Raw genomic sequence first — 288,358 nt, forward strand, 5'->3', positions numbered from 1 at the left:
TTGAGCCCATAGAAAATAGGAGCAGTAGTTGGCCATGCGGCCCTTCGAGTCTACACTGCCATTCTCCCACTTAAATATATTCCGTGACTTGGCCTCCACAGCCTCTGAGTGAAAAAATGTCTCCTCATCTCGGTTCTAAATTTCCTGCCCTGTATCCTGAGTTGTGACCCCTTGTTCTAGGGTTCTAGGCTTCCCAGTCAGTGGAAACATCCTCCCCGCATCCAGTCTATCCAACCCAGTCAGAATTTTATACGTGTCAATGAAATCCCCTCTCATTCTTCTAAACTCTAGTGAACACAGGCCTTGTCAACCCAATCTCTCCTCATACGACAGTCCTGCCATCCCAGGAATCAGTCTGGTGAACCTTCGCTGCACTCCCTCTATGACAAGTATATCCTTTCTTAGGTAAGGCGACCAAAACTGCACACAATACTCCAGGTGCGGTCTCACCAAGGCCCTGTATAACTGTAGTAAGACATTCTTGCTCCTGTACTCAAATCCTCTTGCAATGAAGGCCAACATACCACTTGCCTTTCTAACTACTTGCTGCATCTGCATGTTTGCTTTCAATGACTGGTGTACAAGGACACCCAGGTCCCTCTGTACATTGACACTTCCCAAGCCATCACCATTTAAATAATACTTTGTCCTTATATTTTTCCTACCAAAGTGGATAACTTCACATTTATCCACATTATTCTGCATCTGCCATGTGTTTGCCCACTCACTCAACCTATCTAAATTGCCTTGCAGTGTCTTTGCATCCTCCTCACAACTCACAATCCCACCTAGTTTTGTGTTGTCAGCAAACTTGGAAATCTTACATTTGGTTCCCTCATCCAAATTAGTTATATATATTGCAAATAGCTGGGGCCCAAGCACTGATCCCTATGGTACCCCACTAGTCACTGCCCACCACCCCGAAAAAGACCCGTTTATTCCTACTCTCATTTCCTGTCAGTTTACCAATTTTCAATCCATGCCAATACATTACCACCAATTCTATGTGCTTTAATTTTGCACACTTATGTGGGACTTTATCAAAGGCCTTCTGAAAATCCAAATACACTACATCAACTGGTTCTCCCTTATCTATGCAAACCAAAGGTGGGCAGCAGAAACATTACAAGGACACCATCAAAGCCTCCTTGATAAAGTGCGACATCCCCACTGACACCTTGGAGTCCCTGGCCAAAGACCGTCCTAAATAGAGGAAGTGCATCCGGGAGGGTGCTGAGCTCCTCGAGTCTTGTTGCCGAGAGCATGCAGAAATCAAGCGCAGGCAGTCCCACCCACCCCTTCCCTCAACGACTATTTGTCCCACCTGTGACAGAGACTGTAGTTCTCGTATTGGACTCTGCAGCCACCTAAGAACTCATGTTACGAGTCGAAGCAAGTCTTCCTTGATTCCGAGCAACTGCCTCTAATGATGATCTATTCTATCAGTTACATCCTCAAAAAACTCCAGTAGGTTTGTCAAACATGATTTTCTTTTCACAAATCCATGTTGACTTTGTTTAATCCCGTTGATATTATCTAAGTGTGCCGTTATCACATCCTTTATAATAGACTCCAGCATTTTCCCTACTACTGATGTCAGGCTAACCGGTCTGTAGTTCCCCATTTTCTCTCTCCCTCCTTTTTTAAATAGTAGGGTTACATTTGCCATCTCCAATCTGCAGGAACTGTTCCATAATCTATAGAATTTTGGAAGATGACAACCAAAGCATCTACTATTTCCATGGCTACCTCTTTTAGTACTCGAGGATGCAGATCATCAGGCCGTGGGGATTTATCTGCCTTCAGTCCCATTAGTTTCTCCAGCACTATTTTCTTACTAATAATCATTTCCTTTAATTTCTCTTGCTCACTAGACCCTTGGTTGCTATCATTTCTGGGACGTTATTTGTGTCCTCTTCTGTGAAGACAGACCCAAGTATTTATTTAATAGTTCTGCCATTTCCTTGATCCCCATTACAAATTCTCCCGTTTCTGTCTGTAAAGGACCTACATTTGTCTTCACTAATCTTTTTCTTTTTATGTATTTGTAGAAACTTTTGCAGTCGGTTTTTATGTTCCTTGTAAGTTTACTCCTACTCTGTTTTTCCCCTCTTAATCAATCTCTTGGTCCTTTTTTGCTGAATTCTAAACTGCTCCCAATCCTCAGGCTTGCAACTTTGTATAACTCCTCTTTGGATCTAATACTATCCTTAATTTCTTTTGTTAGCCATGGTTGGGCCACTTTTCCTTTTGTGTTTTTACGCCAGAAAGGAATGTATAATTGTTGCAATTCATGCATTCGTTCCTTAAATATTAGTTATTGCCTATCCACCGTCATGCTTTTTAATGAATCTTCCAAATCTATCATAATCAATTCATTCCTTATACCTTCGTAGTTTCCTTTGTTTAGATTTAGGACCCTAGTTTCGGATTGGACTACTTCACTTTCCATCTTAATAAGGAATTCAATCATATTATGGTCACTCTCCCTAATGGACCCCGCACAACAAGACTGTTAATTAATCTCTTCTCATTACATAATACCCAATCTAGGAGAGCCTGTTCCCTCATAGGCTCCTCAACATACTGGTCTAAAAAGCCATCTCGTACACAATCCAGGAATTCATCTGCCACAGTATTATTACTAATTTGGTTTGGCCAGTCGATATATAAGTTAAAATCACCTACCATAACTGTAGTAACCTTGCTCCATGCATCTCTAATTTCCTCTTTGATGCCATCCCCTACACTACCACTACTGTTTGAAGGCCTATAGATAACTCCCACTAATGTTTTCTGTGCCTTGGTGCTCCTTAGCTCGACCCAGACTGATTCTACATCTTTATTTTCTGAGCCAATATCCTTTCTCACTATTGCTCTGATTTCATCCTTTATTAACAATGCCACACCACCCAATCTTCCTTTTTGCCTGTCCTCCTAAATATTTAATATCCTTGGATATTCAGTTCCCAACCCTGGTCACCCAGCAACCATGTCTCCGTAATTGCAACTATATCGTATCTGTTTACATCTATTTGCACTGTTAATTCATCAACCTTATTACAGAAGCTTCGTGCATTCAGATACAATGCTTTTAAATTTGTCTTTTTAACATTATTAGACATCTTAACATTATTTAGTACTATAGCCCTATTGTCTTATCGCTATTTTTTCTTACCTGGACCCTATTTGTTAGTGCACTCTTTTGTGTGTATGCCCTGTCCCTACCTGACATAGAAACATAGACATAGAAAATAGGTGCAGAAGTAGGTCATTCGGCCCTTCGAGCCTGCACCGCCATTCAATGAGTTCATGGCTGAACATGCAACTTCAGTACCCCATTCCTGCTTTCGCGCCATACCGCTTGATCCCCCTAGTAGTAAGGACTACATCTAACTCCTTTTTGAATATATTTAGTGAATTGGCCTCAACTACTTTCTGTGGTAGAGAATTCCACAGGTTCACCACTCTCTGGTTGAAGAAGTTTCTCCTCATCTCGGTCCTAAATGGCTTACCCCTTATCCTTAGACTGTGACCCCTGGTTCTGGACTTCCCCAACATTGGGAACATTCTTCCTGCATCTAACCTGTCTAAACCCGTCAGAATTTTAAACATTTCTATGAGATCCCCTCTCATTCTTCTGAACTCCAGTGAATACAAGCCCAGTTGATCCAGTCTTTCTTGATATGTCAGTCCCGCCATCCCGGGAATCAATCTGGTGAACCTTCGCTGCACTCCCTCAATAGCAAGAATGTCCTTCCTCAAGTTAGGAGACCAAAACTGTACACAATACTCCAGGTGTGGCCTCACCAAGGACCTGTACAACTGTAGTAACACCTCCCTGCCCCTGTACTCAAATCCCCTCGCTATGAAGGCCAACATGCCATTTGCTTTCTTAACCGCCTGCTGTACCTGCATGCCAACCTTCAATGACTGATGTACCATGACACCCAGGTCTCGTTGCACCTCCCCTTTTCCTAATCTGTCACCATTCAGATAATAGTCTGTCTCTCTGTTTTTACCACCAAAGTGGATAACCTCACATTTATCCACATTATACTTCATCTGCCATGCATTTGCCCACTCACCTAACCTATCCAAGTCACTCTGAAGCCTCATAGCATCCTTCTCGCAGCTCACACTGCCACCCAACTTAGTGTCATCCGCAAATTTGGAGATACTACATTTAATCCCCTCATCTAAATCATTAATGTACAGTGTAAACAGCTGGGGCCCCAGCACAAAATCTTGCGGTACCCCACTTGTCACTGCCTGCTATTCTGAAAATTACCCATTTACTCCTACTCTTTGCTTCCTGTCTGACAACCAGTTCTCAATCCACGTCAGCACACTACCCCCAATCCCATGTGCTTTGACTTTGCACATTGATCTCTTGTGTGGGACCTTGTCGAAAGCCTTCTGAAAGTCCAAATACACCACATCAACTGGTTCTCCCTTATCCACTCTACTGGAAACATTCTCAAAAAATTCCAGAAGATTTGTCAAGCATGATTTCCCTTTCCCAAATCCATGATGACTTGGACCTATCATGTTACCTCTTTCCAAATGCGCTGCTATGACATCCTTAATAATTGATTCCATCATTTTACCCACTACCGATGTCAGGCTGACCGGTCTATAATTCCTTGTTTGCTCTCTTCCTCCTTTTTTAAAATAATCTGGTTAACCTTACCACAATCACTTTCCTGCATTGCTTTCTTTTCTCTTTAGCATTCTAGATTGCTCTTCACTGCGACAGTCCTTCCCCTCCCCTTATTTAGTTTAAAGCCCTGTCTACCTCCCTAGTTAGTCATGGGGGGAGGGTCCGTGCGTCGAGGGAGCAGGGGCTCCAGCCCAGCGGAGCTCCAGGGACACCAGCCGTGCCCAGCTCGCACTCTGCACTGGCCGCTTCTATCCCCGGCCGAAGCGACTCTGCACCGGCCGCTTCTGTCCCCGGCCGAAGGGACTCTTCACTGGCCGCTTCTATCCCCGGCCGAAGGAACTCTGCACCAGCCACTTCTGTCCATGACAGAAGGGACTCTGCACTGGCCGCTTCTATCCCCGGCCGAAGCGACTCTGCACCGGCTGCTTCTATCCCCGGCCGAAGGAACTCTGCACCAGCCACTTCTGTCCATGACAGAAGGGACTCTGCACCGGCCGCTTCTATCCCCGGCCGAAGGAACTCTGCACCGGCCACTTCTGTCCATGACAGAAGGGACTCTGCACCGGCTGCTTCTATCCCCGGCCGAAGGGACTCTGCACCGGCCCGGACCAACAGGTCTCTGCTGATGTTTCCGCATCGTCTTCACATCACAAAGAGCGGCTCCAGCTCGGTACAACGCAACGTCTTCCAGCCAGCCACCTGGCCCGGGAGGGGCGCTTGGTCCGCGGCCGCCCGGCCCGGGAGGGGTACCGGATTCGGGGGTGTCTGGCCGGCCGGGGGGACTCGAGGACGTGGGGCCAGCCGAAGGGACTCCAAGGCCGGTGTTCAATCCGCCAAAGGGACGAACCGGCTGAAGGGACCAAGGCATGGCGTTAGCTCATACTCCCAACCAACTTTTAATTAATTTGTAAACTTTTAGCCAGCTTTTAAACTTATTAAACAATTTAGGAGAACTTTTAAAACTTACATTTTAGACTCAACCAAAATACTTTTCAGCATCTATTATTAACTTACATCTTTGACTTTTAACAACTTTTAGAAACTTTTTAAATTGGGGAAACATTTATAATCTATTATTGACTTACATCTTAGATTTTTAACAATTCTTAGAAACTTCTTAAAACGTTTCAACATATCTTAGAAACTTTTGAAATAAATTGGGAGCATTTATCAACTTTTAACTTTTAAAATAACTTTGGAAGTGATCTTCCTAATGCCTGTCCCCCAACCAAGCCTCGGGCCATCTACCATCAACGGCACTACTCGGCGCCGAGCTTGCGGCCAACACTTTGCCGTAGGCAATTAGGCTTATACAGCCGTGCCTGGTCTCCAGTTGTCTTGGACCCCCTTGCCGCTGGACCAAGACCTTGCTCAGCTAAGCCCGTGTGGTTGCCGGTGTGCAGCGGCCACCCCACGTTAAAAGAACTCACGCACAGGCACCTTCCACTTCGTCAGTATGAAGTTCGGGACCTGGAATGTCAGGACCCTCATGGACAATCCCAACAGCAACAGGTCGGAATGCCACACCACCATAGTTGCACGGGAACTCAGACGTTTTGACATTGTCATCGCCGCCCTAAGCGAGAACCGGCGGGCAGGGGAAGGCCAGTTGAAGGAACATGGTGGAGGTTACACCTTCTTCTGGAAAGGGAAACCAGAGGCAGAACACTGTCTTCATGGAGTCGGCTTTGCCGTCAAGAATGAGCTGGTCGACCGCCTCAAAGACTCCCCCTGTGGGGTTAACGAACGCCTCATGACTCTCCGTATCACCCTATCTTGGAACAAATGTGCCACAGTCATCAGTGCGTACGCCCCCACACTCGATGCAACGGATGAGGCTAAAGGGGGTTTTTATTCCAACCTCGAGACATCCTTGTCCCGTGTCCCCACGGATGACAAATTGATCCTCCTGATTGATTTTAATGCCAGGATCGGCAAAGACACAACCCTCTGGGGAGGCGTGATTGGCAAAGAGGGGGTAGGGAAAGCCAGTTCCAGCAGTACCCTACTCCTCATTACCATCATGCTGTTCCGCCAGAGGAACAAATACAAGGCATCGTGGCAACACCCTCGCTCCAAACACTGACACCTGCTTGACTACGTCATCGTCCGAGCTAGGGATCGCAAGGATGTGCACATCACCCGCGCTATGACAGGATCTGACGACTGCTGGACGGACCACCGCCTAATCTAATCCATCATCAACATTAACATTGCCCCAAAGCAGAGGGGACAGCAGAAGCAGTTCCGCAAAAAAAGTTAATGCCAGGGCATTTAGAGACCCAGCTAAGAGAGCCCTATACAGCCAGCGCCTCACAGCTAATCTGGCGTGCCTTGATGATCCTGAGATGCTGACTGCCCACAGCGCTTGGTCTGCCCTCCAGGCCTCTATAACCAGTGCCTGTGAAGAGCCACTTGGTCACTCAACCAGAAAACATCAGGACTGGTTTGATGAAAATGATCAGGAGATTAAAGAACTAATAGATCGCAAGCGCAAAGCATTTCTGAGCCTCAAGCAACAGCCCAGCTCTGGAGCTACAAAACAACATTACAGACGGCTCAAGGCTCAGGTCCAATTAAAAACTCAGGACCTAAAGAACAGGTGGTGGATGGAGAATTGATGAAAATGATCAGGAGATTGAAGAACTAATAGATCGCAAGTGCAAAACATTTCTGAGCCTCAAGCAACAGCCCAGCTCTGGAGCTACAAAACAACATTACAGACGGCTCAAGGCTCAGGTCCAACTAAAAACTCAGGACCTAAAGAACAGGTGGTGGATGGAGAAAGCACAGGAGATACAACAACTAGCCGACAGCCATGATATGCGAGGATTCTTCACTGCAGTCAAGGCCACCTACGGTCCAAACTCTCAAGGCCCCACCCCACTCCTGGCCAAGAACGGGGAAACACTCATCAAGGACACCAAGGCTGTCAGGGTCCAATGGAAGAGGCACTTTGAAGATCTCCTCAATCAAGACGCTGCCTTTGACTCGAGTGTTCTCGATTCCATCCCGCTGCATGCCACCCACCACCACCTCAGTGAAACTCCAACATTGCATGAAGTTGGCAAAGCCATAAAACAATTTAAGAATAACAAGGCTACGGGTGCAGATGGAATCCCTGCTGAGGCGCTAAAATATGACAGAGAGGTGCTGTTGGCGCGGATACATGACCTCATCTCTCTCATTTGGAGGGAGGAGAGCATGTCGGGAGATCTCAGAGATGCAGTGATTGTGACCATTTTTAAAAAGGGGGACAAGTCCGACTGCGGCAACTACGGGGGAATCTCCTTGCTTTCAGCCACTGGGAATGTTGTCGCTCGAGTTCTCCTCAATCGTCTCCTTCCTGTGGCCGAGGAACTCCTCCCGGAATCACAATGCAGATTACGTCCCCTATGGGGCACAACAGACATGATCTTTGCAGCGTGCCAGTTGCAGGAAAAATGCATGGAGCAGCGCCAGCCCTTATACATGGCCTTTTTCGATCTTACAAAGGCCTTTGACACTGTCAACTGTGAGGATCTATGGAGCGTCCTCCTCCATTTCGGATGCCCCCAAAAGTTTGTCAACATCCTTCGCCTGCTTCATGATTACCAACGGATCCATTACAGACCCAATCCACATCCGGACCGGGGTCAAACAGGGCTGCGTCATCGCCCCTGTCATGTATGTAACCACAATGTAACACCACTGTATTACTTTATACACTCAACCTAAATGCACACCTTGACCACAAGGGGTGAACTTGTGGGAGACACTCCTTACCTGATCACACAGGTATAAAAAGGGTGGTCCCATGCAAGATCATGGTCTTTGGTGTCCTGTGAATAAAGTGTTAAGGTCACAGAGTGACCTTGTCCACAGAATGTGCCTCATGTGGTTTCATACTGTAGAGTAAGGACTTTACAGCCCCAAACCTCTTCTCAATCTTCCTCGCCACCATGCTCCACCTCACAATGAACAAGCTCCCCGCTGGAGTGGAATTAAACTACAGAACCAGTGAGAAGCTGTTTAACCTACGACGCCTCCAGACCAAGTCCCAGATCATTCCAACCTCTGTCATTGAGCTGCAGTATGCGGCGATGCCTGCGTCAGTGCACTTTCAGAGGCTGAACTCCAGGATATAGTCAATATGTTCACTGAGGCATATGAAAGCATGGGCCTTACGCTTAACACCCGTAAGACAAAGGTCCTTCACCAGCCTGTCACCACCGCACAGCACTGCCCTCCAATCATCAAGATCCATGGCACGACCCTGGACAACGTGGACCATTTCCCATATCTCGGGAGCCTCTTATCAACAAAGGCAGACATTGATGCGTAGATTCAGCCATCACCTCCAGTGCGCCAGCGCAGCCTTCGGCCACCTGCGGAAAAGAGTGTTTGAAGATCAGGCCCTCAAATTTACCACCAAACTCACGGTCTGCAGGGCTGTAGTAATACCCGCCCTCCTGTATGGGTCTGAGGCATGGACGATGTACTGAAGGCACCTCAAGTCGCTGGAGATATATCACCAAAGACGTCTCCGCAAGATCCTGCAAATCTCCTGGAAGGACAGGCTAACATCCCGAGTATTGAAGCACTGACCACGCTCGATCAGCTTCACTGGGCAGACCACATAGTACGCATGCCAGATCTGAGACTCCCTAAGCAAATGCTTTATGCGGAGCTCCTTCATGGTAAATGGGCCAAAGGAGGACAGCGGAAACATTATAAGGACACCCTCAAAGCCTCCCTGGTAAAGTGCGACATCACCACTGACACCTGGGAGACCCTGGCTGCAGACCGCCCGAGGTAGAGAAAGTCCATCCGGGAGGGCGTTGAGCTCTTTGAGTCTCGATTCAAGGAGCATGAAGAGGCCAGGCGCAGGCAGCGGAAGGAGCGCACAGGTAACCAGCCCTTCCGACCCCTTCCCCCGACGAATGTCTGTCCCACCTGTAACAGAGTCTGTGGCTCACATATTGGATTGTTCAGCCATCAAAGAACTCACTTAGGGACTGGAAGCAAGTCCTCCTCGATTCCGAGGGACTGACTATGATGATGATGAGTTAGTTGGTTCGCTAGAACTCTGGTCTCGGCATAGTTCAAGTGAAGCCCGTCCCCACGGAACAGCTCTCTCTTTCTCATAACATAAGAATTAGGAACAGGAGTAGGCCATCTAGCCCCTTGAGCCTGCTCTGCCATTCAACAAGATCATGGCTGATCTGGCCGTGGACTCAGCTCCACTTACCCGCCCGCTCCCCATAACCCTTAATTCCCTTATTGGTTAAAAATCTATCTATCTGTGACTTGAATACATTCAATGAGCTAGCCTCAACTGCTTCCTTGGGCAGAGAATTCCACAGATTCACAACCCTCTGGGAGAAGAAATTCCTTCTCAACTTGGTTTTAAATTGGCTCTCCCGTATTTTGAGGCTGTGCCCCCTAGTTCTAGTCTCCCCGACCAGTGGAAACAACCTCTGTGCCTCTATCTTGTCTATCCCTTTCATTATTTTAAATGTTTCTATAAGATCACCTCTCATCCTTCTGAACTCCAACAAGTAAAGACCCAGTCTACTCAATCTATCATCATAAGGTAACCCCCTTCATCTCCGGAATCAGCCTAGTGAATCGTCTCTGTACCCCCTCCAAAGCTAGTGTATCCTTCCTTAAGTAAGGTGACCAAAACTGCACGCAGTACTCCAGGTGCGGCCTCACCAATACCCTATACAGTTGCAGCAGGACTTCCCTGCTTTTGTACTCCATCCCTCTTGCAATGAAGACCAACATTCCATTCGCCTTCCTGATTACCTGCTGCACCTGCAAACTAACTTTTTGGGATTCATGCACAAGGACCCCCAGGTCCCTCTGCACCGCAGCATGTTGTAATTTCTCCCCATTCAAATAATATTCCCTTTTACTGTTTTTTTTCCCAAGGTGGATGATCTCACACTTTCCGACATTGTATTCCATCTGCCAAACCTTAGCCCATTCGCTTAACCTATCTAAATCTCTTTGCAGCCTCTCTGTGTCCTCTACACAACCTGCTTTCCCACTAATCTTTGTGTCATCTGCAAATTTTGTTACACTACACTCTGTCCCCTCTTCCAGGTCATCTATGTATATTGTAAACAGTTGTAGTCCCAGCACCGATCCGTATGGCACAACACTAACCACCGATTTCCAACCCGAAAAGGACCCATTTATCCCGACTCTCTGCTTTCTATTAGCCAGCCAATTCTCTATCCATGCTAATACATTTCCTCTGACTCTGCAGTAACCTTTTGTGTGGCACCTTATCGAATGCCTTTTGGAAATCTAAATACACCACATCCATCGGTACACCTCTATCCACCATGCACGTTATATCCTCAAAGAATTCCAGTAAATTAGTTAAACATGATTTCCCCTTCATGAATCCATGTTGCATCTGCTTGATTGCACTATTCCGATCTAGATGTCCTGCTATTTCTTCCTTAATGATAATCTCAAGCATTTTCCCCACTACAGATGTTAAACTAACCGGCCTACAGTTACCTGCCTTTTGTCTGCCCCCCCCTTTTTAAACAGAAGCATTACATTAGCTGCTTTCCAATCCGCTGGTACCTCCCCAGAGTCTAGAGAATTTTGGTAGATTATAACGAATGCATCTGCTATAAATTCCGGCATCTCTTTTAATACCCTGGGATGTATTTCATCAGGACCAGGGGACTTGTCTACCTTGAGTTCCATTAGCCTGTCCAGCACTATCCCCCTAGTGATAGTGATTGTCACAAGGTCCTCCCTTCCCACATTCCTGTGACCAGCAATTTTTGGCGTGGTTTTTGTGTCTTCCACTGTGAAGACCGAAGCAAAATAATTATTTAAGGTCTCAGCCATTTTCACATTTCCCATTATTAAATCCCCCTTCTCATCTTCTAAGAGACCAACATTTACTTTAGTCACTCTTTTCCGTTTTATATATCTGTAAAAGCTTTTACTATCTGTTTTTATGTTTTGCGCAAGTTTACCTTCGTAATCTATCTTTCCTTTTTTTATTGCTTTCTTAGTCATTCTTTGCTGTTATTTAAAATTTTCCCAATCTTCTATTTTCCCACTAACCTTGGCCACCTTATACGCATTGGTTTTTAATTTGATACTCTATTTCCTTGGTTATCCACGGCTGGTTATCCCTTCTCTTACCGCCCTTCTTTTTCACTGGAATATATATTTGTTGAGCACTTTGAAAGAGCTCCTTAAAAGTCCTCCACTGTTCCTCAATTGTGCCACCATTCAGTCTGTGTTCCCAGTCTACTTTAGCCAACTCTGCCCTCATCCCACTGTCGTCCCCTATATTTAAGCATAGTATGCTCGTTTGAGACACTACTTCCTCACCCCAATCTGTATTACAAATTCAACCATACTGTGATCACTCATTCCGAGAGGATCTTTTACTAGGAGATCGTTCATTATTCCTGTCTCATTACACAGGAATCGAAACCTATTTCTCCCACACCAACCGCTGAGCCACACATTCATTTCCCTGATTCTATTGACAGAATGCCAATTTGCTCATGGCTCAGGTAATAATACAGAGATTATTATCATTGTGGTTCTGCTTTTCAATTTAGTCCCTAGCTGTTCAAACTCTCTCAGCAGAACCTTTTTCCTAGTCCTACCTATGTCATTGGTACCTCTGTGTCCCACGACAACTGGATCCTCCCCCTCCAACTCCAAGTTCTTCTCCAGCCCGGAGGAGATGTCCTTTACCCTGGTACCGGATAGGCAACACAACCTTCGGGACGCACGCTCTTGGCTGCAAAGAACCCTATCTATCCCCCTAACTATACTGTCCCCTACTACAACCACCTGCCTCTATACTCCCCCCACTTGTATGGCTTTCTGCACCACGGTGCCTTGGTCAGTCTGCTCGTCCATCCCGCAGTCTTCACAATTGTCCTCAAGGGTTGCAAGAACCTCAAGTCTATTGGACAAATGCAGGGACTGAGGCTCTTGCAATACTACCTCCTGGATCCCCTTACCTGCTTCACTTGCAGTCACACCCTCCTATCCCTGACCACGTGTCAATTTTAAAGTATTTAATCTAGAGGGTGTGGCTGCCTCCTGGAGCAAAATGTCCAGGTAACTTTCTCCCTCCCTGATATCTCGCAATGTCTGTAGCTCAGACTCCAGCTCCTCAACTCAGAGCTGAAGTTCGTCGTGCCGCAGACACTTACCGCAGATGTAGTTGCCCTGGCCCAAAACATGCAGCAGCAACATATCTCCTGTTTTCCCATTATTTTATTTAATTAATTAATTTAGCGTTACTCAAGTATTTACCCTATATAGTTTATTAAATTAGGGAGCTTTTGAGCAGAAAGTTACGGTTATCGGAGTCCGATACAGCGCAAAGTCTCCTACGGGGATCTGGGACCTGTGTGAACAGGGAAGCAACAGTGTGTCTCTTCATCCAATTAGATTGAAGCATCCTTACTGAGGAATGCAGATTCTGAATCAGAAAGTGTAAGTTGGAATATTCAACGTAAAATCATGTATACAAAGCAAAATAAAGAGAGGTGAAGATGTTGGGACTAAGAGAGAGAGATAAAAGAGACAGAAAGAAAAAAATACATTTTTAATTTAAAACAAAGTCTGCAACAATAGTTAAAACCTGAAGGAATGAGACTCCACACTTGTAAAAGTACATTTTCAGTGCCAGAGGGTTTGTTTAGTAGTAATTAAGACTTATCATGTCGCTAAAAATTCACTTACACTTGAACAGACAAGCCCTAACTTTTTATGGCGTGTTCAATGGGTATCTCGTGGGTAAGTACCACAACTTCATGTCCTTCGTGTATTTGAATGCCGAGTCTCTCAGTGTAGTGAAGCTTGTGGAGGAGCAGGACAGCAACTTCCTTCCCATGTGGATACGCTGGAAGTTGCTGTTCAATTTCCTCTTTAATAAGCTGTTAGCATTACCATTATTCTTATTGCAATGCGCATGCGCGAAAACCCTTGAACTTGCGATCTGTCAAGTTTTTCCTTTACAGATTGTACCCACCCGCTACAAATTCACTTTCTCTGGCACAGAGTTGGGCTGTTTGCCTAACTACTACCCAGAAATTAATCACAAAGCCCTTATGTTTTAAACATTAACTTACATTTAAAATTAGTTTAGGTCAATTTTGTCCCGTTTTTTAAAAGTTTACATTTATTTTTCAAAAAAGTAATTTTTTATTTAAATGTTTAATTAAAAGATATTTTAATTCATTTTGAACCTATGATTTATTTATATTTCAGTGTTGTGAAATTGTATTTTTGGGTGATTTCTGTTGTGCTTATGGGGATTCCGAACGTAAATGGAATCCTCATAAGCATAATGGGAATCCCCCTGTGTCATTGATTGGGCCGCCCCACATGATCCAAGAGATGCTTGCGAACCGCATGCGCCCCTAGGATGCTTGGACTTTACGCAGACATATGCCTGCAGGCCCAGGACTGCAAGAGTCCAAAGCTCCGGAGACAGCAGGTAAGTACAGGGTTTTCCTGCGGTTCGAAGACATATGCAAGCCTCCGACCACAATTTCCAGGCTATTCTGTACAATCCACTCTGAGGGAAAATTGTGCAAACAGGTAATCAAGCAAATTCCAGAATATTTATACATTCCTACATTTCCACTATTCAATCATGGCTGAATACTTGCTATCTAAAAATTCAAAGTGCTGAAAGTGGGCAGCGTGTCCTCTGCGCTTGATTCTATGATCTGTGTTTCTGTTGAGGGAGGCACCACATTGGGAGCGTAGCATAATGAAATGTATCCTTTATTGGATTCACTATCCATACCTTGTGATAGTTTTCTAATGTGGTCTTCATTCTTCACAATATGCTCAATTCCATTTTGGGAATTCATCACAGCTCTTACACAATTAACACAGGTAAATTGTAGAAGGGCGTCATAAATCTTAGACACACCTCTGCTTGACAGCCTATCTAAGGCATCTAGCATCAGCTCGAGGCCACTGAGCTCCAGAAATTGTAATTCCATATATTGTTACTATTTATCAGATGCTTTTTCAGGTAATAGTAGTTTCTGAGAGGAGGGTCCTGCAACAAGATGATGCAGAATTCAGGATCGTCATTTTCTGGATTATTTGTTTCTGTTTTTCTTTTCCCTTTAAGAAATGCTTCCTTCAGCACAATCCATTTCTGTTGTGCATCTTTTTTACTAGCCATAGTTCTCTGTAAAAACAAATAAAACATGTATAATTATCAATGCATTAGAACATAGCATTACATTACATTACATTTATGTGATTCATGTTCAGATATTATGCTGGATAAGGAATTTGTAATGAATGTAATGACTCAAAAGACTTGTTACTGTAAACTGTCTCAGGTGTAAACCTGATCCAACTTTATTCGCGCTCAAAGTAACCTGCGTGACATGGTACCCGCGCTTATACACCAGTGACCGTGCACGCGAGCATACAGTCCGATGACCTCCGACAGTGGTGCCCCCTGGTGTCTGGTGACCCCAAGCATAAATACATAACAACGTCCCCTTTCAAGATCTTAATATCAGTCTTTTTACAAATTAAGACGGTCTGGGACTTTCATCTCACGAGTTAATCGTCTCAGTTCAACTTCAGTTCTAGGCGAGCGTTCTGAGTCAGTTGTGACTGAAGGCTGAGTAACCGATTTGATGGGAGTGGTAATGACCACATCAGGGACTGGAGGTCAGTTTCAATAATGACAGCAAAGTCCTCTGATGAATGAACATTGGTTGGTTGGTTACTGACTGCATCTTCATCAAGCGGTTCTAGTTCATCCGTGTGCCGCAGTTTTATCTGATCAACATGTTTCCTGCATGTTTGCCCATTCTTGAGCATGACAATAAACACTCTATTACCCTCCTTGGCTGTATCAGTACCGGTGATCCATTTTGGACCTAGACCATAGTTTAGTACATAAACCGGATCGTTGACAGAGATGTCACGTGACACAGCAGCACGATCATGATACCTTTGCTGACTATGATGTCTGTTTTCAACACGATCATTCAAATCGGGATGAACAAGAGGGAGATCGGTCTTGAGATTTCTTTTTATCAGTAGTTCAGCAGGGGAGACCCCAGTAAGCGTATGAGGTGTGGTCCTGTAACTGAGCAGGATACAGGACAAGCGAGTCTGCAGTGAACCCTGAGTTACACGTTTCATACTCTGCTTGATCGTTTGAACAGCACGCTCTGCTTGACCATTAGAAGCAGGTTTGAATGGGACTGACCTCACATGTTTAATATCATTGAGTTTCATGAACTCTTGAAACTCCAGACTTGTGAAGTTAGATCCGTTGTCACTCACAACAATGTCAGGCAAACCATGAATAGCAAACATGACACAAAGGCTCTCAATAGTAGTTGTAGACATACTGGATGACATAATAATACACTCTATCCACTTTGAACATGCATCCACCACAACAAAAAACATCTTTCCCAGGAAAGGGCCCGCAAAATTGATATGGATCCTCGACCATGGTTTAGATGGCCACGACCAAAGACTCAGCGGAGATTCCGCTGGTACTTTACTTAGCTGCATGCAGGTATTGCACTGATGCACACATGATTCCAGGTCAGAGTCAATTCCAGGCCACCATACATGAGCCCTAGCAATGACAAGTACATGGTGAGTGCTATGTAGTTCACGTACAAATTTTTCTCTACCTTTCTTAGGCATAACAACATGATTACACCACAGTAAACAATCTGACTGAACGGGCAGTTCATCTTTGCGATGGTTGTAAGGTTTGGTCTCATCACACATTTCCATAGGTATTGCAGACCAATCACCACTGAGGACACAATGTTTCACAACCGATAAAATAGGGTCATGGCTGGTCCAGATCCTAACTTGTTCAGCAGTGACAGGAATTCCTTCACTCTCAAAAGCATACATTACTAACAGTAGATCTGCAGGTTGAGGCGTCTCCGCCTCAGGTGTGGGCAATGGCAGACGATTCAGTGCATTGGCACAATTCTCAGTGCCAGGTCTATGACAAATAACACAATTATAGGCAGGCAATGTCAACGACCAATTCTGGATACGGGACGATGCATTGGTATTAATACCTTTGTTTTCCGAAAACAATGAAATGAGTGGCTTGTGATCCATTTCGAGTTCAAAATGAAAACCAAACAGACATTGATGCATCTTTTTGATCCCATACACACAGGCCAAGGCTTCTTTTTCTACCATGCTGTAAGCTCTTTCCTCCTTTGAAAAACTTCTTGAAGCATTCGCAACAGATTGTAGCTTACCCAACTCATTAGCTTGTTGGAGTACACAGCCAACCCCATATGATGAAGCATCACAGGCCAATACAAGATACTTACACGGATTATAATGAACAAGCAATTTGTTTGAACAGAGCAGATTCTTAGCTTTCTCAAAGGCTCTATCTTGAGATATACCCCAGACCCAGTTGTCGCCTTTTCTGAGCAGCACGTGCAATGGCTCTAAAAAGTGCTCAATCTGGGTAAGAAATTACCAAAGTAGTTGAGTAGCCAAGGAATGAACGCAGCTCCATCACATTCTGAGGCCTGGGTGCATTTTTGATGGCCTTGGTTTTTGAATCAGTAGGCCTGGTGCCATCAGCAGCAATCTTCCTCCCCAGGAATTCAACTTCAGGTGCCATGAAGACACACTTCGAACATTTCAACCTGAGTCCCACTTTGTCCAGATGATGGAGGACTTCTTCAAGATTGTTCAGATATTCAGTAGTGTCACGACCTATGACCAGAATGTCATCTTGAAACATGGCAGTTCTAGGAACGGACTTCAGTAGACTCTCCATATTCCTCTGAAAGATGGCTGCAGCCAAACGAATTCCAAAAGGACACCTGTTATAGACAAACAGTCCTTTATGGGTGTTGATGCAGGTGAGTTTCTTCAAAGTGTCGACAAGCTCCTGTGTCATATAGGCCGACGTCAGATCCAGTTTAGTGAACGACTTTCCACCAGCTAGCATGGCGAACAGGTCATCAGTTTTCAGTAATGGGTACTGATCCTGTTTTGAAAATCAGTTAATTGTAACCTTGTAGTCTCCACAAATCCTGACAGTGCCATCACTCTTCAACACAGGAACTGTCATGTATTCAACTATCATTGTAACCCATGTATAAGCTGACCTAAGTTGTACACCTTGAGAACATTAACCACAAGGGGGTGAACTTGTGGGAGACACTCCTAACCTGGGCTTTCAGGTATAAAAGGGGAAGCGCCAGCCACCTTCATCACTTGAGGTCTTGGTAATAAAGGTAACTGGTCACAGAGTGATCTTCTTTCAAGTATGGGCCTTGTGTGCATTTATACTGTATAGTAAGGACATATCATTGGCGACGAGAAACTGGGATTTAAACCATGCGAGCATGGCCACTAGCAGCACAGAAGAGAGGTACTGTGTTGGTGATGATTGGGACGACTTTATTGAGAGACTACAGCAACGTTTTGTCACTAAGGAATGGTTGGGACAAGATTCGGCCAACAAATGCAGGGCTCATCTCCTGACGGTTTGTGGATTCAGAACGTACTCCCTGATGAAGGACCTTCTAGCACCAGAGAAGCCAGCGGACAAGACGTTCGAAGAACTCAGTAAGTTGATCGTGGAGCACCTTAAACCGGCGAGCAGCATGCACATGGCGAGACACCGATTTTACACGCATCGGAGGCGAGAAGGGCAAAGCGTTCCTGACTTCGTGGCAGATCTCCGGCGACTGGTGAGCCTATGTAAGTTCCCAGATGCATGCAGAGCGGAGATGCTGCGAGACTTTTTTATTGAGGGCAGCGGGAACACTGGGGTTTTCAGGAAACTGATTGAAACCAAAGACTTGACCTTGGAAGCGGCGGCTCTGATAGCCCAGACATTTATCTCAGGGGAGGAAGAGACCAGAATGATGTATGACAACAATCTTGGCTCAAATGTGACAAATGACCAGGGAATCAACATTGTTAACGTGGCACACAGTTCTCTAGGCAGACAAGGGCAATTAGTCGAACCCAAAGGGAGAATTCAACAGAGACAATGGCTAGCTGAATGGCGATTCATGCCATCGCAATGGATAATGCAGCCAGTAATGGGGCCATCAACACCTGTTAATGATGTGCTTAAGGACAGTTACAGAGACAGTCAGAGACAATTGACTGGTAATGGACCTTTTGTTTTCAACAACGGCCTCCATATGTGATGAGGCAAACACCCATCCAGAGCTTGCAGATATCAGCAATATACCTGCAGAAACTGAAACGTTAGCAGTCACTTGGCGTGTATGTGCAGGAAGCCTGCAGCCAGGTTGATGTATGAGGAGGATAGGCCTGATGTAAGCCCTACGAGGCCAAATGAATACAGGGGGAAATCGCTGGAAGCTGAAGTTCAGCGAGTTCATGTAGAGCACATATACAGTTCATATACCAGGACGCCATCGATAAAGATGAAAGTGCTCCTCAATGGCATCCCAGTAATAATGGAGCTAGACACGGGGGCCAGCCAATTCCTGATGAGGATCAAACAGTTTGAAAGGTTGTGGGTGTCCAAGGCCAGGAGGCCACAATTATTGCCGATTGACGCACAGCTACGGACATATACAAAGGAGATCATTCCGGTGCTAGGCAGCGCCACGGTAGTCGTGACCCACAAAGATTCGGAGAACAGGTTGCCACTCTGCATTGTCGAAGGGCGACAGTCTCGCACTACTGGGGAGGAGTTGGCTTGCTGTCATGAACTGGAAATGGGGCGATGTCAATGCAATTTCTTCTGTGGAGTGAGTATCATGCTCACAGGTCCTGGACAAATTTGACTTATTATTTCAACCCGGCATCGGCAGTTTCATGGGGACCAAGGTAGTGATTCACATAAACCCGGACGCCAGGCCAGTGCACCACAAGGCCAAAGCAGTGTCGTATATGATGCGGGAAAAGATAGAATGCAAATTGGACCGCCTGCTGAGGGAAGGCATCATCTCGCCAGTCGAATTCAGTGACTGGGCGAGCCCGATCGTGCCGGTGCTCAAGGCGGATGGGTCGGTCAGGATATGTGGCGATTACAAGGCCACCATCAATCCAAGACCAGTACCCGCTATCGAGAGCGGAGGATCTCTTTGCAATGTTATCCAGTGGCAAACTTTTTTCAAAATTGGACCTGACCTCAGCTTACATGACCCAAGAGCTGGTGAGTGAGTCGAAGAAGCTGCCCACCATCACGACACACAAGAGGTTGTTTGAGTATAACAGATGTCCGTTCGGGATTCGTTCGGCCGCCACGATCTTTCAGCGAAATATGGAAAGCCTCCTCAAGTCGATTGCAAGGACGGTGGTTTTTCAAGATGACATCCTCATCACGGGTCGGGATACTGAAGAACACCTCCCCAACCTGGAGGAGGTGCTACGCAGACTGGACCGGGTAGGGCTGCGACTGAAAAAGGCGAAGTGCATCTTCCTAGCTCCAGAGGTAGAATTCCTAGGGATGAGGGTAGTAGCAGATGGGATCAGATCCACTGCGTCCAAAACGGAAGTGATCCAGAGAGCACCCAGTCCCCGTAACGCGACGGAGCTGCGTTTATTCCTGGGGCTCCTGAACTATTTTGGTAACTTTCTTCCCAAATTGAGCACGCTGTTAGAGCCGGTACACATGCTCCTATGCAAAGGTCGCGATTGAGTCTGGGGGGACAGCCAGGAAAGGGCTTTTGATAGAGCACGCAACTTGTTATGCTCCAACAAACTGTTAACATTATATGACCCGTGTAAGAAACTTGTTTGACCGTGCGATGCGTCGTCCTATGATGTCGGGTGTGTGTTGCAGTATGTGAATGCCAATGGTCAGTTACAGTCGGTAGCTTATGTCTCCAGAAATCTGTCCCAGGCAGAAAGGGGCTATGGGATGGTAGAAAAGGAAGCGCTAGCATGTGTATATGCGGTAAAAAAAATGCACCAGTACCTGTTTGGCAGGAAATTTGAGCTGGAGACAGATCACAAACCCCTAACGTCCCTTTTGGCCAACAACAAATGCGAATGCATCGGCCCGCATACAGAGGTGGGCACTTACGTTAACCACCTGTGACTACACAATTCGGCACAGACCGGGCACTGAAAACTGCACCGATGCACTCAGCAGGCTCCCACTAGCCACCACTGAGGGGGCAACTGAGCATAATGCTGAGATGGTCATGGCTGTTGAAGCTTTCGAAGGCGAAGGCTCACCTGTGACAGCCCGTCAGATTAAAGTCTGGACAAATAAAGACCCGCTACTGTCTTTAGTAAAGAAATGTGTCCTGAATGGGGACTGGGCAGCCATCTACGGGGCATGCCCTGAGGAATTTAAACCGTTTCATAGGCGGAAGGATGAACTCACAATTCAGGCCGATTGCCTACTGTGGGGAAACCGAGTAGTCATGCCCCAGAGGGGCAGAGAGGTGTTTATCAGAGAACTTCACAATGAGCAGCCGGACATTGTCATGATGATGGCAATTGCCAGGTCACACGTTTGGTGGCCAGGGATAGATGCAGACCTGGAACTTTGTGTTTGCAGGTGCAACACGTGTGCTCAGCTGGGCAACGCACCCAGGGAAGCTCCCCTTAGCCCCTGGTCCAGGCCCGCCAAGCCATGGTCACGCATCCATGTGGACTACGCAGGACCTTTCATGCGAAAAATATTTTTGGTTGTAGTAGACGCCTACTCCAAATGGATTGAGTGTGCTATTTTAAATTCAAACACATCCTCTGCTACAGTAGAATGTCTATGGGCAATGTTCGCCGCCCATGGGTCTACCGAATGTCTTGATCAGCGACAATGGCCCGTGCTTCACAAGCATTGAATTCCAGGACTTCATGGCAGGCAATGGAAACAACCATGTCAGAACGGCACCGTTTAAACCGGCCTCAAACGGCCAGGCAGAACGAGCAGTGCAGATAATCAAACAGGGGATGCTCAGAATCCAAGGGGGTTCCCTACAAAGCCGCTTATCATGCCTCCTGTTGGCCAATAGATCCAGACCACACTTGCTCACAGGTGTTCCACCTGCAGAGCTGCTAATGAAGAGGACGCTCAAAACCAGGTTATCCCTTATACATCCTACTATGAAAGAAATTGTTGAGAGCAGGCGTCAGTCACAATGTGACTACCATGACAGGAATGCGAGGGCGTGATGTATTGATGTCAATGACCCTGTTTTTGTCCTTAATTACGCTGCAGGGCCCAAATGGCTTGCAGGCACTGTGATTGCCAAAGAGGGGAATAGGGTTTTGGTAGTTAAACTTACCAATGGACAAATCTGCCGCAAACACGTGGATCAAACTAAAAGGAGGTTCAGCAACCCCATAGAAGAAGCAGAGGAAGAACACGACGTAGAATTTACTCCACCACAGGTGATCGAACACCGGAACCAAGTGGAGGAGAACCCAGTCACTGTGGGCAGTCCGGACAGGCCTGAGGCACCACAAACAGCAGACACTCAGGCCAGCGCCCAATAACCGGAGCCTCAACTCAGGCGCTCTACAAGGGAGCGTAAACCACCAGAGAGACTTAACCTGTGATCCCAATAAGACTTTGGGGGTGAGGTGATGTCATGTATTCAACTCTCATTGTAATCCATGTATAAGCTGACCTAAGTTGTACACCTTGAGAACATTAACCACAAGGGGGTGAACTTGTGGGAGACACTTCTAACCTGGTCTTTCAGGTATAAAAGGGGAAGCTCCACCTACCTTCATCACTTGAGGTCTTGGTAATAAAGGTAACTGGTCACAGAGTGATCTTCTCTCAAGTATGGGCCTCGTGTGCATTTATACTGTATAGTAAGGACATATCAGGAACAATAGGACTGGCCCACTCGTTAAACTCGACCAGTTTCACGATGGAGTCTGTCAAGCTCAATTTCAAGCTTCTCCCTCAGCATGTAGGGATCAGACCGATCTTTATGATAGACAGGCCTTGCATCAGAATCCAGGTTAATTTGCACCTTGGCTCCAGTAAAATTACCAATGTCCGGTTCAAACAAAGAAGGAAACTTCTTCAACACTTGAGCACACAAAGTGTCATCCACCGATGACAACGCTTTGACATCATTCCAATTCCACTTGATTTTCTGGAGCTAATTCCTGTCGAACAGTGTTGGACCATTACCTGGGACAATCCATAAAGTTAGATTATGAACGACACCATCATATGACACCTTGACTACTGCACTGCCAATCACCGGTATGAGTTCCTTAGTGTAAGTACGCAACTTGGCATTGACTGGACATAGCTTAGGCTTCACAGCCTCAGTGTCTCACAGTTTGTCGAATATCCTTTGGTTCATTATCGACTGACTCGCATCCTTGTCCAGCTCCATTGATGCAGGCATGCCATTCAGCTTCACATTAACGATTATCAGCTGGCTCCTTCCCAAGAACAAATACAAACCATACACTTCCTCCTCGGGTTGTGTATCCGGGCCAGTACTGGACTGGGCATCATCATCAATGTGATGAGCGGCAGCATGCTTGCTCACTTGTGGGCACAATTTCTGAAGATGCCCCAGTTTCGAACAGCCATTACAGGAGTACTGTTTAAACAGACACTGATGAGGCCGATAATTGCTCCCACAACACCAACAGGGTGAAATCGGATTCGTACCAGTTGGCAAACTTTGAGCAACTACAGGCTTCACATAAGCAGTCGAGTAGGCCCTGCCATAAGCAGCTCTGCCAAACGACGACACAATCTTGTTTACAGTACTTGCCGTGGAGCTCCGATTCTTCGATGATATCTGCCTGAAATTATCATCCGTTGCCATGCATGCCTGCGCAGTCGCGATGGCCTTGCTCAAATCCAACTTCTCTTCAGCCAATAACTTCCGAAGAATCACATCATGATTGATGCCTATCACAAAGAAATCTCGCAGCATGTCTTCCAACATTTCCCTAACTTACACGGCTCAGCAAGGTGTCACAGGTCGGCGACAAATCCCGACACATCCTGGCCCTCAGCACGAACATGCGTATAGAAGCGATAGCGTGAGATGATGATCCCCTCTTTTGGCTTAAGATGGTCAGGTACCAAAGCACACAAATCCTCACATTCTTTGTCCGTTGGACGTAAAGGTGAGAGAAGATTCTTCATGAGGCCATAAAGTTTTGGACCACAAATGGTGAGGAAAACCGCCCTGCGCCGAACTGTGTCAGCCTCTCCCTCTATTTTGTTGGCCACAAAATATTGATCCAGGTGGTCAATAAAATCCGCCCAATCCTCACCATCCGCGAATCTCTTCAGAATTCCAATAGTGCCCATTGTACATGCGAAGGTTCTTAAGTTACCTCGTCGCCAAATGTAATGAATATAATGACTCAAAAGACTTGTTACTGTAAACTGCCTCAGGTGTAAACCTGATCCAACTTTATTCGCACCTGTTGTGTATGGAGAAAGAGTCAGACTAAACACTGTGAGCTCAAAGTAAAGTGTGACCTTAGTCTTTTATTGCAGGTCCCCAGAGTGCCTCTCCAACCTGTGAAATCTCCTTAAATATCTGTGCTCCCAAGGGATTATGGGAACCCTTGGGACTCCAGGGGATGAGCCCTCTGGTGGCTGTACAGAGTAAATACAAGTTTACAGATATAACAACATATATCCCCCCCAAAGTCAATCGTGTAACTATTTACAATGTGAGTCAATCTGAAGCCCTTCTTGCCCTGGTTGATCGCCTCAGTGTGAAAGCTGGTGTTGTTGAATCATTTGTTGGGCCCTCACTGGGCTGCTGTGCAGCTGGCCTTGCTGGGCTGCCTGGTGTTTTGGGCTCTGTCGGGCTGCTGTGGATGATGGGTTCTGCTTCGTGGTCAACCGTGGTGCCAGTTGCCACTGGTGTGTATGTTGGGGGATCAATAAAGGTAGGGTCCAAGGTGGGTTGCTCAGGATAGTCCGTGAATCTGAGTTTAATTTGGTCCAAGTGTTTCCGGTGAATGAGTCCATTTGAAAGTTTGACCCGAAACACCCTGCTCTCCTCTTTGGCCACGACAGTGCCGGGAAGCCACTTGGAACCTTGTCCATAATTTAATACAAATACAGGATTATTGATTTCAATCTCGCGTGACACACTTGCACTATCATGGTATGCATTTTGTTGAAGCCGCCTGCTCTCTGCCTGTTCATGTAGATCAGGGTGAACTAACGAGAGCCTAGTCTTAAGTGCTCTTTTCATGAGCAGTTCAGCAGGTGGGATTCCAGTGAGTGAGTGGGGTCTCGTGCGGTAGCTAAGCAGGACTTAGGATAGGCGAGTCTGCAGTGAGCCTTCAGTTACCCTCTTCAAGGCTTGCTTGATGGTTTGCACTGCTCTCTCTGTCTGACCATTGGACGCTGGTTTAAACGGGGCACATGTGATATGTTTGATCCCGTTACGGGTCATGAATCTTTTGAACTCAGCACTGGTAAAACATGGCCCGTTGTCGCTCACCAGGACATCGGGTAGGCCGTGTGTGGCAAACATGGCCTGCAGGCTTTCAGTAGTGGCAGCGGACGTGCTAGCCGACAGTATCTCACATTCAATCCACTTGGAGTACGCGTCTACAACCACAAGGAACATTTTACCCAAGAACGGGCCTGCATAGTCGATGTGTACCCTAGACCACGGTTTGGAGGGCCAAGACCATAATCTTAGCAGCGCCTCCCTGGGTAACTGCGAGCATGTATTAGATCTGTGAATGCAGGACTCTAAGTCCGCATCGATACCGGGCCACCACACGTGGGATCTGGCTATCGCTTTCATCATTTCGATGCCTGGGTGGGTACTGTGGAGGTCATTGATGAAGGTGTCTCTGCCTTTCTTGGCGACCACTACTTGATTGTCCCACAGAAGGCAGTATAGACATTTCACCTTTGCGCCGCTGGAACGGCTTTATCTCTTCCTGCATTTCCACTGGGACACTGGACCAGCTCCCGTGAAGCACACAGCTTTTGACTAGAGATAATAAGGGGTCCTGGCTTGTCCAGGTTTTGATCTGCAGGGCAGTGACAGATTATTGCTCACTCTCAAATGCTTCCATAACCATGGCTATATCTGCGGGCTGTGCCATTTCCACCCCTGTGGTGGGCAATGGCAGCCGACTGAGAGTATCGGCGCAGTTTTCTGTGTCTGGCCTGTGGCGGATAGTGTAGTTGTATGCGCCCATCTCTGGATGTGGGCCGATGCATTGGTATTTATCCCTTTACTCTCGGAGAACAGGGAAATAAGTGGCTTATGATCAGTTTCCAATTCGAATTTTAGCCCAAACAGATATTGATGCATTTTCTTTACCCCATAAACACACGCTAACGCTTCTTTATCAATCATGCTGTCAGTTCTCTCAGCCTTAGACAGACTCCTGGATGCATAAGCAACCGGTTGCAGTTTCCTGAAATCATTAGCTTGTTGCAATACACACACAACGCCATATGACGATGCATCATATGCTAGTACCAAACGCTTACGTGGATCATACAACACAAGCAACTTGTTTGAGCATAACAATTTTCTCGCTTTTACAAAGGCATTTTCTTGGCTTTTGCCCCAAACCCATTCATCCACTTTTCGTAGTAAGACATGCAATCATTCTAACAGTGTGCTGAGACCCGATAAGAAGTTACCAAAGTAGTTCAGAAGTCCCAGAAATGACCACAGCTCCGTCACGTTCTGTGGCCTTGGTGCATTATCGATTGCCTCCGTCTTTGCTTGGGGGGCCTGATGCTGTCCACCGCAATCCTCCTTTTACTGGAACTCCACTTCAGGTACCAGAAACAAGGAATTCGAGCGTTTTAACCTGAGCCCCACGCGGTTGAGTCGACTAAGAACCTCCTCCAGGTTCTGCAGATGCTCGACTTTGTTCAAGATGTCGTCCTGGAAGACCACGGTGTGCGGGACTGACCAGTAAGCTTTCCATGTTTCTCTGGAATATCGCCACTGCCGATCGGATTCCAAACGGGCATCTGTTATAAACAAAAAGACCTTTGTGCGTGTTGATGCAGGTGAGGGCCTTCGATGATTCCTCCAGTTCCTGCATCATGTAGGCTGAAGTCAGATCCAGCTTCGTGAACGTCTTTCCTCCCACCAGCGTTGCAAAGAGGTCGTCGGCCTTTGATAGTGGGTATTGGTCCTGCAGGGAGAAACGATTGATAGTTACTTTGTAATTGCCACAGATTCTGACGGTGCCGTCTCCCTTGAGGACTGGAACAAAAGGACTGGCCCACTTGTTGAACTCGATCGGTGAAATGATGCCCTCTTTTTGCAGCCGGTCTAGCTCGATCTCTACCCTTTCTCTCATCATGTACGGTACTGCTCTCGCCTTGAGATGGATGTGTCGCGCCCTCGGAATTAGGTGAATCTGCACTTTTGCTCCTTGGAATTTCCCGATGCCTGGTTCAAACAGCGAAGGAAATTTGTTTAAGACCTGGGCACATGGTGTCGTCAGCGGGCTATAGTGCTCGGACATCGTCCCAGTTCCAGCGTATCTTTCCCAGCCAGCTCCTGCCGAGCAGAGTGGTACCTTGTGCACCGCTCCATCGTCGGAGACCTTTACGGTAGCACTGCCGATTACAAGTATCAGTTCTTTCGTGTAAGTTCTTAGTTTCATGTGAACTGGAGTTAAGACTGGCCTTGAGGCCTTGTTGCACCACAACCTTTCAAAAGTCTTTTTGCCCATGATGGACTGGCTCGCACCCAAGTCCAGCTCCATTGACACCGGGAGTCCATTTAATTCAACATTCAGCATTATCGGGGGGCAATTTGTGGTGAATGTGTGCACCCCATGTACCTCTGCCTCCTCGATCTGAGGCTCTGGTTCTTCGTGATCCTCCATGAATCTGTCCTCCTCTGCAACATGGTGGTTTGCAGGTTTAACAGGCTTTGCAGCTTGCCTGCACACTTGTTGGAAGTGTCCCATTGTTCCACAGCCCTTGTAAACGTACTCTTTGAATTGGTATGAATGGAAACGATGAACACCCCCGCAGCGTCAACAAGGTGTTAATGGCCTTGCATTCATCACCCGTGATGGTAGACTCTGAGACATCTGCGGACGTGTAGCTGCAGGTATGTGTGACCTGCCCTGTATGTTACGATTCGAAAACAACATCACTTTGTTCACAGTACTTGTAGCAGCACTTGTGTGCTGAGAGATTTGCTTAGTATTGTCGCTATGGCCTTACTCAAGGTTGGGGTCTCTACAGTCAAAAGTTTGCGAAGTATGGTTTCGTGGCTAATGCCAAGTATGAAAAAGTCTCTGAGCATGTGCTCCAAATGTCCTTCAAATTCGCAATGTCCTGCAAGGCGTCTTAGCGCGGCGATATAACTCGCCACTTCCTGGCCTTCAGACCTTCTGTAGGTGTAGAACCGGTACCTCGCCATCAGAACACTTTCCTTCGAGTTCAAATGCTCTCAGACCAGTGTTCACAAATCGACGTACGATTTCTCCGTTCATTTCGCTGGAGTGAGCAGATTCTTCATGAGGCCATACGTTAGTGCCCCAGAGACGGTGAGGAGGATCGCCCTTCATTTGGCAGCGCTCTCTTCCCCATCTAGTTCGTTGGCCACGAAGTATGGGTCGAGTTGCTCCACAAAAGTTTCCCAATCATCTCCCTCCGAGAATTTCTCCAGGATGCCCACTGTTCTCTGCATCTTTGGGTTCGCTATCTGTATCTCGTCGCTTGTTGTTGTATATGGAGAAAGAGTCAGACTGAACGTTGTGAGCTCAAAGTAAAATGTGACCTTAGTCTTTTATTGCAGGTCTCCAGAGTGCCTCTCCAACCTGTGAAGCCTCCTTAAATACCTGTGCTCCCAAGGGATTATGGGATCCCTTGGGACTCCAGGGGATGCGCCCTATGGTGGCTGTACAGAATAAATACAAGTTTACATATATAACAGCACCCAAAGTAACCCTCGTGACATGTTACCCATGCTTATATATCAGTGACTGCGCACGCGCGCCTACAGCCCGATGACCTGCGACAGTGGCGCCCCCTTGTGTCTGGTGACCCCAAGCATAAATACATAACAGAACTGATTGTGATTTCACAGGAAACAGGTCTTCCCAATGGATCTGTATGTGGCTAGGACAGGAGGGCTGTGTTTTGGGACAATTGCTGTTTACCATCTTCATTAACGATTTGAATGAGAACATTAGTGAAAACATTCATAAGTTTAGAATTACACAAAAATATTCACAGTGTTTGGAATTTACACCATATCAAAAATCTCCCTGCCTTCAATGTGGATAAGTGCAGTGTTGTATATTTAGTTTTGGGAAACTCCATATATATACCATTAAAGGATAACCTCTAAAGATTTCACAGTAAGAGAGGGGCCTGAGGCAATAGTTTATTATTAAAGGTCCACAAGCCGAATGACAAGATCATTAGGATAGCAAATAAGGTTTTAAGTTGCGTAGCTAGAACTGTTGATTTTAAAATAAGACCATTATGTTTCGGGTATATGTGGCTTTGCTATAGCTGCATTTGGGATATTCTGTCCAGCTTTGATTCCCAGATATGATGGAGGATATTGAGAACCTGGAGAAGATACAGAGGAGGATGGGCAAACACACAGGCAGTCTTAGGGCTCTTAGTTATCAGAATCCACTAATTTCCCCAACATCAACATCTTGGGGGTCACCATTGATTAGAAAATTAACTGGAAAAGCCACATAAATACTATGGCTACAAGAGCAGGTCAGAGGTTGGCTATTCTGTGCCTAGTGTCTCACCTCCTGACTCCCCAAAGCCTTTCCACTTTCTACAGAGCACAAGTTAGGTGTGTGATGCAATACTTTCCACGCCTGGATGAGTGCAACTCCAAGAACGCTCAAGCAACACCCATCAACCACCTTAAACATTCACTCCCTCCACCACCGGAGCACCATGACTGCAGTGTGTACTATCTACAAGATGTACTGCAGTAACTTGCCAAGGCTTCTGTGACAGCATCTCCCAAACCCACAACCTCTACCACCTAGAAGGACAAGGACATCAGGCGCATGGGAACACCATTACCTCCAAGTTTCCCTCCACTTGTAAATATATCGGCGTTCCTTCATCGACGCTGGGTGAAAATCCTGGGACGCCCTCCCTGACAGCAAAATGGGAGAACCTTCACCTCACGGAATGCAGCGGTTCAAGAAGACAGCTCACCACCACCTTCTCAAGGGCAATTAGGGATAGGCAATAAATGCAGGTCTTGCCAGCGATACTTACATCCCAGGAACGAATAAAAAAAACACAGGCTCTTGGAATTTGGGCTATTTTCTTTAGAGAAACATGTGCTTGGAGGAGTGGTTTTTAAATTGTTGAAGTGATTCTATTCAGTTGGATAGATTATTTGAATTTGATAGAGGTGGAAGGATTAGGTGGGGATACATATAAAATCCTTAGGAAAAGAGTTAGATATGAGAAAGTATTTCTTTCCACAAAGACTCATGGGGGAGAAATCGATGGTGCATTGAAATCATGTGCCTGAAGACAGATGCCCGAGACACGTCCCAAATCGTCGGCTGTAGGGCCCTGATTGTCATTCTCATATACAAATGGCAAGATTGTGCACAGTGCACATTAAGCCCAATTGTATCATGCGTTGAATGGCCTAACCTGTGATCTTTAAAGGGATCACTAGAGGCCATTCTAAAAACAGCCTAGGAAATCTTTTGGGGGAATTTTTGTGGGGCCTAGAGAAGCAGGAGTGCTCTCCCGCCTCCCACAAAACTACAGTGGCCTGCTACCGACCCATTCTCATACCTTGCTTCCCCCCGCCCCAGATTGGCTGGTCCCTTCAACAGGCCTGACTTGCCTTCAGTCTTCAAATTGGAGAGTTGCCGCGCGTTGCCCTTATAAATGATGCCTGAACCCAAAAATGGCTTGGGTTTCCTGACAGCGGCTTTGGGCGGATTTATACAGCGCCTTTCATGACCACCTGACGTCTCAAAGTGCTTTACAGCCAATGAAGTACTTTTGAAGTGTAGTCACTGTTGTAATGTAGGAAACACGGCAGCTAATTTGCGCAATGTGATAATGATCAGATAATCTGTTTTTTTGTTATATTGATTGAAGGATAAATATTGGCCAGGACAACGGGGATAACTCCCCTGCTCTTCTTCGAAATAGTGTCATGAGATCTTTTACGTCCACTTGATAGAACAGACCGGGCCTCGGTTTAGCGTCTCATCCGAAAGACAAGACATAACCATAGACACAATGCCAACTGCGTAACTATTTTAAGCCAAAGTTAAAAATTATCTCGATGTTGATAGACGGAGCCAGCGGAGGTTGGCGAGGACAGAAACGACGACAGCGCGAGTCAGGATTGATGAACCAGAGTTTTGGACAGTTTGCAGTTTTTGTAAGGAGAAGTTCAGCGGCATTTGAGAAGTCAAATCTTGAAATAACAAAAGGGTTTCAGTTGCAGAGGTCATGAGGTGGGGCTAAGGCAGTCAATGTTATGGAAGTGAAAGCATCTGTCTTTGTCCTGAATAGACTGCAATGAATATAATGCTTTTTTAATGATTAAACCAATAAATGCTACATTTATTTATTTCAAAAGCATGTGTTGCTATTGCCTTTATTTAATAAAATTATGCAAATGAACTAACCCATTAAAATTATACATGAATTGAAAAAGCAAACCTCTTCAGTGGTGCTGTTGGTGTTTTGCTGTCAAACTGCATTTCGTGATGGCCCATATAGCAATAATGGAGCTAAAACCGCAATCTAGTTCCCCTTCAGCAACATTTTCTATTCTGTTTCAAGACAGCTCACATAGTTGACTGCATCTTATTCAGAAAGGTAATTTTTATGGATGCCAACCAATCACAAAAGTCAATTCATACAACTTATTGAGAAACATGAACGATCCATCCGTTCTGTCAAAAATTTCAAACAAAGAGAGGGAGTGCTATTTTGTCACCATCAGGTGGCAGTATGCGTTTGTGCTAATCTTGAGTTTCTATTTCTGACAGCTAAAAGGGTCTCAAGGAAATGGCCGGCCCTAATATTCTTTGGGGTTTTGACTGGTTTCTTGCCAGAGTTATCTGTGTCTGGTGTAATCTGATTGATGGAAGGAACCCTCCAGCACTACAGCAGCAGTGACATACACAGCAACACAGACATACAGAAGGGGGCCGAACTACTTGGCTATTTTACCACATTCCCGCCATAACTCCAGTAGGGCCCAGTGGACTGGCTCAGAAAACGGCTAGGACCTGGATACGCTGGATCTTAACTTTAATTGGGAACTTTCGCTCAGCCTGGTTGGGGTGGAGCCTCCACCCACCCCTTACAAGGCCACTTACACGGAAGGGGAGGGGCTGGGGGGGTTGAGGAATCTCTACGCTGAGAGTTGCTGCTTTCCCAGCTGATAAGGGAGCCAGCGTACCATGGGAGGTTGGTGTGCTGAATAAGATGAGGTGCACTGCCCTCCAGAAGGGCGTCAAGTGGCGCTCCTGTTGGGGTGGTTTAGGGTAGACAATTAGCTTGGAACTCTGAAGATGGTGAGAAGTTTCTTTGAAAGATATGATTTTACCTCCTTACACAGGAGGCCGAGGAGGATGGACAAGATGGGGTCTATGGGAGAGCAGTCTGGGAACCTCCTCTCCCAATAGCAGTTAGTCAACAAAGTTTCCTGCAGCATGGGATGCCTAAGATTGAATCCATAATGGGGTGGACATCCATAGGCCCCCATGCAAATTAGGTGCTCACCCACTGTCCCTGCCAACTCCAGTGGAGTCAGTGCTGGAGGGCATGATCCCAGTGCTATTGAAGCGTGGGGCACAGTCCTGTATAAATGTTTCCTGATGTCCAAAAGTAATCGACAACACTCCAGATTATCTCTCCATTTCCACTATGCATCCCCCTTGACCATTGTCAACAGACAACTCCCCTCCCAGGGTATTAAAAGAGATGGCGGAAGTTATAGCAGATGCATTCGTTAAAATCTACCAAAATTCTCTGGACTCTGGGGAGGTACCAGCGGATTAGAAAGTAGCTAATGTAACGCCTCTGTTTAAAAAAGGGGGCAGACAAAAGGCAGGTAACTATAGGCCGGTTAGTTTAACATCTGTAGTGGGGAAAATGCTTGAAACTATCATTAAGGAAGAATTAGCGGGACATTTATATAGGAATAGTGCAATCAAGCAGACGTAGCATGGATTCATGAAGGGAACATTATGTTTAACTAATTTACTGGAATTCTTTGAGGATATAACGAGCATGATGGATAGAGGTGTACCGATGGATGTGGTGTATTTAGATTTCCAAAAGGCATTCGATAAGGTGCCACACAAAAGGTTACTGCAGAAGATAAAGGTACGCGGAGTCAGAGGAAATGTATTAGCATGGATAGAGAATTGGCTGGCGAACAGAAAGCAGAGAGTCGGGATAAATGGGTCCTTTTCGGGTTGGAAATCGGTGGTTAGTGGTGTGCCACAGGGATCGGTGCTGGGACCACAACTGTTTACAATATACATAGATGACCTGGAAGAGGGGACAGAGTGTTGTGTAACAAAATTTGCAGATGACACAAAGATTAGTGGGAAAGCGGGTTGTATAGAGGACACAGAGAGGCTGCAAAGAGATTTAGATAGGTTAAGCGAATGGGCTAAGGTTTGGCAGATGGAATACAATGTCAGAAAGTGTGAGGTCATCCACCTTGGGAAAAAAAACAGTAAAAGGGAATATTATTTGAATGGGGAGAAATTACAACATGCTGAGGTGCAGAGGGACCTGGGGGTCCTTGTGCATGAATCCCAAAAAGTTATTTTGCAGGTGCAGCAGGTAATCAGGAAGGCGAATGGAATGTTGGCCTTCATTGCGAGAAGGATGGAGTACAAAAGCAGGGAAGTCCTGCTGCAACTGTATAGGGTATTGGTGAGGCCGCACCTGGAGTACTGCGTGCAGTTTTGGTCACCTTATTTAAGGAAGGATACACTAGCTTTGGAGGGGGTACAGAGACGATTCACTCGGCTGATTCCGGAGATGAAGGGGTTACCTTATGATGATAGATTGAGTACACTGGGTCTTTACTCGTTGGAGTTCAGAAGGATGAGGGGTGATCTTATAGAAACATTTAAAATAATGAAAGGAATAGACAAGATAGAGGCGGAGAGGTTGTTTCCACTGGTCGGGGAGACTATAACTAGGGGGCGCAGCCTCAAAATACAGGGGAGTCAATTTAAAACCGAGTTGAGAAGGAATTTCTTCTCCCAGAGGGTTGTGAATCTGTGGAATTCTCTGCCCAAGGAAGCAGTTGAGGCTAGCTCATTGAATGTATTCAAGTCACAGATAGATAGATTTTTAACCAATAAGGTAATTAAGGGTTACGGGGAGCGGGCGGGTAAGTGGAGCTGAGTCCACGGCCAGATCAGCCATGATCTTATTGAATGGCGGAGCAGGCTCGAGGGGCTAGATGGCCTACTCCTGTTCCTAATTCTTATGTTATGTTCTTATGTTCTCCCCCTCAAGGCCTCAGCAGCCCAGAAGTCACTGTGTTCTGTGGAGTATTGGATCATCTCAGTCTATACGTTTTCAGTAAAATTTCAATCCATTTCGCAACTAAGGCATCGCCAGTCCTCCGGTAATTCTGATGGAACCCCAACAAAATAGCATAGACCCAGTTGCTCTATGTTTCCATCATTTCAAGGAGCTTCTTGGTTGCATTGGAAGGAAGGAACCCTCTGTCCATAAATGATGGCCAAGAGGCAGCGCCCTGAGTTAGGGGTTCCTACTCCTCAAGCTAAACAGCGATGTGGTGTAACAGTGGAGGCCATGCACTGAGTATCAGCCTCTAAAAGGGCAGCCTATATGGCCCCCACTGGTGGAGTCCAAGCTAGGTAAGTGGCCTGGACCCTGAGGAAAGGATTTTTCTTCAGATCAGCCTCCTTGCTCAGGGGGCCGAGGGGAATGTTGCCCAGGGCTGGGGTTTGGGGCCGGCAACCCTTCACCACCACCGCAATAAAATGGCAAAGTTTTCGTGAGCATGGGTGCTGGACATGCATCCGTAATGGCAATTGAGCCCAGGCTATTTAAAAGCCATTCCGCTGACCCCGCAAACGTTAGTGGAGTAGGTGCAGGAGGACACCAGGGACTTGATTCTGCCACAACTGGCAAAATTACATCCTAAGGTATCTTGGGCCCAGATATAAATCTTTGTACATTCTTTATGTCAGGGTTCCTATATCTTGTAGATATAGGAATGTTGCAATAAGGAAATGCCTCATGCCTCATAAAATATGGCATTTTGATTGCTCTAGTTGCTTGCTATGGTGCATAAATTGTACTCAGTGCTTGAAAACCCTAACTTAATCATTTTGTTTTATCATAGAAGATAGAATGTGGTAGTGGATGAAAATATCTTAAAGCAAGAAACAGTGGGGTGCCGCAAGGTTCTGTGCTGGGGCCCCAGCTGTTTACATTGTACATTAATGATTTAGACGAGGTGATTAAATGCAGTATCTCCAAATTTGCGGATGACACTAAGTTGGGTGGCAGTGTGAGCTGCGAGGAGGATGCTGTGAGGCTGCAGAGTGACTTGGATAGGTTAGGTGAGTGGGCAAATGCATGGCAGATGAAGTATAATGTGGATAAATGTGAGGTTATCCACTTTGGTGGTAAAAACAGAGAGACAGACTATTATCTGAATGGTGACAGATTAGGAAAAGGGAAGGTGCAACGAGACCTGGGTGTCATGGTACATCAGTCATTGAAGGTTAGCATGCAGGTACAGCAGGCGGTTAAGAAAGCAAATGGCATGTTGGCCTTCATAGCGAGGGGATTTGTATACAGGGGCAGGGAGGTGTTGCTACAGTTGTACAGGGCCTTGGTGAGGCCACACCTGGAGTATTGTGTACAGTTTTGGTCTCCTAACTTAAGGAAGGACATTCTTGCTATTGAGGGAGTGCAGCGAAGATTCACCAGACTGATTCCCGGGATGGCGGGACTGACCTATCAAGAAAGACTGGATCAACTGGGCTTGTATTCACTGGAGTTCAGAAGAATGAGAGGGGACCTCATAGAAACGTTTAAAATTCTGACGGGTTTAGACAGGTTAGATGCAGGAAGAATGTTCCCAATGTTGGGGAAGTCCAGAACCAGGGGTCACAGTCTGAGGATAAGGATTAAGCCATTTAGGACCGAGATGAGGAGAAACTTCTTCACCCAGAGAGTGGTGAACCTGTGGAATTCTCTACCACAGAAAGTAGTTGAGGCCAATTCACTAAATATATTCAAAAGGGAGTTAGATGAAGTCCTTACTACTCGGGGGATCAAGGGTTATGGCGAGAAAGCAGGAAGGGGGTACTGAAGTTTCATGTTCAGCCATGAACTCATTGAATGGCGGTGCAGGTTAGAAGGGCTGAATGGCCTGCTCCTGCACCTATTTTCTATGTTTCTATGTTTCTATGTTTTGTGCTCTTTCCCATTAATTTATAAAAATCTATTCTTAGCATGTAGAATGTAACTTATTTGCAAAATATAAACAGGTAAGGAATGTCCATTTTATTTTTAGTGGTTCGGATTATTAATTGAAAAGATTGTGAGAATTATGGTCATATCTGTAGAATAAACAGGCCTCAATGTGCATGAAATAACACTTCACGTTCTCGTGATATCAAAGCATTTCACAGCCAATTTATTATTTTTGAAATTTTGCTATTGTTATGTTGGCAAATGTGATTTTGGATACAGTACACAGCAAAGTCCCACAACTAGCAAGTAAAATTATTAGTTAATCTTTATTTTTTGGGGGATTGGTTGTTAATTGAGGAAGAAATGTTGGGGAAGACACCAAGACAATTCACTGATGTTCAAATAGTGCCATGGGATTTTTGTAAACTTCCAGTTAAATAGGTAGACTGGGCCTTGGTTTAATATTTCACCCAAAAGACTGCAAAAGCCTAGAAATTTGTCTCGGGCAGTGATGTTAAATGGGCTGTATTGGATCGGCGGCCCGTTATACGCAGCACCTGATATTCAGCTCCATTGCTGTCAGTATGTACAATGGGCGGCTGATCCGATACACCCGTTTTGAGCCACCGCCCGAGATGAGTTTCTAGACCTGCATCTCTAACAGTGCAGCACTCCTTCAGTACTGCACTGAATCATCACCTTAGATCAATTGCTCAAGGTATGGAGTGGAGCTTGAATCCACAACTTGCTGAGCTGAGAGTGTCACTGACTGAGCTTAGCTGACACTTAAATGTAAGAGATTGCGGAGTGACTGACACTTGTCCTGGATTGACTGTACACATCGCAGGTGCTAGGTTGGAACCCCTAGTCTGAAATGTCTGTATTTGTTTCAAATGCAACAGAAGGTCACTTTTTCTGTTACTGATTTTTAATAATTGAATAATGAATCTGGACTGAATCTGCTTTTTCAAATTATGCACTACAGCAAAACCATACAGTACTAAACCTTTTCTCGTCCTAACAATTATTTGCTGACCATTAAAATTGTGCTCTTATCAGGTCAACAGCATTGCGCTATATAAAAATATCTCTAAATAGCTTGTTTGTAATGCCTTATCTTTCTGTTAAGTACTTCTATAATCCTAGACGTAGAGCATAAATTAACACTGAAAAAATACATTATAAATGAATATTTATATTTTTTATTAGTGTAGTAATTTGTTGATGATTATTTCACAAAGTAAAATTAATTTACCGTGCAGCAGTAATTTTCTGAGCAGTTAGCAGTTTTCAGTTCTTTTTTTTCAAAACAGCGCTTGTTCCAATCAAAGTTGCTTTGTAATCTCTGACTATTAATTTTTTCTTAGTATTAGAATGTGCAATATGTTGCTCATTTTAACCTCAAAACAACGAAGATGTGAACTTTTCCAGTCGCATTGATCCATACCATTGAATGTGATCGTCACATTTATTCATGCAATGGCTCCACCCCAACATTATCGTATCCCCTGGTGCCATGGCCAGAAGCAATTTTTTTAATGAAATGGTAACCACACCCTTGAACTGGGGCAGTGATACATTAAGTTTTCATGTTTTAAATTCCATCCTCCACATGTATTAAATAATGTCAGCATTGCCCATTCCAGCGCCCAATTGAAGCCAGTTCCTACACTGGAAATGCAGTGGGTCACGACCTCTGCCCACCCACGTGATTGCTGGATACACACAGCATGTTCCAGGGGTGGTTCTCATTTTATATCCAGGGAGTCCTCCCACTCCTGAGCAGTCCTCACTGTTGGGAGGGATGGAAGTGCAATGTAGTTTGAAAAGCTGCAACTGCTTAAAATGACCAGAAAAAAACGTTAGCTAATTTGGGAAGATCTGAGAATGGCAGGAGAAGCAGCATCAAAGGCCTTTGCTGTGACAGAGCCCTCAGATTCTCAGACACTTCTGTGGATTGATGAAATGAAGTCAAGGGGAGACCGCTTTTCTGACACTCAAGACAGAAAGCCCCAGAAGAGAGTTGTGCAGGCATTATGTAGGGAAGTGGTTCAAGCAGTCAGCTAAAGTCCATCACACCACACTATCAGCTTCAATGTCTATTTCACAGGAAAGAAACAGTTTAATGAACTCATGTAGTTGACCAAGTTAAGTTACACAAGTATCCATACACAAAATTAAAGACTGATGGAAGCATGACTCAACCTCCTTTTTACTATTGCCTCACAGTGTAAATGATGAATGAATGTGATGGTTAATATTCACAAGGCATCTTGCATACTCCACATTCCTTTTCTACCATTCCACTGTTGGATTGCCAGCACTTCCAAGTATTCTCACCATGGAATGACATGTAGATGTCTGTATGAAATTAATAGTTATATCAATCAGGTACCTTTCTCAATCTGTATTCTCCTTGCAAAAGGTTGATCATAATCATTCAAAAAATCTACCATGGGTGGAGGAATGGCAGCCATTAGACTGATCAGTGCACATGAGGAGGAAACACTTCAATTCTTTGGTGGACATACAGGAAAGGTGGTGGGATATGGGGAGGTTGGAGGTGAGCTGCCAGGAGCAGGTTGACAATGGCAGGGATTGTCTACAGTAAAGTGAGCTGTCACAGACTCTAGATGTTCACCTTAATTGTAAGATGTCTATCGTTGCACAGTTGCATCTTCAAAATCATAAATGAGAGTTCACTCTCCTAAAAGTATTCCCTCTGTAACCCTATCAGATGCTACTCATTAAGATGATGGGTGGTCTCAAGGGCAGTCTGGCGCCTCCAGCTTGACAATACGCTGCAATCTCACCAACTCTGACATGGCACTAGCCTGGATATACCCACTCAGGAGGGTTTAGTAGTGAGCCAGATAGAATATTGCAAAGTGATGTACTGAGCACCAATGAACAGGAGAAGCTGGAAGTGGAAGAGGAGGAGCCAGCCGAGGAGCCTAGGTGACCCTTATCTCTGGAGCCCATTTTTTCAAGAAAAAAATGAAAGCGCATGAATTTCATCTGCAGGTCGTGGAGACAGTTTGCATGTTTGCAAAAAGGTGGACAAGTTGGAGGTGTCCACTTCCCCCCGCATTATGAAGGAAGTGTCCAAGGCCATTCAGATCACCCTGGAGAGTGTGGCAGTCTAAGAGACACCTGTGGCAATAAGAATCAGGAGGAGCATCTAAGGACAATCATGGCTTCCAGGACAGTGGCTGTGGCTGCTTCCCTAGAAACCTTGTAAGACAATCATAGCAATATGATTTCCCAGATCTGCCAAGACTTAATTGAGATTCCCGGTTTGTTGTCCAGCTGATCATGTCAAAGTGAGCCTGAGCCGAGCATGAATGGGTTACAAACAGTTGTAACAGGTTTCACTCTCCGGAATGCCTCACCGGCAGCGGCACTCTGGTAAGTCCCAGGAGGGCGGATTGGAGCGGGTTATGGGCAGGGGTGATCACGTCTCCCAGAATGATTTTTCTTTATAAAAATATTTTAATTACTTACAACAACTTGCATTTATATAGCACCTTTAACATAGTAAAACGCACTTCACAGGAGCATTAGCAAACAAACTTTGATATCGAGCCACAAAAGGAGATATTAGGACAGATGACCAAAAGCTTGGTCAAAGAGATAGGTTTTAAGGAGTGTCTTAAAGGAGGAGAAAGAGGTTTAGAGGCGGAGAGGTTTAAGAAGAGAATTCCAGAGCTTAAGGCCTAGATACCGGAAGGCACAGCCACAAATGGTGGAGTGATGAAAATCAGTGGTTTGAAAGACACCAGAATTCGAGGAGCGCAGAGATCTCGGAGGGTTGTAGGGCTGGAGGAGGTTACAGAGGCAGTGAGGGATGAGGCCATGGAGCGATTTGAAAACAAGGATGAGAATTTTAAAATTGAGGCATTGCTGGACCGGGAGCCAATGTAGGCCTACGATAACAGTGGTGATAGGTGAATGGGACTTGGTGTGGGTTAGGTTCGAGGCAGTAGAGTTTTGGATGAGCTCAAGTTTATGGAGGTGGCAATGTGGGAGGCCGGCCAGGAGAGTGTTGGAATAGTTGAGTCTAGAGCTAACAAAGGCATGGATGAGAATTTCAGCAGCAGAAGAGCTGAGGCAGGGGCGGAGATGTGTGATGTTACAGAGGTGGAAGTAAGTGGTCTGGGTGATGGAGCGGATATGGGGTCAAATCGAACGGTAAGCTTGCAAACAATCTGGTTCAGCCTCAGACAGTGACCAGTAATTGTTTCTGCTTTATTCTGCTTTCCACACTCAGCTAAACATGTCTCAATCAGGGAAGCTAATGCTGTTAGACTCAGCCACGAAGAGGTGGTTTGGAACTGAGATCAGGTGCCACAAATTCTGGAACACACTGTCGCTGCTGAAGGCCATCAGACTCTGTTTGTGGGCAATGTTGGCCTCGCTGGAGTCCTGAGTTGCACCGACAATGCGTGATGCTGCCTCTACAACAGTCATGGCAAGTTTGTCGATGCTCTCTGGGATCCCACCCAATGCACCCATGAGCTCACGGTGCATGTCTGTGTTGTCCCTGGATATTTCCACCAAGTTCAGTTCCATGTCTGCCTGTTGTTCAGCATGCCTACTTTGCCGACTCGCCCTCCAGAGAGCTGGCCGGCGAGATTCCCTTCTCACACAGCATTGCTGTAGGCAACTGGGGCAGGAGCCTCCGACAACTCAAAGCGATGGAAATTGGGTTTGTCCCCAGATGTGCTTTATTGTGACGGGCCAACTGGTGGGATCTGCGGCTCAGGCACTGCAGTCTCGTCACACATCTCATCACTTCCCCTATGGTCAGATGTCAATGGCTCCCTGGATGCCTGTCACGACTGTGGCGGGTTTTCTGCAAGCAGAAAACAACAGGTTAGCAGGGTTGTGGGCAGAGTGATCGCAGGAAGGTGGCATTGCACATGTACACGCCACTTCATAATACGCCTCAATTAAGTCACATCAATCGCACATGCCCTCACTACCTGAAGGGCATCGCCCCCGGCAACTGTCCGAGCTGGTGGTCCAATGAGGGCAGACACCCGTTCCTCAACATCTGTTAAGTCCACGATCTGAGGCCGGCCCCCGCCTGTCCAGCACTGCTCACGCCTGTTGTGTGAAATCTTCACCTGCAGTGAGAAAAATAGGAAGAGTTCAGAAATGGTACACCTCCTGTTGTGCCACATATGCCTACCATAGTTTAACAGCTGAGACTGTGTGGATGTACAAATGTCTTCACTTCAATCTGTGTGGATGTTGCATGAGCTTTGTGAGTGATTGGTAGGAGGTGAGAGGGAGGTAGCCTAGGGGCTGCAAGTGATCTTTATGAAACCCATCTAAGCAGTGGGAGAGTGTTGTGACGAAGGTTCTCAATGATTAGGGAACAAGAGGGTATGTGCATCCTTAATTAAGAGGCAATGGCTGGAGAAGTCAGCCTTCAGCTTTCAGATGCATTGTTAAACCCACACTACAGGCTGCGAGACTTTGAGAATGGGCAGATACATGAAATACTTCACATAGTGTCCGAGATTCATGTTGGAAGGATAGCAGGCATACATAAATGTGAAGAGTACTCACCCTGATGAGCCTAGTAAAGTCATTGAACTTTTTGCAACATTGGGTGCCAGTTCTGGCAACCTTGTCTGCCGCAGACACCTCCTGGGCAATTTCACGCCATAACGCCTTGAAAATTGTTGCCAGTGGTCTCCCTCCCCCAACCAGATGGCGTGATGTCCATCTGCTCTCCACTGCATGGACTAAGGCCTCAGCAGCCTCCGTTGAAAAACATCTGACACGCTGCCTGCCCTCCTGCTGCTTCATCTCTGCAGAAGTGCCAGAAGTCGGGCGGGTCATCTGTGCAAGGAAGCCGCTGTGCCCTGAAATAATGTCTGCACCCGGGAAAACAAAAACGCGACTGTGCATGCGCAGAATGGCCGCCTCTTTTAATGCCACGATTTTAGGCTCGGGCGCACAAAATCCATTGTGTAACACCTGATTTAATGCCCCTGATAATGGATCCTCATTTTTTGCCAAAATTTCCAGTCGAAGGCACTGTAATGTATGCACCTGTGAGCATGCTCACAGGTTTGTAGAGCTGTTGATTCAGACCCTGTACATCGAGCACCCTCCTAGATGGTGTGCGCTGGCGACGTATTTCTTCCGCCAGCAGTACTGCCTCAATTATGACACGCAGCTCCTGTTTGTGAACCTGGGGGGCGTCAGGATCACTATGTGGGGGCTATCTGTCTTTTACCAGGAACTCACCAGGGTCTGGAACAGAGTCGCTACCAAGCGCAGCTCTCCACCGGCTGGAGTGGCGGCTGTCCTGCAGGAGCCACTGCTCGGGAATCCGTACCTCCACGACCGAGGTTTTAGGTGGCGGTCGGACGAGAGGGCTGTGGCTGGTGAGGTGACCAGGGTCAGGGACCTGCTCGATGGCGGAGGAGCGGGCTAGATGGCGCCAGACATGCTGGCACGGCGCCTAAATTCAGCCGATGTCTGCCACGTGGCCAATACCATCGAGTCGCTAAAAAAAGCTTTGGGCCCTGACTCCGTTAGGTGTGTCGAGGAGGCTCAAGTACGTTGGGAGATCCCGTCCGAACTGACCCCCGTCCGGACGGAATTCCTCATCGGCGCAAAACCCCGGAACCTCCCTCGGGAGCCGGCGCCTCACAACTTGAGCCGCCTCAGGGAAATCTCCTCCGTGCCTTTCAGTTCTGCGCGGAGGGGTTTCCTGTACGGGCTGCTCCTGCACACTCTCAACCTTGCAATCCTCGTCTGTCGTCCGGACACGCCATGGCGCAACATCTTGCCGTCCGGAGGATGCGGGGGTCCTCGATGGAGGGCACTCTACGCGGGAGTCCTCCCACTATTTATCGGGGACTTGGCCTGGAGGGTGGTGCATGGAGCAGTCCCGTGCAACAAATTTTCAAGCCGGTTCACGGGCTCCCAGGCCGCCTGCAATTTCTGCGGTCTGGAAGAGTCTGTGTTCTATGTTTTTATTGAATGTGTGAGGTTGCAGCCCCTGTTCCACTATTTAAAGGGGCTGCTCCTGAAATTCTGGTTGCACTTCAGTCCCACACTCCTGATCTTTGGGCACCCTGTGCGGAGGGGAGCGGGTAGGTCCGAGGGCCTCCTCGTAGGACTGCTCCTAGGCACGGCCAAGGGTGCCATCAGCCAGTCCAGGCAGCGGGCGGTCGAGGGGGTCGTTCAGCCAGACTGCCTGCCTCTCTTCCGCCCCTACATCCAGGCCAGGGTGTCCTTGGAGATGGAGCATGCGGTGTCCACCGGTACGCTCGCGGCATTCCACGAGAGGTGGGCGCCGGAGAGGCTGGAGTGCATCGTTACTCCCGGCAACCAAATTTTAATTTGATTTTATATGTTTTAAAGTTTAATTTGTTTTAAATGCCGCTTTTAGTGTCCCCCACCCCTTTTACAGGGGGCACTTGTAAACTATGGTTTTAGAGCCCAAAAAAAACCCACAAAAAAAAACTACAAAAATACAAAAAAAAAGGTCCTGGGAAATGTTTGTAGTGTCCCCCAGATCGGGGGGCACTTGATCTAATGTTTGTTTTGTTTACTCAAAAAGAGTTCTAGAGCTGTTGATTCGGACCCTGTACGTCAAGCACCTTCCTAGATGGTGTGCGCTGGCGACGTATTTCTTCCGCCAGCAGTACTGCCTCAATTATGACACGCAGCTCCTGTTTGTGAACCTGGGGGGCGTCAGGACCACCATGTGGAGGCTACCTGTCTTTTACCAGGAACTCACCAGGGTCTGGAACAGAGTGTCCACCAAGCGCAGCTCTCCACCGTCTGGAGTGGCGGCTGTCCTGCAGGAGCCGTTGCTCGGGAATCCGTACCACCACCACCGCGGTTTTAGGTGGCAGGCAGACAAGAGGGCTGTGGTTAGCGAGGTGACCAGGGTCAGGGACTTGCTCGATGGCGGAGGAGCGGGCTGGATGGCGCCAGACTCGCTGGCATGGCACCTAAACTGGGCCGACGTCCAACGCGCGGCCAATGCCATCGAGTCGCTAAAAACAGCACTGGGCCCTGACTCCGTTAGGTGTGTCGAGAAGGCTCAAGCACGTGGGGAAACCCCATCCGAACTGACCCCCGTCCGGACGGAATTCCTCATCGGCGCCAAGCCCCGAAACCTCCCTCAGGAGCCGGCGCCTCACAACTTGAGCCTCCTCGGGGAAATCCCCTCCATGGCTTTCAGTTCTGCGCGGAGGGGTTTCCTGTACGGGCTGCTCCTGCACACTCTCCATCCTGCCATCCTTGTCTCCCATCCGGACATGCCATGGCACACCATCTTGCCGTCTGGAGGAGGCGGGGATCCCCAATGGAGTGCACTCTACGCGGGAGTCCTCCCACTATTTATTGGGGACTTGGCCTGGAGGGTGGTGCACGGAGTAGTCCCGTGCAATAAAATTTTTAAGTTGGTTCACGGGCTCCCAGGTCGCCTGCAATTTCTGCGGTCTGGATGAGTCCGTGTTCCATGTTTTTATGGAATGTGCGAGGTTGCAGACCCTGTTCCATTATTTGAAGGAGCTGCTCCTCAAGTTCTGGTTGCACTTCAGTCCCACTCTCCTGATCTTTGGGCACCCTGTACGGAGGGGAGCGGATAGGTCCGAGGGCCTCCTCGCAGGATTGCTCCTGGGCACGGCCAAGGGGGCCATCAGCCGGTCCAGGCAGCGGGCGGTCGAGGGGGTCGTTCAGCCTGACTGCCTGCCTCTCTTCCATGCTTACATCCGAGCCAGGGTGTCCCTGGAGATGGAGCACGCGGTGTCCACCGGTATGCTCGCAGTCTTCCGCGAGAGGTGGGCGCCGGAGGGATTGGAGTGCATTATCACACCAGGCAACCAAATTTTAATTTGATTTTATATTTTTAAAGTTTAATTTGTTAACTGTTTAATTCACATCTCTGATCATTGTTCTATCACTGAAACAACAGTAAAAGTCCCAGAATACATAAAAAAAATGGAACTTGACTTATTCAGTCACTGTCAATAAGGGTTCTCATGTTATCCTGTATTTGGTATGGACAAACTACTGTTATAAAATAGCAAACATTTTGAATCATCATGAGCAATGCCATGGGAGATATATTAAGGATTTTTATATGTTAAAGATGCTATATAAATACAAGATGTTATTACAGTAATTTATTAAAAATCATATGAATTTGCTCATTTCTTGTCAACGTTTTCCATTCTAAATTTCTATCTCCTAATAGGAACTGCCTTTGTAAACTTTTCAAACTATATTACACCCACCCTTCAGCACTGTCACTGGCAGGAGAGCGTTACTACAGTGTGACAAGTTTAAATAGGCAGTTTCTATTATTAATGCAGGCATAGGAATTCTTATGGAAATATAGAAAGGAAAGAATACATGACTTTAAAATGGGGACTGAATTACATCTGCACACCCTGGTGCAATTATTTCAAGGTCTCTAACCCTGCTTCACATGAAGACCACATTTCGTCCTGACTTTCCATGTGAAAATTAGTATTTTAAGTTGGTAAAGGAACATGATAACAAGTTATAACAAAGGTCAATGAACAAATGAAAAATTCTGCTCAAAAATGGATAGCTATAAGTGAAGACAGTGGAAACCTTCTGCTGATTACTGCCTACCGCCCTCCCTCAGCTGATGAATCAGTACTCCTCCATGTTGGATACCACTTGGAAGAAGCACTGAGGGTAGCAAGGGCACAGAACATACTCTGGGTGGGGGACTTCAATGTCCATCACCAAGAATGGCTCGGTAGCATCACTACTGATCGAGCTGGCCTAGTTCTGAAATAGATAGCTACCAGACTGGGCCTGCGGCAGCTGGTGAGAGACTTAACACGAGGGAAGAACCTACTTGACCTCGTCCTCACCAATCTACCTGTTTCAGATGCATCTGTCCATGACAGCATTGGTAGCAATGACCACCGCACAATCCTTGTGGAGACGAAGTCCCGTCTTCACACTGAGGACAACCTCCGGCGTGTTGTGTGGCACTACCACTGTGCTAAACGGGATAGATTCAGAACAGATTTAGCAGCTCAAAACTGGGCACCCATGAGGTGCTTTGGGCCATCAGCAGCAACAGAATTGTAATCCACCACAATCTGTAACCTCAAGGTTTGGTATATCTTTCACTCTATCAGAACAGGGGACCAATTCTGGTTCAATGAGGAGTTTAGAAGAATATGCCAGGAGCAGCACCAGGCGTATCTAAAAATGAAGTACCAACCTGGTGAAACTACAACACAGGACTATGAGCATGATAACAGTGGAAACAGAGGGAATGTTTCCACTTGTGGGAAAGAGCATAACTAGAGGCTGTCAATATAAGATAGTCACCAAGAAATGCAATACTGTTCTAACATCCAACAAACATTGTAAAGAAAGCTGAAGTTTAACATCTAATCAATAGTCATGGATTTAAAAGATTCTCTAGATCCCTTTTACTCGTATCCATCCATTGTGGATATTTCTGACTAAATGTATTTCTCCCTAGCCTTCAATTCTCCCAATCCAAATTCCATATTGTTTTAATCCCTCTGACCAGTGTGTTTAACTCTTTTCTGGCCGTTTCATCAATTAGATAGTTTCTCAATGGAGTATGTGTCAATGCTTTAAAAATTGTCTCACTTCCTGAGCCAAATTTGCCATTTCATGTTTTGTTATTTTCAAGTAACTAAGCATTTCTGAGACCTGTGCACATTCACCATGCATTTCACATGCTAATTGCTTCATACGTAACAAATCACGTCTTCACACTTACACCGGTATCTCAATATCATGCCATCCAATACAAGCCATCTCGGGCTTTCAGGTAATCTTATCAAAAAATTGTCTGGATATCTTTGTTCATCTTCCATTGCATGTCTCAGATAGTGGCCAGGCTATCAATGCAATGTTCTTTAAAAGTTCATAGGCTAGGACACAAATGTCTCCAAGAGAAAGCTATTGCTTTACTATTCTTAACTACACTTTCCTGACTTTCTCTAGAATGTTTGGAAAATTCTCACTTGGCGGTGTAATTTTCCTGTTTCTATCTTGTATCTTAAGTGGGACATCCTATTAATTACTATCCATATTCATGAGCTCTGGAGTAACCTTAACCTTTAATATTGTATTCGACATTAACATTTAAAAAAAAAATCTTTAGAACCAACTATACAGGGCCTCAAATACTCCTTCCAGGTGAAACAATGATTTGCTTGTACTTCTTTCAATTAGTGTACTGTATTCGCTGCTCACGATGTGATCTCCTCTACATTTGGGAGATCAAACATAGATTGGGTGACCACTTTACTGAACACCTCAGTTCAGTCTGTACGTGTGACCCTGAGCTTCTGGTCGCCTGTCACTTTAATTCTCCACTCCACTCCCACTCTGATATCTCCGTACTTGGACCCCTGCACTGTTTCAATGAAGCTCAACGCAAGCTCGAGGAACATCCTTCTGGACTCAACATTGAGTTCAACAATTTCATAGCATAACTTCTGGCCATCTTTGGCTTCCTTTCTCTTTGTCTCTAATGGCAGCTGGTCATTCCTCTGCCAATCACACCCTATCCAGATTAACCTTTTTCTAACTTCTGAAATTACCATTTCAATTCGGCACATCATCCCTTTTGTCTCTCTAATCTCTCCTGCCTTCCATCCTATCATAGACCTTCCTTTTTGTTCTTTTTTCCCCTTCCCTTTCAGTGCTTAAGAATGTGCTCTTTTCGAACATTTGGCAGTTCTGACAAAGGGTCGTCGAACCAAAACATTAACTTTGTTTTTCTCTCCACAGATGCTGCCTGACCCGCTGAGATTTCCAGCATTCTCTGTTTTTATTTCAGATTCCAGCATCCGCAGTATTTTGCTTTTGTATTAGTGTTTAATTCACTGCCACTTCTCTTCTAAGAATGCCCACCCTGAAGAAGTTCTGCTCTTCCCTCAGACAGGATTTCTGTTTGTCTCTTTTATATTGTAGATCTTCTTTGCTTTCTGTTTCCCTTCTCGTGTTTGATCAAGTATCTGCCAAGACTTGCTTTCACAGCCACATCTCTTGCCTCAGTAACTGTCTCCGCCTCAGACTTAATCCACGTGGATTTCAACTGAAATTCCACCCTTCATATTTTGGATCCACCCAGGATTACAGATATCTCCAAGATATTCAACATTCCTCCAACCACTGCTCTCGCCGCATCCTGGGATCCACACTCAACGCTATGCGTCGTCACATGCACACTCGCGACCTCTCTCTTCAGCAGCACCGACTCACTCTGTATCTCTAAACTGTCCTGGTCCGCAGTTCAATTTCATCCTTTGCCTCATCCGACGCTTTAACCAAATACTTTTTTCCTTCCTTTCAGGTGTCAAGGATCGTAAATTTCAACAACTCTTGGACACCAACGCCTCTCCGGAATCTTCTTTCCCCACACTTCCCTTTGATTCCATCCCTTCTTCCAATCTCAACCACCTGCTGTGTTTTCACTATCCCCTCTGACCTTCCCCTCTCTGACCCCAAAAAATCAGTCCTCAGCAAAGGCCTGAGCTTCATTCCCTTACGCTCCCACCTCAATGAATTTCGAGCTCGGCACGATGCTGAGCTCTTTTTCCACCGCCTTCGCCTCCATGCCCACGTCTTTGGCCAGGAGTCTTTCCCCGTACAGCTGACCGTTTCTCATGCTTTCAGAAATATCGCGCTAATTGGACCCCTCCCTCTGGCCTCTTGCCCTCTCTAGACCACTTCATTGCAAACTGCTGACGGGACATCAGCCATCTCAATTTCTCTATTTCCCTCATTAACTCCAACCTATCTCCCTCTAAACTTGCAGCACTCTGCTCGCTCAGATCCAACCCCAACCTTTTCATTAAATTTGCTGACGAGGGTGGCGCTGTTATTGTTTGGCGAACCGACCTCTACCTTGCAGAGGCTGATCGCCAACTCTCTGACACCTCCTCCTACCTCCCCTGGACCATGACCTCATCACTGAACATCAAGCCATCATGTAGTTGCAGTATAATGTGGATAAATGTGAGGTTATCCACTTTGGTGGCAAAAACAGGAAGGTAGAATATTATCTGAATGGTGACAGATTAAGAAAAGGGGAGGTGCAACGAGACCTGGGTGTCATGGTACATCAGTCATTGAAAGTTGGCATGCAGGTACAGCAGGCGGTGAAGAAGGCAAATGGCCTTCATAGCTAGGGGATTTGAATATAGGAGCAGGGATGTCTTACTGCAGTTGTACAGGGCCTTGGTGAGGCCTCACCTAGAATATTGTGTTCAGTTTTGGTCTCCTAATCTGAGGAAGGACGTTCTTGCTGTAGAGGGAGTGCAGAGAAGGTTCACCAGACTGATTCCCGGGATGGCAGGAATGACATATGAGGAGAGACTGGATCGACTGGGCCTGTATTCACTGGAGTTTAGAAGAATGAGAGGGGATCTCATAGAAACATATAAAATTCTGACGGGACTGGACAGGTTAGAGGCAGGAAGAATGTTCCTGATACTGGGGAAATTCAGAACCAGGGGTCACAGTCTAAGGATAAGGGGTAAGCCATTTAGGACCGAGATGAGAAGAAACTTCTTCACTCAGAGAGTTGTTAACCTGTGGAATTCTCTACTGCAGAGAGTTGTTGAGGCCAGTTCATTAGATATATTCAAAAGGGAGTTAGATATGGCCCTTACGGCTAAAGGGATCAAGGGGTATGTAGAGAAAGCAGGAAAGGGATACTGAGGTGAATGATCAGCCATGATTTTATTGAATGGTGGTGCAGACTCGAAGGCCTGAATGGCCTACTCCTGCACCTATTTTCTATGTTTCTATGTTTCCAGACCATCACTGACCTCATCTCCTCTAGAGATCTTTCCTCCACAGCCACCAACCTCACAGTTCTCCAATCCTGCACAGTCCGATTCTACTTCCTTCCCAAGATCCAAAAAGAGGACTGCCCCGGTAGACCCATTGTTCCAGCCTGTTCTTGCCCCACAGAACTTATTTCTTCCTATCTTGACTCTATTTTTTCTCCCCTTGTCCACTCTCTTCCCACCTACACCCACGACTCCTCCAACGCCCTCCGTCACTTTAACAGTTTCAGTTTCCTGGCCCCAACCGTCTCCTTTTCATCATGGGCTTCCAATCCCTCTACACTTCCATCCCCCACCAGGATGGCCTGAGGGTGCTCCACTTCTTCCTCGAGCAGAGGCCCAACCAGTCCCCATCCACCACCACCCTCCTCCGTCTGGCTGAACTTGTTCTCACATTGAACAACTTCTCCTTCAACTCCACTCACTTTCTCCAAATTAATGGGTCCTAGCTATGCCTGCCTTTTCGTGGGATATGTGGAACATTCTTTGTTCCAGTCCTCCCCAGGTCCCCTCCCTCACCTCTTTTTCCAGTACACTGATGACTGTATTGGTGCCGTTTCCTGCTCTCGCCCTGAACTTGAACATTTCATTCACTTTGCATCCAACTTTCACCCTTCCCTCACCTTCACATGCTCCATCTCTGACTCTTCCCTTCCTCGACTTCTCTGTCTCCATTTGTGGGGATAGGCTTTCGACCAGTATCCACTCTCAGCCCACAGCTACCTGGACGACACTTCCTTCCACCCCGCATCACGTAAGGACTCCATTCCATTCTCCCGGCGCATCTGCTCTGATGATGCCACCTTTCACACTAGTGCCTCTGACATGTCTTCCTGTTTCCTCAACTGTGGATTCCCCTTTGCCATGGCTAACAGGGCCCACGACCGTGTCCGTTCTATTTCCCGCACCTCTGCTCTCACCCCTTCCCCTCCCTCTCAGAACCACGACAGGGTTCCCCTTGTCCTCACCTTTCACCCCACCAGCCTCCACGTTCAACGGATTATCCTCCGCCATTTCCACCACCTCCAGCGTGATCCCACCACCAATCACATCTTCCCCTCCCCTCCCCTCTCAGCGTTCCTCGAGGAACAGTACCTCATCTTTCGTTTAGACACTTTACAGCCTTCTGGACTCAAAATCGAGTTCAACAATTTCAGAGCATAACCTTTGGCTCCCTTCACCACCCCCCCGCCCCCCCCCCCACCCCACAATCTTAGTTTTTGGCAGCTGGTCATTACTCTGCCATTCACACCCTATTTGAATTAACCTTTTTCTAACTTCCGCCATTATCATTTCAATTTGGCTCATCATCCCTTTTGTCTCTCTAATCTCTCCTGCCTCTCACCCTATCACAGGCCTTCCATTTTGTTCTTTCTTCCCCTCCCACTTTCAGTGCTTTTCGAACAGGCGGCAGTTCTGACGAAGGGTCATCAACCTGAAACGTTAACTTTGTTTTTCTCTCCACAGATGCTGCCTGACCAGCTGAGATTTCCAGCATTCTCTGTTTTTATATGGGTCCAAGTCCATTTTATCAATTCATGCTTATCACAAATCAAAACAGCAGATTTGTTGTACTGACAGGTTATGTGAATGTTTAATTTTATTTCCCCACAAACTTTTTGTCTTGATATACAGCAATTAGTAGGACCACCTAAACTGTTCTCAACCAGTTTCTTTTGGAGAAAAATTAAAATTAATTATCCCTTTAAACTTGAGTTAGATTTTCCCTACTCCAGTGCTTGAAACAGTAACTCATATCAATTTATAAGAAAATAAGAACATAAGAATTAGGAACAGGAGTAGGCCATCTAGCCCCTCGAGCCTGCTCCGCCATTCAAAAAGATCATGGCTGATCTGGCTGTGGACTCAGCTCCACTTACCCGCCCGCTCCCCATAACCCTTAATTCCCTTATTGGTTAAAAATCTATCTATCTGTGATTTGAATACATTCAATGAGCTAGCCTCAACTGCTTCTTTGGGCAGAGAATTCCACAGATTCACAACCCTCTGGGAGAAGAAATTCCTTCTCAACTCGGTTTTAAATTGGCTCCCCCGTATTTTGAGGCTGTGCCCCCTAGTCCTAGTCTCCTCGACCAGTGGAAATAACCTCTCTGCCTCTATCTTGTCTATCCCTTTCATTATTTTAAATGTTTCTGTAAGATCACCCCTCATTCTTCTGAACTCCAACGAGTAAAGACCCAGTCTACTCAATCTATCATCATAAGGTAACCCCCTCATCTCCGGAATCAGCCTAGTGAATCGTCTCTGTACCCCCTCCAAGGCTAGTATATCCTTCCTTAAGTAAGGTGACCAAAACTGCATGCAGTACTCCAGGTGTGGCCTCACCAATACCCTGTACAGTTGCAGCAGGACCTCCCTGCTTTTGTACTCCATCCCTCTCGCAATGAAGGCCAACATTCCATTCGCCTTCCTGACTACCTGCTGCACCTGCAAACTAACTTTTTGGGATTCATGCACAAGGACTCCCAGGTCCCTCTGCACCGCAGCATGTTGTAATTTCTCCCCATTCAAATAATATTCCCTTTTACTGTTTTTTTTTCCCAAGGTGGATGACCTCACATTTTCCGACATTGTATTCCATCTGCCAAACCTTAGCCCATTCGCTTAACCTATCTAAATCTCTTTGCAGCCTCTCTGTGTCCTCTACACAACCCGCTTTCCCACTAATCTTTGTGTCATCTGCAAATTTTGTTACACTACAATCTGACCCCTCTTCCAGGTCATCTATGTATATTGTAAACAGTTGTGGTCCCAGCACCGATCCCTGTGGCACACCACAAACCACCGATTTCCAACCCGAAAAGGACCCATTTATCCCGACTCTCTGCTTTCTGTTAGCCAGCCAATTCTCTATCCATGCTAATACATTTCCTCTGACTCCACGTACCTTTATCTTCTGCAGTAACCTTTTGTGTGGCACCTTATCGAATGCCTTTTGGAAATCTAAATGCACCACATCCATCGGTACACCTCTATCCACCATGCTCGTTATATCCTCAAAGAATTCCAGTAAATTAGTTAAACATGATTTCCCCTTCATGAATCCATGTTGCGTCTGCTTGATTGCACTATTCCTATCTAGATGTCCCTCTATTTCTTCCTTAATGTTAGCTTCAAGCATTTTCCCCACTACAGATGTTAAACTAACCGGCCTATAGTTACCTGCCTTTTGTCTGCCCCCTTTTTTAAACAGAGGCGTTACATTAGCTGCTTTCCAATCCGATGGTACCTCCAGTTACACGAAGATTACCATTGCATGATGGTTAGATACATGACACCGTAGTTTCAGCTCATCCCAGTCCCTCCATAGTGGTTTAAGTTTTGGTCCGACATTGGATGCTTTCGAAAGTCCAGAGGTTGCAGGTTCCAGTGTTGCTGGAATGCAGTATGGAACAATCAGTGCCCCAAAAACCTAGCCTGTGCCTCCCAGTGCTGTTGGAATGGAGTATGGAACATTCAATGCCCCACCGTCCGAGGTTCCAGGTACCACTGCTGCTGGAATGCAGCATGGAACACCCAGGGCCCCATCGTCCCAGCCTGCGACTCCCAGTGCTGCTGGAATGCAGCCTGTAACACCCATGGCCACACTGTCCCAGCCTGCGCCTCCCACTGAAGGGATTCCACGACACAGACCCAGGGCGAGGTCAAGGAGAAATGTACCACGCTGACCTGAGATGGAGGGTGCAACAAATGTGGCTCAGGTGATGGCATTGGGTGTGGAGACCAATGATCTTACCCGATCACTCGTGAACACCGTCAGTGGGGTGGGTGATGAGGTAATGGCACTGACTGGAGAAATAGCAATAATTACACGGGACATGAGGGAGGGCATTACAGAGGCAGCTTTCCAATCCGTTCGTACCTCCCCAGAGTCCAAAGAATTTTGGTAGATTATAACGAATGCATCTGCTATAACTTCCGCCATCTCTTTTTATACCCTGGGATGCATTTCATCAGGACCAGGAGACATATCTACCTTGAGTCCCATTAGCCTGTCCAGCACTACCTCACCAGTGATAGTGATTGTCTCAAGGTCCTCCCTTCCCACATTCCCGTGACCAGCAATTTTTGGCGTGGTTTTTGTGTCTTCCACTCTGAAGACCGAAGCAAAATAATTGTTTAAGGTCTCAGCCATTTCCACATTTCCCATTATTAAATCCCCCTTCTCATCTTCTAAGGGACCAACATTTACTTTAGTCACTCTTTTCCATTTTATATATCAGTAAAAGCTTTTACTATCTGTTTTTATGTTTTGCGCAAGTTTACTTTCGTAATCTATCTTTCCTTTCTTTATTGCTTTCTTCGTCATTCTTTGCTGTCATTTAAAATTTTCCCAATCTTCTAGTTTCCCACTAACCTTGGTCACCTTATAGGCATTGATTTTTAATTTGATACTCTCCTTTATTTCCTTGGTTATCCACGGCTGGTTATCCCTTCTCTTACCGCCCTTCTTTTTCACTGGAATATATTTTTGTTGAGCATTATGAAAGTGCTCCTTAAAAGTCCTCCTCCACTATTCCTCAATTGTGCCACCATTTAGTTTGTGTTCCCAGTCTACTTTAGCTAACTCTGCCCTCATCCGACTTAAGGTTCTTTTCACCCAGTAAATCTTACATTTTATCTTTGTCGGCACAAAGGCTGAAGCTTCGGTGTCAGTTTCATTTTCTTTATTTAAAAATTGTCGTCTCAGCAACTTATTCTCTCATTTCCTGTTTTTTTCCTTCCTTTGCTGAGTTCTCAGGCCATATGAGTTGAGCTGAAGAATATAAAAACGACAAACAATCACACTACTGGGAGTGTACTATAGACCCCCAAACAGTCCGAGGAAGACAGAAGCGCAAATATGTTGGCAAATTTCTGAGAAATGCAAAAACAATTATATTTTAGTAATTTCAGAAACGTGTTATTGCCAAGCTTGGTAGTTTACATTAGAGGCACAAGTGCTCGCAACTCATTTACAGGGTAACTTCTATATCTTATCTCGACTGTAGTGTTGTGTAGAGGACACAGAGAGGCTGCAAAGAGATTTGGATAGGTTAAGCGAATGGGCTACGGTTTGGCAGATGGAATACAATGTTGGAAAGTGTGAGGTCATCCACCTTGGGAAAAAAAAACAGTAAAAGGGAATATTATTTGAATGGGGAGAAATTACAACATGCTGAGGTGCAGAGGGACCTGGGGGTCCTTGTGCATGAATCCCAAAAAGTTAGTTTGCTGGTGCAGCAGGTAATCAGGAAGGCGAATGGAATGTTGGCCTTCATTGCGAGAGGGATGGAGTACAAAAGCAGGGAAGTCCTGCTGCAACTGTATAGGGTATTGGTGAAGCTGCACCTGGAGAACTGCATGCAGTTTTGGTCACCTTACTTAAGGAAGGATATGCTAGCCTTGGAGTGGGTGCAGAGACGATTCACTAGGCTGATTCCGGAGATGAGGGGGTTACCTTATGATGATAGATTGAGTAGACTGGGTCTTTACTCGTTGGAGTTCAGAAGGATGAGGGGTGATCTTATAGAAACATTTAAAATAATGAAAGGGATAGACAAGATAGAGGCAGAGAGGTTGTTTCCACTGGTCGGGGAGACTAGAACTAGGGGGCACAGCCTCAAACCAGAGGTCACAGTCTAAGGATAAGGGGTAAGCCATTTAGGACCGAGATGCGGAGAAACTTCTTCACCCAGAGAGTGGTGAACCTGTGGAATTCTCTACCACAGAAAGTTGTTGAGGCCAATTCACTAAATATATTCAAAAAGGAGTTAGATGAGGTCCTTACTACTAGGGGGATCAAGGGGTATGGCGAGAAAGCAGGAATGGGGTACTGAAGTTGAATGTTCAGCCATGAACTCATTGAATGGCGGTGCAGGCTAGAAGGGCCGAATGGCCCACTCCTGCACCTATTTTCTATGTTTCTATGTTTCTATGTAAACGGGGGAGCCAATTTAAAACCGAGTTGAGAAGGAATTTCTTCTCCCAGAGGGTTGTGAATCTGTGGAATTCTCTGCCCAAGGAAGCAGTTGAGGCTTACTCATTGAATGTATTCAAGTCATAGATAGATAGATTTTTAACCAATAAGGGAATTAAGGGTTATGGGGAGCGGGCGGGTAAATGGAGCTGAGTCCACGGCCAGATCAGCCATGATCTTGTTGAATGGCGGAGCAGGCTCGAGGGGCTAGATGGCCTACTCCTGTTACTAATTCTTATGTTCTTATGTTCTTATGACTCCCCACCTCAAGCACTTCTGTCTCTTATCAGAGAAAACAGCATTTTAGATTGTTTCTAAACTTTTTAGTATTATTTCTTTTTAAATGTTTTCCAAACCCAAGATTTTCCAGTACAACCAAAATGTTTAACAAGGGGAATCACCTCAAATGTCTCAAAATTCCAATTCAAATACTACCAATCTTATTTTTTAAATGTGAGAATCTCTTTTACGGAACTAGAAACTCTAACATAATTTAAAATAACCAGAATTTCATTGTGGCCATATGCAAGTCAGGTTTTTCACAATTTGTAATTTCAAGAAAACTTTCAATAACCAAATTAAGAAGCCAGTGCTTTCTTACAATTCGAATTGATTGATAACGAAACGATACATTTTAATTAACAAACTTAATAGCACACAAAAGAATAAACAGCTTTAGCTCTCAGCATAGAAAAGTGGGTGGAGCTAAAACAAACATGACACTTTTTTTTACACAAAGACAGCCTTTCACATAAATTGAAATTCCAGCATTTTTTTAAGGTTATTTTCACCCAGTAAATCTTACGTTTTATCTTTGTCGGCACAAAAGCTGAAGCTTCTGTGTCAGTTTCATTTTCTTTTTTAAAAAATTGTCGTCTCAGCAACTTACTCTCTAATTTCCTGTTTTTTTCCTTCCTTTGCTGAGTTCTCAGGCCATATGGGTTGAGCTGAAGAATATAAAAGGGACAAACAATCACACTGCTGGGAGTGTACTATAGACCCCCAAACAGTCCGAGGAACACAGAAACGCAAATATGTTGGTAAATTTCTGAGAAATGCAAAAACAATAGGGCAGTAATAGTAGGGGATTTCAGCTACCCCAACATTAACTTGGAAAAAAGTAGTGTGAAACGTATAGTGGGTGGAGATTTACTAAAATACATTCAGGAGAACATTTTTAGTCAGTACGTGGCAAGCTCAACTAGGGAGGGGACAGTGCTGGACTTAATTTGAGGGAATGAAGCTGGCAGGTGGAAGGGGTATCAGTGGGAGAGCATTTGGTGGTAGTGATCATAATTCATAGAAACATAGAAAATAGGAGCAGTAGTAGGCCATTTGGCCCTTCGAGTCTGCACCACCATTCAATAAAATCATGGCTGATCCTCTGTCGCAACACCATATTCCCGCTTTTTCCCCATACCCCTTGATGCCTTTTGATTCTAGAAATCTAACTCCCTCTTAAATATATTCAGTGACTTGGCCTCCACAGCCTTCTGTGGTAGAGAATTCCACAGGCTCACCACCCTCTGAGTGAAAAAGTTTCTCCCCCTTCTCGGTCCTAAATTTTCTACTCCATACCCTGAGAACCCCTTGCTCTAGACTTCCCAGCCAAGGGAAACATCCTCCCCGCATCCAGTCTATCCAACTCAGTCAGAATTTTCTACGTTTCAATGAGATCCCCTCTACTTCTTCTAAACTCCAGTGAATACAGGCCTAGTCGACCCAATCTCTCCTCATATGATAGACCTGCCATCCCAGGAATCAGTCTGGTGAACCTTCTCTGCATTCCCTCTATGGCAAGTATATCCTTTCTTAGGTAAGGAGACCAAAACTGCACACAATACTACAGGTGCGGTCTCACCAAGGCCCTGTATAACTGTAGTAAGGCATCCTTGCTCCTGTACTCAAATCCTCTTGCAATGAGGGCCAATATACCATTTGCCTTCCTAACTGCTTGCTGCATCTGCATGTTTGCTTTCATGACTGGTGTACAAGGACACCCAGGTCCCTCTGTACATCGACACTTCCCAAGCCATCACCATTTAAATAATACTTTGTCTTTATGTATTTCCCACCAAAGTGGATAACTTCACATTTATCCACATTATACTGCATCTGCCATGTGTTTGCCCACTCACTCATCCTATCTAAATTGCCTTGCAGCATCTTTGCATCCTCCTCACAACTCACAATCCCACCTAGTTTTGTGTCATCAACAAACTTGGAAATATTACATTTAGTTCCCTCATCCAAATCATTTATATATATTGTGAATAGCTGGGGCTCAAGCACTGATCCATGTGGTACCCCACTAGTCACTGCCCACCATCCCGAAAAAGACCCGTTTATTCCTACTTTCTGTTTCCTGTCAGTTAACCAATTTTCAATCCATGCCAATACATTATCCCCAATCCGATGTGCTTTAATTTTGCCCACTAACCTCTTATGTGGGACTTTATCAAAGTCCTTCTGAAAATCCAAATACACTACATCCACTGGTTCTCCCTTATCTATTCTATCAGTTACATCCTCAAAAACCTCCAGTAGGTTTGTCAAACATGATTTTCCTTTCATAAACCCATGTTGACTTTATTTAATCCCATTCATATTATCTAAACGTGCCGTTATTACATCCTTTATAATAGACTCCAGCATTTTCCTTACTACTGATGTCAGGCTAACCGGTCAGTTAAATTTAGGGTAGTTATGGAAAAGGACAAAGATAGACCATGAATAAAAGTTCTCAATTGGGAAAAAGCCAATTTTACTTAGCAGAGATGTGATTTAGCCAAAGTAGACTGGAAACGGCTACTTGATCGTAAATTAGTGTCAGAGCAGTGGGAGGCATTCAAGAAGTTGACCGTGAGGGTTTAGAGCAAGTATGTGCCCTTAAAGAAAAACGGTGGGACTAACAAATCTAGAGCTCCCTGGATGTCAAGGGGCATACAGGGTGCGATATAGAAAAAAGGGAAGCTTATGACATATGCCGAGGGCTCAATACTGAAGAAATCTGAGAGATGTTTTGAAAGTGCAGGGGTGAAATTAAAAAGGAAATTAGGAAAGCAAAGAGAGAGCATGAAAAAATATTGGCAAATAAAATCATGGAAAACCCAAAGATGTTTTATAAATACATTAAGAGCAAGAGGATAACTAAAGAAAGAGTAGGGCCTATTAGAGACCATAAAGGTAGTCTGTATGTGGAGGTGGAAGGCATGCGTATGGTTCTTAATGAATACTTTGCGACTGTTTTCACATAAGAGAGGGGCGATGCAGAAATTGAAATCAGCGAGGAGGAGTGTGAAATATTAGATAAGAACATAAGAACATAAGAAATAGGAACAGGAGTAGGCCATTTGACCCCTCGAGCCTGCTCATGGCTGATCTGATCTTGGGTTCAGCTCCACTTCCCTGCCTGCTCCCCATAACCCTTCACTTCCTTATCGCTCAAAAATCTGCCTATCTCCACCTTAAATATATTCAATGACCCAGCCTCCACAGCTCTCTGGGGCAGAGAATTACACAGATTTATGACCCTCTGAGAGTTCGAAATGGGCGACCCCTTAATCTGAAACTATGCCCCCTAGTTCTAGATTCCCCGATGAGTCAAAACATCTTCTCTGCATCTACCTTGTCAAGCCCCCTCAGAATTTTATATATTTCAATAAGAACATCTCTCATTTTTCTAAACTCCAATGAGTATAGGCCCAACCTGCTTAACCTTTCTTCATAAGTCAACCCCTTCATCTCCGGAATCAACCTAGTGAACCTTCTCTGAACTGACTCCAATGCAAGTATATTCCTTCTTAAATAAGCAGATCAAAACTGTGCGCAGTACTCCAGGTTTGGCCTCACCAATACCCTGTACAGTTGTAGCAGGACTTCCCTGATTTTATACTCTATCCCCTTTGCAATAAAAGCCAACATTCCATTTGGCTTCCTGATTACTTGCTGTAATCTGATGAAATAAACATAGTGAGAGAGGAAGTATTAAGGAGTTTAGCAGCTTTGAAAGTGGATAAATCCCCAGGCCTGGATGAAATGTATCCCAGGCTGTTAAGAGAAGCAAGGGAGGAAAGAGCAGAGGGTTTGACCATCATGTTTCAATCCTTTCTAGCTACAGATGTGGTGCCGGAGGACTGGAGGTCTGCTAACATTGTGCCGTTGTTTAAAAAGGGAGAAAGGGACAGATTGAGTAATTACAGGCCAGTCAACCTAACCTCGGAGGTGGTCTTTGACCGCAGCTCCCAAACCCGTGACCTCTACCCCCAAGAAGGACAAGGACAGAAGGCACATGGGAACACCACCACCTTCAAGTTCCCCTCCAATCACACACTATCCTGACTTGAATATATATCGCCATTCCTTCATCGTTGCTGGGTCAAAATTCTGGAACATTCTCCCTCACAGCACTATGGGAGTACCTTCACCATACGGACAGGAGAGGTTCAAGAAGGCACCTCACCACCATCTTCTCAAGGGCAATTAGGGATGGGCAATAAATGCAGGCTTTGCCAGCGATGCTCACATCTCAGGAACGAATAAAAAAACTAGGAGAAGACATGGACTCATGGCAGATTTGACACCTAGGAAATCCTACATTATCATAAATTGAGTGTACAAAGTTACACTTTGGTTTGTAGGGAGTGATACTTGGTGTTGAATACAAGAGTAATATCAGAGTAAAACCCTAAGATGAATCAATGTAGAAGGATGGTTTAGATGACTCTTCCTTCAATTCTCTCTCCTCCATGTGAGGAAGTGCTGTGTGACTTGGCAGCTTGCCACCGTGGGATGGCTACATTTAGTAACTTATCATGGGAGTGAACCTGTGTCCTATCACTCAAAGGTACACTCCACTCTATCTCAATTACATTGCCCCACTATGCTAGCCATCCAAAGTTTGCCTTCAAATAATATGAAGCCCAATCAGCAATATTTGAAATTTACACAGTACCACCGACTTGCTTTACAGCCATAGATGTTCAAGTGTTCAGTTAGAAACCTGAGCAGGCTGAAAAACTCCACCCTGGGTTTATCGGTCAATTGCCGATGTGATCTACTTGTTTACACAGAGCACAAAATGACTCGAGGGATTGAGCAATAACTTTTCTAACATAAAAATGCCCTGCAGGATAACAGGCTCTTTCTGTGAGAGTTGTTATTGACCACATTGGAGAAATATTGGATAATAATTACAGAATAATTCAAAATCTGAATTGTTTCAGAGCATTGCAGTTACGTGCATTCAAGTAATATTTGATTAACAAAAACTGATGGATCAGATTAATGTAGAATAACTCTTTCCTTCGTTAAAATGAGATATAAATGATTAAAAGTCACCTTCGACTTCAGTGGATCCATTTCAGAGACTGAAGCTACATAACTGGCAGAGGAATCTGCTGGCAGAAGCATTCTTTCTATTTTAGAAACTGGTGACTGAAAAATGATCTTTCCCTTGCTGCTTAAACCTGCCATGCAATTCCCATACTGTACCACAACCTAAAATATCAAGGGCGGGGTGGGGGGAACTTTCCTAACATAGAAACATAGAAACATAGAAAATAGGTGCAGGAGTAGGCCATTCGGCCCTTTGAGCCTGCACCGCCACTCAACAAGATCATGGCTGATCATTCCCTCAGCACCCCTTTCCCGCTCCCCCTCCACACCCCCCGATCCCCTCAGCCGCAAGGGCCACATCTAACTCCCTCTTAAATATATCCAATGAACTGGCATCAACAAATCTCTGCGGCAGGGAATTCCACAGGTTAACAACTCTCTGAGTGAAGAAGTTTCTCCTCATCTCAGTCCTAAATGGCCTACCCCTTATCCTAAGGCTATGTCCCCTGGATCTGGACTTCCCCAACATCGGGAACATTCTTCCCGCATTTAACCTGTCCAGTCCTGTCAGAATCTTATACATTTCTATGCGATCCCCTCTCATCCTTCGAAACTCCAGTTAATAAAGGCCCAGTTGATCAAGTCTCTCCTCATATGACAGTCCAGCCATCCCTGGAATCAGTCTGGTGAATCTTCGCTGCACTCCCTCAATAGCAAGAACGTCCTTCCTCAGATTAGGAGACCAAAACTGAACACAATATTCCAGGTGAGACCTCACTAAGGCCCTGTACAACTGCAGTAAGACCTCCCTGCTCCTATACTCAAATCCCCTAGCTATGAAGGCCAACATACCATTTGTCTTCTTTACCACCTGCAGTACCTGCATGCCCACTTTCAGTGACTGATGAACCATGACACCCAGGTCTCGTTGCACCTCCCCTTTTCCTAATCTGCCGCCATTCAGATAATATTCTGCCTTTGTGTTTTTGCCTCCAAAATGGATAACCTCACATTTATCCTCATTATACTGCATCTGCCATGCATTTGCCCACTCACCTAACCTATCCAAGTCACCATGCAGCCTCTTAGCATCCTCCTCACAGCTCACACCGCCACCCAGTTTAGTGTCATCCGCAAACTTGGAGATATTACACTCAATTCCATCATCTAAATCGTTAATGTATATTGTAAAGAGCTGGAGTCCCAACACTGAGCCCTGCGGCACTCCACTAGTCACTGCCTGCCATTCTGAAAAGGACCCGTTTATCCCGACTCTCTGCTTCCTGACTGCCAACCAGTTCTCTATCCACATCAGTATATTACCCCCAATACCATGCACTTTGATTTTGCACACCAATCTCTTGTGCGGGACCTTGTCAAAAGCCTTTTGAAAGTCCAAATACACCACACCCACTGGTTCTCCCTTGTCCACTCTGTTAGTTACATCCTCAAAAAATTCCAGAAGATTCGTCAAGCATGATTTCCCTTTCATAAATCCATGCTGACTTGGTCTGATCCTGTCACTGCTTTCCAAATGCGCTGCTTTTCATCCTGAATGATTGATTCCAATATTTTCCCCACTATTGATGTCAGGCTAACCGGTCTATAATTACCCGTTTTCTCTCTCCCTCCTTTTTTAAAAAGTGGTGTTACATTAGCTACCCTCCAGTCCATAGGAACTGATCCAGAGTCGAAAGACTTTAGGAAAATGATCACCAATGCATCCACTATTTCGAGGGCCACTTCCTTAAGTACTCTGGGATGCAGACTATCAGGCCCCGGGGAGTTATCGGCCTTCAATCCCATCAATTTTCCTAACACAATTTCCCGCCTAATAAGGATATCCTTCAATTCCTCCTTCTCACTAGACCCACTGTCCCCTAGTACAGTCAAAAGGTTATTTGTGTCTTCCTTCGTAAAGACAGAATTGAAGTATTGGTTCAATTGGTCTGCCATTTCTTTGTTCCCCATTATAAATTCACCTGAATCTGACAGCAAGGGACCTATGTTTGTCTTCACTAATCTTTTTCTCTTCACATATTTATAGAAGCCTTTGCAGTCAGTTTTTATGTTCCCTGCAAGCTTCCTCTCGTATTCTATTTTGCCCCTCTTAATTAAACCCTTAGTCCTCCTCTGTTGAATTCTAAATTTCTCCCAGTCCTCAGGTTTGTTGCTTTTTTTAGCCAATTTATATGTCTCTTCCTTGGCTTTAACACTATCCTTAAATTCCCTTGTTAGCCATGGTTGAACCACCTTCCCCATTTTATGTACAATTGCTGAAGTTCATCCATGTGATCTTTAAATGTTTGCCATTGCTTATCCTTTGCCAGTCTATTCTAGCCAATTCACGCCTCATATCATCGAAGTTACCTTTCTTTAAGTTCAGGACCCTAGTTTCCGAATTAACTGTGTCACTCTCCATCCTAATAAGGAATTCTACCATATTATGGTCACTCTTCCCCAAGGGGCCTCGCACAACAAGATTGCTAATTAGTCCCTTCTCATTACACATCACCCAGTCTCGGATGGCCAGCTCTCTGGTTGGTTCCTCGACATATTGGTCGAGAAAACCATCCCTAATACACTCCAGGGAATCCTCCTCCAACGCATTGCTATCAGTTAGGTTAGTCCAATCAATATGTAGATTAAAGTCGCCCATGATTACTGCTGTACCTTTATTGCACACCTCCCTTATTTCTTGTTTGATGCTGTCCCCAACCTCACTACTACTATTTGGTGGCCTGTACACAACTTCCACTAGCGTTTTCTGCCCTTTGGTTTTCTGTAGCTTCACCCATACTGATTCCACATCATCCACATCATCCTCTATAAAATGAAGGGACGTGATCACACCAGCGCCAGATTGTAATTTTCTTTAGGGTGACCTCATTGAATATTGGGGGAGTAGGACAAGTTGAAGTGCTCTTGCAGAAAGCCAGCATGGGCTCGACTGGTCGAATGGCCTCTTTCTGTGCTTTAACCATTCTATGATTCTATTCAAATATGCAGAGTGAGATTTCAGTGAGAATCGCACTGGGTCCGTTGGTGTGGAGACGGAGGGAATGTGGGGCAGGCTCCAGGAGTTACAAGGTTGCTCCAGCTGAAATGGCCAGAAACTGGGGGAGGTCCCAGCAGATTGGAAAACTGCAAATGTAACACCACTATTTAAAAAAGGACACAGACAAAAATCAGGAAACTATAGTCCAGTTAGCCTAACATCTGTGGTTGGGAAGTACTAGCAGGACATTTTTTAAAAGCAAAATTCGGTCAGGCAGAGTCAGCATGGATTTATGAAGGGGAAGTCATGTTTGACAAACTTGCTGGAATTCTTTGAGGATGTAACGAACAGGGTGGATAAAGGGGAACCAGTGGATGTGGTGTATTTGGACTTCCAGAAGGCATTTGACAAGGTGCCACAAAAAAGGTTACTGCACAAGATAAAAGTTCACGGGGTTGGGGGTAATATATTAGCATGGATAGAGGATTGGCTAACTAAGAGAAAACAGAGAGCCGGATTAATGGTTCATTCTCTGGTTGGCAATCATAACTAGTGGGGTGCCGCAGGGATCAGGGCTGGGACCCCAACTATTTACAATCTATATTAATGACTTGGAAGAAGAGACTGAGTGGAACGTAACCAAGTTGGCTGACGATACAAAGATGGGAGGAAAAGCAATGTGTGAGGAGGACACAAAAATCTGCAAAAGGACATTGACAGGCTAAGTGAGTGGGCAAAAATTTGGCAGATGGAGTATAATGTTGGAAAGTGTGAGGTCATGCACTTTGGCAGAAAAAATCAAAGAGCAAGTTATTATTTAAATGGAGAAAGATTGCAAAGTGCTGCAGTACAGCGGGACCTGGGGGTACTTGTGCATGAAACACAAAAGGATAGTATGCAGGTCGGATCAGGAAGGCTAATGGAATCTTGGCCTTTATTGCAAAGGGGATAGAGTATAAAAGCAGGGATACCTTGCTACAGCTATATAGGATATTGGTGAGGCCACATCTGGAATACTGCGTGCAGTTTTGGGTTCCATATTTACGAAAGGATATACTTGCTTTGAAGGCAGTTCAGAGAAGGTTCACTAGGTTGATTCCGGAAATGAGGGGGTTGACTTATGAGGATGGGTTGAGCAGGTTGGGTCTCCACTCATTGGAATTCAGAAGAATGAGAGGTAATCTTATCGAAATGTATAAGATTATGAGGAGGTTTGACAAGGTGGATGCAGAGAGGATGTTTCCACTGATGGGGGAGACTAGAACTAGCGGGCATGATCTTAGAATAAGGGGCCGCCCATTTAAAACAGAGATGAGGAGAAATTTCTTCTCTCAGAGGGTTGTAAATCTGTGGAATTCACTGCCTCAGAGAGCTGTGGAAGCTGGGACATTGAATAAATTTAAGACAGAAATAGACAATTTCTTATACGATAAGGGGATGTTGGCTTTCATAGCGAGGGAATTTGAGTTCGGGGCAGGGAGGTGTTACTACAGTTGTACAGGGCCATGGTGAGGCCACACCTCGAGTATTGTGTACAGTTTTGGTCTCCTAACTTGAGGAAGGACATTCTTGCTATTGAGGGAATGCAGCGATGGTTCACCATATTGATTGCTGGGATGGTGGGACTGACATATCAAGAAAGACTGGATCAACTGGGCTTGTATTCACTGGAGTTCAGAAGAATGAGAGGGGCTCTCATTGAAACGTTTAAAATTCTGACGGGTTTAGACAGGTTAGATGCAGGAAGAATGTTCCCAATGTTGGGGAAGTCCAGAACCAAGGGTCACAGTCTAAGGATAAGGGGTAAGCCATTTAGGACCGAGATAAGGAGAAACTTCTTCACCCAGAGAGTGGTGAACCTGTGGAATTCTCTACCACAGAAAGTTGTTGAGGCCAATTCACTAAATATATTCAAAAAGGAGTTAGATGTAGTCTTTACTACTAGGGGGATCAAGGGGTATGGTGAGGAAGCAGGAATGGGGTACTGAAGTTGCATGTTCAGCCATGAACTCATTGAATGGCGGTGCAGGCTCAAAGGGCCGAATGGCCTAATCGTGCACCTATTTTCTATGTTTCTATGATAAGGGGTTATGGGGAGTGGGCAGGGAAGTGGAGCTGAGTCCATGATCAGATCAGCCATGATCTTATTGAATGGTGGAGCAGGCTCGAGGGGCCGTTATGCAGTGGAGGTAATGTTGACAGATTTGAGGGCTGGAAGAGAAAGGTCATATGGAGTTATGTCCTAGAAAAATTATGTGCAGGAAAGTTGCACTGATGTCCAATGCGAACTCATTCAATTAAATGAAAAGCAGAAATAGCTATTTTGTGCCAGAAATATCTTATTGACCTCCCAAGCTGACGAGGGTAAGTGAAGACACATACCCATGCAGATGTTGAGATATTTAGGGCAGTTTTAATTTTTGGTGATAGTGTAAACTACCGAAAATTGGGGGAAGTTTAAAATGAGCATCCGATCTGATATCACACCATTGACTCTATTGCCAAAAGTTAAAATTACCCCCATTGAGAGAAGCATAACTTGCCTCCACACTATCCAAGACCACATGGAGTCTAAGATGAAATGAATGAGACCCTTACAAGGCTCAAGAGATCCCCACCATACCCTTCATGAGTACATCTTCTCTCCTACAAGTGCACTGTTCCACATCATATTTCCTGCAACGTTTGACTGAGAAAGGAAGAGATTACTGTATTGCCTGCACCTGATAGCATGCTCACTAGAGAAAATCTGCAGATACCTGGATAAAACACTCAGTGAATTGGACTGTAGCATGTCTAAATATGTGTGTTTTTTGCAAAGGATAAACATGTACAGCACCAGAGATAACAACAGTGAAGTTGTGAAATGAACCTGCTGCAGGCTGCATCTCTTGTACTACTGCCTGGCCTTGCCTCCTTTCTGTTGTAAATGCATCAGTGGGGGCAGTTGGGTGGGAACACATCTGTTATCCTGAGGGACAGCACCATCATCCTTGTCTTTTTCTGCCACACCACTAGTGTCGGACACTGATTCAACATGGCCAATGATCTGTGAGAAAGCAGACATTTTGGTACAGTACCAATATCATCATCATCGGCAGTCCCTCAAAATCTAGGAAATAAGTTCTCAGGTGACTGTACAGTCCAATACGGGAATTACAGTCTCTGCCACAGGTGGGACAGACAGTCATCGAAGGAAAGGGTGGATGGGGAGTCTGGTTTTCCGCACGCTCCTTCCGCTGTCTGCGTTTGGTTTCTGCATGCTCTCGGCGATGAGACTCAAGGTGCTCAGCGCCTCCCGGATGCTCTTCCTCCACTTAGGGAGGTTTTGGGCCAGGGATTCCCAGGTGCCGATGGGGATGTTGCACTTTATCAGGCAGGTTTTGAGGGTGTCCTTGAGACATTTCCTCTGCCCACCTGGGGCTCAGTAGCAGTGAGATCAGTGAAGCGCTGCATCATGGTTATCTGTCACACGTGTTGAAGCTGGAAGACACAGCTTTCTCCAGTTTGGCACCACAGCCTTTATAGTAGCAGTCTGAGCATCCATGGAAGAAGAACAGACTGCCCTTAGAGCCTCTCTCATGGGGCTTTCACTGCAGATGTCCCTGAAGCTTTATAGTGACCTGCATGTTGTTAGATATCCTCCATTGTTCTGCATGTGATGCTAGTGGACTCCTTCATCTGAGCCACCATCTGCAGTACATTGTCTGACGTAGCTCTCAATGCCTACGTGAATCCTTGATAATCTGTCAGCATCATTCTTTAAAAAGCAGGACCCATGAGTTTCAAATCACCAGGTTCTTCACCCGAGAAGTGATGCAGCCTGACCCACTGACCAGCAACACCTTTCTCTTCATATACCATCAGCAGTTGCCTCGATTCATAGGAGTAGGCCATTCAGCCTGTGAATAATGGCCTCCTGTAGGATGGGAATGAAACATGTAAAAGAAATCCTCAGCAAGCTGTGGGGGTACACATGCAGTAAACATTGTGCATTGAGGCAGGTTATGGCCTAATAGGGTTTGATCTGTCCCTATCAGCTTGGTATCCTTAGCATACCTAGTAGGTTGAGGCAGTGGTTCTCCAATTGGTAAGGTTCAAATATATCCTGCAGGGATACTAAATCCAACTTCTCTGGTGCTGTCTTAGCTAAAGTGAGAACACTGACCTGGGGAGGTTCCCAAGGCTGGTCTCTTCAAGCCACCTTTTTAGCTGTCCTATCGGCCAGTGCGTTTTCCTGTCTTAGTATGTGCCATTACCAATGTATCACGATGTCCGTCTAGATTTGAGCGCATACCATAAAGAAATCAATAGTGATCCGTGTAGTAACGATTTCCCGTCGGTCATTTTAAAATTATTTTTAGGGTATAGCGGAAGGGACAGTGTAGTGTTAACAGCATAGGCACTATCAGACCAGATATTGATGGGTTGTTGAAAGGTGTCCTTCACAGGGGTCAGCAAAGCAGCTAGTTTGGCATACTGAGCTGAATGAGGGGTACACTGGTACTGGCTGACATCATAATGAATAAAACAGTGAAGCCAGTCACAGGTGTTCCATCTTGATGAAAGGAAGACCCATCAATGTATACATCTTTGCCATCTGGCAGTGGTTCCTTCAGCATGGGATGTGTTTAGAATTCCAACAGAGGCAGTGGACACTGGTGAGGTTCTCCTGGGTAAAGTCAAAGTTGCGGTCACGAGGTAGTTTTCTTTGAGGTGATGTGCAAATCACACTCCATTAGTAACAAGTCTAACAGTTCAGCCCTGCAGAGGAAACCAGAGTGTCTCCCTGCCGCATCAAGAGATTCAAGGGTGTATGAAGAGAGTGAAAAATCAGCAACTGCAGACCAGTGATGAATAGAATGTTGGACTGCTCAAAACATGCTTAATAAATGTCTCTCACAGATGTTATATGTATTCTCCACTCTGGTCAGAATCCGTGAGGCAATGCAATAGGAAGTAATTTGTTCTGACCCCTTGGCACAAAACTGCAGCCAAGCTTTGTAGCAGCGACTTCGAGGTGGAATGCTTTTTCTGGTTCAGGAGAGATAAGGCAAGTAGCTACCATCACTGCAGCTTTTAACTGTTCGATTGCCTTGCTGTGTGCTTCTGTCCAGTTAGCTTCAGTAGGTCACACAATGGTCTGGCGAGTTCAGCAAATTGTGGAATAAATGATCGCTGGTAGCCCACAATCCAAGAAAATATCGCAAAGCTGTTGTAAAAGCAGGCAGGGGCAATCTTTGAATCACAGCTCCTTTATGTTGGTCAGGGCTGCGAGATATTAATATCGAGGAAAATAACTTCAGGTTGCAGGGAGTTTGTCTTTTGAAGGTTAATTTTAAGATCAGCATCTGTCAGCAGCTGCATCAGTTCCTGAAGCAGTTGTATATGTTGGTCACGGGTTTCAGTGGCAAGAAGCAAATCATTAACATACTGCAACAAACAATCTGGATATAAAAAGTTACTGACTGCCGCAGCTATTCTCAAGAGAAATAGTAGGAGAATTATGAAACAGGCAAGTATACTGTTGATTCCTAAAAGTAAAAGCAAATTTATATTGGTCCTTCCTCTTTACAGGAATACTCCATGTAATATAGAGCTCCCCCGAGTGGACTACTGCTCCTCCTAGAGGACTACTGTGGTAATGCAACTGCTGATGTAATGACAAGTTCCTGTAGAGCCATCTTGTGTGTAGTGTGCTTAGTGATGTCATAAAGAATATATCACATTGGCGGTGAAGATAGCATAATCGGATTCCCTAGCTGAAATTTTTGTTGGATCATCCAACCAAACAACAGAGAGACTTTGAGAGATTCTTTGTTTTGCAGCACAGCTAAAAATCCAAGGCAAGCACACTGTTGACATTGCCAGAGTCCAGATGTCCGTGCCTATGGGAATAATAGGGTATATGGGTGAGTTCAATCGTGACCAAGAGACTTTCGGAGTGTATGTGGAGCGGCTAGAGATGTTTTTCACCGTAAATAGTATCATCAAAGTCTCCGATGTTGAAAACCGTAAATGGGTGGAGTTAGAAAGAAAATGGGGCTATTTTCTTGACTAAAGCAGGCCCCGAGGTGTATGAAGCTCTGAAAAATTTGCTCGTTTCCATTAAGCCAAAGGCCATGCCACTGACAGAGATTAGAACAACACTACAGTCCTGAGCCCCTGGAAATCGCTGAAAGTTATTGTTTCGGAACACGAGATCAATGACGAGAGTATCAGTGAGTACATTGTAGCTTTATAAAAGCTATCCATGCACTGTCATTTCGGAAACTTTCAGGACCGAGCATTGCTTGACCGCTTTGTTTGTGGATGAGAGGGCACGAGATCAGAGCAACAGATAAAACAGCATGAGATCGGAGCAACAGATAAAGCAATGTGAGTGCTGACCCGGGAGATCGGAATGGGAGATAAAGCAGCACGAGATCAGAGTGGGATATAAAACAGCCAGCCAACCCGGGAGATCGGAGTGGGAGATAATGCAGCCAGCCGACCCGGGAGATCGGAGCGGGAGATAATGCAGCCAGCCGACCCGGGAGATCGGAGCGGGAGATAACGCAACCAGCCGACCCGGGAGATCGGAGCGGGAGATAACGCAGCCAGCCGACCCGGGAGATCGGAGCAAGAGATAACGCAGCCAGCCGACCCGGGAGATCGGAGCGGGAGATAATGCAGCCAGCCGACCTGGGAGATCGGAGCGAGAGATAACACAGCCAGCCGACCCGGGAGATCAGAGCGGGAGATAATGCAGCCAGCCGACCCAAGAGATCGGAGCGGGAGATAATGCAACCAGCCGACCCGGGAGATCGGAGCGGGAGATAACGCAGTGCCGGAGCAACACCAACAGACCTGTGAGGGGTGAGAAGAAAAAGTAATCAAAGAGTGACATCACAGGAAAGCACATAAGTGATTGGTTGGTCAGTATTTCTCTCTTTTTCTTGAACATTGGTTTAAATTAAGAGCCAGGATTAAAACTAAACATTCAAAACTTGAAAACTTAATCTCTACCTCTCTCTTCTGCTTTAAGATGCTCCTTAAAATCCACCTCTTTTATCAAGCTTTTAGTTACCTGCCCTAATATCTCCTTGTTGTGTATCTGTAAAGCATGCACTCCCATGTTCCGCCACCAGGGAGCTCATCCCCTGAAGTTCCAAGCGATCCCAGCATCACTTGGGAGCACTGTATCTAAGCCGGCCCCTAAGGCCTGTTCCTCACTCTGGAGTGTCTTATTAAAGACTGAGGTCACTGTTACTTTAACCTCCTTGTGTGCAGCCTCATCTGTGTTAGGAACACAATAACTGGCGACGAGAATAAGAATCCAACGCAAAGTTGCAGCAAACTGTGGGCATCCTGGAGAAGTTCTCGGAGGGTGAGGACTGGGAAACCTATGTCGAACGGCTAGACCAGTACTTTGTAGCCAACGAGCTGGAAGGAGAAGGAAGCGCTGCAAAAAGGAGAGCGGTCCTCCTCACAGTCTGCGGGGCACCGACCTACAGCCTCATGAAGAATCTTCTGGCTCCGGTGAAACCCACAGATAAGTCATATGAAGAGCTGTGTACACTGGTTCGGGAGCATCTTAACCAGAGGGAGAGTGTGCTGATGGCGAGGTATCGGTTCTACACGTGCCAGCGATCTGAAGGTCAGGAAATGGCGAGCTACATCGCTGATCTAAGGCAACTTGCAGGACAATGTGAGTTTGATGGCTACCTGGAGAAAATGCTCAGAGACATTTTTGTACTGGGCATTGGCCTCAAGACCATCCAATGAAAACCTTTGGCAGTAGAGACACCGACCCTCAGCAAGGCCATTGCGATAGCACAGGCGTTTATGTCCACCAGTGATAACACCAAACAAATCTCTCAGCACACAAGTGCCAGTAATGTTCATAAATTAACTGGAACTGTGTTTGCGAGCAGAAATGTACAGGGCAGAAACCACGAGTCTGCAACTGCCGGCAGGCCTCAGGTGACCCAGATGACTCAGAGTCCCCAACAAAGGATGAATGCAAGACAATTCACACCTTGTTGGCGTATGGAGGCTTCCATTCAGCCTATTCATGCCGCCTCAAAGGGTATGTTTGCAAGAGCTGTGAAACAATGGGGCACCTCCAACGCATTTTCAAACGAGCTGCAAGCTCTGCAAAACCTGCTAACCACCACATGGCAGAGGAAGATCGGTCCATGGTGGATCAAAGCAATTTCAAGCCTCAGAGAGAGGAGGCAGATGCTGAAGTATACGGGGTGCGTACATTTTCGACGAAATGTCCACCTATAATTCTAAACATTAAATTGAATGGCTTACCCGTAGCCATGGAACTGGACACTGGCGCTAGCCAATCCATCATGAGTAAAAAGATGTTTGAGAGACTGTGGTGCAATAAAGCATTCAGACCAGCCCTGAGCCCTATCCACACGAAACTGAGAATGTATACCAAAGAGCTTATCACTGTCCTGGGCAGCACCACGGTCAAGGTCACCTACGAGGGCATGGTGCACGAACTGCCACTCTGGATTATCCCGGGCGATGGCCCCACACTGCTTGGAAGGAGCTGGCTGGGCAAAATTCACTGGAACTGGGATGACATCCGAGCATTATCACATGTCGATGAGGCCTCATGTACCCAGGTTCTTAACAAATTTCCTTCCCTTTTTGAGCCAGGCATTGGAAACTTTTCCGGGGCAAAGGTGCGGATCCACTTGGTCCCAGAGGCACCGACCCATTCACCACAAGGCGCGAGCGGTACCTCACATGATGAGGGAGAGAGTGGAAATTGAGCTGGACAGGCTGCAATGCGAGGGTATCATCTTCCCAGTGGAATTCAGCGAGTGGGCCAGCCCGATTGTTCCAGTACTCAAAAGTGATGACACGGTCAGGATTTGCGGCGATTATAAAGTAACTATTAATCGTTTCTTGCTACAGGACCAATACCCGCTACCTAAGGCAGACGACCTATTTGCGACGCTGGCAGGAGGCAAGGCATTCACCAAGCTCGACCTGACTTCGGCCTACAAAACGCAGGAGCTGGAGGAGTCTTCGAAGGGCCTCACCTGCATTAACACACACAAGGGACTGTTCATCTGCAACAGATGCCCGTTTGGAATTCGGTCGGCCGCAGCGATCTTCCAGAGAAACATGGAGAGCCTACTCAAGTCAGTACCACACACGGTGATCTTTCAGGATGACATATTGGTCACAGGTCGGGACACCGCCGAGCACCTACAAAACCTGGAGGAGGTCCTCCAGCGACTGGATCGCATAGAGCTGCGGCTGAAGAGGTCGAAATGCGTCTTCATGGCAACAGAAGTGCAGTTTTTGGGGAGAGCATTCGGCCCACAGACGCCAAGACAGAAGCTATCAGGAACGCGCCCAGACCACAGAACGTCACGGAGCTGCGGTCGTTCCTGGGACTCCTGAACTATTTTGGTAACTTCCTACCGGAGTTAAGTACCTTTTTAGAGCCCCAACATGTGTTATTGCGCAAAGGTGAGAACTGGGTACGGGGAAAAAACAAAGTAATTGCCTTTGAGAAAGCCAGAAACATTTTATGCTCCAACAAGCTGCTTGTATTGTATAACCGGTGTAAAAGACTTGTGCTAGCATGTGACACGCCGTCGTACGGAGTCGGGTGTGTATTGCAACAAGCTAACGTTGCGGGGAAGTTGCAACCTGTAGCCTATGCCTCCAGGAGCTTGTCTAAGGCCGAGAGGGCCTACAGCATGATTGAGAAAGAGGCATTAGCATGTGTGTTTGGGATAAAGAAAATGCATCAGTACCTGTTTGGTCTCAAATTTGAGCTGGAAACCGATCACAAGCCCCTCATATCGCTGTTCGCTGAAAACAAGGGGATAAATACTAATGCCTCAGCCCGAATACAAAGGTGGGCACTCGCACTATCAGCGTATAACTATACCATCCGCCACAGGCCAGGCACCGAGAACTGTGCAGATGCTCTCAGTCGGCTACCATTGCCACCACGGGGGTGGAAATGGCGCAGCCTGCAAACTTGTTGATGGTGGCACAGCCCGCAGACTTGTTGATGGTCATGGAAGCGTTTGAAAATGATAAATCACCAGTCACGGCCCACCAGATTAGGACTTGGACCAGCCAAGATCCTCTGCTGTCCCTCGTAAAAAAACTGTGTACTGCATGGGAGCTGGGCCAGCATCCCTGTTGAAATGCAAGAGCCAATCAAGCCATTCCAGCGGTGAAAGGACGAGCTGTCCATTCAGGCAGACTGCCTGTTATGGAGTAATCGCGTAGTGCTACCAAAAGGTCAGGGAGACGTTCATCTCGGATCTCCACAGCACACACCCGGGTATAGTAATGATGAAAGTGATAGCCAGATCACACGTGTGGTGGCCCGGTATCGACTCTGACTTAGAGTCCAGTGTACGGCAATGCAGCGTATGTGCTCAGTTGAGCAACGCGCCCAGAGAGGCACCACTAAGTTTGTGGTCCTGGCCCTCCAGACCATGGTCAAGGATCCATGTCGACTATGCGGGCCCATTTCTCGGTAAAATGTTCCTGGTGGTGGTGGATGCTTTTTCAAAATGGATTGAATGTGAAATAATGTCGGGAAGCACCGCCATCGCCACCATTGAAAGCCTGAGGGCCATTTTTGCCACCCACGGCCTGCCTGACATACTGGTCAGTGACAACGGGCCATGTTTCACCAGTGCCGAATTTAAAGAATTCATGACCCGCAATGAGATCAAACATGTCACCTCAGCCCCGTTTAAACCAGCTTCCAATGGGCAGGCAGAGTGGGAAGTGCAAATCTTCAAACAGAGCCTGAAACGAGTCACAGAAGGCTCACTCCAAACCCGCCTGTCCCGAGTACTGCTCAGCTACTGCACGAGACCCCACTCACTCACAGGGGTGCCCTCGGCTGAGCTACTCATGAAAAGGACACTTAACACCAGATTCTCGCTGGTTCACCCCAACCTGCATGATCAGGTAGAGAGCAGGCGGTAGCAACAAAATATAAACACTGGTCACGCCACTGTGTCATGGGAAATTGATCTGAATGACCTTGTGTATGTGCTAAACTATGGACATGGTCCCAAGTGGATTGCAGCCATGATGATAGCTAAAGAAGGGAATAGATTGTTTGTTGTCAAACTAGACAATGGACAAATTTGCAGAATGGACCAAACGAGGCTGCAGTTCAAAGACTGCCCTGAACAACCCACAGCAGACACCACCTTTTTCGAGCCCACAACACACACCCGAAGGATCAACGACACCACTCCGGACCAGGAAATTGAACCCATCACGCCCAATAGCCCAGCAAGGCCAGGCTCACCTAGCAGCCCTGCAGGGCCAACAACACGCCAGCCCAGCGAGGGCACAGCCAACACACCAGAACAGACATTTGTACCGAGGCAGTCCACCAGGGAAAGAAAGGCTCCCGACCGCCTCACCTTGTAAATAGTTTTCACTTTGACTTTGCAGGGGGAGTGATGTTGTGTATCATAAAAGCATGCACTCTCATGTTCCGCCACCAGGGAGCTCATCCCCTGAAGTCCCAAGGGATCCCAGCATCCCTTGGGAGCACTGTAAATCAACAACAACAACAAAAACAACAGCAGCAAAGAAAGGCTGCACCCATCTCAAATCCACGTGGTGAATGTGCATTGTTTCATGGGGGTGGGTGAAGGGGCGGGGTTTGGTGGTGGTAGGGTGGAAGGGATGGGGGTTATGGCTTGGGTCTCTCAGAGACTAGTGTGGGGATTGCCATGGGAGTGGCAGTGGATTGGCGTGGCTGTGTTTCCCTTATTGCAGCAGCTACCTCCCTGATAGCCTGTGCCGTTGTTTCGGCTGCCAATGACATTCCCTCCCTGATGGCCTGTGCCGTCGTTCCCACTACCTCTGTAATGCCCTCCCTCATGTCCCGTGTAATTATTGCTATTTCTCCAGTCAGTGCCCATTACCTCATCACCCACCCCACTGATGGTGTTCACGAGTCTCCACACCCAATGCCATCTCCTGAGCCACATCTGTTGCACCCTCCATCTCAAGGCAGCGTGGTACATTTCTCCTTGACCTCGTCCTGGGTCTGTGTCGTGAAATCCCTCCAGTGGGAGGCGCAGGCTGGGACAGTGTGGCCATGGGTGTTACAGGCTGCATTCCACCAGCACTGGGAGTCGCAGGCTGGGACGGTGGGGACCTGGGTGTTCCATGCTGCATTCCAGCAGCAGTGGAACCTGGAACCTCAGACATTGGGGCATTGAATGTTCCATACTCCATTCCAACAGCACTGGGAGACATAGGCTGGGTTTTTGGGGCACTGATTGTTCCATACTGCATTCCAGCAACACTGGAACCTGCAACCTCTGGATTTTTGAAAGCATCCAATGTCGGACCAAAACTTAAACCACTATGGAGGGACTGGGACGAGCTGAAACTATGGTGTCATGTATGTAACCATCATGCAATGGTAATCTTCATGCAACTGGAGGTACCATCGGATTGCAAAGCAGCTAATGTAACGCCTCTGTTTAAAAAAGGGGGCAGACAAAAGGCAGGTAACTATAGGCCGGTTAGTTTAACATCTGTGGTGGGGAAAATGCTTGAAGCTATCATTAAGGAAGAAATAGTGAGACATCTAGATAGGAATAGTGCAATCAAGCAGACGCAACATGGATTCATGAAGGAAAAATCATGTTTAACTAATTTATTGGAATTCTTTGAGGATATAACGAGCATGGTGGATAGAGGTGTACCGATGGATGTGGTGTATTTAGATTTCCAAAAGGCATTCGATAAGGTGCCACACAAAAGGATACTGCAGAAGATAAAGGTACGCAGAGTCAGAGGAAATGTATTAGCATGGATAGAGAATTGGCTGGCTAACAGAAAGCAGAGAGTCGTGATAAATGGGTCCTTTTCGGGTTGGAAATCGGTGGTTAGTGGTGTGCCACAGGGATCGGTGCTGGGACCACAACTGTTTACAATATACATAGATGACCTGGAAGAGGGGACAGAGTGTAGTGTAACAAAATTTGCAGATGACACAAAGATTAGTGGGAAAGCGGGTTGTGTAGAGGACACAGAGAGGCTGCAAAGAGATTTGGATAGGTTAAGCTAATGGGCTAAGGTTTGGCAGATGGAGTACAATGTCGGAAACTATAGGTCATCCACCTTGGGGAAAAAAAAACAGTAAAAGGGAATATTATTTGAATGGGGAGAAATTACAACATGCTGCGGTGCAGAGGAACCTGGGGGTCCTTGTGCATGAATCCCAAAAAGTTAGTTTGCAGGTGCAGCAGGTAGTCAGGAAGGCGAATGGAATGTTGGCCTTCATTGCGAGAGGGATGGAGTACATAAGCAGGGAGGTCCTGCTGCAACTGTACAGGGTATTGGTGAGGCTGCACCTGGAGTACTGCGTGCAGTTTTGGTCACCTTACTTAAGGAAGGATATACTAGCTTTGGAGGGGGTACAGAGACGATTCACTAGGCTGATTCCGGAAATGAGGGGGTTACCTTATGATGATAGATTGAGTAGACTGGTTCTTTACTCGTTGGAGTTCAGAAGGATGAGGGGTGATCTTATAGAAACATTTAAAATAATGAAAGGGATAGACAAGATAGAGGCAGAGAGGTTGTTTCCATTGGTCGGGGAGACTAGAACTAGGGGGCACAGCCTCAAAATACGGGGGAGCCAATTTAAAACCGAGTTGAGAAGGAATTTCTTCTCCCAGAGGGTTGTGAATCTGTGGAATTCTCTGCCCAGGGAAGCAGTTGAGGCTAGCTCATTGAATGTATTCAAATCACAGATAGATAGATTTTTAACCAATAAGGGAATTAAGGGTTATGGGGAGCGGGCGGGTAAGTGGAGCTGAGTCCATGGCCAGATCAGCTATGATCTTGTTGAGTGGCGGAGCAGGCTGGAGGGGCTAGATGGCCTACTCCTGTTCCTAAATCATATGTTCTTATGTTCTTATGTAACCTTCATGCAACTCCTGTACAGTGTACGTATACCCTAGAAATGCACACCCTGACCACAGTGGGTGAACTTGTGGGAGTCACTCCTCATCTGGGTTTCCAGGTATAAAAGGGGAGGTCCCAACCAGGGTCAGCACTCCTTGGTCCTGGGAATAAAGGATAAGGTCACAGAGTGACTGTGCCTGCAATACATGCCTCGTGTGAATTTGTAGTAAGGTGCAGGGCCACCACATACGGAATGTCAAACCAGACTGTAAAGTCCTTACTCTACAGCATGAAACCACACGAGGCACATTCTGGGGACAAGGTCACCCTGTGACCTTAACTCTTTATTCACCGGACTGCAAGTGATGACCCTGCATGGGACCTCCCTTTTTATACCTGTGTAATCAGATAAGGAGTGTCTCCCACAAGTTCACCCCTTGTGGTCAAGGTGTGCATCTAGGTTGAGTGTATACAATAATACAGTGGTGTTACATTGTGGTTACATACATGACATCACCTTACCCTCCCAAAGTCTTATTGGGATCATAGGTTTAGTCTTTCAGGTGGTCTACGCTCCCTTGTGGAGCGCCGCAGTTGGGGCTCTGGTTGTTGGACACGGACGTGAGTGTCTGTCACCTGTGGTGATTCGGGCCTGTCCGGGCTGACCGCAGGGACTGTGCATTCTTCTGAATGCTCTTGTTGCTCGTTCACTGGCAGTGTTGTGAGCTCCATCTCATGGTCTTCTTCAGGTTCCTCCGTGTCGATGCTGAACCTTTTTTTTACTTGGTCCAGATGCTTATGGCATATCTGACCATTGTTGAGTTTTACCACGATGACCCTATTCCCATCTTTGTCAATTCCAGTACCCTCAAGCCATTTGGACCCCATGGCGTGATTGAGGACGAATACAGGATCATTTATTTCTATACATCTCCCCCTTGAATTACGGTCACGGTACTCGTTTTGTGACTTGCGCTTGCCTTCAACTATGTCGGTCAGGACTGAGTGAATGAGGGACAACCGAGTTTTGAGTGTCCATTTCATTAGTAGCTCTGCGGGTGGGACCCCCGTGAGCGAGTGCGGTCGGGATCTATAGGCCAGCAGGAGGCGTGATAGGCGGCATTGTAGGGAGGGTCCTCGAATCCTGAGCATACCTTGCTTAATGATTTGGACCGCACATTCCGCCTGGCCATTGGAGGCCAGTTTGAACGGCGCAGTCCTGACGTGGTTGATGCCATTGCCCGACATAAACTTTCGGAATTCGTGGCTTGTGAAACATGGGCCATTATCGCTAACTAGGATGTCCGGCAAGCAATGGGTTGCAAAGATCGCACGTAGGTTTTCCACGGTGGTGAATGACATGCATGAGTTCAGAATGATGCACTCGATCCATTTTGAGTATGCATCTACCACAATAAGGAACATCTTACCCATGAACGGGCCCACATAGTCAACATGAATGCGTGACCACAGCCTGGTGGGCCAGGGCCACGGGCTGAGCGTTCCTCCCTGTGGGCATTACTCAGCTGGCCACATGTCATGCATCTGCGAACAGTGTTCCAGGTCTGAATCAATTCCAGGCCACCAAACGTGTGACCGGGCAATGGCTTTCATCAGCACAATGCCTAGGTGCTCGCTGTGGAGTTCCCTGATGAATGTCTCCCTGCCCTTCTGGGGCATAACTACATGGCTGCCCCATAGTCGGCAGTCGGCTTGGATGGAGAGCTCATCCATCCGTCTGTGGAACGGTCTGACCTCCTCAGGGCATGCTCTGTGTGCGGGCGCCCAATCCCCAGTCAGGACACATTTCTTAATCAGGGATAGGAGGGGATCTCTGTTTGTCCAGATTTTGTTCTGGCGGGCTGAGCTGGGGGAGCCTGCGCTGTCAAAGGCAGCGACAGCCATGACCATCTCGGCGCTTTGCTCCGGTGCCCTCTCAGTGGTGGCCAGCGGAAGCCTGCTGAGCTCGTCAGCGCAGTTTTCGGTGCCGGGCCGGTGCCGGATGGAGTAGTCATAAGCAGCCAGCATGAGGGCCCATCGCTGTATGCGAGCTGAAGCCTTGATAGCCTTGACAGCATTGATAGCCTTGCTGTCAGATAACAGGGATGTTAATGGATTGTGGTCCGTCTCTAACTCAAACTTCCTACCAAAGAGGTACTGATGCATTTTTTTTGCATCATAGACACATGCAAGCGCTTCCTTCTCGACCATGCCATATCCCTGTTCTGCTTGAGTGAGCGACCTGGAGGCATAAGCCACAGGTTGTAGTTGACCCTCAGCATTGCCCTGCTGCATCATGCACCCAACCCCATAGGACAATGCATCACATGTAAGAACCAATTTTTTTACAAGGGTCGTACAGGGTCAACAACTTGTTTGAACAAAGTAGGTTTCGCGCCCAATCAAAAGCCCGTTCCTGACAGTCCCCCCAAAACCAATCGCAACCCTTATGAAGGAGCACGTGTAGCAGCTTCAACAACGTGCTCAAGTTCGGCAAAAAGTTCCGGAAATAGTTCAACAGTCCCAGGAATGAACGCAACTCCGATGTGTTGCAGGGCCTGGGTGCTCGTTGAATCGCCTCTGTTTTGGATTCGGTGGTCCGAGCCCCATCTGCAGCAACCCTCCTGCCCAGAAACTCAACCTCAGGGGCTAAAATCTCACATTTCGACTTCTTGAGTCGCAGGTCTACCTGGTCCAGTCGGCGTAGCACCTCCTCCAGGTTGTGGAGGTGTTGCTCGGTGTCTCGACCCGTGATGAGGATGTCGTCCTGGAATACGATCGTTCCAGGAATGGATTTGAGCAGGCTTTCCATGTTTCGTTGAAAAATCGCGGCTGCTGATTGAATGCCAAACGGGCACCTGTTGTAAACGAACAGTCCCTTGTGCGTGGTGATGGTGGTCAGTAGTTTAGATTCGTCGGCCAGTTCCTGGATCAGATAGGCTGAAGTGAGGTCCAACTTGATGTACAGCTTGCCGCCTGCCAGTGTGGCGAAAAGGTCTTCCGCTCTCCGGAGCGGGTATTGATCTTGTAGGGACACCCGATTGATGGTGGCCTTGTAGTCGCCACAGATCCTGACAGAGCCATCCATTTTTAGGACGGGAACGATGGGGCTCGCCCAGTCGCTGAATTCAACAGGCGAGATGATGCCCTCTCTCAACAGCCAATCCAATTCACTCTCGATCTTTTCCCTCATTACATATGGCACTGCTCTGGCTTTGTGATGCACTGGCCTGGCGTCCGGAGGGTGATATGTATCACTACTTTAGTGCCTTTGAAAGTCCCGATGCCAGGTTGGAATAATGAATCGAATTGTTGCAGAAATTGTGAGCACGAACTTCGCTCCACAGATGGCATTATGTGAACATCCCCCCATTTCCAGTTCATCTCGCCTAACCAGCTCCTCCCCAACTGTGCGGGACCATTGCCCGGGACAAACCAGAACGGCAGCCGATTCACTAACTCGTTGTGTGTGACAGCCAACATTGCACTGCCTAACACTGGAATGATTTCTTTAGTGTAAGTCCGTAATTGTGTCTCAACACATGCTAATTTTGGTACTACTGGCTTTAAATGGCCATAGCTTCTCAAATTGCTGAACGCCCATGAGTGACTGGCTGGCCCCAGTGTCCAGCTCCAGTGTACAGGGATACCATTTAACAAAACCCACATCATTATGGGTGGCGTTTTGGAATATCCGCCACATGGACCCGCTGAACCTCGGCGTCCATCGATTCACCCCACAAGTCATCCTGCCTCAGAGGACCCTCTTCTGGTCCATCCGCCTCATATATTAGTCTGGTTGCAGACCTCCTGCATATTCGCGCTAAATGGCCACTGAGATTTCAGTTCCTGCAGACAAACTGTTGAAATCTGCAAGATCTGGCTGGGTGTTTTCCTTCACACCTCCAGCATGAGTTAAAGCTTCCATTGTTGGGAACAAAGGGACTATGGCCAGGCATTCCACGCTGACTGTCCCTTTGACTGCTCTTAAGTACCCTATTAGTGGGTGTCAATGGCCCCATCCCGGGCCGCATTGTCCGCTGTGATGGCATGAATGTCTGTTCAGCCTGCCATTGTCTCTGTTGAAGTCCTACTCTGGGGTCTATTGCTGCCTGGCGGATGTCGAACTGCCCCTGCCTGCCTGTGGGGCTCTGGGCCGCATTGATGATGTTGACTCCATGATCTCTCGCTGCGTTAGAGGCAGAATTGCGCGTGTATATTATTTTCGTCTCTTCCTCCCCCGCCATGAAAGTTTGAGCTAGCAATGCCGCCGCTTCCAAGCTCAAATCCTTGGTCTCAATTAACTTGCGGAAAATCCTGCATGATCGATGCCCTCTATGATGTATGTAGCACACAAATCACTGATTTCACACGGTCTGGTGTTGATCTAACTGCTGTGACCTTAGTCCTTTATTGAGCAGCTTCTGAGAGGCCTCCAGGTGTGGTGGGCAGCCTTTTATACTGCCTCGTGCAGGTACTTTCAGGTCTCCCACCACAGCGCCCTCTGTGGTGCACCATTGTACTTATATCATACATTTAATGTACCAGAGCAATACACAACATCTCACTCCCCCTCCAGTTTAAAAAGCCATTGCTTGAATTCCCTAAATCGAACATCGCATTAGCCCATTGGTAATTTAATCACGGATCCTTGTCCCTTTTTCTTGAACCTCGTGGTATCAACTCTTCCCGTGATTCATGTCCATGATTTCAAGCACAGTGACCATTCTGCATTGAAATATTAACTCTTATCATATTTCGTAATTCATATCCATTATTTTAAACAAAGTAACCATTCAGCATTGAAATATTCATTCTTATCATAAATCCATCATCCTACATTCACATAGCCTATTTAGACTCGCTCTTGCCTTACAGAAGTCTTTATGTGGGGACCGCCAATGGTGTAAGGCCCTTTTAAGACTCCTGGGAGCATTTCCCTTTTAAGACACCATCTTGTGGCTTCCCACGAGGCGCCGCCATCTTAGGTGCTCTGCTGGCCTTTGTCTGTCGGGCTCCGTTGCCACGAGGCTCACCGCCATCTTGAGCTCGCTGGCGAAGAAAGAAGAGGGTACAAGGAAGCAGGGAAGGGGAGAAAGAGAAGAAAAAACTGGCCCATCTTGCAGAAGTCGGTCTGCACTCGATCAGTCACAGTCCCTGTGAGTCGCTCCGTGCCTGCTGCCACATCCGCCACTCTGGCTCGCGTTCCCCCGAGTCATGCCCGCCGCCGCCGCAGCCTTTCGCTCCCCGCCGTTGTCTCCACACTTGCTCGGTGCAAACGCCAGCTGTTGATCTCCCCACTTGTTGCCCCTCCTGCTGCCGCCGTGGTCTCCCCTCCTGCTGCCGCCGTGGTCTCCCCTCCTGCTGCCGCCGTGGTCGCCTCTCCTGCTGCCGCCGTGGTCTCCCCTCCTGCTGCCGCCGTGGTCTCCCCTCCTGCTGCCGCCGTGGTCGCCTCTCCTGCTGCCGCCGTGGTCGCCCCTCCTGCTGCCGCCGTGGTCGCCTCTCCTGCTGCCGCCGTGGTCTCCCCTCCTGCTGCCACCGTGGTCTCCCCTCCTGCGGCCGCCGTGGTCGCCCCTCCTGCTGCCGCCGTGGTCACCCATCCTGCTGCCGCCGTGGTCGCCCCTCCTGCTGCCACCGTGGTCTCCCCTCCTGCTGCCACCGTGGTCTCCCCTCCTGCTGCCGCCGTGGTCACCCCTCCTGCTGCCGCCGTGGTCGCCCCTCCTGCTGCCGCCGTGGTCTCCCCTCCTGCTGCCGCCGTGGTCACCCCTCCTGCTGCCGCTGTCGCTGCCCCTCCTGCTGCCGCCGTGGTCGCCCCTCCTGCGGCCGCCGTGGTCTCCCCTCCTGCTGCCGCCGTGGTCGCCCCTCCTGCGGCCGCCGTGGTCTCCCCTCCTGCTGCCGCCGTGGTCGCCCCTCCTGCTGCCGCCGTGGTCGCCCCTCCTGCTGCCGCCGTGGTCGCCCCTCCTGCTGCCGCCGTGGTCGCCCCTCCTGCTGCCGCCGTGGTCTCCCCTCCTGCTGCCGCTGTCGCTGCCCCTCCTGCTGCCGCTGTCGCTGCCCCTCCTGCTGCCGCTGTCGCTGCCCCTCCTGCGGCCGCCGTGGTCTCCCCTCCTGCTGCCGCTGTCGCTGCCCCTCCTGCGGCCGCCGTGGTCGCCACCATCGCAGCCACTGCCGCCGCCGCCCGACTGCTCCGCTGTGTGGGCCCCCCGGATCCGCCGGCCACCGATGGGCCTCCCGCTTCTCGCACGCAGTGCCCCGCCGGCCCGCACCCCAGCAATAGGCTCACACCTACAACTTTGTTCTTCCAGGGTCTGCTCATCTATGGAGGCTGACCTGCAAACCTGTTCTTCCAGGGTCTGTTCATCTGTGGAGGCTGAGGCTGCAGGATTGCTTGAGGTCAGGAGTTCTGGGCTGCTGTCGCCTGTGTATGGATTTAGGCTGCAGCTCCAGCTCGGTTGGCGCTGCTCTTTGGGAACCCGGGGAGCAGCAGTCTGTGGAGGAGTGAAGTCTTCCCAGCTCCCACGGACTGTTCCCATCCATCTTCTGCCGAGGAGCGTTGGCCCATCGCCTGCAATGACCCACAAGGGTAAACCGTGCGTCTCGCTCCCGTGAGATACCTGCACATCCGCTCTGCCGAGAACAGGTATCAGTTCCTTGGTGTAAGTACGCAGCTTTGCCGTGACCGGGACCAGCTTGGTTCGTGCAGCTGGGTTACCCCACAGTTTCTCGAAAGTTCTCAGACTCATCAACGACAGACCCGATCCTGTATCCACTGCCATGCTCACTGGGACTCCGTCAATTTTTACTTCCATTGTCACTGGGGGCGAATCATCGGTGCACATATACAGTCCCAACACCTCATCTTCTTCTGCCTGCTCCTCGCTGAACAGTGGATCATCCCCCATCTCCTCAGCCGGTGAGTCCGATTTCTTTTACACATACGCTGAAGGTGGCCTTTCAGGTGGCAGGTATTGCACGTGTACTCCACAAACCTGCACCGGTGAGCCCCATGGCTTCCTCCGCAGCACCAGCACGGTGCTGCTTGATTGGCCCCCCTCAGCGGACTCCGAGTTCCAGGACCCCGAGGTCCATGCTCTCTGCCCCGGGCAGAACCACGTTCTACAGTTATGTCTGTGGTGAGCGCTATCCTGTGGACAGTGCCTGCCAGGTTCAAGACTGTGTGGATCATTTGTTTGGTGCTGCAAGTCGAGGTCATATGTGCCCGGCTGATGGTGATGGCCTTTGTGAGGGTGACTGTGGGTTCCGTGACTAGCAGCTTGTGGAGGAGGCCCTCATGGCCAATCCCCATGACGAAAACATCCCGCAATGCCTCGTCAAGGTGTGCGCCAAAATCACATGAGTCTCCTGAGGTCCGCGGCATATTTGGTGACATCCTGGCCCTCGGGTCTGCAGTGATGGTAAAATTTGTATCTGGCCGTGAGGATGCTCTCCTTCGGTTTCAACTGGTCATGAATGAGTGTGACCAGCTCCTCATATGACTTGTCCCTGGCGCTCGCGGGTGCCAGCAAATCCCTGACGAGACAGTAAACCTCATTGCCACAACTGGAAAGCAATATCGCGTTACGCTTATCTCTCAGTGCGTCCGTGCTCCCAGTCAGGTCGTTTGCTGTGAAGTAGTACTCGAGCCTTTCCATAAAGGCCTCCCAATCATTGCCCACGGTAAAATCCTTTAGCAAGCCCAGAGTAGCCATGGTTGCGTAGAGTTCGTCCGCTTCCTCGTCGCCAGTGTGGTGTATGTAGCACACAAATCACTGACTCCACACGGTCTGGTGTAAGTCTAACTGCTGTGACCTTCGTCCTTTATTGAACAGCTCCATAGTGGCCTCCAGGTGTGGTGGGCAGCCTTTTATACTGCCTCGTGCAGGTATTTTCAGGTCTCCCACCACAGCGCCCTCTGTGGTGCACTATTGTACATATATCATACATTTAATGTACCAGAGCAATACACGACACCCTCGATAAAGAAGTCCCTTAGCATCTCCCCCCTGCAGGCGTCTGTGAACTTACAGAGGCTGGCCAAATGCCGGAGGTCCGCTACGAAGTCCGGTATGCTCTGTCCTTCCTGACGTCGGTGGGTGTAGAATCTGTGTCAGGCCATATGTATGCTACTCGCCGGTTTGAGGCGCTCCGCAATCAATTTGCCACGTTCTTCAAAGGTTTTGTCTGCCGGCTTTTCGGGTGCTCGTAAGTCCTTCATGAGTGCGTAAGTCTTTGGTCCGCAGCTGGACAAAAGATGAGCCCTTCGCTTGTTGGCCGCTGCATCCCTCAGCCATTCTTTCGTAACGAAACTTTGCTGAAGCCTCTCGACAAAATCGTCCCAGTCTTCCCCAACACAGTACCGTTCCTCCGTGCTACCGGTGGCCATTCTCGTGGGTCGTGAATTCCTGTTTCTTGTCGCCAATGTAAAGTCCTTACTCTACAGCATGAAACCACACGAGGCACATTCTGGGGACAAGGTCACTCTGTGACCTTAACTCTTTATTCACCGGACTCCAAGTGATGACCCTGCATAGGACCTCCCTTTTTATACCTGTGTGATCAGATAAGGAGTGTCTCCCACAAGTTCACCCCTTGTGGTCAAGGTGTGTATCTAGGTTGAGTGTATACAGTAATACAGTGGTGTTACATTGTGGTTACATACATGACACAAACCCTAAACCACTATGCAGGGACTGGGCCGTGCTCAAACCACGGAATGACGAACCAGAAATCATGGAAGTGCTTGGCAACGCTAGTTCAAGATTCTCCCCTTCATACCTCTCCATGGCCACCCCCTCCCCCCAACAAAGTTGGTCTGGCTCGCCCGCGTCTGAATCATCTTCTGTATCTTCAGGATTGGCATCAGGTTCTGAAAAATATAGCAAGAACAGTCAAATAGTTAGCAGCAGAGGAGGGGGCAGGATGGGTGGCATGAGTAGGCTCACACATAGCAGGCCAGGCAGCAGGTTGATTTGAAGGGCCACGAGTAATTTTCAGTATGTACCCTCTCCTCCGCATGTGGGCCCAGCTTGTGCAGTACTGATTGCTTTTCTCCAGCTAGGACCCATCAAAGCAGCGACCCTCTGTTCCAAGGGTGTCAGTGGGTGCAGATTTGGCGGGCCTCCTCCTGTTTGCGTTCTTTCCCTTTTGTTGTGGGCCAATTTCTTCTGCAAAGATTAAAACATAACTTGTTAGAGTGTCTTTCTGCTGGGTGGGACATATACAGATGGTCACATTTACAGATGCAATTCCATTGACAAATGAAAATATTATTTACACTAACTGCTTGACCAAGGTCCTGCCATTTCTTTTTACACTGCCTTCCATTTCTCGTGGTATTCACCACTGCGCAGTAATCTTCTGCAACTTTGTTCCAGCGTTTATTAATTTATTTGGGTGACACGTTGTGCGATCTCTGTTGCTCGTATCCAGCTCCTGCCATCTTTCCTCGATTACATTAACTAGTACCTCCACTTCGTGATGCGTGAAATTCTTTGTTATTGGCGCACGGTGTTGCATTGCTCTATTGAATTGACACTCAGTGATTTTTCAAAACACAAAGTCCTTATTTTGCTTGCAGCAATGAATGATTCTCACCTATGCAGCACTCCTTGTGGAAGTTTAGCAGCTGATTTCTTGTACAGTACTCCAAACAGCATTCATATAGCTTTCAAAACATCAATCAGGCATCCAAAACTAAGTGAGAGGTTCGCCCTTTAAAAATGGCCGATTGCCAATGTTAATGCCCCACTGAGCATGTGCGAACGCTGCAACGCGCATGTGTGTGCTGCCAGCACTCCGATTAGGCCCCGCCCCCCCCCGCCGGCTCTGCACGGCCAGCACGGACCTAGCTTCCCCCCTCCCCTGCACCACCCCACCTCGACAGACGGCCCGAGAATCGGTCATAATTGCAAGTCATTTTTTCGGCGCTGCTTTTGCTCGGAGGTGCGCCGTTTTATCTCTGTGGGGACATTTGGGCCCCTTATAACCATTAAAACATTTTACAAAGCAGAAAAGAAATTGGCTTTTGAAAACTGTGGCCCTAAATTTCCACAGAGGTTTTCCTGATCTCCTGTCATAATTTTGGTGGGAGATTGCTGGAGCCCCAAAGAAACACATAAGCGGCTGTTATGGTCGGAGAATGGGATAACCTTGGGGAAATTCAGGGCCAATATACATAAATGAGTATGATTAGGCACTGTGAACTTGACTGGTGTTTGACATACACGTCATATTATCAAAATTATGTTCCATCATTACCCACACCTGCATGAGTGTTACATTTTATGATTTAGCATTCCCAGCACAGATCTTTTCACGCTGATAATATGTATCAAGAATTCGGGAGCAAAGGTTTGTGCAATAAATTCACAGCCCACACGGTTTTTCAACTATTGATTTTTATCTTAATAGATGGAAAGGTGTGCAGGCTGTGAGTTAGATGGACTGACCTCTAAGCCCAAATTCATGATATTCATTTCCAATGGGTTGAGCTCTGCATTGTGAGTGCTAAATCATCAAATTTGCCCCCTAAGTTAAGTTAATGTTCTATGAATTGTAAGTAAGACACAGCTGTATAAAGAATATCATTGTTAATTAATATTTGACTCTTTGATCCTAATGTTTGTATTCTATAAATATATTTTCATTTTCAAAATTGGATGTCTCAGACCATTTTTAAAGCTCGCTTTTAAGAATAAACAAGCATTTGGCAAGTAATCACATAAAATAAATCTTCCCGGTGGAAAACAATTTTGAAGCTATCAATTAAAATTTTACAGCAGAATCATGCTCTGTAATTACTCAATTGATCTTTCAGAGACTATAAAATTTAGTTTGAATAATTTTCAATTTTTAGAATTAATTAAAGATTTCCAAAGTTCACATGCTTGAATAGTACAATTTACTTATGCTAGAAGTTATCCCCTTCATTCGTTAATGTTTGTAACAGAATAACAGACCCAACATATTTCCTACCTTTTATTATAGGTGCAGAATCTGCTTTATTATAAAGATGAGATATACTTTTAACAGGAAAGCAGAATCCTTACTTGTGCCTTATATATACACACAATATAGAAATGTGGTATAAATGTAAAGAGTTTTATAATACTTTATAAACATTTAACAAAAAGTTTCTTTGTCATTCCTATGTGACCATAATAAACAATGAATAAAGTAAAATTGATCTGAAATATTCGAATCCGCAGCCAGCTGCCATTTTACAGGCTACCTACAAAACCATGTGGTGAACATGCCAACTACATGTCTGCCTTTTTACTGATCTGAAGCTATGCAAGACCAGCTATTTGAGGCATGCAGGAGAAACAAGCAAAAGTACATTGTTAAAATATATAGGGCCCGAAATTGAAGAAGTATCGCCACCGCCCGTTTCTCGGCAATACAAGGTATTTTACTGCCCACATACCGCTAAGATCGAGGACCGCTAAATTGGTGACTTTTTTTTCGGGCGGTAGTGGGAGCGATATGTAGCGGACGGTGGCGGGCATTGTAGTCGATCGAGATCGACTTTTTTCTCGATCACGAAAAGAACAGACTTCTGCGCATACAGGTTTTTATTTTCTGAGGTCTTTTTTCCCCACGATTTTTTATAACTAACGGTCTCTATTCTGAGGACTGCCAACGATTAGATTCAGCCCACTTGTGAAATTTATGCCAGTTTTCCATGTTCAACATTGGGGTGAAGAACAAGAGCCCAACAGTCAGCAAAATGACTGCAGCAACAGCGCAAAAATAACTTGGAGAAAATGATCAGTGTGGAATCATTTTGTAAATTCAACATAGAGACAGGGAGAGTGGGGAGGGAGTTGTTTAATCATCGATTTGAGTGAAAAGGCCTTGAATGATAAACTTTAAACTGGATAAAGAAAACAAAACAGAAAAAGAAATTCCAGTTTCTGAGGATACTAGATACTAATCTTAAGCAGCTTTTCATCAAATGCTCCAGATTCCAAAATGGCATCCATACCATTCGCTTAAGATCGGGTAAGATCAGGTAAGACCTGCTTTTTCAGGGCCGTATTTAGGGCCGGTGGTAAATGGATCTTAATAATGAAATTACTATTTTGGACGGTATTTGGGCCTTAAACGACGGGCGGGCAGTATTGAATACTGCCGGCTGTAAATGACTGATGAATTTTCCACCCACAGTACGGTGGGCAGTAAATGATTTTTTTTGATTAAATTCGCATTTCTGGATGGTAAATGGGCAGTAATATGATGAATTTCGGGCCCTATAAAGTTTATGCCTGGAGGATAACAGAACTATTGTCTGAATATTAAATCTTTTAAATTGATAATTCATTGTAATGATTTAACACACAAAAGTTCAAAATGAGATTCAGAATGAACAATAACTAAATAAAGATTGTATAGCCGATATTAGATTATTATTCTTTCTTTCAAAAGACTCTCATAAATTGTTCGCATCTACAACTTATCTGACCCAGTATAACTGGACACTTGACAGTTAATTACTCTTTTTGTAATCCTTACCATGCTAAATAATAACTCCAGAATATTAATACAACTGGTATTATGACTTATTATCTAGGGGCTGAAACCATAGGAAAATACTTTGTGTCATATTTTATGTTCCAGTTTGCATCGAGCCTATGAAAAATATTTTTACATTCTCTTTTATGGTACATTCACTTTACAAGCTTCGTGGTGTGGAGCAGTTTCAGCTTCACGCCAACCTGAAACATGTGAACTGTTAATTGTGTATTAAGGCTTGAATTGACTCCAAAATGAAACTGAATGGGACTACCTTCCAGGGAGCCTTGCTCCTCTTAGCTCCAGTGTCAGATTGGGCCCTGATACCAGACCAGGTTGCATTTACACTACAAATGCAATGTTGGTGCAAGTGGAAGAGATGCTGTCACCTGCCACTGTCAAACACAGTAATTCAAGTACCACAATCGAGTATTGTAATTTGAATATATAGCATTTTGCTTCTTGATAGTAACAATTTCACTGATTTTGAAATATTAGCACAACTCAATTGACATATCTTTTTCTTAACTATTTCCCACACAGACATTTCAAATGTTTCCATTCTTTCCAAGAAATGTTTTTTGTCTACTTTAGATGAACAAAAAATATAAAGTTAACCAACGTACTTTGAAATATGAGGTATATTCAATAATTTTGCATATTTTCATTTCTCAAAAGCTTTGGCTATATTTTGAAAACATCTACAATAGTCCAGCTAAACAGTTTCATTATTTTTGTTTTAGAAAAGACATTCTTGAATTAGTGCCACACGTTGATTAGTTTATGTTGCCTCCTTTCATATTCTTCCATTTATATTCCTTTCATATTCTTCCATTCTTCTGAAACAAATATCAGACAAAAACAAAAATTATATTTTTTGGACAATATGAAGCAACTCGTGATTCTTAGATATTTTTCCTGGTTTGAGTCCTAGAAGTGAAAGGTTTAATATCTTGCCTCTTTTCTCCCATACGTGCTCTCCTTAAGGCTTTGATTCCCTCATTGGGGTATGGTTTCACAGGCGTCAGGTGTCATTCAACACCTCACCCGGTTGACCATTATTCATGTGTGAGTCTTAACAGTAAGTAGTAAGAGGTTACCAGTGGAGGATATTCCTGCTATAGTTTGGATTTATAAAAGGATAGAAATACCTGAAATATATAATGTTTAAAGTGACTACTGGTTTCTTTAATTTTAGGTCAATAATTGCAGAATATTATGCAACCTACTACTTTCTGGGCAAACATGAATAGTTTATGCGTTATTTTCTCTTCTAAATAGTGGTTTGTGCTTGGGTATAGTTTTATCGTCCTCTGCTACTTCATTCAAGCAACCATTCTTCAAGTACGGGCAAGACAGTGAATTCACCAGTCATCGTCAGTGTCCACACAGGCACATTTCCCAGTAAGAGGCACTGGATAGTGATTAGAAGAGGTATCCTGTCAGAATTTCACATTACTTTAGCTGGGGGTGTGAAGGCCAATTGTACTGCCCAACATTGCTTCAGCTGGATCAGCTAACTCAGCATAGACCAGGTACAGAAGCTGGACTTTCAGGGCCCAAAATTGCCTAGGAGTTGCTCTGACTTTTTTTGGAGCAACTTGATTTTTCTGAGTATCTTAAAAATCCCAATTTTGCACATTCAATTTGCACCAATGTAAGTGAGTTAGTTAGGATTTTTTTTTAGTTTAGTTTAGTTTTTTTTCCAAAAGGGGGCGTTAGCAGTCACCTACGCCAGTTTTGACCATTTAAGCCACTTTGGACAGCTAATAGTTGCTCCAAATTAAACTTAGGCCAACGTATGTGGCCACTTGTGGTCACACAGAAAACCCTAGCGGAGAGTTAAGAAATCAGCACAGGGAGCCAGAGATAGGGGCGGGAAGGGAAGCGGAGAGGACTTTACAAAGCACTAAACAATGCACAACATTCAAGAAGCATATAAACCATCAAGAAGAAATAAAAAATAAAACTTAAGTTCTACCTTCCTAATTCGGGCCTGGGAAGTCAGCGGGCCGGCCGGTGCGGGAGGCCACTCGGCTGGGGATAGATGCGGGAGATGGGGAGAGCTGACATCAAAGCAGAAAATGACTTCTAAGATAAACTGCCAAACTGCCAAAGGAGACATGGAACCTCTACTTCTACTCTCTCTCTGACGCTCTCTCTGACTATTCCAGCGATCTGACTCTCTCTTTCTGACTATTCCAGCAGCCAGCCCGGCGACGCGTGTCATGAGGCCACTTGGCCGGGAATAGGGGTGGGACGCATCGGGTCCCACGCTGCAGCACGGCTGGGGACAGGAGCTACTGCGCATGTACTAAACCTCCAGTGCGCATGCGTTGAGCTGGCAGCACTGTTTTTCGCGCAGGGCCCTAGCTTCGTCCCCTAATCGACAAACCACGCCTCGCCAAACCATGGGAGAGGCCACAGAGCGGCCAGAATCCAGGGAATCTTTTCGGCGCCATTTTCACCCTAGGAAGTCAGCACATCTCCGGTGAGTGCGCCGAAAAAACGGGTGGGCCAAATTTGGGCCCTCAGAGTGTGAATGAGAAGGCTGCATGCTGACAGAGTAGTACTGGGGATAGTTTAATTGGACTCGATGCCCATTGCCTGCAGGGGGATGGGAAATCAGTCAAGGTTTCTACTCCTGTTCACTAGCCAATAATCAAACCTGCTGGTCGGTAACTCTATACCAGGCTATGCAGTACCTAACCACTGAGCCCACAAGAGAGCCATAGAAATTTATGGCACAGAGGAGGCCATTCAGCCCATCGTGACTGTGCCAGCTAGCCAGTGACTAGTGTGTTGGTCGCTGCACTGAAAAAGGGCTGAGTGTAGACTAAAGAATGCTTTTGTAGTCACAGGTCAAATTAATTAACATATTGTGGTCCCCTGCTATGGTGTAAATTCAAAAGTAAAATATGAATGTGCACAGAAAAGGTCCTTGTGATGAGAAGTCCCACAAAATAAATAGATTACACAATGCCATGTAGGTTTTTAAAAATGTTGTTAGCAATAAAAGATTTGGGTCGTGAAATTGGACTTGGACGGGGACACAAAACAAGACAGAATCACTTTTGCCACCTAATAAATGGCACACCTGATATTCAATTCTGCTAAATTCTATAGAATGGAATATCGTCGGAGTGTCTAACAGATGACAGATGCGATTCCGTCTGTTTTACATCTATGCCCAAGTCCAAAGATTTTTTGAAACAGAGCAGGAACTAATATAGTGGCCAGTCTTTTATCAGTAATGGAATGGTTCAGTAATAGTGTTCACTGACAGCATAGTCACATTTACATGCAACAAAGTAGTATTTTTTCATGTGAGGAAGTGGCCAAGTAGAAAATGATCAAATATGCTGGGGTTTAAAAAAAAAAGAGTATGCATGTCCGACTCATACATACCTCAGTGCAATAAACAGTGTTTTTTTGATTTATTGCTTCTATTTTCAAGGTGGTCATCTGTTTTGAAATGAAAAGTAACCATCAAACAACTGAGTATTTTCAACAAAGCACAATTCAGGATAAAAACATCAAGATTTTTATTAAAAATATAAGCACAAAAAATGTAGATTTGTTTTTTTTTTTAAATGGCTTGGGCAAGACTAGTCTCCTTCCATAAAAATTATACAGCAGACACGGATTCTCCAAGGGAGAGAGAGAGCGAGAGATGCACATGAAAGACATCCAGAAAATAAACACCCACCCTGGAACCTCACCTGCACCCATTCTTGTGCATCCCAATGACATTAAGAGAGCACTGGAAGCAGTTTGTCTCATTGCTTCACTGGCTGGTGGGAGGGGAGGAATGAGGAGGAGACAATACTCCTAGCAAAATAACTCAAGGTTCTTTGAAGCAATTAAACGCGCTTAAATTAAAGTTGTGCTGTTATGTCAAATTGCATGGTTCTGAGCTTTTCAGCACAAGAGGATTATGATTTTACTGAAAAGTAGCAAATCTCTGGAGATCAACGATTGATAACAGTTTACCTTATTCACAAAATAAACAGATGAAGGAGGATAAAGTCGCCTTCCCTCCCATTCCCAGTTTATTGAATTGGATGGGGAATTGATTTTAATAGTTTTCACTTCCACTACCATACAGAAATGACCATTCCAAATGTTGATAATTTGTTGCATGAATAAGTTCTTTCTGACAATACTAAATTTCCCGTTTACCAGTTTTAGTTTATAGCACCTCCTTCTATTGTCTTAGCTTACCCTCAAGTAGTGTTCTAAGCTCTGGTTTTACCTTATCTGTATTATTTACTATTTTATAAATCTCCATAAGGTTCTATCTCAGTCATCTCTTTGAGGCTCTGCCTCAGAGTTTCCTCATAACCCAAAACTCTAATGCTAGACATTAACCCTCCCCCTGCCAACTCTCTGCATTCATTCCAAAGCTTGGATGTTTCCTCTGTGGCTTGGCAAGCAAACTGGACACAATACAGTGTAATGGAGACCTCTACAGTTTCAGCGAAACGTCCTCGGATTTGTATTTAATTGATTTAGCAATATAGTACAGCATTTCATTCTTTGGATTAGTGCTGCTCCACATTGATTTGACATGTCAAGCCTACAGTCACCACCAGATCAAGTTCACCCTCACTTTTAGTTAATGTCACTTTGGCTCAGCGGTAGCACTCGTGCCTCTGAGTCAGCAGCTTGGGGATCAAGGGCCACTCCAGACGTCAACACTTAAGCTAGACTGACATTTAAGTGTAGTACTGAGGGAGTGGTGCATTGTTGGAGGTGCCATCTTTCCAAAGAAATATTAAACAGGGCCTCAGCTGCCTGTTCAAATAGACATAAAAAATCCTGTGCCATTATTTAAAGAGCAGCTGCTAAGAGTTGGTTTGATGTCCTGGCCAGTGTTCAACCAATACCACCAAAAAAAACAGGTGAACTAGTTAGTTATCTTATTTGCTATCTGTGGGATCGCACTATGTGCAGATCGGCTGCTGCATTTTTCCACAAACCAACATGGACTACACTTCAAAAGTAATTAATTGGCTTCAAAATGCTTTATATCCTGAGGATGTAACAGATGCTCTATAAGTGCAAGTTTATTTTGTGCTCTTACAGCATCAATGGTGTATGTATCACATCTATTTTATATTCCATTTGAACATGCAGCACACATCCCATTCCTTTCTGTTAAATTTTCTCTACCACTTCTCCACCCGTTTATAGATTGATCTAACTTTTTTGGATCCCTAACTGTCCTTAAATTGGATTAAAACTTGATTCACTACTGAGCTAGTTACACTCCAGTGGGCCAGCAGCTGTTAGTTAATAGTGTGTGCTGAAACACAGTACAATTCACAAAAGTGTGGAACAAGGATTATTTCTTGCAGCAGACTACAGGGCTTTCACTGCCACTAGGGATCTTTATTCCCTAAAAGATAGGTAAGGAATTTAGGTGTAGTACCCCTCACAATCTTCCGTCCTTTAATGGGCGGAAAGTCATGGGGTGCATGAATCTGTGATATGTGCTATCAATCGGTGAGGCTCCCCATGGGTAACAATTTAACAAAATTGGCCACCAACTCTCTGGAACGGCAGGTAATTGTTCAAACTAGGTAATTCTGGCAAGGTTATGTAGTTTGTAAACTGGATTTGTAGTTTCACAAATTGACTGAACTTTAAATATAGATAAGAAAGAATCATTTTAACTGCAGTTTAATTTTTCAGGTTTGAGACATTTTAAAATACAACATTTTCTGGTATGTCTCGGATGGAGTGAGTGCTTGGAAGAATCTGAAAACAATTACCTTTGGTTTTCTTACTTTTCCCACCAATTGAGTTCCTGCCAGATGGTGTTGAAGATGTACGTGCTGTAGATTTAATAGAATGAGCTGTTGAGCTTATGGCAGGTGACGCATGGCCAGAGTGATCGAGCTTTGGTTTAGGATGTGAAACATTTGTTTCAGGAATGGTTTGTTCCAGATTTTGTGATACTGTCATTTCAGTGACCATGTCAGGCACACCAGGTGTAGGGCCAACATGCTTGATATTAACTTTATTTGGGGAGTTTATTTCATTATCAGCTTTAGATAAATTCCCATCTACATTACTGTTAAGAGAGAGATTTTCTTCCTCTCTGTCCACTGTAGTGACATTATCTTCACCATGACTTTGTTTCAAATGTTCATGTTCTTTTGCAAATAGCATTTCAGAGTTAGATTTGGGGCTTTCTTTGCAAGCAGTTTCTTTATTTACTTCTCTTGTGGACAGTTCAGGATGTTTGTCAATCACATCCTTATGTCCTGATGCATTTATTTCAGGGCTAGATATGTGTTCAGCAGACGACTGGTGTGTAGTATTCTGCACTAGTTCTTCTTGAGCAGGCAACTGTTCAGCAGGTGGTTGCTGGGTGACTGCTTTTGGCATGGGAACAGAAATATCATCTGTCATTTTTGATATAGTTGTACATTGAGAATCCATTGCTTTTTCTTTGTCTTCTGCAGCAGGGGCACTTTGGTCTGTAAAAACACATATGAATAAAGTATTATGCATCAATGAAAGTGAAAACTTGCCCCATAGTTGATAGAGGTACTTTAAATAGTTCAAATGTTCAACATCTGCCCACCCCACCCCCATTTAAAATAAAAGCAATTACCACCACAACACTCATCAATGCATGCAAATTTATTTAAGTATGCTGGAGCCTCTCAGAAAGACAGTCCTTGAGGAGCTATGGATAAAGCATTTCCTAAGTTTTATTTCATTAGAAAGAAAGCCATAATCACTACATGGTATGAAACACAATGGTAGATGATGATAGAGGACCTCATATATAGCAGGTTGCTGGAAAGGCAAAATCTGTGCAAAAATTTCATCTAAACATACCAGATAGCTCACATGCATCAAAACTACACAAAACATGTAGAAAAGATCAAATTCAAACTTAAAAGCTAAACTTTAACAAGATTTATTTTTGCTAAATTAAGAATTAAAACTAATAGGAGGGTAATACATCTTACTTGGAAATGAGATTGTGGGCAGGGATGAGCAAATGTTTCACCCAATATGGTAAAATTGGTGATTGCAGGCATGAGTTGTGTCAAGATGTAGGGAAACCAAGCCAAACTGAACTTGTTTAGTGTAAACATATCATAGGGATTCCTGGTGCATATATTTCACACAAGAAACTGAAAATGACACACACACACACACACCTTATATGTATCCGTTTCCTGAGCCATTTTGTCCTGGGTCAGATTAGAGTTTTTGCACCCGGAGTTACTCATTACCCTACTTCTGAGCACCATTTTGAATACTGCATGGTGTTTAAAGTTTTTCAGCTTTAGCCTACTCTGTATTCATTTTTAAAACAAAAACATAAAATAAGCTAGCAATTCCAGTGCAAGCAAAGAAAATCTCACAAAAATAAACTTGCCATTATAACAAATAATCTCAATCATAATTTTTAATCGTGGAATAAGACAAGTACCCAGGCCAATAGTTCATGGCAAATTCTGTCATTTTCACTTTATATCTCAAAGAATGACAAAAAAAACCCCCACCAAATTCCATTGGACACTGCTTCTAAATAAATGAAAAGGCCCATAATTCAACCATTCTTTAAAATAGAAGGTCGTGGAGTAAGGAAAATATATCTAAAGATTTAAGGTCATAATGCATTTTTATACTGCTTTGACAGATTTGTAAAGATAGGCAAATTCAAGCTTCCACAAAGCCTATATTTATTTTTAATTATTATATATGCACACACCTGCCTATTTCAGCGAGCAATTTGAAAGCACGTGCACCTTGCATATTAAGCATCAAGCAGTGTTGAATTAACCTCTAAAAACCTTTATGATGATACAAGGCTGCAATTTTATTCACCTAATGAAAGAAGTAAAAATACCAGGTGTAGGGAAAATGAATTAGGTAAATACTACCTGCAGGTACCAGTAAAATAGAATCTGGTCAGATTCTCTCCTTTTGGGAATATTGCTATTTTCGATAAAAGCAAGTGAAGCTTACAGTTTGAAGCCTGTACATGCAGTCAATGTGCTCTTACCCAGTGATACTTTCCCCCTACATGTTTCAGTAGTAGTTTCAGTAATAGAACATTTTGGAGCAGACAGAGTATTGCACCTGCTCCTGGCAATCTTCTTCAATTGAAAACCTTTTCTTATGTCTGACAGAAGAGCATCAATAATGCATTCCTCCTCTTGCTTTATTTGTGATTTATGAACTATAAAACAAAGCAGTCACAATTTACCAGAGGTTCTCCAATATTAAAAATGATATCACAAATTTCAGATCAGACGTAAGCATCTTTGACTCAAAACAAAACCAGCAATAAACTTGACATGATGGAGCAACACTGCATTAAGACTTATATCAGCCATTCATCATGATGTTAAACTGGATCACCATTTTTATATTGGTATAGTTTATATTAACTGATAAACAATTCCACGATACATCCTCTGTCCTTATGCAAACTTTCATAAAGTAAACACAATCAATACAAGAAAGTAATGCTAAAAGGTGATTTAAAAGTACAATATAAAAAGTTACTCTTTAAATTGAGTAAAATAAAAATCTCCAATGCGACTTACCAACTTGTCCATTCTCTCCTTTTTGTCTTTTAGCTTCTTCTTCTTGAAGTTTTTGCTTCCTCTTCTCTGCTTTTGCAATCTGCTCTTTTCTGAGCTTATTTTCCTTTAACCACAAGGGGGGAAAAAAAGACAATTAATTTTCCAGTGTCAACATGAAAATGATGAAGCCTGACCAAAACAGCCACCCCACAGGCCTGGGATGCATGGAATCCGTGGGAGGGGAGGGGTCGCTCTGGATGCCTGTCTCTCTTCCGCAGTCTGGTCAGTGTCTGGGTAAGTCCTGGAGAGGAACCATGCAGTGTCCGCCAGTATACTTGAAGCATTTCGCAACCAGTGGGCACCGTAGGAGTAAACTGTATGATCAATCATGACAATGAGAGCTCGATATTGGACTCAATTTTCCCCAGTGATTTGTGCCATTTTTTTGGTACACGCCGCTTTTTTTTGGCCTAAATTAAAAAATCCAAGTTTCCCCAAAGATTGTGTGCCAGTGTAATTCAGTTAGTTATGATTTTTATAGGTTAGGTTTTTTTGCGCCTTAGGGGCATAACCTCCTGTCTGCGCCAGTTTTTCACATTTATGCAAGTTTGGCCAACTTACATTTCTCCTAGGACGGTGGATGTGACCACTCCCAAAAAACCATCTGGGCACTTAAGAAAAACCAGCGCATATCAAAAAATCGGCACAGAAAGGTGCCATTGTTTTTAGGCAAAGTTTTGGAGGGAGTCAAGAACACATATATATGCATCAGGAAGCTATTAAGAAAAGTGCCACGCCACCACCGAAAGTTTCCAAACCGGACTCGAGGGTCAGAGCGTCGGCCGGCAGAATCGGTCTCTCGCCAGGACACAGGGGCTTGGGTCTTGGCTTCAAAATAAGCCCGGGGGAGGGGATGGGGTGGTGGAAGCTGAACTGAAGGCATAAGAAGCCTTACATTATGCAGCAAACAGCATCAACTGAAGCCCGAGCGGGTGGGGTGCTTGTGTTTCCCGATCGAAGCAAGCCTATTGCACATGCTCAGACCTGGGTGTGGTCCATACTAGGGCGTTGACCTTGGGGAGAGAGGCAACAAAGAAGCTTGTCCTGCCTGCCGTTTTGAGCCTCTTGCAAAGGTACAATTTAATCTTGTACAGTACAATGTTCTCAACGCCATCCCGCAGCATGCAACCCGCCACCACCTCAGTGAAACTCCAACGCTGCAAGAAGTAGGCAAAGCCATAAAACAGCTCAAGAACAAAAAGGCTACGGGTGCGGATGGAATTCCTGCTGAGGCGCTAAAATATGGCGGAGAGGCGCTGTTGGCGCGGATACATGGCCTCATCTCTCTCATTTGGAGGGAGGAGCGCGTGCCGGGGGATCTCAGAGATGCAGTGATCGTGTCCATTTTTAAAAAGGGGAACAAATCCAACTGTGACATCTACAGGGGAATCTCCCTGCTATTAACCACTGGGAAGGTTGTCGCTAGAGTCCTCCCTCAACCGTCTTCTCCCGGTGGCCGAGGAGCTCCTCCCGGAGTCACAGTGCGGATTTACGGGGAACAACGGACATGATCTTTGCAGCACCACAACTGCAAGAAAAATGCAGGGAACAGCGGCAGCCCTTATACATGGCCTTTTTCGACCTTACAAAGGCCTTTGACACTGTCGACCGTCAGGGCTTATGTAGTGTCCTCCTCCGTTTTAGGTGCCCCCAAAAGTTTGTCAACATCCTTCGCCTGCTCCACGACGGCATGCAGGCCGTGATCCTTACCAGCGGATCCATTCCACGTCCGAACCGGGGTCAAACAGGGCTGCGTCATCGCTCCAACCCTCTTTTCAATCTTCCTCGCTGCCATGCTCCAGCTCACTGTCAACAAGTTCCCCACCAGAGTGGAACTAAACTACAGAACCAGTGGGAAGCTGTTTAACCTATGCTACCTCCAGACCAGGTCCAAGACCACCCAAATCTCTGTCGTTGAACTGCAGTACGCGGACGACGCCTGCGTCTGCCCACATTCGGAGACTGAACTCCAGGATATAGTCAATGTATTCACCGAGGCATATGAAAGCATGGGCCTTACGCTTAACATCCGTAAGACAAAGGTCCTACACCAACCTGTCCTCGCCGCACAGCACTGGCCCCCAGTCATCAAGATTCACGGCACGGTACTCGACAATGTGGACCACTTCCCATACCTCGGGAGCCTCTAGTCAACAAAGGCAGACATTGATGCGAAGATTTAACATCGCCTCCAGTGCGCCAGTGCAGCCTTCGGCCGCCTGAGGAAAAGAGTGTTCGAAGACCAAGCCCTCAAACCTACCACCAAGCTCATGGTCTACAGGGCTGTAGTAATTCCCACCCTCCTATATGGGTCAGAGGCATGGACGACTTATAGAAGACACATCAAGTCACTGGAGATATATCACCAACGATGTCTCCGCAAGATTCTGCAAATCCCTTGGGAGAGCAGACGCACCAACAGTGTCCTTGCCCAGGCTAACATCCCCAGCATTGATCATGCTAGATCAGCTTCATTGGGCAGGCCACTTAGTTCGCATGCCAGACACGAGACTCCCTAAACAACTGCTACATGTGGAGCTCCTTCATGGCAAACGAGCCAAAGGTGGGCAGCAGAAACAGTACAAGGACACGCTCAAAGCCTCCCTGGTGAAGTGCGACATCACCACTGACTCTTTGAATCTCAACGCTGCGAGCATGGAGATCAGGCGCAGGCAGCGGAAGGAACGTGTGGTAAACCAGTGCCACCCCCCCTTCCCCCGAAGAATATCTGTCCCACCTGTGACAGGGTCTGTGGCTCTCGTGTTGGACTGTTCAGCCACCAAAGAATTCACTTTAGGAGTGGAAGCAAGTCTTCCTAGATTTCGAGGGACTGCCTATGATGACAAATCATGCGGGCAATACTGACAATATCTTACCGCGGGCAAGCCTTCTGCATGATGGTGCTGCAGAGGAGACAATTGATTCGACGTCATCGCATGAGGAACCTCAGAACACACAGGATGATGGGCAGGAGGCCTTACCCACATCGAGTATATCGAGACAGGCGTTCGTACCTGCACCCGAGTGATGCAGACTGTGTGAGAAGGCTGTGTTTCCGCAAAGAAATTGTAACCAAGATCTGTGAGTTAGTAAAAGCAGACCTGCAACCGAGAAGCATCAGGAGGACTGCTTTGTCATTTGAAGTGAAGGTTACAGCTACATTTTCATTCTATGCATCTGGATCATTCCAGGCCACGACTGGGGATGTGTATGCCATTTCTCAACATGCAACACATATCTGCATTTGGCAAATGACTGCTACACTATATGCCCGGAGGAATGACAACAAAGTTCCCCATGACCGCCCAGGCAATGTGTGAAAGGGCTGTGGGCTTCTGCAGGATTGCTGACTTCCCAAAGGTACAGGGCTGCATTGATTGTACCCACATCGCTTTACGAGCTTTGGAGGATTCCGAGATGTACAGGAACAGAAAAGGCTTCCACTCCATTAATGTGCAGCTCGTGTGTGATGACATACATCACATCATGTCAATTGATGCAAGTTATCCTGGGAGCACCCATGATGCATTCATCCTATGCGAGCTCGCTATATTTGCCATTTTTCAGCAGCAACCAGAAGGGCAGAGCTGGCTACTGGGAGACAAAGGGTACGGCCTCACCACCTGGCTCATGATGCCCCTATGCGTAACCCAGATGGAAGCTGACTGGGAATACAACATGTTACATATTGCGACGCGCAGAATAGAGAGGATCATTCACATCTTGGAACAGCATTTCCGATGCCTGGACTATTCCGGAGGCAACTTGCAATACTCCCGAGATTTTGTGGTCAGTTCACTGTTGTCTGATGCCTGCTGCATAACTTAGCCATCATGAGACATTAGCAGCTGGTAGTAGAAGACCCACCTGAGGTGAGAGTGGCTGATGATGATGAGGAAGATGCAGATGATGAAAAGGAGAACGAGGGCGAGGAAGCCATGCAACTACCTCAACCTGGAGCACGAGGGCGGATCATCGTGCCCCTTTAACGATTGCTCGAGCCTTGCGTCAGCAGCTCGTCCATGAACGCTTTGCTGCCTGAAGGCTCAGTGGCAACTATTCCAAATGGACCATGTTTACCCTTTGGACCTGTTCCGTAATGTTGTGTTGTGTTGTATTAATAGAACAAATAATGGAAATGATTCAGTTATAATTTAAAATAAATTTTATTCAAAAGTTTAACACTTGTTTGTACTTCAATTTAATAAAAATATTCTGATATCAAACTTTAAAGTTTTCAGCTACGATCACTTAAAAACTTTTAAACTTGTAAATTTACATAACTTACAAAAAACTTTTAAGTTGAGAACAGTTACAACAATAATAACAATAACAGTAAAGAAAGGCTACGCCCATCTCTCCTCCACCTTATTCAAAGACCACCTGCTGCACTTGGTCTTGTTGACTCCACCCCTGCCCGCAGGTGGTGGCACAGCATTTCTGGGGTTGGTACCAAACTTATTCTTTCAAACATCTTGGATAATGCGCACTTCTTGATGGGGGGTGTGGTGGGCGGGGAGGGCAGGAGGCAGCCGTTAATGTGGACCCAGCTTGGGCCTCTTCAGAGGCTAGTCTGGGGATTGGAGTGGGAGTGGCAGTTGATTCCGTTAATGGGTGCGGGGTCTGGGCGTGTTCCCTTATTGCAGCAGCTAACTCCGACATTTCCTCCCTCATGCACCCTGACAGTGTCTCAACTACTTACAACATTCCCTCCCTCATGTTCGCCGACAACGTATCAGCTACCTGCGACATTCCCTCCCTCATGTGCACCGACATTGTATCTGCTGCCTGAGACATTCCCTCCCTCATGTTCCCGGACAGTGTTCCCATTTCTCGTGAGAGAATTGTTACTTCTCCCGACACCTCATCTCCCAATCCACTGATGTCGTCCAGGAATGTTCGCGTAAGGTCACTGCTCTCCGCACTCATTGCCATCATCTGAACCACATCTGTTAGATGGTGCGCCTCAGGAGAGCGCTCCTCACCCTGGGTGTGCCTTGCTGCATCCCACTGGGACCTGCAGCCTCGGATGGTGGGGCCCTGGGTGTGCCTTGCTGCATCCCAAGAAGGTGGGGCCCTGGGCGTGCCTCGCTGCATCCCACTGGGACCCACAGCCTTTGACGGTGGGGTTCATGGTGTGCCTCGCTGCACCCTACTTGAATCCCCAGCCTCGGACTGTGGGAAACCATAGAATGTCCCAGCAACACTTGTACCACTCAGGAAAGGGGCTGGCACATCAATGGGCAGCACCTGCATCTCCTCCAAAGTGAGTACAACAGTGTGGGCTTCAACCATCACCTCTCCCTCACGCTCTTGGTCTGGAAGGTGAGATTGAAAGATGTTCTCCTCTTCAGGCTCATCCGCATCTGAATCATCTTCTGCATCGTCAGGGTTGGCCTCAAGTTCTGCAAACATAACAGAACAGACAACTGGTTAGCAGCAGAGGAAGGGGTAGAGTGGGTGGCATGAGTAGGCTCACACAGCAGGCTGATTTGAAGGACCACATGAATGATAGCACATTGCATCAACCGAAGCATAGCTCAGGGAGACATTCCCATGAACCGAAGCATGGCTAGCCTGCACAGTACTTAACATTTAGGAAAGCCAGAATATGGAATTTGCAGGACATACCCTCTCCCTCAAGTGTGAGCACAGCTTGTGCAGTGGTGGTTGCTTTTTTCCAGACAGGACCCATCAAAGCAGCGACCCTCTCTTCCAAGGGTGTCAGTGGGTGTAGATTTGCCGGGCCTCCTCCTGTTCAAGTTCTTTCCCTTTTGTTGTGTGCCACCTTCCTCTGCAAAGATGAACATATAACTTTTTTTTTAAAGCGGGTGTCTTTCTGCTGGGTGGGAGATATACAGATGGTTACATACACAATTGCAATTCCAGTGAATAAATGAAAAGCTTACTTACCCTAACTTCTTGACCAAGATCTTGCCACTTCTTTTTGCACTGACTTCCAGACCTCGGGGTGGTCACCATTGGTTATAGCGTTTCGTCATTTCTTTTGGTGAAACATTTGTGTGACCTCTGCTGGTGTCCAGCTCGTGCCATCTAGCCTCAATTACAGTAACTAGTGCCCCCACTTCATCCTGCAAGAAATTCTTGGTCCTTGAGCCGCATTGCAGCTCTGATTTTTCCACTGAGAATTAAAGTTCTCACACACAACTGGCTCTTTAAAAATGGCCGAATGCAGACCAGGAGCTATGCTGGGCATGAGCGCCCATAGCAATCACATCAAAAACATCCTTTTTTTTTTGAACATGCGCAGAAGAGGGGTTGCGGGGGTGGGTGGGGGGGATCGTTTTTTCAGCGCAGACATTAGGCTCCACCCCCTGAAGCTAAAAGGACAGGCTACACAGTGCTAATTTCAAAAAAATAAAATGGGGAAACTTGCTACTTTTTTTTTTGAGTAGTAGGGGTCAAAAATAAATGGGCGTAACTCTGGCAATACGCCAAAAAAACTGCATTGGGGAAAATTGAGCCCATAGTTTTACTTCATGCTTCTTTTATTTTAGTGCCATCTTCAAATTAAGGGGGTATTTGTGGTGCCAATTTCTATTCTGGTGACACTGGGGTACCCAGTGCCATCCTTAAATGGTCCAGTTAAAATAATCTTGAACAAGGTGAAGGAGGTAAGATTAGCACTTTAGTCTGTTGACTCTAAGGGGGAGAAATTCACTTGCACCTCAGTTGGGATGGTGTCCCGGGTGGAGCGGTAAATTTTGCGCCGGCAAATGGTTTGCGTTTGCTGCCGCAAAATTCATTAGCTGGACCCGGAGTTGCACGACTCTTTTTAGGGTGTGAGGCCAGCTGAGCAAGGGAAAATCCCGAGCTAAGCAACTGGCCTTGGGAGCGCCATAACAGAGGCCTGGGGGAAAAAAACTGGGAAAAAAACACCAAAAACATTCCCAATACATAGCTCATGCCACCATAACATAAATCGCAAAAAAAAAAACTTAAAAAAACCCAAATCATTACTTAACTCACTGCGGCCGCTACAGCGTGGAATGCCTGCTTCCACAGGCGTTCCCACCAGGGTGTGCTGTGGAGCGCTAAGGGCCAGGTGGCAACCAAAAATCGAGCCGGTGTTGCAACCAGGGACGTTGCACACCGGCGCGCCACTTTCGGGCGGTAATGTTCCACGCCCCATCGATACCGGCACCAATTGTCCTCTGGAAGCTGGCCAACCAGGCACTAGTGCTTTCTGCTGCCACTGCCGCCCCTCTGGGGTGCTAAGAGGGGCAACAGAAGATCGAATTTCCACACTTAAATGTTGGTAGGCAGGAGGATATATTTAAATACATTCAAGGTAGAACTTTGAAAGTTGAGCTTTGGTAAAATATTTACTGAGGCTTTTATAAGCCCCACTGTGTTCCTCTGAAGGTTCAGCAAATGTATTCAATGAGTGATTGAGCCATACAGAACAGAAAGATCCTAAATTCCAATCCCTGGCACGTATTAGGCTAATCAACCTAGCTGGGGCTCATCAGCCCTAGGTTTGAGAAGGGGAAAAAAAGCCAGCCAGCTTTCATTCCTGACTGCTATCCAAAGACATCTTATGGAAGTGTGCATGTGTTATATTTAGTCAGGTTAGGATCAAGTTCACTCGTGACACACAATGTAGCTAGTTAGTGTGGCAATATGTATCATCAAAGCTCAATGAAGAATAATGTCCACTCAAGGATGCACAGCGGTTGTAGAACCAAATATTAGAAAAGTGTCAATATTTCATTACCTTAAGTTGGGGGGGACTGGAAGAGGATTGACATGCACTATTCGACATGTTTGTGAATATAAAGTATCGAGCTAATGTCAGAAAACATCTGGGGCTAGATTTTCCACTTTTGTGCATATCCTCCAAAAATGGGCGTTATTTCCGGCGTGGGTGATAAAAATGGATTGCCGGCTTCTCGCCCATTCTCAAAGAACTTAGTCTCCAGTTTTTAAAATGGCCGTTACCATGAGCAATATGAAATGGGCGGTAGCGTTAAATCTCGCATGCCTTCTGCCGCAAAGTGTCGCCGTCCTTAGCAATGGCATGGCAACGCTCGATTCAGGAGGTCATGACATGTGCAGAAGAGGAGACAGAGAGAGAGGGAGCTCAGAGGGACTGAAAGCGTGTGTGGGTGTGGTGTGGCTGCTTTGGGAGGAAGGAGGGAGACTTGAGCTTTACTACAACTAGGGAAACAAAAATTAGCTGTTACCAGCCACATATTTGCCCGAATTTGGCCTATAATGGAAGGAGGCATCATAGCACGCTGTGGATACTGACGCTGGAGAGAGCAGTGAGGTGGGAGAGGAGCACATTGGAGGGCGCAAAAGAGCCAGGAGGTTCTCGGACGAGGCAAATGCCTCTCTCCTGCAGGAGGTCGAGTTACGCTGGGGCGATTTGACAGAGAGGGCGTGGGAAGCCCACCCCAAAGGCCTACCAGAAGATATGGACCGAGATAGCAGAGGTGGTCTCGTCGGCGACCAACGGGGTGCTTGAGGGCAACCAATGCCACAAACAATGGAACGACCTTGTGGGATCCGCAAGAGTAAGTATTATATTGATTTACATGTACTTAAGTATTTATATAATTTGATTTGTAACAGTCATAAGTGACTAGCAGATGTGAGGTCTTTTACTTTTACCGGGAATGTTTTACTCAAAGCCTGCGGTCACGCTGCACGTCTTTAGGTAAAGAATGATAATTATCATAATAAGCATGATTACATCTGTCGGTTACGTGTTGTATCAGTCTCTGTGACAGTACCTAGCAATGATAGGACGACATGGCATGAGATCATTGCGTGATGTCATCTTTTACAGAAGAAGCCATCGACGATGAGGTCCGTGCAGAGGCGAACGGGTGGGGGGGCCACCAGTCCCCGGCGACTTCACTGAGATGGAGGAACGAGTGCTCGCACTCGTGGGGAAGCACCCCCAGACAGCCACGGAAGCATCTGCAGACCCTGAAGTGACGTCACGTGAGTAAAGCTTATACCATTGCGTGATGTCAAGTCAATAGATGCTACACCCACTCATATATGATAGATGATTTCTAAAATTGTCCTAAAAATAATGCTGGCCGAATGAAAATCATTGCAATGCAAATGTGTTGGTCATGAAATGTGATGCCTGTGAAGATTTTGAGAGTGGTGGTGCTTTTGTCATGCATATGCAGTATGTAGCGCTGGACTCACCTTGTGACCCAGCACCCCCTTCTCCTTTAATAACCTCATTTGTGTTTTGCAGCTCAGCCAGCAGTGTGGCCCCACGCAAAACCAGAGGCCAGAAGGTGGGGGCGCGGGACCCGACTCTCCGGACAATCCTACATCTGGTGCTGAGGAGCTCCGATTCTCGCCCGTCAATCCGCTGGCTCCGTTCTCCACGGATGAGAGCGCGGACTTCGAGGAACCTGCATCTCCATGCTCCAGAAGCCATTCCACCCTAAGGCCATTTAGTGGTCCTCCGGACATTCCCGCCTCCACTCTGGAGTTACCAGCCCCAAGCACCTCGCCACAGGGCACCCAATGTGTCCCCAGGACGGCGCCGACTCCACAGAGGCCTCGTGGATGCGGCAGGTCTGTTCCATGAGCGCCACATGAGAGATGGTACAGTTGTCCAGGAGGACTGTAGACATTGATGACCAGCTCATCGAAGCATCGGGGGGCATATCCTGACAGCTGACCACCATGACGGAGTACATTCTGCGGATGGCGGAGGCCCTGGATGCGATAGCTAGGAACACTGCTGGCACAGGCCTCCCAGTAGTCCAGAACTCAGCACTCCACCCCTAGGTTCCACACCATCACTGCGAACGACAGATGAGAGCAAGGACCAAGATCCTGCTTCTGCATCAGAGAATGTTGCCTCCTCTGCACTCCCTGTCTTCTCCCCATGGCCGAGGAGCTCTACCTGGAGTCATAGTACGGATTTTATCCCCTACGGGGCATAACAGACATGATCTGTGCAGCGCGACAGCTGCAGGAAAAATGCAGAGAGCGGTGCCAGCCCTTATACATGGCCTTCTTCAACCCTACAAAGGCCTTTGACACTGTCAACCGCGAGGGTCTATGGAGCGTCCTCCTCCGTTTCAGATGCCCCCAAAAGTTCCTCAACATCCTTCACCTGCTCCACGAAGAAATGCAGGCCATGATCCTTGCCAACGGATCCATTACAGACCCAACCCACGTCCGGACCAGGGTCAAACAGGACTGGCGTCATCACTCGAACTCTCTTCTCAATCTTCCTTGCTGCCATGCTCCACCTCACAGTCAACATGCTCTCAGGTAGAGTGGAAATAAACTACAGAACCAGTGGGAAGCTGTTTAACCTTCATCGCCTCCAGGCCAGGTCCAAGACCATCCCAACCTCTGTCGTCGAGCTACAGTACGCGGATGATGCCTGCGTTTGCACACGTTCAGAGGCTGAACTCCAGGACATAGTCGACGTATTTACTGAGGCGTACGAAAGCATGGGCCTTATGCTAAACATCCGTAAGGCAAAGATCCTCCACTAGCCTGTCCTCGCTGCACAGCACTGCCTCCCAGTCAACAAGTTCCACCACGCGGCCCTGGACAACGTGGATCATTTCCCATACCTCAAGAGCCTCTCATCAACAAAAGCAGACATTGATGAGGAGATTCAACACCATCTCCAGTGTGCCACCGCAGCCTTCGGCCGCCTGAGGAAAAGTGTCTTCGAAGACCAGGCCCTCAAGCTCGTGGTCTACTGGGCTGTCATGAAACCCGCCCTCCTGTATGGCTCAGAGGCATGGACCATGTATGGTGGACACCCCAAGTCACTGGAGAAATACCATCAAAGATGCCTCTGCAAGATCCTACAAATCCCCTGGGAGGACAGACGCACCAACATTATCATCCTCGACCAGGCCAACATCCCCAGCATTGAAGCACTGACCACACTTGATCAGCTCCGCTGGGCAGGACACATTGTCCGCATGCCAGACATGAGACTCCCAAAGCAAGCGCTCTACTTGGAACTCCTTCATGGCAAATGAGCCAAGGGTGTAGAGGAAATGTTACAAGGACACCCTCAAAGGCTCCTTGATAAAGTGCGGCATTCCCACTGACACCTGGGAGTCCCTGGCCAAAGACCGCCCTGAGTGGAGGAAGTGCATCCGGGAGGGCGCTGAGCACCTTGAGTTGCATCGCCAAGTGCATGCAGAAAACAAGCGCAGGCAGCGGAAAGAACGCGCGGCAAACCTGTCCCACCCACCCCTTCCCTCAACGACAATCTTTCCCACCAGTGGCAGGGAATGTGGCTCTCATATTGGACTGTTCAGCCACCTAAGGACTCATTCTAAGAGTGGAAGCAAGTCTTCCTCGATTCCGATGGACTGCCTATGATGATGGCCCGTGCAACCACCGCCTCTGCCTTTATCCCCCCCCCCCCCCCCCCCATGAGGCACCGCCTGAGGAGCTCCTCAGCTAGGTGCCATGGAGCGAGGGGGGAAGGAAAGGGAGGTGTATGTCTGCAGGTGATGGCTGTGTTATATCTCCATCTGGGTGTATGCAATTTGTTGTAATGTATGGGGGGAGGGGACCACGCTCCTGCTTTGCCTTTGTATTGAGTGTTGCTGGACATGTTGAACATTTGATTGATGTCAGTGGTGGAAAAAGTGGGGTGTGGGCGGGGGTTGGGTGTTATTGCCTGTGATACTTATGATTTCAGATCAATGTTAGTATAAAAAAGATTTTATTGAACATAACCTTATTGCGCATTGTCTCAGATAGCTGGACCGTTACACACTGGTGATTCCTTAACACAAAAGGGTTAAATAAAACTTAACTTCAATCAACGTAAACTTTAACTGGCACCAAAGTGATGGGCACCATTGATGTCTGAGCTGCACAAACACACAGCAGTATGTCAGCGTTGTCACTCACATCAACGTTCTTTCAGGCAAATCGTTCAGATATCAGCTCCTCACATAAGAGTCTTGCAGCTATGTAGCCACCACAGGAGTGAAATCCTTTTCTGTTATGAAAACGCTCTGGGTCCCGAGAAGTTGGCCACATGGCAATGTAAGTGCACTCTAATGCTCCCTGCACCCTGGGGATCTTAGCAATGGGATAGAATGCTCCAGCCCTGTCAGTCTGAGCCTCCGTAGTCATGGGGAAGCTGATAAAGTCCATCCTTCTCGTGTACAGGGCTTCCGTGACCTGTCTAATGCAGCAATGGATTGCATGGTGAGACAGAGGGCAAATCTCGACCACGGAGGCCTGAAAGGAACCGGACGCATAGAAAGACAGTGCCACAGTAACCTTGACCTTGACTGACACTGATGTCCTAATGGCAGGCTGCATATGTGAGCTGATGAGCTCACATATTTCATTGATCAGCATCTTGTGGAAGCGCAGTCTCCGAAGGAGAGTGTGGTCGGAGACATCGCGGTAAGACTCCTTTTCCCTGTATGTGTGGGGTGTGTATGGTCTGACCCTCCTCCTCATTGTTGCACGTCTTAAATTAGTGACATAATGATGTGCATCACACATTGAGCCATCTGCACTCTGCAGCATCTGCGTATTAATCGGTGCAGGCTGAGAAATGACTGGCCCCATTGCAATGAAAGTATAATAGTGATTGATCAGAAGCAATAATTTCCTCACTAAAATACACCTAGAGTAAACCCTCAATAGTCCAGAGTCTGAAAATATATCTGTTGAGATAGTCACTTCACCTGAGAAGAACTCCAAAGTCAATGCAAACTCCCCCGAAGTTGAAGCAACCTTTTGAATGAAGCGACCTGCGATTTAAAAAAAATGGCAGCCACACTGCTGGCTTTAATTCAGAACATTTTTTCTGGGTGCTTTTTTGGGGCGAGCGATATTGTGGGTGATGTGTGCGAGGTGATGAAAATAACAGTGGGCGATCTCCTGGGCGTTAGTTTCGCTAAATGTGCTCTTTACGATGAAAAAAAATGGACAGGCGATATTATTGAATCGCGGTATTAATTCCGTGTGGAAAGTAACGCTGGGTGATATTAAGGGCGTTGATTTCGCCCATTCTGATGATTCCGCCCCCAAAAAATGGGCGGGCGGTAATATTTTTTTCCCGGTGTTAAGCACATGGGGAAAGTAACGCTCGACGATAAGTTTCCTAAAAATACTTGTCAATTTCCATTTTGTGTCAAAATGGGCGATATATGGGTGTTATACGTCATTTCAGCGGTAAAATAGGCGTTAAGTGGGTGTTAAGCATGGAAAAAAAATGGAGGTCCTAGCCCCAGCTTTTTATAGTTGCAACTACTAACAAAGGTAATACTTCTTCTAGTTTATGAAAGGTTTACTTAGTATTCCATTTGTAACAATATTAGAGCTTGCCACATGAAGTACTTTTATGATGCCTGAAATTAAGTCTGTCAACTCAATACATACAAAGACTTTATACTGTATACTAAAAGGAGAAGGTTTATTCAGTGTGAAGACTATGAAGACTTACCTTCACTGCTTTGAGGAAAAAATCTCTGAAGGTTTTGATGGTTAGAAATAGCTCTTCCAGTGACAATTTACTAACATCATCGCAGAAGTACTCAGCCAGTTTCTTTCTCTCCAACTCGATATCTTCCAGTTGTTGCTTCAGTTTGTTTGTTGCAGATAGACTTTCCTGAAATAATTTTTTTTTTTTAATTAGTATTTCACAATAGGAAGCTAAAATACAGAATTATTTACAGTTGTTTTTACTTACCTGAATAGGTTTGTCAAACTGTAATTTTACATCATCTATAGATGATTTGACGTTACGACCAATCATCTTGAGACGTTCCAAAAGGTTGATTGTGTCAGACTGAATCAGGTCCACACTAAGGCTGCCAATAAACAGTCTTCAAGTTATAAAACTAATGGAGATAATTGAGAACTAGTAGAACACAGCAAGTGGGGTGGGGTGGAGGGGAGAAAGAGAAATGAGACGTGTGGCATATATTTCAACAGCAGCAATCTTGCCAATTGATTATATCACAGATGATCTTACTTTCCTTCTTCCACTCCCCTTTCAGTGCTTAAGGTGCTTTTTTCGAACATTCAGCAGTTCTGACGAAGAGTCGTCGACCCGAAACGTTAACTTTGTTTTTCTCTCCACAGCTGCTGCCTGACCCACTGAGATTTCCAGCATTCTCTGTTTTTATTTCAGATTCCAGCATCCACAATATTTTGCTTTTGTGATCTTACTTTCTATTCTCTTTCCCCACCCCGCTTTCCAGAATATAGTCTAGATTCTACTCTTTGGTGACATGCAGGGAGAAATACAAGCTGTGGAAATCAGTTTTCCCTTAATCAGCTAGGGGATCCTGGTAATACTTGTTTCGCTTGTAGACTAGCTGCAAATGTCAGTTGGATTGAGATTTGACCTTCTCACCAGGCCCCAAATGTTGCACTTTTAAACAAGATTTAGGATACTCAAAGGAGATACTTTAACTATCCTCAAAACACAGTAGTTCCAAGATCTGTATATTTTTCGACTAATATTTCTACCAGAAATGTACAAAATCAAACAGCAATGAACATGTGCAGTGTTGGAGAACCAATAATCTATTGATTTGAATAACATTATGCAATGGTCTCTGTTCAGTCCTGCACTGTAGAAAGGGTACTGCTTTTCAGTTTTGTTCATTAAATATAATTGTCATCTCAGACACTATTTAAGAAAACAGCACTGTTTTAATTAGATATCAAAGAATTCCAAATGGTCTTCTTACCCTCCTGCTTTTGAAATGGTTTCTAGGTCATTAGGAAGATTCAGAAGATCTGGATGGAACTTTTCAGCCTCCTTTCACATAAAAAAACAAAAAAGCAGTTAGATACTAATCAATTTAAAAATAAAAATTAAAAAAAAAGTGAAAGATATCACCTCTATCATGTGATGCAGCAACGTAATCCGCGTTTGGTTTGCTTTTGTCTCAGTAAGTTTAAGTAGGGTATTTATTTTAAAGCCATCTGCATCCCCTGTGTGACTGCCCTAATAGAAGGCAAAAATCACAAGTACACATGAAAATATATACACAAATATAATGAAAATAACTTGCAATATCATTTGATGCAGATTTCATCACGTAGTGTGAGATATCTTTTCTAATTTTGTACACCTTCTAGTGCAAATTATGATTATCTCAACCATTTGTGTTCATATTGGTTTATTGGAAAGAGTGTTCAAGGAAAATACTTGAATTTTCGCAAAAACAGTTGTTTTAAAAAAAAAATCATTAGCAGTGTAGCCCAATAACATGGAGGACTGTTTATTACATTTTCAACCATTAATTTTGTTTAATCAATGCAAAGTTGTTTCCGAGAAGATGCTGTATAAACCAGTAGATTTTGTATACTTCACAGAATACGTACATAGTTAAGGAAGTTTCCAATTTTAAGAGTCAGTTCACAGAAGAGGGGTAGTCTTGTAGCAGATAGAAGATCTATTTGAAAGCAGGAAACAATTATACATATTTGGTCCTGCTAATGCAAATTTTATACATATATTTGCCCTGGGATCTTTGAAAGTCACACAATGATAATACATTGTGTAAAACTTTTATGGATTGTTGATTATTTTACATTTCAAATTCAAATCATTTTTCTTTTGGATTTTATCATTCTGTGTTCACTGACCAACATTGGCTCCCGGTCCGGCATCGCCTCGATTTTAAAATTCTAATCCTTGTTTTCAAATCCCACCATGGCATCACCCCTCCCTCTGTCTGTAATCTCCTCCAGCCCTACAACCCCCCGATATCTCTGCGCTCCACCCATTCTGGTCTCATATGTAACCCTAATTTTCATTGCTCTGCTATCGGTGGCCACGCCTTCAGCTGCCGAGGCACTAAGCTCTAAACCTCTGTCTGTCTCTCTAACTCTCTCTCCTCCTTTAAGATGCTCCTTAAAAACGACATCTTTCACCAAGCTTCTGGCCACTTGTACTAATATCTGCTTATGTGTTTCGGTGTCAACTTTTGTTTGACAAGTGCTCCTGTGAAGCACCTTGGGACATTTTATCATGGTAAAGGTGCTATATAAATGCAAGTTGTTGTTATGTAGCAGTGCACTTGTGTAATTATAAGAGGAGACATTACCACATACCCACTAACAACTACACTATAAACACACATCTCTGTTCAGTAAACATTCACATCTGCCTTTAAAAGTGAGTAGATTAGCATTAAAATTTTATCATTAAATATTTACCTGTGTTTAGAGATGTGATGATCAAATTAGATGAGTGAAAGAATATCATATTTACTGAACGAAAAGATAAGTAACCAGGCAGATAATAGTCTTAAAGTTATTAGAAGCAAAAACTAAAGTGTAAAATCTTGAGATAGAATACAATATTTTATTTGAGCACTATTGGATCTAAAATTTAATTACTGCATTTTTCAAATTGAGGATGGGGATGAGCACATCAAGGTTGTGAATGGGCATCATTCAGTTGCAGTGCCATATTCTGAAGTCAATGCTAGATTACACTACATCAGCTCACGTGTGTAACAGCATTAATGTTCTGATCAGTCACAATGTTGTTCAGCTGTTTGTTGCGCTCTGCAATTTTATGTTGCAGCCTGAGCAGAACCATCAGACTTACCTTGACAAGCAATTTTAATTAGCTCTGCTCTTGGTTGGAGCATTTGCAGGGCAACAGCAGCCTCTTCACATAGCAACATGCAGTCAACCCTTAGCTGGTAGCTGTGGTGGGGCAAGGAAGGGAAATAAAAATGAACTGGATTGAGTGTAAAACTGGAAAATATTCGTAGAAAATTAAAAAGCCTCAAACAAATGTGATTAGAAGCTATTTTTTGCATTCCATATCATTAAAATTTGAAAAATACAAAAAAATTATTTGACTGATAAAAGTAAGGCTGTACTGGATATTTGGAATAAAACAGTTAATGCGAGATTTACATTTTTAAAAAATGTATCTGATTAAGAATGGGTTTGAGAATTAAAATAATATACAGAAAATGCCAAGAAAACAATGATTTTCTTGCTGCTTGAATATGTCAATTAAGGCAACTGGTTCTTAATGCATAATAGGAATACAAAATTTGAAGTTTGTTCAATTTGTGAGGAAGTTAACTTGATTAGCTAGAGTCCAAGATGGAACTGATTATACATGATTTGTGAAAATAATGTGCTCGATTTGCTAACTAGTCGACGTGATGCAGTTCTATATTAGAACAAAACATATTTTTATTGAATAAAAAAAGATGAAATTGATACAGCATTTACATTTCAGTTCAGTCAATATAAAGTAAATGTTTTAGCTTCCTCTTTATCAATGTTGGATCTCATGTATATTAAGCAATTATGTAATAATCTTTGCAGCACGACAGCTGCAGGAAAAATACAGGGAACAGCACCAGCCCTTATACATGGCCTTCTTCGACCTTACAAAGGCCTTTGACACTGTCAACAGCGAGGGTCGATGGAGCATCCTCCTCCGTTTCGGATGCTCCCAAAAGTTTGTCAACATCCTCCGCCTGCTCCCCGACGACATGCATAGAAACAAAGAAACATAGAAACTAGGTGCAGGAGTAGGCCATTCAGCCCTTCGAGCCTGCATCGCCATTCAATAAGATCATGGCTAATCATTCCCTCAGTACCCCTTTCCTGCTTTCTCTCCATACCTCTTGATCTCTTTAGCCATAAGGGCCATATCTAACTCTCTCTTGAATGTATCCAATGAACTGGCGTCAACAACTCTCTGCAGCAGGGAATTCTGCAGGTCAACAACTCTCTGAGTGAAGAAGTTTCTCCTCATCTCAGTCCTAAATGGCCTACCCCTTATCCTAAGACTATGTCCCCTGGTTCTGGACTTCCCTAACATCGGGAACATTCTTCCCGCATCTAACCTGCCCAATCCCGTCAGAATCTTATAGGTTTCTATGAGATCCCCTCTCATCCTTCTAAACTCCAGTGAATAAAGGCCCAGTTGATCCCATCTCTCCTCATGTCAGTCCAGCCATCCCTGGAATCAGTCTGGTGAACCTTCGCTGCACTCTCTCAATAGCAAGAACATCCTTCCTCAGATTAGGAGACCAAAACTGAACACAATATTCCAGGTGAGGCCTCACTAAGGCCCTGTACAACTGCAGTAAGACCTCCCTGCTCATATACTCAAATCCCCTAGCTATGAAGGCCAACATACCATTTGCCTTCTTCACCGCCTGCTGTACCTGCATGTCAACTTTCAATGACTGATGAACCATGACACCCAGGTCTCATTGCACCTCCCCTTTTCCTAATCAGCCGCCATTCAGATAATATTCTGCCTTCGTGTTTTTGTCCCCAAAATAGATAACCTCACATTTATCCACATTATACTACATCTGCCATGCATTTGCCCATTCACTTAACCTGTCAAAGTCACACTGCAGCCTCTTAGCCTCCTCCTCACAATGCCACCCAGTTTAGTGTCATCTGCAAAGTTGGAGATATTACACTCAATTCCTTCATCTAAATCGTTACTCTATATTGTAAAGAACTGGGGTCCCAGCACTGAGCCCTGCAGCACTCCACTAGTCACTGCCTGCCATTCTGAAAAGGACCAGTTTACCCCGACTCTCTGCTTCCTGTCTGCCAACCAGTTCTCTAGCCACATCAGTACATTACCCCCAATACCACGTGCTTTGATTTTGTACACCAATCTCTTGTGCGGGACCTTGTCAAAAGTCTTCTGAAAGTCCAAATACACCACATCCACTGGTTCTCCCTTGTCCGCTAGTTACATTCTCAAAAAATTCCAGAAGATTCGTCAAGCCTGATTTCCCTTTCATAAATCCATGCTGACTTGGACCGATCCTGTCACTGCTTTCCAAATGCACTGCTATGATCCTTACCAACGGATCCATTATAGATCCAACCCACGTCTGGACCGGGGTCAAACAGGGCTGCATCATCGCCCCACTCCTCTTCTCAATCTTCCTTGCTGGCATGCTCCACCTCACAGTTAACAAGCTCCCCGCTGGAGTGGAACTAAACCACATAACCAGTGGGAAGCTGTTTAACCTTCGTCGCTTCCAGGCCGGGTCAGAGACCACCCAAACCTCTGTCGTCGAGCTACATTACGTGGACGACGCTGCGTCTGTGCACGTTCAGAGGCTGAACTCCAGGACATAGCCGACATAGTTACTGAGGCGTGCGAAAGTGTAGGCCTTACACTAACATCCATAAGACAAAGGTCCTTTACCAGCCTGTCCTCGCACTGCCCCCCAGCCATCAAGATCCATGGCACGGCCCTGGATAACGTGGGCTATTTCCCATACCTCGGGAGCTTCTCATCAACAAAAGTAGACATTGATAAGGAGATTCAACACTGCCTCCAGTGTGCCAGCACAGCCTTCGGCCATCTGAGGAAAAGAGTGTTCGAAGTCCAGGCCCTTAAATCTACCTCATCATCTTCATCATAGGCAATCCCTCGAATGAGGATGACTTGCTTCCACGAGTTCACAGGTGTTTTGAAGAAAGAACCCAATGTTCCAGTCCGGAACTCCAATTGAGGGGGTGAAAAATGCCTGTGCTTAAATTTTTTTAATGTGTGGTTGAGAATGTGAGAAAGTATAGAGGAATGTTGAAAGAATGTGAAATATGTATAAGAGATTGAACATAATAAAATGCCATGTGTCCACAGACTTTGGTCACCAGTTGGGGTGCTAAGTCAGTGTGAATCAGTTAAAATGTGGTGCAGATAACAAGATAGGAAAAAGGGAAGGACGGTGTAGCAGAACCAGATGGTGCAGTACCGATATATTGTGAACATAGTCTCGATTGCAGAGGGGGAGGAAACTAAAGTGAGGCGGGCTGTGTCTGCCGACCATGTGCAGCAGAAAAGCCCTATTGTCCCAGAATGAAGTACGGAGGAAAATGATTGGATGAATCCTTTATGCATGAGCCGCTTGGAAAATGTATAACTACCGTGTGTATGCACTAAAACCTTGCTTGTCTTTGTAAAGTCAATGAACTCCCAGAGAGTCGGTGTTCCTTTGCTAAGACAAGCCAGCATCGATGTCGCATTAATAAAGTATAACTCAGAGTAACTTGGTGTTCGTGTCAGTGTTTTCGCTGAGACAGATTGAGGGAAAAGAATCCGTATCAACATTTGGTGTCAGAAGTGGGATCTCAACGCACGATCGCCGGGAACTTGCGAACTAAGAGCCGGACTAGCCTCGGACGAGACGGGAGGAAAATGGCCACCGGAGTGAGAACCTTTTAAAATACCACCTCGGTTTCCTCCAGTCCAAAAGTCTGAAGAAAGTTTTGCCGCTCACTAGTTCTCAGGTAGCGTCTGAACGAGATCCAGGTCAATCTGGCGAATCCCTTTTTAATTTAGGAAATAAGTGTCCAAGTCAGGTACGACGTCGACCTTGTATATCACTTGGCCCGTCTAGGCGCTGATTGGACTTAAACAGACTAACCGGGATATGATTACCGCTGGGCGACGCAAGAGGGATTGTGTAAAATTAACTTGCACTTATGCCAGGTACGGTGTTGACCTTGTATATCACTTGGCCCACCTAGGCTCTGGATAAGATAAGCTACCTTTTTACCGTGGGGCAACGCGAGAATGAGCAATCACTTAGACAGTACTATGGATGCGGGCAGCCCGCTACAGAAGTTATGCGAAGATTTCCCCGAGAAGGCTGAGCAATTTAGACAGTTATCTGGAGCCTTGAACAAATTATTAGGAGATGATCAGTGGCCCCTAGGGGGCACTAAGAGTGTAGAGGTGGCAAAAAGGGCACAAGAACTAATTTTGAAAAAGGGACAAGGAAAATGGGATAAAAGTTTAATTGCCACATGGAGACAATATTGTCAAAAACTAAAAGATGAATCACTTCTGTCAAGTTGGCAGGAAAACGCCACTAAGTTAGGATTCTCATTAATGGAAGGAGGACACGTTAAACCCCTAGATGTATTAAAGAAAGAGTGCGTGCACGAAAAACGTACCAAGAGCTCCACTCGGATCTCTGAGAAGGGTATTGACAGACTACGTAGTCAAATGGTTGGCCTTGCATTGACTGAGGCCGATGATGAGATCGAAGAATGGCCACTGACTCAGCGCCTGTCGGTGCCTCCCGCACCTGGACCCCCTGGTCCCTGCCATAACCCCCAACACAAATGTACCGCCCATACTACCGGAAAATCTCCGGTTGATATAGGGAACCGCTGTGCCAACAGAGAAGCCAAGCAGGCCTCTCGCGGACAACAGATGGTGGTGCCTAGAATGATGAGTCAGACTAAAAACCCTGCAAAGGATAAGTCAGCCTCGGAAAAACCAATGCCAACCATCCAAGATGTCATTAAAGCACAGGAGGATGCTCCTGAAAAAAGATAAACTGTTGTGGAAAGATTATGGATGTACTTATGACAATGTTTCTAAACTCTGGACCACTCCCACGGAACAGACTTGCTTGTCTGATGAGTTAGCCCTATAGGTTATTGAATGTATGCACTTTGCTACTCATTGTGGAGCAAGGACAAGTGACACGCTTTTGGCCACTTAGTGGCATCCTAGACTCCAGGCGCTGGCCCAGAACATCAGTAGTCGCTGCCTTGTTTGCCAACAGCATAATCCGGGGAAAGGAGTCCCCTGTGATTGGGGTAAGACGCCCCTACCAGAAGATCCCTTCGAGACCTTGCAGTTGGACTACATTGAGTTGCAAAGAGTTCAGTGTTACAAATATGTGTTAGTAATAGTAGATGTGTTTAGCAAATGGATCGAGGCTTATCCTACCCTGGACAATAAGGCTCAAACTATTGTTCAGGTGTTAATGAGGGAAATCGTTCCTAGATATGGTATCCCAGCTCGACTGAGTTCCGATAATGGCCCTCACTTTATTGGCCAAGTTAACAAGGAATTCTGTTCCCAGATGCGCATTAACCAGCAGCTGCATTGTGCCTACCGACCCCAAGCTGCAGGACTAGTTGAGCGGGCTAATCAAACTCTTAAAACCAAGCTTGCAAAACTGGTAACATCAACTGGACTCAATTGGCTCAAACTCCTTCCCATAGCCTTATTCCAGATCTGAACTACCCCCGCCGGGAAGGCTAGGCTGATCCCCGCTGAGGTCATTTATGGTAGGCCCCTTAGGACCCCATGGAATCAGAATGTCCCCTCCACTGTCCAATTCCACCACATGACTAAGGAAATGACTACCTATGTTCTTGCCCTGACTCAGGCTCTGCGAATAGCCCACAACCAGATTCGAGATGCTCACCTCGACCTCCCAGTCTTACCTGAATCGTCTCTCGTGGCACCAGGAAAGTATGTCCTGATTAAGAAATGGATTCGAAAGGGATTAGAGCCACGATGGGAGGGGCCTTTTCAGGTGTTACTCACTAGCCCCACTGCGGCTAAGATTGAGAGGAGGAGCGCCTGGGTTCACCTGCACCACTGAAAACTTATCACCCTATAATGAACCCATTTTACTGGCTTTCCTAACCCTTATTTCTATTCCAGACTTCCTCTTCTCCATAGCTGAATAAGGAGCTTCTTAGAGGCTTCCCGATTGGCAAAGTGAATCCCGAGGAAGGCAGTTTGGATCTCCGCCCGGCATGATAGACGAGCATTTGTACTGGCAGTAGACTAAAGAGGAAAATGAGGAAATCGGACTCTTCAACTCGGTGAAGGTTTTTTTTCAAGAGGCGGAAAAGACCCAGTTGTCATCCAACTTATGGCTACTACTAATGTGTAATATTGTTTGTGCGTAACAAACATGCCTAAGATAGCGTATATAATTGTGTTACTTTATGTTGTCACGGTTGTAAAGCTAAAGGGGTTAGAAGATAATTTGTTTTTCAAGACCCATATTCGGTTGCACAGCAATCGAACCGTGTGCTATCCACTAGCCCAATCAGCGGAAGCCCTGTTCGTGGCCACCCCTGGGTGGACCCCCCGTGACTTATGTACGGCAGATACCTCGGACGCGCCCTGCGAGGGACAAACGGGCGAATATAGAAGGGGTATACAGGGAAGATGTGTGGAATTAATAGACTCCATGAATCCTGAATGCAGCGGATCCCAGGGAACGAACGGAGCGGTATGCTCAGATAATGCAAGCTACCCGCTTTGCTTCTCAGGGCAAGGGTGGGGGGGTGTATATGCCCTGCTCCCCGGGAATGCCACCTGTATGCAGACGCAGTGTGCCGGTCAGCACTGTCGAGTGTGTAAAGGCCAGTTTACCTGTACCTGTAATGAGTAAAGATACCTGAACGTGACCGGGGGAAGGCAAGTTATCTGCGGTCAGTGTAACGGAACTCATGTCAGCTCAGAAACATGGGCATACCTGTTTGATGCTTACCAATTGGTAGGATCGGGCTCAAATTCAAGGGAACCGAGCAATTGGTGGTATAAGCAGTTCACGAGTGTTAGCAACACCAACGTAAAGTGTTATAGAGCTAAGGAAGGATTCGTGTTCCTCCTCAACGGCACCTTCAAGACAGCAACACCGACCCTCCCGGTCCTCTTCGCAGTAGGAACTATAGGACCACTCACTGTCCCATGCCCCAAAAGGGGGCATACCCGAGAAGGATAGTAACACGGGCCATCAGCAAGGAGTTCTGTGCCGATTGGGAGGATCCTATCACGCTGGGATCATCACTCGGCTACGGGTTCCTCGGGGCCCTGTCTGTGGGGGGATCAGCGGGGGTAATTAGTGCCAAAAATAGGAACTATCTTATTTGTGGATTAACTATTCTGGGAAACAGCACATCTAAGGGATTGGATGCCATTAACCGGGAGCTGTCTGAATTAAGATTGTATACTCAGCAGACCCGCTATGCCGTGGATTACCAGTTGGCCCAACAGGGGGGAGTATGCACAATAATAGGAGACAAATGTATAACGCATGTTACAGATGAATCATATAATATCACCCAAGCCATTGATGCTATAAGAAAGCAGCTTGACGAGTTTAGACAAGGCCCAAAGAAGGGGAATAGCTGGCTTGACTGGCTATTAGGGGAATCCTGGGAATCCTATTTAACGCATGGAGTAGTTATTCTCATTGTAATAATAATTACCTGTTGCTTGATCATCAGTTGTTTTAATGTCTGTTGTAAAGTCATGATGGCAAAGTTGGAAAACTCTCTTATGGCCATGGGCCCCCGGATTATGGTCCAACAAACTAAAGACCTACTCAATGACAAAAAAGAGGATCAGGAGTGGGAATGCGAATGGCTAAACACAATACTCCTGGATTAGCCACCAGAGTTATCATGAATTCCATGTGTCCACAGACTTTGGTCACCAGTTGGGGTGCTAAGTCAGCGTGAATCAGTTAAAATGTGGTGCAGATAACAAGATAGGAAAAAGGGAAGGACGGTGTAGCAGAACCAGATGGTGCAGTACCGATATATTGTGAACATAGTCTCGATTGCAGAGGGGGAGGAAACTAAAGTGAGGCGGGCTGTGTCTGCCGATCATGTGCAGCAGAAAAGCCCTATTGTCCCAGAATGAAGTACGGAGGAAAATGATTGGATGAATCCTTTATGCATGAGCCGCTTGGAAAATGTATAACTACCGTGTGTATGCACTAAAACCTTGCTTGTCTTTGTAAAGTCAATGAACTCCCAGAGAGTCGGTGTTCCTTTGCTAAGACAAGCCAGCATCGATGTCGCATTAATAAAGTATAACTCAGAGTAACTTGGTGTTCGTGTCAGTGTTTTCGCTGAGACAGATTGAGGGAAAAGAATCCGTATCAACATGGTGACCGTTGCACACTAGCCACCACATGGGCTTGACAGAGCTAGGCCTTTAACCAGTGGCAAGGGTAAACCAAGACGACTGGAGACCTGCTCTGCTGCACGGACCTAGTGCACACACATATCGCAGTGTGGGCAGGTCCGTGCTGCCCCTGGGCTCTCGGCTCTTCTGGGCCCCGTACCCGCATCTGTCACACTTGCGCCACGATCTCCCACTGCTCCTCCGCCACAAACATCCACCGCATCTCGCCAAAAACACTCGCTGCTCATCCGCCTCGACCTTGCCACTCCTCTGTACCTGGGCCCTGCCGATGTTCCTGCCCACGCTCCAAAGCAGCGACCAGGTTTTTGATGATGTCACCCAGTCGCCCATCTCAAAAACGTCGCACACTTGGAGCAGCTCACACTGGAGGTTGAAGTGATATGCCGCTCCAGCTCTTTTATGGCCCGACCTGTGGAGCTGTTCTCTCTAACACCAAGCTCATGGTCTACAGGACTGTAGTAATACCCGCCCTCCTGTATGGCTCCGAGACATGGACCATGTACAGTAGACACCTCAAGTCGCTGGAGAAATACCACCAACAATGCCTCCGCAAGATCCCCTGGGAGGACAGATGCACCAACATTAGCGTCCTCGACCAGGCCAACATCCCCAGCATTGAAGCACTGACCACACTTGATCAGCTCCGCTGGGCAGGCCACATCGTTCGCATGCCAGACACGAGACTCCCAAAGCAAGCGCTCTATTCGGAACTCCTTCATGGCAAACGAGCCAAAGGTGAACAGAGGAAATGTTACAAGGACACCCTCAAAGCCTCCCTGATAAAGTGCAACATCCCCACTGACACCTGGGAGTCCCTGACTAAAGACCGCCCTAAGTGGAGGAAGTGCATCCGGGAGGGCGCTGAGTGCCTCGAGTCTCATCGCCGAGAGCGTGCAGAAAACAAGCGCAGGCAGCGGAAAGAACGTGCGGCAATCCTGTCCCACCCATCCCGTCCCTCAACGACTATCTGTCCCACCTGTGGCTCTCGTATTGGACTGTTCAGCCACCTAAGGACTCACTAAGAGTGGAAGCAAGTCTTCCTCGCTTCCGAGGGACTGCCTATGATGATGAATAAGTGAAACTGAAGTGACTATGTGCCGGAAACAATTTATATTGCAGTTAAAATGTATGTTTCTTATCCAAATAATTAATTTTACACACAGATTAAGTTAGTCAAAATAGAGATTAATATCATTGTAGTATAATTATTCTTGAGAGTTTAACGTGGAACTTTCAAGCTTAATATTTTAGCAGCTTTACAGTGAATAACAGGGCTGTCTAACATTGGTAATCTCATGTTTTGAATGTGTCTACATTTTCCAGTATGTTATATATCAAATGTTGCAAAAGTACAAGTATTAATTAATTGTTATTTATAATTTATCAAGATTTTTGCACTTGCAAAATTCTGATGGAATGCTAAGTAGCTATGGGGAAAGGTTTCTGCCATTCATTATTTATAGAACAATCAGAAAGAAGCTCTTTATGTACAGGCGTACAATTTCACTATAGGTAACAAACAGCAGAAACCTTGCCCCGATTCAACGCGAGTGATGAACAGGGCAGAGGTTCAAGCAAGGATTGTAATGTAAATTTAGAGTTAAATTTACTACTTTTGAAACAAATTCCACTTTCTATCATTTTCTACACTGTTGGTTTACTCTGCAGTGAGTGTCTCACCTCCTGACTCCCCAAAGCATTTTCACCATCTACAAGGCACAAGTCAGGAGTGTGATGGAATACTCTCCACTTTCCTGGATGAGTGCAGCTCCAACAGGAAGCTCAACACCATCCAGGACAAAGCAGCCGGCTTGATTAGCACCCCATCCACCACCGGCACATCGTGGCTGTAGTGTGCATCATCCACTGCAGCAACTTGCCAAGGCTTCTTCGACAACACCTCCCAAACCTGTGACCCCTACCCACCTAGAAGGACATTGGCAGCAGGCTCATGGGAACACCACCATATCCAAGATCCCCTCCAAATTACACACCATCCTGACTTGTAAATATATCGCCTTCCTTCATCGTCGCTGGGTCAAAATCCTGGAACTCCCTCCCTAACAGTGTGGGAGTACCTTCATCACACGGACTGCAGCGGTTTAAAGCGGCTCACCACCACCTTCTCAAGGGCAATTAGGGATGGGCAATAAATGCTGGCCTTGCCGGCGACGCCCACATCCCATGAACTAATAAAAAAAGTGACGTAACTGACATTTTCAGGAGTGAGACCTTGTGTATAGTAATGGCACCAGTAATACATACCAAGGAACATCAAGGAGGACAAGGTAGAAGTGATCACCACTTGCTAATTTTTTCTTTTCTCCTTTGTAAGCCTTTATATTTTCTATCTGTACATGGAATGAATTTAAAGAAAAAGTTATGTCTAAAATAATATTGACTTGCTCAAATATCAGATCTGGTATTCATCATCTTATCAACTTGCCTCGTGATTCTCTGGCAATAGTTTCTTGAGTTGCTTTAATATCTCTACATCAAATTTAGCTCGGTCCCCTCTCCCGATCATATCAGCCATTTCTTCATTAGAGCTAATAAAACATTTAACTGAAACTGTCATTACATCATAATTTGCTTTTTTAAAAAACAATTCTAAGCATCAATGTTTTAAGCAAACCAAGAAGCAACATTATATATCATCATAGTTTGTTCAGTTGCAATCTGCACATTTAATTTCCAGGCAAGTCTCATCATTAATACTTAGTTAAAGAATATCCTTATTTACAAATCACTTTGTTGAGCCCGATATCCAATCCAATACTGTACTACACAAGAGCAAAAAACCTCAATCAGCTGTAAAGGGATTATCTCAGTGACAATGTACCATTGATGGATTGATGCTAGTTAAATCAAGGATCAGAAACGCAATTTGGTCCTTCGAAGCCTATTGGCAATGAGCAAAGGTCATGTGCATTCTTGCAAGGAGAGGCAAAACAGCAATGGGGAACTTTACTGGGCCTTTTTTGTTGCAACAAGAGAGCAGCATTGATGGTGAGCTGGAAACAGGAGTCAGAGTTTTATGGTTTAAAAGGGCTAATGAAATGGGGGGGGGGGGGTAGGGGGAGTAGCTTGAGCACCCTTCATTGGAGGGAAAGCATTCATTAAAATATGAAAAATGAAATAAGAGCAAGGAGGCACACCACTGACTTTAAGAAAGGTTGAAACAAACTTTTCAAGTGTGCCAGTCAGGGATTTATCCACAAATTTAGACAGAAAAGGTATTTTAGTGGTTATGTTACTGGACTAGTAATCTACAGACCTGGACTAAAAATCCACAGAATGCAAATTCAAATCCCACCAGGGAATCTTGAGAATTTGAATTTGGTTTAAAAAAAATCTGGAAATAAAAAGATGATAGCAATAAAAGTGACCATGAAGCTGTTAGATTATTGTCTTGTAGGGAAGGGAACCTGCTATCCTTACCAGTTTGGCCTATACGTGACTCCAGTCGCACATAAATGTGGTTGTCTCATAACTGTCCTCTGAATTAGCCTAGCTAGCTACTCAGTTGTATCAAACTGCTACCAGCGGTTCAAGAAGGTGGCCCACACTGCCTTCTCAGGTCAGCTAGGGATGGGCATTAAATGCCGGACGATAACAACCACCATTCCCTCTAAGGGGCTGCACACACGCAAAAAGTTAGGGAGAACATTGCCAACGACACCCTCATCTCAAGAATACATTTTGAAAAATTGATAACACGTGATACATCACTGGCTGATGAGGAAACAGCTGGAAAGACAATTGGCCATAATTTGCAGCTCCTACGGGCATGCGGTTAAACCCAGAACTTGCGATCTGTCAAGAATTTGTTTGACAGATCGCATGCATCCCTGGGAAAAGGGTCTCCGCAGGTGGAGAGTTGGACTATTTGCCCAACTTCTGCCCAGCGAATGCCCGTGAAATTCTTATCCCTGGTAAAATCAGGCATAAGGCCTACTTTTTCCAGCATATGAATTTAAAAAAAACAAACAACATTTTCTCATTCATTTAGGGATTAAAAACCCTTAAATAAGGTAAGTTTATATTTAGCCCAGTTAAAACATGTAAATTTATTTTTCAAAAAATTAAATTTTTGTTTTAAATATTTAATTAAATGCCATTTTAATTAATTTGAAATATGTAATTAAAAGAAAATGTATTTGATGTTGAGATGCATTTTTTTATGTGATCCCCATTCATGCTTCTGGGAATTCCATACATGTGGAATCCCATAACCATGAACGGGGATTCTCTTCCTTGATTAGTTGGGCCAGTCCACGTGATCCCAGGGCGCTTGTGAACTGCATGCGTCCCTGGGATACGTGGGTCTCTACGCAGGCCTAAGCATAGAGGCCCAGACGCACAAGTCTCCGTGGATCCAGAGGCAGAAGGCAAGTTTGCAGATTTTTTGCTGGTCAGAGGCATCTACCTGCGGGAAGCCTCTGACCGCAAATTCAGCCCAAAGAATAGTTACATTTCCCCTTTATAAAAATAATATATGGCGGGCAGAGGTGCACAGGCTATGCAAACATATACTTTTGAATACATCACCAATGATTGTAGAACATGAGCCTAAGCAAACTAGGAATGTAGCTTAACCATTTGATATTTGACAAAATGCCAACACTATTAAATATATGCAATTAAAAATTACATTTAATGTAACTCACCATTTGAATTGCTTTAAAAATATGTTCAAATTAAGGCTTTTCTTCGAATCCAGAAATGTGATCTGTGGTGGGAAGAGGACAGAAATAATGAGTTATACATAGAAATGATGATGTTTAAACTACTACATTGATTCAATGGCACTTACATCTTTTAGCTCTTTTTTGCTAACAGTTTGCTCTTTCTGTTTTGGTTGTGACACTGGAAAGCAGAAGAGTTGCTCAATACTGGCATAATCAGGATCCAAAGGTCCTTCCGCATTTCTTCGGATGGACGACCATAAAGAATTGTTCTCTGGAAAAGAAAACAAAAAAGACTTAGCATAAGAGAAGGAATTCAAGATTTTCTTATACAAATTAATTAAAACTTAGGAGATGATTATTGTTTGGTCTCTTCATGCCACACACAATTCCCTGACCAAGATGGAAAGTGACCTGCTCACAGGTCTGACAATAGTGCGCGAGGATGCTGCAGCTTCCAAATATGCCCCAGGGCAACCTGCCCCAATTTACTCTTCCTCCCTTCAGTGGCAAAAGTACCTTAACTTCACTCTGAAATTCCCCTAACTACATATATCTGGTCAGAAGTCAGAGACTGCCACCTATTATAAGGGTCACCTGGGAAGTTAAGATAGCAAAGATAACATTGCAGGGGGGGTGGGGGAGGGGGGGGAAGGGGGAGGGAGTTGCAGTGTGACGTTCTTGGACCAGTTGTATAGAACAGCTTTGTTTTTCTCTCCACAGATGCTGCCTGACCCGTTGAGATTTCCAGCATTTTCTGTTTTTATTTCAGGTTCCAGCATCCACAGTTTTTGCTTTTGTATATAAATATATATATGGGCCAAAATTCACCATCCCCGAAGTGACGGCTACCACGGATTTTGGGCGGGTGACTGAAAAAAAATCAATTGGTTGCCGCGGTCAGAAGATTTTCCCTCCCCGAGCCATATTCAGCTCGGGGAGGGGGCGGGGAGATTTGAGCAGTGCTCATTTCCGCCGCAAACGGTGCGGTGAAGTTGCATTCCAGCGGAGAGCTCTGCAGCGTGCGGGCCACTGGAAAGCGGCAAGGACAGGGACTCTCAGCTGCAAAAAGGCAAGTCTTTTCCCAGCAGTGCCCCAGTGAGGTATTCCAGTTGGTGCTCGAACGGGACACCGCTGGAGTGTTGCCACGATCGGGGCCCTTTGCTAGGGAAATAGTTTTATTCATTATTAGTGTTTTTATTTAAGATTACAGCATCCATTGTATTTATCTTATAGTTTTATTAATTGTTTTGGCTCCATTCAACCTGCTGAGTGCTGCTCAGAGGTTTGCACATACTTTTATACAACTTTCAGGTCTGACTCGTTAGTGGAAGCCTTGTGGGCTGCAGAGACCTGTTTGGCAGGGTTCACCATGAGGATGGGAGGAGTGTTGGGGGGGGCGACACCTGATTAGAAGCAGGGCGGCACGCAAGAGAAGGCATCGCCGTCAGCAATGTGCAGACAGGCAGCGGGCAAGGGAGGCAGCAACTATGATTCATTCGTTCTGCACCAGACCAGTGTGCCCGCCGTCTTCACCGGCCCGAATCACGATTGCGATTGGCTGCTTATTGTTGGATATCCCCTATCCACTTGGCTGCGGAACCCCAGAACAGCGCCAGAGCATGCATACAATGATGCTCTTTGGGCTACCGGGTGCATCATCGAGCAGTGCATAGGCACCCTTAGTAAGAGGTACCGGTGCCTGGACCGCTCTGCTGGCACCTTGCAGTACTCTCCTCAACTGGTCTCCGTCATCATCATCGTTGTCTACTGCATGCTGCACAACCTGGCCATCATGAGGGGACAGCAGCTGGAGGTCGAGCCAGCAGTACCACCTGAGGAGGAGGCGGCACAGGAGAAGGAGGCAGCGCAGGAGGAGGATGAGGAGAAGGAGGATCCCCGTCGCCCCAGAGCTAGGAGGCGTTGACCCATCGCCACCCTGGAAGGGCCGGGTGCAGACTGGCCAGCACCCTCCTGGGAGGGTGCGTCCTCACATATATGGAGGTGCCTGACACCTCCCCTGCAATCTCCCTCCGTGTATTATGTACCGGCGGTCTACCAGGTCTCCCCACATCAGGAAACAGTATTCTTTTCCTGTCCTCCACACCGTCCAGTGTCTCCAGCTCCATATCAGTGAACCTGTTGGCTCTCCTTGCATCTCCGACCTTCCAAACTCCTTCCCCCCTCAGGGCCTTGCTGTAAACTCTGCCCTTTAAAAAGGCCAGGGAGCAGCTGGCTTGTTAGAAACCCTTACCTGCATGCTGAATTTCTCAGTGGTGATAATGCTCAAATTAAGACAGCCACACCGCTGAAAAATCCACTTTGGAAGGGTTCATTAGCGCTCGAATCCAGTTGTTCACTTTTGGAGCTGAATATGAAAAAATTTCGGTACTAACGGCCACAAAAAGGTGGGGGGGAGCACCAGCTTTCCAGCGGGACTGAATTTCAGGCCCTATATATATATATAGAATAAGGAGTAGGTTAGAATAATATTTGGATTGCCTGGTGAATGCAAGGAGAATGATGCATCACGTTCTAATGATGAGAACTTCAATAAGTCAAACATAAAAGGACTTAGAGCCTGTCAATTTAATGCATTACTTCTTTCCAGCTCATTACATAGAATGTACACACAGAACAGTACATTGGAGGACCTACCATCTTCTAGAATTGGTTTGTTTGAGTGACCCAAACACTATTCACAGAGCAGAAATAGTTGAACCACTAAGTACCCACAGCCCAATAACATTCAAACTGAAACTGTGTAGGTCTAAGGCTAAACCCTAATATACAGAAAGCCAAATTTCAAGAGTTGTGCCAAGCTAGGTGACAGACTGATGGGGGCTGGGGAATGGGGAGTTAAATGGACATTTTTGCAAAACATTCTGCAGGGTATGAAAGACTAACACACACCAAGAGCAGCAAGAGCAAAATAAATAAAGTGCTCAAAACAGAACATACATTTAAAGGGGCTTTAAGAAAGTGAGGTAAGTTCACAAAGCTTATAGAGGGAATTTGAGGAAGAGACTAACTGGAAGGCTACACAGAAGTTTTACTATGATGAGATTAAGCTGCTCAGAGATAGAACTGGGAAGAGATGTAGCAGAAGCTGCAAAACACAACACCAAAAATGACTCAATATTATAATAATCAAATGGACCCGAGGAGGATGTCGAACCCTAAAAGACCCATTTGCCATTGAAAATTAGGATAATAAGCATCTTGGAGGTTTTAATCAGGGAAGATGCCAATAATATATCTAAAATCAAACACATGGTGGGAAATCAGACACTTTCGTATTACTGAAGTAGAGGGAACTAGATGGGATTAAGGAGCTGAAAAAACAATAAAACCCCTGGGGCCCGAAATTCATGGACATACCACCCAAAAATGCAATTTTAGTGAAAAAAACACTTGCATGCCACCGACATACAGCCCAGAAGAAAATTCATCAGTGACATACCATCAGCTGCACTCCACTCCGCTCGGCTTATCGCCGAGAAAAGTGCGATGAAATTCCCGCCCAATCTGCCCCAGCAGTACCTGGCAGTAAAAAATTGATGCACCGCCCGGGGACCGCCGAAAAACAGGCGGACCAGGTGTTTGAGAAATTTCGGCTCCCAGGAATTATATCCCCGGATGCTTACAGATTTGTTATGTTTAGGGAGTCAATGAAGTTCTGAAAACTAAACATGCAAGTGTAATTCCCGTATTCAAGAAAAGTGACAGAACCATATCTGGCAACTACAGACGTATTAGCCCAAGCTCAATAATTAAAAAATGTATGGAATTAATAACTAGAAGTAGAATGGAAGAGTAACTATATGAAGATAACCTAATAAATGACAGCCAACATGGCTTCAGGGGTGTAGATCAGCCCCAGGCTTTTTCTTTTGAGAAGTGGATATCCCACAATGACAAGACAAAGCAATATGATGTAGTGCAGGAATGTCCAAGCTTTCTTATCTTTGTAGAATATTTGGGTGCATACCATAGAATCCCCACACTCCCTCATCACTCCTCAAAATGTTTAGATTAACATTCCCTTTAATTTGCATACAACTTAAACTATAGATGCTAATACACCTTGGTATTTGGATTATAGATTTAACTACCAATGAGTCAACCTTAGGACAAGATTTTCCAAGCTTCACAACCCACAAAGTTCAAACAGAACAAGCCAACACGCAAGAAACAAAAGGACAAACAGAACAAATGGGCCAGACTGACCGGGGTTGCGGACCTCTAATGGTCCACAGCGTTTAGTTTAAACACCCAAATTGCCTTTGATAAAGTACGGCATGAAACAGTCCTATAAATTAAAACCGGTGGGTATTAAGAATAAGACATGGATGTGGATTATTATTTGACTAAAGGGGAGGAAACAGACAATAGTCCTTTTGAGAATTAGATTGAAATGGAGGCAGCGAGCAGCCCCGGGGTTTGAGTCAGGACCCTATCTGTTTCTGGTATAAGTGCGTATATTCACCTAGATTCTCAACTGCAATGAAAGGTAGTTAAATTCATAAATGGCACCAAATTGGGGAAGAAAGAAGAGAGGCTGGAGGTAGAAATTTGGTTGCACCTCTGTTGTGGCATTAATCGAGGTGGAGCGGTACTTTTAGCGCCTTGAAAAAGCTTGCGTCTCCTGCCCAGAAATTCGTCAGAATCAGTTGAAGAGCTCACAGGGGCGCTAAATCAGCTGTTGCACACCAGAGCTGGGGGGATGCTAATGAAAATGCCGGCTCTAAATTTAACCGAGTTATTGTGCATGCGCTGAATTCTGATTCAGATCCCGGGAAAAGCCGAGCCTTAAAGGCGGGGTATAGTAATGCACCCATTAAAGTTTTCAAAGTCACTTTTTCTCAAGCTGAACTCTTATTTCTGTCTGCCGCTGCAAACTCGAAGGATCACCACCGTGATGTGTGTAAACGTTGCACTGACAGTGACCTCCGCGGGAAGCGCTTCCTCATCTCTTTAAGTAGCCACCAGTTAGCAAGTCTACTTCCAGACGTTGTTCTTGGTGGCTGTTAAATGAGGCAGCCACACCTAATCTTCCAACCGGGGTGCAAGTGTGGGTGTTGCGCCAGGAATAATTCGTGATCAGAGTTTGTCAGCAGTCAGGCGCTACTGCTTTGTGCCCTCTTTGACCCTCTAATGAATTTTCGGTTGGGGCGCTAAATGCTGTGCTCCCAGGCAGTAACCGCTTACGCTTCCATTAACGCCCCCTCTGGCCGCTAACTGAGGTGTTAGACAATGGAAAATCCAGCAATGTGAATTTCGGGGAGGCAGCCAAAACTTTATAGAGAGTACTTGGCATAGTTTGTACTTTTCTGATCAGTGTCAAATGAAATGTAATATGGAGAAATATAAACCACTACAGATCAGAAGAAAAAATAGGAGGCACACCTATGGGTGGGACAGCATCTGCCAGCGGGGATGTTACAAAAGAGTTGAAGGTTTTGGTTAACTCATTTCTTACCAGGTCCAACAGTGTAAAGTGGCAATAAATAAAGCAAATAAAATAGAGTATTATTAGCAAGTCAGTTGAGTAAAAAAAAATCTCATGCTGAAGCTGTAAAGTGCACAGGCTACATCTGGGAAACCTGTATACGATATGGGTCACTGCAACTGAAGGGTAATGGTGCTGCTCACGTGTTAATGGGATGAACTAGGAGAAAAAATTTGGATTTGGAAGGAGAAGATAAACTGGTCACACAGTTTCAAATTCACCAGGGTGGTAACACAAAAGAGCAGAAAGGATGATCAACAGGTCAACAGTCGAAACCAGGACACTGGATTAAGTTAGAATATAATTAGATCTTGTAATGGAGACTCGTATCCTGTGATGACAAACTAAAGATGAATTGATTGACGAGATATAGGTTTCTGCTGCCACATTGTTGAAGCACCACTGCCTTCCTGCCCACTTAAGACTAAATTCTATTAAAGTAATATTTACCATTCTTCAAGATTGCTTTAAAGTTCATCTTTTAACAGCTCTCTTGCATACATACCTGAAACCATTCTGGAGGGGATTTTCTGCCAGTTCAGCTTCTTCATCCGTAATTTGGGTCGATGAACATGTCGGGTCGGAGGTGCATAGGAACCCAATAGATTGCCAGTTTGGTAAGCCACTATGGGTGCATCATTGTTAAATGCACCCGGTGGCGGTGGTGGGGGAGGGGGAAGTATACCACCAGCACCTGGAAGAGGGGGTGGAGGAGGAGGGGGTGGGATAGCACCAGCACCGGGAGGGGGAGGGGGAGGGGGAGGGGGAGGGATAGCACCGGCACCAGGAGGGGGAGGGGGAGGGGGAGGGATAGCACCAGGAGGGGGAGGGGGAGGGGGAGGGGGAGGGGGAGGGATAGCACTAGCACCAGGAGTGGGAGTGGGAGGGGGAGGGATAGCACCAGCATCTGGAAGGGGGGGTGGAGGGGGAATATTGCCAGGCTGATTTATACCAGCTAGAAATGGAGGTAGTGGAGGAGGAGGGGGAGGACGCAGTATCTGGCTAGCTGGTAGTGGCACTGGCACTGATGAGCTAGACTTCTGGCTTACTTCAGTTGATATTGTAGACAGAGATGATTCTGTTTGTACGCCTCTATCAACAGCCTTTTTATTAGCATTTTGCTTCACTGGCTGATCTTTTCCTAACTTTTTAACTAGCACAAGTCTCTCCATGATTGGGCCAACATCTTTTTCTTCATTTGCTGCAAAGAAAAAATAATTCGGTGGATTAATATTTGCATTATAGAATTTTACCGCATTACAATTATTTTGTCAAGCCAATTCAAGGTGGGTCAATAATAAAAAAAAAACTTTTCTAGTTATATTTTTTTAAAAATCACATTTTGTTTATTCTTTTCCCCATCACCTGCTGAATGCACTGATTTATACTGGGTTATGGTTCCACAGATGTTGGCTGCCCTCGAGTACCATATCCTCGTGGTAAGTCTTCATGGACGTGCAGAAAGTGAATAGTCGCAGGCTATTCAACTTGGGAACAGCTGTTCAAACAAGTGCACTTCAAGGGGAGTTTGCAGATAGCATTCTTGAGTAGGAACACAATGGATGTTTGCCCTTCCAGGACTGATGAGGCTAATTCTGCTACTCCAAGATCAACTAATTGAGCTCACAAGGAATGAAAGCCAGTAACCTTCCTAGCCTATATGCTCAGTACCGCACTGGTCGCTGCATTTACTCACTAAGTCATCAGAACAGCTCATCATATTGTGCTATTAAATGGTACTTAACATCAATGACAGTAGAAATAGAGCTTAGTTCTTGCCCTCATCCTATCCCCACCACGCCATTGTGTTATTCTAATGTCGCACGAATTAAATATTTTCCAATATACTATGGAGAAATCTTTCCTTACTGTCGTCAGCGATTAGGATGGCTCTATTCACCAAGATTTCTAGGGCTTCCCAGAGTAGGTGACTGCTGCTGTTGGATGGTTCCAGCTGCAGGAGCCCCTGGAGAATTGACAGCAGCTGAGTAGAGACTGGTGAGGTGCTCACCTAGAATTAAACATAAAAAAGGTGAAAATACAGTTAAATAGAATCATAGAAAGTTGAGCACAAAAGGACCCATTGTGCCATACCAGAGCTACCTACTCTGATCCTATTTTTCTGCCCATTCTCTAATATTTATCTTACTGGTCTTCGTATTCGAATAACCCTTTGCATCAAAAATGCTCTTGTTTCAGGTTCCACTGGAGATCATTTTTTACTTTTTACTTTCTCAAATCCTTTCATAATTTTGAGACAATGATTAGATTCCTTTGCTATATTAACCTTCGCTGCTCCAGTGACTAGAACCCTAGCTTTTGCATGTTGTCAGCAAAAATTATATCCTCTCATCCTTGCTACCATCTTAGATAATCAACATTGAACCTTTTCCATCGCTCCTATCACCCTTTCTACAATGCGTCCAAAGTTGCCTAAAGCCTTGTAGAGAGTCATTCTCACTGTTTTGTATTTAAGGTCCCTATATAGAAAATCCAGAATTGTGTTTCCTTGTTTTATGGCTGTTTCCACCTGTAATCCAACATTTAAAAGATCTGTGTATCTGCAGCCACTAGATCAGTTTTCTTTTACCATCGAGAATTTTTTCATTTAGGGCAAGGCTGTTTTTAGCACTGTTGCTTCATTGATGGAAAAATCCTAAATCAGATCTGATAGTATCAGCAACTTCATATACATGTAAATTCATGGGAACATAGAATTAAACTGTAAGTGAGCCCCAAGTTTCCGTGGTACACATCAATGTAGCAAGAAAGAGAAAAGGGTTGGATGATGCAAGTTATATTTTCATCCATTTCTCTTTCCATTCACCCACCACCCACAATGTACCACTTTACATTTATCTTCAATTAACTGCTTTTGCCACATAGCTGCCCGCCCCCTAAATATAAATAAGTAATCTGCCAGAGCTACACTGATGAACAAAGCCTCCATGATAAAGTGCAACATTCCCACCGGCACCTGGGAATCCCTGGCCCAAAGACCACCCTAAGTGGAGGAAGAGCATCCAGGAGGGCGCTGAGCACCTCGAGTTTCATCGCCGAGAGCATGCAGAAACCAAATGCAGACAGTGGAAGCAGTGTGCGGCAAACCAGTCCCACCCACCTCCTTCAATGACTGTCTGACCCACCTGTGACAGAGACTGTAATTCCCGTATTGGCCTGTACAATCACCTGAGAACTCACTTTTAGAGTGGAAGCAAGTCTTTTTCGATTTCAAGGGACTACCTATGATGATGGATGAACAAGGTGATGGAAGCATCTTCATGTAACAGATTATTTGGGGGGATGCAGAGAAAATGCTTGCAAATTATAATTTTTAAAGTTCTCAATCTCCATCCCTCTTCTTCTACAGAGGTTGACTTATATTGGTAGCTTGCCCAAGGAAACTTCATGCTTCAACCCAGATAGTGAGTGTTAACAATCTAGAGACCCATGAGGAGGAAAAAAAGCTGGGCCCAAACCTACCCTCAAATTTGCTACATCCATACTTTTCAGAATAGAATCAGGAATGAAAAGCTCTGGTTTGGGGGAGGGGAGCAAAAGGGGAGTTGTTATTTGAGAGAGATGCTCAGGAGTAATTACAAGGCAGTAATTTCAACTCGGAGTTTAGATAACATCATAAGTAATGTGAGGAAAACTGCTGTAACCGTTTATAACAATCAGCCAAACCTTAAAATGAGAACAATGCTTCATAATAACTCTCTGGGGTTCATAATTCTATAGAAACACATGATTTTATTTTATTTTGTAAAAGTGAGATGCATCAGCAGGCAGATGCTTCATACAATGGTCCTGTTAGGGCAGCCACAGAAGAATTGAGAATTATTGTGCAACTTTGTCAAGTGATAATCAACAGTCGATTTTCATAGATGTCATTTCACAGTTCAACACTTGATAATTTAATACAAAGATGGAGCACCCCTTCACACAATGCCTCATCTAGCAGATTCTGGCAACACTCTCTAAGGGTGACCAGGTGAAATTCAGAAACTGACATGATACAAGGAGTTGGACTTGCAACTCAGACGGTGATTCTAACTTTTTAACTACTGAAGCAATATCATTTAGTGCCATTTTATGATTACCTTGATAATAAATGTTTTCAATTTAAATTGAGGACAACTTTGCTTGATCATAAATCAAATGCCTAATAGATCAATACCATATATTTTTAAAATATTGTGGAAGCCAAGGACAATTAAACTAGAAACAAATCTCACTGAAAAACATGAATATTGTACACCACAGTACATTTGTAAAACACATCAGGCTCACTTATCTTAAAGTACATGCTGAAATTGAAGCAATAAATCAGTTCAGATTTTAAAATAGTACCTATAGTAAACCAAGTACTTACTTTATTAAACAATGCTGCAAATACTTCTTGGTGACTGTTCATATCAACGCCATCATAGATTCTCATTAATTCTTCATCATCATCTCCTTTGGCTTCCTCAAAAGTTAAACATTGGACTAATAGATCATCATCATCTTTTTCCCTGAAGTAATGCATAATCACACAGATTATGTTTGTGCATTTCCCTTTAAAGAAACATTGCTACACCTTTAAACAAACAATCAGGTAATGTCCTTCTGTGGCTTAAGCAGAGCACTCAAGCAATGTGGGAGTTAAATACAATTCATTCATATTTAGATTTAACTCTTTAAAAAAAAAAATCACAATCCAAAATGTGCATTAATTGATGGGTTGTGATCAGCAAATTTGAACACAAATTCAGGAAACATGAAACTAAATCTGCTAAAACTGGACAATTGACATGAATAACTCATACCTTAATAATGGCAATAAATCCAACAGATGGAGACCTAAAAGCAATAATTTTGTAAAATTATTTAACATACAACAAATGTAATCCAGGTGTCACAGATTGGATTCAGTTAATGTGATTTGGGTGGTCACTGATGGTTTAAAACCATTGTTTTACACAATGCTTGTGCAAAGCCACACTAGCATGAAGCTACTTATTAGAAGCAAAGAAAATAGGACCTTAAAAGTTCATTGCTACTGGAAAGAAACTAAGTATCTAAAGTAGAAGAAGTGAAGACTTTGGATGTATCAAATATTGAATTTGTAATGTTTTTATTTTTGAAGTAAACAGTTACTTTTGTGCACAAAAACAGCTCCAATTTAAGGTGTGTATTTCAGAACAAACCAGGGCTGAAACTTTGCAGGTGTCATTTATTTATACAAATATGTGTATTCTTCAAACATTTAAAGTGACATCATTTCTTTTGTCTCATAGTGCATTTTAAAACAACCAACAATAAAATCAGCACATTATTCCACTTTATTTATCCATACTTTTTCCACAGTCAGAATTTTAAAACGTTTTGATTTGGCATTTAGCAGTTATGAATTACAACCGATATCAACTAAGAATGTGTCTCTTTAAGGAGAGTTACCAATGAGAGAGTCAGAATCAAGTCATGAACTGCTCAGAATACCAATGGGAAACCATCTGAGGTATAATTGCTTAATCCAGGACATCTGTCTGCTAGGTTTACAAGTGTCTTAACTACATAGAAAAGCTCTCTTTAAAACAAAAGACTAGAAAAGTGTATTAATTGTGACAAGTAGAAGTGGAGTTGTATTTGGTCCCATACACTGACAAATTATAGGTTGCTTATCATAATCAGTATAGGTTAGTACAATGGTGTTCTTCTGCAAAAGATAATAAGTATTAAAATTAGTTTTGTGTCTTAGGCAGCATGATTTGTAGATGTCTCTTTGCCATAGCGAAGTACAGAAAGGGGAACATTTTAGAGGGAAAGGTATTAAGGCGAAGGCACTTTAATAAAAGTGATAAATCAACAATACAGAAATAGGGCAATGTGCTCTGATAATGTTTAATCTGAAATGGTTTTAATTCAGAAATAACTTTAGATTATCACTTCTAATGACTATTAAAACAGCAGAAACTGCTAGGTTTTACTACAATATTGTATTAACCCTTCAATTGCTAATCCTTTAAGTGTTCAGCTCCCATGTTGTGATGTTAAAATAAACACTAATATTACACTAGAAAAACAATGAAGCTACCTGAAATAAAAAGTTAATTTTGGTTGCCTGGCTTTTGCTTTTCCTTAATTCCACATTTTTCCTCCATTCTATTATTTTTTTCATTTTAATTTTATATTAAAATCTGCACATTCTGAACACTTTACTTGCCTGATGTTCTGTTTTCTAGATCTTATCATTCCTTTTGAAAGTGGAAGTAACTTTGGAAAACCTGACCTCAGTGGATTCACTGAAAACCAGTTTTGAGGCAATTGTGTGCCAGAACTATGAACATTTACTTTATTATTTTATGTAGATAGTTCTGACCACAGGTCAATGTATTTGTTTTCTACAGAACAGGAAGGGAAAACGAAGAAATATTGTCATTTACTTTCATAAAAAAAAAATGAATTACCAAATATAATTTGAACCTTTAGTATATTAATTTACCTCTTCATCTTTCAAAGACTTCATTGATATCACATGAGAAACTTATGTAATTGTTCAAGGAGACTGCACCATTGATACAATTACTGTAGTCAATGGATTATCAAAATGAATATTGTTTCCTTCAACACATTTAGGGTTTTCCCCTGCTCTCGGATACCTCACAAGCTTAACAACACCTAAAAAAATTACCTTACGATTAGTATGAAATGCCCAATTTAAAAATGAACAGACCATTAAGACAATTACAAGAGCCAACACATCTGTCATTCTAGAGTCCAATTTTACTGGTAACCCCCTTCCCAATCGTGAGGCACCTGCTCTAGTAATCTGTTAACACTACTTAAACAGTTACTGAGCCACTTAATCTGAACACAGCTGTGGAGTGCATTTGATTGGTTAAATTATAGCTAAAACTTGTTAATTTACAGATTTTATTGGTTGTGCCCCTTTATAAAGTGGGCATATGCTTGACTTTTAATTGACAATTGCCAGTATTTTAAAAGAGCCAACTGTGTCATGTGCAATTATTGTAACCCTCTTTAGTGAGAGAATCATGCTTTCAGTGACAAGGTGCTGAACTGGCATATCTCTGTAAGTTTCACCATTGGTCTTGTATCCAAGGTCAAGAAGTGACCAATACAGTATTTCTTTATCATAAAAGAATGGTGATGTTTTATGTTAATCATAAATATCATGTATGTTTCTTGCTATTGTTGCTTTCTGTGTTCTGGGAAATCCCAAAGCACTATATAGGGCAAACTGTAAGTAACTGAATAAACTGCATTAAATAAAGAACATTGTACCTATGAATTCATTCCGGAGCTGTGCACGAGATGTCAGTTCCTCAGTCCCCAAGATGATGGCATTGATGACACTCAGTAGTATAGTCATATATGGAACATTATCTGTGGTCTGGAGGTCATTCATGATAACACTAAATCGATATTGCTGTCTTTTCACAATCTATCAAGAAAGAAACAAGGAAAATCACAAACTTTAACAATGTTTTCTACTAATACATGGAGGGTGGGGTGATGGTGGTTCTGACAGTGAGGGGATAGTATGTGAGGAGAGGGAACTATTCACACCAGCAGCTAGCGTGGGGGCTAGGAAGGGAAATTCGGTGGTCAGAGATATAGTGGCAATAGGGTCAAGGGTGCAGAAGATGGTTCACGTGGACAAGATGAGCTTGGTAGAGGCACGAGGGGTTTTGGAAATAAACTAGAGAAAGCTGTGGCTTCAAGCTTGTGACTCGGGGGAAAGTTTGACTTGGTGGGCCAGAGGAAAGAGGGGAACAGCATAGACAGCTGAATGATCTTAATTTTGGCAGCAAAGAAGTTCATGAGCTCCTCATATTTATTGTCACAGGTGAGTGGGAAGATGGCAGGTTAGGGTGGTGGTTGTGAGGTTTAGTGAAGATAAAGCACGACCTCTTTCTATAGGAGATCATTAGAAATAATGATACCAAGAATGATAGAAAAAGTGCTGAATACAACTTGTTTATTGTTGGAATGAGGAAGATTTATATCACAATGCTCTCTTGAGGTTACTATAGGTAAAAGGACATTGTACATTGCATTTTTTCCCATTACAAGATCACAGTGCTCTCTGAATAATCACTTTACAGATAGCATTTAACAACAACAAATTGTATTTATATAACACCTTCAACGTAGTGAAATGTCCCAAGGCACTTCACAGGAGTATTATGAGACAAAAAATTTGACACCGAGGCAGAGAGGTCGAGGCAGGGAATTCCAGAGATTAGGGCCTAGGCAACAGAAGACATGGCCACCAATGGTTGAGCAATTATAATCAGGGATGCTCAAGAAGGCAGAATTTGAGGAGCACAGACATCTCGGGGGGGGGGGGGGGTTTGTGGGACTGGAGGAGACTACAGAGACAGGGAGGAGCGAGGCCATGGAGGGATTTGTAAATAAGGATGAGAATTTTGAAATCGAGGCGTTGCTTAATCGGGAGTCAATGCAGGTCAGCGAACACAGGGGTGATGGGTGAGCGTGACTTGGTGTGAGTTAGGACGCGGGCAGCCGAGTTTTGGATCACCTCTACTTTACGTAGGGTAGAATGTGGGAGTGAGTGCATTGGAATAGTCAAGTCTAGAGGTAACAAAGGCATGGATGAGTGTTTCAGCAGCGGATGAGCTGAGGCAAGGGCGAGATGGGCGATGTTACAGAGGTGGAAATAGGCGATCTTAGTTATGCTGCGGATATGTGATCGAAAGCTCATTTCAGGGTCAAATATGACACCAAGGTTGTGAACGGTCTGGTTCTGCCTCAGACAGAAGTTGGGGAGAGGGATGGAGTCAATGGCTAGGGAACGGAGTTTGTGGCGGGGACTAAAAACAATGGCTTCAGTCTTCCCAATATTAAATTGGAGAAAATTTCTGCTTATCCGATGTCGGACAAGCAGTCTGACAATTTAGAGACTGTGGAAGGGTCAAGAGAAGTGGTGGTGAGGTACAGCTGGGCGTCATCAGTGTACATGTGGAAACTGACACTGTGTTTTCAAATGATGTCACCAAGGGGCAACATCTAGATGAGGAATAGGAGGGGGCCAAGGATAAAGCCTTGGGGGACACCAGAGGTAATGATGCAGGGGCAGTAAGAGAAGCCATTGCAGGTGATTCTCTGACTACGATTAGATAGATAGGAATGGAACCAGCTGGACGACGGTGGAGAGGCATTGGAGAAGGATAGAGTGGTCAACCGTGTCAAAGGCTGCAGACAAGTCAAGAAGGACAAGGGGGGATAGTTTGTCTTTGTCACAATCACAAAGGATGTCATTTGTTAATCAGAACATTTATAGATTTTGAAATGGACCAAGGGAATTCATTATGTATTGAGTTGATTATCATGAAAAGGCAACTCACTGGGATTAGGAAACTGCTCTGAATTTTAGGAAATTGACTTTTAAATTTTGATTAAAAGTGAATAAACATCTGTTGTGTCTGTGAATGGTTGCTTCACTAGTTGTTGGTGCTTTGTCTACTGTAGTACTGCAATAGTTTGTCTGCATAGTCAATTAAGTTCAATTAGTAAAAATCGAATGGTCGAACAGGATAATACTTTAGTTTCAATCTTTTTAAAAGGTAAAGAATTGCTGATGGGAATCAAAACATTTTGAGATAATCTCTTCCAGGTTGTTTCACAGCAATACAGCCTTGTACCAACATTACACTGCACTTTTGACACAGATAAGTCAAGTCTTGACATGGAATGGACACAAAGGATAATATAACGATATCAATAAAAGTAACATAAAATGAAGTTACCTATCCTATGTTTTTTACTCTGTGTCAATCTGTATAACTGAATAATGAGTGCAGGTAGTGTTTTATTTAAGCAGTGATTTATGCAGGGTTTCTGTATTTTAATTGTGATTGTTGCAGTTTTTTTCTGGCAATCTTTTGAAGAGGTGACAGAAATTCTGAAGTACTGCCACTCCTCTCCCACAAAGAAAGACAAGTGATTTAACAGGAGGGTCTCGTTTCTGATCAGGGTGTTTTTACAGGTACAAATAGTCAAAGTGCAGAGTGTGTTTCAAACAGTAGCTTTACAACAAAAAACACTTGCCTTGTAGTGTTCCAGTGCATCCAAAGTCAGATTGTGACCTGCCAGTGAGTAGATACATAGTGCTGCTAACAGCTCAAACACCTGTTTCTTTACTGTGACATTGGCTGTGTCCAAAGCTATAAATCAGAGTTTGCATTATCATTATTTTTGGATAAAAGCAAAATGCAACATAAGGCAACAAAATATTATAATTAGGAACTGGTTTGTTCTTGTTGGTGTTTTGACAACAGTTTAAATCCAAATAAAATGTTTAACTATTAACTAAATTAACTCATAACTTATTATTCTGCAGCAATGATGCAAAATGTTTAAAAAATAAGTAAATTAATTGAAAATCTTTCATGTGTTGGGTAACTTAATGTCTTCAATGTCCTTATAATAGACCTTAAAATGCTATAATTCACAAAGTGTTAAGGCACCAAGAAAATGGGCATCGGAAAAGAGTTAGGAAAGAGTTGTTTAAATGTAATGGACTGCTGCATGTACATAATAACATAAATGTTGACCAATCGGATGTAAAATGGATTTCTGCTGTTACTGTCCTGTAAAGGAGCTGTGTGGGACCGGGCTTTGTGTCTTCCTCTGTAAACCTTTGGAAAAGATAGCCTGAGTGGAAAATATCCAACAGGACAGCCCTTTGAAAAACTAATATAATTTGGTTGGATTTAAAAACAACTTCCTCTCTCTCTCATCTTTTGAGCAGTGTGTAACTTTTGCAAAAAAAAAGTAGCATGCTTGCCAGTAACTTGTGATGTATTTTGTATGCAACAGAAATGTCTACTTGATTCAAATCACACTGCTTGACATTATACAGGCTGGAGCCTGAATCAAATGTTTTGATTGCAGCATGCCATTCAGCTGGCACTATATTGAGTAATAACTTTGTTTATTTGTATCCAATTTCTAAAATTGGTAATAAGAGGGGCGTTAGGGCCTGACGTGGAGTAGCGATGAGGCCGAGTCTGTTACATACTGATGGATGTCGATCAGTGCCTTGTCTCCTTAGGCGGTCCCTCGTATCGAGGATGACTTGCTTCCACGCCAAAAGGCGATGAGTTCACAGGTGTTTCAATGAAAGACCTAATATTCCAGGTCCCGAACTACATGTTGAAGGATGGAAGATGCCTGTGCGTGGATTTTTTTAACATGTGGTGGCCGTTGCACACCAGCCACCACACGGGCTTGACAGAGTGGCAAGGATTAACTAAGACGACTGGAGACCAGCTCTGCTGCACAGACCTAGCGTGCACACATATCGCAGTGTGGGCTGGCCCATGCTGCCCCTGGGCCCTCGCCTTTTCTGTGCCTCGAACTCACGCCTCTCCTGGGCCCCCGATCATATCGCTCTGCGATCTCTCGCCGCTCCTGCGCCCCGACCTTGCCGCTCCTGTTGTACCTGCCCACGCTCCAATCAGCGACCTGGCTTACGGTGACGTCCAATCCAGTCGCCCTCTTCACAGAGTGCCTTGTAGTATTGCACTGACCCACATGTGTAAATGAAGAATAAAAACCATCAAAGTTCTTATTATCCATCTCTAGAAGAAAAGTGTAATGTTAAAGATATGATGTTATACATTGTAGGTGTTGTACTGTAAGGAAAGATTTACTTATTACCTGGATAAATAAAAATCTGGATTGTTTAAACCAAAGTTGAATGCAAGTATTTAACCATGCTGATGCAGGGAAGTTGCTTAAAATTCAAGGGTATTCCCAGATTTCAGACAGATCCTTGAGATGCAGCCTTACTGATTCATGTCTATGCTCAACTACAGAACCTTGTTCACTTAAATGATAAAAGCAGCATTCTCTTTATTTTTTGGTTCTCTCTTTGTGTCTTTCTTTTCTTATATGCAATACTTGTCATCATTTCATAATGAAAGAAAAGTTGAAGCTATGAACCAACATTAAAACACCACTAATGGTAATCTACACACTTCCCTTGGTGTATTTCTAGAATGATGACAACATAGACATCTAATGAATACAAAGGGAAATGAGATTGTCTTTCAATGGGAAGGAAAATTAACCTTTAAACAGGTGTGGAATATACCGGAAAATTCCAGTTATTTTTATGTAAGGAGTTCCACAATACACTGAGGAATGGATTTTACTTGGGTAGTAGGATTCACACCGAGTAATTACTTGAACATCACCACAATTCGTGTTATTTTTGCTGACTTCAAATTTAACAGTTGGTCAAAAGTAAACAAAATTTTAATTTGTTTTTTCATTTTAGTAGTTTCTATTGAGTTGCAGCTTTTTTATAAACGTAATACTATTCTACAGCTGAAAATGATCATTTGGAGAACCTCCTCATTTCTTTTGTTAATCCTAGTTTTCATTTCCTGTGAGTTCTGACTCTATTGACATTCTCAGTTGCAGGATAAATGATATAGAAACCATTGAGAGTTCTAAAGCATTAAATCCCATAGACCGAAGCTGTACTGAGATACATTCACTCGTCGTACCTTGGGAAAGTTTCCGAATGTAGCCTTCATTATTCACAATGTAGTCAATGCCTTTTGGAGAGTTCATCACAGCTCGTACACATTTAACGCAGGTGAGCTGCAGGAGTGCATCAGCTATCTTTGCCACACCTCTGCCGGACAGCTTGTCCAGGGCCTCTAGCAGTAAATCAAGTCCACTGAGCTCCAGAAATTGTACCATCCAGCCATTATCGCTACTTTCCAGTCGCTTCTTTAGGCCGGAGTAATTCACAACAGTTGGGATCTGCAGCAAACGGATGCAGAGCTCAGGTTCAGCATTTTCCAGGTTGGCCTCCGTATTGTCTGTATTGACGGGGGTAACTTTTTCCTTCACGAGAGCCCACTTCTTGTGCATGCCTTCCTGTTTTGCAGACATATTGCTTATGTACTTTGTTCACCTGTAAAATGGAATGAGAAAGGACTTGTTAATATAAATATAGTGTTTTGCAATATAATCAATTCAGTTATCATCTTGCACCATCGCTGAATTCATGATTGCGCCTCAGGGTATCTTTACAATTTCACACCAGTGGCAGGAGGCCTCAGCTGCTCGAAGCATATACTGGAAGTTTGGATGCATGATCTGCGGGTTTGTCCAAAAATTAATTCCAGCTGGCAGACTGGTCTTGTAAAATTACCCCATGTTGTCCTTTTGTGGAATGCCGGTTAAAAAAAATGTCCATGTCGTATTATTTTTGTTCTAACACAATCAGTTTTTGTTTTCAACGTGTTACTAAGTGCTGAATATCCCAGCAGAATATCCCACTTAAGATCAATTTCAAGAGCTCAAGGGTTCTGATTCCGAACTTTGGTAGTGGAATCACGATGGGAAATGTTTCCCATTTTAATGGCAACAACATGCAGAAAAACAGGAGATAAAATCAATGCCAGTTTATATCCTTTTCTACTGCACTCGTTGTTTTTGCCGCATAGGGAAAGGGAGAGTGAAACTTGTAATTATGTTTTCTTGAGTTTGGTGCTGTTTGTTAAGATCTGCTTAATGAGCTTTCAGAGAATGATGGTCCAGTTTACCGCTGGCATAAGTTCAAACAACCAGGAATTAACTCCCCCACTAACGATCTCTTTCTATGATAGAGCAACAAAGTTCTTTGGCAGCTTATCTGTTCAACGTGGATTTTGCTACAATTTTCTACACTGATTGGTTCAGTGGTGGGAGAGAGCTTCCGGGACCACCAACCGCCATCTGTCGTTTAAAGAGTTTACTGCGCTGCACTCACAAGCACTTCATTAGTTGAGCAGTCATGGCTCAGGAGCACTTTGAAACGATTGGCAGTAAACTGTTGAAAAGCCCTGCTGCACTGCTGAGCTGAGCTTTATATTTCATATTCCCTCAGAAGAAAATCTCAAGATTTGACTGTTTAAATAAATAATGACAAGAACAAATAAGGCCAGAACTAATCAAGAATTTAGTAAAAAGTAGAAATTTCAATACAATCTACACAACATTTTTAAAACTAGAATTGTAGTTTACTCCCTAAGTAGATTTATGTTTTTAGTGCAAAGCTTCACACATTGGGAGCACATAATGAACACTTGGGTGGGTGCCCGCCACGATTTTCCACCCATTAATTTTTACCCCTTTGCTTCTCATTTTAGCTCTCAAGTTGAATACAGACATAAGAACAAAACTTTTGGCTCGAATCCCCTGGATCTATAATCCGGTCTTTAAAATTCAGGAAATGCTCGTGTCAGTGAATCAGGATGTAGAAGTTCCTGTGCAGCTTAATGTCCCGCTTTCCAGACTTGGAATAACATTGTTGGCTGCTACTTGATAAGGTTAAGTGGATATCAAACCACTTGAGAGGCACGAAAGAATATTATCATGGCTGAGTCCTGACTGGTTAGGTCTCTTTTGTTTTATTCATTCACGGGATTTGGGCATTGCTGGCAAGGCCAGCATTTATTGCCCATCCCTACAAATATCTCTTAAATCTATGACTCAGTGGCTAATTTCAGGGATATAAAAATAAACTCAGCACTTCAATGCTCCCAGTAGGATGTTATTTTAAAGGGAGTACAAGTCAGAGATAGAGCTAGACACTGTAGTGACAATTCTCCCTTCGAGTATGGCTTCCTGCTGGGAGTATTAGATTGCTGAATTTTAGCTTATAATTCATAATTATATTTATTTATAAGTACTCTCGTGGTGAAAAATAAAAAGTGCGTTTAAAAAAAAATGAAAGAATTTATGCCGAGATTGGTATTAGCTTAAATCTTTTGTATAACATTCCTCTGTTTACTATTTGAGACATTTCCTTACTTCAGTGTCAATATTTTATATCAGTAAAAGAATTTACAGACAGGTCCTTAATAAGGGAATGAAATAGAGGGCTGTGCTCATGGTCTACAGGGCTATAGTAATACCTGCCCTCCTGTATGGCTCAGAGACATGGACCATGTATACTAGACATCACAAGTAGCTGGAGAAATATCACCAACGATGCCTCCGCAAGATCCAACAAATCCGCTGGGAGGACAGACGCACCAACATTAGCATCCTCGACCAGGCCAACATCCCCAGCATTGAAGCACTGACCACACTTGATCAGCTCCGCTGGGCAGGCCACATCGTTCGCATGCCAGACACGAGACTCCCAAAGCAAGCGCTCTACTCGGAACTCCTTCATGGCAAACGAGCCAAAGGTAGGCAGAGGAAACGTTGCAGCCTGAAAGCCTCCCTGAAAAAGTGCAAGATCCCCACTGACACCTGGGAGTCCCTGGCCAAAGACTGCCCTAAGTGGAGGAAGTGCATCCGGGAGGGCGCTGAGCACCTCGAGTCTCATCGCTGAAAGCATGCAGAAATCAAGCGCAGGCAGCGGAAAGAGCGTGGAGCAAACCTGTCCCACCCAACTTTTCCCTCGACGACTATCTGTCCTACCTGTGACAGAGACTGTAGTTCTTGTATTAGACTGTTCAGCCACCTAAGGACTCATTTTTAAGAGCAGAAGCAAGTCTTCCTCGATTCCGAGGGACTGCCTATGATGATGATGATGATGATGATGTGCTGATAGAGTTAGATGAAGACGGATGGGAGGTGGCTCGAGTGGAGCATAAATACTGGCAAGGACTGGTTGAGCCGAATGGCCTGTTTCTGTGCTGTATATTCTATGTAATCGGTACCTAACACTGTGTAGGGTATGGAACCAGTTAAATCAAGATTGCATAATAGGAATTTATAAGCTATCAGAAAAGAAAAACTTGTATTTTTATCGCATCTTTCACAAGCTCAGAATGTTCCAAAGTGCTTTACAGCCAGTTAGTACATTTGAAGTATAGTTACTGCTGCAATGGAAATGCAGCTTTCAATTTGCAAACCAGATACCACAAATAGCAATGAAATAAATGACCAGATCATGTTTTTTAGGTGTTGATTGAGGGATAAACGTTGGCCAGGACACCGGGGAAACTCCCTTGCTCTTCTTCAAAAGCTGCCATGGGATCTTTCATTGGAGAAAGCAGATTAGCATCTCAGTCATTGAAGGTTGGCATGCAGGCACAGCAGGCAGTTAAGAAAGCAAATGGCATGTTGGCCTTCATAGCGAGGGGATTTGAGTACAGGGGCAGGGAGGTGTTACTACAGTTGTACAGGGCCTTGGTGAGGCCACACCTGGAGTATTGTGTACAGTTTTGGTCTCCTAACTTGAGGAAGGACATTCTTGCTATTGAGGGAGTGCAGCGAAGGTTCACCAGACTGATTCCCGGGATGGCGGGACTGACATATCAAGAAAGACTGGATCAACTGGGCTTGTATTCACTGCAGTTCAGAAGATTGAGAGGGGATCTCATAGAAACGTTTAAAATTCTGACGGGTTTAGACAGGTTAGATGCAGGAAGAATGTTCCCAATGTTGGGGAAGTCCAGAACCAGGGGTCACAGTCTAAGGATAAGGGGTAAGCCATTTAGGACCGAGATGAGGAGAAACTTCTTCACCCAGAGAGTGGTGAACCTGTGGAATTCTCTACCACAGAAAGTTGTTGAGGCCAATTCACTAAATATATTCAAAAAGGAGTTAGATGTAGTCCTTACTACTAGGGGGATTAAGGGGTATGGCGAGAAAGCAGGAATGGGGTACTGAAGTTGCATGTTCAGCCATGAACTCTTTGAATGGTGGTGCAGGCTCGAAGGGCCGAATGGCCTACTCCTGCATCTATTTTCTATGTTTCTATGTTTCTATGTTTCTATGTAGCACCAAGTCTCTGGAGTGGGGCTTGGATCCACAAAGCTTTGACTCAGAGGCAACAGCCATCACCAAGTCATGCCTGACACCTTAGGCCTAGATTTTCGCCAACTTTGCGACTGGGTTTTCGCTGTGATTTGACCCTCCGCGGGGAAAGCCCGGTTGGCAGGATCCTCGGTGACCTCTTTGTGGCGGCTTTTTCATCTACTGCCGGGGAGAGGAGCGCCGACGTGCAACACCACAGATTGCGTTTGTGTCGCACTTTCGGCTCCCGCAGGAGCTGTACACCACACCCAGAATACCGACGGGTCAAACCTGTCGGTGCAGCCCTGCCAGCAGCGGTAAGTATGAAGACCTGCAAAAAGGTAAGTTAAAGTTTTTACTTTTTAATTATTTCTCAGCGATTTACTAGGTAACGGTTTTTTGAATGTTTTATGAATGTTTTGAATGTTTTTTGCAATTTTCTTTTCTCGTTTTCCCCCCTCCCAAGGCCTCTCTTGCAGTGCTACCGGCCCCGGACTAAAGTTGCCAAAAATCACGGTTCTTGCCACGACTCCTCGTGCAACAGTGACTTTACCGATGTGGATGTTAAGGCCGAATGTTAGGCCTACAAACGGTAGCGCAGCGAAAATGTTAATTTTGCCATAAAACTACCGTTTTCGCTGAAAACCGGAAATCTAGCTGATAATATACTGCTGTATATGATGATTCTTGCGTTGACGTTCCCTGTGGCTGACAACAGGGAGATTCCTCTGAAGTTACCGCAGTCGGACTTTTCCCCTTTCTTGAAGATGGTCACGATTACAGCAGCTCTGAGGTCTCCAGGCATGCTCTCCTCCTTCCAGATAAGAGAGATGAGGTCATGCATTCATGCCAATAGTGCTTCTCCGCCATGTTTTAGTGCCTCAGCTGGAATTCCATCTGCTCCTGATATCTTGTTGTTCTTCAGCTGATGGATGGCCTTTTCTACCTCGTGCCGGGCTGGAGTTGTGCTGAGATGGTGGCGGGTAGGATGTTGCCGGATGGAGTCGAGGGCAACGCCTCCAGTGTGCCAGCACAGCTTTCAGTCACCTGAGGAAAAGAGTGTTTGAAGACCAGGACCTCAAATCTAGCAGCAAGCTTATGGTCTACAGGGCAGTAGTGATACTCGCCCTCCTATATGGCTCAGAGACGTGAACTATGTACAGCAGACATCTCAAAATGTTGGAGAAGCACCACCAGCGTTTCCTCCGCAAGATCTTGCGAAACCATTGGGAGGACAGATGCACCAACGTCAGTATTCTTGCTCAGTCCAACATCCCCAGCATCAAAACACTGATCACACTCGATCAGTTCCGCTGGGCGGGCCACATCATCCGCAGGCCCGACACGAGACTCTCAAAGCAAACACTCTACTCAGAGCTTCGTCACGGCAAGTGAGCCCCAGGTGGGCAGAGGAAATGCTTCAAGAACACCCTCAAAGCCTCCTTGATGAAGTGCAACATTCCCACTGGCACCTGGGAGTCCCTGGCCCACGACCGCCCAAAGTGGAGGAAGAGCATCCAGGAGGGTGCTGAGCACCTTGAGTCTCATCTCCGAAAGCATGCAGAAACCAAGCGCAGACAGCGGCAGGAGCATGCATCAACCCAGGCTCCCCATTCCCCCCTTTCCTCCAACCACTGTCTGCCCCACCTGTGACAGAGACTGTAGGTTCCGCATTGGACTCTTCAGCCATCTGAGAACTCACCTTTAGAGTTTCTCTATGACATAGTTAAATTGCAGGCAAATCCAGAGTAAGGCCTCGATATTAACCCTTCCATGATGGGTGGAAGAGGATCGCGGAGGGGGGGAGGGGGGGGAGTGGGCATTTAAAGAGTTAAATACAGGGAATGCGAGCTCAAGATGCCACACACGTACCCGACGGATTTCGGGGCGTCCAAGTGTCCCACCATGGAGAGTGGGGCACTTAATGAACATATTTAAATCGGGCTCACACAGTGCAGTTGGGAGCCCAATTTAAAATGTACTGTTGCTGCACGGGTCTCCTAGGGGTCAGCAAACTTGGCAGTGCAACAGAGGCGTGAGTTGCCGGCTCCCCAAGGCAATAGCCTCTTTCATCACTCCTTGTGGGGCATGAGGGAGTGCTCCCCCTGGTCTTCTCAAAGGAAGCGTTCGGCCTCCTGCAGCCCGGACTACACCCCTCCTCTCCAGCCCCATTTGTCAGCTGCCCCCCCCCCCCCCCCCCCCACCCACCTCAGGCTGACCATTTGAATTACAAAATGTTAATGAGGTCCTGCGGCTGAGTTCAGCAGGACCACGCGTCGCTGGCTTTGCTGGATTCTTTGGCTGTTTTCGGCCTCACCCACCTCTCGGTAAATATCAGGGCCCAAGGGTGCAGTGCATCAGTGTGAAACTATTTTGCATGTTAATAACAAAAGAGCCGGGATATTACAGTGAGCAATGTTATGATACAAATGCTAAAATTGTTCATGCTAGATTCCTCTCTTTGCTGTTTTAATTGAAATGTTAACTTATTTATTTTAAATGGATTAACAGCTCTGTTAAAATAGTGGAAACAAGAACTTAGTATAAATATGTTAGGCACTGGTACAAAAATCTGGTTCTCAGTAATTCCTAGGTTTGTGTGTATCGTGGTGTGAAAGAAAAATAATCTTGAGGGATTTGATCTTGCGTTTTATCCATTGTAAATGACTGCAGTGAAGATGAATAATTTAATGCAAGATAAAAGCTTAAAATTCCTGTCTTCTGATGTGCTATATATCATTGGAATGCTATTATTTGTTTGCACGATTACTTTGGATAGACCACTTTATTCATACCAGCTACTTGCCAACTATGAAGCAGCATTGACCAACTGCAGAAGAACCTGCAGTCCTACCCATCTTACCCTTTCAGCTGGGGAAGGATGTGTAGCAGTGAGTAATCCTAAAAGAGACGAACATATCTTCAATGTGTTGATGTTATCTGCCTTGGGTACAGCCTTCCTTGCTTACCAGTAGAAATCATTAACAAACCATTCACCTCCCATATCAACTGCTTAGAATTTTATCTGAGCTGTCTGCCATCAGATAGAAGGAAGGAGTAGGGCATTTCTGCATTAATTTCTGTATATAATAATATAATAAATGTATTTATAATTCACTCAACCAGTGATCAACAAAGGCCATTATTGTATTGGTGGCAGCAGCAGAAGTAGAGCAGATGTCTCAAGAGTGGGGAGAATCAATACCCTTGTTTCATCATTAAAAAACAATGGAACAATATCTGTCAATATAGCAAACAAAGCTATGTTTTAACATAACATTAATCCTACAGAAACAATTAGGCCCCGGGTAAATTGGAATCAAAGATTAGCAAGCAAAACTGTAATTGAACAATGGGTTGCTTTTAAAGAGGTGATGGTTCGGGTACAATCGAGATGCATTCCCACGAGGGGTAAAAATACAGCAAACAAAGCCAGAGCTCCCTGGGTGATGAAAGTGATAGAGAACAAGATAAAGCAGAAAAAGAAGCTTATGACAGTTGTCAAGTTGAGAATACAAGTGAGAACCAGGCTGAACTTGAAAGTTCAGAGGGGAAGTGAAAAAGGAGGGGCAAAAAGAGAGTATGAGCATAGACTGGCAGCTAACATAAAAAGGGAATTCAAAAGTTTTCCATAGGCATATAAATAGTAATGAGGTAGTAAGAAGAGAGGTGGAGCTGATTAGGGACCAAAATGGAGACCTACGCATGGAGGCAGAGGGCATGGCTGGAGTACTAAATGAATACTTTGCATCTGTCTTCACCAAGGAAGAAGATGCTGCAAAAATCAGAGTGAAAGACGAGATAGTTGAGATACTGGATGGGATAAAAATTGATAAAGAGGAGCTACTAGAAAGGCTGGCTGTACTTAAAGTAGATAAGTCACCAGGATTGGATGGGATGCATCCTTGGATACTGAGGGAGCTAAGGGTGGAAATTGCAGAAGTACTGGCCATAATCTTCCAATCCTCCATAGTTACAAGGGTGGTGCCAAAAGACTGGGGAATTGAAAATGTTACACCCTTGTTCAAAAAAGGGAGTAAAGATAAACCAGAAACTACAGGTCAGTCAGTTTAACCTCGGTAGTGGGGAAGCTTTCAGAAACAATAATTCGGGACAAAATTAACAGTCACTTGGACAAGTGTGGATTAATTAAGGAAAGCCAGAATGGATTTGTTAAAGGCAAATCGTGTTTAACTAAATTGATTGAGTTTTTTGATGAGGTAACAGAGAGGGTTGATGAGGTTATAGAGAGGGTTGATGAGGTTATAGAGAGGGTTGATGTGGTGTACATGGTGTACACCTTCCAAAAGGTGCTTGCTAAAGTGCCACAAAATAGGCTTGCCAGCAAAGTTCAAGCCCATGGAATAAAAGGGACAGTGGCAGCATGGATTCCAAATTAGCTAAGTGACAGGAAACAGGGTTGTAGTGAACAGTTGTTTTTCGGACTGGAGGAAGGTATACAGTCGTGTTCCTCAGGGGTCGGTTCTTGGACCTCTGCTTTTCTTGATACATATTAATGACTTGGATTTGGGTGTACATGGGCACAATTTCAACATTTACAGATGACACTAAACTTGGAAGTATCGTGAACAGTAAGGAGGATAGTAATTGACTTCAAGAGGACATAGACAGACTGATGGAATGGGTGGACACGTGGCAGATTAATTTTAATGCAGAAAAGTGCAAAGTGATACATTTTGGAAGGAAGAACAAGTAGAGGCAATATAAACTATAGGGTACAATCCTAAAGGGGGTGCATGAACAGAGAGACCTAGGGGTATATGTGCACAAATCGTTGAAGGTGGCAGGGCAGGTTAAGAAAACAGTTAAAAACATAAGGGATCCTGGGCTTCATAAATAGAGGAATAGAGTACAAAAGCAAAGAAGTTATGATTAACCTTCATAAAACACTGGTTGGGCCTCAACTGGAGTATTGTGTCTAATTTTAGGAAGGATGTGAGAGGGTGCAGAAAAGATTTACAACAATGGTTCCAGGGATGAGGGATTTCAGTTACATGCATAGAATGGAGAAGCTGGGGTTGCTCTCCTTAAAGCAGAGATGGTTGAGAGGAGATTTGATAGAGGAGTTCAAAATCATGAGAGGTCCAGGCAGAGTAGATTGAGAGAAACTGTGGCAGAGTAGATAGAGAGAGAAACTGTTCCCATTGGCGGAAGGGTCGAGAACCAGAGGGCACAGATTGAAGGTAATTGGCAAAAGGCAACATGAGGCAAAACATTTTTACGCAGCAAGTGGTCTGGAATGCACTGCCTGAAAGGGCGGTGGAGGCTGATTCAATCATGGCTTTCAAAAGGGAATTGGATAAATACCTGAAGGAAAAAGAATTGCAGGGCTATGGGGAAAGGGCAGGGAGTGGGACTAGCTGAAGTGCTCTTGCAGAGAGCCGGCATGGGCTCGACAGGCTGAATGGCCTCCTTCTGTGCTGTAACCATTCTATGATTCTATCATTTTTTCTCTTCATTAAAGATGAATTTATTTGCTGACCCATATCCATACAATTGAAAATACACATTTTAAAAGGCATTAACATACATCTACGCACAACAGTATTGACATAATGGCCCCAAACTGATCTTGGAGAGGGGGGCAATTTTTGCAGTCCGAAGAACCGGTTTCCCTTAGATCCTGACGAATAGAATGGCGGGACCTGATTATCATTTTGTCTCTGTATCTCGGCTGCAGCCAGTCAGATTGAGAGGCTGACTGGCTGTTGGGTGGTTAGGCCTTGGGCAGCAGGCCACAGCTGTGAGTGGAGAGGAGGGAGGGATCAGAAAGGCTAGAGAGGCTGGGGCGGGGGAAGATTGGAGGCTAGAGGGAAGATTGGAGGTTGGGGGTCAGAGGAAGATTAGGATGCGAAGCAGAGGGGTGATCAGAGGATGGGGTCGGGGGAATATCGGGATCTGGAGCAGAGGAGAGATCAGAGGTCGGGGTCTGGAGAAGATCGGGATCCAGAGCAGACAGGAGATTGGAGGCTGGCATCAGGGGACGATCCAGTCAGGTTTCAGATTTTTTTACATTTTTACATCCCACCTGACCCAAATCCATCCATTTCTAGGGTTAGAATTCCTCCTAATGTGCCAGTTTTACATATTTACTTTAGCAAGGCCACTACCAGTAACTAGGTGAGCAGGTTAATGGTGATAACTATGCATCACAAAAACTTGAATTTATATAGCACCTTTAACAGAGTAAAACATCCCAAGGCCCTTCACAGGAGCGTGGTAAAAAAAATGTTGCTGAGGGAGCAAAGCAGTGAAGATATCTCAGTGAGAAATTTGGTGTGGCATAAGGTTCCTAAGCTCACCAAGCAGTACCCACTTACCAGAACGAACTACACCCTAACCTCTCCAAGGCCTGATTCCAGGTAGATAACAACCTATGCAAAGATTTATGTCAATTCATTCATAATGAGAATTATGTGATACTGTTAATGTCCACGACAGTAAAACAGAGTACATTTATTGTTCAACAAACTGTTCAGGTAGTTACTATTTTTGGAAATACTGAGTAAATGCAACATTAACCTATACATGCCTCATCTCAAAATGCTCAGTTAATTGAATCCCCACTACTGGAAAGTTTAACTTGTTCTTCAAAGCTATTCTAGTTTTGTTAAATAGTAATTCAATATAAAGAAACTTACCCAGCAGTTATCCGTGTGTTTTGGCCAAGAGATTAACTCACGCCTTCTCTTCAAAAGTCACTTGCTTTCGCATTTAAATCCTTTGAAGGCATATTTAACTTACATACTTTTAAAAGTAAATAATTTGTTTGCAAGGACCTCTTAACTCACGTGATTAGAAATTCTTCATGCAGATAGTATTGGTTGTGCAGGCAGTTGTACTGAATCTCTGCGACTGATTTACTGGGAGATCTTGCACAGTGCCTCTGCGGCAGATTTCAAAGAGATTGAAGTGCTAATTTCAGCAGAACTATTGCCAACATTGATGAGTAATTCTTTTCTGCTATACAGAGGATATTTCAGCCAAATACCCACAAGGGAATCTATTATACAATAGATTCTGTTTTTCTTTTTAGAAACTGGTACAATGCTCTGCAGCCCGTCACGTGACAACCATAAAATAAAACAAAAAAAACAGAAAGCATTTCACAGCGGAATTTAACCTCAACAATTGTGAGGGCCAATTTTTCAACTTTGGTACAAATGCTGATTTTTTTCTTTTGCTTCATTAATCATATTTTGTGAAGTGAAAAATGTATCAATTTGATATTTTGTTAATAAATTCAGGCAAAGTGAACCTTGTGCTTCATCAGATGTTGTGTAAGCTCATTAAAGAGCTGGTGCCAACATAGAATGTAAGTCACCAACCATCCTATTTTGGAGGAAAAAAGTTTTACATTTTGTGGTAAAATAATTGAAGGAATATTTTCTCCCTCTCCCTATTTGTCTGTTTTTTGTGAAACTTTTTTTCAAGTGATGTTTTTCATTATAGGAGTGGGGCAGTCAAAAATTCAAAACAGAATCAGGGTCTGATTACAAGAAAGCCAAGCTCTCTTTATAGCTCCAGTGCCAAGATATTGGCAAGCAGGGAAACTACTCAGCATCGTTAGACACAAAGCTTTCATTCTTAACCTGAGTCAAAAAGCCGAACAGCGCTGCTCAGTGGAAATAGCATTAACATCAGTGAACAGAGTGAAAAATTAAGGTAATGCAGCTCCCAAGCCCGAACAATCCTGCCCTCAAAGCCCAGTGAACTTAATTTTATTGAATCTATTTTTCTTATATGCTGGTTAGTTCTGTTTTAAAGTTGTAGGCCTGGAGTTGAGAAAGGGCTGTTTTTTAGCATGGTTCTCTTTTTGGAGATAAATCCTAAATCATAGTGCAAAGACCTGTTAGTATCAACAATTTGAGGTAAATGCAAATTAGTGGGAACATGAGGGGTGATTTCCCCAATTCCAGCAAGAGCCACATTCGTAGGAAGTGTGAATTGGAGAATCAAGACGACAGTGTTGCAGTCCTATCTCTGGCCTCTTCTCACTGTGAGCATGGCTACTCTTGGAACACAGGACCATGAATCACCCCAAGAGTTTTAAACAAGGACTTCAAGGATCTATGGTAGGCACCTATGCAGCTAATGAAGATAAAAGCTTGGACAGCCCTGAAGTATACCATCCCAACTGAGAGATAGGTGACCTATTCTTAGGCCAGTGTCACTCTAAAACTGGCCAAAAGGAGATGCACAAGAAAAGCATGCAATGAATCTCTTTGTTTAATCTTTATTTTCTTCCTTACTGGCCTCTATTCTGCTTTGTGTGTAATTTGTTGATGAGAGAAACACATGTGTGAACTCATGTTATGGTTCTGAAATCCTTTAGAATGCGATTATGTCGTAATGACAATTGCTGGTGCCCTCTGGTGTTGACCCTGACGAAGTCTGCAGGGCCAATGAGGGGGTACCTAATTTGCATGTTGCTGGCAGGCACATCTTTGTCACCTGTTTGTCTCATGCGGCCATTGGGGAGGAGATTATTTAGCCCTCCCCCCCATTTTCTAGGAGGTTCCAGTGGTCATCTGCCAAAGTTAAGGCGAGCGACCGGTGCACATCCTAAGGAATTTCAGCCCCTATACCATGGCACGTTGAAGCGCTGTGTGCTTTACTCAGCAGTGAGGTAGTGAGGTTTAGTCAACATTATCATAGGCAGTCCCTTGGAATCGAGGAAGACTTGCTTCCACTCTTAGCATGAGTTCTTAGATGGCTGTACAGTCCAATACGAGAACCACAGTCTCTGTCACAGGTGGGACAGATAGTCGTTGAGGGAAAGGGTGGGCAGGAAGCCTGGTTTGCTGCACGCTCTTTCCACTGCCCGCACTTGATTTCTGCATGCTCTTGGCGATGATACTCGAGGAGCTCAGCGCCCCCCCGATGCACTTCCTCCACTTAGGCGGTCTTTGGCCAGGGACTCCCAGATGTCAGTGGGGATGTCGCACTTTATCAGGGAGTATTTAGTATTCGATTGGAGTCTCCCCTTTAGTTCAGGTTGCATTCTGACAATGCAAGACGAAAATGCATGTTACCCTGACATAAGTCCATGGACCTATTCTAACCTCTATTCCACATGCAAAATGAGGTGGAGTCTGGGGGCCGAAATTGCCTCGCATTGGGTTTGGCCGGTCATTTCGCAAAAAGTGATTTTTTATTTTGCGCCGCATGGGAAGCGCCGTCCCCGTTGCGGATATGAACTCTTTGGAAAAAAAAGGTTGCCTCCGGTAATGGAACATTCCCCCGGCATTCGCGCAAATGTACTGCATCACGCTGATGCCTCACAATGTTCCTCCCCTTCTTTTAAAGGGGAGGGCCGCTGTGACCTCTGCAGCCTCTTTAATGGTGCCCACTGAGCCACCACAGACGGTGTCAGCCAGGTCAGCGACCTGACATCCAAGAGAGCGTGCTGGGCTGCAGGTTGGCGGCCCAGCCACACCAGCATCTGCCATTGTCAAGCCGACTCAAAAGTCGTCTGACAGGAAAAAGATGGTGGCGGCCGCAGTACCACCTCCCCTTTAAGGGCGGTCGGGGTGCCGCAGCCACCACAGCTTCTCGTACTGAGAAGCCATCGTTGGCATCGGCCCTTGCTGACCTCGCATCCCGCAGGGCAATTTCCCCCGAGGAGCGCAAAGGGGTTGGCGCGGGGCAATAAGGGGTCGGCACGCACGGCGATGACATCATCGGCGTGCATGCGCAGCGCCAGTGCACTAATTGCGGCGCAAACCACTGTTCGCTAGTGGAGCCCCAGGGACAATTTTGTGCGGGTCGATGTGGTGGCCACCCCATGCGCTAACTCATTAGCGTTCTGTTAGCACCAGTGCTACCTGGTCCTGTGCAAAGGGGCAATTTAGGCCTCCATATTAATATTCTTATGCCATTTTTATTTGACATTATGATATTATACCTACTGTGAGCAATGCACAATACACCACAGAAGCATATTTTTAAAAATCCTAATTTACTGATAAACCAAGTGGCCTTTTACCAACAAAAAAACCTCTCCTTGCCCTCTAATCCCAGGAAGGAAATAATATTGACCTTCATTCTCTGTCATATAAGATTACTTCCTTCCTGGTTCCCAAATGAACTATTGTTGTGCCAAAAATAAATGCAGATAGGTCGTTTGTTCAGCAGGAGAGGATAATACTTCTGTATGTAAAGATGAAACTGTGTTTAGATGCAGTGCATAAGTGCCAAGTTACTGTATGATTTTCAGTAAAATTTAAATGTAGCATTGAAGTATTCATCAATGAGTGGTGATTTGCATGTTGTGTTATTTGAATGATGCCAAAGTGTGCCGGACAGTGTTTATCAACTAAACATGGCTGTCATGGATTGATTTATTTTTCTGAGTCAATGTATTCCTCATCGGAAACTTACTTTCTCCTTCCACTTACTTATCACCCCATGCAACATTTATGCTGAAGAAGGCAAGGTGGGTGACTTGCTCCTAGGCCTTCACTAATACATCTGGCTGCTAGGTAATATCCAAGACTCGGCTTCCATTTCCTCCACACCTTTTCTCTCCCCAGATAATGTCTCGCCTCCATTTTGTATTGTGATCAAGAACTCAGCAGACTATGAATGGCAATTTTGCGTCCCTCCCGCTTTTGGTGATCTGTGTTGCCTCCCAGTTTGAAAGCAAGTAATCAGGAATGCAAATGGAATGTTGGTCTTGATTTCAAGGGGGATAGAGTATAAAAACAGAGAAGTCCTGCTACAACTGTACTGGGGTATAGGTAAGACCACACCTGGAGTACTGCGTACTGGTTTGGTTTTGTATTTAAGGAAGGATATACTTGCATTGGAGGCTATTCAGAGAAGGTTGATTCCGGAGATGAGGGGGTTGACTTGTGAAGATAGGTTGAGTAGATTGGGCCTATACTCATTGGAGTTCAGAAGAATGAGAGATGATCTTATCGAAACATATAAGATAACGAGGGGGCTCGACAAGTTGGATGTAGAGAGGATATTTCCACTCATAGGGGATCTAAAACTAGGGGGCATAGTCTCAGAATAAGTGGCCACCCATTTAATATTGAGATGAGGAGGAATTTCTTCTCTCAGAGGGTTGTAATTCTGTGGAATTCTCTGCCCCAGAGAGCTGTGGAGGCTGGGTCATTGAATATATTTAAGGCGGAAATAGACAGATTTTTGAGCGATATGGGAGTAAAGGGTTATGGGGAGCGGGCAGGGAAGTGGAGCTGAGTCCATGATCAGATCAACCGTGATCTTATTAAATGGCGGAGCAGGCTCGAGAGGCAAAATGGCCTACTCCTGCTCCTATTTCTTATGTTCTTATGTTCTAATGAAAGCAGGATAAAACCCGATGCAATGTTCAGAAAATTGACCAGTGTAATGGAAACTCACAGCTCAGTGGAAAATAGGAGAAACAAATTAATATAAAATTGTCTTCATGTCAAAAAATTTAGTCTAAACATTTTCCATGGCTTTTTTGGAGCAGAATTTTAAGCAATAGTTTACAATTGTTGGCAAAACATTTTAAATAAGCAAATATGAAAAAGGAAATGCTGGGTCCCAAGAATTTAATATACACAACACATTCTCAAGCTCCAGTCTGTCACTGCATTTCTACCTGATGACAAGTGGATCTGGGGCAGACAAAGGGTGGGAAATCGGCTAGAAAGCTGTCCTGCTGGTGCCTTGCCAGCCACCGTCATGGCTGTTGAATTCAAAGTGGGCAATGACATCATCTGTCATATTTTCCATCACTATCACTATAGCAACACTGGGCACACGGCACATCGGCATGTAACAAATATCCAGCATTGCGATAGTGGACAGGAGGGCACTTAAATTTTGGGGCAGGCAGGTGGTGCGGAGTTTTGGATGGGAAACCCGGAAGCCCGGGCAAGCGTCTGTTGTCCGTGACAGGTTCCCCGCCCAGAAGTCAGCCTGATTAGGCTTGGGTTCCAGTCGGGTGGGGAGTACTCGGGAGCAGGATGCAGGAGCAGGCAAGTCCGATCCCCACCCTGAGGAGGGGTTCCGATCCTGGGGAATGGTATCCCGGGGGTTGTCCAATCCCGGAGTGAGGGGCGATCCTGACCTGGGTGTGGAGAGTTCTGATCCCGCGGGGGTCTGATCGAGGCGGGGGGGGTGGGTGGTGTGGATCTGATCGATGACTCCGTGGTCATTGTAAGAGGTGTCTAATGGGTGGGAAGCTTGGGGTTTGGGGGGGTAACACACCTGCTCCCGCTGGCCCAAAAGCAGTGTTGTAAAGGGACTTACCTTCTCCCACAGCTGTCCTCGCTTTGCTTCAGCTGCCGGGTTTCCCAAGGCCTGGAAAGCCTGGCGCCCACTGTTAATCCTGGAAAGCAGGTTAACTCAGAGGCTGCCAGCCTCATTAAAATAGTTAAATTGCCAACCTGCCTCCGGGGAGTGGGTTGGCTGCCCACCCCTTGTCCCACCTTGGTTAAACCCGGAAGTGCTGGTGGGCTGGAGGTGGGTTGGGGACAGGTTTCAGATTTAAAAAATTTTAACATCTGACCCGAACCAAACTCACCTGTTTTTGGGTGTTAAAATTCACACCAAAATATTTTAATAATTTTATCCGTACAGTAACAGCTAATTCGAACGTGAATTTTGCCCCTTTTAACAAGATCAGTCATTACTTGTTGTTGAGAAATTCTTGTCAACCTGTTCCAGCAGAGCAAAATATCGTACTACTTACATGAAATAACAAAAACTGCAAGTGTTCTGTGTGTTTTAAAATTGATTTTTCTTTCACCTGAGGCATTAAAATGTTAACGTCAGCAGTAACACCCCCGCCTCTGAGTCAGAAGGTTGTGGATCGATGAGACAATAATCTGAGGTCCCATCTACCCTCTCAGATGGATGTAAAAGATCCCATGGCACTATTGCGAAGAAGAGCAGGGCAGTTAACCCCAGTGTCCTGGCCAATATTTATCCCTCAATCAACATACTAAAACAGATTATCTGGTCATTATCACATTGCTATTTGTGGGAGCTTAATGTGTGCAAATTGGCTGACACGTTTCCTACATTGCACCAGTGACTACACACCAAAAAGTACATCATTTGCTTTGAGACATCCAGTGGTCGTGAAAGGTGCTATATAAATGTCAGTCTTTTTTTAATATAGGGATCAGATCTCTTTTATTTATTCACTAGTAAACCATGGGGGAGAAATTTGCAAGATTTGCGCTTCCCGTTAGCTTCCCCGTGGGTGTGCTAATGGGGCGCAAATGACTTCTTGCCAGGGGCGCAGGACTGCTACCGACTCCCGTGAAATTCTGTGGGAGTTCGCGGAGGTACTAACCGGTAGCGTCCCGCTCCTGCCGGTAGTGTCACGAGCCACTGCGCCGGTGATGACAATGTCATCACCGTGCACAGCGACCAGTTTTCACCTGGAGCAAACATTCAGTAGTGCCCCGTGAGGGCACTGTGGGCGATGCCCGTGCCAGATTGGTGGGGTGCGTACCGGGCATCAGTCCGCTCGAGGGGCAAAAAGTAAAGGGGCGGTGCGGCGCTGACATTTTTTTAAATGGCCGACTTACCAGTCGCGGCCTTGCCCCCTTCAAATCGCGGGGTCCGTGCCGCGATGTTGCTTTCCGACACTCCACTTCTGTGCCGGGCTGCTACCACAGCATCCCGCTTATCAGTGGTGTAGTGGTAGCCCTTCTCCCCAATGCAGAGTACGCCCCTTTAATGGAAGGGGAGGGCCCTGTGCTCCCACCATCGTTACGTGCCACTCCACGTAGTGCTGGAAAATTCCTGAGGTTAGTGCCCCAGTCCCGCCCCCGAGTGGAAGTGGAGCACGAGAATTAGCGCTTCACTTCCTCTTGGGGGTTGTAGGCCCAATTTATTTGCCGGGGCGGGATTTTTGCATCTGGTGCAGGAAGCCCCCCCCTTGCAACTGTTCAGCTGCTGGGTTTCCCGAGGCCTGGAACGTCCAGAAGCCACTGTTAAACCTGGAAAGCTGTTTAATCAGAGGTTGCCAGCCTCATTAAAATAGGTAAATTGCCAACCTGCCTCCGGGGAGTGGGTTGGCTGCCCGCCCCTTGTCCCGCCTTGGTTAAACCCGGAAGGGCCAGTGGGTTGGAGATGGGTTGGGGATGGGTTTCAGATTTTTAAAACTTTAACATCTGACACCAACCAAACTCACCTGTTTTAAAAAGTAGGACCTCAAAAGTAGTAATCTCGGGATTGCTACCAGTGCCATGTGCTAGTCAGAGTAGGAATCGCAGGATAGCTCAGATGAATACGTGGCTTGAGCAATGGTGCAGCAGGGAGGGATTCAAATTCCTGGGGCATTGGAACCGGTTCTGGGGGAGGTGGGAGCAGTACAATCCGGATGGTCTGCACCTGGGCAGAATCGGAACCAATGTCCTCGGGGGAGTGTTTGCTAGTGCTTTGGGGAGGAGTTAAACTAATATGGCAGGGGGATGGGAACCAATGCAGGGAGATAGAGGGAAACAAAAAGGAGGCAAAAGCAAAAGACAGAAAGAAGATGAGGAAAAGTGGAGGGCAGAGAAACCCAAGGCAAAGAACAAAAAGGGCCATTGTACAGCAAAATTCTAAAAGGACAGAGGGTGTTAAAAAAACAAGCCTGAAGGCTTTGTGTCTTAATGCAAGGAGTATCCGCAATAAGGTGGATGAACTAACTGTGCAAATAGATGTTAACAAATATGATGTGATTGGGATTACGGAGACGTGGCTCCAGGATGATCAGGGCTGGGAACTCAACATCCAGGGGTATTCAACATTCAGGAAGGATAGAATAAAAGGAAAAGGAGGTGGGGTAGCATTGCTGGTTAAGGAGGAGATTAAGGCAATAGTTAGGAAGGACATTAGCTTGGATGATGTGGAATCTATATGGGTAGAGCTGCAGAACACCAAAGGGCAAAAAACGTTAGTGGGAATTGTGTACAGACCTCCAAACAGTAGTAGTGATGTTGGGGAGGGCATCAAACATGAAATTAGGAGTGCGTGCAATAAAGGTGCAGCAGTTATAATGGGTGACTTTAATATGCACATAGATTGGGCTAACCAAACTGGAAGCAATACGGTGGAGGAGGATTTCCTGGAGTGCATAAGGGATGGTTTTTTAGACCAATATGTCGAGGAACCAACTAGGGGGGAGGCCATCTTAGACTGGGTGTTATGTAATGAGAGAGGATTAATTAGCAATCTCGTTGTGTGAGGCCCCTTGGGGAAGAGTGACCATAATATGGTGGAATTCTGCATTGGGATGGAGAATGAAACAGTTACTTCAGAGACCATGGTCCAGAACTTAAAGAAGGCTAACTTTGAAGGTATGAGGCGTGAATTAGCTGGGATGGATTGGCGAATGATACTTAAGGGGTTGACTGTGGATGGGCAATGGCAGACATTTAGAGACCGCATGGATGAACTACAACAATTGTACATTCCTGTCTGGCATAAAAATAAAAAAGGGAAGGTGGCCCAACCGTGGCTATCAAAGGAAATCAGGGATAGTATTAAAGCCAAGGAAGTGGCATACAAATTGGCCAGAAATAGCAGCGAACCTGGGGACGGGGAGAAATTTAGAACTCAGCAGAGGAGGACAAAGGGTTTGATTAGGGCAGGGAAAATGGAGTATGAGAAGAAGCTTGCAGGGAACATTAAGACGGATTGCAAAAGCTTCTGTAGATATGTAAAGAGAAAAAGGTTAGTAAAGACAAACGTAGGTCCCCTGCAGTCAGAATCAGGGGAAGTCATAACGGGGAACAAAAAAATGGCGGACCAATTGAACAAGTACTTTGGTTCGGTATTCACGAAGGAGGACACGAACAACCTTCCGGTTATAAAAGGGGTCGGGGGGTCTAGTAAGGAGGAGGAACTGAGGGAAATCCTTATTAGCCGGGAAATTGTGTTGGGGAAATTGATGGGATTGAAGGCCGATAAATCCCCAGGGCCTGATGGACTGCATCCCAGAGTACTTAAGGAGGTGGCCTTGGAAATAGTGGATGCGTTGACAGTCATTTTCCAACATTCCATTGACTCTGGATCAGTTCCTATAGAGTGGAGGGTAGCCAATGTAACCCCACTTTTTAAAAAAGGAGGGAGAGAGAAAACAGGGAATTATAGACCGGTCAGCCTGACATCGGTAGTGGGTAAAATGATGGAATCAATTATTAAGGATGTCATAGCAGTGCATTTGGAAAGAGGTGACATGATAGGTCCAAGTCAGCATGGATTTGTGAAAGGGAAATCATGCTTGACAAATCTTCAGGAATTTTTTGAGGATGTTTCCAGTAGAGTGGACAAGGGAGAACCAGTTGATGTGGTATATTTGGACTTTCAGAAGGCGTTCGACAAGATCCCACACAAGAGATTGATGTGCAAAGTTAGAGCACATGGGATTGGGGGTAGTGTACTGACATGGATTGAGAACTGGTTGTCAGACAGGAAGCAAAGAGTAGGAGTAAATGGGTACTTTTCAGAATGGCAGGCAGTGACTAGTGGGGTACCGCAAGGTTCTGTGCTGGGGCCCCAGCTGTTTACACTGTACATTAATGATTTAGATGAGGGGATTAAATGTAGTATCTCCAAATTTGCGGATGACACTAAGTTGGGTGGCAGTATGAGCTGCGAGGTGGATGCTATGAGGCTGCAGAGCGACTTGGATAGGTTAGGTGAGTGGGCAAATGCATGGCAGATGAAGTATAATGTGGATAAATGTGAGGTTATCCACTTTGGTGGTAAAAACAGAGAGACAGACTATTATCTGAATGGTGACAGATTAGGAAAAGGGGAGGTGCAACGAGACCTGGGTGTCATGGTACATCAGTCATTGAAGGTTGGCATGCAGGTGCAGCAGGCGGTTAAGAAAGCAAATGGCATGTTGGCCTTCATAGCAAGGGGATTTGAGTACAGGGGCAGGGAGGTGTTGCTACAGTTGTACTGGGCATTGGTGAGGTCACACCTGGAGTATTGTGTACAGTTTTGGTCTCCTAACCTGAGGAAGGACATTCTTGCTATTGAGGGAGTGCAGCGAAGGTTCACCAGACTGATTCCCGGGATGGCGGGACTGACCTATCAAGAAAGACTGGATCAACTGGGCTTGTATTCACTGGAGTTCAGAAGAATGAGAGGGGACCTCATAGAAACATTTAAAATTCTGACGGGGTTAGACAGGTTAGATGCAGGAAGAATGTTCCCAATGTTGGGGAAGTCCAGAACCAGGGGTCACAGTCTAAGGATAAGGGGTAAGCCATTTAGGACCGAGATGCGGAGGAACTTCTTCACCCAGAGAGTGGTGAACCTGTGGAATTCTCTACCGCAGAAAGTTGTTGAGGCCAATTCACTAAATATATTCAAAAAGGAGTTAGATGAGGTCCTTACTAGTAGGGGGATCAAGGGGTATGGCGAGAAAGCAGGAATGGGGTACTGAAGTTGAATGTTCAGCCATGAACTCATTGAATGGCGGTGCAGGCTAGAAGGGCCGAATAGCCTACTCCTGCACCTATTTTCTATGTTTCTATGTTTCTATGTTTTTGGGTGCTAAAATTCACCCCAGAATATTTTTGCTGTTAGAGGATTCAGCCAAACAACAGAGAGAATTTGAGAGCTTCTCGGTTTTGATTAACAGCTACAAATCGAAGGTAAATTACAAGGACACTTCTGGGAACTGCCAGAGTCTAGATGGCCATGCCTATGGGAATAATAGGGCGCTTGGGGGAGTTTCAACGTGACCGTGAAAGTTTCGGAATGTATGTGGAGCATCTAGAAATGTTTTTCACTGCAAATAATGTCATCGAAGTCCTCAATGATGAAAACCATAACCGGGTGGTATTACAAAGACAACAGGTGATTTTCTTAACTGAAGCATGGCCCGAGGTGTATGAAACCCTGAAAAATTTGCTTGTGCCTGTCAAGCCAAAGGACACAACTTTTAAGCAGATCCTAACTCAGTTAGAACAGAACTACAGTCCCGAGCCCCTGGAAATTGCTGAAAGTTATTGTTTCGGAATATGACATTAGTTAACTGAAGAAAATATTAGTGAGTACATTGTAGCATTAAAAAAGCTAGCTATTCACTGTAATTTCGGAAACTTTCAGGACCGAGCATTACGTGACCGCTTTATTTGTGGGATGAAAAATGTTGCGATCCAAAGAAAGTTATTGACAACTCCTAACTTGACTTTTGATTTAACGTGTCAGAGAGCTATGTCAATGGACATGGCCGACCAATATTCCAGAGAATTTCATACTATTTCCAGTCATCAGACAACTGAGCTGAATCACCTGCAGGTTAAAAGTAAAAGCCAGTTGGGCCCCAAGGTCTCAGAAACTGGCAATAGTAACAAAACATTGAAGTCCTGCTATCGCTGCCTGGGACAACACATTGCTCAAAGTTGTCCATATGTGAAGGCAGAGTATTTTATCTGCAGGAAAACTGGGCACCTTGTGAAGGCATGCCAACTGAAAGGTAAACCAGCTTTTAAAGCTATAAGTAGAAATCGCCAGAGACTACATAGCATGGAAGAAAAACAAAAGGACGAGGAGGTTTTAGAGCTACACATCGTGAGGAGCATGAGGTTAACTAACAGCGATTCGAAAAGTATCATAATCCACATAGATGTTGCCGGAACCAAGATACCCATGATTTACCATTGGAGAAATCAAAGATAGAGCTGCGAGGCTGCTCGGGAGAGAACATTCCTGTGGTAGGTCGCATCACCGTACCGGTGAATACAAGGATCAGTTTCAGAACTTGCCTCTATTAGTAGGAAGAAATTGGTTGGGATCACTGAAGCTGGATTTGAGTGAGATTTTTCGTGTTGAAACAACATTTGCATCAAAGGATGATGTCATCAAGAATTATGCAAAGGTGTTCTGTGGAACAGGCAGTCTGATCCAAGGCTTCAGGCAATTTTTAGGGTACAGAAGAACACTAGATTGGTTTACTGCAAGTCACATCCCGTACCACATGCACTCAAGGAGAAATTTGAGCAAGAACTCAAAAGACTAGAGACTGAGAACATTATTTCTAAGATAGATTTATGTAATTGGGCTACACCCATTGTTGTTGTACCTAAGTCCAATGGTACGGTAAGATTGTGTGGTGATTATAAAGTAACCGTAAACCAGGTTCTAGTGGGTAATCTCCCCAATACATTGCCAAATGTAGAAGATTTGTTCACAACACTGAAAGGTGGTCAGATCTTCGCAAAGGTAGATCTTACGAATGCCTACTTACAGCTTAAACTAGATGAGGAGTCAAAGTCATGCTTGACTATAAATACTCATCCAGGCCTATATCAATTTTATAGGCTTGCGTTTGGAGTTTCTTCTGCTCCTGCCATATTCCAAGGGATGACGAACCAGATTTTGCAACGTACTGAAGGGGTAGTATGTTATTTAGATGACATACTCATTTCAGCACCAAATAGGCAAATTCACAATGACATTTTGAATGAAATCCTCAACCGGCGAGAGAAGCACAGAGTGCGAGTGTCTGCTCGTAAGTGTGAGTTATTTCAAAACTCAATGGAGTACTTAGGGTACAGAGTAGACAAAGATGGTTTACATCCAACCAAGGGAAAGCAGGTCGCAATCAGAAATGCACCCACTCCCAAGAATGTCACTGAACTTCGATCATTTTTGGGTCTTTTGAACTATTATGGGAAGTTCCTACCAAATTTGGCTACAGTATTACATCCACTGAATGAACCATTGAAAAAACAGGTCTATTGGAAGTGGTCAGAAGAATGCGATACAGCATTCAAGGACTGTAAAAGCAAATTGGTAGAGAGCACCATGTTAGTTCACTATGATGTATCTAAGGAGATCAAGCTAGCATGTGATACCTCCCTGTATGGAGTTGGGGCAGTGATCTCTCATGTACTACATAGTGCGGAGGAGAGACCAATTGCTTTTGTTTCACGCACTCTCAGTGCCAGTGAGCGTAATTATGCGCAAATCGAAAGGGAAGCTTTGGCATTAATTTTGGGGCTCCAAAGGTTCCACAAATGCTTGTATGGTTGTAAGTTTACCATCATTACGGACCATAGGCCCCTGACAGCAATCCTCCATCCAAAGTCCCCAGTTCCAACATTAGCTGCAGCCCGAATACAGAGATGGGCTTTGATTTTGTCAGCATATACATATGATATTGAGTACAGACGATCAGCTGATCACAGTAATGCTGATGCTATGTCCAGATTGCCTTCCCCATCACAAGTTACACCCAATAGGAAATAAGTGTTCTATTTTTCATACATTGATGAACTGCCAGTCACAGCTGAAGAGATTGATAGAGCAACCAAACGTGACCCAGTTATGTCAAAGGTGTATGATTATATTGCAAATGGCTGGCCAAACCAGGTAACAGACAAAGATATTCATCCATTTTTCATTCGTAGGAATGAATTATCAGTCGATAAAGATTATATCATGTGGGGTGCAAGAGTGGTTATACCAAATAAATTCAGGTCCAAATTATTAGGAGACCTCCATGACCAGCACCTGGGAATGTGCTTGACCAAGAGTTTTGCAGGCAGTTACTTTGATAGAGGTAGAGTAAAAGAGAGAGGGTTCAAATGGAAATCAAGGGCATCCCTTGGAGGAAAACTTTCTTCAGGTTCAGCCTCGAATGAGTTTAAATTCGACACCATGTTTGGAAAATTCTGTTCGAGAGCGAAGGTATCCTCTTCGAAACAGAAAACAAGTGGTTCAGCTCAATTTGTAAATATGGCAAAATAAATCCATATCTTTTGTTGTGTATAACCATGCAAGTTATGTATGATCATTAATTTGTTATAATTACTTCTTCATTAAGGAGGGAGAAGTGTAATATATATAGCTCCACCTGTGAACTACTATGGCACTGCAGCCAGTGCTGTGTACAAATAAAGAAGGAACAGGTCACCTGACTAGAGTTCCGGAATGTTCTGCCATCTTAAGGTTGTGTGTGTGTTTGTGAATTGTACTGAAGATATAATACCTTGGTTAAACCCGGAAGTGCCGGTGGGCTGGGGACGGGTTTCAGATTTTAAAAATTTTAACATCTGACCCGAACCAAACTCACCTGTTTTGGTTTTTAAAATTCACCTCAAAATATTTTAATAATTTTATCCATACAGTAACAGCAAATTCTAATGTGAATTTTGCCCCTTTTATTAAGATCAGTCATTAATTGTTGTTGAGAAATTCTTGCCAACCTGTTCCAGCAGAGCAGAATATCGTATTACCTACATGAAATAACAAAAACTGCAAGTGTTCTGTCTGTTGTAAAATTGATTTTTCTTTCACCTGAGGGTGAATTAGCCATTAGAATGGTAACGTCAGCCGTAACACCCCCGCCTCTGAGTCAGAAGTTTGTAGGTGGATGAGTCAATAATCTGAGGTCCCATCTGCCCTCTCAGATGGATGTAAAGGATCCCATGGCACTATTGCGAAGAAGAGCAGGGCAGTTATCCCCAGTGTCCTGGCCAATATTTATCCCTCAATCAACTTACTAAAACAGATTATCTGCTCAGTATCACTTTGCTATTTGTGGGAGCTTAATATGTGCAAATTGGCTGACATGTTTCCTACATTGCAACAGCGACTACACTCCAAAAAGTAAATCATTGGCTGTAAAGTGCTTTGAAATGTCCAGTGGTCATGAAAGGCGCTATGTAAATGTAAGTCTTTTTTAAATATAGGGAACAGTTCTCTTTTATTTACTCACTGGTAAACCATGGGGGAGAAATTTGCGTAATTTGCTTCCCCGTGGGTGTGCTAATGGGGCGCAAATGACTTCTCGCCAGGAGCGCAGGACCGCTACCGACTCCCGTGAAATTCCGTGGGAGTTCGCGGAGGCAGTAACCGGTAGCGTCCCGCTCCTGCCGATAGTGCCGCGGGCCGCTGCGCGACGATGACAATGTCACCTGGAGCAAACATTCGGTAACAGCCCGTGAGGGCACTGCGGGCGATGCCCGTGCCAGATTGATGGGGTGCGTACCGGGGCATCAGTCCGCTCGCGGGGCAAAAAGTAAAGGGGAGGTGCGGTGCTGACAATTTTTTAAAATAGCCGACTTAACGGTTGTGGCCTTGCCCCCTTCAAATCGCAGGGTCCGTGCCGCGATGTTGCTGTCCGACACTCCACTTCTGTGCCGGGCTGCTACCACAGCATCCCGCTTACCAGTGGTGTAGTGGTGGTCCTTCTCCCCAATGCAGAGTCCGCCCTTTTAATGGAAGGGGAGGGCCCTGTGCTCCCGCCATCGTTACGTTCTGCTCTGCGTAATGCTGGAAAATTCCTGAGGTTAGCGCCCCAGTCCCGCCCCTGAGTGGAAGTGGAGCACGAGAATTAGCGCTCCACTTCATCCTGGGGGTCGTAGGTCCAATTTAGCTGCCGGGGCTGGGACTTCTGCGCCTGCCGCAGAAAGCCCCCTTTGCAACTCTTTTTGGGGACAAAAAGTAAACATTAGATCAAGTGCACCCCGATCTGGGGGACACTCCAGACACTTTTAACTGCCCTCTTTTTTTAACTTTTTGGGGTTTTTTTGTGGTTTTTTGGTGATTTTTTTTGGTGATTTTTTGGGCATTAAAATGATATATTTTACAAGTGCCCCCTATAAAAGGGGAGGGGGACACTAAAACCGGCAATTAAAACAAATTAAACTTTAAAACATATAGCCCCCCTTGCAACTGTTATCGCCTCCAAACAGGTGGTATGCAATTTTGCCCCATTAATGCAAATAAATGTAGTGTTATTGCATGTGGGTAGAGCTAATACCAAGGATTCAGTGTTCTGAACTTTAGTCTGTTGAACAGGAAAGACACCTAGATCAATGAATCTCTAAAGGCTCATGACCAATGCCACGCAGCTATAGCAAAAGCAAATAGAGTACTCGGATGTATTGGTCGGATGATGCAATATAAAACATAAAATAGTAAATGTCCTTCTATAAGATGTTGGTTAGGCCTCATTTAGAGGCTGTGTCCCGTTTTGGTCCCCTCATGTGGTGGGTGATAGAGAGGCCCTGGAAAAGATTTAGAGGAGAGCCACTAAATTGATGGTTTAAAAGCCCCTAGTTATCATGGCCTGGAGAACTGAGTCTTTTTACTCTAGAAAAGCATGGAATTCAGGGAGATCTGATTGAGGTATTTAAAATAATGGAGGGACAGTACTGTATTCACGTGAATAGACTATTTGAATTAGATGGGTTAGGTAGAGCGAGGCAACATGCATATAAGTTATGTAAGTATAGAACTAGATTAAATGCCAGCAGGTTTTTATTTTCGCACTCGGTTATCGAGCTTTGGAACTAGTTGTCAGCTTGTGCAGTGAGTGCAGATTCATGGTCAGGGTTCAGAAGGGTGCTGGGTGAGTTCCTGGCTGATGTCACTGCGTACAAAAGTAGGTGGAATTATGGATGATGTGCCTCATGGTCACTATAGTCTCCTGGAATTTAATTTGATCGTCTTCGGGAGTTGGAGAGAAATTTCCCAGCATTCTTTTTCCCCTGATTTAGCCTACTGCTTTTTGTCTGCTTGTTTGCCTCTCCCAGCAGATTACATGGCTGTTGGTGGGTGGGGAGCATTGGGGGTCATGATGCTTAGTGGCAACATGATTGTATGGGACAGGCTCAATGGACAAGCTGGTCTTTTCCTATCCATCAGTATTGTGTGTTTTGTAAGGTTTTCTTAAATCTACTTTTCAAATTCAGAGAGAATAGCATTACCAAGATCGTTATTATTTGTAGAGTTAAAGCTGATGTGATTTCACAACAATAGTGCAGCATCTATAGTGTTGCATAATGCAATGATAACAATGCTTTACCTTTCTATTTAAATGAGCAAGTTACCAGTCGTCATGATAAGTTAATGCCAGATACTTCTGTTAAAGATACCTGATGAGCTGCCTTTCTATAAAACTTCTGGTTGACAAATAATGAAGATATATTAAAATTATTCTATCTGAATTCTCAATATAGTTTTCAGGAGAGTAGAGCATTATATTTGCTCCAGTGCAGATTAAAAATAAGTTTAGGTTTCATAGCCTTATATTAGCAGAAATCATGAAAATGATGTTGAATTAATTGAAGACTGCAGTCAGGTAGAAAGGCTATATCAATAATGTTATTGAGAGCTGTTGCTACTCGGTTTCTAAATGCTACAAGAATTTTAAAAGGGACTGTCCTTTCTTTACTATAGAGAAGGCTTTGCTCCTTTTGTGAAATTAGATTAAGTAGCTACTTGTAAAGTGGAATGTTCATTTCTGAACCTTCCATTCCATTCAACTGTCTGGGAGCAGCATGAAGTGTGAAACAATGGGCTAGATTTTACACTTTTGTGCATATCGCACAAAAATGAGCGTTATTTCCGGCGTGGGCGGTAAAAATGGTTTTTCAGATTGTCTGTTTCTCGCCCATTTTCAAAGCACCTTGTCTCCATTTTTGAAATTGGCCGTTACCACAAGCGATATGAAATGCATGGTAGCGTTCAATCTCTCTGCTGTAAAGTGTCGCCGTTCTTAGCAACGGCATGGCAATGCTCGATTCCCATGATTCAGGAGGTCAAGGGTCATCATGACATGAGCAGAATAGGAGACAGAGAGAGAGGGAGCTCAGAGGCACTGAAAGCGTGTGTGGCTGTGATTTGTGCTTGTTTGGCTGTTTTGGGAGGCATGAGGACGATTCATAAGCAGCAAAAAGCCTACTAAGCACCAAGAACATAGTTGGCACAGAGTTACACAGAAAATAGGTGCAGGAGTAGGCCATTCGGCCCTTCAAGCCTGCACCACCATTCAATAAGATCATGGCTGATCATTCCCTCAGCAGCCCTTTCCTGCTTTCTCTCCATACCCCTTGATCCACTTAGCCGTAAGGGCCATATCTACCTCCCACTTGAATATATCCAATAAATTGGCGTCAACAACTCTCTGCGGCAGGGAATTCCACAGGTTAACAACTCTCTGAGTGAAGAAGTTTCTCCTCATCTCAGACCTAAATGGCCGACCCCTTATCCTGTGTCCCCTGGTTCTGGACTTCCCCAACATCGGGAACAGTCTACCCGCATCTAACCTGTCCAGTCCCATCAGAATCTTATATGTTTCTATGAGATCCCCTCTCATCCTTCTAAACTCCAATGTATAAAGGCCCAGTTGATCCAGTCTCTCCTCATATGTCAGTCCAGCCATCCCGGGAATCAGTCTGGTGAACCTTTGCTGCACTCCCTCAATAGCAAGAACGTCCTTCCTCAGATTAGGAGACCAAAACTGGACACAATATTCCAGGTGAGGCCTCACCAAGACCCTGTACAACTGCAGTAAGAGCTCCCTGCTCCTATACTCAAATCCCCTAGCTATGAAGGCCAACATACATTTGCCTTCTTCGCCGCCTGCTGTACCTGTATGCCAACTTTCAATGACTGATAAACCATGACACCCAGGTCTCGTTGCGCCTCCCCTTTTCCTAATCTGCGCCATTCAGATAATATTCTGTCTTCGCGTTTTTGCCCCCAAAGTGGATAACCTTACATTTATCCACATTATGCTGCATCTGCCATGCATTTGCCCACTCACCTAACCTGTCCAAGTCACCCTTCAGCCTATTAGCGTCCCCCTCACAGCTCATATTGCCACCCAGTTTAGTGTCATCTGCAAACTTGGAGATATTACACTCAATTCCTTCATCTAAATCATTGATGTATATTGTAAAGAGCTGGGGTCCCAGCACTGAGCCCTGCGGCACTCCTCTAGTCACTAACTGCCATTCTGAAAAGGACCCGTTTATCCCGACTCTCTGCTTCCTGGCTGCCAACCAGTTCTCTATCCACGTCAGTATATTACCCTAATACTATGTGCTTTGATTTTGCACACCAATCTCTTGTGTGGGACCTTGTCAAAAGCCTTTTGAAAGTCCAAATACACCACATCCACTGGTTCTCCCTTGTCCACTCTACTAGTTACATCCTCAAAAAATTCCAGAAGATTTGTCAAACATGATTTCCCTTTTATAAATCCATGTTGACTTGGACCGATCCTGTCACTGCTTTCCAAATGCGCTGTTATTTCATCTTTAATAATTGATTCCAACATTTTCCCCACTACTGATGTCAGGCTAACCAGTCTATAATTACCCACTTTCTCTCTCCCTCGTTTTTTAAAAAGTGGTGTTACATTAGCTACCCTCCAGTCTATAGGAACTGATCCAGAGTCAATAGACTGTTGGAAAATGATCAGCAATGCATCCACTATTTCGAGGGCCACTCCCTTAAGTGCTCTGGGATGCAGACTATCAGGCCCTTGGGATTTATCGGCCTTCAATCCCATCAATTTCCCGAACACAATTTCCCGCCTAATAAGGATATCCTTCAGTTCCTCCTTCTCACTAGACCCTCGATCCCTTAGTACTTCCGGAAGATTATTTGTGTCTTCCTTCGTGAAGACAGAACCAAAGTATTTGTTCAATTGGTCTGCCATTTCTTTGTTCCCCATTATAAATTCACCTGAATCCGACTGCAAGGGACCTACGTTTGTCTTCACTAATCTTTTTCTCTTCACATATCTATAGAAGCTTTTGCAGTCTGTTTTTATATTCCCAGCAAGCTTCTTCTCGTACTCTATTTTCCCCCTCTTAATTAAACCCTTTGTCCTCCTCTGCTGAATTCTAAATTTCTCCCAGTCCTCAGGTTTGCTGTTTTTTTTGGCCAATTTATATGCCTCCTCCTTGGATTTAACACTACCCTTAATTTCCCTTGTTAGCCACGGTTGATCCACCTTCCCCGTTTTATTTTTAATCCAGACAGGGATGTACAATTGCTGAAGTTCATCCATGTGATCTTTAAATGTTTGCCATTGCCTATCCACCATCAACCCTTTAAGTATCATTTTCCAGTCTATTCTAGCCAATTCACGCCTGAAACCATTGAAGTTACCTTTCCTTAAGTTCAGGACCCTAATTTCTGAATTAACTGTTTCACTCTCCATCTTAATAAAGAATTCTACCATTTTATGGTCACTCTTCCCCAAGGGGCCTCGCACAACAAGATTGCTAATTAGTCCTTTCTCATTACACATCACCCAGTCTAGGATGGCCAACTCCCTAGTTGGTTCCTCGGCATATTGATCTAGAAAACCATCCCTAATACACTCCAGGAAATCCTCCTCCACCGCATTGCTACCAGTTTGGTTAGCCTAATCAATATGTAGATTAAAGTCACCCATGATAACTGCTGTACCTTTATTGGGATGCATCCCTAATTTCTTGTTTAATGCTGTCCCCAACTTCACTACTACTGTTTGGTGGTCTGTCCAACAAATAAGATATAACATGGAAGGGATGGTGGAGGCCCTGGAGCTGGTAGCCAGGAACACTGATGGCAGAGGGCTCCCAGTGGTCCCGGAGCATGGCACTGCACCCCAAGGTGCCGCACGGCCATTGCCAACCACACATGAGAGCCAGGAGCAACATCTTGCTTCTGGCTCGGAGTCTGTTCCCACCTCGGGACCGTCCTCTCCCATATCCATCCAAGCAACGGTTCAGCCATCATTCCCCACCGCCCCCACCCCATGAAGCATTGCCTGAGGAGCTCCTCGGCCAGGCGGCTTAGAGTCAGGAGGAAAAGGGGTAGAGGTGGGGAGGAGAAGCGGTGGTGAATGCCGGGGGAGGGGGGGATGGCGGGGAAGATTTGTTTTTTATAGAAATACTGATGATTTCAGACAAATGTTCGGTTTAAATGTTTTTTATTTAACAAAACCTTGTTGCGCATTGCACCGTTACACGCTGGTGATTCCTTAACATCAAAGGGTATAATTACACTTAAGTTCAATTACTTAAACTTTAACTGTCACCGAGGTGAAGCCCACCATTGATGTATGACCTGCACACCCAGCAGTGTGTTAGCCTTGTAAATACCACCAACGTTCTTTCAGGCAAAGCGCTCATTGATGAGCTCCTGACGTAAGGCTCTTGCAGCTATCATGCCACCACAGGCCCTTTCATGTGCTCTACAGGGGGGGTGGGGGCACGGCTTCAGCATCAGCCTGATTGTCTGGGCCGATGTCAACATCCGCGTTATCGTCCTCCTCTTCCTCTCTGTTGTGAGGTGGACTGCCAGACTCATCAGACAATTCGTGTCCACTCCTGATAGCCAAGTTGTGCAGCATGGAGCACACCACCACGAATTGAGCTACCTGCTCAGGGTGGTATTGGAAGTCGCCTCCTGATTGGTCCAGGCATCTAAATCGCTGCTTAAGCACTCAAATGGTTTTCTCCACGATATTGCGAGTGGCTCTGTGGCTCTCGTTGTATCGCCTCTCGGCTTCGGTGCGGGTGTCACGCAGAGGGTTCATCAGCCAGCTGGTGAGGCCATATCCTTTGTCACCAAGCATCCAGCATTGACCTTGTGGCTGATTGTTAAACAAGTCAGATACAGTGCTCTCACGCAGGATGTGAGCATCATGGATGCTGCTCGGAAATTTGGCATTCACTGCAATAATTATTTGCTGGTGGTCGACAACGAGTTGGACATTCAGGGAGTGGAATCCCTTGCGGTTCCTGAAAACCTCTGCATCCTGAAAAGGTGCCTGCATCGCGATGTGCTTATAGTCTATTGCTCCCTGCACCTTGGGGAAGTTTGCAATTCTGGAGAATTGTAAAGCCCTCTCAGTCTGTGCCTCTCTGGTCATAGGGAAGCTGATCATGTCCCTGCTGCATGTGTACAGGGCTTCAGTGACCTGTCTAATGCAGCAATGTGTGGCATTCAGAGACAGACCGCAAATGTCATCAGCTGAGGCCTGAAAAGAACCCGGCATAGAACGACGGCACCCTCGGAACCTGGCCTGTTCTCGATAAGGGATTTTGCTGGACGATGGGAGGTCATGTTAAATTGGATGGTGCAGGTACTGCACAAGGGGGTATCGGGGCTGGCTGGCTTGGGGCAGGGAGTGCAGCAGAGAGATCGTAGGTGGGGGGGGGAGTAGAGGGGAGGGATGGTTGATCACAGGGTCAGGCCAACGATTGCGGGAGTCGGCAGCGAGGAAGGAATTCAATTTGTTCATGTCGGAACTGCCGGGAATGGTGCCGGACGTGGGGTGGTGCCGGATAAGGGAGTCCCGGATAAGGGAGGGTCAACCTGTATTTGTAAATTACAGTCTATTGAGCGCTTGAGGCTCCTGGGGAGTGACAGGTGGCAGGGGAGTCTGACAGTGGGGATTGTACGCACCACAGAGTCAAACCCTGGCTTTAGCGCCGCAGCACTTAGATCTCAGGGGTCTTGCTATATAAAGAATACTGGACTCAAGTAAAGTTACTGAGGATCACCTTCAAGGATCTGAGACAGCGCGCAGTGGTCATGGTGGAAACCAGTGTCATCCTCTGTGCTTGTATGCGGGATAGATTAAAAATGATGCAATGAAAGCTGGAATGAGTGGAACCTCTGCATTTGTGTTACCGCGCCCCCCCCCCCCCCAACTGAGACATTTGTATAAGAATTAGTGACTCCGACATGGAGGCAATGACCTTCAGGCCTTCAGGTTTGCACTCAAGCTGATCAATGGGTCGGCAGATTCAGCTCTGATGGAAGGATACCTCCGAGCTGTTCTGCTTCTCCCTTGATACAGCCTTATGCCGCACACCTCTCATTTCCTCATCATCCTCCTGCTCTTCTGCCCCTTTCAGAAGGACGTATATAGGACTGCCCATAGGGAACCCCATGCTTCTTCTTCTTAGGCAGTCCCTCAGAGTCGAAGATGACTTGCTTCCACACGAATATGACTTCTCAGGTGACTGATGAGTCCAAAAATAGAAAAGCAAATTATAATTTAAATGGAGAAAAATTGCAAAGTGTTGCAGTACAGAGGGACGCAAAAAGTTAGTCTGCAGGTACAGCAAGTAATCAGGAAGGCAAATGGAATTTTGGCCTTTATAAGAACATAAGAAATAGGAGCAAGAATAGGCCATACGGCCCCTCGAGCCTGCTCCGCCATTTAATATGATCTTGGCTGATCGGATCATGAACTCAGGTTCACTTCCCTGCCCGCTCTCCATAACCCCTTATTCCCTTATCGGTTAAGAAACTGTCTATTTCTGTCTTAAATTTATTCAATGTCCCAGCTTCCACAGCTCTCTGAGGCAGCGAATTCCACAGATTTACAACCCTCTGAGAGAAGAAATTTCTCCTCATCTCTGTTTTAAATGGGCGGCCCCTTATTCTAAGATCATGCCCTCTAGTTCTAGTCTCCCCCATCAGTGGAAACATCCTCTCTGCATCCATCTTGTCAAGCCCACTCATAATCTTATACGTTTCGATAAGATCACCTCTCATTCTTCTGAATTCCAATGAGTAGAGGCCCAACCTACTCAACCTATCCTCATAAGTCAACCCCCGCATCTCCGGAATCAACTGAGTGAATCTTCTTTGAACTGCCTCCAAAGCAAGTATTTCCTTTCGTAAATATGGAAACCAAAACTGCACGCAGTATTCCAGTTGTGGCCTCACCAATAGCCTGTATAACTATAGCAAGACTTCCCTGCTTTTATACTCCATCCCCTTTGCAATAAAGGCCAAGATTCCATTGCTCTTCCTGATCACTTGCTGTATCTGCATACTAATCTTTTGTGTTTCATGCACAAGTACCCCCAGGTCCCGCTGTACTGCAGCATTTTGCAATCTTTCTCCATTTAAATAATAACTTGCTCTTTGATTTTTTTCTGCAAAAGTGTGTGACCTCACACTTTCCAACATTATACTGCATCTGCCAATTTTTTGCCGACTCACTTAGCCTGTCTATGTCCTTTTGCAGATGTTTTGTGTCCTCATCACACATTGCTTTTCCTCCCACCTTTGTATCATCAGGAAACTTGGCTACGTTACATGATTAATAATACAATCATTAATATAGATTGTAAATAGTTGGGGTCCCAGCACTGATCCCTGTGTCACCCTACTAGTTACTGATTGTCAACCGAGAATGAACCATTTATCCCGACTCTCTGATTTCTGTTCGTTAGCCAATCCTCTATCCATGCTAATATATTACCCCCAACCCCGTGAACTTTTATCTTGTGCAGTAACCTTTTATGTGGCACATTGTCAAATGCCTTCTGGAAGTCCAAATACACCACATCAACTGGTTCCCCTTTATCCACCCTGTTCATTACATCCTCAAAGAATTCCAGCAAATTTGTCAAACATGACTTCCCCTTCATAAGTCCATGCTGACTCTGCCTGACTGAATTATGCTTTTCCAAATGTCCTGCTACAGCTTCTTTAATAATGGACTCCAACATTTTCCCAACCACAGATGTTAGGCTAACTGGTCTATAGTTTCCTGCTTTTTTCTGCCTCCTTTTTTAAATAGGGGCGTTATATTTGCAGTTTTCCAATCTGCTGGGACCTCTCGGAATCCAGGGAATTTTGGTAAATTACAACCAGTGCATCCACTATCCATGCCGCGACTTCTCTTAAGACACTATTGCAAGGAGGATGGAGTATAAAAGCAGAGAAGTCCTGCTACAATTGTACAGAGTATTGTTAAGGCCACACCTAGAGTACTGCGTACAGTTTTGGTCTCTGTATTTAAGGAAGGATATACTTGCATTGGAGGCTGTTCAGAGAAGGTTCACTAGGTTGATTCAGAGATGCGGGGGTTGACTTATGAAGATAGGTTGAGTAGGTTGAGCCTATACACATTGGAGTTCAGAAGAATGAGAGGTGATCTTATCGAAACATATAAGTTAATAGCGGGCTCGACAAGGTGGATGCAGAAAGGATATTTCCACTCATTGGGGATACTAAAACTAGGGGACATAGTCTCAGAATAAGGGGCTGCCCATTTGAAACTGAGATGAGGAGGTATTTCTCTCAGAGGGTTGTAAATCTATGTAATTATCTGCCCCAGACAGCTGTGGAGGGTGGGTTATTGAATATATTTAAGGCGGAGATAGACAGATTTTTGAGTGATAAGGAGTAAAGGGTTATGGGGAGCAGGCAGGGAAGTGGAACCGAGTTCATGATCAGATCAGCCATGATCTTATTGAATGGCGGAGCAGGCTCGAGGGACCAAATAACCTAATCCTGCTCCTATTTCTTATGTTCTTATGTTCTTATGTAATGCGGGACCGACAATCTCTGTCACAGGTGAGGCAGGTGATGGTTGAAGGGATGGGTGGATGGGGTGCTTTGGTTGTCGTGTGCTCCTTCCGCTGTTTGCGCTTGGCTTCCACTTGCTCCTAGCGACGAGACTCAAGGTTTTCAGTGCCCTCCCGGATGCTTCTCCTCCTCTTTGAGCGGTCTTGGACCAGGGATTCCCAGGGGATGTTGCACTTTTTCAAGGAGGCTTTGAGGATGCCTTTGAAGTGTTTCCTCTGCCCACCTGGGACTCGCTTGCTGTGTCGGAGCTCCGAGTAGAGCGCTTGTTTTGGGAGTCTAGTATCGGGCATGCGGACAATGTGACCCATCCATCGGAGCTGATTGAGCGTGGTCAATGCTTCAATGCTGGGGATATTGGCCTGAGCGAGAACACTGATGTTGGTCCACCTATCCTGCCAATAGATTTGCAGGATCTTGCAGAGGCAGCATTGGTGGTACTTTTCCAGTGCTTTGAGGTGCCTGCTGTACATAGTCCATGTCTCTGAAGCATATACAAGGGCGGGTATCACTGCTGCTCTGTCGACCATGAACTTAATGCTGGGTTTGAGGTCCTGGTCTTCAAACATTCTCTTCCTCAGGTGACTAAAGACTGCACTGGCGCACTGAAGGCGGTGTTGGACTTCATCATTGATGTCTGCCCTTACTGACAGTAGGCGCCCGAGGTATGGAAAATGGTCCACATTGTCCAAGGCCTCGTCATAGATCTTGATAATCGGGGGGCAGTACTGTGTGGCTGAGGCAGGTTGGTAGAGGATCTTTGTCTTACAGATGTTTAGTGTAAGGCCCATACTCTCGTACGTTTCGGTGAACGTGTTGACGATAGTTTGGAGTTCGGCCTCCGAGTGTACGTAAACGCAATCGTCGTCTGCGTACTGTACTTCAATGTCAGAGGATAGTATGACCTTGGATCTGGACTGGAGGCAACGGAGGTTGAATAATTTCCCGTTTGTTCTGTAGATTAGCTCCACTCCACCGGGGAGCTTATTGAGGGTGAGATAGAGCATTGCAGCAAGGAAGATCGAGAAGAGCGATGACACAGCCTTGTTTGACCCCAGTCCACACGTGGATTGGGTCTGTGATGGATCCGTTGGTCAGGATCACGGCTTGCATGTCATTGTGAAGCAGGTGGAGGATGGTGACAAACTTTTGAGGGCAGCCGAATTTGAGGAGGACACTCCATAATCCCTCACGATTGAGTGTCGAAGGCCTTTGTGAGGTCAAAGAAGGCCATGTACAGAGGTTGGTGGTGCTCCCTGCATTTCTCTCGAATTTGACACACGATGAAGATCATGGTCATTGTGCCGCTTAGTGGGTGGAATCCGCATTGTGACTTTGGAAGGAACTCTTCAGCCACTGGGAAAAGGCGATTCAAGAGGATTCTTGCAATGACTTTCCCAGTGGCAGTCAGCAGGGAAACTCCTCTGTAATTACCGCAGTCGGACTTGTCACCTTTCTTGAAGATGGTCACAATTACAGCAATCCCACAAGGTCTGCGCTCAAGCTAATCAATGGGCAGGCAGATCCAGCTCTGGTGGAAGCTGTTCTTCTTCTCCTTTGGTGCAGCCTTATGCTGCATATCTCTCATTTCCTTGTCATCCTCCTGCTCTTCTGCCTCTGTCAGAAGGACGTATATAGGACAGTCCATAGGGTACCCCATGGTACATGCACGATGACAGAAGATTGGAAAGAAAAAGATTTCCCTGCCTGGAACTGCTGAAAGACAGCTTGCAGAATCCTTTCTTAGCAGCATAGTGCAAAGATATTTTCAAATCGCTCCAATTACAGATATGAGGACAGTTAAAGCCTGTGAAAACAGCTATTTCTGGGTTTGGTAAGTCATACAAGTTTTAATTAACCCTGGTGCAATACTGGCAGATATGATGGGATTTCTCACCAATCTGAAGCATATCAAACTAGCCTGTGAGTTAAAATACCCAGGGCTTCAAAGCTGGCAAGTGTCTTTTGCACTCACCCTGCCCAAAACCTACTGGGGGTTACAATTGACCCCTGGATTTCATGCAGAGGGGAAGACTTGAGGAGGAGAAAGAAGTGTTCCATTCTGAACCTTTATGAGCACAAATATTTTACTTTAGCATTGAGCTCAATGAAATGATTAGCATTTCATTCCTTCCTTTTTCTATTTTTATTTGCAGTATTTAAAAAATTATTCTCAGCTTATAAACTTTGCAGCTAAATATTTGTAAATTTATCACTTAAGGTTACTTTGATAAAGGTAATTGTTCTTTAGGATTTTGAACAATAAAGGACAATTTACACAGATAGTAGGGAGGTCACACAGAGTTTCAGGGCCAAAGAGGGATTGTGATCCCTTTGCCTCTCCACCTGCTTTAAAGTTCTCCTAAAAACATATTTTTTTGTCTCGGCATTCATTTTTATCTGATTACGCTTCTGTGAAGCATTGGGATTTTTTCTATGTTAAAGGCTCTATATAAATGCAAATTGTTATTACTGTATCTCTTGTTTAGACTATAAGCCTTAACATAAAAGAAGTAGCAGCAATTTCAAACTCTTGTGTATTACAGATTTAGTTATTTAAAAATCTTTGGGAGCTACAATATTGGAGCATTGACCTTTGAAATAGGGAATATAAGTATAAATTTCCATCTCATTTAGGTCATGTGTCACAAAGTAGGAGAACTATCTAGAATTTCCTTCTGTACTCCTGCTCAAGCATGTTTGCCAAAGAGCAATCTCATGTCTGAGTCAGAATGTTGTGTGTTAAAGCTCAGAACATATGCAGACATTCCAGTGCAGTCAACAGACAAATTAGTATTTACAGATAGGTATTAACTTGTCTGTTCTCTGACTGACATGCTGAATGTTTATAGCATTTCCGCTTTTTGTCCAATTTCCAGCATTTGCTGTTTTTTTTTGCTTTTTATTTATTCTAGCACAGTATTGATCAGAGGTGCCGTCCTATGGATCAGAAATTAAGAGGTTCTGCCTGCCTGTTCCTGGGGTACAGATGGACATTAAAGATAATTTGAAGAAGAGCAGGGAGTTCTCCTCATGGTCTGGTCGATATTCTTCCAAACAACACAACCAAAAAGCAGATTAACTGGTGGCCTGTGGAAGATTGTTGGTGCAGAACAGCCAAATAGACTGCATTTCCAAAAGCAAATCATTTTGTGAAATGCTTCACGTTGTTTCGATAATTTGATAAATTGCTATATAAATGCAAGTATTTCTTTATCTGATGGTGTCTCTGATGTCTACAGGCTGCACCCTAAATTCCAATAGTGCTGTGTTACAGCAGGTAACTCATTTGTGAGCAAAAGGAAAGAAAAAGGGGAAAATGTTGTTTTTCTTAAAAAGTCAATAAAATATCAATGACATAAGAACCTGAGACATGCGATGAGAGGGTATTCAGCTCATGGAGGACACTCCTTCAAGTGGACCATGCGCAGTTTGTGCTGTCACCAATTCAGCTTAGCTTAATCAATATCCTTAGCTAGGCAAATAAATGCAGGTAAAAGCTACAAGAGAAGAATTATTTCCATGAACCTGAAGCCAATTAAAGAAACCATTCTAGAAAATCAGAACCCAACCAATCACGTAAGGGGTGAAATTGTAAATATGCGGCGAAGCAAAACAGGTGCTATTGCATCAGTCACTCAGATTATTATACACTCCGCCCGATATTCAGTTCCATTGATTTTAACGGTCAGAACATGCGATTCTGCCTGTTTTGTTCCAGTTTAACCCCGATAGTGTAGATGATGTCACCATATCCAGAATTGGACCAGAGCTATAATGCTCAGAGAATTTGATCATCTATGTCAGTACTTTTAATCCTTTTACTAAGCAGTCTCTTTGATAACCAGATACTTATCTGCTTCTATATTAAAAGAATTGATTTAACATATCATTAATTAGCTTTTGGAATTATACTGCAATATCTATTACTTTGTGTCTATGGGCCCAAATTTGATGACCCTACTGCCGGCTGCTGCCGAGTTTTCTTGGCGGTCTCCCTGTTTTGTCGGCGCTCTGTAGGGGGTGGTGGGTTTGTCAGCCTTTTCTGACCTTGACGGTTCAAATCGTCCCACTCCCTGGTTCTAGGGCTTGGAATTATTTAGGGAATGTGATAGATGTAGATAGACAACTGTTTGGTTCAAGAACAAATATTTTATTTAGAAAATAGCACACCACACTAATTAACTTAATAGCATATAACAAAATATACAGAAAAAGAGGGAAAACGTATACGCAATGGGTACAGAGGTTATGCAGTGAAAAAAAAAACCCTTCCCACCACTACACTAACTAAGCTAGGTTCTGAAATTGCAGGGATTATACTCATCAAAGGATTTCTCCACAGTTTAGACCAGTTGTATGCTGCTTTCTTGCTCCTCAATCTTGTAGATTCTTTGGCTGGTTGCGGTGTCTTCGGTATTAGTACTGATTGATGTTTTGATGGTAAATAAGTTTTTTCCTGTCAGCGCTGGATGATTGTTGGTTTTTCAGTGACTCCGAGGCTTCTTGTTAGGTTCTTCTTGTTGCGTTGCTGTAACCTCGTGTGGCAAGTTAGATGTTTCAAAGCCAGAGTCAAAGAGCCCAGAGTCCAAGTGCTTTTCCAGAGTGTTCTTGGGTACGTTTCCTCAAAAAGTGTTTCCTCAACCCAAAAGTTACCACCAGCCCAAAAGTTACCACCAAGGCCTCTAGTTATACCTGAGTGCACAATTGATTTTTGATGACTGCTTTTGTGCGATTTTGGCTGGCTGATCAACTTTAATGTGATCCCTTTACGAGAATTTTGGTGGGCTAATTGAGCATTAGCATGATACAAGATTCCCAAAGGTGTTGATGGGGTTTTCGAATGGTGCTATTAGAATGTAATCAGGTCTTGATACTGCCCATTGTGTGTTTTGCTGATGCTAGGCTTTTTACTGTATAGCCATTTTAAGAACTATTAAAATATGTATGTATCTGGGTCCCTGGTAAGTGGGCTTTTGTTAGACTGCTAATGTCTCCCTGGGGCCTGCCTCCCAGGTGGGTTAGCAACCCTATGCAGACCCAGCATACAATTTAAAATGTCCAAACTCAATCTAAAAGGCCCTAGTTTAGTCCAAAGGCACCTAATAGCAAGATATTTCTGTCCACATTTCTCCTCCAAAAGTCTAACACAGTTCCCTTTTAAATTCCAGACACATATCCATTGAATATGGGTCCCAGAATTTTGTGAATCCTACAGCTCTCCCCTCCGTGCAAGATTGGTGAAGCCCTCACGCCGGCATTTGAAAGGACCGCTGGGGAGCGTCCACTGGCGTGCAATGCCCCAAAAAGTCCTTCCGCCCGCTACCACCCGAGATTCATCCGAGTGATCCTCCGCTCCTACAGGAGAAAGGACCGCTGCATGGAAGCAGGTCTTACCTGGACGGTAGAACATAAGAACATAAGAAACAGGGGCAGAAGGAGGCCACCTGGCCTCGAGCCTGCTCCTCAATTTAATAAGATCATGGCTGATCTGATCATGGACTCAGCTCCACTTCGCTGCCCGCTTCCCATAACCTTGTATTACCTTATCGCTCAAAAATCTGTCCATCTCCGCCTTAAATATATTCAATGATCCAGCCTCCACAGCTCTCTGGGGCAGAGAATTCCATAGATTTACAACCCTCTGAGAGAAGAAATTCCTCCTCATCTCAGTTTTAAATGGGCGGTGCCTTATTCTGAGACTATATCCCCTAGTTTTAGTTTTCCCTATGAGTGGAAATATCCTCTCTACATCCTTCTCCTTGTCGAGCCCCCTCATTATCTTATGTTTCGATAAGATCATCTCTCATTCTTCTGAACTCCAATGTGTATAGGCTCAACCTACTCAACCTTTCTTCATTAGTCAACCCCCTCATCTCTGGAATCAATCGAGTGAACCTTCTCTGAGCAGCCTCCAAGTATATCCTATCTTAAATACGGAGACCAAAACTTTACGCAGTACTCCAATACCCTGCACAGTTGTAGCAGGACCTCTCTGCTTTTATACTCTATCCCCCTTGCAATAAAGGCCAACATTCCATTTGCCTTCCTGATTACTTGCTGTACCTGCATACTAACTTGTTGTGTTTCATGCACAAGGATCCCAATCTCTCTGTACTGCAGCACTTTGCAATTTTTCTCCATTTAAATTATAATTTGCTTTTCTATTTTTTCTGCCAAAGTGGATAATCTCACATTTTCCCACATTAGACTACATCTTCCAAATTTTTGCCCATTCACTTAGCCTGTCTATATCCCTTTGCAGATTTTTTGTGTTCTCCTCACAATTTGCTTTCCCACCCATCTTTATATCATCAGCAAACTTGGCTACATTACACTCGGTACTTTCATCCAAGTCATTAATATTAGATTGTAAATAGTTGAGGCCCCAGCACCGATCCCTGGGGCACCCTACTAGTTATTGTTTGCCAACCGGAATATAACCCATTTATCCCGACTCTCTGATTTCTGTTCGTTAGCCAATCCTCTATCCATGCTAATATGTTACTCTCAACCCCGTGAACTTTTATCTTGTGCAGTAACCTTTTATGTGGCACCTTATCGAATGCCTTCTGGAAATCCAAATACATCACATCCACTGGTTCCCCCTTATCCACCCTGCTCGTTACATCCTCAAACAGCTCCAGCAAATTTGTCAAACATGATTTCCCTTTCATAAAACCATGCTGACTCTGCTTGATTGAATTATGCTTTTCCAAATGTCTTGCTACTGCTTCCTTAATAAAGGACTCTAGCATTTTCCCAATGACAGATGTTAGGCTAACTGACCTATAGTTTCCTGCTTTTTGTCTGCCTCCTTTTTTAAATAGGGGCGTTACATTTGCGGTTTTCCAATCGGCTCGACTGCCCTAGAATCCAGAGAATTTTAGTAGAACGCAACCAATGCATCCACTATCTCCGCAGCCACTTCTTTTAAGACCCTAGGATATAAGCCATCAGGTCCAGGGGACTTGTCCGTCTTTAGTCCCATTATTTTACTGAGTACTACTTCTGTAGTGACAGTGATTGTATTAAGTTCCTCCCTCCCTATAGCTCCTCGATTTTCCACTTTTGGGATGTTTTTCGTGTCTTCTACCATGAAGACCAATACAAAATATTTGTTCAACGTCTCTGCCATTTCCCTGTTCTCCATTATTAATTCCCCAGTCTCATCCTCTAGGGGACCAACATTTACCTTAGACCTGCAAGAAAAAGTTAGTGAGATGTTTTTCTTTAATTCTTTTGCAGCGATTTTGTTTGAAAGGGTCCTCTGAAGGGTTTGTCATGTTTTGTTTTTTATTTGTTGAACATTTTTTTTTGCGTCTCCCCTCTCTGGGCCCAACTCCAGCCTCGGTGTAACTTTGTCAAGGATTGCATTTGCTGCCCAGAATCCCACCGACCGCCCTATAACGCCCGGAATCGCCGTGTAATGCCCATTTTTTCCGCCGGGTGTTTTATTTTCTATTTTTTCACCACACTTCCGCCCAAAGTACCGCCAGGATCTTTTCAACAGTAAATGGGCGAAACTTGGCTTTGATCAAATTCGGGCCTTATGTGTTGAAAGTACCCATCACAGACTATTTCTGTCCAAATACAGGAAACTATTACGAAACTACTGGCAACGCAATGGGATATTTCTAGTATGGTGTTACAGCAATACAACATTGACAGCAAAATAGCTACAATAGATATGAATGTTTCGAAGTTACAAAAATGTATCTTGCTCAGAGCAGAACAAAAATTATTTTATCTCACTCCATAAGTAATACACAAATCTTTCCCCACTACACAAATGTGTACCCATGCCTCACCTATGTTAGCAATCATTACGTTAGCAAACTGTAATGAGCTGTTTAAACAACAATGGTCAGTGATTCATATTTGTTAGAATCACGACATCTGCTTCATAATGGGTGAATTAACCAGAGCAGCAGTTCACCAGCGCGTACAGAACAACATTCCATTCTCGACAATTCAATCAGCCCTCTGGATACCGCACAAGTTTTGTGCTATCCTAACTTGAATATTCTGTTCTGTAAACCTTGCTTTACCAAGATAATTTTTTTAAAGTAGCAAGTCATATGAAAGCTACTTCAGGAAATCTTGGTTACTAATAATCAGGATTGCAACCTATTCTGAATGACGTTTGCCAGGCTTTGATATCAAATATAGGAAGTGAGACAACAAAAATATTGCTATTCTAAATTGACATTGATGGACGCCTGTGGGCTGGAGGTTTGTATCATGTGAATTCATATGCATTTAAGAAGTGCAATCTATAATTGTGGGACTGCTTAATCATACCAGATCCAGACTGACTTTAACAATTAAGAATTCCGAGTGCTGGGTGGGGTCACAAAACCTCTACATCCTGTTTCGTAAAATGTTATCTGGTGAGCTATTTATCAAAAATGTTTTTTTTTAACCCTGTAGATTTATGCTAGTACTGCATTTATAAAATACAACTGTATTCTAATCATTCAACTTGCATTTGATGTATGAAAAATAATTAAATTACCCAGAGTCAACGCGATCTATTTGGTAGCACTCTTGTTTCTGAGTCAGAAGGTTGAGGTCCCAGCCCCACATCCAGGATTTGAGCACATAAGCTAGGCTGACACTGAGTGGAGTACTGAGGGCATGCTGCACTGTCAGAGGTGCCACCTTTCAAATAAGATATTAAACCTACCTGCTTGTGGACTTAATTAATTCCATGGTACAATTTGAAGAAGAGCAGGGTGTTCTCCTGATGCTGTGGCCAACATTTCTGCTCCAGCTACCACCACTGAATAGAGTACCATTGGTGCTTCATCTCATTTTCTATTTGTGGGACGAGCTTTGTGTAAATTGGCTGCTGTATTTGCCTACATAACAAAAATGTCTGCACTTGAAAAAGTAGTTTATTGGGTGTGATGCGCTTTTGAGAGAGTGCTGTATGCAGCATTCCTCCTCACGCTGAGAACAGGAAAACATGAGTCCAGTGTTGGAAGATTTCCAAAAAATAACTCTGTTGTGATGTTTTGTTGACCTATTCAAAGTAACTGAAAAATCTATACAAGCTTACTCAGGTATAAATGAGCATCAAAATAGAGTCTCAACTAAACATTTTTGTTAGATTTTAGCACTGCAGTTAGAATGTAACAGAGTTCAGCTACTTACCATTAAATCTTAATTGTATAGATGGCAGGTTTTGGTTTTCTTAAAACAACTGTACAAGCCCAAGTTTCATGTAGTTTTCTTCTGTGACATTTTTCCAGCATTAGTACATTATCCAAGCAGCCAACACAGTAAAGCTGTGTTCTTTTCCAACTTGCTTTGCTCATCGGGGCGTAGCCACTTGGCTCCACCTCCACACTGTATGCTCACAGCACTGGTCAAAAATGTTTTCTTCAGAGTTGAAAATCTGCTATGTAAATGCCATTTTGAAATCTTCTAAAACTGGTCAAATCCATAACACGTATTCTGTAATAAGACATTAACTTTTTTTTATAATGAAGTCTTGGGACTGAAGAGTCATATTTCACAGCTAGAAAAAACACAAATTCCAAACTTTGGTCATGTGATTTTTTTAATGCTGACATTCTGTTCTCTTGTAACTTGAGAGTAGTGGAAATGCATCAGCATTAAGGAAAGTGGCTGCTTTCATAGGAAAAGCGATTATTCTAATGGCCGTTAAGTGCTCAGGAATTAAAAAAAAAAAAATCCCATAAAATGATTTAGGTTTTTTTATAGTTGATTGCAATTTCAGACAAAATAAGATGATGTATTGCATTCCTATTGCTGTGTTTCAGGAACTATTCAGAGGCTTTCAGAAAAAAAACACCGAATAAACATTCTAGGCTCCAAATAATTTCTGTTTAGCGCAGAGAAGATTCCTCTGGTGTGAACCCTAATTCCTTTTGTTCAATTTAGAATTAAAATGCATTGATTTTTGTAAATGCTTAAAACCAGAAATACATTTAAAAAAGAAGTAACTCTTGAGTCTAAACTCAAATTTGTAGGATGGGCATTGAGTTTAATGCTAGAGGCCTGCTGATACTTGGGAGCTGTACTTCAGTCCTTTCAGGAGCTGAAAGAAGAAATCAGCTTACAAAAAATATATTACGAACAGTTATTGCGATCACAAACTAATGTTGTAGCTGTTGCAATTCAGCAGATTGATTGCAGTTGTTTTGCAAAGGTTTAGTTGGTATTCATGTTGGAGCTTTGCACATGTGCAATGCCTTTGTATTGCTTTCTATCTCCTTCCTCCCCACTCCCATACCATAATTTTTCAGAGTGTTGCAAAACTATTGAGGTTACAATCGTCTCAGTAATAAAAGGGTGGATATTTCAGTGGCACAAGATAAAAATGCCGATCAGACAGAAAATCGTGCACAGTTCCATAAAGTCAGAATTCTGTGCCAAGTGTGATCTTCTGGAACTCTTAAAGGGACAGAGGGTTCTTGGCTATTTAAAATAAAAATGACAGTATACTTTTATTACAGATTATTATTAAAATTTCTGGCATATTTTGGAAATGTTTGGGCACCAGAAATTAGGTTGTTTTAACAGCATTTGTTGGGCCACATTGCAATATTAAAACAAACTTAAATAGGTTCCATGCTGAATGATCTGACTGGATAATACTCTGCCCATAAAAAGTGAGTGTACTGAAAGCCTGAGATTTGAACTGCTCCATCAGGTTTCTTAAAGAGAGATGGCAGCTTTATTTGTTGGTAAAACTCATTTTTTTGCATTTTAATTCCATTCACTGGCTGGTTTTGCTGGGTAGTTCCACTCAAGAAGCAAAGATCATCTGCATGGTCTAGATCATATAGGGGTGGAAATTCGGTCTGTTGTTGTCTGTTTGTGCCCTGGAGGGGTGGTAATGGCGGGTGTTATACTTTCAGTAACTCACAGACACACACACAATCTTAAGATGGCAGAACATTCCGGAACTCACCAGTCAGGTGACCTGTTCCCTTTCTTTATTATAAACAGCACTGGCTGCAGTGCCACAGGAGTCCACAGGTGGAGCTATATATATTGCACTTCTCCCTCCTTAATGAAGAAGTAATTATGACAAAATAATAATCATACATAACTTGCATGGTTATACATAACAATAGATATGGATTTATTTTGCCATATTTACAAATCAAGCTGAACCACTTGTTTTCTGTTTTGAAGAGGATACCTTCGCTCTCGAACAGAACCTTCTAAACATGGTGTCAAATTTAAACTCATTCCAGGCTGATCCTGAGGGAAGTTTTCCTCCAAGGGATGCCCTTGATTTCCATTTAAACTCCCTCTAACTTGAGACTGTTTGTTTTCCTGACTCAGACTCAGACTTAAATTCTGACTTTCTCTTGGATTTGTTTCCAGTACATTGGATGTAGGATATGCTACTGGTGTATCAAAACTATCTGATGAGAGTCAGAAATAATTGAATCACTCCCACTCTCAACTACGTCCATGTCTGTGGGTAAAATATGATCAATGTGAACAAACCTAACCTGTCCATTATCAAACATCTTGACCAAATATGTGAGAGGACCATATCTTCACCACTCTTCCTGGTAACCACTTTACCCATTTATGGTGATGGTTCTTCACTCTCACCTTCTGATTTAATTTCAACTTCTCTCTTTTATTCTACCTCCTTCATGATTCTCGTTTTGTCTTAATTGTGTTTCTTCTACAGTCTGTGCCAAGTTTGGTTTTAATAATGAGAATCTGGTTTGTAGCTGTCGTTTGAGAAACAACTCTGCTGGTGTTTTATCAATAGTTTTGTGAGGAGTATTACGATAAGTTATTAGAAAATTAGCCAATTTGTGGTCCAATGACAACTGTCGTTTCTTTGGATTTGGATCCAACATTTGTTTGATGAGGGCACGTTTTATAATTTGTGCAGTGCGCTCTGCTGCACCATTCAAAGCAGGGTTGTACAGCAGAACCTTGGTATGTTTCACACCATTTATGCTCGTGAACTGTGCAACTTCTTCTGACCGAAATTGTGGTCCATTGTCCAAAACAATTTCTTCTGGGAGGCCAAATGAAGAAAATAATCTTCTCAAAATGTCTAATAGAAACATAGAAACATAGAAAATAGGTGCAGGAGTAGGCCATTCGGCCCTTCTAGCCTTCACTGCCATTCAATGAGTTCATGGCTGAACATGCAACTTCAGTACCCCATTCCTGCTTTCCCGCCATACCCCTTGATCCCCCTACTAGTAAGGACTTCATCTAACTCCTTTTTGAATATATTTAGTGAATTGGCCTCAACAACTTTCTGTGGTAGAGAATTCCACAGGTTCACCACTCTCTGGGTGAAGAAGTTTCTCCTCATCTCGGTCCTAAATGGCTTACCCCTTATCCTTAGACTGTGACCCCTGGTTCTGGACTTCCCCAACATTGGGAACATTCTTCCTGCATCTACCCTGTCTGAACCCATCAGAATTTTAAACGTTTCTATGAGGTCCCCTCTCATTCTTCTGAACTCCAGTGAATACAAGCCCAGTTGATCCAGTCTTTCTTGATAGGTCAGTCCCGCCATCCCGGGAATCAGTCTGGTGAACCTTCGCTGCACTCCCTCAATAGCAAGAATGTCCTTCCTCAAGTTAGGAGACCAAAACTGTACACAATACTCCAGGTGTGGCCTCACCAAGGCCCTGTACAACTGTAGCAACACCTCCCTGCCCCTTTACTCAAATCCCCTCGCTATGAAGGCCAACATGCCATTTGCTTTCTTAACCGCCTGCTGTACCTGCATGCCAACCTTCAATGACCCAGGTCTCGTTGCACCTCCTCTTTTCCTAATCTGTCACCATTCAGATAATAGTCTGTCTCTCTGTTTTTACCACCAAAGTGGATAAACTCACATTTATCCACATTATACTTCATCTGCCATGCATTTGCCCACTCACCTAACCTATTCAAGTCACTCTGCAGCCTCATAGCATCCTCCTCGCAGCTCACACTGCCACCCAACTTAGTGTCATCCGCAAATTTGGAGATACTACATTTAATCCCCTCGTCTAAATCATTAATGTACAGTGTAAACAGCTGGGGCCCCAGCACAGAACCTTGCGGTACCCCACTAGTCACTGCCTGCCATTCTGAAAAGTACCCATTTACTCCTACTCTTTGCTTCCTGTCTGACAATCAGTTCTCAATCCATGTCAGCACACTACCCCCAATCCCATGTGCTTTAACTTTGCACATTAATCTCTTGTGTGGGACCTTGTTGAAAGCCTTCTGAAAGTCCAAATATACCACATCAACTGGTTCTCCCTTGTCCACTCTACTGGAAACATCCTCAAAAATTCCAGAAGATTTGTCAAGCATGATTTCCCTTTCACAAATCCATGCTGACTTGGACCTATCATGTCACCTCTTTCCAAACGCGTTGCTATGACATCCTTAATAATTGATTCCATCATTTTACCCACTACTGAAGTCAGGCTGACCGGTCTATAATTCCCTGTTTTCTCTCTCCCTCCTTTTTTAAAAAGTGGGGTTACATTGGCTACCCTCCACTCGATAGGAACTGATCCAGAGTCAATGGAATGTTGGAAAATGACTGTCAATGCATCCGCTGTTTTACTTGTTGTTATTTTCCACATTGGAAACACCTCGACCCACTTCAAATGGCTATCAATCACAATGAACAATTGTTGTCCTTCTCGCTCAGCAAAAATCAATATGTAGCCTTTGCCACACCCTTGGAGGCCATTTCCATGGCTGTAATGGTACTGATGGTGGATGCTTGATTATCGATTGACATGTCGTACATTGACTTACAATGTACTCTATATCTTTATCTAGACCTGGCCACCATAAGTAACTGCGTGCAAAACTCTTGGTCAAGCACATTCCTAGGTGCTGGTCATGGAGGTCTGCTAATAATAATAATGCTACAGACATTGCACTTCTCCCTCTTTAATGAAGAAGTTATTATATCAAACAATCATCATACATAACCTGCATGGTTATACATAACAAAGGATATAGACTTATCTCACCATATTTACAAATCAAGCTTAACCACTTGTTTTCTGTTTCGAAGAGGATACCTTCACTCTCGAACAGAACCTTCTAAACATGGTGTTGAATTTAAACTCATTCGAGGCTGATCCTGAGGAAAGTTTTTCCTCCAAGGGATGCCCTTGATTTCCATTTGAACGCTATCTAACTTCAGACTGTTTGTCTGCCTGACTCGGACTCAGATTTAAATTCTGACTTCCACTTGGATTTGTTTCCTGTACATTGGATGTAGGATATACCATTGGCACTCCACTTGTATCAAAACCATCCAATGAGTCAGAAATAATCGAATCATTCCCCCCTTTAACGACTTCCACATCTGTAGGTAAAATATGATCAATGTGAACAAACCTAACCTGTCCATGGTCAAACATCTTGACCAAATATGAGCGAGGACCACATATCTTCACCACCCTTCCTGGTAACCACTTTAATCATTTATGGTTATGGTTCTTCACTCTCACCTTCTGGTTTAATTTCACACTTCTGTCTTTTACTCTACCTCTATCATAATTCTCTTTCTGTCTTAATTCTGTCTCTTCTACTAACTGTGCCAAGTTTGGTTTTAACAACGAGAATCTGGTTCGTGGCTGTCATTTGAGAAACAACTCTGCTGGTGTTCTACCAGTAATTGTGTGAGGTGTATTACAATACATAATTAGAAAATTAGCCAATTTCTGGTCCAATGAGTCATTTCTTTGCATTTGGATCCAACATCTGTTTGATGATGGAACATTTTACAATTTGTACAGTGTGCTCTGCTGCACCATTTGACGCAGGGTGGTACGGTGGAACCTTGGTGTGTTTCATACCATTTTTGCTCGTGAACTGTACAAGTTCTTCTGATTGAAATTGTGGTCCATTATCAGAAACAATTTTTTCTGGGAGGCCAAATGAAGAAAATAATCTTTGTAAAATGTCTAATGTTTTACTTGTTATTTTCCACATTGGAAACACCTCGACCCACTTCGAATGGCTATCAATCACAATGAACAATTGTTGTCCTGGAGAGTGACACAGTTAATACAGAGACTAGAGTCCTGAACTTAAAGAAAGGTAACATCGATGGTATGAGACGTGAATTGGCTAGGATAGACTGGCGAATGATACTTAAAGGGTTGACGGTGGATAGGCAATGCCAGACATTTAAAGATCACATGGATGAACTTTAACAGTTGTTAAACTCAAAACTGCAACGGGATAATGACCAGATAATCTGTCGTTTGTGATGTTGCTTGAGGGATAAATATTGGCCAGGACACCAGATATAACTCCCCTGCTCTTCTTCGAAATAGTGCCACGGGATGTTTTACGTCCACCCGAGAGAGGAGAGGGGGCCTTGGTTTAACGTCTCATCTGAAAGATGACACCTCCGACAGTGCAGTGCTCCGACAGTATTGCACTGGGAGTGTCGGCCTGGGTTATGTGCTAGAGTGGGACTTGAACCCACAACTTTCTGACTCTCGAGGCCCACCGAGGCAAGTCCAACTTCTTAAGCCATATTTCAATGGCGGCGCTAACCCACTTAAGGTAAACTGGTTAATGCTGGAGTTAAAACAGCGGACAGGGCAATCGATAGGGACCTGTGTCAAGCATTCACTTAATGTTATCACATTCCTGTTCTGTTTCTATGTTTAGTGACAATAACCTGACAGAATATATTGCCACCTACTGGTGCGCATAGAAACTGCAGCACTTAACAGCTCCCACATTAATCACAGCTCTGTCTTGTGCTAATCACAACTTTTTTTCCTCTTCATTAAGCTAATCGGTTGTTTAACCTTATTGCTCTGAACACACGTGTGGACCAAGAATAATATAATGTTCGAACTTTCTCAAGCGTTTATTAATGACTTGACTTCTGTGTTACGGGGTTGGGAGGAGGTTGCAGAATTGGGTAGGGGGCTGGTACATGACCTGGGCAGGGGGGAGGGTGGAGGGCCGGGGTGAACTCCAAATGAGGATTAAGGCAGATTGAAAACTTACAAAACCAATTTAAATCATAGAAAGGTGGTGATTTTTAAATTTTAGTCCCCACCCCCACTGCTCAGTTGGTACATTCCTCTCCCAGTGAAGAAGGTTGGAGGGTTGTAGGAACAAAGAGTATTATGAGGGGAGCTGGTTATTAAGGGTAACTCCAGAGCCAGAGAAAGGCCACTCCGTCCATCGAAGGCCTACAACAGCTCTCCCTTTAGTCCCGTCAAACGCCTCAAGTGGTTTTGTACTCTACCGCAGGATTATTCCAAAGAATTGTGAACCTGTGGAATTCTCCACCACAGAAAGTTGTTGAGGCCAGTTCGTTAGATATATTCAAAAAGGAGTTAGATGTGGCCCGTACGGCTAAAGGGATCAAGGGGTATGGAGAGAAAGCAGGAATGGGATACTGAAGTTGCATGATCAGCCATGATCATATTGAATGGTGGTGCAGGTGCTGAATGGCCTACTCCTGCACCTATTTTCTATGTTTCTATGTTTCTATGTACATCCCTGTCTGGCATAAAAATAAAACGGGGAAGGTGGCTCAACCGTGGCTTACAAGGGAAATTAGGGATAGTGTTAAATCCAAGGAATAGGAAAATAATTTGGCCAAAAAAGCAACAAATCTGAGGACTGGGAGAAATTTAGAATTCAGCAGAGGAGGACAAAGGGTTTAATTGGGGGGGGGGGAATAGAATATGATAGCAAGCTTGCAGGGAACACAAAAACTGACTGCAAAAGCTTCTACAGATACGTGAAGAGAAAAAGATTAGTGAAGACAAATGTAGGTCCCTTACAGTCAGAATCAGGTGAAGTCATAAGGGGGAACAAAAAAATGGCAGACCAATTGAACAAATACTTTGGTTCTGTCTTCACTGAGGAAGACACAAATAATCTTCCGGAAATACTAGGGGACCGAGGGTCTCGCGAGAAGAAAGAACTAAAGGAAATCCTTATTAGTCAGCAAATTATGTTAGGGAAATTGATGGGATTGAAGGCCAATAAATCCCCAGGTCCTGATAGTCTTCATTCCACAGTACTTAAGGAAGTGGCCCTAGAAATAGTGGATGCATTGGTGGTCATTTTCCAACATTCTATAGACATTGGATCAGTTCCTATGGACTGGAGGGTAGCTAATGTAACACCACTTTTTAAAAAAGGAGGAAGAAAGAAAACAGGGAATTATCGACCGGTCAGCCTGACACTGGTGGTGGGGAAAATGTTGGAATCAATTATTAAAGATGTAATAGCGGCGCATTTGGAAAGCAGTGACAGATCGGTCCAAGTCAGCATGGATTTATGAAAGGAAAATCATGCTTGACAAATCGTCTAGAATTTTTTGAGAATGTAACCAATAGAGTGAACAAGGCGGAGCCAGTGGATGCGGTGTAGTTAGACTTTCAAAAGACTTTTGACAAGGTCCCACATAAGAGAATAGTGTGCAAAATTAAAGCACATGGTATTGGGGGTAATGTACTGATGTGGATAGAGAACTGGTTGGCAGACAGGAAGCAGAGAGTAGGAATAAACGGGTCCTTTTCAGAATGGCAGGCAGTGATTATTGGGGTACCGCAAAGTTCAGTGCTGGGACCCCAGCTATTTACAATATACATTAATGATTTAGACAAAGGAATTGAATGTATTATCTCCAAGTTTGCAGATGACACTAAGCTGGGTGGCAGTGTGAGCTGTGAGGAGGATGCTAAGAGGATGCAAGGTGACTTGGACAGGTTAGGTGAGTGGTCAGATATGGTATAATGTGGATAAATGTTAAAGTTATCCACTTTGGTGGTAAAAACAGGAGGGCTGATTACTATCTGAATGGTGACAGATGGGTAACGGGAGAGGTGCAATGAGACCTGAGTGTCATGGTACATCAGTCATTGAAGGTTGCCATACAGGTGCAGCAGGTGGTGAAGAAGGCAAACGGCATGTTGGCCTTCATAGCGAGAGGATTCGAGTATAGGAGCAGGGAGGTCTTACTACAGTTGTACACGGTCTTGGTGAGGCCTCACCTGGAATATTGTGTACAGTTTTGGTCTCCTAACATGATGAAGTACATTTTTGCTATTGAGCGAGTGCAGCGAAGGTTCACCAGACTTATTCCTGGGATGACAGGACTGACATTTGAAGAAAGACTGGATCGACTAGGCTTGTATTCAATGGAATTTAGAAGAATGAGAGGGAATCTCATAGAAACATATAAAATTCTGATGGGATTGGATAGGTTAGATGCAGGAAGAATGCTCCCGATGTTGAGGAAGTCCAGAACCAGGGGTCGCAATCTAAGGATAAGGGTTAACCCATTTAGGACCGAGATGAGGAGAAACCTCTTCACTCAGAGAGTTGTGGGCATGTGGAATTCTCTACCACAGAAAGTTGTTGGGGCCAGTTTGTTAGATATATTCAAAAGGGTGTTAGCTGTGGCCCTCATGGCTAAAGGGGTCAAGAGGTATGGAGACAAAGCAGGAATGGGGTACTGAAATGCATGATCAGCCATATTCATATTGAATGGTGGTGCAGGCTCGAAGGGCCGAATGGCCTACTCCTGCACCTATTTTCTATGTTTCTATGTTTCCATCGAGCTTAGCAAAGTCAATATGTAGCCTTTGCCACACCCTGGGAGGTCATTTCCATGGCTGTAATGGCACTGATGGTTGTTTCTTGCTTACCGATTCATATGTCGTACACTGACTGACGATGTACTCTATATCTTTATCAGACCTGACCACCATAAGTAACTGCGTGCAAAACTCTTGGTCAAGCACATTCCCAGGTGCTGGTCATGGAGGTCTCCTAATAATTTGGACCTGAATTTATTTGGTACAACCACTCTTGCACCCCACATGATACAATCTTTATCAACTGATAATTCATTCCTACAAATGAAGAATGGATGAATATCTTTGTCTGTTACCTGGTTTGGCCAGACATTTTCAATATAATCATACACCTTTGACATAACTGGGTCACGTTTGGTTGCTCTACCAATCTCTTCAGCTAGGACTGGCAGTTCATGAATGTATGGAAAATAGAACACTTCTTCCCTATTGGGTGTAACTTGTGGTGGGGAAGGTAATCTAGACATAGCGTCAGCATTACTGTGATCAGCCAATCGTCTGTATTCAATATCATATGTATATGCTAACAAAATCAAAGCCCACCTGTGCATTCGGGCTGCAGCTAATGTTGGAACTGGGGACTTTGGATGGAGGATTGCTGTCAGGGGCTTATGGTCTGTAATGATGGTAAACCTATGACCATACAAAGTATTTGTGGAACTTCTTGACCCCAGAAATTAATGCCAAAGCTTCCCTTTCGATTTGCGCATAATTACGCTCACTGGCACTGAGAGTGCATGAAACAAAAGCAATTGGTCTCTCCTCCCCACTACTTAATACATGAGAGATCACTGCCCCAACTCCATACGGAGAGGCATCACATGCTAGCTTGATCTCCTTAGATACATCGTAGTGAACTAACATGGTGCTCTCCACCAATTTGCTTTTACACTCCTTGAATGTTGTATCGCATTCTTCTGACCACTTCCAGTGAACCTGTTTTTTCAATAGTTTCTTCAGTGGATGTAATACTGTAGCCAAATTTGGTAGGAACTTCCCATAATAGTTCAAAAGACCCAAAAATGATCGAAGTTCAGTGACATTCTGGGGAGTGGGTGCATTTCTGATTGCGTCCAGCTTTCCCTTGGTTGGATGTAAACCATCTTTGTCTACTCTGTAGCCTAAGTACTCCACTGAGTTTTGAAATAACTCACACTTGTGAGCAGTCACTCGTACTCTGTGCTTCTCTAGCCATTTGAGGACTTCATTCAATATGTTATTATGAATTTGCCTATTTGGTGCTCAAATTAGTATGTCATCTAAATAACATATTACTGCTTCAATATCTTGCAAAATCTGGTTCATCACCCCTTGGAAATAGCAGGGGCAGAAGACGCTCGAAATGGTAGCCTATTAAATTGATATAGGCCTAGATGAGTATTTATAGTCAAACATGAGTTGGATTCCTCATCTCGTTTAAGCTGTAAGTAGGCATTCAAAAGATCCAACTTTGAGAAGATCTGACCACCTGTCAGTATTGTGAACAAATCTTCTACATTTGGCAATGTGTTGGGGACATTACCCTCTAGAACTGGTTTACGGTTACTTTATAATCACCACACAATCTTACCTCACCATTGGACTTAGGTACAACAACAATGGGTGTAGCCCAATTACATAGATCTATCTTAGAAATAATGTTCTCAGTCTCCAGTCTTTTGTGTTCTTGCTCAACTTTCTCCTTGAGTGCATATGGTACGGAACGCAGCTTGCAGTAAACCAATCTAGCGTCCTTCTGTACCCTGACACTCACCTTGAAGCCTTGGATCGGACTGCCTATTTCACAGAACATCTTTGGATAATTCTTGATAACATCATCCTTTGATGCAAATGTTGTTTCAACATGAAAAATCTCACTCCAATCCAATTTCAGTGATCTCAAACAATTTCTTCCTAGTAAGGCAGACTTGTCTCCTGCCACTACTAATAGAGGCAAGCTCTGAAATTGATCCTTGTATTTCACCGGTACGGTGATACGACCTACCACAGGATTGTTCTCTCCTGAGTAGCCTCGCAGCTCTATCTTGGATTTCTCCAATGGGAAATCAATTTGTCGAGGAATAGCGACTCTGGTACTATACTCACGGATGCACCAGTGTCGATTTCCATGGGTATCTTGGTTCCGGCAACATCTATGTGGATTATGATATTTTTCGAATTGCTGTTAGTTAACCTCGCGATCCTGACGATGTGTAGCTCTAAAACCTCCTCGTCCTGTTGTTTTTCTTCCATACTATATAGTCTCTGGCGATTTCTACTCATAGCTTTGAAAGCTGGTTTACCCTTCATTCGGCATGCCTTCACAAGATGCCCAGTTTTCCTCCAGATGAAACACTCTGCCTTCACATATGGACAACTTTGAGCAATGTGTTGTCCCAGGCACTGATAGCAGGACATCAATGCTCTATTACCATTGCCAGTTTCTGAGACTTTGGGGCCCAGCTGGCTTTTACTTTTAAATTGCAGGTGATTCACCTCGGTTGTCTGATGACTGAAAATAGTATGAAATTCTTGCGAATATTGGTCGGCCATTGACATAGTTGTCTGACAAGCCAAATTAAAAGTCAAGTTAGGAGTTGTCAATAACTTTCTTCTGATCGCATCATTTTTCATCCCACAAACAAAATGGTCACGCAATGCTCGGTCCTGAAAGTTTCCGAAATTACAGTGAATGGATAGCTTTTTTAATGCTACAATGTATTAACTGATATTTTCTTCGGTTCACTGATCTCGTATTCCGAAATGATAACTTTCAGCAAGTTCCAGGGGCTCAGGGCTGTAGTGCTGTTCTAACTTAATCTGCTTAAGAGTTGTGTCCTTTGGCTTGACAGGCACAAGGACATTTTTCAAGATTTCATACACCTCGGGCCCTGCTTCAGTTAAGAAAATAGCCCTTTTTCGTTCCAACATCACCTGGTTATGGTTTTCATTATTTGAGGTGAAAAGCATTTCTAGCTGCTCCACATACACTCTGAAACTTTCACGGTTGTGAGGGAAACTCCCCCAAACACTCCATTATTCCCATAGGCATGGCCATCTGGACTCTAACAGTTCGGCAAAGTGTTTACCTTGGATTTGTAGCTGTTAATCAAAACAGAGAAGGTCTCAAAGTCTCTCTGTCGGCTGGCTGAATCCTCCACCAACAAAAATTTCAGCTTTTTTTTCCCGATAAACACATCTTTGTCGCCATTGTTATATTTTCAGTACCTCACAGACCCACCTAAAGATGGCAGAACATTCCAGAACTCACCAGTCAGGTAACCCTGTTTTCTTTCTTTATTATAAACAGCACTGGCTGCAGTGCCACAGGAGTACACAGGTGGAGCTATATATATTACAGCGGGGGAATTGATTTTCGGGCAGCCGGCCAGCTTCCAGTGCCCCGCCAGGACATTCGGTGCCTGTTTTGCAGGGGCGTGGAGTAGTACCACCCGGGAGAGGCGAGCCGGTGTGCAACACCATTTTGATATTTGTTTTCTTGGGGGCCCGTAACACCTCGTAGCGCCCTAGTGGGTCCACCTGGGAAAGTGGGCAGTCCGAGCTGTTCCAGCCGTGGCGAGGGAAGGAATGAATACCTGAGGTAAGTGTGATTGTTTTGTTTTTTTGCGATGTATGTTTATGTGGGGCGAGCAAGGTATTGGGACTGTTTTTTTTGTGGGTTTTTTTGCAAATTTTTTTTTTCCCCAGGGAAGCCTCTCTGAGGGCGCTCCAAGACCAGCTCTTGAGCTCGGGATTTTCAGTTACTCAGCTGGCCTTGGAGCGCCCTAAGAGAGGTGTGGAACGCCTCCACACTCAGGGCCCAGCTGCTGAATTTTGCGGCTGCAGACGCAAATCATTTCCCAGCACAAAATTTACCGCTTCGCCACCATTTGTGCTCTAATTAGCCTCCCAAAGTCTTTGTCTTTTAATCCATAAATCTGCCTTTAGAAAGTAAAGAAAATTTTTTTAATGTTTCCTCCTAATGGAAAGCATTTTGAAATCTGTCACGCCTGAAGTTTTCTTGCTGAAGTGACAGTGCCATAAAATAGTTGGAAATACAGTACTGTCTTTCTATAAGCTCTCATTGTCTGTGAGCTGCTTCTCTGATACCAGAGGTTCAGTATAGTGCCATCTCATCTCAGCATTGCTCTCCCTCGCTTAAAACAGAACATAAACTGCCTAGTAACAGTTTGTTGTGCTTTTTTCAGTGTGAATGTAAAACTGTTGAGGAATCATATCGGTAAAGGTCATTCCTTTTTTTCTCAATGACTTGCTGATTACAGCGTTATTTTATCCAGTTATAAAATTAAAGCTGTTGACATTGTGGAATTTTTAATCATGTTAAATGCTTACAAGGACAGAAGAAAGTTAGGCACTGCCAGGTAAAAATTTAGCCCTCACAGTTATAACATTATGCAAGATGTATGTATCAATCATATCAGATATCATTTTCCAAATCCAAGGGTAGTGAAGTCACTTTTGCCCTCAGTGAATCCAGTTACCTAAAAAATCCTAATTCAGTTCAAGTATTGAGATAGTCCACCATGTAATCTGTAGTGTTAAATTTCTTTAGCTGCTATTAAACTATCAGGAAGCAACATAGCTCTCAACCTGCAGACTTAAATGTCAGGGAAATAGACCATAAAAGTCAGTGGCACAAATGGCCAAAATCAGGAACATTTTTTATGTGCATTTAAATAATCTATTGTTATCATTTAATTATAAATAATCTAGCATTATAATTTAACTATAAATAATTGAATATTAGCATTTAATTATAAATAATCGAATGTAATTATTTAATTATTTATTTACTTCTAGTTTCAGGTATTATTACAGTACCCACAGATCCAAATACAAATTACGGTGGTTGAAGTCTGGTACATGTTTAACGTTTTTCACCCTTCTTAAACAGTATCATTAACATCTTATTGTGGTTTAACAATATGTAGTTAAATCATTAAACTATGTGCCATTAGATGACAATCAAACTGGTCATTCCTGATGAAAGGCATCTCCTCACAATGCTCACTGGCCTGTGTGACTACAGAGCAGTGTATATCCAGATGGTTTTGGAATGCCTTCACCATGGTTGCCCATAACCATTCTGCAGGTGACTTGAAGCCAGGTGTGGCAGCACCTTTTAGTTGGAAACCAGGTCCCAAAAGCAGTAATCATGAAAGATGCTCCTACTCTGCCAAAGACCGGCAGTCTTTGAGTGAGGGCTCCTCTCGAAGGGCTCAATTTTCCCTGTTTATTTGCTTCATTGTTTTGGCGCACGCCTTTTTTTCTGGCGTATTTATTTTTTCAAAATTTCCCACTGTGATCTGCGCCGGCATAACTGACTTAGTTACGATTTTTCTAGGCCAATTTTTTTTTACATCATAGGAGGCATTCCCTCATGTCTCCGCCGGTTTTTTCAATTGTTCACAGTTTGGCCACAGCTTAGGTCGACGTATCTGGCCACTCCTGAAAACCTTCTGGTGAGTTAAGAAAACCAGCGCACATTCACAAATCTGTGCTGAAAGACGCCATTGTTTTTAAATCGAAGATTTTGGAGAGAGTCAAGAACACTGTCAAAATTAGTAATAAAGTTCAACTTTTTTTAACCTGTCAACATAGAAGTGTAAATTTGTTGGATTTCAAAAGATCTCTCATTTTTTAACTCACTCACACTCCACCAGTGAACATCTTGAAGCAGGGCTGGAAGGTCGTAGGTTTTGCCAACAGAAACGGCTCTGCGCCCGAACACAGCGGCTCAGGGTTCAGCTATAAAATAAGCCGTGGTGGGGGGAGGAGAGAGAGAGAGCGAGGTGACGATCGGAAGGCTTGGAGCCTGGGGAGGGAGAGAGAGAAGTCACAAAACCTTTGGGTGTGGTCCATCCATACAGACCTGGAGCGATACAACTGCGAATCTATGCTGCCTGCTTTCCTGCCATTTTGAGCTTCTTTCAAAGGTTAAATTTAAGTATGGGGACAATAGTGACAATGCCATACCTTGTGTGAGCCTTCTGCATCATGGTGCTATGTAAGAGACAATTAATTCGACTTTACCCCATCAGGAACATCAGAGTCCGTAGGGTGCTGGGCAGGAGGCCTTACCCACTCTGGGTATATCGAGACAGGCATTCGTACCTCCACCTGAGTGATGCAGACTGTGTCAGAAGGTTGTGTTTCTGCAAAGAAGTTGTAACTGAGATCTGTGAGTTGGTCAAAGCAGACCTGCAATCTAGAAGCATCAGGAGGACTGCTTTGTCAGTTGAAGTAAAGGTTACAGCCGCACTTTCATTCTGTGCCTCTGGATTGTTTCAAGCTACAACTGGGGATGTGTGTGCCATCTCTAAACATGCAACACATGTCTCCATTCACCAGGTCACGGCTGCACTGTACGCGCATACGAATGACTTCATAAAGTTCCCCATTACCACCCAAGCAATCCATGACCGGGCTGTGGGCTTCTCCAGGATTACTGGCTTCCCAAAGGTACAGGGCTGCATTGATTGTACCCACATCAACTTGTGACCACCTTTGAAGGATTCCAAGATGTACAGGAACAGAAAAGGCTTCCACTCCATTAATGTGCAGCTCGTGTGTGACGATACGCATCATATCATGTCAGTCGACACAAGATACCCTGGCAGCACCCATGATGCATTCATCCTATGCGACAGCACTATATCTGCCATGTTTCAGCAGCAGCAGCCAGAAGGACAGAGCTGGCTACTGGGAGACAAAGGGTACGGCCTCGCCACCTGGCTCATGTTGTCCCTACGCGTAACCCGGATGGAAGCTGACCGTCAATACAACATGTCGCACATTGCAATGCGCAACATCATTGAGGGGACCATTGGCATATTGAAACAGCGTTTCTGATGCCTAGACCAGGCACTCCCCTGAGATTGTCAGTCAGTTCACTGTTGTGTGCTGCGTGCTGCATAACTTAGCCATCATGAGGCAGCAGCAGCTGGTAGTGGAAGACCCACCTGCGGTGAGAGTGGCTGATGATAATGATGTGGAAGATGCAGGTGATGAGCAGGAGGAGGAGGTCGACGAGGATGAGGAAGCCATGCAAGTGCCTGAGGCCGGAGCACGACGGCGGAGGAGGGCGGGCCATCGTGCTCCATAAACAATTGCTCGAGCCTTGCGCCAGCAGCTCATCCGTGAATGCTTTACTGCTGCCTGAGGGCTCAGCGACAACTATTCCACATGGACATGTTTACTGTTTGGAGCTGTTCCGTAATGTTGTGTTGTGTTAATGGAACATGATTTAGTTTTAATGTAAAATATATTTTATTCAAAAGTTTACAATGTCCTTAACTTAACTTTAATAAAATTATTCTTGTTTCAAACTTTACTTTAATGTCACGCTTTAAGATCTTGTATTGCTCCAGCTGCGATTTTTCCAATGCTTTCACACAGCACTCCTTCTTACACAAAACTGGCTCTTTAAAAATGGCCGATTCCAAGTTGTACTGAGCATGTGCATCCATTGGAACGATGTCAAAAACGTAACTTTTTTTTCCCCACGCATGTGCAGAAGGTGCGGCTTCGTTTTTCGGCGCAGACAGCAGGCTCCACCGAATGGCCTTCTTCCGTGCTGTAATCATTCTATGGGGGTGAAATTCATTACCGCCCTGTTAGTAACATCCGGGAGGCACGATATATGCACCAGGCGTGGAAGTCCCGCTCCTCTCAAGAAATTCGGGTTACTGCCCCCGGAAGGAAGGGGAGCGCCCGGGAATCTTGCACCTACCTGCATATTGATGAAATGGAAGCCCTTGCGGTTGATGAATACTCCTGGTTGTTCTGCGGGTGCCCGGATTGCTAGGTGTGTGCTGTCAATGGTGCCCTACACCTGTGGGAAGTCAGCCAGAGTCGCAAAGCTGAGCGCCCACTCATTCTTATGGCATCATTGCAGGCAACGTTGAGATAATTGGCAAGTGACCTGTCTTATGCATTTGTGGGAAAAGCTGACTGGGGGAATCGTGCATATGTCTGCGGCAGAGCCCTGGAAGGATTGGGGGCAAAAAAGTATTGAGTGCGGTGCTGACTTTGAGAGCCACTGGTAACACTTGACCACCAGATCCAGCAGGCAGCTAGTCTTCTTCTACGAGACTGCAGATGTCTTCCACCACCTGATGTGACATCCTGAGCCTCCTAAGGTACTGATGTTTAAACATATCAAGAAAACTGAGCCTCATGCAAGCTGCACCTCTCTGCTGGTCCCCTCTCTGCTGGTCCCCTCTCTGCTGGACTCCTCCCTGCTGGACCCCTCCCTGCTGGTCCCCTCTCTGCTGGTCCCCTCTCTGCTGGACCCCTCTCTGCTGGACTCCTCCCTGCTGGTCCCCTTCCTGCTGGACCCCTCTCTGCTGGTCCCCTCCCTGCTGGTCTCCTCTCTGCTGGTCTCCTCTCTGCTGGTCCCCTCTGCTGCTGCCCTCTCTGCTGTTGCCCTCTCCCCTGGGCAAATACAAGTCTGTGAGCACCAGACTGATGCTGGTATTGTTGCTGGCGCTGTTGCTGGTCATCTTGGTCCTCATCTGAGGTCCAATCTAAGGTAGCATAAGCGGCACCCATCCTGATGTGACAGATCAAACCTCTAAACGGTAGATCAAATCTCCAAAGTGCTGAAGAAACCTCCAGTGGAAAAAGTAACCACTCAACAAAAGTACTGTGAACAAACCCTTTTCCACTAGCAGGTAAGAAAGCAGCTGTGAGTACTGAGTACTTCTTGGCATATTTCCCTCAATTGTGGTTGTGTTATTGCCTTGCTTTCACTGCCGAATTTCAGGAAGCCAGTGAAACCCATGGACCCGGATGTTAAACTCAAAAGCATGTTGGAATCTTGCTCTAATTGAGTGATTAATACATGGTAATTGACAAGCCGCCTCTCCCGAGGGGGTTGCGCGCACGCAGCCTGATCGCTCAAGTGAAATGCGTAAGACAGCGGGCCAGAGCTGGCTTCTTTACACCCTGTCAATTTCGCCGGTTTTAACTCCCACCTGCAACCAAACCCACACGCCCCTGCAGATTAAAATTCAGCCCTTTGTAGTTGAAGTGCAGATGTCTATCCCATGCGAATCCTTTTTATTCTGATAGTCTTCCTAGTTCTTTTTGAAGCTAGAATTGTTGCCTGGACAATAGTTAATCAGCCATTCATTTGCATTCTTAAAGGTTAATGCTGAACTTTTATCCTTTCGTAAATACTGGAAGTATATTTACCTACCCTGTTTTGCAACCCTTATCTTTTGTATTTTGAGGCAATCCTCGTCTATGTTTCTTTTAAAGCCTCTATATTATTTCTCCCTCTGCCATTTAGCGCTATGTGAACTACCGCCCAAGACTCCAGTCCTGACCCCCTTAGTATCCCTTTCGAACCTTTCCTCAATGTGTACTGCTCTAGCTCCAGGCAGACATGAGCTGCATTTTTTTAGATTCTCTCCCTGTATTTTAAGTTGCACTTGAAAACATTCAATGAATTCAAGAAGAAATAAACACCAGACCGAATCTGAGTGCCCATGTGTCTGCCAGTTTAAGCCTGCCTTTCGGTGTCTCTGCCATTACTGCAAAGAATGAGACAAGGGGGCTGAAATTCAGCTCCCCAAAAAGGCTGCTTACCGCCAGAAAGCGGCGGACAAGCGGTGGAGTCGAGCGGCTGCCGACTTCCAGTCCAAAGGCCGCCGCCAACAAAATTCAGCTTGGGGGGTGGGGAGGAGTTTTCTGGCAGTCCCCACTTCTGCCCCGCTGCTGCTGACCATCCTAAGTGTGTTATCAAAGGGCGCACCGCCGATCTCCCGCATCCCCCGCAAAATTTAGCTGCAAAAATCATAAATGCACGGTGCAGTGCCCCCGACAACTTTTCCTGTCGGTGCACCTTCCTTTCATTCTGTGAGCCATGTTTTTTTTTTGCCGGCCGAATTCCTGATTGGCCGGACAATTATACCCCCGGGTTTGGCTGGGCCGCCAACAGGCAGCCTGGCACACCCTCTTGGGTGCCAGGCTGCTGGGCCGACCGAAACCCTCCCTGGTGGCCCATTGGGCCGAACCTAAACAATCGCTGTGTCTCTCCCCTTTAAATGAGGGGAGAGATGTGGTGATGCACACGTGTACTGACATCATCACCGCTCCGCTGCTGATTGAATAAGAACATAAGAGCATAAGAACATAAGAATTAGGAACAGGAGTAGGCCATCTAGCCCCTCGAGCCTGCTCCGCCATTCAACAAGATCATGGCTGATCTGGCCGTGGACTCAGCTCCACTTACCCGCCCGCTCCCCATAACCCTTAATTTCCTTATTGGTTAAATATCTATCTATCTGTGATTTCAATACATTCAATGAGCTAGCCTCAACTGCTTCCTTGGGCAGAGAATTCCACAGATTCACAACCCTCTGGGAGAAGAAATTCCTTCTCAACTCGGTTTTAAATTGGCTCCCCCGTATTTTGAGGCTGTGCCCCCTAGTTCTAGTCTCCCCGACCAGTGGAAACAACCTCTCTGCCTCTATCTTGTCTATCCCTTTCATTATTTTAAATGTTTCTATAAGATCACCCCTCATCCTTCTGAACTCCGAGTAAAGACTCAGTCTGCTCAATCTATCATCATAAGGTAATCCCCTCATCTCTGGAATCAGCCTAGTGAATCGTCTCTGTACCCACTCCAAGGCTAGTATATCCTTCCTTAAGTAAGGTGACCAAAACTGCACGCAGTACTCCAAGTGCGGCCTCACCAATACCCTGTACAGTTGCAGCAGGATCTCCCTGCTTTTGTACTCCATCCCTCTCGCAATGAAGGCCAACATTCCATTTGCCTTCCTAATTACCTGCTGCACCTGCAAACTATCCTTCTGTCATTCATGCACAAGGAAACCAAATTTTAATTTGATTTTACGTTTTAAAGTTAATTTGTTTTAATTGCCGGTGCTTTTAGTGTCCCCTTCCCTTTTATAGGGGGCACTGGGGAAAAATTGTGATTTTAGTGCCCAAAAAAAAAACCAAAAAAAAAGAAAAACACAAAAAAAAACAAAAAAAGGGGGGAAAAAAAGGGCCTTGGAAATGTCTGGAGTGTCACCCAGGTCGGGTGGCACTCTTTAATGTTTTATGTTTTCGCAGGTAGACTCTAAAAGAGTTTCATGCACAAGGAAACCAAATTTTAATTTGATTTTACGTTTTAAAGTTAATTTGTTTTAATTGCCGGTGCTTTTAGTGTCCCCTTCCCTTTTATAGGGGGCACTGGGGAAAAATTGTGATTTTAGTGCCCAAAAAAAAAACCAAAAAAAGAAAAACACAAAAAAAAACAAAAAAAAGGGGGGAAAAAAAGGGCCTTGTAAATGTCTGGAGTGTCACCCAGGTCGGGTGGCACCGTTTAATGTTTTATGTTTTCGCAGATAAACTCAAAAGAGTTTCATGCACAAGGACCAATTGTGCAGCAGTGGAGGCGTGTCCTGCTCAGTTGGAGCTGTGAGCAGTGAGTGGAGCAGCTTGCAACTTGAGCTCCTGCCTCGAGAGCCCTGAGACCAGCCCAGGAGGAGAAGGAAGGAAGGGGCTTCAACACAACTTTTATCCAGAGGGAGAGGAGGAAGCAGAAAACTTTTAAACAACTTTACCATTCTGCAAGGAGTTGGAGAGAGGGGGAAAAGACAAACAACATCCAGTGTGGAAGGAGGGAGACTCAACATTCTACAGGTGGGTGTGGGTGCATTTCCCCAAACAGACTTTGTTGTATCGGTGGGGGGAGGAAAGAAGACCACTGAGGGCCGGAACATCGCGGGGGGTGTGTGTGTGTGTGTGGTAGTGTGCGTGGGGGCCGTGCTTACAACTAGGCCCCCCCACAATTGGAACCCCCCCCACCCCCCACATTTGCCTAGCCTGGGATAGCTGGAGCTACCAGGCTGAAGATTGTTGTTTTTCTCAATCACCCAATTAAAGATCGTTAGGAGTGCCTGGTGGCTCCAGCTACCCCAGGTGAAGACATCTTCTCCCCCCACCTGAAGACCACCTCAAAGACTTTTGTGTTTTGCCATCTGGGGAGTGCACCCACCCACAGCTGCGAGGAGAGACCTGCCCTCGCAGCCCCCCCCCCTTCCCACCCCCCTCTCTCTTTTCTCTGCTACTCTGTTTCTCCCCTCTCTCTCTGAGAACCCTTTCCTTCCAAATTAAAAAAAAAACAATTAAGACAACTGAGCAGAGGGAGCAAGGCCTCTCCCCAATTGTCAACGAGGGGAGAGGTGCCTCGTTAAGGGCTCCTCTGCTCAGTTAAATACACGAGGCCATTAAAGACCATTAAGGCCTGTGACTTTGGGGTGGGTGTAGCCCTTAAAGGGACCCCGTGATGGCGACCCCATCCACGCCGGTGGCAGGGCCAGCAAGGACGTATGCGCAGGTGGCAACCGCTTCCACAGCACCTCCTGCGCCACCCGCTGCCCTGCCACCATTTACACTTATAACAAAAAAACACGGGGTCAAGAGCTACACTCACCCCACAATGAGCATCGAGGAGTGCGTGCGGGCGATGGCTGGGGTAGTCGGCCCCTCGGCCATTGTCGCAGCCTCCAAGATGTCTGGGAAGGCTGTTTTCTTCCTGGGGTCGGAGCGGGCGGTGTCCCTGGCCCTCGAAAAGGGGCTCACGGTGGGCGGGACGTTCCTGCCGGTGGATCCTCTCGAAGCCACCGCGCAGAGGGTCATCGTGTCGAACGTCCCGCCCTTTGTTCCCGCTGGGCTCCTCCTCCCTCACCTACAACAACTGGGGGAGGTAAGGTCAGGGATCAACCCCATACCGCTCGGCCTCAGGGAGAACAGCCTGCGCCACGTGTTCTCCTTCCGCCGCCAGCTCTTTGTCCGGCTGGCGCGGGAGGACATGACAGAAGGGCACTTTAATGTGGTGCACGAGGGGACTGCCTACCGCGTCTTCTGGACGTCGGACGGCGTGCGGTGCCATGCCTGCAGGGAGGTGGGGCATGTTCGCAAGAACTGCCCCGCCTCCAAGGCCGCCAAACCACCGAAGGCGGCCAAGGCTGGCGCTGCCGCCACCCCTCCCCCTAGTTGCGTCCGCGTGCCGGGAGCCATGGGTGCGCGGGCATCGTCGGAGGCCTTTGTTTTCAGGGCCTCCGGCGGGGGGGAGGGAGAGCGTCCGACCGGAAAGAAGGCGCGGAAGAAGACAAAACATCAAGAGGCGGGTCCCCTCGGTGCGCCGGATAATTTGACCACCGCGCTCAGCCCAACCCCGTCACCGGCGAGCGCGGGGTGCCCCGAGCCCGTGCCCGAGCCCTTGAACAACACCACAGAGGGGCCCGGGCGCGGGCAAGAAAAGGAAAAGGGGGGGGCGGAGCGGGAGGCCTCGGCAGACATGGAGGTCTCCCTGACTCCGCGCGCCCCCAGGAACAAAAAGAGGCACCGCCCCAATGACGCGGAGGGGGAACAACATCCCTCCGCGGAGGAGGCGGTGCCCGCCGCGTGTCCCGCGTCCCCCACCAGCGCCCCCAAATTGCGCTGCAGGCGCGAGGAGTCTTTCCCCGGGGAGGGTGAGGCAGTCGAGGCTGCCCAGCCGCTGCCTCCTGGGGAGGGCGTGGAAGATCTGCCTGTCGTGGGGGGCGTGGGGCCAGTGGAAGAATGCGTAGCCGCCGGGTCGAGCGTCCCGGGGACCGAGGCGGGCGGGGCCGAAAAGGCCGAACCTGAGCCCGCCCAGCTATTATCCAACTTCCCCCGGGAGTCGCTCGACCCGGCAGAAATACAAACTGATTTTAATGACACTGTAGATGCTGGGCCGGGGGGTGGCAGCGGGGAGGGGGAGGAACACCCACCCTCGCCTCTTACTTTGGAGCTGGAGCACTTGGGGAGCCTGGGGATCTCCTATGGCCGGGTCTCTCCTTGTTCTCCGGTTCCTGGGGCGGAGGGGGAACCCCTTCCGCTGTCATTTCCCGACCCAGCACCATTTTTAAAAGAGCCCAGTGGGGACTCCTCTGCCGACGATCCTGGGGGTGGGATCGGGGCAGTGCCAGGGCCGGTTGGAGCGGCCGGTTCATTTGCCGTACCTTGTGCGGTCGATGGGCCGGCTGCTGGCGGCCACCTCCCGGAGGAGGACGGGGACTCGGTGGGGGACGCGGGTGAAGACCTAGAGACCACCGCCAGTGAGGCGGTGGATCTGCTCGCGGCCGCCGCTGAGGCCCTCCTCGTTCCTGCAAAGGAACTCCGGGACTTTTTGGCCCAGAGCCGGGGTCGCCGCGACCAAGCCCGACTGGCCCTGGAAAAATGGTCCGAGCCGGAGCTGATCAAGGGGTCCGTCCGCGCCGCCGTTAAAACCTTGGCCGCGGGCGGGCCCTTGACAAAGGAGCAGCACCTTGAGCTGCGCGAGCTCGAGGGACTCCTCGCTGGGCTGCGGAGGGAGCGGAGTTCAACAAAAGACTCCGCTCCCCCCCCCACAATAGGTTAAGGTAGAGGTTGCACTATGCTTTTGCCATGAAGATAACCATAGCCAGCCTCAACATCAACGGCGGCAGAGGGGCACGCCGTAGATTTGACAATTTTTCGCTCCTGCGGGAGGGGAAATATGCGGTGTGCTTCCTGCAAGAAACCCACACCGTTCCGGGAGACGAAGCCACGTGGCTCCTGGAATGGCAAGGAGAGGTCCGCATGAGCCACCTCACCGCCATTTCTAGTGGGGTGGCCATCTTGCTGGGCCCGCATTTTCAGCCGGAGATCTTGGGGGTCGAGGAGCCCGTGCCAGGCCGCTTGCTGCACGTAACGGTTCGCCTGGGGGACGTGCCGCTCCATCTCGTGAACGTGTACGCCCCTCATCCCGGCCCGCAGCAAACGCGCTTCTTTGAAGAGGTGTCCGCTCTTCTTGGCTCCGTCGACGTCGGCGACTGCATTGTCCTCGGGGGGGATTTTAACTGCACCCTCGAGGCGAGGGACCGCTCCGGTGCCCCGCAGTGCATGACGGCGATGGAGAAGTTGAGGGACCTGGTCGGGTCCTTCGACTTGGTGGACGTCTGGCGAAATCTCCACCCCGACTCCAGCGCCTTTACTTGGGTGAGGCCTGGAGTTGGATGGTCTAGAGTCGACCGCCTTTACGTGTCTCGGGCGTACGTTTCCTGCGTCCCGGCGGCCTCCATGCGGCCGGTGCCGTGTTCGGACCACCACCTGGTGTGGGCGGAGCTCGCTTCGCTCCGCGCGAGGACGGGGTCCGCGTACTGGCACTTTAACAACCGGCTGCTGGAGGACGTGCGGTTCCAGGACTCGTTCCGTCGATTCTGGTCCGACTGGAGAAGGAAGCAGGGGGGCTTCCCCTCCTTGAGGCTATGGTGGGACGTGGGCAAGGCTCACGTCCGCGTCTTCTGTCAAGAGTACGCGAGGGGGTCGACCAAGAGGCGGGCGGCCAGAGTCGGGCGCCTAGAAAAAGAGGTGCTCGACCTGGAAGCCCGTCTCGGTCAAGTCGTCCAGGACCCGGCCCTGCGGACGGTGTACGAAGCGAAGAAGGCCGCGCTGAAGGACCTGCAGCTCGTCGGGTCCCGAGGCGCGTTCGTGAGGTCGCGGATCCGGTTCCTGCGGGATCTGGACCGCGGCTCCCCCTTCTTCTACTCGCTGGAAAAAAGGCAGAGTGTCCGTAAGCAGCTCTTGACGCTGCTGGCCGACGACGGCTCTCTCGTCTCGGATCCGGAGGGCGTCAACAACAGGGTCCGTGAATATTACGGGGCTCTGTTCTCTCCGGATCCGTCCAGCGAGGAAGCGCGTAGAGTTTTGTGGGAGGACCTGCCGAAGGTCAGCCCGGAGGGCGCCGAAAATCTGGAAGCTCCGCTAAGCCTGGCGGAGCTGACCGGTGCCCTCGCCCGGCTCTCGAGGGGAAAATCCCCGGGGCTGGACGGGCTGACCGTGGAGTTCCACAGGGCGTTCTGGGACGTCCTGGGGAGCGACTACGCGCGGGTCCTGGGGGAAAGTCTGGCGACCGGGGAGATGCCCCTCTCTTGGCGCAGGGCAGTCATCGTCCTGCTGCCTAAGAAGGGCGATCTCCGCCTCCTTAAGAACTGGCGCCCGGTCTCCCTCCTCAGCACGGACTACAAAATCTTCGCCAGGGCGATGTCTGCTCGCCTTGGTGCCGTGCTGGACCACATGATCCACCCCGACCAGTCATACACGGTCCCGGGCCGGACAATCCACGATAACATCCATCTGGTCCGGGACCTCATCCATTGTTCCCAGGAGGCTGGTCTGTCGGTCGCCTTCCTATCCCTCGACCAAGAGAAGGCGTTCGACAGGGTGGATCACGACTATCTGCTCGGAACTCTGCGCGCTTTCGGGTTCGGGACGCATTTCGTCGCCCGGATCCGACTTTTGTACGCCGCCGCGGAGTGTCTGATTAAGGTTAACGGGTCCTTGACGGCGCCCCTTCGCTTTAGGAGAGGGGTGCGCCAGGGATGCCCCATGTCCGGCCAGTTATACGCCGTTTGCGTGGAGCCTTTCCTGCGCCTCCTGCGGACGAGGTTGACGGGACTGGCTCTGCAAGGGCCGGGCGTGGAGGTCGTCCTCTCGGCTTACGCCGATGACGTGCTCCTCGCGGTAGAGGATCCCGCTGACCTGCGGAGGATGCGTGAGTGCCAGGAGATTTACTCGGCCGCGTCCTCCGCCAGGATCAACTGGGAGAAATGTTCCGGACTCCTGGTGGGTCAGTGGCGGGTGGACTCCCTGCCGGAGGAGCTCAGGCCTTTTGCCTGGAGCACGACCCATCTCCTCTATCTGGGAGTCTACCTTAGCCCCGACGAGGGAGCCTGGCCGGCGAACTGGCAGGAGCTGGAGGCCAAGGTCGCCGCTCGCCTAGGGCGCTGGACAGGACTGCTCCGAGTGCTGTCCTACAGGGGTCGAGCGCTAGTCATAAACCAGCTGGTGGCCGCAATGCTGTGGTACCGGCTGGTCACTTTGACCCCTCCCCCTGCGTTTGTCGCCAAGATACAGAAGAAGCTGGTGGACTTCTTCTGGAACAACAGGAAGCACTGGGTCTCTGCCGCGGTCTTGAGTCTCCCGCTTGAGGAGGGCGGTCAGTCGTTGGTGTGCGTCAGCGCCCAGCTCGCGACTTTCCGTCTTCAGACCCTGCAGAGATACCTTTACGTCGAGCCCCCTCCTAGGTGGTGTGCTCTGGCGAGGTATTTCTTCCGCCAGCAGCTCGACCTCAATTATGACACGCAGCTCCTGTTTGTGAACTTGGGGGGTGCCAGGACCGCCCTCCGGGAGCTGCCTGTCTTTTACAGGGAACTCATCAGGGTCTGGAACAAAGTCTCCACCAAGCGCAGCTCTCCACCGGCTGGAGTGGCGGCCGTCCTGCAGGAGCCGCTGCTCGGGAATCCGTACCTCCACGGCCGAGGCTTTATGTGGCGGTCGGAAGAGAGGGCTGTGGCTGGTGAGGTGACCAGGGTCAGGGACCTGCTCGATGGCGGAGGAGCGGGCTGGATGGCGCCAGTCATGCTGGCGCGGCGCCTAAATTCTGCCAACGTCCGCCACGCGGCCGATGCCATCGAGTCGCTAAAAACAGCTCTGGGCCCTGACTCCGTTAGGTGTATCGAGGAGGCTCAGGCACGTGGGGAGATCCCGTCCGAACTGACCCCCGTCCGGACGGAATTCCTCATCGGCGCCAAACCCCGGAACCTCCCTCGGGGGCCGGCGCCTCACAACTTGAGCCGCCTCGGGGAAATCCCCTCCGTGCCTTTCAGTTCCGCGCGGAGGGGTTTCCTGTACGGGCTGCTCCTGCACACCCTCAACTTTGCCATCCTCGCCGGCCGTCCGGACACGCCATGGCGTACCATCTTGCCGTCCGGAGGAGGCGGGGGTCCCCGATGGAGGGCACTCTACGCAGGGGTCCTCCCACTATTCATCGGGGACTTGGCCTGGAGGGTGGTGCACGGAGCAGTGCCGTGCAACAAATTTTTAAGCCGGTTCACGGACTCCCAGGCCGCCTGCAATTTCTGCGGTCTGGAGGAGTCCGTGTTCCATGTTTTTATGGAGTGCACAAGGTTGCAGCCCCTGTTCCACTATTTGAAGGGGCTGCTCCTGAAATTCTGGCTGCACTTCAGTCCCACTCTCCTGATCTTTGGGCACCCTGTGCGGAGGGGAGCGGGTAGGTCCGAAGGCCTCCTCGTAGGACTGCTCCTGGGCACGGCCAAGGGTGCCATCAGCCGGTCCAGGCAGCGGGCGGTCGAGGGGGTCGTTCAACCTGACTGCCTGCCTCTCTTCCGCTCTTACATCCGGTCCAGGGTGTCCTTGGAGATGGAGCACGCGGTGTCCACCGGTACGCTCACGGCCTTCCGCGAGAGGTGGGCACCGGAGGGACTGGAGTGCATCATCACGCCCGGCAACCAAATTTTAATTTGATTTTACGTTTTAAAGTTTAATTTGTTTTAATTGCCGGTGTTTTTAGTGTCCCCCTCTCCTTTTATAGGGGGCACTGGGGAAAAATTGTGATTTTAGTGCCCAAAAAAAAAAAACAAAAAAAAAAAAGAAAAAAAAAAAAAAAAAACACAAAAAAGGGGGGAAAAAAAAAATGGGCCTTGTAAATGTCTGGAGTGTCACCCAGGTCGGGTGGCACAGTTTTAATGTTTATGTTTTCGCAGGTAGACTCTAAAAGAGTTTCATGCACAAGGAAACCAAATTTTAATTTGATTTTACGTTTTAAAGTTAATTTGTTTTAATTGCCGGTGCTTTTAGTGTCCCCTTCCCTTTTATAGGGGGCACTGGGGAAAAATTGTGATTTTAGTGCCCAAAAAAAAAACCAAAAAAAAAGAAAAACACAAAAAAAAACAAAAAAAGGGGGGAAAAAAAGGGCCTTGGAAATGTCTGGAGTGTCACCCAGGTCGGGTGGCACTCTTTAATGTTTTATGTTTTCGCAGGTAGACTCTAAAAGAGTTTCATGCACAAGGAAACCAAATTTTAATTTGATTTTACGTTTTAAAGTTAATTTGTTTTAATTGCCGGTGCTTTTAGTGTCCCCTTCCCTTTTATAGGGGGCACTGGGGAAAAATTGTGATTTTAGTGCCCAAAAAAAAAACCAAAAAAAGAAAAACACAAAAAAAAACAAAAAAAAGGGGGGAAAAAAAGGGCCTTGTAAATGTCTGGAGTGTCACCCAGGTCGGGTGGCACCGTTTAATGTTTTATGTTTTCGCAGATAAACTCAAAAGAGTTTCATGCACAAGGACCAATTGTGCAGCAGTGGAGGCGTGTCCTGCTCAGTTGGAGCTGTGAGCAGTGAGTGGAGCAGCTTGCAACTTGAGCTCCTGCCTCGAGAGCCCTGAGACCAGCCCAGGAGGAGAAGGAAGGAAGGGGCTTCAACACAACTTTTATCCAGAGGGAGAGGAGGAAGCAGAAAACTTTTAAACAACTTTACCATTCTGCAAGGAGTTGGAGAGAGGGGGAAAAGACAAACAACATCCAGTGTGGAAGGAGGGAGACTCAACATTCTACAGGTGGGTGTGGGTGCATTTCCCCAAACAGACTTTGTTGTATCGGTGGGGGGAGGAAAGAAGACCACTGAGGGCCGGAACATCGCGGGGGGTGTGTGTGTGTGTGTGGTAGTGTGCGTGGGGGCCGTGCTTACAACTAGGCCCCCCCACAATTGGAACCCCCCCCACCCCCCACATTTGCCTAGCCTGGGATAGCTGGAGCTACCAGGCTGAAGATTGTTGTTTTTCTCAATCACCCAATTAAAGATCGTTAGGAGTGCCTGGTGGCTCCAGCTACCCCAGGTGAAGACATCTTCTCCCCCCACCTGAAGACCACCTCAAAGACTTTTGTGTTTTGCCATCTGGGGAGTGCACCCACCCACAGCTGCGAGGAGAGACCTGCCCTCGCAGCCCCCCCCCCTTCCCACCCCCCTCTCTCTTTTCTCTGCTACTCTGTTTCTCCCCTCTCTCTCTGAGAACCCTTTCCTTCCAAATTAAAAAAAAAACAATTAAGACAACTGAGCAGAGGGAGCAAGGCCTCTCCCCAATTGTCAACGAGGGGAGAGGTGCCTCGTTAAGGGCTCCTCTGCTCAGTTAAATACACGAGGCCATTAAAGACCATTAAGGCCTGTGACTTTGGGGTGGGTGTAGCCCTTAAAGGGACCCCGTGATGGCGACCCCATCCACGCCGGTGGCAGGGCCAGCAAGGACGTATGCGCAGGTGGCAACCGCTTCCACAGCACCTCCTGCGCCACCCGCTGCCCTGCCACCATTTACACTTATAACAAAAAAACACGGGGTCAAGAGCTACACTCACCCCACAATGAGCATCGAGGAGTGCGTGCGGGCGATGGCTGGGGTAGTCGGCCCCTCGGCCATTGTCGCAGCCTCCAAGATGTCTGGGAAGGCTGTTTTCTTCCTGGGGTCGGAGCGGGCGGTGTCCCTGGCCCTCGAAAAGGGGCTCACGGTGGGCGGGACGTTCCTGCCGGTGGATCCTCTCGAAGCCACCGCGCAGAGGGTCATCGTGTCGAACGTCCCGCCCTTTGTTCCCGCTGGGCTCCTCCTCCCTCACCTACAACAACTGGGGGAGGTAAGGTCAGGGATCAACCCCATACCGCTCGGCCTCAGGGAGAACAGCCTGCGCCACGTGTTCTCCTTCCGCCGCCAGCTCTTTGTCCGGCTGGCGCGGGAGGACATGACAGAAGGGCACTTTAATGTGGTGCACGAGGGGACTGCCTACCGCGTCTTCTGGACGTCGGACGGCGTGCGGTGCCATGCCTGCAGGGAGGTGGGGCATGTTCGCAAGAACTGCCCCGCCTCCAAGGCCGCCAAACCACCGAAGGCGGCCAAGGCTGGCGCTGCCGCCACCCCTCCCCCTAGTTGCGTCCGCGTGCCGGGAGCCATGGGTGCGCGGGCATCGTCGGAGGCCTTTGTTTTCAGGGCCTCCGGCGGGGGGGAGGGAGAGCGTCCGACCGGAAAGAAGGCGCGGAAGAAGACAAAACATCAAGAGGCGGGTCCCCTCGGTGCGCCGGATAATTTGACCACCGCGCTCAGCCCAACCCCGTCACCGGCGAGCGCGGGGTGCCCCGAGCCCGTGCCCGAGCCCTTGAACAACACCACAGAGGGGCCCGGGCGCGGGCAAGAAAAGGAAAAGGGGGGGGCGGAGCGGGAGGCCTCGGCAGACATGGAGGTCTCCCTGACTCCGCGCGCCCCCAGGAACAAAAAGAGGCACCGCCCCAATGACGCGGAGGGGGAACAACATCCCTCCGCGGAGGAGGCGGTGCCCGCCGCGTGTCCCGCGTCCCCCACCAGCGCCCCCAAATTGCGCTGCAGGCGCGAGGAGTCTTTCCCCGGGGAGGGTGAGGCAGTCGAGGCTGCCCAGCCGCTGCCTCCTGGGGAGGGCGTGGAAGATCTGCCTGTCGTGGGGGGCGTGGGGCCAGTGGAAGAATGCGTAGCCGCCGGGTCGAGCGTCCCGGGGACCGAGGCGGGCGGGGCCGAAAAGGCCGAACCTGAGCCCGCCCAGCTATTATCCAACTTCCCCCGGGAGTCGCTCGACCCGGCAGAAATACAAACTGATTTTAATGACACTGTAGATGCTGGGCCGGGGGGTGGCAGCGGGGAGGGGGAGGAACACCCACCCTCGCCTCTTACTTTGGAGCTGGAGCACTTGGGGAGCCTGGGGATCTCCTATGGCCGGGTCTCTCCTTGTTCTCCGGTTCCTGGGGCGGAGGGGGAACCCCTTCCGCTGTCATTTCCCGACCCAGCACCATTTTTAAAAGAGCCCAGTGGGGACTCCTCTGCCGACGATCCTGGGGGTGGGATCGGGGCAGTGCCAGGGCCGGTTGGAGCGGCCGGTTCATTTGCCGTACCTTGTGCGGTCGATGGGCCGGCTGCTGGCGGCCACCTCCCGGAGGAGGACGGGGACTCGGTGGGGGACGCGGGTGAAGACCTAGAGACCACCGCCAGTGAGGCGGTGGATCTGCTCGCGGCCGCCGCTGAGGCCCTCCTCGTTCCTGCAAAGGAACTCCGGGACTTTTTGGCCCAGAGCCGGGGTCGCCGCGACCAAGCCCGACTGGCCCTGGAAAAATGGTCCGAGCCGGAGCTGATCAAGGGGTCCGTCCGCGCCGCCGTTAAAACCTTGGCCGCGGGCGGGCCCTTGACAAAGGAGCAGCACCTTGAGCTGCGCGAGCTCGAGGGACTCCTCGCTGGGCTGCGGAGGGAGCGGAGTTCAACAAAAGACTCCGCTCCCCCCCCCACAATAGGTTAAGGTAGAGGTTGCACTATGCTTTTGCCATGAAGATAACCATAGCCAGCCTCAACATCAACGGCGGCAGAGGGGCACGCCGTAGATTTGACAATTTTTCGCTCCTGCGGGAGGGGAAATATGCGGTGTGCTTCCTGCAAGAAACCCACACCGTTCCGGGAGACGAAGCCACGTGGCTCCTGGAATGGCAAGGAGAGGTCCGCATGAGCCACCTCACCGCCATTTCTAGTGGGGTGGCCATCTTGCTGGGCCCGCATTTTCAGCCGGAGATCTTGGGGGTCGAGGAGCCCGTGCCAGGCCGCTTGCTGCACGTAACGGTTCGCCTGGGGGACGTGCCGCTCCATCTCGTGAACGTGTACGCCCCTCATCCCGGCCCGCAGCAAACGCGCTTCTTTGAAGAGGTGTCCGCTCTTCTTGGCTCCGTCGACGTCGGCGACTGCATTGTCCTCGGGGGGGATTTTAACTGCACCCTCGAGGCGAGGGACCGCTCCGGTGCCCCGCAGTGCATGACGGCGATGGAGAAGTTGAGGGACCTGGTCGGGTCCTTCGACTTGGTGGACGTCTGGCGAAATCTCCACCCCGACTCCAGCGCCTTTACTTGGGTGAGGCCTGGAGTTGGATGGTCTAGAGTCGACCGCCTTTACGTGTCTCGGGCGTACGTTTCCTGCGTCCCGGCGGCCTCCATGCGGCCGGTGCCGTGTTCGGACCACCACCTGGTGTGGGCGGAGCTCGCTTCGCTCCGCGCGAGGACGGGGTCCGCGTACTGGCACTTTAACAACCGGCTGCTGGAGGACGTGCGGTTCCAGGACTCGTTCCGTCGATTCTGGTCCGACTGGAGAAGGAAGCAGGGGGGCTTCCCCTCCTTGAGGCTATGGTGGGACGTGGGCAAGGCTCACGTCCGCGTCTTCTGTCAAGAGTACGCGAGGGGGTCGACCAAGAGGCGGGCGGCCAGAGTCGGGCGCCTAGAAAAAGAGGTGCTCGACCTGGAAGCCCGTCTCGGTCAAGTCGTCCAGGACCCGGCCCTGCGGACGGTGTACGAAGCGAAGAAGGCCGCGCTGAAGGACCTGCAGCTCGTCGGGTCCCGAGGCGCGTTCGTGAGGTCGCGGATCCGGTTCCTGCGGGATCTGGACCGCGGCTCCCCCTTCTTCTACTCGCTGGAAAAAAGGCAGAGTGTCCGTAAGCAGCTCTTGACGCTGCTGGCCGACGACGGCTCTCTCGTCTCGGATCCGGAGGGCGTCAACAACAGGGTCCGTGAATATTACGGGGCTCTGTTCTCTCCGGATCCGTCCAGCGAGGAAGCGCGTAGAGTTTTGTGGGAGGACCTGCCGAAGGTCAGCCCGGAGGGCGCCGAAAATCTGGAAGCTCCGCTAAGCCTGGCGGAGCTGACCGGTGCCCTCGCCCGGCTCTCGAGGGGAAAATCCCCGGGGCTGGACGGGCTGACCGTGGAGTTCCACAGGGCGTTCTGGGACGTCCTGGGGAGCGACTACGCGCGGGTCCTGGGGGAAAGTCTGGCGACCGGGGAGATGCCCCTCTCTTGGCGCAGGGCAGTCATCGTCCTGCTGCCTAAGAAGGGCGATCTCCGCCTCCTTAAGAACTGGCGCCCGGTCTCCCTCCTCAGCACGGACTACAAAATCTTCGCCAGGGCGATGTCTGCTCGCCTTGGTGCCGTGCTGGACCACATGATCCACCCCGACCAGTCATACACGGTCCCGGGCCGGACAATCCACGATAACATCCATCTGGTCCGGGACCTCATCCATTGTTCCCAGGAGGCTGGTCTGTCGGTCGCCTTCCTATCCCTCGACCAAGAGAAGGCGTTCGACAGGGTGGATCACGACTATCTGCTCGGAACTCTGCGCGCTTTCGGGTTCGGGACGCATTTCGTCGCCCGGATCCGACTTTTGTACGCCGCCGCGGAGTGTCTGATTAAGGTTAACGGGTCCTTGACGGCGCCCCTTCGCTTTAGGAGAGGGGTGCGCCAGGGATGCCCCATGTCCGGCCAGTTATACGCCGTTTGCGTGGAGCCTTTCCTGCGCCTCCTGCGGACGAGGTTGACGGGACTGGCTCTGCAAGGGCCGGGCGTGGAGGTCGTCCTCTCGGCTTACGCCGATGACGTGCTCCTCGCGGTAGAGGATCCCGCTGACCTGCGGAGGATGCGTGAGTGCCAGGAGATTTACTCGGCCGCGTCCTCCGCCAGGATCAACTGGGAGAAATGTTCCGGACTCCTGGTGGGTCAGTGGCGGGTGGACTCCCTGCCGGAGGAGCTCAGGCCTTTTGCCTGGAGCACGACCCATCTCCTCTATCTGGGAGTCTACCTTAGCCCCGACGAGGGAGCCTGGCCGGCGAACTGGCAGGAGCTGGAGGCCAAGGTCGCCGCTCGCCTAGGGCGCTGGACAGGACTGCTCCGAGTGCTGTCCTACAGGGGTCGAGCGCTAGTCATAAACCAGCTGGTGGCCGCAATGCTGTGGTACCGGCTGGTCACTTTGACCCCTCCCCCTGCGTTTGTCGCCAAGATACAGAAGAAGCTGGTGGACTTCTTCTGGAACAACAGGAAGCACTGGGTCTCTGCCGCGGTCTTGAGTCTCCCGCTTGAGGAGGGCGGTCAGTCGTTGGTGTGCGTCAGCGCCCAGCTCGCGACTTTCCGTCTTCAGACCCTGCAGAGATACCTTTACGTCGAGCCCCCTCCTAGGTGGTGTGCTCTGGCGAGGTATTTCTTCCGCCAGCAGCTCGACCTCAATTATGACACGCAGCTCCTGTTTGTGAACTTGGGGGGTGCCAGGACCGCCCTCCGGGAGCTGCCTGTCTTTTACAGGGAACTCATCAGGGTCTGGAACAAAGTCTCCACCAAGCGCAGCTCTCCACCGGCTGGAGTGGCGGCCGTCCTGCAGGAGCCGCTGCTCGGGAATCCGTACCTCCACGGCCGAGGCTTTATGTGGCGGTCGGAAGAGAGGGCTGTGGCTGGTGAGGTGACCAGGGTCAGGGACCTGCTCGATGGCGGAGGAGCGGGCTGGATGGCGCCAGTCATGCTGGCGCGGCGCCTAAATTCTGCCAACGTCCGCCACGCGGCCGATGCCATCGAGTCGCTAAAAACAGCTCTGGGCCCTGACTCCGTTAGGTGTATCGAGGAGGCTCAGGCACGTGGGGAGATCCCGTCCGAACTGACCCCCGTCCGGACGGAATTCCTCATCGGCGCCAAACCCCGGAACCTCCCTCGGGGGCCGGCGCCTCACAACTTGAGCCGCCTCGGGGAAATCCCCTCCGTGCCTTTCAGTTCCGCGCGGAGGGGTTTCCTGTACGGGCTGCTCCTGCACACCCTCAACTTTGCCATCCTCGCCGGCCGTCCGGACACGCCATGGCGTACCATCTTGCCGTCCGGAGGAGGCGGGGGTCCCCGATGGAGGGCACTCTACGCAGGGGTCCTCCCACTATTCATCGGGGACTTGGCCTGGAGGGTGGTGCACGGAGCAGTGCCGTGCAACAAATTTTTAAGCCGGTTCACGGACTCCCAGGCCGCCTGCAATTTCTGCGGTCTGGAGGAGTCCGTGTTCCATGTTTTTATGGAGTGCACAAGGTTGCAGCCCCTGTTCCACTATTTGAAGGGGCTGCTCCTGAAATTCTGGCTGCACTTCAGTCCCACTCTCCTGATCTTTGGGCACCCTGTGCGGAGGGGAGCGGGTAGGTCCGAAGGCCTCCTCGTAGGACTGCTCCTGGGCACGGCCAAGGGTGCCATCAGCCGGTCCAGGCAGCGGGCGGTCGAGGGGGTCGTTCAACCTGACTGCCTGCCTCTCTTCCGCTCTTACATCCGGTCCAGGGTGTCCTTGGAGATGGAGCACGCGGTGTCCACCGGTACGCTCACGGCCTTCCGCGAGAGGTGGGCACCGGAGGGACTGGAGTGCATCATCACGCCCGGCAACCAAATTTTAATTTGATTTTACGTTTTAAAGTTTAATTTGTTTTAATTGCCGGTGTTTTTAGTGTCCCCCTCTCCTTTTATAGGGGGCACTGGGGAAAAATTGTGATTTTAGTGCCCAAAAAAAAAAAACAAAAAAAAAAAAGAAAAAAAAAAAAAAAAAACACAAAAAAGGGGGGAAAAAAAAAATGGGCCTTGTAAATGTCTGGAGTGTCACCCAGGTCGGGTGGCACAGTTTTAATGTTTATGTTTTCGCAGGTAGACTCTAAAAGAGTTTCATGCACAAGGAAACCAAATTTTAATTTGATTTTACGTTTTAAAGTTAATTTGTTTTAATTGCCGGTGCTTTTAGTGTCCCCTTCCCTTTTATAGGGGGCACTGGGGAAAAATTGTGATTTTAGTGCCCAAAAAAAAAACCAAAAAAAAAGAAAAACACAAAAAAAAACAAAAAAAGGGGGGAAAAAAAGGGCCTTGGAAATGTCTGGAGTGTCACCCAGGTCGGGTGGCACTCTTTAATGTTTTATGTTTTCGCAGGTAGACTCTAAAAGAGTTTCATGCACAAGGAAACCAAATTTTAATTTGATTTTACGTTTTAAAGTTAATTTGTTTTAATTGCCGGTGCTTTTAGTGTCCCCTTCCCTTTTATAGGGGGCACTGGGGAAAAATTGTGATTTTAGTGCCCAAAAAAAAAACCAAAAAAAGAAAAACACAAAAAAAAACAAAAAAAAGGGGGGAAAAAAAGGGCCTTGTAAATGTCTGGAGTGTCACCCAGGTCGGGTGGCACCGTTTAATGTTTTATGTTTTCGCAGATAAACTCAAAAGAGTTTCATGCACAAGGACCAATTGTGCAGCAGTGGAGGCGTGTCCTGCTCAGTTGGAGCTGTGAGCAGTGAGTGGAGCAGCTTGCAACTTGAGCTCCTGCCTCGAGAGCCCTGAGACCAGCCCAGGAGGAGAAGGAAGGAAGGGGCTTCAACACAACTTTTATCCAGAGGGAGAGGAGGAAGCAGAAAACTTTTAAACAACTTTACCATTCTGCAAGGAGTTGGAGAGAGGGGGAAAAGACAAACAACATCCAGTGTGGAAGGAGGGAGACTCAACATTCTACAGGTGGGTGTGGGTGCATTTCCCCAAACAGACTTTGTTGTATCGGTGGGGGGAGGAAAGAAGACCACTGAGGGCCGGAACATCGCGGGGGGTGTGTGTGTGTGTGTGGTAGTGTGCGTGGGGGCCGTGCTTACAACTAGGCCCCCCCACAATTGGAACCCCCCCCACCCCCCACATTTGCCTAGCCTGGGATAGCTGGAGCTACCAGGCTGAAGATTGTTGTTTTTCTCAATCACCCAATTAAAGATCGTTAGGAGTGCCTGGTGGCTCCAGCTACCCCAGGTGAAGACATCTTCTCCCCCCACCTGAAGACCACCTCAAAGACTTTTGTGTTTTGCCATCTGGGGAGTGCACCCACCCACAGCTGCGAGGAGAGACCTGCCCTCGCAGCCCCCCCCCCTTCCCACCCCCCTCTCTCTTTTCTCTGCTACTCTGTTTCTCCCCTCTCTCTCTGAGAACCCTTTCCTTCCAAATTAAAAAAAAAACAATTAAGACAACTGAGCAGAGGGAGCAAGGCCTCTCCCCAATTGTCAACGAGGGGAGAGGTGCCTCGTTAAGGGCTCCTCTGCTCAGTTAAATACACGAGGCCATTAAAGACCATTAAGGCCTGTGACTTTGGGGTGGGTGTAGCCCTTAAAGGGACCCCGTGATGGCGACCCCATCCACGCCGGTGGCAGGGCCAGCAAGGACGTATGCGCAGGTGGCAACCGCTTCCACAGCACCTCCTGCGCCACCCGCTGCCCTGCCACCATTTACACTTATAACAAAAAAACACGGGGTCAAGAGCTACACTCACCCCACAATGAGCATCGAGGAGTGCGTGCGGGCGATGGCTGGGGTAGTCGGCCCCTCGGCCATTGTCGCAGCCTCCAAGATGTCTGGGAAGGCTGTTTTCTTCCTGGGGTCGGAGCGGGCGGTGTCCCTGGCCCTCGAAAAGGGGCTCACGGTGGGCGGGACGTTCCTGCCGGTGGATCCTCTCGAAGCCACCGCGCAGAGGGTCATCGTGTCGAACGTCCCGCCCTTTGTTCCCGCTGGGCTCCTCCTCCCTCACCTACAACAACTGGGGGAGGTAAGGTCAGGGATCAACCCCATACCGCTCGGCCTCAGGGAGAACAGCCTGCGCCACGTGTTCTCCTTCCGCCGCCAGCTCTTTGTCCGGCTGGCGCGGGAGGACATGACAGAAGGGCACTTTAATGTGGTGCACGAGGGGACTGCCTACCGCGTCTTCTGGACGTCGGACGGCGTGCGGTGCCATGCCTGCAGGGAGGTGGGGCATGTTCGCAAGAACTGCCCCGCCTCCAAGGCCGCCAAACCACCGAAGGCGGCCAAGGCTGGCGCTGCCGCCACCCCTCCCCCTAGTTGCGTCCGCGTGCCGGGAGCCATGGGTGCGCGGGCATCGTCGGAGGCCTTTGTTTTCAGGGCCTCCGGCGGGGGGGAGGGAGAGCGTCCGACCGGAAAGAAGGCGCGGAAGAAGACAAAACATCAAGAGGCGGGTCCCCTCGGTGCGCCGGATAATTTGACCACCGCGCTCAGCCCAACCCCGTCACCGGCGAGCGCGGGGTGCCCCGAGCCCGTGCCCGAGCCCTTGAACAACACCACAGAGGGGCCCGGGCGCGGGCAAGAAAAGGAAAAGGGGGGGGCGGAGCGGGAGGCCTCGGCAGACATGGAGGTCTCCCTGACTCCGCGCGCCCCCAGGAACAAAAAGAGGCACCGCCCCAATGACGCGGAGGGGGAACAACATCCCTCCGCGGAGGAGGCGGTGCCCGCCGCGTGTCCCGCGTCCCCCACCAGCGCCCCCAAATTGCGCTGCAGGCGCGAGGAGTCTTTCCCCGGGGAGGGTGAGGCAGTCGAGGCTGCCCAGCCGCTGCCTCCTGGGGAGGGCGTGGAAGATCTGCCTGTCGTGGGGGGCGTGGGGCCAGTGGAAGAATGCGTAGCCGCCGGGTCGAGCGTCCCGGGGACCGAGGCGGGCGGGGCCGAAAAGGCCGAACCTGAGCCCGCCCAGCTATTATCCAACTTCCCCCGGGAGTCGCTCGACCCGGCAGAAATACAAACTGATTTTAATGACACTGTAGATGCTGGGCCGGGGGGTGGCAGCGGGGAGGGGGAGGAACACCCACCCTCGCCTCTTACTTTGGAGCTGGAGCACTTGGGGAGCCTGGGGATCTCCTATGGCCGGGTCTCTCCTTGTTCTCCGGTTCCTGGGGCGGAGGGGGAACCCCTTCCGCTGTCATTTCCCGACCCAGCACCATTTTTAAAAGAGCCCAGTGGGGACTCCTCTGCCGACGATCCTGGGGGTGGGATCGGGGCAGTGCCAGGGCCGGTTGGAGCGGCCGGTTCATTTGCCGTACCTTGTGCGGTCGATGGGCCGGCTGCTGGCGGCCACCTCCCGGAGGAGGACGGGGACTCGGTGGGGGACGCGGGTGAAGACCTAGAGACCACCGCCAGTGAGGCGGTGGATCTGCTCGCGGCCGCCGCTGAGGCCCTCCTCGTTCCTGCAAAGGAACTCCGGGACTTTTTGGCCCAGAGCCGGGGTCGCCGCGACCAAGCCCGACTGGCCCTGGAAAAATGGTCCGAGCCGGAGCTGATCAAGGGGTCCGTCCGCGCCGCCGTTAAAACCTTGGCCGCGGGCGGGCCCTTGACAAAGGAGCAGCACCTTGAGCTGCGCGAGCTCGAGGGACTCCTCGCTGGGCTGCGGAGGGAGCGGAGTTCAACAAAAGACTCCGCTCCCCCCCCCACAATAGGTTAAGGTAGAGGTTGCACTATGCTTTTGCCATGAAGATAACCATAGCCAGCCTCAACATCAACGGCGGCAGAGGGGCACGCCGTAGATTTGACAATTTTTCGCTCCTGCGGGAGGGGAAATATGCGGTGTGCTTCCTGCAAGAAACCCACACCGTTCCGGGAGACGAAGCCACGTGGCTCCTGGAATGGCAAGGAGAGGTCCGCATGAGCCACCTCACCGCCATTTCTAGTGGGGTGGCCATCTTGCTGGGCCCGCATTTTCAGCCGGAGATCTTGGGGGTCGAGGAGCCCGTGCCAGGCCGCTTGCTGCACGTAACGGTTCGCCTGGGGGACGTGCCGCTCCATCTCGTGAACGTGTACGCCCCTCATCCCGGCCCGCAGCAAACGCGCTTCTTTGAAGAGGTGTCCGCTCTTCTTGGCTCCGTCGACGTCGGCGACTGCATTGTCCTCGGGGGGGATTTTAACTGCACCCTCGAGGCGAGGGACCGCTCCGGTGCCCCGCAGTGCATGACGGCGATGGAGAAGTTGAGGGACCTGGTCGGGTCCTTCGACTTGGTGGACGTCTGGCGAAATCTCCACCCCGACTCCAGCGCCTTTACTTGGGTGAGGCCTGGAGTTGGATGGTCTAGAGTCGACCGCCTTTACGTGTCTCGGGCGTACGTTTCCTGCGTCCCGGCGGCCTCCATGCGGCCGGTGCCGTGTTCGGACCACCACCTGGTGTGGGCGGAGCTCGCTTCGCTCCGCGCGAGGACGGGGTCCGCGTACTGGCACTTTAACAACCGGCTGCTGGAGGACGTGCGGTTCCAGGACTCGTTCCGTCGATTCTGGTCCGACTGGAGAAGGAAGCAGGGGGGCTTCCCCTCCTTGAGGCTATGGTGGGACGTGGGCAAGGCTCACGTCCGCGTCTTCTGTCAAGAGTACGCGAGGGGGTCGACCAAGAGGCGGGCGGCCAGAGTCGGGCGCCTAGAAAAAGAGGTGCTCGACCTGGAAGCCCGTCTCGGTCAAGTCGTCCAGGACCCGGCCCTGCGGACGGTGTACGAAGCGAAGAAGGCCGCGCTGAAGGACCTGCAGCTCGTCGGGTCCCGAGGCGCGTTCGTGAGGTCGCGGATCCGGTTCCTGCGGGATCTGGACCGCGGCTCCCCCTTCTTCTACTCGCTGGAAAAAAGGCAGAGTGTCCGTAAGCAGCTCTTGACGCTGCTGGCCGACGACGGCTCTCTCGTCTCGGATCCGGAGGGCGTCAACAACAGGGTCCGTGAATATTACGGGGCTCTGTTCTCTCCGGATCCGTCCAGCGAGGAAGCGCGTAGAGTTTTGTGGGAGGACCTGCCGAAGGTCAGCCCGGAGGGCGCCGAAAATCTGGAAGCTCCGCTAAGCCTGGCGGAGCTGACCGGTGCCCTCGCCCGGCTCTCGAGGGGAAAATCCCCGGGGCTGGACGGGCTGACCGTGGAGTTCCACAGGGCGTTCTGGGACGTCCTGGGGAGCGACTACGCGCGGGTCCTGGGGGAAAGTCTGGCGACCGGGGAGATGCCCCTCTCTTGGCGCAGGGCAGTCATCGTCCTGCTGCCTAAGAAGGGCGATCTCCGCCTCCTTAAGAACTGGCGCCCGGTCTCCCTCCTCAGCACGGACTACAAAATCTTCGCCAGGGCGATGTCTGCTCGCCTTGGTGCCGTGCTGGACCACATGATCCACCCCGACCAGTCATACACGGTCCCGGGCCGGACAATCCACGATAACATCCATCTGGTCCGGGACCTCATCCATTGTTCCCAGGAGGCTGGTCTGTCGGTCGCCTTCCTATCCCTCGACCAAGAGAAGGCGTTCGACAGGGTGGATCACGACTATCTGCTCGGAACTCTGCGCGCTTTCGGGTTCGGGACGCATTTCGTCGCCCGGATCCGACTTTTGTACGCCGCCGCGGAGTGTCTGATTAAGGTTAACGGGTCCTTGACGGCGCCCCTTCGCTTTAGGAGAGGGGTGCGCCAGGGATGCCCCATGTCCGGCCAGTTATACGCCGTTTGCGTGGAGCCTTTCCTGCGCCTCCTGCGGACGAGGTTGACGGGACTGGCTCTGCAAGGGCCGGGCGTGGAGGTCGTCCTCTCGGCTTACGCCGATGACGTGCTCCTCGCGGTAGAGGATCCCGCTGACCTGCGGAGGATGCGTGAGTGCCAGGAGATTTACTCGGCCGCGTCCTCCGCCAGGATCAACTGGGAGAAATGTTCCGGACTCCTGGTGGGTCAGTGGCGGGTGGACTCCCTGCCGGAGGAGCTCAGGCCTTTTGCCTGGAGCACGACCCATCTCCTCTATCTGGGAGTCTACCTTAGCCCCGACGAGGGAGCCTGGCCGGCGAACTGGCAGGAGCTGGAGGCCAAGGTCGCCGCTCGCCTAGGGCGCTGGACAGGACTGCTCCGAGTGCTGTCCTACAGGGGTCGAGCGCTAGTCATAAACCAGCTGGTGGCCGCAATGCTGTGGTACCGGCTGGTCACTTTGACCCCTCCCCCTGCGTTTGTCGCCAAGATACAGAAGAAGCTGGTGGACTTCTTCTGGAACAACAGGAAGCACTGGGTCTCTGCCGCGGTCTTGAGTCTCCCGCTTGAGGAGGGCGGTCAGTCGTTGGTGTGCGTCAGCGCCCAGCTCGCGACTTTCCGTCTTCAGACCCTGCAGAGATACCTTTACGTCGAGCCCCCTCCTAGGTGGTGTGCTCTGGCGAGGTATTTCTTCCGCCAGCAGCTCGACCTCAATTATGACACGCAGCTCCTGTTTGTGAACTTGGGGGGTGCCAGGACCGCCCTCCGGGAGCTGCCTGTCTTTTACAGGGAACTCATCAGGGTCTGGAACAAAGTCTCCACCAAGCGCAGCTCTCCACCGGCTGGAGTGGCGGCCGTCCTGCAGGAGCCGCTGCTCGGGAATCCGTACCTCCACGGCCGAGGCTTTATGTGGCGGTCGGAAGAGAGGGCTGTGGCTGGTGAGGTGACCAGGGTCAGGGACCTGCTCGATGGCGGAGGAGCGGGCTGGATGGCGCCAGTCATGCTGGCGCGGCGCCTAAATTCTGCCAACGTCCGCCACGCGGCCGATGCCATCGAGTCGCTAAAAACAGCTCTGGGCCCTGACTCCGTTAGGTGTATCGAGGAGGCTCAGGCACGTGGGGAGATCCCGTCCGAACTGACCCCCGTCCGGACGGAATTCCTCATCGGCGCCAAACCCCGGAACCTCCCTCGGGGGCCGGCGCCTCACAACTTGAGCCGCCTCGGGGAAATCCCCTCCGTGCCTTTCAGTTCCGCGCGGAGGGGTTTCCTGTACGGGCTGCTCCTGCACACCCTCAACTTTGCCATCCTCGCCGGCCGTCCGGACACGCCATGGCGTACCATCTTGCCGTCCGGAGGAGGCGGGGGTCCCCGATGGAGGGCACTCTACGCAGGGGTCCTCCCACTATTCATCGGGGACTTGGCCTGGAGGGTGGTGCACGGAGCAGTGCCGTGCAACAAATTTTTAAGCCGGTTCACGGACTCCCAGGCCGCCTGCAATTTCTGCGGTCTGGAGGAGTCCGTGTTCCATGTTTTTATGGAGTGCACAAGGTTGCAGCCCCTGTTCCACTATTTGAAGGGGCTGCTCCTGAAATTCTGGCTGCACTTCAGTCCCACTCTCCTGATCTTTGGGCACCCTGTGCGGAGGGGAGCGGGTAGGTCCGAAGGCCTCCTCGTAGGACTGCTCCTGGGCACGGCCAAGGGTGCCATCAGCCGGTCCAGGCAGCGGGCGGTCGAGGGGGTCGTTCAACCTGACTGCCTGCCTCTCTTCCGCTCTTACATCCGGTCCAGGGTGTCCTTGGAGATGGAGCACGCGGTGTCCACCGGTACGCTCACGGCCTTCCGCGAGAGGTGGGCACCGGAGGGACTGGAGTGCATCATCACGCCCGGCAACCAAATTTTAATTTGATTTTACGTTTTAAAGTTTAATTTGTTTTAATTGCCGGTGTTTTTAGTGTCCCCCTCTCCTTTTATAGGGGGCACTGGGGAAAAATTGTGATTTTAGTGCCCAAAAAAAAAAAACAAAAAAAAAAAAGAAAAAAAAAAAAAAAAAACACAAAAAAGGGGGGAAAAAAAAAATGGGCCTTGTAAATGTCTGGAGTGTCACCCAGGTCGGGTGGCACAGTTTTAATGTTTATGTTTTCGCAGGTAGACTCTAAAAGAGTTTCATGCACAAGGAAACCAAATTTTAATTTGATTTTACGTTTTAAAGTTAATTTGTTTTAATTGCCGGTGCTTTTAGTGTCCCCTTCCCTTTTATAGGGGGCACTGGGGAAAAATTGTGATTTTAGTGCCCAAAAAAAAAACCAAAAAAAAAGAAAAACACAAAAAAAAACAAAAAAAGGGGGGAAAAAAAGGGCCTTGGAAATGTCTGGAGTGTCACCCAGGTCGGGTGGCACTCTTTAATGTTTTATGTTTTCGCAGGTAGACTCTAAAAGAGTTTCATGCACAAGGAAACCAAATTTTAATTTGATTTTACGTTTTAAAGTTAATTTGTTTTAATTGCCGGTGCTTTTAGTGTCCCCTTCCCTTTTATAGGGGGCACTGGGGAAAAATTGTGATTTTAGTGCCCAAAAAAAAAACCAAAAAAAGAAAAACACAAAAAAAAACAAAAAAAAGGGGGGAAAAAAAGGGCCTTGTAAATGTCTGGAGTGTCACCCAGGTCGGGTGGCACCGTTTAATGTTTTATGTTTTCGCAGATAAACTCAAAAGAGTTTCATGCACAAGGACCAATTGTGCAGCAGTGGAGGCGTGTCCTGCTCAGTTGGAGCTGTGAGCAGTGAGTGGAGCAGCTTGCAACTTGAGCTCCTGCCTCGAGAGCCCTGAGACCAGCCCAGGAGGAGAAGGAAGGAAGGGGCTTCAACACAACTTTTATCCAGAGGGAGAGGAGGAAGCAGAAAACTTTTAAACAACTTTACCATTCTGCAAGGAGTTGGAGAGAGGGGGAAAAGACAAACAACATCCAGTGTGGAAGGAGGGAGACTCAACATTCTACAGGTGGGTGTGGGTGCATTTCCCCAAACAGACTTTGTTGTATCGGTGGGGGGAGGAAAGAAGACCACTGAGGGCCGGAACATCGCGGGGGGTGTGTGTGTGTGTGTGGTAGTGTGCGTGGGGGCCGTGCTTACAACTAGGCCCCCCCACAATTGGAACCCCCCCCACCCCCCACATTTGCCTAGCCTGGGATAGCTGGAGCTACCAGGCTGAAGATTGTTGTTTTTCTCAATCACCCAATTAAAGATCGTTAGGAGTGCCTGGTGGCTCCAGCTACCCCAGGTGAAGACATCTTCTCCCCCCACCTGAAGACCACCTCAAAGACTTTTGTGTTTTGCCATCTGGGGAGTGCACCCACCCACAGCTGCGAGGAGAGACCTGCCCTCGCAGCCCCCCCCCCTTCCCACCCCCCTCTCTCTTTTCTCTGCTACTCTGTTTCTCCCCTCTCTCTCTGAGAACCCTTTCCTTCCAAATTAAAAAAAAAACAATTAAGACAACTGAGCAGAGGGAGCAAGGCCTCTCCCCAATTGTCAACGAGGGGAGAGGTGCCTCGTTAAGGGCTCCTCTGCTCAGTTAAATACACGAGGCCATTAAAGACCATTAAGGCCTGTGACTTTGGGGTGGGTGTAGCCCTTAAAGGGACCCCGTGATGGCGACCCCATCCACGCCGGTGGCAGGGCCAGCAAGGACGTATGCGCAGGTGGCAACCGCTTCCACAGCACCTCCTGCGCCACCCGCTGCCCTGCCACCATTTACACTTATAACAAAAAAACACGGGGTCAAGAGCTACACTCACCCCACAATGAGCATCGAGGAGTGCGTGCGGGCGATGGCTGGGGTAGTCGGCCCCTCGGCCATTGTCGCAGCCTCCAAGATGTCTGGGAAGGCTGTTTTCTTCCTGGGGTCGGAGCGGGCGGTGTCCCTGGCCCTCGAAAAGGGGCTCACGGTGGGCGGGACGTTCCTGCCGGTGGATCCTCTCGAAGCCACCGCGCAGAGGGTCATCGTGTCGAACGTCCCGCCCTTTGTTCCCGCTGGGCTCCTCCTCCCTCACCTACAACAACTGGGGGAGGTAAGGTCAGGGATCAACCCCATACCGCTCGGCCTCAGGGAGAACAGCCTGCGCCACGTGTTCTCCTTCCGCCGCCAGCTCTTTGTCCGGCTGGCGCGGGAGGACATGACAGAAGGGCACTTTAATGTGGTGCACGAGGGGACTGCCTACCGCGTCTTCTGGACGTCGGACGGCGTGCGGTGCCATGCCTGCAGGGAGGTGGGGCATGTTCGCAAGAACTGCCCCGCCTCCAAGGCCGCCAAACCACCGAAGGCGGCCAAGGCTGGCGCTGCCGCCACCCCTCCCCCTAGTTGCGTCCGCGTGCCGGGAGCCATGGGTGCGCGGGCATCGTCGGAGGCCTTTGTTTTCAGGGCCTCCGGCGGGGGGGAGGGAGAGCGTCCGACCGGAAAGAAGGCGCGGAAGAAGACAAAACATCAAGAGGCGGGTCCCCTCGGTGCGCCGGATAATTTGACCACCGCGCTCAGCCCAACCCCGTCACCGGCGAGCGCGGGGTGCCCCGAGCCCGTGCCCGAGCCCTTGAACAACACCACAGAGGGGCCCGGGCGCGGGCAAGAAAAGGAAAAGGGGGGGGCGGAGCGGGAGGCCTCGGCAGACATGGAGGTCTCCCTGACTCCGCGCGCCCCCAGGAACAAAAAGAGGCACCGCCCCAATGACGCGGAGGGGGAACAACATCCCTCCGCGGAGGAGGCGGTGCCCGCCGCGTGTCCCGCGTCCCCCACCAGCGCCCCCAAATTGCGCTGCAGGCGCGAGGAGTCTTTCCCCGGGGAGGGTGAGGCAGTCGAGGCTGCCCAGCCGCTGCCTCCTGGGGAGGGCGTGGAAGATCTGCCTGTCGTGGGGGGCGTGGGGCCAGTGGAAGAATGCGTAGCCGCCGGGTCGAGCGTCCCGGGGACCGAGGCGGGCGGGGCCGAAAAGGCCGAACCTGAGCCCGCCCAGCTATTATCCAACTTCCCCCGGGAGTCGCTCGACCCGGCAGAAATACAAACTGATTTTAATGACACTGTAGATGCTGGGCCGGGGGGTGGCAGCGGGGAGGGGGAGGAACACCCACCCTCGCCTCTTACTTTGGAGCTGGAGCACTTGGGGAGCCTGGGGATCTCCTATGGCCGGGTCTCTCCTTGTTCTCCGGTTCCTGGGGCGGAGGGGGAACCCCTTCCGCTGTCATTTCCCGACCCAGCACCATTTTTAAAAGAGCCCAGTGGGGACTCCTCTGCCGACGATCCTGGGGGTGGGATCGGGGCAGTGCCAGGGCCGGTTGGAGCGGCCGGTTCATTTGCCGTACCTTGTGCGGTCGATGGGCCGGCTGCTGGCGGCCACCTCCCGGAGGAGGACGGGGACTCGGTGGGGGACGCGGGTGAAGACCTAGAGACCACCGCCAGTGAGGCGGTGGATCTGCTCGCGGCCGCCGCTGAGGCCCTCCTCGTTCCTGCAAAGGAACTCCGGGACTTTTTGGCCCAGAGCCGGGGTCGCCGCGACCAAGCCCGACTGGCCCTGGAAAAATGGTCCGAGCCGGAGCTGATCAAGGGGTCCGTCCGCGCCGCCGTTAAAACCTTGGCCGCGGGCGGGCCCTTGACAAAGGAGCAGCACCTTGAGCTGCGCGAGCTCGAGGGACTCCTCGCTGGGCTGCGGAGGGAGCGGAGTTCAACAAAAGACTCCGCTCCCCCCCCCACAATAGGTTAAGGTAGAGGTTGCACTATGCTTTTGCCATGAAGATAACCATAGCCAGCCTCAACATCAACGGCGGCAGAGGGGCACGCCGTAGATTTGACAATTTTTCGCTCCTGCGGGAGGGGAAATATGCGGTGTGCTTCCTGCAAGAAACCCACACCGTTCCGGGAGACGAAGCCACGTGGCTCCTGGAATGGCAAGGAGAGGTCCGCATGAGCCACCTCACCGCCATTTCTAGTGGGGTGGCCATCTTGCTGGGCCCGCATTTTCAGCCGGAGATCTTGGGGGTCGAGGAGCCCGTGCCAGGCCGCTTGCTGCACGTAACGGTTCGCCTGGGGGACGTGCCGCTCCATCTCGTGAACGTGTACGCCCCTCATCCCGGCCCGCAGCAAACGCGCTTCTTTGAAGAGGTGTCCGCTCTTCTTGGCTCCGTCGACGTCGGCGACTGCATTGTCCTCGGGGGGGATTTTAACTGCACCCTCGAGGCGAGGGACCGCTCCGGTGCCCCGCAGTGCATGACGGCGATGGAGAAGTTGAGGGACCTGGTCGGGTCCTTCGACTTGGTGGACGTCTGGCGAAATCTCCACCCCGACTCCAGCGCCTTTACTTGGGTGAGGCCTGGAGTTGGATGGTCTAGAGTCGACCGCCTTTACGTGTCTCGGGCGTACGTTTCCTGCGTCCCGGCGGCCTCCATGCGGCCGGTGCCGTGTTCGGACCACCACCTGGTGTGGGCGGAGCTCGCTTCGCTCCGCGCGAGGACGGGGTCCGCGTACTGGCACTTTAACAACCGGCTGCTGGAGGACGTGCGGTTCCAGGACTCGTTCCGTCGATTCTGGTCCGACTGGAGAAGGAAGCAGGGGGGCTTCCCCTCCTTGAGGCTATGGTGGGACGTGGGCAAGGCTCACGTCCGCGTCTTCTGTCAAGAGTACGCGAGGGGGTCGACCAAGAGGCGGGCGGCCAGAGTCGGGCGCCTAGAAAAAGAGGTGCTCGACCTGGAAGCCCGTCTCGGTCAAGTCGTCCAGGACCCGGCCCTGCGGACGGTGTACGAAGCGAAGAAGGCCGCGCTGAAGGACCTGCAGCTCGTCGGGTCCCGAGGCGCGTTCGTGAGGTCGCGGATCCGGTTCCTGCGGGATCTGGACCGCGGCTCCCCCTTCTTCTACTCGCTGGAAAAAAGGCAGAGTGTCCGTAAGCAGCTCTTGACGCTGCTGGCCGACGACGGCTCTCTCGTCTCGGATCCGGAGGGCGTCAACAACAGGGTCCGTGAATATTACGGGGCTCTGTTCTCTCCGGATCCGTCCAGCGAGGAAGCGCGTAGAGTTTTGTGGGAGGACCTGCCGAAGGTCAGCCCGGAGGGCGCCGAAAATCTGGAAGCTCCGCTAAGCCTGGCGGAGCTGACCGGTGCCCTCGCCCGGCTCTCGAGGGGAAAATCCCCGGGGCTGGACGGGCTGACCGTGGAGTTCCACAGGGCGTTCTGGGACGTCCTGGGGAGCGACTACGCGCGGGTCCTGGGGGAAAGTCTGGCGACCGGGGAGATGCCCCTCTCTTGGCGCAGGGCAGTCATCGTCCTGCTGCCTAAGAAGGGCGATCTCCGCCTCCTTAAGAACTGGCGCCCGGTCTCCCTCCTCAGCACGGACTACAAAATCTTCGCCAGGGCGATGTCTGCTCGCCTTGGTGCCGTGCTGGACCACATGATCCACCCCGACCAGTCATACACGGTCCCGGGCCGGACAATCCACGATAACATCCATCTGGTCCGGGACCTCATCCATTGTTCCCAGGAGGCTGGTCTGTCGGTCGCCTTCCTATCCCTCGACCAAGAGAAGGCGTTCGACAGGGTGGATCACGACTATCTGCTCGGAACTCTGCGCGCTTTCGGGTTCGGGACGCATTTCGTCGCCCGGATCCGACTTTTGTACGCCGCCGCGGAGTGTCTGATTAAGGTTAACGGGTCCTTGACGGCGCCCCTTCGCTTTAGGAGAGGGGTGCGCCAGGGATGCCCCATGTCCGGCCAGTTATACGCCGTTTGCGTGGAGCCTTTCCTGCGCCTCCTGCGGACGAGGTTGACGGGACTGGCTCTGCAAGGGCCGGGCGTGGAGGTCGTCCTCTCGGCTTACGCCGATGACGTGCTCCTCGCGGTAGAGGATCCCGCTGACCTGCGGAGGATGCGTGAGTGCCAGGAGATTTACTCGGCCGCGTCCTCCGCCAGGATCAACTGGGAGAAATGTTCCGGACTCCTGGTGGGTCAGTGGCGGGTGGACTCCCTGCCGGAGGAGCTCAGGCCTTTTGCCTGGAGCACGACCCATCTCCTCTATCTGGGAGTCTACCTTAGCCCCGACGAGGGAGCCTGGCCGGCGAACTGGCAGGAGCTGGAGGCCAAGGTCGCCGCTCGCCTAGGGCGCTGGACAGGACTGCTCCGAGTGCTGTCCTACAGGGGTCGAGCGCTAGTCATAAACCAGCTGGTGGCCGCAATGCTGTGGTACCGGCTGGTCACTTTGACCCCTCCCCCTGCGTTTGTCGCCAAGATACAGAAGAAGCTGGTGGACTTCTTCTGGAACAACAGGAAGCACTGGGTCTCTGCCGCGGTCTTGAGTCTCCCGCTTGAGGAGGGCGGTCAGTCGTTGGTGTGCGTCAGCGCCCAGCTCGCGACTTTCCGTCTTCAGACCCTGCAGAGATACCTTTACGTCGAGCCCCCTCCTAGGTGGTGTGCTCTGGCGAGGTATTTCTTCCGCCAGCAGCTCGACCTCAATTATGACACGCAGCTCCTGTTTGTGAACTTGGGGGGTGCCAGGACCGCCCTCCGGGAGCTGCCTGTCTTTTACAGGGAACTCATCAGGGTCTGGAACAAAGTCTCCACCAAGCGCAGCTCTCCACCGGCTGGAGTGGCGGCCGTCCTGCAGGAGCCGCTGCTCGGGAATCCGTACCTCCACGGCCGAGGCTTTATGTGGCGGTCGGAAGAGAGGGCTGTGGCTGGTGAGGTGACCAGGGTCAGGGACCTGCTCGATGGCGGAGGAGCGGGCTGGATGGCGCCAGTCATGCTGGCGCGGCGCCTAAATTCTGCCAACGTCCGCCACGCGGCCGATGCCATCGAGTCGCTAAAAACAGCTCTGGGCCCTGACTCCGTTAGGTGTATCGAGGAGGCTCAGGCACGTGGGGAGATCCCGTCCGAACTGACCCCCGTCCGGACGGAATTCCTCATCGGCGCCAAACCCCGGAACCTCCCTCGGGGGCCGGCGCCTCACAACTTGAGCCGCCTCGGGGAAATCCCCTCCGTGCCTTTCAGTTCCGCGCGGAGGGGTTTCCTGTACGGGCTGCTCCTGCACACCCTCAACTTTGCCATCCTCGCCGGCCGTCCGGACACGCCATGGCGTACCATCTTGCCGTCCGGAGGAGGCGGGGGTCCCCGATGGAGGGCACTCTACGCAGGGGTCCTCCCACTATTCATCGGGGACTTGGCCTGGAGGGTGGTGCACGGAGCAGTGCCGTGCAACAAATTTTTAAGCCGGTTCACGGACTCCCAGGCCGCCTGCAATTTCTGCGGTCTGGAGGAGTCCGTGTTCCATGTTTTTATGGAGTGCACAAGGTTGCAGCCCCTGTTCCACTATTTGAAGGGGCTGCTCCTGAAATTCTGGCTGCACTTCAGTCCCACTCTCCTGATCTTTGGGCACCCTGTGCGGAGGGGAGCGGGTAGGTCCGAAGGCCTCCTCGTAGGACTGCTCCTGGGCACGGCCAAGGGTGCCATCAGCCGGTCCAGGCAGCGGGCGGTCGAGGGGGTCGTTCAACCTGACTGCCTGCCTCTCTTCCGCTCTTACATCCGGTCCAGGGTGTCCTTGGAGATGGAGCACGCGGTGTCCACCGGTACGCTCGCGGCCTTCCGCGAGAGGTGGGCACCGGAGGGACTGGAGTGCATCATCACGCCCGGCAACCAAATTTTAATTTGATTTTACGTTTTAAAGTTTAATTTGTTTTAATTGCCGGTGTTTTTAGTGTCCCCCTCTCCTTTTATAGGGGGCACTGGGGAAAAATTGTGATTTTAGTGCCCAAAAAAAAAAAACAAAAAAAAAAAAAGAAAAAACAAAAAAAAAAAACACAAAAAAGGGGGGAAAAAAAAAATGGGCCTTGTAAATGTCTGGAGTGTCACCCAGGTCGGGTGGCACAGTTTTAATGTTTATGTTTTCGCAGGTAGACTCTAAAAGAGTTTCATGCACAAGGAAACCAAATTTTAATTTGATTTTACGTTTTAAAGTTAATTTGTTTTAATTGCCGGTGCTTTTAGTGTCCCCTTCCCTTTTATAGGGGGCACTGGGGAAAAATTGTGATTTTAGTGCCCAAAAAAAAAACCAAAAAAAAAGAAAAACACAAAAAAAAACAAAAAAAGGGGGGAAAAAAAGGGCCTTGGAAATGTCTGGAGTGTCACCCAGGTCGGGTGGCACTCTTTAATGTTTTATGTTTTCGCAGGTAGACTCTAAAAGAGTTTCATGCACAAGGAAACCAAATTTTAATTTGATTTTACGTTTTAAAGTTAATTTGTTTTAATTGCCGGTGCTTTTAGTGTCCCCTTCCCTTTTATAGGGGGCACTGGGGAAAAATTGTGATTTTAGTGCCCAAAAAAAAAACCAAAAAAAGAAAAACACAAAAAAAAACAAAAAAAAGGGGGGAAAAAAAGGGCCTTGTAAATGTCTGGAGTGTCACCCAGGTCGGGTGGCACCGTTTAATGTTTTATGTTTTCGCAGATAAACTCAAAAGAGTTTCATGCACAAGGACCAATTGTGCAGCAGTGGAGGCGTGTCCTGCTCAGTTGGAGCTGTGAGCAGTGAGTGGAGCAGCTTGCAACTTGAGCTCCTGCCTCGAGAGCCCTGAGACCAGCCCAGGAGGAGAAGGAAGGAAGGGGCTTCAACACAACTTTTATCCAGAGGGAGAGGAGGAAGCAGAAAACTTTTAAACAACTTTACCATTCTGCAAGGAGTTGGAGAGAGGGGGAAAAGACAAACAACATCCAGTGTGGAAGGAGGGAGACTCAACATTCTACAGGTGGGTGTGGGTGCATTTCCCCAAACAGACTTTGTTGTATCGGTGGGGGGAGGAAAGAAGACCACTGAGGGCCGGAACATCGCGGGGGGTGTGTGTGTGTGTGTGGTAGTGTGCGTGGGGGCCGTGCTTACAACTAGGCCCCCCCACAATTGGAACCCCCCCCACCCCCCACATTTGCCTAGCCTGGGATAGCTGGAGCTACCAGGCTGAAGATTGTTGTTTTTCTCAATCACCCAATTAAAGATCGTTAGGAGTGCCTGGTGGCTCCAGCTACCCCAGGTGAAGACATCTTCTCCCCCCACCTGAAGACCACCTCAAAGACTTTTGTGTTTTGCCATCTGGGGAGTGCACCCACCCACAGCTGCGAGGAGAGACCTGCCCTCGCAGCCCCCCCCCCTTCCCACCCCCCTCTCTCTTTTCTCTGCTACTCTGTTTCTCCCCTCTCTCTCTGAGAACCCTTTCCTTCCAAATTAAAAAAAAAACAATTAAGACAACTGAGCAGAGGGAGCAAGGCCTCTCCCCAATTGTCAACGAGGGGAGAGGTGCCTCGTTAAGGGCTCCTCTGCTCAGTTAAATACACGAGGCCATTAAAGACCATTAAGGCCTGTGACTTTGGGGTGGGTGTAGCCCTTAAAGGGACCCCGTGATGGCGACCCCATCCACGCCGGTGGCAGGGCCAGCAAGGACGTATGCGCAGGTGGCAACCGCTTCCACAGCACCTCCTGCGCCACCCGCTGCCCTGCCACCATTTACACTTATAACAAAAAAACACGGGGTCAAGAGCTACACTCACCCCACAATGAGCATCGAGGAGTGCGTGCGGGCGATGGCTGGGGTAGTCGGCCCCTCGGCCATTGTCGCAGCCTCCAAGATGTCTGGGAAGGCTGTTTTCTTCCTGGGGTCGGAGCGGGCGGTGTCCCTGGCCCTCGAAAAGGGGCTCACGGTGGGCGGGACGTTCCTGCCGGTGGATCCTCTCGAAGCCACCGCGCAGAGGGTCATCGTGTCGAACGTCCCGCCCTTTGTTCCCGCTGGGCTCCTCCTCCCTCACCTACAACAACTGGGGGAGGTAAGGTCAGGGATCAACCCCATACCGCTCGGCCTCAGGGAGAACAGCCTGCGCCACGTGTTCTCCTTCCGCCGCCAGCTCTTTGTCCGGCTGGCGCGGGAGGACATGACAGAAGGGCACTTTAATGTGGTGCACGAGGGGACTGCCTACCGCGTCTTCTGGACGTCGGACGGCGTGCGGTGCCATGCCTGCAGGGAGGTGGGGCATGTTCGCAAGAACTGCCCCGCCTCCAAGGCCGCCAAACCACCGAAGGCGGCCAAGGCTGGCGCTGCCGCCACCCCTCCCCCTAGTTGCGTCCGCGTGCCGGGAGCCATGGGTGCGCGGGCATCGTCGGAGGCCTTTGTTTTCAGGGCCTCCGGCGGGGGGGAGGGAGAGCGTCCGACCGGAAAGAAGGCGCGGAAGAAGACAAAACATCAAGAGGCGGGTCCCCTCGGTGCGCCGGATAATTTGACCACCGCGCTCAGCCCAACCCCGTCACCGGCGAGCGCGGGGTGCCCCGAGCCCGTGCCCGAGCCCTTGAACAACACCACAGAGGGGCCCGGGCGCGGGCAAGAAAAGGAAAAGGGGGGGGCGGAGCGGGAGGCCTCGGCAGACATGGAGGTCTCCCTGACTCCGCGCGCCCCCAGGAACAAAAAGAGGCACCGCCCCAATGACGCGGAGGGGGAACAACATCCCTCCGCGGAGGAGGCGGTGCCCGCCGCGTGTCCCGCGTCCCCCACCAGCGCCCCCAAATTGCGCTGCAGGCGCGAGGAGTCTTTCCCCGGGGAGGGTGAGGCAGTCGAGGCTGCCCAGCCGCTGCCTCCTGGGGAGGGCGTGGAAGATCTGCCTGTCGTGGGGGGCGTGGGGCCAGTGGAAGAATGCGTAGCCGCCGGGTCGAGCGTCCCGGGGACCGAGGCGGGCGGGGCCGAAAAGGCCGAACCTGAGCCCGCCCAGCTATTATCCAACTTCCCCCGGGAGTCGCTCGACCCGGCAGAAATACAAACTGATTTTAATGACACTGTAGATGCTGGGCCGGGGGGTGGCAGCGGGGAGGGGGAGGAACACCCACCCTCGCCTCTTACTTTGGAGCTGGAGCACTTGGGGAGCCTGGGGATCTCCTATGGCCGGGTCTCTCCTTGTTCTCCGGTTCCTGGGGCGGAGGGGGAACCCCTTCCGCTGTCATTTCCCGACCCAGCACCATTTTTAAAAGAGCCCAGTGGGGACTCCTCTGCCGACGATCCTGGGGGTGGGATCGGGGCAGTGCCAGGGCCGGTTGGAGCGGCCGGTTCATTTGCCGTACCTTGTGCGGTCGATGGGCCGGCTGCTGGCGGCCACCTCCCGGAGGAGGACGGGGACTCGGTGGGGGACGCGGGTGAAGACCTAGAGACCACCGCCAGTGAGGCGGTGGATCTGCTCGCGGCCGCCGCTGAGGCCCTCCTCGTTCCTGCAAAGGAACTCCGGGACTTTTTGGCCCAGAGCCGGGGTCGCCGCGACCAAGCCCGACTGGCCCTGGAAAAATGGTCCGAGCCGGAGCTGATCAAGGGGTCCGTCCGCGCCGCCGTTAAAACCTTGGCCGCGGGCGGGCCCTTGACAAAGGAGCAGCACCTTGAGCTGCGCGAGCTCGAGGGACTCCTCGCTGGGCTGCGGAGGGAGCGGAGTTCAACAAAAGACTCCGCTCCCTCCCCCACAATAGGTTAAGGTAGAGGTTGCACTATGCTTTTGCCATGAAGATAACCATAGCCAGCCTCAACATCAACGGCGGCAGAGGGGCACGCCGTAGATTTGACAATTTTTCGCTCCTGCGGGAGGGGAAATATGCGGTGTGCTTCCTGCAAGAAACCCACACCGTTCCGGGAGACGAAGCCACGTGGCTCCTGGAATGGCAAGGAGAAGTCCGCATGAGCCACCTCACCGCCATTTCTAGTGGGGTGGCCATCTTGCTGGGCCCGCATTTTCAGCCGGAGATCTTGGGGGTCGAGGAGCCCGTGCCAGGCCGCTTGCTGCACGTAACGGTTCGCCTGGGGGACGTGCCGCTCCATCTCGTGAACGTGTACGCCCCTCATCCCGGCCCGCAGCAAACGTGCTTCTTTGAAGAGGTGTCCGCTCTTCTTGGCTCCGTCGACGTCGGCGACTGCATTGTCCTCGGGGGGGATTTTAACTGCACCCTCGAGGCGAGGGACCGCTCCGGTGCCCCGCAGTGCATGACGGCGATGGAGAAGTTGAGGGACCTGGTCGGGTCCTTCGACTTGGTGGACGTCTGGCGAAATCTCCACCCCGACTCCAGCGCCTTTACTTGGGTGAGGCCTGGAGTTGGATGGTCTAGAGTCGACCGCCTTTACGTGTCTCGGGCGTACGTTTCCTGCGTCCCGGCGGCCTCCATGCGGCCGGTGCCGTGTTCGGACCACCACCTGGTGTGGGCGGAGCTCGCTTCGCTCCGCGCGAGGACGGGGTCCGCGTACTGGCACTTTAACAACCGGCTGCTGGAGGACGTGCGGTTCCAGGACTCGTTCCGTCGATTCTGGTCCGACTGGAGAAGGAAGCAGGGGGGCTTCCCCTCCTTGAGGCTATGGTGGGACGTGGGCAAGGCTCACGTCCGCGTCTTCTGTCAAGAGTACGCGAGGGGGTCGACCAAGAGGCGGGCGGCCAGAGTCGGGCGCCTAGAAAAAGAGGTGCTCGACCTGGAAGCCCGTCTCGGTCAAGTCGTCCAGGACCCGGCCCTGCGGACGGTGTACGAAGCGAAGAAGGCCGCGCTGAAGGACCTGCAGCTCGTCGGGTCCCGAGGCGCGTTCGTGAGGTCGCGGATCCGGTTCCTGCGGGATCTGGACCGCGGCTCCCCCTTCTTCTACTCGCTGGAAAAAAGGCAGAGTGTCCGTAAGCAGCTCTTGACGCTGCTGGCCGACGACGGCTCTCTCGTCTCGGATCCGGAGGGCGTCAACAACAGCGTCCGTGAATATTACGGGGCTCTGTTCTCTCCGGATCCGTCCAGCGAGGAAGCGCGTAGAGTTTTGTGGGAGGACCTGCCGAAGGTCGGCCCGGAGGGCGCCGAAAATCTGGAAGCTCCGCTAAGCCTGGCGGAGCTGACCGGTGCCCTCGCCCGGCTCTCGAGGGGAAAATCCCCGGGGCTGGACGGGCTGACCGTGGAGTTCCACAGGGCGTTCTGGGACGTCCTGGGGAGCGACTACGCGCGGGTCCTGGGGGAAAGTCTGGCGACCGGGGAGATGCCCCTCTCTTGGCGCAGGGCAGTCATCGTCCTGCTGCCTAAGAGGGGCGATCTCCGCCTCCTTAAGAACTGGCGCCCGGTCTCCCTCCTCAGCACGGACTACAAAATCTTCGCCAGGGCGATGTCTGCTCGCCTTGGTGCCGTGCTGGACCACATGATCCACCCCGACCAGTCATACACGGTCCCGGGCCGGACAATCCACGACAACATCCATCTGGTCCGGGACCTCATCCATTGTTCCCAGGAGGCTGGTCTGTCGGTCGCCTTCCTATCCCTCGACCAAGAGAAGGCGTTCGACAGGGTGGATCACGACTATCTGCTCGGAACTCTGCGCGCTTTCGGGTTCGGGACGCATTTCGTCGCCCGGATCCGACTTTTGTACGCCGCCGCGGAGTGTCTGATTAAGGTTAACGGGTCCTTGACGGCGCCCCTTCGCTTTAGGAGAGGGGTGCGCCAGGGATGCCCCATGTCCGGCCAGTTATACGCCGTTTGCGTGGAGCCTTTCCTGCGCCTCTTGCGGACGAGGTTGACGGGACTGGCTCTGCAAGGGCCGGGCGTGGAGGTCGTCCTCTCGGCTTACGCCGATGACGTGCTCCTCGCGGTAGAGGATCCCGCTGACCTGCGGAGGATGCGTGAGTGCCAGGAGATTTACTCGGCCGCGTCCTCCGCCAGGATCAACTGGGAGAAATGTTCCGGACTCCTGGTGGGTCAGTGGCGGGTGGACTCCCTGCCGGAGGAGCTCAGGCCTTTTGCCTGGAGCACGACCCATCTCCTCTATCTGGGAGTCTACCTTAGCCCCGACGAGGGAACCTGGCCGGCGAACTGGCAGGAGCTGGAGGCCAAGGTCGCCGCTCGCCTAGGGCGCTGGACAGGACTGCTCCGAGTGCTGTCCTACAGGGGTCGAGCGCTAGTCATAAACCAGCTGGTGGCCGCAATGCTGTGGTACCGGCTGGTCACTTTGACCCCTCCCCCTGCGTTTGTCGCCAAGATACAGAAGAAGCTGGTGGACTTCTTCTGGAACAACAGGAAGCACTGGGTCTCTGCCGCGGTTTTGAGTCTCCCGCTTGAGGAGGGCGGTCAGTCGTTGGTGTGCGTCAGCGCCCAGCTCGCGACTTTCCGTCTTCAGACCCTGCAGAGATACCTTTACGTCGAGCCCCCTCCTAGGTGGTGCGCTCTGGCGAGGTATTTCTTCCGCCAGCAGCTCGACCTCAATTATGACACGCAGCTCCTGTTTGTGAACTTGGGGGGTGCCAGGACCGCCCTCCGGGAGCTGCCTGTCTTTTACAGGGAACTCATCAGGGTCTGGAACAAAGTCTCCACCAAGCGCAGCTCTCCACCGGCTGGAGTGGCGGCCGTCCTGCAGGAGCCGCTGCTCGGGAATCCGTACCTCCACGGCCGAGGCTTCATGTGGCGGTCGGAAGAGAGGGCTGTGGCTGGTGAGGTGACCAGGGTCAGGGACCTGCTCGATGGCGGAGGAGCGGGCTGGATGGCGCCAGTCACGCTGGCGCGGCGCCTAAATTCTGCCAACGTCCGCCACGCGGCCGATGCCATCGAGTCGCTAAAAACAGCTCTGGGCCCTGACTCGGTTAGGTGTATCGAGGAGGCTCAAGCACGTGGGGAGATCCCGTCCGAACTGACCCCCGTCCGGACGGAATTCCTCATCGGCGCCAAACCCCGGAACCTCCCTCGGGGGCCGGCGCCTCACAACTTGAGCCGCCTCGGGGAAATCCCCTCCGTGCCTTTCAGTTCCGCGCGGAGGGGTTTCCTGTACGGGCTGCTCCTGCACACCCTCAACTTTGCCATCCTCGCCGGCCGTCCGGACACGCCATGGCGTACCATCTTGCCGTCCGGAGGAGGCGGGGGTCCCCGATGGAGGGCACTCTACGCAGGGGTCCTCCCACTATTCATCGGGGACTTGGCCTGGAGGGTGGTGCACGGAGCAGTGCCGTGCAATAAATTTTTAAGCCGGTTCACAGACTCCCAGGCCGCCTGCAATTTCTGCGGTCTGGAGGAGTCCGTGTTCCATGTTTTTATTGAGTGTACGAGGTTGCAGCCCCTGTTCCATTATTTGAAGGGGCTGCTCCTGAAATTCTGGCTGCACTTCAGTCCCACACTCCTGATCTTTGGGCACCCTGAGCGGAGGGGAGCGGGTAGGTCCGAGGGCCTCCTCGTAGGACTGCTCCTGGGCACGGCCAAGGGTGCCATCAGCCGGTCCAGGCAGCGGGCGGTCGAGGGGGTCGTTCAACCTGACTGCCTGCCTCTCTTCTGCTCTTACATCCGGTCCAGGGTGTCCTTGGAGATGGAGCACGCGGTGTCCACCGGTACGCTCGCGGCCTTCCGCGAGAGGTGGGCACCGGAGGGACTGGAGTGCATCATCACGCCCGGCAACCAAATTTTAATTTGATTTTACGTTTTAAAGTTTAATTTGTTTTAATTGCCGGTGCTTTTAGTGTCCCCCTTCCCTTTTATAGGGGGCACTGGGGAAAATTGTGATTTTAGTGCCCAAATAAAAAACCAAAAAAAAAAGAAAAACACAAAAAAAAAAGGGGGGAAAAAAAAGGGCCTTGAAAATGTCTGGAGTGTCACCCAGGTCGGGTGGCACCGTTTATTGTTTTTATGTTTTCACAGGTGAACTCAAAAGAGTTTCATGCACAAGGAAACCAAATTTTAATTTGATTTTACGTTTTAAAGTTAATTTGTTTTAATTGCCGGTGCTTTTAGTGTCCCCTTCCCTTTTATAGGGGGCACTGGGGAAAAATTGTGATTTTAGTGCCCAAAAAAAAAACCAAAAAAAGAAAAACACAAAAAAAAACAAAAAAAAGGGGGGAAAAAAAGGGCCTTGTAAATGTCTGGAGTGTCACCCAGGTCGGGTGGCACCGTTTAATGTTTTATGTTTTCGCAGATAAACTCAAAAGAGTTTCATGCACAAGGACCAATTGTGCAGCAGTGGAGGCGTGTCCTGCTCAGTTGGAGCTGTGAGCAGTGAGTGGAGCAGCTTGCAACTTGAGCTCCTGCCTCGAGAGCCCTGAGACCAGCCCAGGAGGAGAAGGAAGGAAGGGGCTTCAACACAACTTTTATCCAGAGGGAGAGGAGGAAGCAGAAAACTTTTAAACAACTTTACCATTCTGCAAGGAGTTGGAGAGAGGGGGAAAAGACAAACAACATCCAGTGTGGAAGGAGGGAGACTCAACATTCTACAGGTGGGTGTGGGTGCATTTCCCCAAACAGACTTTGTTGTATCGGTGGGGGGAGGAAAGAAGACCACTGAGGGCCGGAACATCGCGGGGGGTGTGTGTGTGTGTGTGGTAGTGTGCGTGGGGGCCGTGCTTACAACTAGGCCCCCCCACAATTGGAACCCCCCCCACCCCCCACATTTGCCTAGCCTGGGATAGCTGGAGCTACCAGGCTGAAGATTGTTGTTTTTCTCAATCACCCAATTAAAGATCGTTAGGAGTGCCTGGTGGCTCCAGCTACCCCAGGTGAAGACATCTTCTCCCCCCACCTGAAGACCACCTCAAAGACTTTTGTGTTTTGCCATCTGGGGAGTGCACCCACCCACAGCTGCGAGGAGAGACCTGCCCTCGCAGCCCCCCCCCCTTCCCACCCCCCTCTCTCTTTTCTCTGCTACTCTGTTTCTCCCCTCTCTCTCTGAGAACCCTTTCCTTCCAAATTAAAAAAAAAACAATTAAGACAACTGAGCAGAGGGAGCAAGGCCTCTCCCCAATTGTCAACGAGGGGAGAGGTGCCTCGTTAAGGGCTCCTCTGCTCAGTTAAATACACGAGGCCATTAAAGACCATTAAGGCCTGTGACTTTGGGGTGGGTGTAGCCCTTAAAGGGACCCCGTGATGGCGACCCCATCCACGCCGGTGGCAGGGCCAGCAAGGACGTATGCGCAGGTGGCAACCGCTTCCACAGCACCTCCTGCGCCACCCGCTGCCCTGCCACCATTTACACTTATAACAAAAAAACACGGGGTCAAGAGCTACACTCACCCCACAATGAGCATCGAGGAGTGCGTGCGGGCGATGGCTGGGGTAGTCGGCCCCTCGGCCATTGTCGCAGCCTCCAAGATGTCTGGGAAGGCTGTTTTCTTCCTGGGGTCGGAGCGGGCGGTGTCCCTGGCCCTCGAAAAGGGGCTCACGGTGGGCGGGACGTTCCTGCCGGTGGATCCTCTCGAAGCCACCGCGCAGAGGGTCATCGTGTCGAACGTCCCGCCCTTTGTTCCCGCTGGGCTCCTCCTCCCTCACCTACAACAACTGGGGGAGGTAAGGTCAGGGATCAACCCCATACCGCTCGGCCTCAGGGAGAACAGCCTGCGCCACGTGTTCTCCTTCCGCCGCCAGCTCTTTGTCCGGCTGGCGCGGGAGGACATGACAGAAGGGCACTTTAATGTGGTGCACGAGGGGACTGCCTACCGCGTCTTCTGGACGTCGGACGGCGTGCGGTGCCATGCCTGCAGGGAGGTGGGGCATGTTCGCAAGAACTGCCCCGCCTCCAAGGCCGCCAAACCACCGAAGGCGGCCAAGGCTGGCGCTGCCGCCACCCCTCCCCCTAGTTGCGTCCGCGTGCCGGGAGCCATGGGTGCGCGGGCATCGTCGGAGGCCTTTGTTTTCAGGGCCTCCGGCGGGGGGGAGGGAGAGCGTCCGACCGGAAAGAAGGCGCGGAAGAAGACAAAACATCAAGAGGCGGGTCCCCTCGGTGCGCCGGATAATTTGACCACCGCGCTCAGCCCAACCCCGTCACCGGCGAGCGCGGGGTGCCCCGAGCCCGTGCCCGAGCCCTTGAACAACACCACAGAGGGGCCCGGGCGCGGGCAAGAAAAGGAAAAGGGGGGGGCGGAGCGGGAGGCCTCGGCAGACATGGAGGTCTCCCTGACTCCGCGCGCCCCCAGGAACAAAAAGAGGCACCGCCCCAATGACGCGGAGGGGGAACAATATCCCTCCGCGGAGGAGGCGGTGCCCGCCGCGTGTCCCGCGTCCCCCACCAGCGCCCCCAAATTGCGCTGCAGGCGCGAGGAGTCTTTCCCCGGGGAGGGTGAGGCAGTCGAGGCTGCCCAGCCGCTGCCTCCTGGGGAGGGCGTGGAAGATCTGCCTGTCGTGGGGGGCGTGGGGCCAGTGGAAGAATGCGTAGCCGCCGGGTCGAGCGTCCCGGGGACCGAGGCGGGCGGGGCCGAAAAGGCCGAACCTGAGCCCGCCCAGCTATTATCCAACTTCCCCCGGGAGTCGCTCGACCCGGCAGAAATACAAACTGATTTTAATGACACTGTAGATGCTGGGCCGGGGGGTGGCAGCGGGGAGGGAGAGGAACACCCACCCTCGCCTCTTACTTTGGAGCTGGAGCACTTGGGGAGCCTGGGGATCTCCTATGGCCGGGTCTCTCCTTGTTCTCCGGTTCCTGGGGCGGAGGGGGAACCCCTTCCGCTGTCATTTCCCGACCCAGCACCATTTTTAAAAGAGCCCAGTGGGGACTCCTCTGCCGACGATCCTGGGGGTGGGATCGGGGCAGTGCCAGGGCCGGTTGGAGCGGCCGGTTCATTTGCCGTACCTTGTGCGGTCGATGGGCCGGCTGCTGGCGGCCACCTCCCGGAGGAGGACGGGGACTCGGTGGGGGACGCGGGTGAAGACCTAGAGACCACCGCCAGTGAGGCGGTGGATCTGCTCGCGGCCGCCGCTGAGGCCCTCCTCGTTCCTGCAAAGGAACTCCGGGACTTTTTGGCCCAGAGCCGGGGTCGCCGCGACCAAGCCCGACTGGCCCTGGAAAAATGGTCCGAGCCGGAACTGATCAAGGGGTCCGTCCGCGCCGCCGTCAAAACCTTGGCCGCGGGCGGGCCCTTGACAAAGGAGCAGCACCTTGAGCTGCGCGAGCTCGAGGGACTCCTCGCTGGGCTGCGGAGGGAGCGGAGTTCAACAAAAGACTCCGCTCCCTCCCCCACAATAGGTTAAGGTAGAGGTTGCACTATGCTTTTGCCATGAAGATAACCATAGCCAGCCTCAACATCAACGGCGGCAGAGGGGCACGCCGTAGATTTGACAATTTTTCGCTCCTGCGGGAGGGGAAATATGCGGTGTGCTTCCTGCAAGAAACCCACACCGTTCCGGGAGACGAAGCCACGTGGCTCCTGGAATGGCAAGGAGAGGTCCGCATGAGCCACCTCACCGCCATTTCTAGTGGGGTGGCCATCTTGCTGGGCCCGCATTTTCAGCCGGAGATCTTGGGGGTCGAGGAGCCCGTGCCAGGCCGCTTGCTGCACGTAACGGTTCGCCTGGGGGACGTGCCGCTCCATCTCGTGAACGTGTACGCCCCTCATCCCGGCCCGCAGCAAACGCGCTTCTTTGAAGAGGTGTCCGCTCTTCTTGGCTCCGTCGACGTCGGCGACTGCATTGTCCTCGGGGGGGATTTTAACTGCACCCTCGAGGCGAGGGACCGCTCCGGTGCCCCGCAGTGCATGACGGCGATGGAGAAGTTGAGGGACCTGGTCGGGTCCTTCGACTTGGTGGACGTCTGGCGAAATCTCCACCCCGACTCCAGCGCCTTTACTTGGGTGAGGCCTGGAGTTGGATGGTCTAGAGTCGACCGCCTTTACGTGTCTCGGGCATACGTTTCCTGCGTCCCGGCGGCCTCCATGCGGCCGGTGCCGTGTTCGGACCACCACCTGGTGTGGGCGGAGCTCGCTTCGCTCCGCGCGAGGGCGGGGTCCGCGTACTGGCACTTTAACAACCGGCTGCTGGAGGACGTGCGGTTCCAGGACTCGTTCCGTCGATTCTGGTCCGACTGGAGAAGGAAGCAGGGGGGCTTCCCCTCCTTGAGGCTATGGTGGGACGTGGGCAAGGCTCACGTCCGCGTCTTCTGTCAAGAGTACGCGAGGGGGTCGACCAAGAGGCGGGCGGCCAGAGTCGGGCGCCTAGAAAAAGAGGTGCTCGACCTGGAAGCCCGTCTCGGTCAAGTCGTCCAGGACCCGGCCCTGCGGACGGTGTACGAAGCGAAGAAGGCCGCGCTGAAGGACCTGCAGCTCGTCGGGTCCCGAGGCGCGTTCGTGAGGTCGCGGATCCGGTTCCTGCGGGATCTGGACCGCGGCTCCCCCTTCTTCTACTCGCTGGAAAAAAGGCAGAGTGTCCGTAAGCAGCTCTTGACGCTGCTGGCCGACGACGGCTCTCTCGTCTCGGATCCGGAGGGCGTCAACAACAGGGTCCGTGAATATTACGGGGCTCTGTTCTCTCCGGATCTGTCCAGCGAGGAAGCGCGTAGAGTTTTGTGGGAGGACCTGCCGAAGGTCAGCCCGGAGGGCGCCGAAAATCTGGAAGCTCCGCTAAGCCTGGCGGAGCTGACCGGTGCCCTCGCCCGGCTCTCGAGGGGAAAATCCCCGGGGCTGGACGGGCTGACCGTGGAGTTCCACAGGGCGTTCTGGGACGTCCTGGGGGGCGACTACGCGCGGGTCCTGGGGGAAAGTCTGGCGACCGGGGAGATGCCCCTCTCTTGGCGCAGGGCAGTCATCGTCCTGCTGCCTAAGAAGGGCGATCTCCGCCTCCTTAAGAACTGGCGCCCGGTCTCCCTCCTCAGCACGGACTACAAAATCTTCGCCAGGGCGATGTCTGCTCGCCTTGGTGCCGTGCTGGACCACATGATCCACCCCGACCAGTCATACACGGTCCCGGGCCGGACAATCCACGACAACATCCATCTGGTCCGGGACCTCATCCATTGCTCCCAGGAGGCTGGTCTGTCGGTCGCCTTCCTATCCCTCGACCAAGAGAAGGCGTTCGACAGGGTGGATCACGACTATCTGCTCGGAACTCTGCGCGCTTTCGGGTTCGGGACGCATTTCGTCGCCCGGATCCGACTTTTGTACGCCGCCGCGGAGTGTCTGATTAAGGTTAACGGGTCCTTGACGGCGCCCCTTCGCTTTAGGAGAGGGGTGCGCCAGGGATGCCCCATGTCCGGCCAGTTATACGCCGTTTGCGTGGAGCCTTTCCTGCGCCTCTTGCGGACGAGGTTGACGGGACTGGCTCTGCAAGGGCCGGGCGTGGAGGTCGTCCTCTCGGCTTACGCCGATGACGTGCTCCTCGCGGTAGAGGATCCCGCTGACCTGCGGAGGATGCGTGAGTGCCAGGAGATTTACTCGGCCGCGTCCTCCGCCAGGATCAACTGGGAGAAATGTTCCGGACTCCTGGTGGGTCAGTGGCGGGTGGACTCCCTGCCGGAGGAGCTCAGGCCTTTTGCCTGGAGCACGACCCATCTCCTCTATCTGGGAGTCTACCTTAGCCCCGACGAGGAAGCCTGGCCGGCGAACTGGCAGGAGCTGGAGGCCAAGGTCGCCGCTCGCCTAGGGCGCTGGACAGGACTGCTCCGAGTGCTGTCCTACAGGGGTCGAGCGCTAGTCATAAACCAGCTGGTGGCCGCAATGCTGTGGTACCGGCTGGTCACTTTGACCCCTCCCCCTGCGTTTGTCGCCAAGATACAGAAGAAGCTGGTGGACTTCTTCTGGAACAACAGGAAGCACTGGGTCTCTGTCGCGGTCTTGAGTCTCCCGCTTGAGGAGGGCGGTCAGTCGTTGGTGTGCGTCAGCGCCCAGCTCGCGACTTTCCGTCTTCAGACCCTGCAGAGATACCTTTACGTCGAGCCCCCTCCTAGGTGGTGTGCTCTGGCGAGGTATTTCTTCCGCCAGCAGCTCGACCTCAATTATGACACGCAGCTCCTGTTTGTGAACTTGGGGGGTGCCAGGACCGCCCTCCGGGAGCTGCCTGTCTTTTACAGGGAACTCATCAGGGTCTGGAACAAAGTCTCCACCAAGCGCAGCTCTCCGCCGGCTGGAGTGGCGGCCGTCCTGCAGGAGCCGCTGCTCGGGAATCCGTACCTCCACGGCCGAGGCTTCATGTGGCGGTCGGAAGAGAGGGCTGTGGCTGGTGAGGTGACCAGGGTCAGGGACCTGCTCGATGGCGGAGGAGCGGGCTGGATGGCGCCAGTCACGCTGGCGCGGCGCCTAAATTCTGCCAACGTCCGCCGCGCGGCCGATGCCATCGAGTCGCTAAAAACAGCTCTGGGCCCTGACTCCGTTAGGTGTATCGAGGAGGCTCAAGCACGTGGGGAGATCCCGTCCGAACTGACCCCCGTCCGGACGGAATTCCTCATCGGCGCCAAACCCCGGAACCTCCCTCGGGGGCCGGCGCCTCACAACTTGAGCCGCCTCGGGGAAATCCCCTCCGTGCCTTTCAGTTCCGCGCGGAGGGGTTTCCTGTACGGGCTGCTCCTGCACACCCTCAACTTTGCCATCCTCGCCGGCCGTCCGGACACGCCATGGCGTACCATCTTGCCGTCCGGAGGAGGCGGGGGTCCCCGATGGAGGGCACTCTACGCAGGGGTCCTCCCACTATTCATCGGGGACTTGGCCTGGAGGGTGGTGCACGGAGCAGTGCCGTGCAATAAATTTTTAAGCCGGTTCACGGACTCCCAGGCCGCCTGCAATTTCTGCGGTCTGGAGGAGTCCGTGTTCCATGTTTTTATTGAATGCACGAGGTTGCAGCCCCTGTTCCACTATTTGAAGGGGCTGCTCCTGAAATTCTGGCTGCACTTCAGTCCCACTCTCCTGATCTTTGGGCACCCTGTGCGGAGGGGAGCGGGTAGGTCCGAAGGCCTCCTCGTAGGACTGCTCCTGGGCACGGCCAAGGGTGCCATCAGCCGGTCCAGGCAGCGGGCGGTCGAGGGGGTCGTTCAACCTGACTGCCTGCCTCTCTTCCGCTCTTACATCCGGTCCAGGGTGTCCTTGGAGATGGAGCACGCGGTGTCCACCGGTACGCTCGCGGCCTTCCGCGAGAGGTGGGCACCGGAGGGACTGGAGTGCATCATCACGCCCGGCAACCAAATTTTAATTTGATTTTACGTTTTAAAGTTAATTTGTTTTAATTGCCGGTGCTTTTAGTGTCCCCTTCCCTTTTATAGGGGGCACTGGGGAAAAATTGTGATTTTAGTGCCCAAAAAAAAAACAAAAAAAAAAAAAGAAAAAACACAAAAAAAAAAACACAAAAAAGGGGGAAAAAAAAATGGGCCTTGTAAATGTCTGGAGTGTCACCCAGGTCGGGTGGCACCGTTTAATGTTTTATGTTTTCACAGATAAACTCAAAAGAGTTTCATGCACAAGGAAACCAAATTTTAATTTGATTTTACGTTTTAAAGTTAATTTGTTTTAATTGCCGGTGCTTTTAGTGTCCCCTTCCCTTTTATAGGGGGCACTGGGGAAAAATTGTGATTTTAGTGCCCAAAAAAAAAACCAAAAAAAGAAAAACACAAAAAAAAAGAAAAAAAAGGGGGGAAAAAAAGGGCCTTGTAAATGTCTGGAGTGTCACCCAGGTCGGGTGGCACCGTTTAATGTTTTATGTTTTCGCAGATAAACTCAAAAGAGTTTCATGCACAAGGACCAATTGTGCAGCAGTGGAGGCGTGTCCTGCTCAGTTGGAGCTGTGAGCAGTGAGTGGAGCAGCTTGCAACTTGAGCTCCTGCCTCGAGAGCCCTGAGACCAGCCCAGGAGGAGAAGGAAGGAAGGGGCTTCAACACAACTTTTATCCAGAGGGAGAGGAGGAAGCAGAAAACTTTTAAACAACTTTACCATTCTGCAAGGAGTTGGAGAGAGGGGGAAAAGACAAACAACATCCAGTGTGGAAGGAGGGAGACTCAACATTCTACAGGTGGGTGTGGGTGCATTTCCCCAAACAGACTTTGTTGTATCGGTGGGGGGAGGAAAGAAGACCACTGAGGGCCGGAACATCGCGGGGGGTGTGTGTGTGTGTGTGGTAGTGTGCGTGGGGGCCGTGCTTACAACTAGGCCCCCCCACAATTGGAACCCCCCCCACCCCCCACATTTGCCTAGCCTGGGATAGCTGGAGCTACCAGGCTGAAGATTGTTGTTTTTCTCAATCACCCAATTAAAGATCGTTAGGAGTGCCTGGTGGCTCCAGCTACCCCAGGTGAAGACATCTTCTCCCCCCACCTGAAGACCACCTCAAAGACTTTTGTGTTTTGCCATCTGGGGAGTGCACCCACCCACAGCTGCGAGGAGAGACCTGCCCTCGCAGCCCCCCCCCCTTCCCACCCCCCTCTCTCTTTTCTCTGCTACTCTGTTTCTCCCCTCTCTCTCTGAGAACCCTTTCCTTCCAAATTAAAAAAAAAAAAACAATTAAGACAACTGAGCAGAGGGAGCAAGGCCTCTCCCCAATTGTCAACGAGGGGAGAGGTGCCTCGTTAAGGGCTCCTCTGCTCAGTTAAATACACGAGGCCATTAAAGACCATTAAGGCCTGTGACTTTGGGGTGGGTGTAGCCCTTAAAGGGACCCCGTGATGGCGACCCCATCCACGCCGGTGGCAGGGTCAGCAAGGACGTATGCGCAGGTGGCAACCGCTTCCACAGCACCTCCTGCGCCACCCGCTGCCCTGCCACCATTTACACTTATAACAAAAAAACACGGGGTCAAGAGCTACACTCACCCCACAATGAGCATCGAGGAGTGCGTGCGGGCGATGGCTGGGGTAGTCGGCCCCTCGGCCATTGTCGCAGCCTCCAAGATGTCTGGGAAGGCTGTTTTCTTCCTGGGGTCGGAGCGGGCGGTGTCCCTGGCCCTCGAAAAGGGGCTCACGGTGGGCGGGACGTTCCTGCCGGTGGATCCTCTCGAAGCCACCGCGCAGAGGGTCATCGTGTCGAACGTCCCGCCCTTTGTTCCCGCTGGGCTCCTCCTCCCTCACCTACAACAACTGGGGGAGGTAAGGTCAGGGATCAACCCCATACCGCTCGGCCTCAGGGAGAACAGCCTGCGCCACGTGTTCTCCTTCCGCCGCCAGCTCTTTGTCCGGCTGGCGCGGGAGGACATGACAGAAGGGCACTTTAATGTGGTGCACGAGGGGACTGCCTACCGCGTCTTCTGGACGTCGGACGGCGTGCGGTGCCATGCCTGCAGGGAGGTGGGGCATGTTCGCAAGAACTGCCCCGCCTCCAAGGCCGCCAAACCACCGAAGGCGGCCAAGGCTGGCGCTGCCGCCACCCCTCCCCCTAGTTGCGTCCGCGTGCCGGGAGCCATGGGTGCGCGGGCATCGTCGGAGGCCTTTGTTTTCAGGGCCTCCGGCGGGGGGGAGGGAGAGCGTCCGACCGGAAAGAAGGCGCGGAAGAAGACAAAACATCAAGAGGCGGGTCCCCTCGGTGCGCCGGATAATTTGACCACCGCGCTCAGCCCAACCCCGTCACCGGCGAGCGCGGGGTGCCCCGAGCCCGTGCCCGAGCCCTTGAACAACACCACAGAGGGGCCCGGGCGCGGGCAAGAAAAGGAAAAGGGGGGGGCGGAGCGGGAGGCCTCGGCAGACATGGAGGTCTCCCTGACTCCGCGCGCCCCCAGGAACAAAAAGAGGCACCGCCCCAATGACGCGGAGGGGGAACAACATCCCTCCGCGGAGGAGGCGGTGCCCGCCGCGTGTCCCGCGTCCCCCACCAGCGCCCCCAAATTGCGCTGCAGGCGCGAGGAGTCTTTCCCCGGGGAGGGTGAGGCAGTCGAGGCTGCCCAGCCGCTGCCTCCTGGGGAGGGCGTGGAAGATCTGCCTGTCGTGGGGGGCGTGGGGCCAGTGGAAGAATGCGTAGCCGCCGGGTCGAGCGTCCCGGGGACCGAGGCGGGCGGGGCCGAAAAGGCCGAACCTGAGCCCGCCCAGCTATTATCCAACTTCCCCCGGGAGTCGCTCGACCCGGCAGAAATACAAACTGATTTTAATGACACTGTAGATGCTGGGCCGGGGAGGGGGAGGAACACCCACCCTCGCCTCTTACTTTGGAGCTGGAGCACTTGGGGAGCCTGGGGATCTCCTATGGCCGGGTCTCTCCTTGTTCTCCGGTTCCTGGGGCGGAGGGGGAACCCCTTCCGCTGTCATTTCCCGACCCAGCACCATTTTTAAAAGAGCCCAGTGGGGACTCCTCTGCCGACGATCCTGGGGGTGGGATCGGGGCAGTGCCAGGGCCGGTTGGAGCGGCCGGTTCATTTGCCGTACCTTGTGCGGTCGATGGGCCGGCTGCTGGCGGCCACCTCCCGGAGGAGGACGGGGACTCGGTGGGGGACGCGGGTGAAGACCTAGAGACCACCGCCAGTGAGGCGGTGGATCTGCTCGCGGCCGCCGCTGAGGCCCTCCTCGTTCCTGCAAAGGAACTCCGGGACTTTTTGGCCCAGAGCCGGGGTCGCCGCGACCAAGCCCGACTGGCCCTGGAAAAATGGTCCGAGCCGGAGCTGATCAAGGGGTCCGTCCGCGCCGCCGTTAAAACCTTGGCCGCGGGCGGGCCCTTGACAAAGGAGCAGCACCTTGAGCTGCGCGAGCTCGAGGGACTCCTCGCTGGGCTGCGGAGGGAGCGGAGTTCAACAAAAGACTCCGCTCCCTCCCCCACAATAGGTTAAGGTAGAGGTTGCACTATGCTTTTGCCATGAAGATAACCATAGCCAGCCTCAACATCAACGGCGGCAGAGGGGCACGCCGTAGATTTGACAATTTTTCGCTCCTGCGGGAGGGGAAATATGCGGTGTGCTTCCTGCAAGAAACCCACACCGTTCCGGGAGACGAAGCCACGTGGCTCCTGGAATGGCAAGGAGAGGTCCGCATGAGCCACCTCACCGCCATTTCTAGTGGGGTGGCCATCTTGCTGGGCCCGCATTTTCAGCCGGAGATCTTGGGGGTCGAGGAGCCCGTGCCAGGCCGCTTGCTGCACGTAACGGTTCGCCTGGGGGACGTGCCGCTCCATCTCGTGAACGTGTACGCCCCTCATCCCGGCCCGCAGCAAACGTGCTTCTTTGAAGAGGTGTCCGCTCTTCTTGGCTCCGTCGACGTCGGCGACTGCATTGTCCTCGGGGGGGATTTTAACTGCACCCTCGAGGCGAGGGACCGCTCCGGTGCCCCGCAGTGCATGACGGCGATGGAGAAGTTGAGGGACCTGGTCGGGTCCTTCGACTTGGTGGACGTCTGGCGAAATCTCCACCCCGACTCCAGCGCCTTTACTTGGGTGAGGCCTGGAGTTGGATGGTCTAGAGTCGACCGCCTTTACGTGTCTCGGGCGTACGTTTCCTGCGTCCCGGCGGCCTCCATGCGGCCGGTGCCGTGTTCGGACCACCACCTGGTGTGGGCGGAGCTCGCTTCGCTCCGCGCGAGGACGGGGTCCGCGTACTGGCACTTTAACAACCGGCTGCTGGAGGACGTGCGGTTCCAGGACTCGTTCCGTCGATTCTGGTCCGACTGGAGAAGGAAGCAGGGGGGCTTCCCCTCCTTGAGGCTATGGTGGGACGTGGGCAAGGCTCACGTCCGCGTCTTCTGTCAAGAGTACGCGAGGGGGTCGACCAAGAGGCGGGCGGCCAGAGTCGGGCGCCTAGAAAAAGAGGTGCTCGACCTGGAAGCCCGTCTCGGTCAAGTCGTCCAGGACCCGGCCCTGCGGACGGTGTACGAAGCGAAGAAGGCCGCGCTGAAGGACCTGCAGCTCGTCGGGTCCCGAGGCGCGTTCGTGAGGTCGCGGATCCGGTTCCTGCGGGATCTGGACCGCGGCTCCCCCTTCTTCTACTCGCTGGAAAAAAGGCAGAGTGTCCGTAAGCAGCTCTTGACGCTGCTGGCCGACGACGGCTCTCTCGTCTCGGATCCGGAGGGCGTCAACAACAGGGTCCGTGAATATTACGGGGCTCTGTTCTCTCCGGATCCGTCCAGCGAGGAAGCGCGTAGAGTTTTGTGGGAGGACCTGCCGAAGGTCGGCCCGGAGGGCGCCGAAAATCTGGAAGCTCCGCTAAGCCTGGCGGAGCTGACCGGTGCCCTCGCCCGGCTCTCGAGGGGAAAATCCCCGGGGCTGGACGGGCTGACCGTGGAGTTCCACAGGGCGTTCTGGGACGTCCTGGGGAGCGACTACGCGCGGGTCCTGGGGGAAAGTCTGGCGACCGGGGAGATGCCCCTCTCTTGGCGCAGGGCAGTCATCGTCCTGCTGCCTAAGAGGGGCGATCTCCGCCTCCTTAAGAACTGGCGCCCGGTCTCCCTCCTCAGCACGGACTACAAAATCTTCGCCAGGGCGATGTCTGCTCGCCTTGGTGCCGTGCTGGACCACATGATCCACCCCGACCAGTCATACACGGTCCCGGGCCGGACAATCCACGACAACATCCATCTGGTCCGGGACCTCATCCATTGTTCCCAGGAGGCTGGTCTGTCGGTCGCCTTCCTATCCCTCGACCAAGAGAAGGCGTTCGACAGGGTGGATCACGACTATCTGCTCGGAACTCTGCGCGCTTTCGGGTTCGGGACGCATTTCGTCGCCCGGATCCGACTTTTGTACGCCGCCGCGGAGTGTCTGATTAAGGTTAACGGGTCCTTGACGGCGCCCCTTCGCTTTAGGAGAGGGGTACGCCAGGGATGCCCCATGTCCGGCCAGTTATACGCCGTTTGCGTGGAGCCTTTCCTGCGCCTCTTGCGGACGAGGTTGACGGGACTGGCTCTGCAAGGGCCGGGCGTGGAGGTCGTCCTCTCGGCTTACGCCGATGACGTGCTCCTCGCGGTAGAGGATCCCGCTGACCTGCGGAGGATGCGTGAGTGCCAGGAGATTTACTCGGCCGCGTCCTCCGCCAGGATCAACTGGGAGAAATGTTCCGGACTCCTGGTGGGTCAGTGGCGGGTGGACTCCCTGCCGGAGGAGCTCAGGCCTTTTGCCTGGAGCACGACCCATCTCCTCTATCTGGGAGTCTACCTTAGCCCCGACGAGGGAACCTGGCCGGCGAACTGGCAGGAGCTGGAGGCCAAGGTCGCCGCTCGCCTAGGGCGCTGGACAGGACTGCTCCGAGTGCTGTCCTACAGGGGTCGAGCGCTAGTCATAAACCAGCTGGTGGCCGCAATGCTGTGGTACCGGCTGGTCACTTTGACCCCTCCCCCTGCGTTTGTCGCCAAGATACAGAAGAAGCTGGTGGACTTCTTCTGGAACAACAGGAAGCACTGGGTCTCTGCCGCGGTTTTGAGTCTCCCGCTTGAGGAGGGCGGTCAGTCGTTGGTGTGCGTCAGCGCCCAGCTCGCGACTTTCCGTCTTCAGACCCTGCAGAGATACCTTTACGTCGAGCCCCCTCCTAGGTGGTGCGCTCTGGCGAGGTATTTCTTCCGCCAGCAGCTCGACCTCAATTATGACACGCAGCTCCTGTTTGTGAACTTGGGGGGTGCCAGGACCGCCCTCCGGGAGCTGCCTGTCTTTTACAGGGAACTCATCAGGGTCTGGAACAAAGTCTCCACCAAGCGCAGCTCTCCACCGGCTGGAGTGGCGGCCGTCCTGCAGGAGCCGCTGCTCTGGAATCCGTACCTCCACGGCCGAGGCTTCATGTGGCGGTCGGAAGAGAGGGCTGTGGCTGGTGAGGTGACCAGGGTCAGGGACCTGCTCGATGGCGGAGGAGCGGGCTGGATGGCGCCAGTCACGCTGGCGCGGCGCCTAAATTCTGCCAACGTCCGCCACGCGGCCGATGCCATCGAGTCGCTAAAAACAGCTCTGGGCCCTGACTCGGTTAGGTGTATCGAGGAGGCTCAAGCACGTGGGGAGATCCCGTCCGAACTGACCCCCGTCCGGACGGAATTCCTCATCGGCGCCAAACCCCGGAACCTCCCTCGGGGGCCGGCGCCTCACAACTTGAGCCGCCTCGGGGAAATCCCCTCCGTGCCTTTCAGTTCCGCGCGGAGGGGTTTCCTGTACGGGCTGCTCCTGCACACCCTCAACTTTGCCATCCTCGCCGGCCGTCCGGACACGCCATGGCGTACCATCTTGCCGTCCGGAGGAGGCGGGGGTCCCCGATGGAGGGCACTCTACGCAGGGGTCCTCCCACTATTCATCGGGGACTTGGCCTGGAGGGTGGTGCACGGAGCAGTGCCGTGCAATAAATTTTTAAGCCGGTTCACGGACTCCCAGGCCGCCTGCAATTTCTGCGGTCTGGAGGAGTCCGTGTTCCATGTTTTTATTGAGTGTACGAGGTTGCAGCCCCTGTTCCATTATTTGAAGGGGCTGCTCCTGAAATTCTGGCTGCACTTCAGTCCCACACTCCTGATCTTTGGGCACCCTGAGCGGAGGGGAGCGGGTAGGTCCGAGGGCCTCCTCGTAGGACTGCTCCTGGGCACGGCCAAGGGTGCCATCAGCCGGTCCAGGCAGCGGGCGGTCGAGGGGGTCGTTCAACCTGACTGCCTGCCTCTCTTCCGCTCTTACATCCGGTCCAGGGTGTCCTTGGAGATGGAGCACGCGGTGTCCACCGGTACGCTCGCGGCCTTCCGCGAGAGGTGGGCACCGGAGGGACTGGAGTGCATCATCACGCCCGGCAACCAAATTTTAATTTGATTTTACGTTTTAAAGTTTAATTTGTTTTAATTGCCGGTGCTTTTAGTGTCCCCCTTCCCTTTTATAGGGGGCACTGGGGAAAATTGTGATTTTAGTGCCCAAAAAAAAAAGAAAAACACAAAAAAAAAAAAAAAGGGGGGAAAAAAAAGGGCCTTGAAAATGTCTGGAGTGTCACCCAGGTCGGGTGGCACCGTTTATTGTTTTTATGTTTTCACAGGTGAACTCAAAAGAGTTTCATGCACAAGGAAACCAAATTTTAATTTGATTTTACGTTTTAAAGTTAATTTGTTTTAATTGCCGGTGCTTTTAGTGTCCCCTTCCCTTTTATAGGGGGCACTGGGGAAAAATTGTGATTTTAGTGCCCAAAAAAAAAACCAAAAAAAGAAAAACACAAAAAAAAAGAAAAAAAAGGGGGGAAAAAAAGGGCCTTGTAAATGTCTGGAGTGTCACCCAGGTCGGGTGGCACCGTTTAATGTTTTATGTTTTCGCAGATAAACTCAAAAGAGTTTCATGCACAAGGACCAATTGTGCAGCAGTGGAGGCGTGTCCTGCTCAGTTGGAGCTGTGAGCAGTGAGTGGAGCAGCTTGCAACTTGAGCTCCTGCCTCGAGAGCCCTGAGACCAGCCCAGGAGGAGAAGGAAGGAAGGGGCTTCAACACAACTTTTATCCAGAGGGAGAGGAGGAAGCAGAAAACTTTTAAACAACTTTACCATTCTGCAAGGAGTTGGAGAGAGGGGGAAAAGACAAACAACATCCAGTGTGGAAGGAGGGAGACTCAACATTCTACAGGTGGGTGTGGGTGCATTTCCCCAAACAGACTTTGTTGTATCGGTGGGGGGAGGAAAGAAGACCACTGAGGGCCGGAACATCGCGGGGGGTGTGTGTGTGTGTGTGGTAGTGTGCGTGGGGGCCGTGCTTACAACTAGGCCCCCCCACAATTGGAACCCCCCCCACCCCCCACATTTGCCTAGCCTGGGATAGCTGGAGCTACCAGGCTGAAGATTGTTGTTTTTCTCAATCACCCAATTAAAGATCGTTAGGAGTGCCTGGTGGCTCCAGCTACCCCAGGTGAAGACATCTTCTCCCCCCACCTGAAGACCACCTCAAAGACTTTTGTGTTTTGCCATCTGGGGAGTGCACCCACCCACAGCTGCGAGGAGAGACCTGCCCTCGCAGCCCCCCCCCCTTCCCACCCCCCTCTCTCTTTTCTCTGCTACTCTGTTTCTCCCCTCTCTCTCTGAGAACCCTTTCCTTCCAAATTAAAAAAAAAACAATTAAGACAACTGAGCAGAGGGAGCAAGGCCTCTCCCCAATTGTCAACGAGGGGAGAGGTGCCTCGTTAAGGGCTCCTCTGCTCAGTTAAATACACGAGGCCATTAAAGACCATTAAGGCCTGTGACTTTGGGGTGGGTGTAGCCCTTAAAGGGACCCCGTGATGGCGACCCCATCCACGCCGGTGGCAGGGCCAGCAAGGACGTATGCGCAGGTGGCAACCGCTTCCACAGCACCTCCTGCGCCACCCGCTGCCCTGCCACCATTTACACTTATAACAAAAAAACACGGGGTCAAGAGCTACACTCACCCCACAATGAGCATCGAGGAGTGCGTGCGGGCGATGGCTGGGGTAGTCGGCCCCTCGGCCATTGTCGCAGCCTCCAAGATGTCTGGGAAGGCTGTTTTCTTCCTGGGGTCGGAGCGGGCGGTGTCCCTGGCCCTCGAAAAGGGGCTCACGGTGGGCGGGACGTTCCTGCCGGTGGATCCTCTCGAAGCCACCGCGCAGAGGGTCATCGTGTCGAACGTCCCGCCCTTTGTTCCCGCTGGGCTCCTCCTCCCTCACCTACAACAACTGGGGGAGGTAAGGTCAGGGATCAACCCCATACCGCTCGGCCTCAGGGAGAACAGCCTGCGCCACGTGTTCTCCTTCCGCCGCCAGCTCTTTGTCCGGCTGGCGCGGGAGGACATGACAGAAGGGCACTTTAATGTGGTGCACGAGGGGACTGCCTACCGCGTCTTCTGGACGTCGGACGGCGTGCGGTGCCATGCCTGCAGGGAGGTGGGGCATGTTCGCAAGAACTGCCCCGCCTCCAAGGCCGCCAAACCACCGAAGGCGGCCAAGGCTGGCGCTGCCGCCACCCCTCCCCCTAGTTGCGTCCGCGTGCCGGGAGCCATGGGTGCGCGGGCATCGTCGGAGGCCTTTGTTTTCAGGGCCTCCGGCGGGGGGGAGGGAGAGCGTCCGACCGGAAAGAAGGCGCGGAAGAAGACAAAACATCAAGAGGCGGGTCCCCTCGGTGCGCCGGATAATTTGACCACCGCGCTCAGCCCAACCCCGTCACCGGCGAGCGCGGGGTGCCCCGAGCCCGTGCCCGAGCCCTTGAACAACACCACAGAGGGGCCCGGGCGCGGGCAAGAAAAGGAAAAGGGGGGGGCGGAGCGGGAGGCCTCGGCAGACATGGAGGTCTCCCTGACTCCGCGCGCCCCCAGGAACAAAAAGAGGCACCGCCCCAATGACGCGGAGGGGGAACAATATCCCTCCGCGGAGGAGGCGGTGCCCGCCGCGTGTCCCGCGTCCCCCACCAGCGCCCCCAAATTGCGCTGTAGGCGCGAGGAGTCTTTCCCCGGGGAGGGTGAGGCAGTCGAGGCTGCCCAGCCGCTGCCTCCTGGGGAGGGCGTGGAAGATCTGCCTGTCGTGGGGGGCGTGGGGCCAGTGGAAGAATGCGTAGCCGCCGGGCCGGGCGTCCCGGGGACTGAGGCGGGCGGGGCCGAAAAGGCCGAACCTGAGCCCGCCCAGCTATTATCCAACTTCCCCCGGGAGTCGCTCGACCCGGCAGAAATACAAACTGATTTTAATGACACTGTAGATGCTGGGCCGGGGGGTGGCAGCGGGGAGGGGGAGGAACACCCACCCTCGCCTCTTACTTTGGAGCTGGAGCACTTGGGGAGCCTGGGGATCTCCTATGGCCGGGTCTCTCCTTGTTCTCCGGTTCCTGGGGCGGAGGGGGAACCCCTTCCGCTGTCATTTCCCGACCCAGCACCATTTTTAAAAGAGCCCAGTGGGGACTCCTCTGCCGACGATCCTGGGGGTGGGATCGGGGCAGTGCCAGGGCCGGTTGGAGCGGCCGGTTCATTTGCCGTACCTTGTGCGGTCGATGGGCCGGCTGCTGGCGGCCACCTCCCGGAGGAGGACGGGGACTCGGTGGGGGACGCGGGTGAAGACCTAGAGACCACCGCCAGTGAGGCGGTGGATCTGCTCGCGGCCGCCGCTGAGGCCCTCCTCGTTCCTGCAAAGGAACTCCGGGACTTTTTGGCCCAGAGCCGGGGTCGCCGCGACCAAGCCCGACTGGCCCTGGAAAAATGGTCCGAGCCGGAGCTGATCAAGGGGTCCGTCCGCGCCGCCGTTAAAACCTTGGCCGCGGGCGGGCCCTTGACAAAGGAGCAGCACCTTGAGCTGCGCGAGCTCGAGGGACTCCTCGCTGGGCTGCGGAGGGAGCGGAGTTCAACAAAAGACTCCGCTCCCTCCCCCACAATAGGTTAAGGTAGAGGTTGCACTATGCTTTTGCCATGAAGATAACCATAGCCAGCCTCAACATCAACGGCGGCAGAGGGGCACGCCGTAGATTTGACAATTTTTCGCTCCTGCGGGAGGGGAAATATGCGGTGTGCTTCCTGCAAGAAACCCACACCGTTCCGGGAGACGAAGCCACGTGGCTCCTGGAATGGCAAGGAGAGGTCCGCATGAGCCACCTCACCGCCATTTCTAGTGGGGTGGCCATCTTGCTGGGCCCGCATTTTCAGCCGGAGATCTTGGGGGTCGAGGAGCCCGTGCCAGGCCGCTTGCTGCACGTAACGGTTCGCCTGGGGGACGTGCCGCTCCATCTCGTGAACGTGTACGCCCCTCATCCCGGCCCGCAGCAAACGTGCTTCTTTGAAGAGGTGTCCGCTCTTCTTGGCTCCGTCGACGTCGGCGACTGCATTGTCCTCGGGGGGGATTTTAACTGCACCCTCGAGGCGAGGGACCGCTCCGGTGCCCCGCAGTGCATGACGGCGATGGAGAAGTTGAGGGACCTGGTCGGGTCCTTCGACTTGGTGGACGTCTGGCGAAATCTCCACCCCGACTCCAGCGCCTTTACTTGGGTGAGGCCTGGAGTTGGATGGTCTAGAGTCGACCGCCTTTACGTGTCTCGGGCGTACGTTTCCTGCGTCCCGGCGGCCTCCATGCGGCCGGTGCCGTGTTCGGACCACCACCTGGTGTGGGCGGAGCTCGCTTCGCTCCGCGCGAGGACGGGGTCCGCGTACTGGCACTTTAACAACCGGCTGCTGGAGGACGTGCGGTTCCAGGACTCGTTCCGTCGATTCTGGTCCGACTGGAGAAGGAAGCAGGGGGGCTTCCCCTCCTTGAGGCTATGGTGGGACGTGGGCAAGGCTCACGTCCGCGTCTTCTGTCAAGAGTACGCGAGGGGGTCGACCAAGAGGCGGGCGGCCAGAGTCGGGCGCCTAGAAAAAGAGGTGCTCGACCTGGAAGCCCGTCTCGGTCAAGTCGTCCAGGACCCGGCCCTGCGGACGGTGTACGAAGCGAAGAAGGCCGCGCTGAAGGACCTGCAGCTCGTCGGGTCCCGAGGCGCGTTCGTGAGGTCGCGGATCCGGTTCCTGCGGGATCTGGACCGCGGCTCCCCCTTCTTCTACTCGCTGGAAAAAAGGCAGAGTGTCCGTAAGCAGCTCTTGACGCTGCTGGCCGACGACGGCTCTCTCGTCTCGGATCCGGAGGGCGTCAACAACAGGGTCCGTGAATATTACGGGGCTCTGTTCTCTCCGGATCCGTCCAGCGAGGAAGCGCGTAGAGTTTTGTGGGAGGACCTGCCGAAGGTCGGCCCGGAGGGCGCCGAAAATCTGGAAGCTCCGCTAAGCCTGGCGGAGCTGACCGGTGCCCTCGCCCGGCTCTCGAGGGGAAAATCCCCGGGGCTGGACGGGCTGACCGTGGAGTTCCACAGGGCGTTCTGGGACGTCCTGGGGAGCGACTACGCGCGGGTCCTGGGGGAAAGTCTGGCGACCGGGGAGATGCCCCTCTCTTGGCGCAGGGCAGTCATCGTCCTGCTGCCTAAGAGGGGCGATCTCCGCCTCCTTAAGAACTGGCGCCCGGTCTCCCTCCTCAGCACGGACTACAAAATCTTCGCCAGGGCGATGTCTGCTCGCCTTGGTGCCGTGCTGGACCACATGATCCACCCCGACCAGTCATACACGGTCCCGGGCCGGACAATCCACGACAACATCCATCTGGTCCGGGACCTCATCCATTGTTCCCAGGAGGCTGGTCTGTCGGTCGCCTTCCTATCCCTCGACCAAGAGAAGGCGTTCGACAGGGTGGATCACGACTATCTGCTCGGAACTCTGCGCGCTTTCGGGTTCGGGACGCATTTCGTCGCCCGGATCCGACTTTTGTACGCCGCCGCGGAGTGTCTGATTAAGGTTAACGGGTCCTTGACGGCGCCCCTTCGCTTTAGGAGAGGGGTGCGCCAGGGATGCCCCATGTCCGGCCAGTTATACGCCGTTTGCGTGGAGCCTTTCCTGCGCCTCTTGCGGACGAGGTTGACGGGACTGGCTCTGCAAGGGCCGGGCGTGGAGGTCGTCCTCTCGGCTTACGCCGATGACGTGCTCCTCGCGGTAGAGGATCCCGCTGACCTGCGGAGGATGCGTGAGTGCCAGGAGATTTACTCGGCCGCGTCCTCCGCCAGGATCAACTGGGAGAAATGTTCCGGACTCCTGGTGGGTCAGTGGCGGGTGGACTCCCTGCCGGAGGAGCTCAGGCCTTTTGCCTGGAGCACGACCCATCTCCTCTATCTGGGAGTCTACCTTAGCCCCGACGAGGGAGCCTGGCCGGCGAACTGGCAGGAGCTGGAGGCCAAGGTCGCCGCTCGCCTAGGGCGCTGGACAGGACTGCTCCGAGTGCTGTCCTACAGGGGTCGAGCGCTAGTCATAAACCAGCTGGTGGCCGCAATGCTGTGGTACCGGCTGGTCACTTTGACCCCTCCCCCTGCGTTTGTCGCCAAGATACAGAAGAAGCTGGTGGACTTCTTCTGGAACAACAGGAAGCACTGGGTCTCTGCCGCGGTCTTGAGTCTCCCGCTTGAGGAGGGCGGTCAGTCGTTGGTGTGCGTCAGCGCCCAGCTCGCGACTTTCCGTCTTCAGACCCTGCAGAGATACCTTTACGTCGAGCCCCCTCCTAGGTGGTGCGCTCTGGCGAGGTATTTCTTCCGCCAGCAGCTCGACCTCAATTATGACACGCAGCTCCTGTTTGTGAACTTGGGGGGTGCCAGGACCGCCCTCCGGGAGCTGCCTGTCTTTTACAGGGAACTCATCAGGGTCTGGAACAAAGTCTCCACCAAGCGCAGCTCTCCGCCGGCTGGAGTGGCGGCCGTCCTGCAGGAACCGCTGCTCGGGAATCCGTACCTCCACGGCCGAGGCTTTATGTGGCGGTCGGAAGAGAGGGCTGTGGCTGGTGAGGTGACCAGGGTCAGGGACCTGCTCGATGGCGGAGGAGCGGGCTGGATGGCGCCAGACACGCTGGCGCGGCGCCTAAACTCTGCCAACGTCCGCCACGCGGCCGATGCCATCGAGTCGCTAAAAACAGCTCTGGGCCCTGACTCCGTTAGGTGCATCGAGGAGGCTCAAGCACGTGGGGAGATCCCGTCCGAACTGACCCCCGTCCGGACGGAATTCCTCATCGGCGCCAAACTCCGGAACCTCCCTCGGGGGCCGGCGCCTCACAACTTGAGCCGCCTCGGGGAAATCCCCTCCGTGCCTTTCAGTTCCGCGCGGAGGGGTTTCCTGTACGGGCTGCTCCTGCACACCCTCAACTTTGCCATCCTCGCCGGCCGTCCGGACACGCCATGGCGTACCATCTTGCCGTCCGGAGGAGGCGGGGGTCCCCGATGGAGGGCACTCTACGCAGGGGTCCTCCCACTATTCATCGGGGACTTGGCCTGGAGGGTGGTGCACGGAGCAGTGCCCTGCAACAAATTTTTAAGCCGGTTCACGGACTCCCAGGCCGCCTGCAATTTCTGCGGTCTGGAGGAGTCCGTGTTCCATGTTTTTATGGAGTGCACGAGGTTGCAGCCCCTGTTCCATTATTTGAAGGGGCTGCTCCTGAAATTCTGGCTGCACTTCAGTCCCACTCTCCTGATCTTTGGGCACCCTGTGCGGAGGGGAGCGGGTAGGTCCGAAGGCCTCCTCGTAGGACTGCTCCTGGGCACGGCCAAGGGTGCCATCAGCCGGTCCAGGCAGCGGGCGGTCGAGGGGGTCGTTCAACCTGACTGCCTGCCTCTCTTCCGCTCTTACATCCGGTCCAGGGTGTCCTTGGAGATGGAGCACGCGGTGTCCACCGGTACGCTCGCGGCCTTCCGCGAGAGGTGGGCACCGGAGGGACTGGAGTGCATCATCACGCCCGGCAACCAAATTTTAATTTGATTTTACGTTTTTTTAAGTTTAATTTGTTTTAATTGCCGGTGCTTTTAGTGTCCCCCTTCCCTTTTATAGGGGGCACTGGGGAAAATTGTGAATTTAGTGCCCAAAAAAAAACCAAAAAAGAAAAACACAAAAAAAAACAAAAAAAAAAGGGGGGGAAAAAAAAAAAAAAGGGCCTTGTAATGTCTGGAGTGTCACCCAGGTCGGGTGGCACCGTTTAATGTTTTTATGTTTTGCAGGTAAACTTAAAAGAGTTTCATGCACAAGGAAACCAAATTTTAATTTGATTTTACGTTTTAAAGTTAATTTGTTTTAATTGCCGGTGCTTTTAGTGTCCCCTTCCTTTTTATAGGGGGCACTGGGGAAAAATTGTGATTTTAGTGCCCAAAAAAAAAACCAAAAAAAGAAAAACACAAAAAAAAACAAAAAAAAGGGGGGAAAAAAAGGGCCTTGTAAATGTCTGGAGTGTCACCCAGGTCGGGTGGCACCGTTTAATGTTTTATGTTTTCGCAGATAAACTCAAAAGAGTTTCATGCACAAGGACCAATTGTGCAGCAGTGGAGGCGTGTCCTGCTCAGTTGGAGCTGTGAGCAGTGAGTGGAGCAGCTTGCAACTTGAGCTCCTGCCTCGAGAGCCCTGAGACCAGCCCAGGAGGAGAAGGAAGGAAGGGGCTTCAACACAACTTTTATCCAGAGGGAGAGGAGGAAGCAGAAAACTTTTAAACAACTTTACCATTCTGCAAGGAGTTGGAGAGAGGGGGAAAAACCACAACAACCAACATCCAGTGTGGAAGGAGGGAGACTCTACACTCTACAGGTGGGTGTGGGTGCATTTCCCCAAACAGACTTTGTTGTATCGGTGGGGGGAGGAAAGAAGACCACTGAGGGCCGGAACATCGCGGGGGGTGTGTGTGTGTGTGGTAGTGTGCGTGGGGGCCGTGCTTACAACTAGGCCCCCCCCCACAATTGGAACCCCCCCCACCCCCCACATTTGCCTAGCCTGGGATAGCTGGAGCTACCAGGCTGAAGATTGTTATTAATCACCCAATTAAAGATCGTTAGGAGTGCCTGGTGGCTCCAGCTACCCCAGGTGAAGACATCTTCTCCCCCCACCTGAAGACCACCTCAAAGACTTTTGTGTTTTGCCATCTGGGGAGTGCACCCACCCACAGCTGCGAGGAGAGACCTGCCCTCGCAGCCCCCCCCACTTCCCACCCCCCTCTCTCTTTTCTCTGCTACTCTGTTTCTCCCCTCTCTCTCTGAGAACCCTTTCCTTCCAAATTTAAAAAAAAACAAAAAAACAAAACAAAAAAAAAAAACAATTAAGACAACTGAGCAGAGGGAGCAAGGCCTCTCCCCAATTGTCAACGAGGGGAGAGGTGCCTCGTTAAGGGCTCCTCTGCTCAGTTAAATACACGAGGCCATTAAAGACCATTAAGGCCTGTGACTTTGGGGTGGGTGTAGCCCTTAAAGGGACCCCGTGATGGCGACCCCATCCACGCCGGTGGCAGGGCCAGCAAGGACGTATGCGCAGGTGGCAACCGCTTCCACAGCACCTCCTGCGCCACCCGCTGCCCTGCCACCATTTACACTTATAACAAAAAAACACGGGGTCAAGAGCTACACTCACCCCACAATGAGCATCGAGGAGTGCGTGCGGGCGATGGCTGGGGTAGTCGGCCCCTCGGCCATTGTCGCAGCCTCCAAGATGTCTGGGAAGGCTGTTTTCTTCCTGGGGTCGGAGCGGGCGGTGTCCCTGGCCCTCGAAAAGGGGCTCACGGTGGGCGGGACGTTCCTGCCGGTGGATCCTCTCGAAGCCACCGCGCAGAGGGTCATCGTGTCGAACGTCCCGCCCTTTGTTCCCGCTGGGCTCCTCCTCCCTCACCTACAACAACTGGGGGAGGTAAGGTCAGGGATCAACCCCATACCGCTCGGCCTCAGGGAGAACAGCCTGCGCCACGTGTTCTCCTTCCGCCGCCAGCTCTTTGTCCGGCTGGCGCGGGAGGACATGACAGAAGGGCACTTTAATGTGGTGCACGAGGGGACTGCCTACCGCGTCTTCTGGACGTCGGACGGCGTGCGGTGCCATGCCTGCAGGGAGGTGGGGCATGTTCGCAAGAACTGCCCCGCCTCCAAGGCCGCCAAACCACCGAAGGCGGCCAAGGCTGGCGCTGCCGCCACCCCTCCCCCTAGTTGCGTCCGCGTGCCGGGAGCCATGGGTGCGCGGGCATCGTCGGAGGCCTTTGTTTTCAGGGCCTCCGGCGGGGGGGAGGGAGAGCGTCCGACCGGAAAGAAGGCGCGGAAGAAGACAAAACATCAAGAGGCGGGTCCCCTCGGTGCGCCGGATAATTTGACCACCGCGCTCAGCCCAACCCCGTCACCGGCGAGCGCGGGGTGCCCCGAGCCCGTGCCCGAGCCCTTGAACAACACCACAGAGGGGCCCGGGCGCGGGCAAGAAAAGGAAAAGGGGGGGGCGGAGCGGGAGGCCTCGGCAGACATGGAGGTCTCCCTGACTCCGCGCGCCCCCAGGAACAAAAAGAGGCACCGCCCCAATGACGCGGAGGGGGAACAATATCCCTCCGCGGAGGAGTCGGTGCCCGCCGCGTGTCCCGCGTCCCCCACCAGCGCCCCCAAATTGCGCTGCAGGCGCGAGGAGTCTTTCCCCGGGGAGGGTGAGACAGTTGAGGCTGCCCAGCCTCTGCCTCCCGGGGATGGAGTGGAAGATCTGCCTGTCGTGGGGGGCGTGGGGACCGCGGAGGAATGCGTAGCCGCCGGGCCGGGCGTCCCGGGGACTGAGGCGGGCGAGGCCGAAAAGGCCGAACCTGAGCCCGCCCAGCTATTACCCAACTTCCCCCGGGAGTTGCTCGACCCGGCAGAAACAAAATATATTGATTTTAATGAAACTGTAGATGCTGGGCCGGGGGGTGGCAGCGGGGAGGGGGAGGAACACCCACCCTCGCCCCTTACTTTGGAGCTGGAGCACTTGGAGGGCCTGGGGATTTCCTATGGCCGGGTCTCTCCTTGTTCTCCGGTTCCTGGGGCGGAGGGGGAACCCCTTCCGCTGTCATTTCCCGACCCAGCACCATTTTTAAAAGAGCCCAGTGGGGACTCCTCTGCCGACGATCCTGGGGGTGGGATCGGGGCAGTGCCAGGGCCGGTTGGAGCGGCCGGTTCATTTGCCGTACCTTGTGCGGTCGATGGGCCGGCTGCTGGCGGCCACCTCCCGGAGGAGGACGGGGACTCGGTGGGGGACGCGGGTGAAGACCTAGAGACCACCGCCAGTGAGGCGGTGGATCTGCTCGCGGCTGCCGCTGAGGCCCTCCTCGTTCCTGCAAAGGAACTCCGGGACTTTTTGGCCCAGAGCCGGGGTCGCCGCGACCAAGCCCGACTGGCCCTGGAAAAATGGTCCGAGCCGGAGCTGATCAAGGGGTCCGTCCGCGCCGCCGTTAAAACCTTGGCCGCGGGCGGGCCCTTGACAAAGGAGCAGCACCTTGAGCTGCGCGAGCTCGAGGGACTCCTCGCTGGGCTGCGGAGGGAGCGGAGTTCAACAAAAGACTCCGCTCCCTCCCCCACAATAGGTTAAGGTAGAGGTTGCACTATGCTTTTGCCATGAAGATAACCATAGCCAGCCTCAACATCAACGGCGGCAGAGGGGCACGCCGTAGATTTGACAATTTTTCGCTCCTGCGGGAGGGGAAATATGCGGTGTGCTTCCTGCAAGAAACCCACACCGTTCCGGGAGACGAAGCCACGTGGCTCCTGGAATGGCAAGGAGAGGTCCGCATGAGCCACCTCACCGCCATTTCTAGTGGGGTGGCCATCTTGCTGGGCCCGCATTTTCAGCCGGAGATCTTGGGGGTCGAGGAGCCCGTGCCAGGCCGCTTGCTGCACGTAACGGTTCGCCTGGGGGACGTGCCGCTCCATCTCGTGAACGTGTGCGCCCCTCATCCCGGCCCGCAGCAAACGCGCTTCTTTGAAGAGGTGTCCGCTCTTCTTGGCTCCGTCGACGTCGGCGACTGCATTGTCCTCGGGGGGGATTTTAACTGCACCCTCGAGGCGAGGGACCGCTCCGGTGCCCCGCAGTGCATGACGGCGATGGAGAAGTTGAGGGACCTGGTCGGGTCCTTCGACTTGGTGGACGTCTGGCGAAATCTCCACCCCGACTCCAGCGCCTTTACTTGGGTGAGGCCTGGAGTTGGATGGTCTAGAGTCGACCGCCTTTACGTGTCTCGGGCGTACGTTTCCTGCGTCCCGGCGGCCTCCATGCGGCCGGTGCCGTGTTCGGACCACCACCTGGTGTGGGCGGAGCTCGCTTCGCTCCGCGCGAGGACGGGGTCCGCGTACTGGCACTTTAACAACCGGCTGCTGGAGGACGTGCGGTTCCAGGACTCGTTCCGTCGATTCTGGTCCGACTGGAGAAGGAAGCAGGGGGGCTTCCCCTCCTTGAGGCTATGGTGGGACGTGGGCAAGGCTCACGTCCGCGTCTTCTGTCAAGAGTACGCGGGGGGGTCGACCAAGAGGCGGGCGGCCAGAGTCGGGCGCCTAGAAAAAGAGGTGCTCGACCTGGAAGCCCGTCTCGGTCAAGTCGTCCAGGACCCGGCCCTGCGGACGGTGTACGAAGCGAAGAAGGCCGCGCTGAAGGACCTGCAGCTCGTCGGGTCCCGAGGCGCGTTCGTGAGGTCGCGGATCCGGTTCCTGCGGGATCTGGACCGCGGCTCCCCCTTCTTCTACTCGCTGGAAAAAAGGCAGAGTGTCCGTAAGCAGCTCTTGACGCTGCTGGCCGACGACGGCTCTCTCGTCTCGGATCCGGAGGGCGTCAACAACAGGGTCCGTGAATATTACGGGGCTCTGTTCTCTCCGGATCCGTCCAGCGAGGAAGCGCGTAGAGTTTTGTGGGAGGACCTGCCGAAGGTCGGCCCGGAGGGCGCCGAAAATCTGGAAGCTCCGCTAAGCCTGGCGGAGCTGACCGGTGCCCTCGCCCGGCTCTCGAGGGGAAAATCCCCGGGGCTGGACGGGCTGACCGTGGAGTTCCACAGGGCGTTCTGGGACGTCATGGGGGGGCGACTACGCGCGGGTCCTGGGGGAAAGTCTGGCGACCGGGGAGATGCCCCTCTCTTGGCGCAGGGCAGTCATCGTCCTGCTGCCTAAGAAGGGCGATCTCCGCCTCCTTAAGAACTGGCGCCCGGTCTCCCTCCTCAGCACGGACTACAAAATCTTCGCCAGGGCGATGTCTGCTCGCCTTGGTGCCGTGCTGGACCACATGATCCACCCCGACCAGTCATACACGGTCCCGGGCCGGACAATCCACGACAACATCCATCTGGTCCGGGACCTCATCCATTGCTCCCAGGAGGCTGGTCTGTCGGTCGCCTTCCTATCCCTCGACCAAGAGAAGGCGTTCGACAGGGTGGATCACGACTATCTGCTCGGAACTCTGCGCGCTTTCGGGTTCGGGACGCATTTCGTCGCCCGGATCCGACTTTTGTACGCCGCCGCGGAGTGTCTGATTAAGGTTAACGGGTCCTTGACGGCGCCCCTTCGCTTTAGGAGAGGGGTGCGCCAGGGATGCCCCATGTCCGGCCAGTTATACGCCGTTTGCGTGGAGCCTTTCCTGCGCCTCTTGCGGACGAGGTTGACGGGACTGGCTCTGCAAGGGCCGGGCGTGGAGGTCGTCCTCTCGGCTTACGCCGATGACGTGCTCCTCGCGGTAGAGGATCCCGCTGACCTGCGGAGGATGCGTGAGTGCCAGGAGATTTACTCGGCCGCGTCCTCCGCCAGGATCAACTGGGAGAAATGTTCCGGACTCCTGGTGGGTCAGTGGCGGGTGGACTCCCTGCCGGAGGAGCTCAGGCCTTTTGCCTGGAGCACGACCCATCTCCTCTATCTGGGAGTCTACCTTAGCCCCGACGAGGAAGCCTGGCCGGCGAACTGGCAGGAGCTGGAGGCCAAGGTCGCCGCTCGCCTAGGGCGCTGGACAGGACTGCTCCGAGTGCTGTCCTACAGGGGTCGAGCGCTAGTCATAAACCAGCTGGTGGCCGCAATGCTGTGGTACCGGCTGGTCACTTTGACCCCTCCCCCTGCGTTTGTCGCCAAGATACAGAAGAAGCTGGTGGACTTCTTCTGGAACAACAGGAAGCACTGGGTCTCTGCCGCGGTCTTGAGTCTCCCGCTTGAGGAGGGCGGTCAGTCGTTGGTGTGCGTCAGCGCCCAGCTCGCGACTTTCCGTCTTCAGACCCTGCAGAGATACCTTTACGTCGAGCCCCCTCCTAGGTGGTGCGCTCTGGCGAGGTATTTCTTCCGCCAGCAGCTCGACCTCAATTATGACACGCAGCTCCTGTTTGTGAACTTGGGGGGTGCCAGGACCGCCCTCCGGGAGCTGCCTGTCTTTTACAGGGAACTCATCAGGGTCTGGAACAAAGTCTCCACCAAGCGCAGCTCTCCGCCGGCTGGAGTGGCGGCCGTCCTGCAGGAGCCGCTGCTCGGGAATCCGTACCTCCACGGCCGAGGCTTCATGTGGCGGTCGGAAGAGAGGGCTGTGGCTGGTGAGGTGACCAGGGTCAGGGACCTGCTCGATGGCGGAGGAGCGGGCTGGATGGCGCCAGACACGCTGGCGCGGCGCCTAAACTCTGCCAACGTCCGCCACGCGGCCGATGCCATCGAGTCGCTAAAAACAGCTCTGGGCCCTGACTCCGTTAGGTGCATCGAGGAGGCTCAAGCACGTGGGGAGATCCCGTCCGAACTGACCCCCGTCCGGACGGAATTCCTCATCGGCGCCAAACCCCGGAACCTCCCTCGGGGGCCGGCGCCTCACAATTTGAGCCGCCTCGGGGAAATCCCCTCCGTGCCTTTCAGTTCCGCGCGGAGGGGTTTCCTGTACGGGCTGCTCCTGCACACCCTCAACTTTGCCATCCTCGCCGGCCGTCCGGACACGCCATGGCGTACCATCTTGCCGTCCGGAGGAGGCGGGGGTCCCCGATGGAGGGCACTCTACGCAGGGGTCCTCCCACTATTCATCGGGGACTTGGCCTGGAGGGTGGTGCACGGAGCAGTGCCGTGCAACAAATTTTTAAGCCGGTTCACGGACTCCCAGGCCGCCTGCAATTTCTGCGGTCTGGAGGAGTCCGTGTTCCATGTTTTTATGGAGTGCACAAGGTTGCAGCCCCTGTTCCATTATTTGAAGGGGCTGCTCCTGAAATTCTGGCTGCACTTCAGTCCCACTCTCCTGATCTTTGGGCACCCTGTGCGGAGGGGAGCGGGTAGGTCCGAAGGCCTCCTCGTAGGACTGCTCCTGGGCACGGCCAAGGGTGCCATCAGCCGGTCCAGGCAGCGGGCGGTCGAGGGGGTCGTTCAACCTGACTGCCTGCCTCTCTTCCGCTCTTACATCCGGTCCAGGGTGTCCTTGGAGATGGAGCACGCGGTGTCCACCGGTACGCTCGCGGCCTTCCGCGAGAGGTGGGCACCGGAGGGACTGGAGTGCATCATCACGCCCGGCAACCAAATTTTAATTTGATTTTACGTTTTAAAGTTTAATTTGTTTTAATTGCCGGTGCTTTTAGTGTCCCCCTCTCCTTTTATAGGGGGCACTGGAAAAAGGAAAAATTTGATTTTAGTGCCCAAAAAAAAAAACACAAAAAAAATAAATAAAAAAGGGGCCTTGTAAATGTCTTGTGTGTGTCATGCAGGTCGGGTGGCACGGATACATGTTTTATGTTTTCGCAGGTAAACTCAAAAGAGTTTCATGCACAAGGACCCCCAGGTCTCTCTGCACTGCAGCATGTTGTAATTTCTCCCCATTCAAATAATATTCCCTTTTACTGTTTTTTTTTCCAAGGTGGATGACCTCACATTTTCCGACATTGTATTCCATCTGCCAAACCTTAGCCCGTTCGCTTAACCTATCTAGATCTCTTTGCAGCCTCTCTGTGTCCTCTACACAACCCGCTTTTCCACTAACCTTTGTGTCATCTGCAAATTTTGTTACACTACACTCTGTCCCCTCTTCCAGGTCATCGATGTATATTGTAAACAGTTGTGGTCCCAGCACCAATCCCTGTGGCACACCGCTAACTACCGATTTCCAACCCAAAAAGGACCCATTTATCCCGACTCTCTGCTTTCTGTTAGCCTGCCAATTCTCTATCCATGCTAATACATTTCCTCTGACTCCGTGTACCTTTATCTTCTGCAGTAACCTTTTGTGTGGCACCTTATCGAATGCCTTTTGGAAATCTAAATACACCACATCCATCGGTACACCTCTATCCACCATGCTCGTTATATCCTCAAAGAATTCCAGTAAATTAGTTAAACATGATTTCCCCTTCATGAATCCATGTTGCGTCTGCTTGATTGCACTATTCCTATCTAGATGTCCCACTATTTCTTCCTTAATGATAGTTTCAAGCATTTTCCCCACTACAGTTGACTCCATCCCACTTCTACTTTTACCCCTCGACAGCACTTACCGCCTCACCTCCGCCCCCATTATGACCAGCTTACGGTCCACTTGAATTTTGCGAAAGAGTCCACTTCATCGGAAGCTGCAGAAAAAAAACTTTAAAAACGGTAGGTGCGACCCGTTTTGGGCAGGGTTGAATTTCGACCCCAAGTAGTCTGAGTCTTCAATAATCTTTTAACTGAAAATCTCAAGAGAAAAGTCATTCACTGAAGTTATATTGAGGAATTGCCCTCACTTTCAGCACTTTAGAATCAATGGAGCGACTGATCAATTCAAAAGTTAACAAACTCCTTGACTAACTCCAGAAAGAACTCACATTTTGCATTGGAACAACTGAAGAACAGTTTTATAGAAACATAGAAAATAGGTGCAGGAGTAGGCCATTCGGCCCTTCGAGCCTGCACTGCCATTCAATAAGATCATGGCTGATCATTCCTTCAGTACCCCTTTCTTGCTTTCTCTCCATACCCCTTGATCCTCTTAACCGTAAGGGCCATATCTAACTCCCGCTTGAATATATCCAATGAACTGGCATCAACAACTCTCTGCGGCAGGGAATTCCACAGGTCAACAACTCTCTATGTGAAGAAGTTTCTCCTCATCTCAGTCCAAAATGTCCTACTCCTTATCCTAAGACTGTGTCCCTTGGTTCTGGACTTCCCCAACATTGAGAACATTCTTCCCGCATCTAACCTGTCCAGTCCCGTCAGAATCTTATATGTTTCTATGAGATCCCCTCTCATCCTTCTAAACACCAGTGAATAAAGGCCCAGTTGTTCCAGTCTCTCCTCATATGACAGCCCAGCCATCCCTGGAATCAGTCTGGTGAACCTTTGCTGCACTCCCTCAATAGCAATAACGTCCTTCCTCAGATTAGGAGACCAAAACTGAACACAATATTCCAGGTGAGGCCTCACCAAGGCCCTGTACAACTGCAGTAAGACCTCCCTGCTCCTATACTCAAATCCCCCAGCTATGAAGGCCAACATACATTTGCCATCTTTACCGCCCGCTGTACCTGCGTGCCCACTTTCAGTGACTGATGAACCATGACACCCAGATCCCGTTGCACCTCCCCTTTTTCTAGTCTGCCGCCATTCAGATAATATTCTGCCATCGTGTTTTTGCCACCAAAATGGATAACCTCACATTTATCCACATTATACTGCATCTGCCATGTATTTGCTCACTCACCTAATCTGGCCAAGTCACCCTGCAGCCTCTTATCGTCTTCCTCACACCTCACACCACCACCCAGTTTAGTGTCATCCGCAAACTTGGAGATATTACACTCTGTTCCTTCATCCAAATCGTTAATATATATTGTAAAGAGCTGGGGTCCCAGCACTGAGCCCTGCGGCACTCCACTAGTAACTGCCTGCCATTCTGAAAAGAACCCATTTATCCCGATTCTCTGCTTCCTGTCTGCCAACCAGTTCTCTATCCATGTCAGTACATTACCCCCAATACCATGCGCTTTGATTTTGTACAGCAATCTCTTGTGCGGGACCTTGTCAAAAGCCTTTTGAAAGTCCAAATACACCTCATCCACTGGTTCTCCCTTGCCCACTCTACTAGTTACATCCTCAAGAAATTCCAGAAGAGTCGTCAAGCATGATTTCCCTTTCATAAATCCATGCTGACTCGGTCCTATCCTGTCACTGCTTTCCAAATGGGCTGCTATTTCATCCTTAAAGATTGATTCCAACATTTTCCCCACTACTGATATCAGGCTAACCGACCTATAGTTACCCGCTTTCTCTCTCCCTCCTTTTTTAAAAAGTGGCGTTATATTAGCTACCCTCCAGTCCACAGGAACTGATCCAGAGTCGATAGATTGTTGGAAAATGATCACCAATGCATCCACTATTTCGAGGGCTACTTCCGTAAGTACTCTGGGATGCAGACTATCAGGACCCGGGGATTTATCGGCCTTTAATTCCGTCAATTTCCCCAACACAATTTCCCGCCTAATAAGGATATCTTTCAGTTCCTCATTCTCACGAGACCCTCGGTCCCCTAGTACATTCGGAAGGTTATTTGTATTTTCCTTTGTGAAGACAGAACCGAAGTATTGGTTCAATTGGTCTACCATTTCTTTGTTCCCCATTATACATTCATCTGAATCCGACTCCAAGGGACCTACGTTTGTCTTTACTAATCTTTTTCTCTTCACATATTTATCGAAGCTTTTGCAGTCAGTTTTTATGTTCCCTGCAAGCTTCCTCTCATACTCTATTTTCCCCTTCTTAATTAAACCCTTAGTCCTCCTTTGTTGAATTCTAAATTTCTCCCAGTCCTCAGGTTTGTTGCTTTTTCTAGCCAATTTATATGCCTCTACCTTGGTTTTAACAATATCCTTAATTTGTTAGCCATGGTTCAGCCGCCTTCCCAGATTTATTTTTACTCCAGACAGGGATGTACAATTGCTGAAGTTCATCCATGTAATCTTTAGATGTTTGCCATTGCTTATCCACCGTCAACCCTTTATGTATCCTCTGCCAGTCTATTCAAGCCAATTCACACCTCATACCGTCGAAGTTACCTTTCCTTAAGTTCAGGACCCAAGTTTCCGAATTAACTTTGTCACTCTCCATCTTAATAAGGAATTCTACCATATTATGGTCACTTTTCCACAAAGGGCCTCACACAACAAGATTGCTAATTAATCCCTTCTCATTACATATCACCCAGTCTTGGATGGCTAGCTCCCATTGAGGGTTGGAGTAATTCCTCAACATTGAGACTGAAGAAATACCTCAACATTGGGGACTGGAGTAATTCCTCAAGATTGAGACTGAAGAAATTCCTCAACATTGGGGACTGGAGTAGTTCCTCAACATTGAGACTGAAGTAATTGCTCAACATTGGGGACGGGAGTAATTCACCAACATTGGGGGTTGGAGTAATCCCTCAACATTGAGATGAAGTAATTCCTCAACATTGGGGACTGAGTAATTCCTCAACATTGGGGGTTGGAGTAATTCCTCAACATTGAGACTGGAGTAATTCCTCAACGTTGGGGACTGGAGTAATTCCTCAACATTGGGCGTTGGAGTAATTTTTCAATATTGAGACTGGAGTAATTGCTCAACATTGAGACTGAGGTAATTACTCAACATTGGGGACTGGAGTATTTCCTCAACATTGGGGGTTGGAGTAATTCCTCAAAATTGGGGGTTGGATTAATTCCTCAACATTGGGGACTGGAGTAATTCGTCACAATTGGGGACTGGAGTAATTCCTCAACATTGGGGACTGAGTAATTCCTCAACATTGGGGGTTGGAGTATTTTCTCAACATTGAGACTGGAGTAATTCCTCAACATTGAGATTGGAGTAATTCCTCAACATTGGGGCTTGGAGTAATTCCTCAACATTGGGATTGGAGTAATTCCTCAACATTGAAGACTGGAGCAATTCTTCAACATTTGGCGCTGGAATAATTCCTCAACATTGGGCATTGGATTAATTTCTCAACATTGGGGGTTGGAGTAATTCCTCAACATGGGGGGTTGGAATAATTCCTCAACATTGGGATTGGAGTAATTCCTCAACATTGAGGCTGGAGTAATTCCTCAACATTGGGGACTGGAGTAATTTCTCAACATTGGGGACTGGAGTAATTTCTCAACATTGGAGATTGGAGTAATTCCCTAACATTGAGACTGGAGTAATTCCTTAAAATTGAGACTGGAGTAATTCCTCAACATTGGGACTGGAGTAATTCCTCAACATTCGGGACTGGACTAATTCCTCAACAGTGGGACTGAAGTAATTCCTCAACATTGGGGACTGGAGTAATTCCTCAACATTGGGCCTGGAGTAATTCATCAACATTGGGGGCTGGAGTAATTCCTCGACATTGGTGGTTGGAGTAATTCATCAACATTGGGGGCTGGAGTAATTCCTCAACATTGGGAGTTGGAGTAATTCCTCAACATTGGTGGTTGGAGTAATTCCTCAACATTGGGAGTGAAGTAATTCATCAACATTGGGGGCTGTAGTAATTCGTCACCATTGGGACTGGAGTAATTCCTCAGCATTGGAAGATGGAGTAATTCCTCAACATTGGGACTGGAGTAATTACTCAATATTGGGGGCTGGAGTAATTCCTCAACATTGGGGGCTGGAGTAATTCCTCAACATTGTGACTGGAGTAATTCCTCAAAATTGGGGACTGTAGTAATTCCTCAACATTGGGACTTAAGTAATTCATCAACATTGAGGACTGGAGTAATTCCTCAACATTGGGGGCTGGAGTAATTCCTCAACATTGGGACTGGAGTAATTCCTCAAAATTGGGGGTTGGAGTAATTCCTCAACATTGGGGACTGGAGTAATTCCTCAACATTAGGACTGGAGTAATTCCTCAAAATTCAGTGTTTGAGGAATTCCTCAACATTGGGGACTGGAGTAATTCCTCCACATTGTGGACTGGAGGAATTACTCAACATTGGGAGCTGGAGTAATTTCTCAACATTGCGGGTTGGAGTAATTCGTCAACATTGAGACAGAAGTAATTCCTCAATGTTGGGGACTGGAGTAATTCCTCAAAATTGGGAGCTGGAATAATTCCTCAACTTTGGGGACTGGAGTAATTCCTCAACATTGGGGACTGGACTAATTCCTCAACATTGGGAGCTGGAGAAATTCCTCAACATTGAGACTGAAGTAATTCCTCAACATTGGGGGCTGGAGTAATTCCTCAATATTGGGGACTGGAGTAATTCCTCAACATTGAGACTGAAGTAATTGCTCAACATTGGGGGCTGGAATAATTCCTCAACACTGGCGACTGGAGTAATTCTTCAAAATTGGGGACTTGCTTATTTCCTCAAAATTGGGTTTGTAGCAATTCCTCAATATTGGGGGTTGGAGTAATTCCTCAACATTGGGATTTGGAGTAATTCCTCAACATTGGGGATTGGATTAATTCCTAAACATTGGCAGATGGAGTAATTCCTCAGCATTGGTACTGGAGTTATTCCTCAACATTGGGGACTGGAGTAATTCCTCAATATTGGGGGATGGAGTAATTCCTCAACATTGGGGATGGAGTAATTCCTCAACATCGGGGGTTGGAGTAATTCCTCAACATTGGGGATGGGAGGAATTCCTCAACATTTGGGGCTGGAGTAATTCCTCAACATTGGGGGCTGGAGTAATTCCTCAACATTGGGGACTGCGTAATTCCTCAATATTGAGACTGAGGTAATTGCTCAACATTGGGGGCTGGAATAATTCCTGAACATTGGCGACTGGAGTAATTCTTCAAAATTGGGGACTGGATTATTTCCTCAAAATTGGGTTTGGAGTAATTCCTCAATATTGGAGGTTGGAGTAATTCCTCAACATTTGGGTTTTGGAGTAATTCCTCAACATTGGCGGATGGAGTAATTCCTCAACATTGGGGACTGGAGTAATTCCTCAACATTGGGGACTGGAGTAATTCCTCAACATTGGGGACTGGAGTAATTCCTCAACATTGGGGACTGGAGTAATTCCTCAGCGGTGGGGGCTGGAGTAATTCCTCAACATTGGGACTGGAGTAATTGCTCAACATTGGGGACTGGGGTAATTCCTCAACATTGGCGGCAGGAGTAATTCCTCAGCGGTGGGGGCTGGAGTAATTCCTCAACATTGGGACTGGAGTAATTGCTCAACTTTGGGGGTTGGAGTAATTCCTCAACATTGGGAACGGGAGTAATTCCTCAACATTGGGGACTGGAGGAATTCCTCAACATTTGGGGCTGGAGTAAGTCCTCAACATTGGGGGCTGGAGTAATTCCTCAAAATTGGGGACTGGAGTAATTCCTCAACATTGAGACTGGAGTAATTCCTCAACATTGGGGACTGGAGTAATTCCTCAACATTAGCGGCTGGAGTAATTCCTCAGCATTGGGGGCTGGAGTAATTCCTCAACATTGGGGACTGGAGGAATTCCTCAACATTTGCCGCTGGAATAATTCCTCAACAATGAGGACTGGAGTAAATCCTCAACATTGGACTCTGGAGTAATTCCACAATATTGCGGACTGGAGTAATTCCTCAACATTGGGGACTGGAGTAATTCCTCAACATTGGGGACTGGAATAATTCCTGAACATTGGGGTCTCGAATAATTCCTCAACATTGGGGACTGGACTAATTTTTGAAAATTGGGTGTTGGAGCAATTCCTCAACATTGCGGGTTGAAGCAATTAATCAATTTTGAGGACTGGAGTAATTCCTCGACATTGGGGACTCGTTTAATTCCTCAAAATTGGAGGTTGGAGTAATTCCTCAATATTGGGGGTTGGAGTAATTCCTCAACCTTGGGGACTGGAGTAATTCCTCAACATTGGGGACTGGAGTAATTCCTCAACATTGGGGACTGAAGTAATTCTGC

At 48.5% G+C, this 288,358-nt stretch overlaps 1 protein-coding gene across 3 annotated transcripts; it reads right to left on the bottom strand.

The window, feature by feature from the left end:
- Window positions 1-91,305: 91,305 nt before the first annotated feature.
- Window positions 91,306-192,434, bottom strand: inf2 (inverted formin 2). Of its 3 annotated transcripts, none has more exons than XM_070877514.1 (23): window positions 192,301-192,434; window positions 146,790-147,205; window positions 144,322-144,437; window positions 141,532-141,691; window positions 139,053-139,086; window positions 138,617-138,758; window positions 136,111-136,252; window positions 134,747-135,442; window positions 128,858-129,003; window positions 128,712-128,773; window positions 126,488-126,590; window positions 126,307-126,392; window positions 115,882-115,982; window positions 114,648-114,718; window positions 114,160-114,267; window positions 114,008-114,078; window positions 112,999-113,119; window positions 112,753-112,917; window positions 99,261-99,363; window positions 98,714-98,890; window positions 96,456-97,166; window positions 94,087-94,143; window positions 91,306-91,514 (listed from the first exon to the last, which is right to left on the bottom strand). In XM_070877514.1, exons 2-22 carry the CDS (start codon window positions 147,181-147,183, stop codon window positions 94,088-94,090), a joined length of 3,765 nt encoding a protein of 1,254 aa, XP_070733615.1. In that variant the 5' UTR covers window positions 147,184-147,205; window positions 192,301-192,434; the 3' UTR covers window positions 91,306-91,514; window position 94,087. The 3 variants fall into 3 exon arrangements, 2 of the variants coding, with proteins under 2 accessions (XP_070733615.1, XP_070733614.1); XM_070877513.1 differs by having other exon boundaries at window positions 91,306-91,517; XR_011592949.1 differs by lacking the exons at window positions 91,306-91,514; window positions 94,087-94,143 and adding an exon at window positions 97,863-98,000 and having other exon boundaries at window positions 97,093-97,166.
- Between the last annotated feature and the right edge of the window lie 95,924 nt (window positions 192,435-288,358).

This window comes from Pristiophorus japonicus, chromosome 4 (genome assembly GCF_044704955.1).
Source record: "Pristiophorus japonicus isolate sPriJap1 chromosome 4, sPriJap1.hap1, whole genome shotgun sequence".
In the NCBI taxonomy this organism is placed as follows: Eukaryota; Metazoa; Chordata; class Chondrichthyes; family Pristiophoridae; genus Pristiophorus; species Pristiophorus japonicus.

Excerpts from the sequence above, each read along its gene's own strand:
- inf2 (XM_070877514.1), bottom strand. The coding sequence starts at position 147,183 with ATGTCTGCAAAACAGGAAGGCATGCACAAGAAGTGGGCTCTCGTGAAG. Across the intron at positions 129,004-134,746 it reads CCCCTCCAGAATGGTTTCAG|AGAACAATTCTTTATGGTCG; the intron begins GTATGTATGCAA and ends TTTCTTTTCCAG. Across the intron at positions 97,167-98,713 it reads TAGGGGGAAAGTATCACTGG|ACCAAAGTGCCCCTGCTGCA; the intron begins GTAAGAGCACAT and ends GTGTTTTTACAG.